Genomic DNA, 288,358 nt, shown 5'->3' on the forward strand with positions numbered 1-288,358 from the left:
TCTACTTCTAGGGGTTAGCTGTGTTAAGTCTGTTGTAGCAAGAACAGCAATGTCCCGGTTCAGACATCACAACAACTCAGTTTTTTTTAAAAAAAAATTGGGTTGTTGTGAACAAGCAGGAGCAAGCAAGCTGGCTCCTCCCACCCAATCAATCCAACTGGGGCTAAACAACCTACCGATGTGCCATCCCTGGGTTGCTCAGCAATACATCTGAACCAGGAATTCTAGGTTGCTGGATGAGAGACAACCCAGAGTTGAATCCCATGTGTTCCAACTCTGCATTGTCTCTCCTCCAGCAGCCCATTATTCCCAGTTCATATATCATACCCTATGAAAAGGAGGACAGGGCTCTGGTATCTTTAACAGTTGCATAGAAAAGGGGATTTCAGCAGGTGTCATTTGTATGCATGGAGCACCTGGTGAAATTCCCTCTTCATCACAACAGTTACAGCTTCAAGAACACTGCCCTCTTGACCAGATACAAAAGAGGGCAAGGCTCCTGCAGCTTTAACTGTTGTGATGCAGAGGGAATTTCACCATGGGCTGCATGCATACAAATGACTGAAATCCCCTTTTCTTTACAACTGTTAAAGATACTAGAGCCCTGTCCTCCTTTTCATATGGCCACCCTAGCATCAACTCATTCACCTCTCCTCTGCTTATGTGGATGTGACATGAAAAGATACATTTGCCTGTTTTACCATGTTTGTTCAGATCACCATTCAGCACAGCAAATCCAATACAATGAATTTCAAATTTCAGCTGCCTAGCTCATTGTGTCTCACAAGTACACAGGCAAGTTAAGCAACAACCACATACAGAGGACCTGAGTTGGAGGTTTCTATTCCCCCGAGTAGCCTTCCCCAACACATCCAGAGGGCAGCATTTGGGGAAGGCTGCCACATGGAGTTGAGGGGCTCACAAAGTTTTGCTTAGGTTCAGACTGTTTTAACACAAAGCCATATATCACAGGGTAATTTACTCTGCACTTTGCTCCTTGCCTGACTCCAATACCGCAAATGAACCAGGAACAAAGAAAAGTAGCTGGAACTATAGACAGAGAGCTTCTCTATGTGAGCGATTTATTGCACGCTCATGACTGGCCACTCATGGAAGTTTGTGGGACCTTTACATGATGCTGTCAACCTCCAAGATATCTCCCATGCCTTCCCCTGGTAATCTCACTTTTAAAAACCCCAGAGATAATGGAGTATTTAAAATAATCACGGGATTAATTCCACAACTAGATGGTGTTCTTTCATTGAACTTTCTGGAACATTGCTCAGAGGGGAAGTTTTCAATTACAAATCATGTGGTCACTGTTGGTTGCCTGAGCGAACATGGAGCCTGAGTGAACATGGAAAGACCTGAGGGGAAAAAAGGCTGGTAAGGCTGTGGTTTTATCCCTTAGTGTAGAGGCCCCCATAATGGAAAGGAAGATGCTGAACTGGGAAGATCCTGCCCTTTTCTTTTACAATTAAAGTAAAATCCTCAAGCCCCACTGTATATTTGGATGGGACAGACATGTGAGAAGATGCATTTTCCAGTCATGTCCTTAGGTTGGTCCTGAGGCCTAGTTCTCAATTAAGCGATTAACTTCTGTCTGGTCTACACCACATTAGGTAGCACCTAGAGGTTCACATTATTTAACACAGTTCCCTGCTCACATGTCAGGGAGAAGGTGAAGCCAGAGTTCTTCTCACTTCCAGGTAGTGTGCAGGGAAATTTAATTTTTATATGGAGCCCCATGTAGAGTTTGAAGTAGTGCTGTCCAGACTCAGATTTATCACATCATTGAGTTGAGACCAGAATTTTATACAGGCTTCTCCATGGAGGATCCCATGTGTGCACAGTTCCAAAACTGCCACAGTGCCTCTAGTCTCCCATGCATTATTGAAGCAAAACAGGCAGGTGGGGAAGGGGGGCAGTTAATGGTGGGTTATAAAACTAGGATGCCAAAAGTGGCTGAGCTCATGACAGATTCCGTGGTTGCTGACAGATCTAGGCTTCTGTCCCTTTGAGTGAAATACCAGGTTTCAGAAACTCAGGCCATAGCTAGACCTAAGGTTTGTCCCTGGATCGTCCAGGGGTCAAACCTGTTCATCTAGGTGACACACAGGGGGATCCAGTGCTCAGGCAGGGGCAAACCGTGGATGATCCCAGGATAAACCTTAGGTCTAGCTGTGGCCTCAGTCATTTGACACCCCTATCCATCACCGATTTGCAATCAATCAACACATCCCATTCCAAGGCACCTGCTAGGTTACTATCCCCCTTGCATTGAAAGGATCTGGGAAGATGAGGTGAAATTTGCAATGGTTCATGCCTCCTAGATTGTAACTCCCAGAGACACTAAATTGTTCAGCAGCAGATAAGATCAAATCTGAACTGGGGGCTCATCTACACCAAGCAGGTATTCCAATATGAAAGTGGTATGAAAGCGGTATATAAAAGGCAGGAGCCACACTACTGCTTTATAGCAATATTGAAGTGCATTGACAACTGTTGGGGCCCATTGACCCATACCATATACTGCTTTAATACCATTTTCATAGTATTATATCCTGCTTGGTGTAGATGTGTTAAGGCCCCCAACAGTTGTCAGTGCACTTCAGTACCACTGTAAAGTAGTAGTGTCGATCTTGCAGTGCACTTCAATACAGCTATAAAGCGGTAGTGTGGCTCCTGCCTTTTATATACCACTTTCATACTGGAATATCCTGCTTGGTATAGATCATCCCTGGGTATCCTGGGCAAGCTTGTAAACGAATGAGGACAACTCCCTTGGGTCCTTGCCTCCCCATTTCAAGTCCCATCTAGTAGTCCTTATCCTTCCCCTTACATATTTTCACCACTAATAAGAAAGTACGTGACAGAGGCCTTAGCTAGACCTACAGATTATCCCAGGCAAATGGAGGGGTCGTCCCTGCCTGCTCCCGGTATCCCCTGTGTGTCATTTGGATGTACAGGGATGATCCCGGGACATAGGCCTGGTCTAGCCATGGCCAGTGTGTCTTAGAAAATCTCACCTATCTGCTGAACCACTCTGCCAGTGCCTGAATGAGTGAAAGATCAAGCTGCCAAGTCAAAAACTTAAAATAAAGAAGCGTTCCTCTTAGACAGTGGTGGTCATTTGACTACCTATTACCCTATTTCTTCAATTCTAAGACATACCTCTTCCCCCATATAAACATCTCTAAAAAATGGGGTGCGTCTTAGAACCGCGGGTCTGTCTTAGGGTTTTTTTTCCCTGTTGGTGGTACTGAAATTAGTGTGCGTCTTACAATCGAAGAAATACGGTATGTCTTGGCAGGACTCCAGCACTCCAGAAAAAGGAAGACTCCCTTTAAAATAAAGGGAGAGCAGGTAACCTTAAAACAGGGGTGGGCAACTTGTGGCCCTGTTGTTGTTTTGACCTACAACCCCTATCAGCCCTAACCAGCATAGCCAATGGTGAGGGATGATGGGAGTTGTAGGCCAAAACATCTGGAGAGCAGCAAGTTGCCCACCCCTGCCTTAAAAGGACAAGGTCAATAAGTTAATAAGGGTTAAGGGTGGGGGGGGAGGGCGAAGTTGGGGAGGCTGGCCCTAGGCCTACATGGAAGTGCCCTGCTTCGCATAGGCCCAAGGCCTGTCCCACCTGTGATGAGTTGTCCTCTTCCCACTCCCACCGGTGGCTCCTCTGAAAAGGATCCAGCAGGGGAAGGAAGTAGAGTGGACACCTAGGCAGGTGACCCAGGCAGCCACAGCTGCCCCTGCTGGCGGGAGGTCGTACTGCACAGAGTTCCCTCAGGCCCAGGCCCTGCGTGATGTACTATATATGGTTGAGGCCTAGTTAGGATGTAGGCCTGTCATAGATGGAAATAGGGACACTCACTCTTATAAGTACATAACCCCACACTAAAGATAACTGCCTGAGTATGTGTGTACACACACTGCTATTTTACACGTTCAAGCCCCTTCTTGGCCAGGTGTCCTATTGGATAGAGGACACTCCTCTATTTTGGAAAGTTGGCAATGGACAGTCCTCTGTTTGAAGGTGTCCAGTCCACATCTGTTTTAAAACCAAAACCCCCACCCCCACAAAACCCTAAAAAGGGAGAGTAGCAGGGGCATTGGGACAGCAGACTGAGCAGGTACACCGGACACAGTGTTGACCACTACAGTAAGAGGTATTGTATTTCCATTTAAATTATAGCTATTATTTCTAAATTTGCTCCTATGTATCCCTATGTACAAGCGCTTTGCAGTGGATCCCTATGGGCAAGTATGGTTTCTCTATGGACAATTCTGTCCTACGGATCCCTATGGAAAAGCGGTTTGCATTGGATCCCTATGGGCAAGTATGGTTTCTCTATGGGCAAGTATGGTTTCCCTATGGGCAAGTACTGTCCTTTGTTTTAGTTGCCGTGATGTTTGACCCCTCAAATTTTGCTTCACTGATATGCAGGAGTTTGTTCTCCTTGCCAGTGCCTGTGCCGTTATACTTTTTCCTAAGTTAAAATTGTACTGGATTCTCAGATCACAGAACACCATACGTCCATGACATTTCCTGCTGTATAATTTGTATATGCAGTGATCATGGATCCAACCTTTTACCACTGTTAAGCTACATCAGGATAGGCACTCGGAGAACGAATGTGTTATCTGATATGATGGATTAAATGTCAGTTTGTTAAGAGGGAAAAACATTTAACGGGTCAATGGCCATTTAAAAGAACATGAAAACGGTTTGAGAAAATTCCAATTAATTACTATAAGAACGAGAGACGTAACTCTTACTTAAAACTGTGTCACATGACATGTAGAAACTACATTTTGTTTACGAAACCATTCCCCCCCTAATTCTAGCACAATGATGTATTGTGTAACTGCCTGCAATGATATTGTGCAGGTGTTGGGTACACCATAAATCTCAACCTAAGACCTTAATTTTCTCAAACTAGAGATTTTAGAATTGCCCCCGCACACAAAAGAACATGTTTGCAATAAAAATTGAACTTGAAATTTGATAGAGACATTTCCTGCTGTATAATTTGTATAGTCAATGAAGGTGTAAAAACACACACCACACGGTCAGTTTTGTTACAAAACCCTGAAATGCCACTGTGTGAGAATCCAGAGGGTAAAAGACAGGAGGCAGAAAATTTCTTCGAGTCACGATCTACTAGAGCGTCAGGCAGGACACCAATTAAAAGTTCAGCTACAAAAACGAATTCCCAAGTAACAATGCAAAGCCCATCCTGAGACACGTTGCACCTACCTCCGACAGACACCTGAAGGATTTCAACCTTGCTGTATTTTGCAAAGTGTGAAAACGTTTCCTACACCAGTTGCTGGGGTGAACTGGACTGTACAATAACCTTGCGGTGCACGCACGAGGGGAGAAGGGATGATATTGCTTCTCTCTGAGGGGTGCCCTATGGTTCATGCTTCACTCTTTCCTTTGCACACGGCACCAGTTGGTAACAGTTGAACACTAAAGAGGACTCCTGAGGTGCAGAACGGTTGAGAGTCAGCAGCTCCGCTAGCCCTCCCTTTGGCGGGTGGTGTAACCTAGGCAACTAACTCCACCTCTGATAGTCGCTGTGTGCATATGTGGGAACCAATAAGTGCCACTTCTGGTGTCTGGTTTCTCCAGCAGTGCTTTTGTTTGAGCATCTCTATAATTGCTGTGGAGGGAAATCCAATACTTGCTCCTGCTCATGGTTGCCATGTTACAGTCCTTGTAGCTGCTTCTCTGCTGCAAGTTAGCATGTTACACTACCCGTAAGACATTCTTGTTTGTGGAATCTTAGACCAGAATAATCTCCAGAACACACAACACAATTCCACAGAGTGTTTTTTCTTCCTGTGAAACAGTTAGCTCTCCTCAGTTCAATTTATGAGGCCAGAAGCTCTGAAGAAAGACCACTTACAGCCAAACCACACACTACACAAAAGTGTATGTTTTGTTATATACAGTAAGTGCAGCAGTGAGAAGTTTCAGAGATTCCAGCACTTACTCAGGCTTCTGTTTCTCTAGAAGGAAGTCAGCAGAGACGTAAGGTGTTTCTGTGATATTAGGGTTATTTGAGCATAAGATAAAGAGTTCACAGCATGAACATTCCAACAGATTCTTGTTCCCCATCATATTTCTAGGAAAACCCATAGAGCCATAGGATTTCCTGCAGAGAGCAAAGTCAGCTCTCTGCTTTCTTTTCAAATCCAATTCCAGCATAGACTGTTTGCAAGACACACAGATTTGGGGTTCTTCTAGATGGAGGGTTCCTAGCAGTACTAATTAGCAAGCATTGTAAAGCTAGTCCATTTTTCTATTTACAGACTCAATTAGCACATTCCTTAGGGAGGAGGGAGAGAAAGGTAAAAGATGAGTCATCCCTGCCCAACATCTATATCCGCATTCCCCAACATGGTGCCCTCCAGATGTTTTTGACAACACGTCTGATCATTGATAACCAATGGGGTTGTATATATTGTCTAAAGCACATCACATTGGGAAAAGCTGACCTGTGTCTTCTTGGACCATCCAGCTCCCAGAGTTAGTCACTATCACCTGTCTATTGTCAGGTCTTTGGGGCATTTTAGCTTACAAGAAAGGTGGGTAAGGGTGAAGAGGTGTGAAAAAACATGCATCGTTTGGAGACAATGCATAGCAGGACATTTCCCCCCCTCTCTCATAATACTAGAAGGCAGCAGCATCCCATGAAGCTGAATGGTGGGATATTCCAGACAGATAAAAGGAAATATTTCTTCACACAAACACTTGCCATTAAATGATGTAGTAATAGCTGCCAACTTGGACAGCTTAAAAAGCTGATTAGAGAGATTCATGGAGGGTAAAGCTATCAATGGCTACTAGTCATGTTGGCTATATATTATCGTCTCCAGTATCAGAGGCATGCAATACTGGTTGCTGAGAACAAGAGCAGGAGAGTGCTATTCCTTTTTGTTCCCCTTATTTCAGCAAACGTTCCATTTTTTCTAATAGCTACCTTGGCAGTGCTTGTTACCCATGCTGGCGACCCATTTCTTGGATTTGGTACTACCTTTCCTAACCTGCTATAGAATTTGTTGTGTTTCTATAATTGTAGTTTTGAGTAACTCCCAAGCATTCTGCAGAGATGTGACCCCTCTCAACTTCATTTTATCCATCTCCTCTTCGGAAGTCACATGGAACTATGTTGCTCCTCCTTGGCAATTTTCTACTTACATAAATTAAATTTGATAGTACTGTGCTCATTGTTTCCAATCAGTTCAACAACACTTATATCTCACCCTAGGTGCTCAGTGTCCCTTAGGATCAAGTCCAGGGTCACCTCTGGCTGGTTCTATAACCAATTGTTCTGAGGCACTGGTTTAGAGTATCGACACATTTTACCCTTGTTATTACCAGAACATTCATTTATCCAGTCTATGTGAAGGTAATTGAAATTGCCCACTACTATAACAATTTTTTCTTGATTGAGCTGGAAAAAGTGCAGAAAGGAGCAAGTAAAATTATCAAGGGACTGCAGCATCCCCCCTTCGAGGAAAGGTTACAACAGCTGGGATTGTTCAGCTTGGAAAAAAAGGGGAGACATGATAGAGTTATACAAAATTATGCATGGTGAGGAGAATGTAGAAAGGGAGACATTTTTCTTCCTCACACATAGTACTAGAACCCAATGGGGTCATCCAAGGAAGCTGAATGGTGGAAGATTCAGGACAGATAAAAGGAAGTAGTTCTTCACACCGCATAGTTAAATTCTGGAATTCACTACCGCAAGAGAGCTTCGGCTATTGGGCGGTATAAAAATGTAATAAATAAATAAATAAATAAATAAATAAATAAATAAATAAATAAGAAGTAGTAATGGCCACCAATTTGGATGGCTTTAAAAGGGGTTTGGATAAATTCCTGGAGGAGAAGGCTATCAAACCTGTATACACTAGTTGCTAGAGTACAGGAGGGTGTGGTTGCACCATGTCCTGCTTGTGGGTCCCTGGTCGACAGTTGGCCACTGTGTGAACAGAGTGCTGGACTAGATGGACCCTTTGTCTGATCCAGCATGGCTCTTCTTATGTTCTTATGATTTCATTCTCCGTTTACCCTGAGCATTTTAACCCAGGGGAAGATAGCATGCTTCCAGTACTATATAACTTTTGGGGCCTAGTATTGTAACCCATAGTGATTCTTTGGAAGAGTCTTCCCTTTTTGAGATTTTGACTTCGTTTAACACAATGCCCTCTCTGATAACCAGTGACACTGTCAACGTACACTCTTCACTGCCCTTCCTATAGTGTTCATATATATAATAATATATGTCAGTGTCATAGCTCCAAGGCTGAAACCTAATCATATGAAACTTGGTAGGTTTCAGGGAATACTAGGGTGTGCACCTCTAGTTTATTTGGTTTTTGTAATGCATTAATTAATTTTAATTAATGTAAATGTGTCCATGTGTTTGAAGCCTGCAGAACCACCTTCAGTCCTTTCCTTAACCAGCACACAGCTTTGCAGTTTTTACCTTTTGAAGTAAGGGAAGATTAGTAGGATGAGGGATGGAATTATAGGCCTGCTCCCTCTCCTCTGCTGTGGGGCAGCCCTCCCTCGGGAAAGAGAGCGGACAGATCCCTCCTTCAGGGTGTATAGGGGTGTGCACCATGGCAGAGGCCATGCCTAGTGGTGCCAGCAGGCATGGCTTCACTCAAAGCGTGCACAATATGTCGAACTCTTAGCTGCTGTATATATTTGCTTGAAGCCATACGATCCATTTGCTAGAATATTTCATTAAGTGTCCCTGCTTTAGCAATGTGAACTCTATTAATTTGACTAATCGTTTTAATTAAAGCCGTTTTGTTCAATTAAAATGGCCATGGCCACCACTATGCATTAATTGCATACTATATCACAAGAGAACCATTTCTTTTATTTATTATATTTATAGTCAGCCTTTCCCCTGCAAGCGTATGTCAACATTTCTTTTATAAGATCAACTTATGTTTCTGTAGATTTTCAGGAGCGGGTTGAGGTGCATGACTCTGAAACCTTCCCTTCTGCAATGGTTAGGCATACTCCTCCATAATCTCCCTCCTTGGTCCCTGTTTACTGAGGGCAAAGAAGAAAAACATCCACACACTTACCAGGCTTTCTTCTTCCAGAATCTTTCTGGGATTCTGAGCTTGCCTCTCCCTTTCCTCCCCCACTTTTTTTGTCCAATTCCGTTGTGCAGGGCGGGGGGGGGAGTTCCATATGTTCCATTTATACAGCAAACAGGTGGCACTGTAACATTACAACATACAACAATATTCTGTCATCCTGTTTATTACTGCATTTTCGGCAAGTTAAATCATGGGGGAATAGAGCTAAGAAAACAGAGGAAGAGACAGGGGAGGATGTCGATGTTATGAAAAGGCCACGCAAACTTCAATGAGTAACTGATCTTGATCGCGCTGCATAAACTCCGTGTGAAGGAGCTCTGAATAAGTTTTCCACTGAGTCTCCAGCAGCATCTAACCCACATCAAGCCTAGAGTTCTAATAGTAAGCTTTGCTCTTCCCAAGCCCATATCTCCAAGCCTAAGATACATAAGAATATGAAGAGCAAGTCACCCGCGTAAAAGGATCCATCAGCAGAGAGCCTTCCTTGCAGAACAGTGCTGAAAGGCAACTTGATCCTGAGGGAAGCAGGCCTGCCTTATTCTGGGGTTTCTCCCCTTAAGCTGTGGGTTTTAGATGGCACCTAACATCTTGAAGGAAGGGATCCAGCTATTTAAAGAGACCTGACCCTGTGGATTTCTGAGCTTGATAACAGATCCATTCCAGCATAACACTAACACCTCGAGAGAACATAGAATATTTGACCTTAGCTAGGGTGACCATATGAAAAGGAGGACAGGGCTCCTGTATATTTAACAGTTGCATAGAAAAGGGAATTTCAGCAGGTGTCATTTGTATATATGGAGAACCTGGTGAAATTCCCTCTTCATCACCACAGTTAAAGTTGCAGGAGCTATACTAGAATGACCAGATTTAAAAGAGGACAGGGCACCTGCAGCTTTAACTGGTGTGATGAAAAGGAAATTTCACCAGGTTCCCCATATATACAAACAACATTTTGTATAGCCATTTTGTGGTGGTGCCCACAGCAGTTTCTCAGATTCCCAAATGTGCTCAAGGGTACAAAAAGTTTGGGGACCCCTAAGATATTGAACCACCACAAAACTTGCTAAAGGGGCTTCCCCCACCCCCCACAAAAAAAGTGAAAATAAATAGAGGAACGTGTTTTACAGGTCCAAGTTAGAAAGTCAGTTCATGTCACAAGAGTAGTACACTTTAAATTCTTGCAAAAATGAAGCACAAATAGTTTGAAGAGAGCACCCTTCAGCTCTCAGTGCTGTCCCTTCCTTCCCCTAACTGCCACCAAAGAGCTTCTGATGAACATAAGAACATAAGAAGTGCCCTGATGCTGGATCAGACCATCTAGTCCAGCACTCTGTCCACACAGTGGCCAAACAGCCATCGGCCAGAGATGAACAAGCAGGACATGATGCAACAACACCCTCCCACCCATGTTCCCCAGCAACTGGTGCACACAGGCTTACTGCCTCAAATACTGGAGATAGCACACAACCATCAGGGCTAGTAGCCATTGATTGCTTTCTCCTCCAGGAATTTATACAACCCCCTTTTAAAGCCCTCCAAATTGGTGGCCATCACTACATCTTGTGGCAATGAGTTCCATAATTTAACTAGGCGCTGTGTGAAGAAGTACTTCCTTTTATGTGTCCTAGATCTCCCACCAACCAGCTTCATAGGATGATCCCGGGTTCTAGTATTTTGAGAGGGAGAAAAATGTCTTCTTATCCATATTCGCCACACCTAGCATAACACCTAGCATGTCTCCCCTTGCTCATCTTTCCCTGAGAAGAGGGGAGAAGCAGATTATGCCTGAACTCATGAACAGAAAGAAAAAAGAAGAAAGAAAAAAACATTAGAAGAGACAAGGAACATACCAGCAAAGAACATGTCAGCGCAAAAGGGGATAGATGCAGTACAAACTGGAGTATAATCCAGTTTGTACTGGATATATTTCTATCCATTTGAGCAACTAAACCATCAACCAACCTCCCAATCCCTTTCCTTGTATCTTTTAGAGTATAATCTTATGCATGTTTAAACAGAAAAAAGCCCTACAATCTGTTACATCCTTGAAATTCAGGAAACAGGGATTTGAATAAATTAATCATAAATTGTTTGCTACTACTTTAAACTGCAATTGTCAGTTTTGTACAAATAGAAATTAGTAACAATATTGTTATGAAACAGGTTGATACAAGGTAGAAGGAAGGCTTTGTTTTCATACATTTTGATACAAATATTAAAAACTTTTTGCAAGCTTGTAGCACATTGTGATAGAGCACATCCTTTGCATGCAGAAGGTTGCAGGTTCAATCCCCGGCTTCTCCAGGTAGGGCAAGAAAAGAATCCTGCCTAGAGAGCTGCTCCCAGTCAGTGTTGACAATACTGGGCTAGATGGACCAAGGGTCTGTCTCAGTGGCCTTGTTCAGGAGACACCTTACCATGGTGGTTAAGCCAGAAAGCTGGGCTGTGTTTAGAAGACACCTTAAACCACAGCTTTCACCATGGTGGATAGAGCAAAAAGCCTTATTCACCATGGTTGAAGCTGTGGTTTAAAGTCTCCTGAACACAGCATGGCTTTCTGGCTTAACTACCATGGTTAACACCATGGTTTAAGGTGACTTCTGAACAGGCCCATTATAAGGCAGCTCCTATGTTTCTAATAGGGAGACCCAATTTACTCTTCCCAGATCTACACAACCAGAGGCCTCAAGGCTGTGCTGCCAAGACCCACAGCACCAATTTATTTATTAATCAACTAATAACAGAGTTCCCAAAATGACCCTAACATTATTGATTTTAAAAGGAATGTAATATCGTCAATCCAAACATTACAAGAGGTGCTCCTTTATTTTATCTTAGCTAATGCATAGGGAGAATTCCGTAGAAAGCAACATTCATGACTGCATACATGATAAAAATTAAATCTTTTTATGACAACTGTTGCTTTTTATTTTTTTTACTGCTAGTCAGACTGAAGACTTCATTCATGAAACTTGGAAGCCAGAAAAGTGGAGAGCTAATATTTTCACACCCTAGTTTATTCAAGAGCTAAACAAGTAAAAGCTTCCCATTATGAGCTCAAAATGGCTACCCTCCCAGGTTCTTATATGCCTCTTTTGCTCTTCAAGCTTGATGAAATCCCACACAAAGACATAAAACAGATTGACTGGACATGGTCAGAGCTTTTACATCAGGCCTATAATTTTTATACCTCTCCCTTGTGATTTGCTTCCTCAGTTTGAGTCTTTAAAGGGACAGTACCAATAGAACTGAATGTGTATGCTTTTTCACAAAATAATAATGACCAAAAAGATTGATCATGCACCTAGGTTACTATCTTTAGTTTTCAAATATTGTAGCACTTAAGACACAGTGACTCTGCGCATGAAACTTCCTTGTGAGGAGAAATTATAGAAGACTGATAACCATGAAGCGAGGGCATTGCTAGTTACTGTAGTTCTATATTAAGTACTGGATGGAATCCCCATTTTAATTCCATTTCCAGCTGGTTGTGGAAGATCAATATTATACTAAATTGCTTGTTTCACTGATGGGATTCATCAATTCATGAGAACAACTTACTATGTGATTCTGAGTCTCCTGGACAGTACCCAAACATATTGTAACACAGGGCTCATTCCCCACAGTCCTTTTTGAAAAATTGACATGAAGGGCCTTTACTATTTTGAACAATTAGAGTACTGATCACTCACCTACTGTGTTACATGTGTGGCTAAAAACTCACATGAATGAAAAAAAGTTGCCAAACGTAATGGTAAAGCAGCTCTTATAGCTAGCTATTATTGACACCGAAATATGTATTAATTTACACTCTAACACAGCCCACGTAATGCTATTTATGCTTTGTGAACCACTCCTGAGGTAAAACTGTGTAGCTTTTGAAATCGTGGCATAGGCTATGGGCTTGTCTACAGTTGTTACTCACAGATAAATTCCACTGAAATAATGCACAACTGTGGATGTGCCTGTGATAATGGGTGAATGTCCAAATGTTTCCTTTAGCAGTTCTTGATCCAGATGCCCCAATTGTTTTTTGTTTTAAAAAAAACATTTGGGGGGTTGGGTTGGGTTGAATGAGGTGCTGAAAGGGAAATTCTCATAAATCCTCTGTTCATAATACATAATAATATTTTTGGTAAACAATATTGAATTGGATTTTACATTCTAAACTATTAAAAGTGTTTAATTGGAAGTGTTCTTTTTTTCTCCCCTGAAGGCAGAACTTCCATGACAGTACTGGCCTCTGGAGTTCTGATAAATATGGCAACCTCAGTTGTGCGGTATTGCTTAGCACTTGGCATGCTGTGACAAACAGGCAGTTTTCTCCCTCTCCTTCTGGCTCGCTCTCTCCCTCAGTTTCATTTAGCAGCAGCAGGCATGACAACACAGGCAGTGCAGTGGGAAAGTGCTGAAAAGAGCTAAGCTATCTCCTTAACATTTTTTCAAGGGATTAATTTCACCTGCCTTTCCTGTTTTCCTGGCTTGCTCTCTTACCCCTTTTATAAATTCAACTGGGAAACTATTTCAAGTTCCAAGCCCAAGATAATAAGTTTTTAAAGTCTGGATTTTACTCCCTTCCCCCTGTCCCTGCTACTTTTGACAAGTCACAAAATTGTGAAGTTAGCAGAAAAGCCAGTTGAGAGTCCAGGAAGATGCTTTCATTCTCTAGATGCAATGAACTGAATAAAAACGGCCATTGTAATGGTAAATTGCTGACAGAATGGAAGAAAGGGCTGATAATCAATCAAAAATGAAGTGTAGTGTGCATTTGGGGAGTTTGCTACCAAAAGTGTTTTTTTTAAATGTCTTATTTTAGCCCTTTTCTCTTTTTTGTCTTGTTTGTGTGAAAAAAGCCACAAGCTGGAAATGTTAAGGGAAAGAACCATGAAGTAAAGGAAAGTATCTTCCGCAAGAGAAGTTTTGCACAGGGAGAAAGGCATCGCTTTGAAACAGCATCAGCAAGTTGGAAGCTTAATATAGAAATGATATGCCGAAATGCTATTTCAAAGAGTTTTCAGCACAGCATTTTGGACTCCTGGTCAGAAGGGAAACGAACTCTCTTGGCAGTCATAGCAGCCTATGATGTTGCAGACTATGAGACAATTCATCATGGACGTGGGGAATTTTAATCTTCAGCTCTGTTGTTCTCAGCCCCTTTCAGTTATTGCTTTTGGCTTCAGAGGGTGTTTGGGAAGGCAAAGATGAGGATGTTGGACAATATAAACAGGGGCATTATTTCTTCATCAGAAGTTAACGTAACCCATAAAGGAAGATACGTTTATTTGGAAGCTTTGCTACAAGGAGGAGCGCCATGGGGATTTACATTGAAAGGCGGTCTGGAGCATGGGGAGCCATTAATCATCTCCAAGGTAACCTTGTTTATTTGAATTAAAGATGAGTTCAATTGCAGTTTTGGCCAAAATTGTTGTTAAAATAGTCAGGTGAGGGGGAACTTTGCTTCCAGGAAAGTGCTAGAAAAATCATGAATTACTGACTAGGTAATTCAGCACTTTGGTGGGCCATTATAAAGCAAAGGACATTTGTCACAATCCACCACAGACTTCTTTTGCACATACCTTATTAAAATGAATGGGACTTGCTCAAGAGTGCATTTCAAAGGGTTTTTGCACAGAAGAAGCGTCATCTCAATTGCTTAAACAAATTTACCATAAAATGATCAGACATGCTTGGATTTACACTGATTTTGTCTTAATTCATGTCAAAGAGATTAAATCTGCTTAAATCAATACTTTTCAGTTTAGAAGTTGAGACTGCATTGCAAAAGAGAACAAAACAACGAACTATACATGTTATTAATTCAGTTCATGTTTTCTCTTTTTTAAAAATGGAAATATTTCAATGTGGTTCGTAGAAATATTTCTATGATTCTATGAGTTTTATGAAACATTAGCTGTAAATATACAGGACGTCACTGTATTATTAGTTCTAGCACAGCAATAAGAGAGAGGCCTTTAATGGGCCCAATCGCTGTCAGCAAGACTGTGCAAGTCATGGGATTTCACTGAACTCTTTTTCAAACAGAGCAAGAATTCTTTGGAGCCCACAAGCTTGTGTAATACTGCAGACAAAAATTGTTTCAGGGCGGGGGTGTGGGGAGGACAACCTAAGGGTAAAGACAAACTAATATTCTGTGACTAAATTGGTTTGAACATATATTCACTGCATTCTGAATCATTTGTTTTCAGGACAGAAAATGTGTTCAAATTGCCTGCACCACACTTACAATGTTTGTTTCTATCTTTTAAATTACTTTGAGGAAGCATAGTCTGTTTTGCATTTTGAAATCTCTGCTTAACGCTGACCTGCTTCTTCTATTAGAAAACCTATCGTGGAAACAATGGTCTGTAGTTGCTCATATTAATCTTTGAAGTGAAGAACTGTACCTAATGACACCTTAGGAACATAAACTTTTTTAGGTTGCTGTTTAAGTCACTGGATTTATGAAGTGAAACTACAGTTATGAGGTTTTGCTGTCTTGATTACTGCATCATGATTACCGTGAATCACCTGGTGATTAAAGATGTCCAGGGATTTTACAAAGGAGTATTAATGTTCCTTGATGCCTGGAAATCTCTTTCTCCTGCCTTTGATGGGGGGGGGGCAGGGACAGAGAAAATAGTTGAGGGCAGTTTGAATTGACCAAAAGACTCTGCTTGTATATTTACAAATAAACAATTTTTGGTACTCAGTTCCCCTGTAGTGCTATCCTTAGATTTCAAGTTGTTTAGAGACACTGGAGAGTATTTAACATTATTAAAGGCAACACTTGAAGGCAGGTACCTAAATGTTTATGACTAATGTCCTTCAGATCAGATATATAGAGCACACATTCCGCTAGGACATCCTTCCCCAGCCTACTACCCTCTAGATGTTTTGACTAGTTTCTAGTTTGTTTGACTGATGTATGGTTTGATGCCCCGCCCCAGTACACACTTCCCTTAACTTCTGATGGAGTTTGCATACAGAGATGAACATATCCCATTCTACCAGGTTTCCATTATATTTATTTATTTATTTATTACATTTTTATACTGCCCAATAGCCGAAGCTCTCTGGGCGGTTCACAGAGTATTTATGTTCCTCTTTAAAGCCAAGTATCCCAACTGTCCAATCTTGGCTCAAAGGCTTCTAATATTCACGCATAGAAACACCTATATACGGTGTTTCTCTCCAGATGTCTCTGGTGTGTGCATTTCTCTTGTGACCCTTTGGTGTCTTTGACTGGCTGACATGTTTTACTGTAGGGTCATGACCTATTTCCGACCCATCTCCATTTGGGCAATCAGAAACAATTTCACCTTTATCTTCAACTGGAAGTGCCTGCTGACTTTTCACCTTTGTAGTTGTTGTTTTTAAAATTCTTATTATTTGGTTTGTTTATCTGAAAAATCAAGTTATTTATTAGCAAAAGATGGGAAATGGTTGACTGCTGTGGCCTCCTTGCCCTATTTCTAGTTACACCTGAATGCTTAAGTCATGTATGTGTTTCACTCCTTTTACCTGGATACTTTGTCATGGGGCAGAGACTCTTCATCACTGCAGCCTCCTTCTCGAGTTTGGTCTTAACATAGCCCATTCCAGCCTGTATAAGCTATGGGTGGACAATGATGAAGACAAGGTGTGTGCATATGAAACTCTGATGTATTTGTTGACATTATATGGCCATGTGCAAAATGTTGATAAAAGGTCATAATTATCAGATTAATGACAGAACTTGGTGCCCTAACGTGATTATCCATTGGTACTCTTGTTGTCATTAAATACATATTTTGAGTTGGTGGGTCCCTTGTCTATTGTCCCAATGAGGAAATCTTCTTTCTCCACAATGTATTTGAGCATCTTCAAGATTTGTTGGCATGCTTTTAACTGGGAGATATAAGTAATGACTAGCACTCACATGACTTAAGCACTCTGGGCATGACTAAACAGAGTGGGGAGGCCAGGGTGATCGACCATTATCCATCTTCATAGTTTTTGGCTTACGGATGTGATGTTTAGCTATATAATAAGCTTTACGAATATAAAGCTTTGCTGTGGTGGGAAAGATTGATGCTTTTTTTTAAAAAAAAATTGCAACATGCACAGTTCTTTTTAAAAAATAACAACAAGAGATGGGTCTTACTGTTGGAAATTAATGAGTCTATGGAACTTGGTTTCTACAACAACCAATTCCCTTAATGTCAAACATGCCTGGAGTGTGCATGGTACCACCAGGCATTCAGTCTCTTGTGTTCTCTTTCCTTAAAACATCACTGCAAATTTGGTAGTGTAAAAAAAAGTTACACACTCCTTATTTAAAGTGGCCGTTTTTGAAGTATGCTTTTTACTTGCTAGTAGGGTCAGGGCTTTCTGACTAAAAGTCTGAGTGGCTCAGTTCGGACAATACGTTCGTCAACGCAGTGTGAAAACTCCACTCAACGGTTGTGATTTTAGGGGTTACTTCCCACACAACATGTTCTGACTCCACCATTGTGTGACTGTGGGCTCCCGTGGAGTTGAGGAAAATCCATCGTGACGTTTGATTGACAGTTCCTCCACCCTCTCTTCCCCCCCCCAGTCTACCTGATGGTATCCCATCAGCCACTGCTGCAAAAAACAATCCCGGTGACTCTCCTAGAGCAGCACTCGCTCCTTTCGCCACTTGCATGGAGTTTTCCCACCAGACAACATGTTTCTCAACGGTGGTGTAACAACTGCACCGTGGAGTTCTCAAACCACCATTGACTAATATGTTGTCTGAACTGAGCCTGTATGTATGTAATGGGAAACCACAGTAAGTGCATAACGAGACTTATAAATCATATTTTTTTGGCAGGTTTGGGTTTCAATGTTAAATCATGATTTAGCTAAACTTTAACCATTATTATTATTATTATTTATTTATATAGCACCATCAATGTACAAGGTTTCATGTTACATCTGAACCAACCACTGTGGGATTTAGATGACAACAATAATAATTGAATCCTAATTTAGGGGCTTATATGCCTTACATAGAGGACTGGAGTCCAAATTGCTTTCCTTTCTATGTCCATACCTATTATCTTAAAGTAATGGTTTTCCACCAAGGTCCCCCCTGTTCGTTGCAAAAGATTCTAGAACATGGGAGAGGTGGTGAGCGGTCAACTCACGTGAATGCTCAGTCAATCATGTGAAGGAGCAGCCAAGTCTGTTGGGTGTTGCCATCATCATATAGGAATCAAAACTATGCCCAACTCTCACCTGAGACGATGGGTGGAAGGACAAGATCAGTAGTAGTGGTCATGTTCTCTTTCAGGGAAGCTTACCTGCTGTGATTGATCTTCTTGTGGAGCAACACCAGATAGTTTTCCAAGGAATCCTTCTGAAAACCACTGGCCTTGGCCTGAAATCCACTGTTTCCACTGACTTTTCTAAATTAATTGTGCTACTGATGCTCTTCAGCTCCTGGTGGTTGGCTGGCTTTTCCAGGGGAAATAAGCAATTCTGAGTTGAGTATTATTATTATTATTATTTATTTATTTATTTATATAGCACCATCAGTGTACATGGTGCTGTACAGAGTAAAACATTAAATAGCAAGACCCTGCCGCATAGGCTTACAATCTAATAAAATCATAGTAGAACAATAAGGAGGGGAAGAGAATGCAAACAGGTACAGGGAAGGGTAAGCAGGCACAGGGTAGGGTAAAACTAACAGTAGAAAGTAACAGTAGAAGTCTGCACAACATCAAGTTTTAAAAGCTTTAGGAAAAAGAAAAGTTTTTAGTTGAGCTTTAAAAGCTGCGGTTGAACTTGTAGTTCTCAAATGTTCTGGAAGAGCGTTCCAGGCGTAAGGGGCAGCAGAAGAGAATGGACGAAGCCGAGCAAGGGAAGTAGTACAGTCAAAGGGAGCATCCTTGTGGAATCAAGTCCTATCCTTTTCCTCAAGAGCTTTTGACATGGATTTATCAGCAAGTTATCTATGGAGCCACAATTACAGTCTTCAACTGGATTAACTTCTCACTACTGCAGCAGCACAGAGTTTTGGCCAGAACTCTGTGCATATTCTAGATTATTCCACTGGTGCCAATTAAGTGCAAAAGTTTTCTAATCTTAAATTCAACAGCCATGTAATTAACAAGAGAACAGATTCTTGTACTAGGAATAGAGGCCTCAATTGCATTCTTGCCTGTGTAGTAGCAACAAGGAACACTGTTACCTGCTGTGACACTGCTCATTAATCTTAAACTCTTATAAGAGAGCCCTGCCATCTTTTGTATCTGGTCATGCCAGGCAAAGTTCCTGGAGCTTTAACTGTTGTGATGAAGAGGGAATTTTACCAGGTGCTGCATGCATACGAAAGATACCTGCTGAAATTTCCTTTTCAATACAACCATTAAAGACACAGGAGCCCTGTCCTCTTTTCCATGTGGTCACCCTAAGTTGATCAGAGTCTGTTGCTCCAGAGGCACATCCTGTAATCTTTACATTCCATTTTTAAGAATCCTGCAAGTTGCATACATCAATTAAGCTGTTATATGAAATATCACGCATTAAGCTGCTCATACTTTTACACATAAAGCTCATAGAAGCCATTTTATTTATGTATAATATGTCATGTGACCTTTTAAAGTGTTCCATTTTGCTTTCTAAGATATACAGGAAGTACAGTCTGAATTGTCTAATGGAGTTGGAGTGAAGAGAGGGAAAATATCACCATTTGTTTCTTGCAAGCAAAGCCAGCTCTTCCAATTGTAGGTGCCAATAAAGGGCAAACAGGTTTTTGTTTTTACTGAGGGCAGGGAAGATAACAGTGGGAGAAAGTTTCCATATCAGACACCCAACTACTCACCCAGAGTCAGCTGCTCATGGGAGGTGTGGCGGTGTAGAAAAAACACAAGTCAACAGAGATATTTTCCTAAATTGAGTTTACAGAAGAGGACTTGGACTTTGTTATACATCACTGGTTATAACATGTGCCAGCGTACCGCCACACATGCTGCGCTATCCCTTCCCTTTGGACACCTCTGTGCGATTCTGTGCCCAAGCAAGCAAAGCATTTCATCCCAACTGCAATCAGTGTGCTGTACACATGTCTCCATCATCTCCTCCTCCTCTTCCTCCCCTCCATTAATAGGGCCTTGTGTTTATACAGCAATTTGTATTAAAACCTCAGCTAGAAAGGTGCCAACATGTCCAACACAAAGGCTCCAACCACCCCCAGCAGCTAGCAGTAGCTCATCCGGTCTCCACTACAGTGCCCATCAAATAGTTAAGGCCACCCCTACCAAAATTAGAATTGGGGGGGGGGGAATTCCAGAGGATGGTGGGAAAATTTCAAGAGACTTGCCTAGACGGAAAAACTGTCCCAAAGGTGTCTGAGCAGGAAATGGCACAAATGGGACTTAATAATGACACACTTGTCCCATCAATTTCAATGGGAATTAAGCCTGGATCAAACCCATAAAAACACTGGACAAGTGTTGTTACTATTATTATTTATTTATTTATATAGCACCATCAATGTACATGGTGCTGTACAGAGTAAAACAGTAAATAGCGAGACCCTGCCGCATAGGCTTACATTCTAATAAAACCATAATAAAACAATAAGGAGGGGAAGTGTTGGAGTATAAGCACTGCTGATAGGAACACACTGCTGTTCCAGGAAGGGTGAAAATTCAGAATAATCAAGTAGGCTGCAAGATTTATTTCAAAGTGCTGGCTGGGAAATAAGCTCCAAAATCCCATTAAGCAATAACAGGATTTATGTGCATTCCTCCCACGTCCTTAGCTTTCCCCCCTGGAGACATGTAGCATTGGGCTGGTGCCATTGCCAGACCAATGCAGTGTCATTTTGGTCCTATAGTCCTTCCTTGGTAATCAGTTGGCCTCAAATCCACTTCTGACTTCCAGTGGAGAAAGTGATTCCACCCCCTCCTCCCATGGCATCAAGAAGACAGACATTGCTCATGCATCCTGGGGGGGGGAAACGGTATTGTGAGTTTTCTATGGCTTCAAAACCTGGGGCAAAATTAATTGGTGTGCAACGTAGCATAGCTTCTGCTATTGCACCTTCAACTATCTTAAAAAAATTCTGTCTCCAGCCAAACATTGCAGAATCCATTCATCCAGCACACTGTTTTCACAGATATAATTCTTTTAAATATTTTCACAATAATATACATTCACTGGAACCATTCAAGGAACTGTCCAATGGGAGTAAGCCCCAGGATGCTTAGATAATCAAGGTTCAGATTTATAAGGTTGTGCATGTGTGTACAATATAAGTAAAAGTTGGGATCTGAGCAGGTGGTCATTTAGTTTTGAGATTATTTATTTTCTTTTGATAGCATTTGGTTATAATAATGACCAGAATTGGAAAAAGAAATGGTGATGGCAGAACAATTTTGAAAGTAGCTTAGAGACGTCCACATTTCTCAATCCTAGTCTCATAGAAACTGAGAAATGAACTATTGGAATTCAGGCCAAGGTCTGGCCCTGTTCCAGGAATGCATCTCTGGCAAGATGCTATTATGATCTCAAGCAAGAATGAGTGGATGTAAAAGATTTACCAAGATTGTGGGGGCGGGGGGAGAATTATCTTAATCTTTTACTAGATTCCCTCATGTTTGTGTAATGTACTTGCTGATGTCTGATGAATGGCATCCCCTTGGAAGAGATGCAGCTACTGACCTAAGTGTAAGGAGACAGCAAAAAAGGTTAGAAGAATTAGTCATGTAGAACAAACTGGTATTAATAGGTGTATTGTGGCACCCTTGGCAACAATCCATAATTACGTTGTTGGCACTGATGCCTTGGTTAAATTGCTAGCATGGCGTCCCTCCCCCCACCTCCCAACATGCAGTTCAATGACTGCAAGACTTTTCAGGGTAGGCAAAAGTAAGCGTTCATGTGTTACTGTGGAAATATTGGGTTCTAGGTCTACTAAGAAGCTTCTGTATCCAGCCTTTTGAGATACATGCTGGAGATAGTGAAATAAGATCTGTTGGAGGAGCCCTCCTCTGCATCCCACCAACGCAAGACATACGCCATGGTGGGACATGGGAGAGGGCTTTCTTTGTTGTGGCACCCCGACTGTGGAATGCCCTCCCCTTGGAGGCCCGACTGGCGCCAATGCTGACTTTATTCCAGCGCCAAGTAAAAACATGGCTTTTTAACAAAGCCTTTAATGGTTAAATCCACCAAGGTCACACATTGTTTTAACTGTTTTAATTGTTTTTACTGCTTTTAAACTATATACCGGTTTTAACTTGATTCATGGTTTAATTTGTTTTTAGCTGTGTATATTTCTTGTTTTATATAGTATAATTTTATTTGTACGCCGCCCTGAGATCCTAGCGATATAGGGCAGGATACAAATGTTTTAAACAAATAATAAATAAATAAATAAAAAAGAAGGCTACTTCTACACCACTGAAGTAGTTCCACCTTGGTCTAAATTTTGGTATATTGACAGCCCGTTTTGTGATGTGTGAATTCCATTGATGCTGGGAAAGATGGCAGTCAAGTGGCAAAGCTAACCTTGATGTAATTAATCCAAACATCAAGCCCACCTAAGAGCGGCTCAAAGTACTATTGTCGGATTCCAAAGTACTTGAATGACTCGGAAAAGAATCAGGGTGCGTGTCCCGGCATGTGCACTGCAAGTAAAGTAAGGACTAGAAAAATATAGACATTGTTAGCATGCAAATAGATTTTGCAAAATGAAAGTAGAGATATGCAAATCAGCAAAGGTCGAGCTCATGGTGGTTCTCTGATTTCCACCTCAAACCTCATTTGAAGTCAAGGTCATATCACGTTGTGAGCTCCCCCCCCCCCCGTATGGAAATCGGTGAGTTTTTCACAGTGCACACTTTTCAAAATGTTTGTATTTTTCAATTGTATGCCTTTTTACCCCATTGACTAAAGCATGCATACGCACATTTTAAAAACACATTTTTGTTGCTGAAATCATATTACAAGGAAACCCTTCTGACTTGCATATTTAACCTATTGTTTCATTATATCATCTTGTGATAGCCACTAGCATAAATGCTTAGTTGTTTGTTTGTTTGTTTGTTTGTTTTAAAAAGATTGAGATATTCTTGCAGGATAGTAAGTATGGTCAAATAGGCCTCTGGACTTCTTTGTGGGGAAATATTGCATTTAATATCAAATATTATTGAATAAATACTGAATTTAATATCTTGACTAACTCTCCCCAAGTTAATCTCTAAGACCCTGAACTATGTAAGTGAGAAGGGATAAGGCACATTCCAAAAAGAAATGGGAGGTACCCCTTGTTTGAGACTGGGATTAAGATTAGTCTGATAGTAGGGCCTTTTCTCACAGCCATTTATTTCATTACATTGGAAAGGCAAGCAGACAACCTTTCTGCTTTGTTTCCCAGTATGTGGCATTTCTACAGCCATGCTGACATGTCAAAGGAAAAATTGTTGGCAGTCTGTGCACTCAGCAGACTCACCATACTGGGATCTGCTGAGAGCAAACGTGAGCTCATACTTACCTGCAGTCTCCACATGTTAAAGAAGTCAAAACAATATGTCCCAAAGGGATGAGGGTCATAGTGTTGCTTTTCTTCACAAAAAAGGGCTTTACCTGTTGAATGCAAGTGCCATCTTTAGACATTTTCACAAGGAAAATGTCAAGCTGGCTCCCCCATGCTGTGAACCTGGTGCAAGCTTGGGCAAGACACCTGCAATGGATCCCTTCTCTCCACCCTTGTCACCAGCTTCTATTGCTCCTTGTCCTCTTTGTTGTCATTGCAGAATATTAGAACCCGGGGTCATTTCATGAAGCTGATTGGTGGGAGATTCTGGACAACTAAAAGGAAGGACTTCTTCACACAGCATATTTTTAAACTCTGGAATTCACTACCGCAAGATGTAGTGAGGGCCACCAATTTGGATGGTTTTAAAAGGGGTTTGGATAAATCCCTGGACGAGGAGGCTATCCATGGCTGCTAGTCCTAATGGCTACATGTTACCTGCAGTATCCGAAGCAGTAAGGCTGTGCACGAGTTGCTGGGGAACATGGGTAGAAGGGTGCTGTTGCACCATGTCTAGGGCCATAGCTAGACCTAAGGTTTATCCCAGGATTGTCCAGGGGTCAAACCTGTTCATCTAAGTGCCACACAGGGCATCCAGCGCTCAGGCAGGGACGAACCCAGGATGATCCTGGGATAAACCTTAGGTCTAGCTATGGCCCTTTTTTGTTCCCTGGTTGACAACTGGTTGGCCTCAGTCTGATCCAGCATGGCATTTCTTATGTTCTTATGCTATCATTTGCTTTTGCTTTTCTTTTTTAAAGTAACACACAGAGATGGAAAGTAGAGTTAGGAAAATGGCAGCCTCCCTGAAATATGTTGCTTGATAGAAAGGCCAGTCCTGGTAATCTGAAAAAAAAAGTTTCTGCATCTAAGTTAGGAATCAAAAGGTCCTATTCAGAATTGCAACTGAAATCTTGCTTAAAGCAAAATTCAGTGTCCATTTGAAGGTCCCCCTCAGACAAAACACTTATGGTATTTTGAAGGAAGCTGAAAGAGTGTTGAAAAGACTAGGGAAATTTCCCTAGAAACAGATTTTTTGTTTGTTTGAAGCAAAATTCAAAACAAATCTAAGGATTCTTGCTCAGCCAAAAAATTGGTGGATTCCCTCAAATTTCTTCAGAAGAGTACTTTATATTGCTAAGATGTTTAGGGTGACCTTATGAAAAAGAGAACAGGGCTCCTATATCTTCAACAGTTGTATAGAAAATGGAATTTCAGCAGGTGTCATTTGTATGCATGAAGCACTTGGTGGAATTCTCTCTTCATCACAACAGTTAAAGCCGCAGGAGCCCTGCCCTCTTTTGTATCTGGTCACTCTAGTATAGCTTCTGTAGCTTTAACTGTTGTGATGAAGAGGGAATTTCACCAGGTGCTGCATGCATACAAATGACAGCTGCTGAAATTCCCTTTTCTATACAACTGTTAAAGTTACAGGAGCCCTGTCCTCCTCTTCATATGTTCATCCTAAAGTTATTTTTCTGGCCTTGGATGAAGTCAGTAAAACAGAATTTCCAGAATGATATAGTTGAATATATAGTGATGGGCTGAACTATACAACTAAAAGGAAGTGCTATCCCATATTAATGGTTGTTCGGGTATATGTGGCATTTTCAGGAGTTTCTCCACGGAGAACACTTTGTAAGTAACAACTTTGTTGACTTCTGTTCTAGGAACACGTTTGCTTTAGCGTGAAAATTAGGGTGAAATAAGAAGAGCCATATTATCCTCAAGTTATCAAATGAGGGGGGAAATTGTTATCCCGTGAGAAAGGCGGAGGGTTTTCCTTTTCACTCTGTCCAATTATGCTGAGATAATACCCTTGCCAACCCTGTCTATCACTTGCAAGCTCAGTCAGGAAAAAAAACTCTGACCCGGCCAGTTGGGTGAAAGAAACCAAACAATGATGAATTCACTTTTCTGTTGATCTTGCATGAAAGGTCTCAGAGTGGCCAGTCAAGCAAGTCTAAGAATAAGAGAGTTTTTCCACATTTGTTGGTGGTGATGGGGCAAACATAGAGAAAAGGTTTTTTTTTTAAATGCAATCTTTCATTTTCAGATCTGACTCTTTTTCATTTCCTGCTACCTAGATGCTCCCTATAACATTCTGTATGTTATATTGTCATTTGTACATTGAGTACTACAAACACTTCAATACGCCACATGTAGAAATATTTCAGTATGCTTTCTGTGTCATTGAGAAATCTTTTTAAAAGGGATACCTGGAGAAAGTCTAACTGCATTTTGTTGCTGGTTGTTTTACTGTTAATAATGCTACTGGCTGGTAAATGTCCTGCTATGGGCCACTGCTAAAGCCAGAAAGTGAAATTTAAAAGTGGATGCAGGGCAGCAGGGTGTACAGAAGAAAAGGGTGGGGGAGAGAGGGAGGGAGAGAGACTGATAGTGGCAAAATGGAAAAAAAATATTCTCGGTCCTCTATTATGTTGTTTCTCTCGCCACTTATGCCTAGAAGCTTTTGCTTAAACCTTTTCTACCCCACCCCAGTGTTATCACTAGTCACAGCAATCGTGGACATCTGCAGTGAGGAGGAAAGAGGACAGACCCCCCTACCATGAGTTACAGGGCTTCTTCACACAAGTGAGATAAGGCACACTCGTGACTGGCCACTCATGGAAATTCGCGGGTCCTTTTGATGACGTCGGCAACCTCCTGCACATCTCCCTTGCTTTCCCCCAATAGTTCCATTTTTAAAAAGCAACAACTGTGATATCCTGATTTTGCTACATTATCTCGGGATTTCATTTAATGCACAGGGGAAGTTGCACTACAAATCATCCACTAGAGGGTGGTGCCCCATTCAGGGGTATGAGCAGTGAGAAGAGGGGAAGTTTTTGATTACAGATCACGCGGTCGCCACTCTCTGGCCACGTAATGCAGCCCATTATGATTGCGCAAGAGAAATAGGAAGCAAAGCCCTGGTAAGGAAATGCAATTTCCCCTTAACCTAAAGAAGCCCCTCATCTCCAGATTCCCGATTTTATTTTAAAAAGAGTCAAGTTTCTAGCCCAGCTTTCCCTAACCTGCCCCCCTCAATATGTTGGACTACAGCTCCCATAATCCCCAGTCAGCATGACCATGTATAATCAAAGCTAGAAGGCACTATCTGCAGGCACTACTCTGTCCATTCAGTTTGTGAGAAATGAGACTGCTCCCGCATTTCAGTGATTATTCCTGGTTTGTTCTTAAGCAGGTGGGGCTGGGGGTGGGGCGGCAGGGCAGTGTTTCATCTGAGTTGAAGAAGTGATTGCTGCCCTCAGAGAAAAGATATTGAGGATTTTAGTGTAGCTGTATCTACCCCAAAACAAAAGACAACAGCAAAGACCGGAGTTAATGGCATTTCTAATGAATTTGTATGTATTTCATACATCCTAAAATGTGGGTGGTGGGTTTTTTTGTTGTTGTTCATAAAGGTTACCCTGCTAGATTGCCAATAAGCTCATTATTATTATACCTGTATGATAGGGGTAGGGTTGTGGGTCAGAGCACGTGGGTTACACTCACCCTGCAAAGTAGCCCACTGTTGTACCCATTTTGAAAGGGGAACAGGGGTTTAAAGTAGTATATGATAATCCTGCAATGTAACTCAGTTTTGTTATCAAATTTCTTGGTGTGTTGGTTGTTGTTGTTGTTTTAAAGAGAAGTGGAGTGGGGGTGCTGCTGTGAAGTTGATTGTAGCAGAGTGGAATTTATTAAGGACTGGAGTGGGTGAAGAGAGCCAAGAAAAAAATGGTGGGTTTCAGCCATCGTTTGAAAGATGTCCCATTGATGGACAGCAGACCTAACTGTTAAGAAACAGCAAAGGAGTAAGATGAGCATTTTATTGCATGCTCGTTACTGGGCACTCATGGTTTTTCGTGGTTGCTTTTGACGATGCTGTCCACCTCGTGTGCATCTCCTGCTCCTTCTGGTCTTTTTTCCGTCATAAGATAAGACCCCAGTAAATCTGAATTTTTTGGGGGGGAAGCAAAACGTGTCGCCATTTCCTACTGTGTGCAGGAAAAGCAACATGATAAAAACGCCCACATGGTCATTGTCTACTTCCTCTTTCTTCATCATGTGAAGAAAAAGGAAGTATCTTGGGACAGAAGCCGGGGGGGGAGTAACGGTACGGAAATGCAATCCCCCCCCCCATCTGATGACGATCATGGTAAAGAAATATCTATTTTCAGAAGCCAGGTCTGTAAACCTGGTGCCCAGGCCTCACTGTCACCCAGATTTATTAGAAATGGTAGACCTGTTCTCTGACACTGTGTGTGTGTGTGTGTGTGTGTGTGTGTGTGTGTGTACATTGCCCCACCATAGGATCATAGGAAGCTGTCTTATTCTGTGTCAGACCATTTGTCCATTTAGTTCTCCACATTGACTGGCAGTAATGGTTCTTCAGGCTTTCGGGCAGGAATTTTTCCAACCCTGTCTGGAGATGCCAAGGATTGAACTTGGGGTCTTCTGCATGCAAAGCAGGAGCTCTGCCCCTGAGCTACCCCCCCCCCCAAACAAAATCAGTAAAAGTATTGGTTCACTTCATCCCTAGATGCCTTTGCTTCCCCGGTTCCTTCTCTCCTTCTGTTCTGTCTCTATGATAAAAACATTTTGGATTGTAAGTTTCTTGGCTAAAGAGTAATATTAAGAAAATATAAATAATAACACAGCTAGATTTTGACCTATGTCAATAGGGGGGGGAATAGTATTATAGTGGAGATTTAGCTGTATAGAAATCTCAGTCATTTGGACTAAGCTTTCTTCTCTTTTACAAGTGGCACAACAGGGTTCAGAATAAACCAAGCTTTCCCCCCCTTGAGTTTTTTTGGGGAAAGAGTTCAGTTTTCCATGTTTTTCTGGGGTAATAAGCCACACTGGTCAGTAGTTCTTGGCTGGAGCAAGCTTTTGAGATTTCTGCAATGTGAGTACGAAGAGCAAAATAATGACTTGCGTTAGTGCTTCTAACCTCGGAGGTGAAGGCAAACTGTGGGGACATGTCACATAACCAACACTGACAGCATCGAGGTTAACTCAGGACAAGTAGATCATGGATGTAACTTTTTCTTGTTCTGCTGTGGCTCATTGCTTCCCTTCTTCACCCCACCCGCTCCTCATGAGAAACACTATAACAATCAGAGCAGTATTTGACGGAAGAGGAAAAGAGCTTTTCTTTTCACACCGGGATTTATGTGGGAGTGCGTCTTAATGAGGCTCACGTGTGAGGCAAGCCAGCCACCTCAAGACCGTTAAATTTGCCCATGAGTGCATTAAAAGCATCCAAGCTATTGAACAAGAACACTGTTTTTAATGCCCACGTGTGTTTTGACCCCATTAAACACAGTATCAATTGAGCTATTTAAAATGCATGACATATAATGTTGGGGAAATGGAGGTTGGTGGGGTGAGAGAAACAAGCACGGTTAACGGGTGGGGGGGAATGGCCATACAACGATCAACTTAATTGCTCCTTTGGTTTATCCTTATAAGAAGGCTGTGTGGGATTTTTTAAAAATATTATTATGTCATTTGTTTGTCCTGGAAGCAGGATATTTTAAGGATTAATCTATTGGAAGTCTTGATGGTGTCACGGGAGAGAAAAAACTAATTAACCTGATACTTTCATAGGGGCACAAAAACTTGTTGCCCCAGTTTTAGGCATAGATTCATTCATTGCACATAACAGTTGCCAGGTTGGGTTAGTTGGATTGCATTCATGCCCAGCAGAGATTTTGGGGAGGTTCACAAGCCAGGCATGTTGGCAGGCATGCTGGTGGTTCCAATGTCAGTGATGCTGTGAATCTGTGCCGGGTTTCAGTTAGAACCCCTTTGGATGGTGCCTTCAGAGTTCTGACCCATTCTGACTGAACCCTGGAGCAGATTCACCACCCCACTGACATCAGAGCCACCAGCTTCCACTGCACATTGGTGAGATTCATCCCCTATTGCAAATCTCCAGCATCTAATAATTAGAGATACAGGCCATTGCTAGACGAGGAGTTAGCCCGGTGTGAGGCCCGGTCCCCCTGCTGTGCATCCAGATGACACACAGGGGATCCCGGGGTCAGGCCGGGCTAAGTCCTCCCTTGACCCGAGATAACCGGATGTGCTTATGGCCCGGCTTTTCCGCAGCCCCGGGCTGAGGTCGGGGCTGCAGAAGGTCTAGCAGGGTCCATGGCTTTTCCCGGCTGCTCGCTTACTCGGGAGAAGCCACGCACTGGGTACAGCATTCCATAGGGGTGCTCTGCCCATCTGGCCGGGGGGGGAATCACGGACGGGGGGCGCGTGGAGGGGGCATCGGACACGACGAGCGGGCATGGCGAGTGGGGGGAAGACATGCGAGTGAGCGGGCAGGAGGGGCATCAGACATTGTGTGGGGGAAATCAGGGGCAGGGGGAGCGGGGAACCCTTTATTTTTTTTAAAAAAAAAACCAGCCTTACCTTTTCCGTTGGTGCGCTCCTGCGCACGTGGCCCTTTAAGTTTAAAAAAATGGCAGACGCGACGGGTCTTTCCCTTACCCCGTCGCGTGTTACGTGTGGAAAAGGGCGACGGCCTGCGTTAGCTGTAGTGTGGCGTCGCCCCTACTCCCCACCGGATTATCAGGTAGGTCTAGCAAGGCCCACAGTCTCCGAAGACTGCAATCACATAGCTCAGTAGAAGAACGCATGCTTGGCAAGTATTGGGCCCCAGGGTTCAATCCATGTCATTTCCAGGTAGAGCTGAGAATGCCTCCTGTTGTCAGAAGCACAAGCCAACATGCTGTGCAATCACCAGACAGAGACCTGATCTTCAAGTCAATCGTCTTTTAATATGCTAACAGCTAGTCTTTCAGACAATACTGGTGGTTCCACATGCACCTATGGACTGATTGGAGTCCACCAGGAGAAGAGCCTTCAGTGTGGTGGCCCCCTTTCTATGGAACTCCCTGCTCCTGGACGTCAGGCAGGTGCCAACGCTGAGTTACTTCCAGCACCTCCTGAAAACAGCTCTATTCCTGGAAGCATTCCTTAATGGACAGCCATTGGCATTCTGTTTTTTAAAAAGTATAATTTTAATATGGCCTCTTCCGGATAGGGGTAGCTTGGCCTCGGTAGTACTAGTGTTAGTAACCTCAAGACTTGCGCTCTATGTGGGGCTGCACTTAAAGCTGCACCAGAAGCTGGAGCTAGTACAGAATGCTGCAGCTCGGCTGTTGTCTGGAGCTGCTGCCCCTTTTCAGCATGCAACTCCTTTTCTGAGGGAACTTCACTGGCTGCCTATTTATTAGCAGGCCAAGTTTAAGATTTTGGTACCAGTGTACAAAGCCCTAAACAACTTGGGACCAGGATACCTGAGAGAGTACCTTCCTCTTACCAACCTGCCCGGTCACTGAGGTCATTGGAGGTCATGCTCCTGGTGGTTCCATGTGGACCTATGGCCCGATTGGAGTCCAGCAGGAGAAGAGCCTTCAGTGTGGTGGCCCCATGTCTGTGGAACTCCTTGCCCCTGGAGGTCAGGCAGGTGGCAACACTGGGTTGCTTCTGGCACCTCCTGAAAACAGCTCTATTTCAGGAAGCATTCCTTAACTGACAGCCACGGTTTGAATGGCATTCTGTTTTTTAAGAAGTATAATTTTAGTACAGTGTTTTAATATTTTAATTTTTAAGTGTTTTACTTATGTTCACCATTCCGGAATCTGTTTTAGATATGGGGTGGTATACAAATTTTGTTAATAAATGAAAAAATAAAATACAGACTCAGTACTTGCCAAAAACTGCCCTGGGCCTAATTAGCTAATCATGAGTTTTCTAATAGAGAAATACTTCAGTAGAGTAAGAGAGTTGTTGCTAAACTAACATTAGGTGACTTACTCAGAACTTGAAGGGCTTCCTCAGTTGCTTCCTCAGGGAGGGTCCTCTCTCTGTTGACTCCACTGAGTGGCTAATCTAGCAAAGTGTCTCAGTTACCTCATATACTCCACCTTCTTTGAGCAATGGCGGGCCCATGTGTCTGCCTAGTCTTGCATCTCCTCCTCTGTGAGTTGCTACTTTCCCACAGAAGGGAGAGGCAGTATCTGTGCCTGGTCCAATTGGTTTTCCTGCCCTTGGGAAAATTCTACCCTGACTCTTGGAGCATCTCTACATTAAGGCGAAATTGCGTTGTTGCAGGGCTTTGTGCTTCATGGTTCTTTGGCACAATTGTTATGGGCTGCATTACACAGAAGAAGAGGGGCGACCACGTGGTTTGAATTGAATACTACCTCTCCTTTCAGGTCTATTGAGAAAGTGCCATCTAGTGGTAGCAGATCCTGCTTTTTCCAAGATATGATCACATTAAAAGTGGTTCTTTTCATACTGGGATTTCCAGGAGATGCCATGGGAGACATCCTGATCATTGACAACGTCATGTAATAGATCCGAGAACTTCTGTGAGTGGCCAATCACAAGCATGCAATAAATCGCTCATTTAGAGGACCCTTTGGAGTCTCTTGGAGAATTTCCTTCCCTGCTTTCTGACCCAACTCTTCTCCTCATAACTCTGCCTCTGAATCTGATTCAGAATCTTAGGTCTTCACAGGGAGCCTGGATTTCTGACACTTGTCTGAAATCCCAAAGAGTTACTTGCTGATCAGCATAGGCAATAGATTGACCAATGGTCTGACTTGATACACAGCAGCTTTTTTATCTTGCCCTTTCTTTGGGGGCATTGCCATAACTATAGACAGGGCATTGTTGAGTGACATGGAGTTGCACTCCTGTAAAATTCTCTTTGGAAGCCTTGATGGAAAGGCATTGACCTTTTCTTCTGCTGCCCCCAGACTGTGGAATAGCCTGCTGGAGGAGATTCGTCAGCTTAATGCTCTCTCTGAGTTTAAGACAGCCGTAAAGACTAGTCTCTTCTGGCAGGCTTACCCAGATGAATTTTAATCCTAAGAATTTTAAGATGCTGTGATTGTTATTTTAATATTGTATTGGTTTTATATGGTCTTTTAACTAATTTTATGTATTGTATTTAGTGTTGTTCCCTGCCTCAATCCAGAGGGAGAGGCTGGTAATAAATATTATTATTATTATTATTATTATTATTATTATTATTATTATTATTATTATATAGGACATGACCAATCCCCATATTTTAGAGCTGGGCAAGAGATTTCCCCCAAATTGCCATGTGGGGAGACTGAGTTTTGTTTTCAATCTCTTTTGGTATGTAGCTTGGCTCAATTTCCTGAGACACCTAGGAGAATTCCAGATGAGGCTTTTATTGTGAAATGCCTTACTCATTCACATGCTATTGGGCAGTAGAGAAATGTAATAAATAAACAATACATATTTTTTGTGCAAACTGTGTCCTCTTTTTTGGGATGCCTAAGTGGTCACTCTAGCCATTTATGAATCGATCCCACCATCATGGTGGCTGAGAAAAGTCTGTGGTCATGGGAATTGCTTCTGACTCTATCCATGATGGCTTAGTTCACGCAATACATTCATGATAAATTTGCCATTAGTCCAGCTTTGGAGACCTCTTGCAATGTGATGTATCTTGGCTATGTCCTTCTGTCTAGAACAAACTTCAGTCTCTGCTTTTTCCCATTTCATTTGAGTGTCCAAATGCTCTGTTGTTTTAAAATTGAAGTAGTGGCCCTATTTTTAGTGTATTTTAGTTTATTCTTAGTATATGGCTCTATTTTTATCATGCACATTTTAATTGCCCTCCTAGGACTAGTAGGCAGGAAACAAATAAAAAGCATTTCCCAAGGATGACGAAAATGTCTCAAATGGTCAAAATATGTACGTATTCATCTGAGATTCATCTCAATTTAGGCAAAAGGCTTCTTAATATATTGGATGTGCCTTGTTGTTTTTCCACTGCATTCCTGACATGAAATAGGTCTGTTCTTTTATTATTTGTGCTATGGGATTGTGCCTCATCCAAGATTTCAGAACAAACATAACAAGGCCAACATGGAAAGCTCATTACAGTTCAGTAAAACGGAATGTTCCAACCCTAGGAAGGCATGACTTTTGTTCTGCTTCTTAGCTATTCATTTCTCTGTTCCCACCCCTAACCACTAGGCCCTTAAGATAACCATGAAGCCGGTTATAAATGCTCAAAAAACAGCATTCACGAGCACCTAAGAAAGAAGAAAATATTGTTGTTCTTGTAGTCAAGGAATTTCAAAAAGAACTAAAAACAGCTCCTGAAGAAGGAGACATCCTCTCCGAAACGCGTAGCGCACAATACATTTTCTTTCTTTCTTGAGCACCGGAGTTTGCCTCCTGCTTCGCCGTTAGTTTACAGTGTCTTTCCCTCCACATTTGTACATGTTTATGAGAGCAAGAGAAATGCATATCCTAAGCATGGGAATTCCTCTGTCTTTGTTGGGCTACGGACTCTCATGCTAAGACTGAAAGAACTGGGCATGTTTAGCCTGGAGAAGAGAAGATTGAGGGGAGACATGATAGCACTCTTCAAATACTTAAAAGGTTGTCACTCAGAGGAGGGCCAGGATCTCTTCTCGATCCTCCCAGAGTGCAGGACACGGAATAACGGGTTCAAGTTAAAGGAAGCCAGATTCCAGCTGGACATCAGGAAAAACTTCCTGACTGTTAGAGCAGTACGACAATGGAATCCGTTGCCTGGTGAGGTTGTGGTCTCTCCCACACTAGAGGCCTTCAAGAGGCAGCTGGACAACCATCTGTCAGGGATGCTTTAGGGTGGATTCCTGCATTGAACAGGGGGTTGGACTCGATGGCTTTGTAGGCCCCTTCCAACTCTGCTATTCTATGATTCTATGATTCTAAGACGATGGGATTGCCTTGTCAGTTTGGCATTTAACTATTCACAGGCAGTAACGTGCAGGACCTGCTGTCACATTAAGAATATTGCATCAGGGGACCAAAGATGGGTGAGGCAAGAACTGTCTTAACAAAAGTGAACCACCACAATTCATAATAACAAAAACCTGAACGTCCTCTCAATTAAGGTGCACATTGCTTCCTTCTCTGGAAAGAATGGTGTTGAGTCCCGGCATGGCTCTTTTCACTGCTTCTTCAGGGCCAGCTCAGAAAAAAGTCCCCAGACCGTCTTAGGGACAGAACTATGGAGAGAAAAGCAAGGAGTTTTTCAGTTACCCATTGGACAGCTGCCCAGTAGCCTCTCTCCCCATTCTGGGTTAACTGGAAAAACACTATGGAGAACGTGGGGGAACTTCTAGTCCGATGATGAGGCATTTACTCAAATTCACCTTTTTGTTGGGAACGAAATAAAGTCTCTGTAAGCCTTGAGCTGCTGTAGCCAATGAAGCAGCCGTAAAGCCCTTGAGGGGGCTTGCTGGGGCTGCCATATCAGGCAGTGATTAATGGAGCCAATTTGGTCAAAGGAGTGTCAGTTGCCAAGCACTCGAGTAAGTCATTTCTGGATCAAGTTTATGGAAAGAAGTGGCTCTGGACACCAATTCATCCTGGGGAACAGCTGCCTTTGTTCCAAGATTACCGTCTCTGCTCTCAAGGCAGGGAGGGGACCTGAAACATTTTTGCCCATGTTCTACAAATGGCCTTATTCTGCATGGGCACACAGCCTACAAAGCTGTTTGGCAACTGAAGGACTCAATTAGGGATCCAGTGGTAGCCAAAGAAAAGATCGGCATCATGGTAATTAGCTAAAGAGTGGATGCTATTTTTCCTGTTCTCTTTATAACATTCTGTCAGGGAAAGAATACTTAATATTTGAGGCACATGAACTGGGGTGGCAGGAGGCTGGGTGCTTTTAAATGACATTTATTGTTATGTCCTTCATATTACTGTTTGAAATCCTTCTGAATATCTAAAGTATTGTCTTCTATATAAGATGCACCAATGCTTAAAGTGTTTCAGCAAGTGCAAGTAATGCTAAATAGTGAAGATGGTATAAAAAGCCAAGCCAAATGCATCATCAGGCCAGAATTCCTGTTTGTCGGCAGCAGGAACAGTTGTGACAAATCATTCACATTTGCCCCAATCCAAATTCCCCTTACCTAAGTTAAAGGCTCCAGTGCACATATAGATAGGGTGACCCTATGAAAAGGAGGACAGGGCTCCTGTATCTTTAACAGTTATAGAGAAAAGGGAATTTCAGCAGGTGTTATTTGTATGCATGCAGCACCTGGTGAAATTCCCTCTTCATCACAACACTTAAAGCTGCAGGAGCCCTGCCCTCTTGACCAGATCCTCCTGTCCCAGCAGTGGCGCTGTCTCATCCAATGACAATATCACAGCAGTCTGTTTTAACCTTCCACAATATCCCAGTGGGAGGGGAGAAGTTAATACAGTGCTCCCAGCATCACTCCAGCAAAGGGATGGTGGCCCTAAAGCACTGGAAGTTTGCAGTATCAGGTCACAACTTCATACATAGCCTCCCCTAGTCAGGAGGCACCCAATGCACCATCAAAACCCTGCCTGGTTACTCATAAAGGAGTGAAACTGCCTGATGCACCAAAAAGGGGGTGATGCAAATAAATCCTTAAAAGTTTGCAGGATCAGGACCAAATTCCATACACAGCCTCCCGTAGCAGGCATGCACACTTTATATTTACACTTGACTTCCAGGTGACAGCTAGTTGATATAACACAAACAAAAACTAGTTAGTTTCCTCTCTGCTCCAGAATTGTAGGACTCTTTTCTGTCTAAATATGCATAGGAGTGTGCACTTACAGTAGTAGCTCTCGCATTGTATAATGCCCTCTTGGCTGAGTTACACAAAGCCGCCACACAACACTTTATAGTTCTAGGCATTTTGTGAAAACCTGGCTAGGGCACTGTCTTCATGGCACTGAGCTGGCACCGCCTCCACACAAAATGCCACAGTTTTACTCACCAGAGGTGACATTGGTTAATCTTGACGCTATGGAGGGACCACGGGGTTTCCGATGGTCATCCAGGTACAGCAGCCATCTCCCGGCCCTCTTCCTGGTGGAAGGCGACCAATCACCAGTCGCCTTCCACTAGGACCGCCCTCGGATTGGCCCCGGAACGAGGTGTAGTGGCTAAAGTGTTGGACTGGGAATCAGGATATCTGGGTTCTAGTCCCCACTCAGCCATGGAAGCTCACTGGGTGACTTTGGGCCAGTCATAGACTCTCAGCCCAGCCTACCTCACAGGGTTGTTGTGAGGATAAAAATGGAGAGGAGGATTATGTATGCCGCCTTGGGTTCCTTGGAGGAAAAAAAGGTGGGATATAAATGCAATAAATAAATGAAAAAGTGGGGGTAAATCTCCAACATTTTCTAAGCACAGCTTTGCAGGAAAGCTCGTGGTGGTTGCAAAGCTGCATCTGCATAGTCTAACAGATGCAGTGCAGCTTTGCAGCTACCGCAGAACTTTCCCAGCGTATAGATAGCCCCTGGGAAACCCTGTGGCTGAAAAAGTTCTGTCTCCTTGTTATGAATATGTTGAGTCTGTTTTTTGTTTTGTTTTATGCATGTGTGTGTGTAGGGGGGTATTTTTACTTCATTTTAAAAAATAACTCATTATTATTATTATTATTATTATTATTATTATTATTTAATTTGGAAAATGTGTGGAACAACTGTGAATAGTGCATGTTCTAATTATGTTTTGTACTTCACTTTACCCCTAGATCCTTTTGACTCTAGCAGGCTATAAGAACAGTCAGCCCTAACCACCACAATTTGTGGAAGCGAAAAATGATAAAAGCCTTGTTTCTCATGGCTTATTTGGCAAGGCCCAGTAAAGTGTCTTAAAATTCCTGGTCTTGATCCCTGTCAGAATTCACCATATTTAGCAGCCTAACAAGACTTCCCTTAGCTCAGTAGATGAAAGAATTATGAGTTAGAGATCCACAGCGGCACCAGAGTACATACGAACTAGCTGACCCTCCAGATTCTTTGCAGAACAACACATGCGCTACCGAATTCTGATCAAAGTGCCAAAGCACATGCTTAATATGGACATAGGGTGGCAGTAAAGGACAGTGTCATCGCATACATTTTAACTTCTACTGTTTGGAGAACTAAAGCTTAGAAAACATTTAATCAGCTTGGCCTTGGCTACGCTGGCTGCGGGTGATGGGAGTTGTAGTCCAACACATCAGGAGCGCCACAAAAAAGAAGGAAACCCCAAACAGCAAGGGGAAAAAACCCAAGGGCAAGGGGTGGAAACAAAGATATAGCTTAGAAAATATTTGTTGTTTGGCAATGCATTTCAGACTTTTGAAGTCCTTCTTCAGGGCAATCTAAAAGAAATTTAGGAGCGCACCAGGTTGGGGAAGACTGGATCTTTCTATATTTTACTGTCCCTCAGTGTTTGTGCACCTGCCACTTTAAAGATGAATCTACCAAATATGTGGGGCAAGCGTTTGCTTTTTTTCCTGTTACCACCAGTTCCCAAGGGTTTTTCAAGTATTCAGTAGTTTTTACAAGTGTCTCCACTGAAATGGTTCATAGGAACATCTTATGGTTTGGCAGCACATTTTCTGCTGACGAATCTTTTCACATGTTACGTTGGCAGGGAGCCAGTCTCTAGTGACTGTGCCATTTATTTATTTATTAATTACATTTTTATACCGCCCAATAGCTGAAGCTCTCTGGGCGGTTCACAAAAATTAAAACCATTAAGAACATAATAAAACATCCAACAATCTAAAAACCCAAATACAAAATACAATATAAAAAGCATTTTTAATGGAACCCATAGGAAACATGTGCAATGTACGGATTTCTCCACACTTGTTGCTCACAGCTGGTATTTACAAGAGCACATTTCCTTTGAATATCTGTCAATATATAAATAATATCAGTCAATAAATAATACAAATAATATGCTTAACACACCAAAATATGTAATGCATTAATTGTTCCCTGGGAGTGTAGTCAACAAAGACCTGTGCTCAACCCAGTCTCTCTGATGTATGTTCCCTGTGTAATTATTATTATTTACTATTATTATTTATTTATATAGCACCAACAATGTACTTGGTGCTGTACAAAATATACAAATAAAACAGCGATACCCTGCCTAGAGGCTTACAATCTAAAATCACATTAAAACATATGAAGGGGGGGAAGGGGTTCACAAAGCAGAAATAAGAGAATAATCATAGTAATAAGAACAGTAGATCAAGCTAAAATACCAAAAACTATTGAAAACAAATGAGTTTTCAAACGCGTTTTAAAATCTACAATGGAACTCATGGTATGTAGTTGCTCTGGAAGAGCATTCCAAGCAAGCAGGGCAGCCAGAGAGAATGGGTGAAGCTGGGCAAGAGAGATAGAAACTCTTGGGTTGGAGAGTAACATAACATTTGAAGAACGGAGGGTACGAGGGGGATGGTAAAGTGAAATGAGAGAGGAAAGATAAGAAGGTGCAAGACCATGACACGCTTTGAATGTCAGCAAAAGAAGCTTATACTGAATTCTATATGGGATCGGAAGCCAATGAAGAGATTTCATCAAAGGAGAAACATGGTCAAAACGACAAGCCAAGAAAACAATCCATTATATTATTATTATTATTATTATTATTATTATTATTATTATTATTATTCATAATAATAGTAGTAGTAGTTTTGACCCACTCCTCAGCCCAAAATGGCTCCCAGTACGGCTTACAATCAATCAGTGAAAAGGAAATTGACCCTGTTTAGATGACATGCTAAACTATGGTGGTTAAGCATTTTGAGCTAAATATTGGGACTGTTAAGACAACACACTAAGCCATGGTTAGGCTGCTAACCCTTTTGCAGCAAATAGTTAGTAAGTGTGTTTAAACCGTGTTTATGTAGCCACCATGGTTAGGAATGGTTCACACGACATGCTATGTTTAGCTCAAATGCTTAACCACCGTGGCTTAGCATGTCATCTGAATAGGCCCATTATGGCTTAGCATGTTGTGTGAACCATGACTTAGTGTGTCATGTGAACCGTTCCTAACCATGGTGGCTACATAACTACAATTTAAATACGCTCACTAACCATTTGCTGGGAGGCTTAACTATGGCTTAGCGTGTTGTCTGAACAGGCCCATTATGTGATTGCCGCATTCATACATAAAAATCCGAAGTAAATTGGTCCATAGGCAACAGCCTCCCCTCGCGCTGTTCAGTTCTGCGTTATTTTAATTTGTCCCTCATCTTCATTCCAGTGCTGTTCTTTGTCTGTCTGCAGCAACACGCATCCTGCAAAAGTCAGAATGGGAATAAAACGGACAAGAAAGATAGCAAGAGACATATGGCAGAGCTTGGGGCCTCCTGGTGAGCGGATCTGCTGGCAGGGAAGAGCTGCCACCTGCTGCTTGACACAACAAGCTAATGTTATTTACCCAAAGAATTGTTGCTGTAGAGGGGGTGGGGAAGTCCAAATTGCTACTCTAATAAAAAGCATTTTCACTCAAATAGGGATCAAATAGGTGCCAATTTAGATATAGTTTGCAAATAAATTAGACAAATGGGCCAGGCAACGAAATGTTGCAGTGTGGAGTATTCTGGTTCAGGTTGCCAGCCAGCCATGCCCTCTTTGAGCGAACTCCATTCCATTCTCCTCCCCTCCTCCCCAATAAGTCAGTAAGCATTCCATGCACAGTCCTCATTGAGCAGTTTTTGCCCCCTTTTAGGTGCCCCCTAAGGAAGGGTTTTGTTTTTTGTTTTTTTGCAGTCCTGCAAACCTTGGGCCTTTCCCAAGCCTGCTGATGCCTCCTTTTTGTGCATGGGTTGTGCTGTATTGGCTACATAAGGATCCACGCTCAGAGAATGTGTTTCCTATTACTATATGCATATAGGATGTATCTGGCAATGACACCAATATAATATAAAATATGAGATTATATTACAGGTTATTTTTGTCCTCCCCCTCCCTTCTGTGAAATTTAATTTTATTTTGAAATAAATTTAACAAAATAAAGTCAACAAAATGAAGAACATACATAATAATAAATCAAGATCACTAAAGAAACAAAGGAATTCATTAAGTCTTATGTAGGATCTACACTACTGCTTTATAGAGGTATTGAAGTGCACTGACAACTGTTGGGGCCCATGACGCATCTACACCAAGCAGGATATAGCACTATGAAAGTGGTATATAGTTTGTGTCATGAGCCCCAACAGTTGTCAATGCACTTCAATACCTCTATAAAGCAGTAGTGTGGCTCCTGCCTTTTATATACTGCTTTCATAGTGGAATATCCTGCTTGGCGTAGATGAACCTTAATCAATAGTTGATATGCTTATGGAACATCTACAGTCAAATGTCCTACATAGGAGCTCACTATCTAATGAAAGAGTAAAAATACAATGTATAAAGTATGTAAATTGTGTGTGTGTGTGTTGTTTTGTGGGTATGTATGTACTAGTCATGGGTAGGGTGACCATATGAAAAGGAGGACAGGGCTCCTGTATCTTTAACAGTTGTATTGAAAAGGGAATATATGCCGGTGTCATTTGTATATATGGAGAACCTGGTGAAATTTCCTCTTCATCACAACAGTTAAAGCTGCAGGTGCCCTGCCCTCTTTTAAATCTGGTCACTCTAGTATAGCTCCTGCAGCTTTAACTGTTGTGATGAAGAGGGAATTTCACCAGGTTCTCCATATATACAAATGGTGCCTGCTGAAATTCCCTTGTCTATACAGCTGTTAAAGATACAGGAGCCCTGTCCTTTTCATATGGTCAGCCTAGTCATGGGCGGGGGGGGGGGAGGAAGGCAACTGTGGAATTTGATCAAAAGTTTGAAGGGCAACACAGGAAATAAATAGAAACTATGGTATTGATGGCCTTATAGGCCCCTTCCAACTCTACTATTCTATGATAAGAATCTTCTTAAAGAAGATTAAATCTTCTTAAAGAATCTTCTTAAAGATTCCTTGCTTGCTGCTCTTGCTGAGTAAGTTTATACATAGTCATATGTCTCCCAGATTTTACCAACTCACTGTCACTGCTCTTCAGTTGGTTACTTTGGGTACTTTCAGTTACGCACTATACATGACTTAGCAGCTGTATACAAAGGTCTTAAGTGTTATTGTTTATAGTAAAGATGTAGGAATGATAAATAGGAATGGTATCTGCAGTGTGTATCTAAGAAATGTATTCTATGGTCTGACCCACCCCCAAAGTTAATTCCTATAAGATCTCATAACCCCAGGATACTCATACACTTTCCCCATCAAGTCAAGCCTATTTTTGAAAGAGTAACAAAAGCTAGAAACTGAAAACAACTTTGTTTACAGGTACAGTGGTACCAATTATATAATTCTATAGTAATATTCTTAGGACTGAATCTCCTAATTTTACTCTCATGTAAGCCAAACGTGCAAATCAGTTTGTGTGTAGGTTTTATTGTTGATTGTTTATTCATATGTTCTTGTTTAAGTATTATAAAGATAAAATAAAAACATTTGGGGGAAATAATTTGGTGGTATGACTAAAAAAAATTGAATGACTAATACCTTCTTATCCTAGCTGCTGTATGAACATATTGTACATTGATGGTGCTATATAAATAATAATAATAATAATAATAATTGTACTGTTTAAATACAAATATTCACAATGTTGGGTTATTTAGACCCCTTAATACCTTGGATTTGTTTTATGTGTTATTCCCTCTTCCAATTCACTTTAATTGCACTCTAATTGACCTTAATGCCATTTTAATGAAATCCTCAAATTAAAAATATTAATAACATAATGGCAGGAGGGGATTGAAGTATCACTGAATGGTCAACTCTTTTATTACATGGCACAACTCTGGAGGGGAAAAGGTATATACTTTTATACCTCCTTTTTATACCCCTCAGTTATGATCCCCAACGCATAGGAAGGTTAAAGAGGAAATGCCTCTTTAGTCTTCATACCTGGCTTCTGTAATACAATTGACATCTCTGTGCTTGCAGTGAAGCAATTGCATATGACATTATCTTTCAGCCCAAACTCCGCTCACTTCACTCACCTTTTGGCAAGGGTTGCGTGTGTAGAGGCGTGATGAAAACAAGACTAGACAGCAAGGTGAATCCAATTTGCCCCCTGTTTCCCTTCTTTCCTTGAAAAGACTTTCTTTTTAAAGTGAGGGGATTTGTTCTATTATTATCTCGTCTGCTCGCATTGTGCTAGCTTTGGCAAGCTGAAAGTCACATTCCGGTGGCTTCACGCAATACATGCTTCTTATCAAGAACCACTTCAGCGTTATCACTTGCTTCACCCAGAGACGTTCACACTTTCCTTAACAGACAACAGCTCCTGAGGTTGTAGCCATGCACTGAGAAATCTAAACAAGGTATATAGGACTTTTTTCAGGCATGGCACCAGCGTTCAACATCCTTAAACAGCTGCTCAGGACATGTCTAGACGAGAGGGTGGAGGGGTATGATCTCGCGATTTTATGACCGCGAGATCGTCCCCCTCATCTACATGCTCGCACGACATCCCAGGAGGAAGAGGACATTGTGTCCGCCTTTTTTTTTTTAATCGAAAATGAACGCAGGAGCGCTCCTATGCAAAAAGTAAGGTGTTTTTTTTATAAAAAAAACACCCTCCCGCTGCCCCCACTCCATCCCCGATGGGCACAGAGCTCCTGAGGAGCTCCATGCCCGCGTCCCAGGTCCTCACAGATACTCGCAAGGAGTTGGGATGAAAATGGGATGGGTGCCCCCATGTCTCATGGTCTCGGGATGTTCCTGAGACTGCAGGAAAAAAAAGAATTAAACTGTAGGGCCATATCCCGGGGCATGGGAGGGATCATCCCTCCCTGCCCCCGGGATCCCCTGTGCATCATGTGGACGCACAGGGATGATCCCCAGGATATTGCCCTGTCTAGACATGCCTTCAGATGCACAGGGCCCAACTGGGCAGGGACTACACTGGGCATCAGGAAGCCATTGAATATTTTAATTTCTAACAAAATTAAGATGCTACTCTGGGTTATTGTGAGAAACTCAAACGATAAGCCCTCTAGGGCCCACTGACAGGCACTTTGCTGAGGGCTCTCTCAAACCCAGAGTTGGCCCTGGCTTCCTTGACCATCTCTATAGTGGCAACTGAAAGTTGTGATTCTTCAACTCCCCGAAACAACAACCTTGTTCTACATAATTGTTCTACATAATTCTACATTGATGGTGCTATATAAATAAATAATAATAATAATAATAATGCAGGCCAGCACTGCCAGGGATTCCTTGCCTCTCTCCAACTAATGCATACCCCTCTTGTCCAGCATCGACCCAGTTTTCTTTCTCTCTCCCCCCACCCCCTGCATTTACCTCATCCCAGGAAAATAGACTTTTGGAAAGGTTAGAGGAGCAGGAAGGAGGTTCACACTCCTTCCAACCTTCCCAGGAGCCCTATTGCAAAGTGTAAATAGCAGTGAACTGTGGCTCTTTGTCAGACTATGCGCCTAGCATTTGCCTGACTGGGCCCAGCCATGTTTCTGGCGCATACTTCATATCCATATACAAAGTCAAATCAATGATGTAGAAAAGGATAGGACGTATTACAGTGATACATGTAATACTCTCTTTGACAAACAGTATTTTTGTAACAATTACTCTGCAGAGAAAATGTTACACTTTGATATTGATGGCAAGTCTGTATGCTCAGAAGAAGGAGGTGACAAGGGGAAAGCATGAGACAGAATAGCTGCGACAGAGTCCTCTAAATCTCTTGGCTCCGCGTCACCATGATAACCCCCAGAACCCAAACAAGATCATATTTGCATTGCTTGATGATGTATCGGAATGGAATTTATGGAATGAACAGGCGAGGCTAAGAATTATAGAACCAAAGAGGGTCACGCAATCTCTGGTTCCTGCACAGAAATTATCTGCATATAGAATTAACGTCATCATGTGGGAAGACAGCAGAGGCCCTTACATACTGGGGTCTTCTTAGCTGCTACCTGCTACCTCTTGGGAGATCCACTTAATGCTGAGGCTAGTATGTCAAAAGAGCAACCAAAACGAAACTGTCTGGATTGATTCAACTATCACTTTATTAGCAATGGCATTTCTACATGAGGCTTTTATTGGGTGCTTGTGATTAGGCACCCACTTTTTTCTTTTTTTTTTGGCGGCCCTTTACATGACATCGCCAACCTCCAGGACCCCTTTCTCAATGGGGAAAATGTGATAAGAGATTTTATCTTTCTTTGAAGTGGGATAACTTTTCGGTGAATTTCCGGAATCCCACTATACCACTGCTATATAATGAAACATATAGAACGTGCCCAGAAGGAGACTTCCTCCTGGGAAAAAAAACATATGTAAAGGAGACAATCTTAATCCTGCAAGGAATCTGGGAGCAGAAGCCCTAATAACGGTGTGGGATTTTTGCTTTGTGTGAAGAAGCCCCATACCTCCAGAAGTTTGGATACTCATCTCTGTATTTGAAAAATGGCACTTTTAATTGAGATGTAACTATAAGGTGGGTGAGTAACTTTGCTCTCCATGTTTAGAATATGATGAAATTATTGATACATAGGGATGCCATGAATACATGTGATTTTCCCCTCCTCGTTAAAAATTAACAAATAAATACCACATAGTTATTGTTGCTGATAAGTGTTCTGAACAAGCATCCGTTTTAAATTTTTTGACATCAGATATATGGAGAAAAATCAGTCACAAGATGAGCAACAATGATTTAGTTCTGAATTAGGATTCTTAGAGAGATGTGCTTTTGAATAGGGGAACACCCAATTAAACTAATTGTAGATAATAACATATATGATGGATGGTGAAGATTCAAATATGCATAGCAAAACAAGCTTATCAGTTTGCACAGGTAAGTGACCAAAATATGATGCCAGCATGTGGGAAGGCAGGACTACCTGCAGAAATACTCCTAAGACTGGCTGAAGATTTCTTTTTTGGTTAAAACTCAAATGTATTTTACAAATTGACCTGTGCAGTCAGAAGTAAGCACCACTGAGTTCAATGGAATTTGCTTTCATTTGCATAGGATTGCTAATCCTAATGAATTGGGTGTTACTGCTACTCTTTGTGGGGGAGAGGTGTACACACACACACACACGTAGTATAAGTCACCCGGGTCATATGTGGAGATGGACAGCTCCTAATACTACCCATCAAAAGGCATTGTGCAGCTATTTCATCTTCCCCTCCTTAACAGATTTTATTTTTATTTTTTGGGGTGGTAGTAAAAAAGATGAGGAAAGTGGTGGGAAAACACAGGAGGGTTAAAAATGAAAGATGACAGTTACCTCCCCAACTTGTGACAGTTACCTATCAACTCAATTAATGGAAGTAGCCACTTTTCAAATACAAAGATTTACAGGGCCTCTTATAAAATTGTGTGGATGAGGCAGGGCATTTGCACAATAAAAGCCTCATCTGGAGGCATCCATGGTTAAGTCCCATGCAAGGACCACACCTCTAATGAGATTGCTGGCAGACTCTCAGCCCAGCCGACCTCACAGGGTTGTTGTTGTGAGGATAAAATGGAGAGGAGGAGGAGGAGGAGGAGGATTATGTACACTGCCTTGAGGGGGGAAAAGGGCAGATATAAATGCAATAAATAAATAAATAAATAATCAAACTTTTAAAAGGTTACTTGTGGTTTATAATAAAATATATATACACAGGACCGTACAAGCGATCCCATCAGAGGAGACAGTGTTGGGGGTAGATGGACAAAGGGTCTGACCAAGTGTAAATTAGCCTCTTACATTTGTAAATGCAATGAAAATAGAATCCACTAAAACAAATGGAGGTCAACATGTCTCCCAGCTATGGCTGTGTTTGGAAAGTTATGCATGTTGCTTCACCATGCAGAAGTTAAGGAAGTTAAGCACATGTACATCCCAAATAATCAGTTGTAGTTCATTGTGACATGAGCTTTGCCCCAGCTTTCTGTTGTGTGGATTTACAGCCTGGCTGAATGGGTTGTGTGCTCCGAATTACACGTGTTGTTGATGTTGCTCTAAGAATTCACAAAAGGAGACAATTTCCTGGCTTTATTTGATGCGTTTTATGAAGCAAACACTCATGCTTACACAGTCATATGCTTTGCCTGGTGCCATATTTCATGTCCTGTGAATTTCTACTGGGGCACAAGGCCATGCATGTGACTCATAAAAGGCAAGCATGGCTGGTACAGAGAACAACAGCGACCATCCCCATTAAAGCAACCTATTAGAACTGAAAGGGCTGTTGGGAACGACCTTTGACACCAGGCAGCTTTTATTAGGCTGCTGCAGTTCATAGCCCTGTTTTCAATAGGGTCACTCGTACTTTATTTCCTCTTTGTTTGTTTACCTTCGTTCTATTGCTCTTTGCTTTGCCAAAGCCCCGGTGAAGCCAACCCTGTACATGTTTGCTCAGAAGTAAGTTCCACTCAGGTCAGGCAGTCAAGAATGCTCAGTGGATCCTGCCCCCTCCCTTTTAAAAATAAATAAATAGAAGGCCGCTATGCCATATAATTCCCTGCTTTTGAAAATTAGTTTCAAAAGCCACTCACCATTTTGTTTGGGGCAAGGGTTACCACTCTTCCCCCCCCCCCCGTCCTTGTTCCTTGCAGTTCTAATAACACATGCCTTACCTGGTAGAGAAGTAAGACAGTGTTAAAGGGCTTCTCTTAATGAGTGACTTTTAGCACACTCATGACTGGCCACTCACAGAAATTTGTGGGGCGATTACATGACATCGTCAACAGCCAGGATGTCTCCCGATATTTTCCCTGGTAACCCCAGGTTTTAAAAATACAGAGCTAATCCAGTATCTAATTTATGACAGGATTTATTCTGCCACTAGAAGGTGCTGTTTTATTTAAAAGAATAGGCTGTCATAGAATTCCCTGTTGAATGCAAAATCATGTGGTCGCTGTTTGTCACTGTCTGAAGGAGCCTGTTGGGAGCATGAAAAGACCTGAGACCTCGTCTCTGCCAGGAATTTACTAGGTAGCCTTAGTCAAACCACGCAGTCTCTCAACTCATTATCCCCACCCAGTCTACACTATGGAAATAGTGACCTAATTTACTTGGGTGGTTGTAAGAAAAACAACTAGATAATGGACATGACGCTCTCTGTACATTTAAAAGTGCTACATACATCAATGTATTTTTAGTTTTATGAGCTTCATTACATGCGCGGTTCCCATCACTTCTTCTGTCACTGCTCTCATGTCGCTTCCTGAAAACAGGAAGTAATTAGCCCCATTCAGTCCGGTAGGAGAGAGCAACAACCGGACTTAATGAGGTTTTTTTTGCAGTGCAATAATGGCCAGAAGGGGCGGAAGATGGGCGAGAGGCAGACAGCATCATGTGAGTAATTCGCAAGTGCCCAGTAATGAGCATGCAGTAAAACACCCGTCGGATGGAGCTTTATATCTCTCTGTCTAATCAAACAATCCTCAAGGCAAGCTTTTAATAGATTGTAGTAATGCAAAAAGCAAAACATATATGCATATACACACGCAACCTAATGGCCCCAAGTCTTGTGTGGGCAATGCTTAATTGGGTCTGGCTGGCGAAAGGACGAGAACAAGTAGACACACAGGCATAGCTGGGATAATAAATTGGCCACAACTTTATTGGCTCGTTTGAATAGGCTTGGCGGCAGCAGAGGGTGTAGATCCTGCCATCTGCCATTGTGGGAGGACGTGTGCCCCATGATGGCACTTCTGAAGGTGTAAGTGGGTGGGACTGGACCTTGGTATGGGACATGGATTTTTTATATATATCTCCTCTGAGATGCGCACTAGCGCAGATACACAGAAACATGCGCAAGGGGGTAGGTACTGTGTCGAAGATGTGCTCCTGTGCATCGATATAGGGCTTTGCTAGATGAGGGGTTAGCCCAGGCTGATACCCGGGATCACCCCTGTACGTCCAGATGATGCACAGGGGATCCTGGGTTTAGGCAGGGGTCCCAGCAGAGCGATTCCTTCTTGCTCCTACTTCCGGGAACAACAGCACACTGTCAGTGGTGGCGGGGGTGGATCATTCAGAGGACCATTCTTGCTGCATCTTGACCCCCCCCCTCTGGATCCCTACTTAATGCCCCCCTCAATTCGGTGCTTATTGCTTGAGACATTAGGGTGTGCCTGGGCACACCTGGCACACCCCTTGCGCATGCCTATGGTTGGCTACTAACTACCAAAATTATCTTCCTTCAGTTAGTTTAAAAGTATGTTTGTTTTTCAAGTTTCACATTGATGTCATTCGCCCTAGGTAAAAAATAATAATCAGTGGAACACAGCTTTACTTTGAGGCCAGGTTACTGGGCACGTAGCACTTCAAATGCTGTAAACACTAGAAGCAATGTATAAATAGTAATAAAATAAAGCTGTTAGCTGTAAGAGATCAGCTGGATATCTTTTTGATTCATACCTTTTCTTTATTATTTTTAAAGATAAAAAATAATGGATATTCTGGTGACTTCAGTGGCACGGAGTGCCTTTTACAAACTCCGGTTGGTGGCCCAGCTACGCGCCTATCTGGACAGGGATAACCTGGCTTCAGTTGTCCATGCTCTGGTAACCTCCAAGTTAGATTACTGCAATACACTCTATGTAGGGCTGCCTTTGAAGACGGTTTGGAAGCTGCAGCTTGTGCAAAATGCAGTGGCCAGATTGATTTCGGAAACCAGAAGGTTCGACCATATAACACCTGCTCTGGTCCACTTGCACTGGCTGCCTTTATGTTTCTGAGCCCAATTCAAGGTGCTGGTTTTGACCTATAAAGCCTTACATGGCTTGGGACCACAATATCTGACGGAACGCCTCTTCCGACGGTCACTACATTCAACATCTAAGGTCCTCCTCCGGGTGCCTACTCAGGGACAGGGCCTTTTCGGTGGTGGCCCCCAGACTATGGAACGATCTCCCTGACGAGGCTCGCCTGGCGCCAACGCTGCTATCTTTCCAGCGCCAGGTTAAGACTTTCCTCTTTGCCCAGGCATATGGCAGCACATCTTAATCACCCACATGTTTATTTTTAACGGTTTTTAATGCTTTATGTATGTATGTTCTGCATTTTAGAATTTTAAATTTTGTATACTCATTTTTATCTCAATTTTAGAATTTCTGTAAACCGCCCAGAGAGCTCTAGCTATGGGGGTGGTATATAAGTGAAATAAATAAATAAAATAATAAATAAATAAAGTAGGCGTACTGACTGAAAGGAACTGCGACAAGACAAAACTAAGTATGATAAGTTATACCTGTGATAGTTCTGCTGTGTTGCATAGTGCACTGTCACTGCTCAGAATGTGGCTTTTTGAACTTCGGCCTGTGAAAACGGTAGCAGAGTGGCTGAGAGATCAAGGTTTTGAGCAATGTTGTTCTGGATGAATATCACACCTGCCCAGGCCCCATAAATCCTCTGGGTAGCCCTGCAAAATTGATCACTGGGGGTGGGGTGGGGACCAACCAAAGGCACTCTTTGCCCAGGCAGCACTATTTATCACAGGGCTGGATAAAGCGTTAGCCATATGGGGCACAGTTTATAATGCTTTTCTAAACAGGCCACTCTGTTTTCCCCACAATCAGCTTTAACAATAGTACTTTTATGTGGGTTAATATATTAATAAAAAGAAAAACCACACAGAAATTGGTAAGGAGTACAGAATTTATGGAAGTTGCAGAATTCAGTTTTACTAGCTGCACAATCTGGTTTATGCTGGTGTAGCATTCTGACAGTCTGTTTTAACAGAATTAATATATATAAAAACACCCTGTTAAGCAAGAAATAATGCTTCAACAATGGATGCTTCCTTAGTATTTATATTTATAATTCCAGCTTTGTTAAGTAAGAAGTTGAAGAGAAGGAGGTTCTCTTTGCTTCCTAAATAGAAATCCATGATGAAGCCAGAAATGACTCTGCTCATGCAGGTGGAAAATCAACTTAAGGACTAAGCCTTCTTTCTGCTATTGGATTAAGAATTCAGAGTTGCCACAAGGAGTCAGATAAGAAAGCCCAGTTCCTTTTACATCCTTGATGCCTGCAGTAAATTTGCTTTTGTTTCTGTACCACTCAGTAGACTGATGGTTTGCTAAAATCAACAGGGCTGCCTGAGCTGAAACTTAAGTTGAAAATCTAAGGAAGAGGGGAACTTTGGGGCGTTGCATTTTAAAATTCCTGCAACAAGGAATCCCATAGTTTGGTACCAAGGGGCTGTCTTCTTGGCACCGGGTTGGCGCTCCTTCCTTCTGAAACCCCGCAGTTTTCCTCTCCCAGGGTGGCGTCAGGTTTCCGGTGACCATCTGGGTACCAGAGCTGCCCCCTGCCCTCTTCCTGGTGGAAGGCAACCAATTGCCGGTCGCCTTTCACCAGGGGCCGCCCCTGGATTGGCTCCAGAATGCTGTCAGATGGTGGAAGAGCTGTACTGACGTCACCCAGATTTTTCACTCCCCAGCTTTGCAGGAAAGCACCGTGATGGTTGCAAAGCTGTGCCTGCATTGTATAACTGACGCAGTGCATATCCGCAGCCATTGTGGGTCTTTTGCCACATACAGGCAGCCCCCAGGAAGCCTAGATTCCATAAGTAGACTAAGGCTGCAATACTGTACCCACTTACCTGGGAGTAAGACTCATTGGATGTGCATAGGATGCAATATCAATTGTATGCAAAACACAATTGATATTGTAAGTTATGCAAAAGTAGCCGTATGAATAAAAATAGACTTTATTTGCATATTTTGATTGGGCTGCAACATTTGTTTTGGCTGTTTTTTCCCCACAAACCAAAATGTATTTGTTCCCATTTCTTTTTATCCAAGGCCGTAGCTAGACCTAAGGTTTATCCCAGGATCATCCCGGGTTCGTCCCTGCCTGAGCGCTGGATGCTCTGTGTGGCACTTAGATGAACAGGTTTGACCCCAGGACAATCCTGGGATAAACCTTAGGTCTAGCTATGGCCCCAGACAGGCAAAGACAGGAGAGACACAAGATAATATCTTCACATTAATTATTTTTTAAAGACAAATAGGATTTGCTTTCTTCATAAACACTGCTAATGTTTTGGCTTTGGCTTTATGTTGTGCACACTGTCCTGATTCTGGGGCAAAGCATAGATCCATTGGACTGGAATCTCATTGGGAAAACAGCAGTTTTAAAAAGTACATTTCTAATTCTTCTGATCACAGTTTAAAAACATGGAACGTTTTTGCAGCAGTTTCATGCAGCCACAAAACACTCTCTCGTTATGTCTATTTTTATAAAGCTGTTTTCTGTAGCCGCTGTATTTCTGGCACTAACAATTCATTTGTGCTGATTATTTTGCTACCGTTATGTCAGAGAAGAGAAGACTGTTCTTTGTCATAGTGACTGCTGCGGCCATCATTGCTTAATTAATATGGCTCACTTCTTCCTTCGTTAATTGGTCCAATTCATACATCATGATAAGCCAGCACAACAAACTGTGGCTTATGACTCTGGCTTGCTAGGGAAGAGATGCCACTAGTAAAGCTAGTAAATGATAAGCCTGGGTTCCTTTGCAACCCTGCTTCATGGTTACGTGTGAACAAGGCACATTGTCACAACCTAGAGTTTCTACTTCATTCAAAATGTGAAAATATGCAGAGATGACAGGTTGACTTTCGCTCACTTCTTTTTAAAAAAATAAATATCCACTTAAATAGTTTCTCGTTTGTATTTTTGTATGCCAGGGGCCACAGAACATATGCAGAAAACACAAAGCTGACAAATATAAAGATGGATGATTTTGGTCCAGAATGTTTTGGAGAGATTGTAATTCTCTGCGTGCTCTGTGGTCTCCCGTGCATCTTTAACACCACCTCCTGTGCACTTGCAGGCTACAAAACATGCACACTGAGCTATCTTCTACAACTGGGCAGGCCTTTCTGTACTTGCCTGGAGTGGGCCATAATATCAATTTCAGATTCAACAACCGACTCCAGAGTTTTGATAAAGAGCAATGGACTCTGCCAAGATTTTCCAGCGTGGAAATAAGAGATCCCACTTACGCATATACGGATGTTGTAATGTCTCTTTATTTGTTTGCTTTCAATTCTTGATTCAAAAGCCAAAATAGTTAATATGTGTTAATATTTGTATGGCTGCACTTCGTCTTGAGTATTTTGAATAGATTGGCAATTCATAAATTTTTGAAGAAATTGTGATTTGCCAAAGACAGTGCTTGATGGCCAACTTTTTTTGGCAAGCGTGATACAAGTCAAGCCTAAGGCATGAACTATGGCATTCTGAGCCACACATTCTGTTGGCAGCTCCTGAATGGGCTGGGTCTGATTTTTTTCTTTGAGTCAACTGAGCTGGGGACAGGCGGCAGCCACACACTGAAGAGGCAGAAAAGCGTTTAGACCTTATTCTGTGCTATGGCAACTCCCACAGGTTCTCCTGTTCCTGTTCATAAGTGCTACAGAGCCCTGCTGCCCGTATCCCTTGTGGCATCCATGTTGTATCACTTATGGCATCCATCTAGTAAATTTCATAGCTGAGCAGGAATTCAAATCTGCATCTCTCATGTCTGTTCATTAGTTCTAGCCCCTGCCTGCTTTTCCTATAATGCTCAGAGCCTGTGGGATTCATGAGACATAATGCTTGGCTACCCTTGGTTTGGATTCATGAGTCTAGAATAAAGTTCCTTCCACTGAGTAACAGGGCCATTATCGATGACGCTCTTGCATTTAATAATAATAATAATAATAATAATAATTTATTTGTTACCCACCTCTCCCTCTGGATTGAGGCGGGACACAACACAAATGCAAACATCATACAACTAATTAAAACATTTAAAACCAATACATCACTAAAAGCAGCACATCATTAAAAGGCAAATTTAAAATTCAAGTGGGTAGGCCTGCCGGAAGAGATCAGTCTTCTATGGCTTTCTTAAATTCCGGAAGATTGTTAAATTGACGAATCTCTCCCAGCAAACCATTCCACAAACTGGGAGCAGCAGAAGAAAAGGTCCTCTGGGTAATAGTTGTCAGCCTTGTTTTTGTTGGCTGGAGTAAATTCTCCCCAGAGGACCGGAGTGTGCGGGGCGGATTGTATGGGAAAAGGCGATCCCTCAGGTAGCCTGGACCCAAACCATGTAGGGCTTTAAAGGTGATAACCAACACTTTATACTTCGCCCGGAAACTAATTGGCAGCCAGTGAAGAGATTTTAAAACTGGTGTAATGTGGTCACCCCTAGGTGTACCGGTGACCAGCCTGGCTGCCATATTTTGAACTAGTTGAAGTTTCCGGACTAGGCACAAAGGTAGCTCTATGTAGAGTGCATTGCAGAAGTCGACCCTCGAAGTTACCACCACGTGCACTACCGTGTTTAGGTCTTCCAACTCTAGGCTGTCTTGAGATCAAAACACCAAACCTGGCTCTTTGCGATTCTTTCTTTTCTTTTTTGCAAGGTGTCATGCTGCCATGAGCTATTCAAGCTATGTTTGGTGTTTCCTGGTTTCACTTTCTTCCAACCTGTCTGTAGAAACAGGTGCTCAGTGTGTTCCATTTCGGTTTTTGTTTGCTTTTACAATCATTGTAGTGTTGGCTGAAGGTAGAGTTCTGTATCGTACCGTGTTGCTTACTGGTTCTGAACACTCCTGTCTTTCCCACACCCTAAATGCAAATATTTCATTTGGTGCATTTTCACAGTATGGTCTTAAGACAATGCAACACATTTGAAGCTCGTGGACCAAGGGGCTGTCATGGATACAGCAGCGATCTAATTGAGTCAACGTACTTCTCCAGTCCAGCTCAGATTAAATCCTGAGATGACTTTTAAACATTAAAAATTGGAGTAGATCAGCCACCTCTGACAGGATGCAAAGAAAGGGAAGGATCCACCAACACTCCTAAAGTTACGTGCACTATGATTAAGAAGCCCAGTGTGTTGCATAAATACCAAAAGCCTCAATATAATTCATATAATAAACATTTAACAAACATTTAATGAACAATGTGCATGAATGACAAGGTTACACATGTGAGCTTAGATACAAATATCTCACAGCTGTGGGATCATAATCTTCCAATCTCTAAGTCACAGAAGTGTACATCACCACATAATTGGCAACCATAACATACATGCATGAATAAGAGTTTAGCGAATTACTGGTGATTAAACAAGTACAAGAACATGTCATGAATTTGAGAGATTAAAAACAAAAGAAAACGTATAAATATTGTATTAAACGATGATTCCGGACTGTATACACCGTTTCCACCTTCGTCAGTAATGAACGTTTTCAATTTACAAAAGTTAGGAGTTCACCATATCATAAACATATAGGCTTGGTGTAATGGCTGTGAGTTCTAACCCCCCTGGTAGACTGTTTGCTTCCTGAAGAAAAATGTTGGACGCTATGTCCAAGAGTATATTGAGTAGAATTCTAATATGTAATTAACGGCTTCTGGAGATGGCATAAGTCTAAACTGACAGGGAGAAGGCAACCATAACTCACGAACCACTGGGTTTTGCCACTGATTTAATACATGAGGTTTTTTTTTACCTACTACAATATTATCTAAACAGCATAGAGCCAGGTTGGTTGAAGCTCATGAGTGCCTTAGGATAGAGCCTTTAAATAACTCAAGAGCAAAATTGGCAATCTTTTAGAGAGAATCTGCATTATCCAAGTCACATAAGCAGCAGAATTATGTGATGTGGTTCTTGCTGTACTGTACTACTTTAGTTTAGACTGTAGGTGGAGGAATTGCATGTCTTGTAAAAACAACTCCGTACACAAAGAAAAGCAATATATCGGGAAGAAAGTTAGGAGATAATTCTCTTCCACTTGGGATGCCATTTTTTCTATATGGAGTGTGTGTGTGTTTTAACATGGAGCAGCATCTAAACATACATTTCCACCATCTACTGTTGCACCACACAATTCCTATGATCATATTAGCTTGGTTCTAATATAATTAGCTAAGATATAGGCTCCTTCGTGGGACATCATATATGTGCTGCAGGAAGTTTTGTTCCGCTTCAGACCACAAGCACAAAGCTGATGAATCTTTGCAGATAACTGGGACTTTTTGGTTTCTGTCTGTGTCTTGTTGACTTTTAGTTTCAAGGTGTTCCCATATGAATACATGGTCCTTATTTTATTTTATTTTTTAAAAGCAAGAAGTGGGGGAGGGGTTTTGTTTTCCCAAAAGAACAACACAACTTGGCAGATATGTTATGTATCACTTAATATTTTAAAACTTGTCACAAATATCTCCAAGTTCTCTTGTGAGTTATCCAGATACCAGTTTACTCTTAGGTGGTAGCAACATTGCGCCAATGCAGAGTAAATTTGTTTCTCTGAAGTTAACCATCTTAAAGGGGGAGGATATTGCAGACTTTTGAGACCTTGGCCAAAGCTAGACCTAAGGTTTATCCCTGGATCATCTAGGGGTCAAAGCTGTTCAGCTAGGTGACACACAGGGGATCCAGTGCTCAGGCAGGGGCGAACCCTGGATGATCCCAGGATAAACCTTAGGTCTAGCTGTGGCCCTTGTCTACGCAGTTCATTCCTGCTGATCCAGTGTGAAAGCAAGGAAATGTGGGACAGAATGCACTTCTTTCTGTGAAAAAGATGCAGCATGGGGTAGAATTTCCAACGTGGGCTAGAGCTACTTCAAGTATTACAACATTCCTGGATCCAGAGGCAGATCAATGTAATGTGTAGACTGGCCACTTACAAATTGCAAAAAGAAAGAGGGAATGAATCACTGATCAAGAGGGCAAAAGAGGACACAGATTTGCATGAAAATGTACATCTGCTAATATATAGTTAGATGCAAATTTAGAAATAATTACCAGTTCAGTTCAGCTGATGTTATTGCATATAACCATAGGTTCTTACAATTTTGCTACAACAACAAGAGACAATCACAGAAAGAAAGAAACAAAGGTTGAACATGCCACTCAAATCAGTTTGTCATGTGCGCAATCTACAGCAACAGCTTTTACCACCTTTGCTCTAATCTTTTTAACAGCCACTGCAAATAAGGCTACTTGATTACTTACATAAGAATCCGTATCTACAGGTAGTAGTTTGCACATCTGCTCAGCCAAAGTTCAACCAGACATGCCTCTCAGCAAAGGTGCAAGAAATCTTTTCCTAGGACTGGCATACAAAATAATTACCATAACTTAAATAGAAATATAATTCATTCCAGACTCATGAGGGGGACTGACCAGATGACCTGTGTAGGTGCTCAGTCTTTCTACAACTGGGTGGTAACTGCAGGGCCGGTTCTTCTATAAAGGCCAGTTAGGCGGCTGCCTAGAGCGCCAAGTTCGGCGCCCCCGGAAGTCGCCCTCCCACTCCCAGAGCCGCTCTGGCCGAGTGAGGGCAGCTTCCGGGTGCGCCGTTCCGAAGCCTTCCGCCCTGCTCCCCAGCGTCCCTGGCTTGGCTTCAGCTGGGGGCTCCCAGCCAAACCCAAGCCGGGACGCTGGGAGGGGGGGGAAGGAACGGCTCCACGTTCTGACTTCCTGCGCGCGCTGGACATCAGAACATGGAGACGCCTGGCGGAGAGGGCACCTTCAACTAAGGCTCAGGAGCCTCCTCTGCCTGCCTTCCCCCCTCGCCTCCTCCTCGCCTGCCTGCCTGCCTCGCCTGCCTGCCGCCCGCCCTTCCCTCCCTTCCCGCCGCCCAGCCATGTGGCCAGCCTCCCGCTTGCCGCTCCAACCCGGAGGACGGAGGCGAAGGGCAGCAGCCCGCCTCGACGCCCCTCAATGAAACTCGGCCGCTGCCACCTCCGGGCGGCCAGAGGAGTCAGGTGCTGCACGTAGCGCTCCTGGTGCCCAGCTCGCTCGCCTCGGGCCGGATCGTGGCGCCGGCAGCTGCCCGCCTGCCAACGGTAAGCCCCGTCCCTGGCCCTGGGGGGAGCAGGCCGCGTGGAGCGTGTGTGTGTGTGTGTGGTCCCCTGCCTCCACCCGCCACGCTGCCTTTCTAGGCACCTGACTCCGGCCGTCTGACTGCCCTCCCCTAGTTTCCCAGCTTGGTTTCGGCTGGGGGCTCCCAGCCAAAGACAAGCCGGGACGCTGGGGGTGGCGGCGGCGAACGAACGGAATTAGAGCTGCCCGCCCACCCCACCGCAGCGTCCCACCAAGCCAGGAGGACTTCAGGCGAGGGACAGGTAACCTGTCTCCGCCTATCTGGGGTGGGGTGGGGATACGGTGTGTGTGTGTGTGAAAGCAGCTCACCTTGCCTAGGGCGCAAAAAAGCCTGGCACCGGCCCTGGGTAACTGTTTAGCATCCAGTTTAAGGGTGATAAACAAGTTTAAGGCTCCTGCACACTCTATTTAATGGTTCTTTATTTTGGTTTGGAGAGGCCTTCAACTATAGGATGCCTTTGAAAAGAGGACTGTCTGCTGGCAGCCTATTAAATAGAAGACATGTGACCATTTTCTTTGCTGTGTATAAACATGCTGGGGGCAATGAGGGGAGTGCAATTGCTGATGGCTTTTTCATTCTGTGTAACTACAGCACCCCCCTCCTACCTGTACAATGTCATAGCAGCCTATATAAATGTTTGATGCACATGTGTGTAAGAGATCATGGTCATGCCTGCTGCTCCCATCTCTTTAGTGATGTGGTGTCTATGAGCGTCATCAGATGAGCGTTTTATTGCACGCTTGTTACTGGCCACTAACGGTTTTTCACGGGTCCTTTTGACGATGACATCCACCTCCCACATGTCTCCCGCCCCTTCCTGTCTTTTTTTCTGCGACAAAATAGACATTGGTAAATCTGATTTTTTAAATGCGAAACATGCCGCCATTTCCTGCTGTGTGCAGGAAAAGCAGCGCAATAAAAACGCCCACTGAATGGGCCAAGTGGTCATTGTTGCTTCCTTTTTCTTTCCCCATGTAAAGAAAGAGGAAGCTGTCTGTCACTATTGTGGGACAGTAGGAGGAGACCAAAGTGTAGGGAAATGTGACACCCCCTATCTGATGACGCTCTTTGTATGAGAATGAAGTTTGCACAGGGGTCTAGGAATGATCCAAAGTAAAAGAACACCAAAGTATGCATGCAGCTTTAAGACTACAAAACTCATGCTGAGGTGTGTGCAAGAATGACTTATTTATTTATTTATTGCACTTATATACCGCTCCCATAGCTGGGGCTCTCTGGGCGGTTTACTTGTACATATGCAATTTTAAGGCTGCATAAATGGAGTGCAACTGCAAGAATTAATTCATGAAAATTTCCACAGCTATAAGTTAAGGTGAATTGATCCGTAGTAGAGACGAAGAAGTGCAACTGCAATTCACCAACATTTGGATCTGGGGTACATCTTGACCGGGTGGGTGGGTGTTGCTCTGGTGTGGATTCAGAGTGGCGGCAGGTCATCTATAGGATGCAGCTGCCATCACGAAGCCATCCAGGGGCAAACCCCCAAAGATCCGCTTTAAAAAAGTTGGGCACTAACCCCGACTTTTTTTCCTTGCAGCGAGGCGACGACGGTGGCATCTGCCATCTGTCGACTTGCTCCGGAGCTGCTGCGGAGTTGTGCCACAGCCGGTGGCGACCCCTGATTGGTCGCCATAGGCTGAGCAGGGAAGGGGATGGACCAGCGAGCCAAACGATTGCTGGATCACCTCTGCGCTTCTGCAGACCATCGTATAAATAAATAAACAAACAAACAAAAGGGTTGGTTGTGCAGAGCTGGAGCGCCCCATTCCTCTCCCCACCGTTGTTATTGTTTTGTTGATCTGTAAATGTGAAGATTTGCATTTACAGAGAGAAAAAAAGAACCAAAAAAGACTCCCCCCCCGAGCCCATGCAACGTCCCATTCGTCCCCCCGTTGTCCCCCCTTTTTTTCCTGTAAGTGCGAAGTTTGGGTGCAGGGGTGTGGGGTCGACAGCAGCTCCTTTACACAAAACCCGCACTTGCTCTCCTTCCTGTTCAGAGATCAGGAAGGAGCGCCAATGCGGGAGTTCGAGGCCTTGGGGCGCAAACACGACGCCGTCAAGACGCGGCCCAGGCGACAGGTTGAATTCCCAGCATGGTTCACACATGGCTGCTTTCGAACAGTAACGACAATTTAGCCCTGGGGAAAAAACTGCATAAAGAGGCTGTGAAATCCCATTCCTGGAAATTTTGCAAGAAAACCCATGTCCAGAACTGAATAAAATGTTACCCAGTCAGAGAAGGCCAGTATTTATAATCGCCCTCACTCATGTATGTTTCATGTGGAAAGATATTTGAACAACTATTTGAATGCACAAAAATAAGCAAATATCATATTTCAACAACCATTTGGATGCACACGCAAAATCATTAAGGAGGTGAAGAAGTGGGTGGAGAAAATCGTGTTGAAACCATTGCTCTGATTTTTCTCTTTTCTTTTCAACCTCCCTCCCTCCCTCCCAGATTAAAGAAGGAGGGAAAGCAGATTTACTGAACTCTGAGCTGCAGCCTGGAGATGAAGTGGTGAACATCAATGAGGTGGATCTAAGCAGTTCCAGGCAGAAAGCCATTGCTTTAGTGAAAAACTCATGCAAGACATTGAAACTGGTTGTCCGCAGGTAGGTAAGCGTAAACCATGCTGGAAATGTAAGGGGTTGTTGCGCCCCATAGCTTTTTAATTGTGGCACAGTTCTTTACCGAGGCTTGGAACTTAAAAGACTATTTATTGCAGATCAGCATAATTTCCCCAGACCACCTCAAATTAGCGAATACAACTATTGCTTCAACTATTTATTATTATTATTATTATTATTATTATTATTATTATTATTATTATATTTATTTATATAGCACCATCAATGTACATGGTGCTGTACAGAGTAAAACAGTAATCTTTTCAGTTTAATAGTGAGAAGTGCCATTTTTCCTTAACCCTGGGTTGTTGTGTTTGATTTATTGTAGTAGTTATTACTTTAAATTTTTAACTGGCATATACTGCATCCAGAGATTTAGGGATTTAAGCCTTTTAGGCCAAACCGGCATAATTTATAATCTGCCAGACCGAATGTAGGCCTAGAAGGTGCTTCGCAGCCTGAGATGGTTAGGGGGTGAAAGTCTACCATGGTATTGCTGTTACTGAATGTTAAATCTGTCCCCTGGCTTGATACTGGATGTTAATCTGTAATCTGACACAAAACCACTTCAGAATTTGCTGGATTCCCTTATAAATTATAATGGGAAGACTGGCTTTGGATCAGTATATCCTGAAGAGTCAACTAGAGTGCCTTACAGGCTAAGGAGCCAAACTACATGTTACACATCTGTGATTTCCTAACATTTTTGTTTCTACTTTAAAGCAGTGATGGAGACAGGGCTGGGGCTCCAAATTTGGAGCCGTGGCCCTGGGAGAGGGAGTATTTCACATGCAGGTATTTCTACTCCAGAGAGCCATTAGCAGTTTCAGATGTGTATGTGTGTGAGAAATATCAGGAAAATGATGCCGCAGGGAAGTATTAAACATCCCCCCGCCCCACATCCAGGAACACTGCTGCAATCAAATTTAAGTGCCCCAACAGTGGTAGCAAAGCAAGGCTAAAAACATCAAGAGATCTAAGAATGGATCTCCTTTGCAATGTGTAGGTTGGGCCTCAACCAAAAGGTTTGCATGTGAGTTTATGGAAGGTTAAAACAGGCTGCTGTGATATTGTCAAAGGGTGAAACAGGGCCACTGCAGGGGTTGGAATACTGCAGCAGGACAGTATGGGGATGACTCAGATTACACTTAGGCCTTAGCTAGACCTAAGGTTTATCCCGGGATCGTCCCTGCCTGCTCCCGGGATATCCTGTGTGTCATTTACATGAACAGGGATGACCCCGGGACAATCCCGGGATAAATCTTAGGTCTAGCTAAGGCCTCAGTAGCTTAATAAACTATGCACAGTAGTTTATTTGTCTCACTGTGTGTGGGATAACAGTAGCTTATTTTGAAAATAAGCTACTGTGAGTACCTTATTAACCCATCATGGTGTAAAGTGACATCCGAATGCAGCCTGTGTCTCTGAGATAAATGGCGCTTGGCTGAACACCACCACTTTAATAATAGTGGCTTAGACTTTTATGACCAGCCTTTCCCAATCTGATTTCCTCCAGGAGTTTTGGGCTACAAGTCCCATCAGCCCCAGCTAGCATGACTAATGATCAGGGAATATGGAACTTTTCTACATTTCATATTTGGCATTATAATAATGAAAGTTGTGTGCTAAACATTAATGATTAACAATCAGTAGTTTGGTCGTCAATTGATTTTCTTTGCCAACTTAACAAGTAGGTTGCATAGATTGATTTTCATGGGGACATTCACTTTATTGGACCATTTGAGTGGCAAAATGAATGCTTTTTTTCTTCCTCTTTTTTGATTTTGTATCTTTAGATAATGTCCCTATTTTGTTTGATTATGCAAGTTGGGTGGGTTGGAAAGCTGAAAAGAAGACAGCATGGATAGATTGGGCCATATTATTACTATTTTACTAGTACTGTTGCCGCATTATTACTATTTTACTAGTACTGTTGCAAGCGTAGTGGGAAATGTTCTTTTACAATTCTTATCTCATCTCAGAGCAGACTTGATTAAATCCTGAGTAACTGAGATTGGAAGTTTGTGACTTGGCTCAGGCCATAGCCGTCTTTGAACCCTTCCATACCCTGACTCTTCAGTTTACCCATCTATGAAGCCTCTGTGCTGTCTAGGGGCAGCCTAGACGGTCTGAAAGCCCCACAGTGGTTGTGTGGTGCTGCTGCATTGGCTATACGACACAGCATCTACCATACAGCCTTTGCAGGGCTGTCTGGCAAAACTGCGACTTTAAAAAGTCGGGGACTTACTTCAACCTTTTCCCCCGGAGAAAGGCGAGTACGGCACATCCGCTGTGTATTCTCGCTCTGAAGCCATGGTGGAGGCGTTCCCAGGTGGATGGCGACCCCTGATTGGTTGCCGTCCGCACGGGCAGAGGGTGTGCCTGGTGTGCCAATGGCCGCCGGAAACCCCACGCCCTCCCTCTACATCAGGATCAGCTGCCACCACCCCGCTGCAGAGAAAGCAGGGTTTTTTTTGTTTAAAGTGGCAGCAACCCAGCCCCTAGTTCTCAGAGATATGCTGCTTGTGATCCTGGAAGTTCCATTCTAGGCAATCAGGGCTAGCAAACAGCAGGCTCTTCTCCACCTGGGTCATATTCTGGCAATTAATTTCCTAAACTGATTGTGTGTCCTAAACCTGCTGTGCTAGTGGGTTTTAATTGCGGACTCCATGTTCTAGCGTTTGGAGAGAAAGTGGTCTTTCTTTATTCACTGTCTCTACATGCCATTCATTCTTTAGTCTCCTTCACCTCAGAGAGCAGATTTTATTTCCCTTGATTCTAGTGATCTCACCAGTGGAGGTTAACAGTCCGTGAGAAAGAAGAAAACATGTGGCTGGCTGAGCTTTCTCTCCACCCCTCCTGCAACTTCCCTTTTAATTTAGGCTATCTTTCCTTCCAAGCGCTCTCTCGCTTCCCATCCTCCCCCTTACACTTCGTAACAGGAGGTTCTGCTGGTGGAGGTAGAGCAGTTCACCTTGCTGAGTACACTGTGCTTCCTGGATTTCTTATCTGAGTCTGAATCGGGTCAAATAAATAAATAAATAATCCATGCAGTTGCAGCGTCAATGTTAGCCAAGCCAAAATGGTTTGCTGATTCCTTTCAGAGGGAACAATCAGCTAGCATTCCATCAGCATCACCTGAGCAGCGTGGCCAGCAACAGGAATGGGACGCCTTCCAGTTTCTCTCTTGACTTTTTCAAAGCTCTGTTAACTGAAATTGTCTTGTGGCCTTTTCTTAAAGAAGAGGCGTTTTGCCGTTCCAGACTCAGTTTTATTCTGGCCGTACTGATTAAAAAAAAGTTTTTCATAAAGTTCTTGCAAATTAGAATCCCAACTGTGTTTATGCGAGGATTTCATGAAAGGCCAGGAGAAGCAAGGTTCTTTGGTCATTACTCTTTATGGCCAATTCGTACAGAGCTCTAATAAGAAGGCTTTACATACAACAAGATGCAAGAATGTCATTCGTCGTGGCACATAGGAATCTCTTATATTAACCAGTTTCCACAGATGAACTCCCATGCAAGCTGTGGTGCAGTGGTAAATTTTGTTAATGTGCAGGTGCTCATCATGGTAGTCCCCCATAACCACATCCCCAAGAACAGGTCCAAAATTCAGGCAGCAGGTCCATTTTTTTAAAAAAAAAAGTTCTAGTAGTTTTCATCTCCACTAGGAGTAGGTCTTTTATAATGTTCATGAGTCTTAATACTTTAAAAAAAGTATTCTTCATTTCTATACCATCCAATAGTTGAAACTCTCTGGGCAGTTCACAAAAATTAAAACCGCAAGGTACAGCATAAAATATAAAACATGGAGCTTATAACCACAATATAAAAGTACAACCAGAATAAATTCTTCTCCTAATGTCCATCCTTCATTATTTTTGTGCAACTCTGATGTATGTGATTCTCTCAGTTTCACATCAAGACAGTTTACACTCCCATTTAAACCAACCAAACACAACATGAACTTTGGAATAGCTTTAAAATTAGCAAATATAAACAAACGGGGTTAAATATTTACAGATCCAAGGTAAAAAAAAGACTCGCACATCCAATTAACATATAGGAACATGCAAAATAAAAACACCTGTATACAGCTACATTCAAAACATTCTGGCCATGTTCCTGGAAACAATTGTTGTTTATAGAGTGCTTAACTTGCTTGGACATCTGTCCTTACAGAAGATCTTTTTGCCAGGATGCAAAGAGGTTCATTCTTCCCATTACTGAATTTGACTGTTTAAATTGAAGAAATAAAGCAGAACTACCTATTAAAACTCTATATGTAAGCAGAAAGGCCTGCAAACAATCACTGAAGAGGGTGATAAATAAGCTGCTTAGGCTGGGTAGATCAGTAGGGGCGCAGGTAGCTTTTGCAAGCCATTCTCTCTTGGGCCCAGTTCTGCCAATGGGCCCCCTGTTGTACTGCCTGTATAAACCCCATAGGATGGTTTATTCCCTTCAGCGGAATCCTCACTCAGGGCTCCATCACACCAGCGTTATACCCCGCTGTTAACGTGGGTTGTATGCAAAGGACAACACGCTACCCTCAATGTGTATTTTCATCCATCATTTTCAATCCGATGTTCTATGGGTGTGTTTTCAAGGGGAGGAGAGGCGCATGCCTTTTCTCCAGCGGGCATTTTCACCTTAAAAGAAATGTGGAAAATGCACCCTCCTTACCAGCAGCGCCTTCATTTTTAAAGATAAAGAGATTAAAATTGGCACAGTGATAGCTCTTAAGGAGGGCTTCAGCTACACCAAGTTTGAATCAGATTGGGTCATCCCTTGATTTTAAGGGATTTTTAAATGGAAATTAAACAAATGCTTACATCTGTGTAAGTTTTAAAACTAAAGAGATCCAAATTGGCACAGTGATAGCTCTTAAGAAGGGCTTTCAGCATGCCAAATTTGAATCAGATTGGGTCTTCCCTTGATTTTTTAAATTCCCCCCTTAAACCTTTTTCCTGGCAGTTCACAAATGTGAAGGATCGATCTTCCATTCCTTTGATCATGCAAAGCTGTGCATCTTCAAGTTTATAAACTTGATATGCTGGTTCCCTTACTCAAAAGTAAATCCCATTGATTTCAACTGCATTTACTTCCAACTTATGCTAATGCATGTTTAGCTTTGAGTAAACCCCATTGAATAGAGACTTGCTTCTGAGTAAACAGATATAGAACAGACTTTTAATAGTGTGGTCACCCTGAAGCCTTCTTTTTTAAGTCATAAAGCAGCAAACTGGAAAGAAGTGCTCTGCAACCCCATGCTTACTTCTTACTTCTGTTTACTCAGAAAATATCTCTCTCTGTTCAATGGTGTTTACCCAAAGGTAAGCCTCCATCTGATTTTACTGTGTTCACGCTCCAAAGCCTCCAGGTAGGGTGAGGAGAATGGGCATAGCCTAGGCAACAGGGAATAACCATGTAGGGAGGGAGGGCGTGGTGTCCAACTACCACCAACCAATGAACTGTAGTGGGAGGTTCAAAGGAGATCTGGTGGGGGTGCATCTCAACAGAAGAACAGCGATAGGCTGGTGCACAGGAGAGGAGAGGTGTAAAGATGAATGAAACGTAAAAGCACAAAGGTGTAAGTTGATCAGGGCCGAATCTACACTACTTCTTTAAAGCGCTTTATAACAGTTTTATCGCGCTTTAAAGCAGTTAAAGCGCTTTATAACTGTTATAAAGCGCTTTAAAGCAGTAGTGTAGATCCTGCCCAGGCTTTCACACGCTGTGGAAACGAGGGTGGATAATTCGAGGGTAAACCAGGGCAAACGTGCAGGTGTGGTGGAGCTCTCAGAGGGAGGGCTAAGAAAAGAAACAAACAAAGGAAAGCAAAGTCACTTTGTTCAGCTCAAAGCTGAATATTAGAGGACTGCTGTATGATTATGGGCTCTTATCACCCTGAAGTGGACTGGCATTTGTGTACAGTAGAATTTCAAAGAGATGGGAATCATTTTTGTATTTGTCATAATTATTTTATTATTTTAGGGCCAATAATTGAATTGAAAATTGGGGATTGCCCTATCAGTTAAAGTTAAGAAAATCTACAAAAGGGACTTCTGAAATATTTAGCATCTTGAGATACCAAAGACACTTGAGTCTCTTGACAAATTTCTTCACCTGCTCCTTTGCCCGACTCTTCTTCTGACTTTGATTCTGGCTCCCTGGGGCGGATCCGCACGTCGGCCCCAGAGAGCATTTATGCGACCCCAGGGCACCCCGAAAACGATAGTCTGTACTTGCCTGTAAAAAGAAACGAGGAAGAGACGCCGACGATGACGCCGCCGACGCCACCCAGCTTCCTGCTCCCCGGCCGGCTCGGAGAGCTCTTTTTGAAGAAGGCAGGGTAGAGAGCTTTTTCCACTCTCCACCCAGCTCTCCGTCCTGGCTGGGGAGCAGGGACAGAGAGCTGGGTGGAGAGCGGAAAAAGCTCTCTACCCTGCCTTCTTCAAAAAGAGCTCTCCGAGCCGGCCGGCCGGGGAGCAGGAAGCTGGGTGGTGTCAGCGTTGGCGGCGTCTCTTCCTCGTTTCTTTTTACAGGCAAGTACAGACTATCGTTTTCGGGGTGCCCTGGGGTCGCATAAATGCGCTCTGGGGCCGACGTGCGGATCCGCCCCTGGTCTCTGCAGCCATGCATTCAATTTCTGAGAAGGTTGCCCACACATTTAAGTATATATTCATAACTACAAGGGCTTGTGGATTCATTTTAAATGAAAGATGAGGCTCTCAAGGAAGTGAGCAATGGCCTACATTCTATCCTTTTGCAACACTCCTATAGAGTTAGGGCATACTGAGACTTTATTATAAGGGACTCTTTTTCTGTCTAGCATATCTGAAAGCAGTGTGGGGGAGCAACATTGGTTGCACTTCACATTTTTGTCTAGGTAGGTTTTTACTCCCACTTTCTCCCCATTTCTTTCTGTTTTCACTAGTCACTCCCTCATTCCATTCCCCCACACAAAGTTCCTTATTTCCATTTTATACTCTCTCAGTCACTTCCTGGTTTATTTTACCCAGTTTCATTTGCAAGACCCTCACAGATCTGCATGAATCTCTAAGTAAATAAACTCAGACTTGAATTCTACCAAAGAACTCTGGCTTGGTAGTGAATATCAGCTCCTGCACAGCTTATCCTGCATATACCTTAGCGGTAGCAAGTTATTTAGAACTGTCCAGAAGCAAAGCAAACTAGCAGGAGAAAACAATATAATAAATCCGTAGATTTGGGGATGTCATCATCCATAAAGCAACTTTGGTAGGTCTGCCTATCACCCCCGGGTCCTTAACCCTTGACCTGGGGCCTTGCTAGACCTACCTGATAATCCGGTGGGGAGTAGGGTCGACGCTGCGCTACAGCTAGCGCAGGCCATCGCCCCTAGCTAGACGTAACACGCGACGGGATAAGGGAAAGCCCCGTCGCGTCAGCCATTAAAAAATAATAATTAAAGGGCCATGTGCACAGGAGCGCACCAACGAGAAGGTAAGGCTTTTTTTTTTTTTAAATAAAGGGTTCCCCACTCCCCCTGCCCCTGATTTCCCCCCAATGTCTGATGCCCCCCGCTCGCCAGTCTGCTCCCCCTGCTTGCCCACTTGATTGCCCGTCCGCTCACCCCCCCCCCACTCGCCTGCTTGCTCGCCCGTCCACTCTCCTGTCCGCTCGCTCGCCCACTCACCCCCCCGCGCTCACCCCGCTCACTCGTCCACCCCCGCTCACCATGTCTGTCCCCCGATCACTTGCCCGCCTGTCCCCCCACACTCACCCCCCACGCTTGCCCCCTCGCTCACTCGTCTGCCCCCCGCTCGCCATGTCCAATGCCCCCTCTGCCCCCCCCTGGCCGTGATCTCCCCACCCTGGCTCCGCTCTTCCCCCCCTATCTCTCCCACCGGGTCCGCTCTTTCCACTCCAGCCCCCATCTCCCCCCCCCGTGATTTTACCACCACGCCCGGGCCCGATGGGCACAGCAGCTGCTCCTGGCTACTCGCGAGTAAGCGAGCAGCCTGGAAAAGCCGCGGAACCATCTACACCTTCCGCAGCCCTGGGCTCAGCCTGGGGCTGCGGAAAAACCGGGCCAAAAGTGAATCCGGTTATCCCAGGTCAAGGGAGGGTTTAGCCTGGCCTGACCCCGGGATCCCCTGTGTGTCATCTACACACACAGCAGGGAGCCCAGGCCTTGCACCGGGCTAAACCCTTGTCTAGCAACGGCCCTGGCTTTTCTTTTAATTTTGCCCTCCTTTCCTTCAATATGTTTCTGTGTTATTTTCATTACGCTGATTTAGTTTATTGCCTTACATCATCCATTTGCCTCCATCATCCATTTTATGATCTGATAAAGGAACAGGAACTTTCTGCCATATAAAGTTGCTAAATCCATCTCAGTCCTTGGTAACTTGTTTCCATAGCAGTTGGGAAAGCAAAAGCTGACGCAAGTATCTATTCAGGGTCATAAGTGCCTAGTAGTTATGCATGCAAAGGAAAAGAGAGAAAACTGATAAAAGCCAGCAGAGAAAAGGCTGGTGTCCATTTGACAAATGGGACAAATATGTCCAGACCAATAAAGCTCCCAAGCAGTGATGTGCATCCAGGTACCAGATCCCCTTGCTACCCCTGGCTATATTGCCATCATGCTGCAACTCCTGGCCAAGCAGTGAGGAGCATTTAAAATTTGTTTATCGCATATCATCATTCAAATTAAATACGAGCTGGTAAGAACCCAAGGACTCAGTGCCCTTTCACTGAAATCTGATGGACTACTTTCCAAATACTATATAAAAAACCCTTGGTAAACCAGTTGTCTATCAGCTTTTTCACATGAGTGAAATAAGGCACGCTCGTGACGGGCCACTCGCGGAAGTTTGTGGGTCTTTTTAATGACAATGTGAACATCCTGCATGTCTCCCGCTCCTTCCCCTGGTTATTCCATTAAAACAAACATACTTGGATATCCTGATTCTTCTGAAATATTTTGGGATTTCCTACTGTGTGCAGGGAAGGTTGCACTACAAAACACGCACTAGTGGGCGCTGTCCTATTCAATACTATGAGCACTGAAGTTTTCAATTACAGACCACGTGGATGCCCATTTCCTTCCGTGTAAATTCAGCTCATTACAGTTGCTGAAGAGAAGCAGGAAGCAAAGCACCGATAAGCAAACACAATTCCCCTTTAATCTAAAGGAGCCCTGTGACTTGCTGGGGCATTGAGGTAGTAAAACTGTGTCAGGTCTGCACCACTTCAGACTGCATCAAGGGAATGGGTGTAACCAAATGCTCCCCCACCCCCAATCCCAAATTTCCCATATAGAAAATGAGGTATCAGGGGAAAGGTACCTAACCTAACCTTTTCCTTGACACATTATTTTTCTATGCACAGGAATTTTATTTTGTAGGGTGGCTGAGGGAAGCTTCCATGCTGCTTTTTAACATTCTGCCATCAGGTATAGCTTTTCTCCTTCATTACCAGGAGTTAATGGATTACGCCTTGAGAGTCACAAAGCCTTTGGCATTTTTACAAAAAAGCAATAATTCACAAACCATGTTGGCCTAATCTTCTCCGCTCCCCCATTCTATTTCCTGCAGCATTAATGTCATTTCATGTGAGCCCTGGCACAGGGCACCAAGAAATTAAATCAAGTAAATCCCACTTTTGTGAATGAAATCAATTAGCAGATGGATTTGGTTCCAGCGATGATTAATCAAATCGTTGCTGCAAACAACTTGCTAAAGCAGCTGCTAATTTTCTGCTCAAGTTAGTTCTGTGCAATATTAACATCTTTGCTTTCTCCCCCCCCCCCCCTTTGGATAAGGCTTTGGGTGAAATGTATCGGACTGGAAGCATTAAAGATAGGCTCCTAAGAACAGGAGCCTGACCTTGCCAGGCCTGGTATGAATTCCTACTTTTGTCATGAAAGATTGTGATAAATAGATTTGATGTGAGCTTGAATCTCAGAACCATCACCAACAGCAAGCCCATAAAAATGAAGAAGAAAAAAGACTTCATTCAGAGGCAAACTGGTTCTTCAGTCCCATGTAGAGTGGATTAGGGGTGAATTTATTGTTGGCTTATACTGAGGCTGATCATTAGCCCATCTTGCAGAGTATTGCCTATTCTAACTGGCAAGCTGTCCTCTAAGGCCACAGCTAGACCTAAGGTTTATCCTGGGATCATCCAGGGTTCGCCCCTGCCTGAGCACTGAATCCCCTGTGTGTCACCTAGATGAACAGGTTTGACCCCTGGACGATCCAGGGATAAACCTTAGGTCTAGCTATGGCCTAACTCTTTCCCTCAATGGAGATACCCAGTATTGAACCTGGAACCTTGTGCATGCAAAGCATGTGCTCTATATATGAACCATGACTGACAAGTTTCAGATTCTTCTTGTCTCTTAGCCTTATAGAATGGATCCAATGTTGCAAACTGGCAACGGTCTTTGGTCCAGCTTGCCCGTATCTCTTGACCAGCAGTGGCTCTTCTGGGTTTTCTTTTAAAGCTGTTTTCATACCCTGCTATCTTTTTAGTTGGAATTTCTTAGAGTGGTATCCTACTCTAGTGGCAGTTACATGCAACAACTGATATTACCTTGTTCACAAGTATGCTCACTGGGGCACCTAGCTATGCTCACGTTACATCTGTGTTAAAAGAACTGCACTGGCTACTTATTAGCTACCAGGCCAAGTATAAGGTTATGTTATTATCATAAAAAGCCCTAAACAACTTGGGACCAGTATACCTTATATACACCCAGACGACATTTCAGATCTTCAGATGAGGTCTTACTGGTCGTTCCAAAACAAACAGAATGTCGTCATGAAAGACCTCAATGGCGGACCTTCTCTAGAGGCACCCACCGTCTGGAAAACCCTGCCTCATGCAGTTTGGGAGGCAGAAAATGTAACCATCTTTTAAACGCCTCCTGAAAATACACCTTTTCACACTGGCTTTCCCTGGGATGTAACTGATGCTGTTTTTACATGGTACTTCTTAAAGTTTTATATTGTGTCTTGTCATGTTGTATTTTATGTTTATAATTGTGAACTGCCCAGAGAGCCTTGGCTATTGGGCAGTTTAAATATATAATAAATTTTATCTATCTATCTATCTATCTATCTATCTATCTATCTATCTATCTCATAACCCCCCACCCCCCCACAGCCCTATATTCTGTCTTATATGTGGCAAGGCTTTTTCCATGGTTGCATGCTGTTTCTGCTATGAGGAAACCTTTAATGGCCCTGAACATTAGACACAAAATATCACATATTTAGACTTTTTGTATGAGCTGGGGTGCCTTCAATACACATGTACTGAACTGTAGCTTTCTAAGTGGACCACCCAGGGAGCTTCAGCTATTGGGCGGTATAGAAATACAATAAATAAATAAGTGGGTTTGGAGTATTTTTCTCTTCACCATTTCAAGGGAGAAACATACAAGTGTTCTATTTCAAGACTTTTCTAGGAATTGGGATGTCTTACAGCATGCGTGTACCAAGTCTTCTAGTCTTCTAACCTTTATAATTTCAATTCTTTGAGGGATTTAATCAAGTGTCTTTATGGAGATATTTTGTTGTGACAAATTGTTGTGCTGAGTTTTTTTGGGCGGAGGGGGGTAAGGGTTTACCTCCATTTTTCTTTCAGTGTGTGGTGCGATTGCCTTCCTCAAAACGTGTGGCAGAAACTGACTCAGACTTTTTCTTTTCCTCAGTGTGTTTCCCCTTACATCACCACCATTTCAGCCGTTGTCAGCCAGACCCGCTGGCAATTGGCAGGTAGTAGAACAGTAATCTGAGCTGTATTCATCTGTTGGCTCTGTGCTTGCGGGAGTGTCTTGACAGAATCCACCTGCCTCATTGGCTTGATACGGATTTGCTGGCCTCCAGTCTCTTTATTCTGAGAGGTAGCAACATGCGTGCTCGTTCTTCCTTTCTTTTGCATAAACATGCTTGAGATTATCACAAGAGCTATATGCCTCCGCCTTCTCCTGTTTCAACAAATCTCCAAACAAGCATGGATGTAACCAAGGCTTTGCTTGGGATTTTGTAAGGTAAGCAAACTTTGCTGAACTCGGCTGAAAGAGAGTGTGTGTGTGGGTTGGTGGGTGGGTGTGGGAGAGAGAGATAGATCTGGATTTACACCTGTTGAAGTGCTTGAAGTAAAGTTCTTGGCAGGATTTGTGAGAAGGGAGGAGAAGAAGGAGGCGAAAATCTCAGGAATCCAGATGGCCGTAGACTCCGCAGGGCTCATAAAGCAGACAAACAAGTATCCAGGTGATGAGACAAGAAATTGTTCAGGCTTTACGTACGATGTTTGCATCCTGCCACAATGAGGGATGAGACGACGCATTGTTCAGGCTTTGATAGTGTTTTGAAACCCTGGCTGAGGTAAGAAAGTTCTATACGTGCTGTCAGTTTAATGTTGAGGCCTTAAGATGAAAAATTAGAGAGATAGCCTGGAGCATAAAAAAGAGTTTTGTTGGTTTACAGCAGAACATAAGCTGTGACGAAAGTATAGTATGTTCTATCTACTATTAGTGACTTACCTGTGTTGTGTTTCAGAGTCTTTCTAGCGAAGCTGGAAAATTCACAAGCTGGGTGTTGTATCTGATCTTAGTCCTACTTAGAGTAGGTGCATTGAAATGAATGTGACTTAAGTTAGGCTAACACATGGGGTACAACTCTGGGTTGCTAAGTAGGATTGCCACCTTTTTTTTCCCCCCGACAAAGCTCCTGTGTCTTTCACAGATCTGTGCTAGGGAGAAATTGAACAGGTGGATATTTTCCTGACATGAGAAATCTTCATTTATTTTTGTGAACCGCCCAGAGAACTTCGGCTATTGGGCGGTATAGAAATGCAATAAATAAATAAATAAACAAACTGATGTTTACTTGGGGCCAAACACTAGGAGCCACGTTGGTTTCATCGTGTCTACATCACGTATAACGTTGGGTGTGTGGGCCTGATTTTAACATCGGAATGGTCCGCAGGTGAGAGAAGCTGAACCCTTTCACATCCTGCCTTCCTACCTATGACTGTTTTGCTCCAATAACGGAAGTGAGCTCTACTGGAAGAAAAGTGACTGGAATGGATGGGCCTTGGGGAGGTAAGGATGGGGTGGGTTCAACTCCCTTTTCTTTTCATGCCCCTCTTAATCAGACTCCCCATCACCCAACATTATACGTGAATAGGGCAGTCACATGAATAAACTAACATGCTTGCTGCCTTCACCACGTCTGGTTTGGCCCTTTGATTCTTCATTTGTATTTTGTATAAAATTAAGGGCGCAATCCTATGCGTGTTTAGCCAGACAAAAGTCCTTCACTCACAACATTCCCCAGCCATTTTGTCTGTCTACACGCAGAGGATTGCGCTCCATGTGTAACAATATTAGCTGAAATAAGATTGTAAAAATATGACTTTATGTATATGTATTTTCTTTTTCTTTCTTGTTTACTGTATGATGAAGGTGGCAACAGAAGTAGTAGTGTGATTTTTTTTTTAATCAGGGCTATGTGTGTGTTTTTGTGTGTGTATATATAGAGACAGAGAGGGAGAGAGAGAGAGAGACCCTGGGACTTAAATTTGCTTGGCTTTTTGTTTTTTAAAAAAACACAAGTATTTTAATTTAGAAATACAAGAAAATGATATAAAAACAAAGACATCAGTGGTATACAATGCAGCCTCTTTTACTTTAATCATCACAGGTTCTATACGTATTTTAATCATCACAGGTTCTATACGTATTCTATACAATTGCTAAGCATTTGTATTTGTTGTACCCTTCTATAAGCAGGACTGGTGGTTTGATGGACACTGGTTTGTAGATGCTGTAAACTTGCTTGAAAGTTTGGTTTCAAATCTGGAAGCGCCGTCCTTCATCTCTGTCTGTGTGTTTGAACTGATGGTTGTAGTTACTTGAAAATGTGTATCACTTAGCACATGCTCAGAGGCACTCTTGTCTTCATTGCTTCTAGGTTCCAGAGGTGCCTTGACCACTAAACCCTGCCTTAAATAAAATCCTGAGCATATGTAACATCACTGAAATAGGGCTATGGAATTAACTTGCATGTTTGTTGTGACAAAATTGAAGGTGGCTACAGTGAAGCAGTTGGGCAAGCATGTATTCCTGTATATTTAACACTATGCAATGAAACAGAATAATGTAAGTGCAGCTTTATAAATTTGACACGATATTTGAGATGTCTACAAAGGGTGCTTTAGAGTCTGGTGCTATTGATACATGAGGGTGTGCAGTGTCTTGGGTGTCTTAACAGGCAAGCCAAAGACGATATTAATCTATTATTTAAAATATTAATGTTGACGCTTTGAAGTTAACGTTAATTGAATATTGTGTATCAATTAGTACGTGGGTGCTTGTGACAGAAGAATACAAAATACGTTATTTTAACCTTAAAAAAAAACTACTATTTTTTTCTGTAGTAAAAAGAGATGAAAAATTGAAATATAGTTTTCATAAGAGGTTAAAATGGATATTTGGACTCCTCTTCTACAATATAAATAAAAAGTGTTTGTATGTCCTCAAAAACTGTACATCCAATTGTTATGAAACTTTTAGGGTTTGTTCTACTTCTGTCTGGGATGTTTTTAGGCATAGCGAAAATTTCAACTGCTGCCTTGAACTAAAAATCAAAAATTTGGAAGATATACTGCTTCAATACCATTTTAGACACTTAAAAAAACAGAACAAGCCCCAAGTACACGTTAAAGTATGAGGGGGACGACAAACAGAGTTTGAAGTCAGGGAAGATGAGTAGGCCAAATTATAGCCACCTCCTTCCAATCTGCTGTGGGGCAGCTCCATCTAAGGGGGATGGAGTGGACAGACCCCTTCCTCAGGGGTCTATAGGGATGCACTATGGCCTGGGCTGTGTGCAGGGGTGCCAGCGAGCACGCGGCCACAATGCGTCCAACTCCGACAGCTGTGTAAGTTTGCTTGAAGCCTTCTCTGTATCAACCTAAAGGCAATTCCAATCCGTGCCAAGCTGGATCCATTTGCTAGTTGTTTAAAAAAATCACATCAGTCCTTAAGACGTTTGGTCGGTCTTGACATTTCATTTGTAAGCTGGTGTTGGTAGCTATTCGTTTATTGCTTTAAGTGTTTATTTTGTAGTTACTGAACGTTAAGGGGGTAAAAGTTATATGTAAAGTAAGGTGAATAGTTGTGCCTATATTGTTTTGCAACCATTATTCCTTCGCAAGTGCTCTCTGGTGTTCATTCTCTCTAATGTAAAAGCTCCAGCCCCAAATAGAAGGGTACCTCAACCACATAATCTCCCTTAGCACTGATTTTAATTGAGTAATGAAATGCAGAAGCCAACAGATATTTGGTTGGTATATGAGCTTTTAGTTCAACTTTGTGGAGTCCAGCAAGGATGGTTGCCATCGCTATGGTGCCCTTTTAATGAAATTGTGGAGATTAGCGCCTCCCCAAAAGACGGGGCAAGAGGAAGAATAAAGCTATTCATATATAATTTCCTACAATGCTAAGGTTGTTGGGATATGTACTTCACCTACCTTTTTCCTCCCAAAAGCAGATTTGATGCTCCTTAGTACATTTTAACATTCACAATAAAGTGGTCATTGACTAGATTTCATACATGGATAGGGATTCTAACCCATGTTTAGGTACTTATCACTTTGATATCCCATCCCTCCTCCAAAGAGTTCAAGGTGGTGTTTATGCATTTACCTCCAAATTCCATTACATCAACTCTGTGAGTAGGTGAGGGTGAGCTGTAGAAGAGTATCCAGCAAGCAAGATTTTGAACGCAAGTCATCTTGAATCAATGCACTAGAACACAGTGGCATCTTTGTGGTTGGTGTTGTGAGTGGTAGTACATATTTCAGATAAATTAATCTGTGTTAGAGACTTTGATCTGATGTAGAGGATAGAGGTTAGGTGGGTAAGAAAGGATCATACCTTATGTTTGTCTAATTCCCTAGGGCCCAATGTATTTTCAAGGCACCTGAACGGATACATTTATTCCTGCTCCAGCTGTACAGTCCCATAAAATGGTGGTGCCACCCTAATTTACCCTGGATGAGATCATGTTTTGTAACTCACACCTTTATCATTGCTTATCAATCAATGCAGCTATGGACTTTGAATCATGATTTAACTTACCAACCAGGCTTTTACTACCATACTGAAAGGATTAACTTAGATTTGGGTGCAATGTGCTTCTATCAGTCTGTACTGCTATTGCTTTTTCCAGTAATTTTATTGCTTGTCTCTGATGGCTGAGATTCTTAGGGACACTCCTCCAACTTTTTCAAAGTAGCCAGCCGTAGCATGGATGATACATGATTTTGTGTAGGGTACAAGTGAAACTTGAACCCATTGATGTGTAGGCATTCGTGAACCTTTGGGAGGTAGCTCAGTGGTAGAGTACATGCTTTGCATGCGGAAGGTCTAGGGTTCAACCTCCATTACAAAAAAGAGTCAGGTTGCAGGTGTTGAAAAAAGACTTTCTCCTTGAGACCCAGTGCCAGTCAATGTAGAATTTAGACTAGATAATACTGACTAGATGGAGAAAGCCTGAGCTGGTATAAGGCTATCCTAGGATCATTCCATTTTCTTTAGTCTTTAAACACTACAACTTTTCAAAACTGTCAGGTGTAGGACAGGGAGAATCAATTGGAAGTCCATGGGGCTATACACACTCTGCTCTCGTTCTGTCTAGACCCTCCATTCTTGCCCAGACAGAATTGGAGTGGTTGGCTTCCTACCATGCAAATGCCCCTTTTAGTAGGAGGTGGAGGACTTGTTCTAATTTCCAGCTGACAACTGGTAAATTGTACATCATTGCTTCTGGGGTAGTCCTAGTCCCTTAGTGTGTTCCCTCTGGAAGCAGATCTGAGCTGTCCATCAACCATGCACAAAAGAGCTGTATGTTGCTTCTTACCCATACGGCTGATGATCCTCTCACTAGGAAATATGAGATCATCCCAGAGGCCTTTGCATCATCTCTGAGGCCTTTGTAGCAATCTCCCATTTCCAAAGGCAGAGGCCTCAAGGGTAATCTCCTGTTGCCAATGGCTGGAGCAACTGCTGGCTAGAGGGCTGCCTCTACTCTCTGAAAGCCCTGCGGTGGATGTGTGGTGGCAATGTGCTGGTTATACGATGCAGCAGCCACTTTGCAGCCATCGCGGGGCTTTCATGCGAAGCTACAAATTAAAAAGGTTGGTAGCTTACCCTGACTTTTTTGCCAGAGCGAGGTGAATAGGGCACATCTGCCATCTATCCTCACTCTAGCATCACAGAGGAGACATTCCCTGGACAAATGGCGATCCCTGGTTGGTTGCTGTCTGCCCCTGCACCCTCCCTCTGTGTCGAGATTAGCCGCCGCCACCCTGCAGCAGAGAAAGTGCGGCTTTTTGTTAAACGCGGTAGCAACCCGATGCTGTATAGCCATCCCCTAGATGAGAAGCAGCCTCCCACGTGTTTGGGCAAGATGCACCAGAGGGGAGTGGCAAGGGTCCCTTGAGCAGCTTGGCCAGGGAATATCTGGCCCTTCAGGGTGAAGAAGTTGACCGTTGCCAATAATGTGAGAGAATGCATGTGCATCACTGTATTCTTTCACACCCGTTCCCTAATAGACAAATTCAGGCTCCAACCTCTGTAGTTGTAGAATGCCTCATTTCTACCATGTGGTTCTGCTGCTTGAAAAAAGGGGTGGGTGGGTGGATTTGGGAATTGTGCTTGCATAGCTTATGTCCCAAATCAAAGATGCATCAGCAGATTGGTCATTGTCGAAGGAGGGAGATGCAGAAGATCCTAATAAATGAGCTTCCAAGTGATATCTAGCTTCTCCCTCAGCCTGGATAATTTCAAGAGTCTGGGAAGGCCCTATTTCAAATTTTGTCTTAGTATGTAAGCTCACTGGATGGCCTTAGGCAAGTCTCCATCCCTCAGTCTCCCATCTATAAAATGGGGATAATAATACTTGCCTATATTGTAGGGTTGTGAAATAATATATACAAAATGCTTTGAGAGAGCACTGTATAAATGTTACATACTATTAATTTTTGTGAACTGCCCAGAGAGCGTCGGCTATTTGGTGGTATAGAAATGCAATAAATAAATAAATTTAGTACTCTCAAAAAAGAGTATTCACATTTAAAATCTTGCTGGCGGAGAGTCACTGACTGGATTAACTTCAGCTGCAAAATCCTGTCATTTCATTTGTTTTCTTTTTTTTACAAACTTGCAGAACTCAGAAGCAATGAAACAATTACTTAAGGTAACTTGCCTTTATTAGGGCAGTCTATGTGCACTGACTGTTCAAGAAAAGCCATCTCCCCTTTACTCAGTAGATGTAGCAGCAGGGATTTGATTAAACACTACTTTAAAACACACACACACACACACACACACACACACACACACAGAACGAGAACGAGAACAAAAAAGATAGAGGAGATGAAAGAATTGAGACCGCCACCTGGAACTTTAATTCTTCCTTTATGTCCAAGTTAAGCTCATAAATACCAAATCACAACTATTGTGTATGGAAAATTCCTGCATGCCTGCACAGACCCATTTAGGAACCTGGCCTATGCAATTCCATACCAGCCATCGTCTAATATTACCATGTCGTAAATATTCTGGATTCAAAAGGGAAATATGCTTTATGTAGTAATGCAGATAAAGATAAAAGGAATCCCCTGCCGCTTTGCAAGGAAGCTAAAGTATTACCATTTCCTTCACCATGGCTGTTTTAGTGGCATGATCTGACTGGTTATCCATTGTGATGTATTATCCCACTTTGTTGGGGGCTTCCCCCCAGAATAACCTACCAACATGTTATCAGTGCTTTACGAAATGCCAGGACTGAGCCAATGCCATGCCTTGGTCTTGCAGCACATTACATAAGAAGAGATAAAATTGCCCCTGAGCAGGTGCAGAGCACATTTCTTTCACCACTAAACAACTAACAGTCTTTGCGTACCAGGGATTGAGGGGAGGGCTTTCAGAACTGAGGATGGTGTCTCCAGACAGATGTATATTTATAGAAGTTAAGTACTCGCGAGTTATGGATAATTATAGACATGTAGGATCATTTTCAAGAGCTTCTCTCTGCGCTGACTCATATACTGAGTTGCACTCAAATGTGCAGCTGATCTGCAAGTCTGCAGCACTGTGGGTCGAAGCAAACGTGCAAGTAGTTTGAAGGGACAGGCGGACTGACAACCAGGCTGGCTTGCAATTGTGCTTTGAGGTTTGGCATCAAAGCTCGGAAGAGCTATCAATGGATACTAGTCCTGGTGGCTCTGTGCTAGCTCCAGTATCAGAGGTTGTATGCCTATGTACACCAGTTGCTGGGGAACATGGGCGGGAGGGTGCTATTGCACTCGTGTCCAACCTGTGGGTTTGCTGTGGACAGCAAACAGAATGCTGGATTTTTGTAAACAGACCGTGTAAACAGAATGCTGGATTTTTGGCCTGATCCAGCACAGCTCTTCTTATATTCTTAATCCTTCCAAACGACACCACTGTTGCTCTGAGAGATACCCAGGGCCTTACTAGACAAGGCCTTAGCGCGCCTTCTCACCCGGTTTCCCTGGAATCCGGAGGCAGGCCGCGCTGAGGCCTCCTTCAACGCGCCATAAGCGAATGCGCTTATGGCGCGCTTTTTCCCCAGCTCCGGCCTGAGGCCGGAGCTGGGGAACGTCTAGCAACTTCCGCAGCTTTTCGCGGCTCCTCGCTTACTCGCGAGGAGCCGCGAAAAGCCGCGGACCGGCCTAGCACAGCGCTTGTATGAGCGCTGTGCCCATTGGCCCGGGGGCGGGGGGGGGGAAAGAGAGGGGAGGGCGAAGGATGGGAGGGGGGGTGGGAAGGGGGGGTGACAGAGGGAGCGCCGCTCGCCGCCGCCGCTCGCAAGCAGGCGAGCGCCGCTTGCCAGCGCCGCTCGCCTGCTTGCGAGCGGCGGCAGTGAGCGGCGCTCCCCCTTCCCACCCACCCTCCCATCCTTCCCCCTCCCCCGGTTTTTACAAAAACACCCCTTACCTTCATGAAGTCTTCGGGCCACCCGCGGCCCCTTTAAACAAAAACAAAAAAATGGTGGACGCCGCAGGGCTTGCGTCCTCCCTGCGGCTCCGGCGTCTGGAAGCGTGGGGGAGGCGCGGTAACGGTAGCGCGCCTCGGCCCCGCCTCCCTGCCGGCGTAAGCCGGCAGGTCTAGCAAGGCCCCCAGTTGTACTTCACCGCCTCTCCTCCTCAAAGCCTGACACCACTTCTCAGCACAAGTAACAACAAAAAGAGGCTTAGTCATCAGCTCTACAAATTTTAGAAAAATTGAATTGGTATAGCTTCTCCCAAAGAGTCTTGAGAACTGTCGTTAATTCTTTCTTAAAGGATCCTAGCAACAGAATTATAATTTCCAAAGCCCTGTACTAGAGATATGCTCACAGATTTATTTATTTAGGCGGACCTCTCTGGGGAGCTCGTTCCACAGCCGGGGTGCCACACGCCCTCCTCCTAGTAGCCACCTGCCTCACTTCCTTTGGCAGGGGCTCACAGAGAAGGACCCCTGTGGATGATCTTAAGGTCCGGGCAGGTACATATGGGAGGAGGCGTTCCTTCAAATAACCTGGCGCCAAACCGTTTAGGGCTTTGAATGTCAATACCAGCACTTCGAATACAACAGATGAAGAGTTGTATGCTGCTTGTCCTGGAGATACAATGCTGAAGGTCAGCTCAAATTTTGCTTGGCTTGTCAGCTTTCCCCCTCTTTTTTCTTCTTCTTTTGCCTTGCAGTTGTAGGAAATTCTTCACCTGTTGACTTGGTGCTTTTTCATATCACTATTAATGACGAGTAGCACCGCCAGAAAAAAAAAGTAGGCAATCCTAGATTAACATGTTTCCACTCAAAAATAACCTAATGCTACTCAGTAGAATATTTGGGAAGGGTCGTGGCTCAATGCTAGAATATGTGTTTGGCACCGGGAAGATCCAGGTTAAATCCTCAGGATCTCGAGCAGAAAGCATTTTAGATGGCAGAACTGGAACTTGGAGAGCCAGTCAAAGTACCGGGCTGCATGAGGAATGGCTAACAACAGGCCCACTAAAAGTAGGGTGACCATATGAAAAGGACAGGGCCCCTGCAGCTTTATCATGATTTACCCAGTTCATACCACCCAGGCCGAAGACAGAGTCAGAAGCAATCTGCCGTCAAAGTCCACACATTTCCGAACTTGCAATGTGATTTGTAGACCAAAAAGAACCTGTGTTTGACAGCCTGTGTACATTTGAAAAATGAGCATGAAAAATGGTGTACATTTGAAAAACATACACAATTAGTGTGTACATTTGGAAGAATAAACATCAATACGTGCACAGATTTTCATGCGAAAAGAAAAAAAATTAAGCTCACGATCTGATATGGGCTTGAAATAGAATGAGCTTTGAAACGGAATTTGGAGAACTTCAGTGAGCTGAAGCTTTGCTGATACGCAGATCCCGAATGCATCTGACTCATAGAATCATAGCGTTGGAAGGGGCCTATAAGGCCATTGAGTCCAACCCCCTGCTCAGTGCAGGAATCCACCTTAAAGCATCCCTGAGAGATGGCTGACAAGCTGCCTCTTGAAGGCCTCTGGTGTAGGAGAGCCCACAACCTCCCTAAAGCAGCTTCGTATGTTCATGAAGTGCAATATTATGAACATGCAAAGCTGAGGGTACTACATATAAAAACAATATTAAGGGCTTTGGAGAGCAATCCTATGGTTCTTCAGGGATCTTCAGGAATATGTGAAACCTCTAAGCTCGGGTTTCCAAGCAATGAGGGCACAGTCTGTGGGTGGGAGGGTGTTGTTACACTGTGTCCTGTTTGTGGGTCCCTGGTCGACAGCTGGTTGGCCTCTGTGGGAACAGATTACTGAAGTGAATGGACCCTTGGTCTGATCCAGCATGGCTCTTTTTATGTTCTTATGGATTGTTTCCTTAGTTGATTCATTTTAAACAGTGACCGAGAGTTATGGTCATGCTTGATTATTGTTTTTTAAGGCTGAGATGGTCAGATCTAGGAGCCTCGTGTGGCGCAGAGTGGTAAGCGGCAGTTACTGCAGCCGAAACTCTCCCCACAGCCTGAGTTCGATCCCAGGGGAAGCTGGTTCTCAGGCAGCCGGCTCAGGTTGACTCAGCCTTCCATCCTTCCGAGGTCGGTAAAATGAGTACTCAGCTAGCTGGGGGAAAGGTAACTGCGACTGGGGAAGGCAAGGGCAAACCACCCCGCTACAAAGTCTGCCGAGAAAACGTCAGCGAAAGCAGGCGTCCCTCTAGGAGTCAGCAATGACTCAAGTGCTTGCATGAGAGGTTCCTTTCCTTTTTCCTGGTTAGATCCAAGGAATGCAAAAGAAGATATTATAGGTGGCCTTTCTGTCTAAGAAGGTTGAGAGGCATTTTATTTATTTAAATTTATTTATTGAATATATTTAAACCCCGTCTGGTCTGGGCAGCACACATAGAGGACCTTCTCTTCTGCTGCTCCCAGACTGTGGAATGGCCTACTGGAGGAGATTCATCAACTCGACAGTCTTTTAGAATTTAAAAAAAGCAATAAAGACTGATCTATTCTGGCAGGCCTATCCAATGAAATTTTAGAATGTTTTTAGGATGTTTTAAGGATGTTTTAATCATGTATGCTATGTTTTTAATCAGTTTTTAATGTGTTTTATATTCACTGTTGTTCCCCGCCTTGATCCAAGTGGAGAGGCAGGTAAGAAAGAAATTATTGTTGTTGTTGTTGTTGTTGTTCTCATATGGACATAAGAAGAGCCCTGCTGGATCAGGCCAAGGGTGCATCGAGTACAGCGTTCTGGTCACTCAGCGGCCAACCAGCTGCCCACAGGAAACCCACAAGCAGGAGACGAGGGCAACAGCACCTTCCCGCCCACGTTTTCCAGCAACTAGTGCACTCAGGCATTCCTCCTATGATACTGCATATAGCCATCAGGACTAGTATCCTCTGTTTTGTCCTCACAATAACCCTGTGAGGTACTAGGCTGAGAGACACTGACTGGCCCAAGTTCACCTAAGAGAGGTTTACGGCTGAGTGGGGATTTAGCCAGGTTGACCCATGTCATCGTCTAACCACTGCACCACACTGCCTTCCTTTTGCTTGTCATTTCACACTTCTGCCAGTCTTTCTATTCAAATGTATTTACACTGAATTGGGTAGGAGTTTGCTTTTTCGATCAACTAAATATTCCTTAATCAGTGGACAGCCATCCTCATCGGCAATAAATACCTGAGGCCTCCAGTTCAGGCGATTCTTCCATTGTGTTCTTTGCGACTGAATATTTTACCCACCCCCTGTCTAAATCTTTTATTTTCCCCACCCCCACGTGATGGGTAAATCGAAAAGGGGACAATGGCCGGTCCTCCTGCAACATCTACAGACTAATGGGGGAGACAGCCAAGCAGCAGCGGCCTGTCTGGGGTTTGTCTAGAGGGCAGTGGCTGCCCTGAACTGAAGCTGCCGAGGTCGGAGGAATTTAAAGAATGCTGACGGTATGCTTGAGTGGACAGCTTTGGAGCCCAGCGGAGTTCCTTAGCAACAGGTTCTCAAGAATGGTGGGGTGTTTTTTGTTTTTTTTCTTATTAAGAACTCCCAACACCACCGCCCCAACACCCACCCACAGTCTCGGATAAATAGCGGGGAGGTTTAGGGCCAATCTCTGTCTACAATCAGGCAGAATGAGGAGTTTTCCAAGACTTTTCTACTTCAACTTGTGGGTGTGGGGTTGCGCGTTTGCATACTACACATCCCCTCTTACAAAAACACGACCTGCTGAATGCAGAAGACAAGCTTTTAAGAGAGATTAGAGATCAGCTTAGCCATAAGAACATTAGAAGTGCCACGCTGGATCAGACCAAGGGTCCATCTAGTCCAGCACTCTGTTCCTACAATGGCCAACCAGCTGTCGACCAGGGACCAACAAAGCAGGATATGGTGCAACAGTACCCTCCCACCCATGTTCCCCAGCAACTGGTGCACATTGCCTCAAATACTGGAGACAGCACACAACCATCAGGGCTGGTAGCCATTGGTAGCCTTCTCCTCCAGGAGAGAGCGTTTTCCTCCACGATAATCGCCTTCTCTCTTAAATGCAATTGTTCAAACCTGCGCCCTGGTTGCTTGGCTGGTTTTGCTGCTTCCAATAGGTTGCTCGTTTTGGTGACTTGAGAACGTTCTACACAACTGTGTGTGTATATGTATACGTGCAAAATGAGTGAGTGCGCGGTACAGCCCCCAGCTGCCCACCCAATGCCACAGGCACCCCTCAAAGAAAATACAAGTTGCCCACCCCTGGTCTATTGTATTTATTATCTAGCTGCTGGTTGAATTTTTTTTTTTTACAGATTTTAATTATATTTTTTAAAAGTGCGTTTTTGGGGTTGTGTTTTTTGTAAACTGCTTTGTGATGTATTATGAAGGCTAGTATATACATTCAATAGGGGTGTGTGTATCTATCGATCGATCTATGCCTAGGAGCACTAGATAAGCAGCTTTCTAAACATACTGAAATTAAAGAGGTCCACAAACTGTTTCAGCTCAATAGATTGCTTAGATTTTGGCTTGAGTCCTTTTGGCTTGAGTCATGATGCCCTTTCCTAGACGATGCCCACAAGAATATGCTGAGTAATTGCATAGATAAGACTAAGATTACACACGTACAGACACACACATACCTTTTGCCTAGTAAGAAATTCAAAGGAGTCTCTTGTTCTACTCCTTATAAATACATATTTGATGCAAGGGTGGTGGAAAACCCTCAAGACAATGTTTTGCTGCAGGAAATCCTTGTTAAGGACCACTTCAAATATGAGTGTTAAACTCAAATGCAAACGTGTTAGCTTATAATCGGTATGGCGCACTGCCTCTTAGAGCAGTCTTGTGCAAATATATTATAAGTCTTTTTTATTTTACATTTTACATTTTTATTCTCCATGGAGCGGTGGTTCTTTGCTTGCTCATTTTATCTTCACGTTACCCCTGTGAGGCAGGTTAGGCTGAGATAGCAACCAGTCCAAAGACACCCAGTGAGCTTCATTGCTGACTATGATTTGAACCTCTCACCCATCCTAAGCCAATACTCTCAGTACTGCATCGCCTGGGACTCTCTTACTGAACTCTCGTCCAAGGTGAGATTTCCTGGTTCACAGATTATACTCTTAACCGCAATACCACATTAATCCGGAATATACTTCAGGCAACGTCCATTTGGCAGCATGCAGATCCGAGATTAGTGTTTGCAAGTTCTGAGATAGCCAAGAATTCTCAGGAAGGAAAAAGAAGATTATGGATTCCAGAATTCAAGTATTTGTTCTTGTTTTTTATGATTATCTATATCCCATCTTTCACATCCTTCCAAGGCAGCTTACAGGCAACATCAATGTAATTAATACAGTCACAATAATATTGAAATGTAGCAGGCATTCCCAAAGAGCAGCTCTTGGTAGGTGGGCTCTGTGGTGGCTGGGGCGGGGTGCGTGTGTGACAGTCCAGCTGGAACAGCAGAGGTTTGGTGTTACCAGGGCCGGTGCTACCATAGAGGCCACTCAGGCGGCCACCTAGAGCGCCAAGCTAAGAAGGGCGCCAGGCGCAGCGCAGCACTCACACGCGTTGGCTGTGAACCAGCCCGGCCCGAGGATTCAGCTGGGCTTGGGTGGGCAAGATGGCGCCCCGCGCCCACCCAGCCGAAGCGAAGCCAGGGACGCTGGGGTGAGGGTGGGGCGGCTCCACGTTCGGACTTCTAGAACGCTCCCGGAAGACAGAGAGAGAGAATGTATGGGTGAATGGGGTGCATGGGGTCTTTGAGTGAATGCGTGTGGAGTGAGTGATGCTGAGTGTGTGTGTGCGTGCGCGTGTGAGTTGGGGGGGGATGATTTGGAGGTGATATTCCTATTAAATAATGCATTTTAGACCCATAGACGTTCCTTTCCAATTTGTTTGCTATAATTGGCATGACGTATTTCTTGCACTTTAAAATAAATTTAGCAGATTCAAGTTTTGTGCTTCTTATTTTTTCCAGGAAACATATGTTCTTAAAAATTAAAGTCGGCATTTTTTGGGGTGGTGAAAGTAGCTCACCTTGCCTAGGGCGCAAAATAGTCTGGCACCGGCCCTGGGTGTTACGTCTGTCTGTCTCCCTCTCTCTCTCCTGGGCAGAATCTACACTAGTACTTTATAACAGTTTATAACAGATTTGACAACTGATTGGGCCGAGGACACATTATATCTACCGTTTTCAAAGTGTTGTATCTGCTTGGTGTAGATTTGGCCCACGAATCCTTTCCCACACTGCAGTTGGTGTAAGTTGGCCTCGTGTATGTGTGGGGGCAAGAGGAGCAGTCCAGCTCTGACATCATGTTTACCTCCCCCCAGCCTGATTCCCTTTGCTTCCCACAGGGCAGTTGGTGGTAGGTGGCCCTATAGGGAAGGAGCAGTCAATCCAGCTGGAACAGGGACAGGTGTTAGGTTCTGGTGTTTGGGACTAGCCCTGCTTACATGCCTGGTTGCTTCTTCACCCCATTATTGCCTGGTCAACCTCATCTGCAAGTTACGGGAAGTGGGCTGTGTTGCAGTTAGCTAGTTAATGCATGGGAATCTTGGGCATAGCTAGCCTTAGGATCTCGATAGCCTACGGTGTGGTTTCCTGCTCCCCCACTTCCCCCCCTCCAGAGCAGTTGTGTTAACTCTTGCTGTCTCCTGCATGTGTTGTAGAACACAAAGCAATGGATTGAAAAACCTCTGTTTGAAAACACTGTACCTGCACCTTGTTGTAAGAATATTGTGAGTAAACCATTTACCTTTTTCATCAAGAAAGAAGGGTGTACGTGTGAGACTGGTGGTAAATGCTCATTCTGGTCTGCCTTTTGTTTTTCTCTGCTAAGCTGCCTTTTTAACAGTAGGCAGTAATACCAAATAATTCCCCACCAACCTGTATGTTGTAAATTATATTATTTACAAAGGCACCATCATGACTCCAGCGCTCCAGACTTCCAAAAGATACAATAAACTTCCCAATACTTGGGGAAGAGGTGACATGAAACAGGATCCATGTATTCAGAGCAATATTTTTAAAACTGCATTCTGAAGGCATCTGTCTCTTTTTAAATCACTAGGGCAAATATGCTGTCTCTTTTTAAATCATTAGGGCAAATGTCATAGGGCTGAACCCTGGAAGCGAAAACTATTACTGGTCTTTATCTCTGATTAATCCTACAATTAAAGTATGCCCTGTCCATATGCCTAAATGCTGTGACACTGTTGATTCAAATTTTTTGAAGAGAGACGGCAAGGAACAAAATAAGATAAGAAAACATCATTTGAAATGTTTCTCCGTTCATTTGCTGACCTCTGAAAGGTCTCTTGCATTTGGAGGCTGAAAAGCCTCTGGATCATGCTCCAGGCATCAAGGGAGTGTTTGAAATTAGGCATCTAGAACAAAAACATGCCTTGATCATTGGAAAGCACAGATAATTTTAGTGCAAGATGATAGTGTTATAAGGAAGATATTGGAGATACTCTCACTAATCAACAGGTAATCATTATCACCCAATGGCTGTCAGTTTCCAGAAGGCAAATTGCTCCCATCTCAGGTTTCTGAGAATTATTTGCCTTGCGGCCAGCTCAGAAGGTAAAGAAAATCCGTAGATGCTTTCAACCTGCAGGTATCATTTAACTGTCATGAGTAGAAAGCCAAAGAATGTCAGCATTACAGGGACACGGACATGGAGTCCTGCTCTTCTGCCCCAACAAAGAGCCACAATTTGGTAACTTCCTTTATTGAAAGAAAAGATCCTTTAAACAAAGGGTGGCCAATACAGAGACTTCCACCATAAAGAAAAGATATTTCTTCCAGGAGCAAAAATCACTTTGAAACACTGTTTTCCCCTCTTGTCTTATGGGAGAAGCTTGCATCTCTGATGGAAGCATTAGGTTTTAGTTCTGATTCATCCTTCACCTCTTCTGTTCCCACCCAAACTATTTGATGAAACTAACGGGGAATGTCACTTGCCTGATGACAGCACATTTGTTCATAAATATCACAGCTATAATACCTTTGAAGAGGTGCCAACTAGCTTCGTTGGACTTACTCTGTTGTTGCTAAAAGCCTTTCAAAGATCTGCAGAAAGGGCGCCTCTAGACTTTGGGGTCTGTATACCAGGTATGCATGCCAAAAGCTTCCTGTGCATATTTTGTTAAAAGGCGTATTACTTGTTTCTGCTTTGGTTCTTATGGGGTTTACAATTCAAATACACTTAAAACCTTGCTTTTCACAATTTGACTTTGTACCCAAGACTAGGCATTTGCTCTCTGCTAAGTATTGCCTTCCATCCAAAATCTGAAATCGTATCCCGTGTGTGTCTGTCTTAAACTTCACTGGAGAGAAGGCAAGAGGAAGCCTTTTGTATTTTGTATATTATTATTTTAATGACTGTAAGCTGCATCAGGGTCTCATGCTTTTAAAAGCTGTAAATAAACCGATCAAGTAAATAAATAAAACCAAGGCTCTGCACTTTGCCTCAGACACAATTTAGTGGTGGGTTCTCTGCTCCTGGACCCATGAAAAACCACTGGATTCCTCCTTTGGCTCTACTACACCTTGATTTGCTTTCAGTTTCATCCCAGAACTCAGAAGGCCCCACCCTCAGCCTCTGCCCAAGTACTAGAGGTGTGGGTTGTTGTTTTTTATTTCACAAGCTTTTTATTTTTTTGTTGTCACACAGAGGAGGGCCAGGATCTCTTCTCGATCCTCCCAGAGTGCAGGACACGGAATAACAGGCTCAAGTTAAAGGAAGCCAGATTCCAGCTGGACATCAGGAAAAACTTCCTGACTGTTAGAGCAGTATGACAATGGAATCAGTTACCTAGGGAGGTTGTGGGCTCTCTCACACTAGAGGCCTTCAAGAGGCAGCTGCACAACCATCTGTCAGGGATGCTTTAGGGTGGATTCCTGCATTGAGCAGGGGGTTGGACTCGATGGCCTTGTAGGCCCCTTCCAACTCTGCTATTCTATGATTCTATGATTCTATTTCAAAGGCTATGAGAGCCGTGAATTTGTGTCTGGTGCGGTCTCAGCTGTACATCTGCATGAACACAGTGGACACAGTACGCAGCACAGAAGCACTTTTAAGTCCAACTGAAATCGATAACACTTAAAGGGCGCAATTAAGCATTTGATTCCCATTGGTTTCCAAAGAGATGTAGGCATGCGTTACTTTCCCTGGATTCATTTGCATTCAGGGCGTTTGCATTGCAGTGGGTCGATAGTGTGGCTTTTGTTTGCCTCACCGGGTCTAAAAGTAAGGACAAAGGGCAAGGCCACTGTTTGGCCTGGATCTTACAAGACACTCATTTCAGATTTCACACAGCCTCTTGCAAAGGAATGCATGGCCGCTAGGATGTTCCCTAATGAGCCCCAAACGAGACTGTTATGGCTCCACTTAATTAGTTTGACAGATTTTCATTAAAATGGAACTCTCGCTTCATTGGGGGTGGAGGGGGTGGAATAGTATTTTCCCCTCCCCCACGGCAGTTGGAGGGAGAGGGAGATAGAGCAGGGAGTGCCATAGAATAAAAATAATCCCCACCTTTGCCTAGTTCTTCTGAACATTTAACCAGTGGAGGCTGGTGGCTCCTATGGTCAGTGGGGTGATAAATCCGCTCCAGGTTTCAGTCAGAACCAGTCAGAACTCTGAAGAGCTCGTTCAGAATTATTTATTTATTTATGTCTTTATTACATAATTTCTATGTAATAAATAGCCGGAGCTCTCTGGGCGGTTCACAAAAATTAAAACCATTCAAAGTATAAAACAACAGTATAAAACCATAATATAAAATACACTATAAAAGCTCAACCGGATAATTCTGACTGGTTCCGACTGAAACCAGGAACGGATTCATCGCCCCACTGACATTGAAGCCACCAGCCTCCACTGTATTTAACACCCATTAACAGCTCACTTTTAGCACAGACACATTCACACCAGTAGAAATTTCCAGAGAGGTCGCTATATTAGTCTCACTCTACAGTCTAGGTTCCTCCAGGGTCGTACCACTTCAAACCGCTGTAGGTGAAAGCTCTTATAATGGTCGGGATTCCTCCATGAGAAAAGGATTCCTTCACATGGGAGTTGCATGTCAGGGAGAAGAATCCTGGCCTTGTTTATAAGGAGGAACAATCATTCAGTCATGAGACACACCACCCACACATCCCCGTGGTCTGAAGTGTTTGTACAGCCTAAGCAACAAGCTTACCACCTCTGTAAAAAATTGGCCTAATTATCATGGTCCTACATCAAAATACAAACACAAGAATCTGCCTTATACCAGGTCAGGAGATACTATGAGTATCATCAGACAAGCATTTTATCATACGCTCGTTACTGGCCACTCACAGTTTTTCACGGGTCCTTTTGACAATGACGTCTGTTTCCTGCACGTCTCCTGCTCCTTCTGGTCTTCTTTCTGTGATAAAATACGACCCCAGCAAATCCATTTTGGGAAGGGGGAGCAAAACTTGCCACCATTTCCTGCTGTGTGCAGAAAAAGCAGCGCTATAAAAAATGCCCACTGAATGGGCCACATGGTCTTTGCTGCTTCACTGTGTGAAGAAAGAGGAAGCTGTGGGACAGCAGCAGAAAGCCAAAGCGACGGGCGGAAATGTGATCCCCCCCCCTCCCTGGTCTGATGATGCACTATATGTGATAAATGCCAATGATACAACCCAAATCTTGTGGTTTGTATGCTCTCAATCTTCCCCATGGCCTGTAGAAGCCAGATCTTTTGTTTAATATTTATTTATTAAAACATTTGTATCCCACCCTATATCACAAAGATCTCAGTGCAGCGTACATATAAAAACCTACAAACGATATAAAACAATAAATATACACAGCTAAAAACAAATTAAACTATTAATAAGCTAAAACCGGTATAGAATTTAAAATAGTAAAACCATCGAAAACGATTAAAACTAGGTACAGGCTTGGTGAATTTAGCCATCAAAGGCTTTGTTAAAAAGCCGTGTCTTAACTTGGCGCTGGAAGGAAACCAGTGCTGGTGCCAGTCGAGCCTCCAAGGGGAGGGCATTCCACAGTCGGGGTGCCACTACAGAGAAAGCCCTCTCCCATGTCCCACCATAGCAAAGAAATCCACACTTTCCTTTATTGTCGTAATGTCTACATGCCACAGAATGTTTGTGGGCTGTAGCGAATGGTTTTGGCTCAGCTCTGCTTAACCAATTGGAAGTACAGGAGGGGGCTCTCTGTGTGAATTCTGGCCCCACCTTGAAGGTTTTCAAACACCCCTGTGTGCCCTCCGAAATGCTTGTGCATGTATCTTCAAAAGGCAGCCTCAGAATTACTCCTCATCACCCCGTTTCTGCTCATTCAGCCTCTGCCGTTTTCCAGGTGGTCTGCGGTCTCTTGAAAATGGGCTTGCTTCATTCTCCTCCCTCCTCTGCTAGACGAATGCCGTGTCTTTGAAAGGACTTTACTGTGTTATGAATTAGCTGGGTTGGAATCCAAACCATTTTGTTTTCTTAAAGGCATTCTTATCTGATAGGCTGCATTCCTGGCTGCCTCTTTCTCCCTCACTAAACCTGAAGAAGCAGGGAAGCAAAAGTCAGCAATAACCCTATAAGAAATCATTTCTCAACTTTTATTTTTTAATACTTTGCAGCCGAGGGAGGCAACCTCCGTGCTGTAAAAAGACCCAGACTCACAGTGCAACCTTTCAGATATGTCTTATCAAGCACATTTTTGCATTTTTATATCCCTCTGGCTTGTCAGAGCTTCTTTAAAGGTCGCAGTCTTGGTGCCCCTATCAAGGGCAAAGGGGAGCGTAAGATTCCCAAGCGCTAGAAACAGATAGTCTGTGACCTTCAGACTCGGTCAGAAGACGCAAATACCAATGACTTCATTTTTTTGCTCTCTCTTTTTTTTAATCAGACATAAACACAAAATGGAATGAGGTCATGAATGCTATAAATCATGTTCACAAACTGCAAGGTTAAAACAGCCCCCAAGTGTACAAACATGCCAGGGAAAGGAACAAAGAAAAGATCAATGCTTTGCAGGTCAGACGGTCAGTTGGTTTGAAAATAGTCCTGTGCTTTTCTGTATGTATGGTGCATGGGTTAGGAACATAGGACGCTGCAGGGCACCAGGTCAGATATTTGTCCATCTTAACCCAGGATTGTCTACTATTTGAGTTGTCAGCCACTCACCGGAGTGTCGAGCAGAAAGAGGTCTTTCCCATAATAATCTGCTTCCAGATCCATTTCACAGTGGATACTGGGTACTGAGCATTGGGCTGTTTTCATGCATAGCTCTACGATTGAGCTATGGTCCCTCCCCCTAAGCTGAAGATTGGGGGGGGGGAATCATGCAACCCTGGAGAGACCCTTCTTTTGAGACTGTTTATTTTTTTAATCCATTTTAATGGAGACTGTAAGCAGCTTTGAAAACCATTTTTTGGTACAAAAGCAGGGTACATAACAAATAAATTACAAAGGGTGACATACCAGTTAGAAAAATCTGACGTTATGGCTTTGAAAACTTGATTCGTGTAGGCTGCTGGTGTTACAACATAATAATTTAAGAAGAGCTGCTTGGTGCTCCCATTCTTCCAGGGTTGTGTTTACAAATCCTGTTTGAAGTTGCAAATAAATCATAATCCGCTGGGTCAGAGTCGGGTTTTTCAGCCCAGATTTCTGACCCTGTTGTTATGAATCAACCCAAGGGCTGGGGTGTGGGAGAAATCTTGTTTATTCTTTATACTGACTGCTGAAGAGGTTTGTGTCTTCTACTGGGCACAGAATCAGAGAAGAGCAAAAAGGGGAGTTTATTTTTGAGGGAATGCTTTTATCTGTCCTAGATTGATGCCGTCAATTTTTGTAACGGGGCAGAATTTTTGTAAGTGAGTTGGAACAGTGTGTTAACTAGAAGTTATCTAAGGAGTGATCATGTAGTTACCTTTTTCTCTCTCTTTTTTTATTGCATGCTCATAATAATAATTATTATTTATTTATATAGCACCATCAATGTACATGGTGCTGTAGTTAAAGAGGCACGGCTGACCGATTAACCTAGGATGTTCCACAGTTTAAACTAGATTTATTTAATGATATTTTTCTCTCGATACATTTAATTGGTTGCTTGATGTGGCTAGTAGATACATTTGTTTGTATCTGAGAATATATTATTTTGTGTGTGTGGCCGAACAGGCAGCTATGGTCAAGGACATTATCTCTTTTGTAATGTAATAACCACAGCAGGCAAACACAGAATTTAGTACTAAATGTATTATAGAGCATCCTGAACTTACTTTTTTTTAAAGCAAGTTTTTAGTATTTCTGAATGCAAAAAGTCAGGCTTAAAAGTATAAGGTCCATGTTTGATGAAATAGAAGGCATATGAGCATTTATGGGGTGGTGATGGTGGATTTAAGCAGGATTGATAGGGCAGGTCTTCAGTGCTCTGCATAACCTGTTGCATTCCACCCCATGATTAGCACAGTCCGAATAAATTATCCAGGACAAGACACTATGTCCAGATTTGGCTGATTTACAGAATAGATTTGTGTTATAGGGGTTCAAGTTTTCTTGGAGGAGAATTTCGTTACCTTGGCACAGAGTTTCAGTTTTAAATGCAAAGTATTTTAAGGGGAATGACCATAGATCAATAACAGCACACATGTTTTGCATGCACAACGAACCGGGTTTGGTCCCTGGCATCTCCAGTGCCTTGTTGCTGAGGTAGTAGTGAAGAGCAACTACCAGGTAGGAGTAGCTACTACTGGACTTAGATGGTGCGACTCGTAAGACACAAGAACATAAGAAGAGCCCTGCTGGATCAGACCAAAGGTCCATCTAGTCCAGTACTCTGTTCACACAGTGGTCAACCAGGGGCAGATCCACACGTCGGCCCCAGAGCGCATTTATGCGACTCTAGGGCACCCCAGAAACGATAGTCTGTACTTGCCTGTAAAAAGAAACTAGGAAGAGACGTAGACGCCGACGCCCAGCTCTCCCCGGCCCGCTCCTCGACCGGGACAGAGAGCTCGGCGGAAGAAGGTTGGGTGGACAGCGGAAGGAGCTCTCTACCCCCGCCTTCTTCAAAAACAGCTCTCTGAGCCGGCCGGGGAGAGCTGGGTGGCGGCGGCGGCGGCTCTGTCTCTTCCTCGTTTCTTTTTACAGGCAAGTACAGACTATCGTTTCTGGGGTGCCCTAGAGTCGCATAAATGCGCTCTGGGGCCGACGTGCGGATCCGCCCCAGCTGTTGACCGGGAACCCACAAGCAAGACACAGGTGCAACAGCACCCTACTGTCCATGATCTCCAGCAACTGGTGTATACAGGCTTCATATGTTCATAAAGCATGTATGGATTGTCAGAAATAACCATAACATTATTGGGCTATTTATATTGGGAGAAGCAGAATCTTTTGAGATTGTGAGGATGAAAGGAGAGGTCTTTATGCAGATCCAAACTGGGATATACATACCTTTTCTTTCTAGGATTATAAAAACGATAGTCTCTAGGGTCAGTTTAGGGCCTTCAGATTAATTGCATACATTTTAACAATATCCCTCATATTGGTAGGATTGTATGCTTTGTGATCAGTACAATATGGGATAGGTAACATATGAATTGTAATGAATATACTTCAGAATTTGAATATCAGATACATCCCAAAGTAGTGAAAATTGTGTCTTTTTTACCAGCTGTATTGGGCAGGATCTACACTACTGGAAGTTGGCAACACTACTACCTTAATACAGTTTATAACAGTAGTGACAACTGTTGAGGCCCAGGATACACTCCATAGACAGTTTTCAAACCATTTTCAAAGTGCCATATCCTGCTTGATGTAGATCTGGCCTTGGTTTCAAATTGTGTTTTCCCAGCCCTATTCTTTAGGCTTGGGTGTGGTCTACTTTTTCCAATGAGTTTTGCCTGCATCTCTAACGTTAGGGGTGTGGGTGTTTTTCCTTGTTGTTTTCGTTTCGGTTTTGCTAAGCTACCCTATTGTTAAACATGGGGCATTTAACCTTTGTAACCATATACAAGCCCTGGGGTGAAAAGTGTTGTATTCTATCTCTCTCTCGTCCTAGGAGAAGCCTATAGTACAGCAAAAGAAGAGTGATTCTGGCTTGTGGCTGTTTGATAGATATTAATGAGGCAATTAAGAACAGAAAAACAAATCTACTTCCAATTAGGCTCTGAAGCCGGGCTAGGTGTGAGAGGCCGTGCCTAAAAAGAAGTCCTGTGGAACAGGTTGCTTTCAGGAATCTTTATTTTATTTTATTTGTACAACATTACATTAATATAAACAAGGTAAGTGTTTTACTCCAAATCGAATATAAAAAGGAGCTGTTTATTCCTCTCTATCTACTATTCTGATTGTGTCTCATTATAAAAAATCTCCTTGATGGATCATCAAAGCCAAATCCATCTTGTCCATCATTGAGTTTCCAACAGTAGCTAATGAGATGTCGCTGGATGCTCAGAGCAGGAGGTGGATGATGGCCATTCTCTGTGGTAGTCCAAAACACCCAGAGGGGGGCACACTGGAGAAGACAATGCTGAACTATTCATAAAACCTGCTCGGTCTGACAGAATTACCTAAAAATCCAACCAACGTTGCTTTCACCACAAGTGAAAACATGGTGAACTGTGACCGGTGAGAACTTGCACTCTCTTTTGCAACAGGTAATCAGTTGGTATAAATAAATGCTTGAGAGACGGCATGATACATTGAATGTGGATTGTGCAGCATGACCTTTAGCAAAGCCTTTCATTATCTGAGCCTCAGTGTGTTAACCTCTCCCATCTTTTGTCAATTCAGATTCATGTTTGTTCTTTGGGGCAGGGAATGGCCCTTTGTGTACGCACACAATCACATTTCTGTCATAATAGGCTTCTAGTTTCAGCCACTGTCACAACGTCTTGGTGCAACTGTGTTACACAGTGGACTGTAACTGGCACTCTGGACAAGACTGGAGGAGCTCCAAAAATAAGTCAGTCCCTAGAGAATCAAAACAGGTATATTGTAAGAGATGGAGAACCCACAACCTGTGTAGGTAGACTTTTCCACTTTTGTACACATCTTACTGTCAGGAAGTTTTTCCTTCTATTCAATCGAAAACCATTATTTCAGGTCCTAATTTCTGTGGCAATGGAAATAGTTCTTGACTGTCTTCCCTATGGCATCCTTTTATGTACCTGAACATTGCTATCGTGTTTCCCCTCAAGTCTTCTTTTCTCCAGACTGAACATACCAAGTTCTTTCAGCCTGACTTTATAGGGCTTGTCCTCAAGTCCCTGTATCATCTTTGTTGCCGTCAAGAGGTCCAGTAGCTGCAGCCTCCTTCAGTGTATTTCATGACAGAGGCACAATCTCCTGGAAAACACCTGACACTTGTATGCACTTTCCTTCAGGAGGTATCCAGACAGAACACTTTACGCAATGTTCTCAGGCTGAACCAGTCAGTCAAAGGGAATGTTTTCGTGCGAATTGCATTTCCATGCTGCTGTTGTGTTATGTTTGATTGTTATTACATTTTAGGCTGCTTGGAATGCATTTGATTAAAATCCACAACCAGAATTTAAATAATTTAAATAATTTAAATAAATAAATAAATAAATAGGGAATGGTGGGAAAAGAGCACACATCTTTTACACATGTGCTATAGGAATTGTATGACTCACGGATGCGGTCCCCTCAATTAAAGCTGTCCGGATGAAATCATCACGCTGTTGTTCCCTGAATGCATACCTTGTAATGAGTGTAAAAGTACCCAAAGATAATGCTGATAAGCATTCCTTTTACTGGACAGTCATCAGTTACCTTCTGGAAAACTATCAGATAGGTGATTTTAAAGAGAAAATGACAGCTCTCATTTCCCCTTCACCGGTCACTTACATTCCCCCACCCGCCACCCACTTGTAATGAAACTGAAAGGTATGCAAGTTTCCATCATGGTTGCCTTTTCTCTCTCTCTCCTGCGTGAGCGATTATTAAAGAAAACAATAAATGGTTTGAAGGACTGAGGGGTATTAGCTGCTATAAGCTACCTAAGTATCCTGGACGATCTTATCTTTTTAATGAAAATTATCCTGCTCCATCCCCTTCCCAGATCTTGCAAGCAGTCTGTCTACATTTTGATTTTCCGGCTCTGGTATTTGCTCTTGGTGATTAACTTTGGGGATAGGTTTCCATCCACCCTCCTCCCAAAGAAATCCTAATTGTATCAGACTCTATCGCCCCTGCCCGTGTATATTCCGCCCTGGGTGAGAGAGGTGATATTCCCTCTTATTTCATCTCTGTAGGTTTACCCCGTGGGGAAAATAATGGTGGGAGCGGATTTTGGGAAAATAGAATGTGGTGCAGCCCCTAGACTCTTATTAGAGTCTAAGGCCGTTGCTAGACGAGGCCTTAGCGCGGTGTGAGGCCCGGTCTCCCTCCTGTGCATCCAGATGACGCACAGGGGATTCCGGGGTCAGGCCGGGCTAAGACCTCGCTTGAACCGGCATAAGCGGATTCGCTTATGGCCCGGTTTTTCTGCAGCCGCGGCCTGAGGCCAGGGCTGCGGAAGGTCTAGCAGGGTCCATGGTTTTCCTGGCTGCTCGCTCGCGAGTAGCCGGGAGATGCCACGGACTGGGCACAGCGCTCATGCTGTTCCCATCAGGCCGGGGGGGGGGGAACATGGGGGGGGAGATAGGGGCCGGGGGAAAGGCTGGACCCGGCAGGAGAGAGGGGGGGAAGAAGGATGGGCACAGGTATCAGGGAGGGGGGGAAAGAAGGATGGGGGACAGGGCATCGGGCATCGGGGATGGGGGAAAGAAGGACGGGCGAGCAAGTGGGCATCGGGGAGGGGGAAAAGAAGGATGGGGGACAGGATATCGGGGAGGGGGGAGGACGGGTGAGCGAGCGGGCAGGGGGGCATCAGGCATTGTGGGAGGGGAATCAGGGGCAGGGGGAGCAGGGACCCTTATTTTTTTAAAAAAGTACTTAACTTTTTGGTGGTGCGCGCCTGCGCACATGGCCCTTTAAGGGGGAAAACACGGAGCACGCCACGGGGCTTTCCCTTGCCCCGTCGTGTGCTGACGTCTGGAAAAGGGTGACGGCGCGCGCTAGCTGTAGTGCGCCGTCGCCCCGCCTCCCAGACGGATTATCAGGTAGGTCTAGCAAGGCCCTAAGAGAGGTTGATGCAGTTTTGTGTGCGGCTGCTATTGCTTTGAACTGGAGAAAAACAGTAGGAGATGTAATCGCAGATCTCCCAGCATTGTGTGTATAATAAGCAACATTTATTTAAAACCTCTGCCAAAAAAAAAAAGATTCAGAAACAAAATGTAAAATATCACATTTCCTTAATAAAAAGTACTTTTATTAAGCTAAGTGCATATCTGCACTGCAAAGTTTGTTTTATGTGGGATGTTGATGGTCCCAGTATATATTCCCTATGTTTCTTTTTTATATGGTAACATTTATAGGCAGCGTAGTAAAGGTTACTAGTTTGAACTCCCTTCTATTTTTGTATTCCTTTTCACCTGGCCGGAGTTCCTAATCCCTTTGTTCAGGACACATACCTAATTACCCAGCCTGTCAGCTTTCAGCCAGTTGTGCCCTTTAAATGAAAGGTTGCTTCCGTCATGAGAAGCCAGAAGGCAAAGGGAGAGACAGTGTGCAACAGAGAGGAGGGATCCATCCTGCATATTTAACAGTTGTGGAGAAGAAGGTATGTCCTCCACACCAGCACCCAGATCCTCTCACTTATAGCACAACAAGCTTTACCAGCCAGAATGGTTTTCTTCAACACAATCATTAAGAGTAGGCCAAAGCCTCTGGAGGGCAACAACCTCCATCATCCCTCACCATTGGCTACGGCTGATGAGAGTTGTAGGTGAAAGCATCGGGGAGGGGAGAGAGAGCAGTTTGCCCACTGTTGCATTAGCGGTACCTGAACCTTGCCCCTCTCTTCTTTTGCATTGGGTTTAACCTGGGACGTGTCTACACAAAGGGTTTGCCCTGGGTTAGATTCGCAGTAGTGGCAGGTCATCTACATGACCGCCATTGTGAAGCCATCTGGGGGCAAACCCTGGAAACTCCGCTGAAAAAAAGTCGGGCACTTACCCTGACTTTTTTGGCAGCGGAGGCTTGTCACAGCCCATGGCGACCCCTGATTGGTCGCCATGGGCTGGTCAGGGAAGGGGGCAGACCTCCAGGAGCTCAGGAGAACCCTGTGTCCCTTGGATAATAATAATAATAATAATAATAATAATAATAATAATAATAATAATAATAATAATAAATGAGGGGGAGAAGAAGGCCCTGTGCCTCTTTAAAAATAAACAAAAAATGGGGGAGGAGAGGAATGGGGCCTTCCTCTGTGAACTTTCCCGTGGCACTGGAGCAGGAATAAGGCAGTCAGAGGAGGACGAGGAGAGGGACGCTGGGCACCCGAACCACCTCTCCTCCCTCTGACCTTCTAGCTGCCCGTTCCTTCCACCCCCACCCCCGTTTTTTAAAATATTTTTATTATCGGCATCTGCACAGCTGCGCAGATACAGATAATAAAATAAAAAAGGACTTGGGAGATCCAGGTTCTAGTCCCCACTCGGACATGAAGCTCACTGGGTGACTTTGGGCCCATTGCTGACTCTCAGCCTAACCTACCTTACAGGGTTGTTGTGAAGATAACATGGAGAGGAGGACGATGAAAAATAGCCACCTTTTTTCTCCTTGCAGGAGGAATTTATATCCCTTGCAAGAGTGATATACCGTGTTGCTTCGATCGTAAGACGCCATCGATTGTAAGACGCACACTAATTTCAGTGCCACCAACAGGAAAAAAAGCTTTGATTCTAAGAATAATAATCGCACCCGCGATTCTAAGATGCACCCTGCTTTTAGAGATGTTTATATGGGGAAAAAAGTGTGTCTTAGAATGAAAGAAATATGGTAAATGTAATAATAAATAAATACCTCATAAGAAGTAAAGAGAAAAGTAAGAGCCTAATGTAGCCCGATCCTGAGCATGTTTACTTGGGAAATAAGTCCCACTAAGTTCACTGGGGTTTACTTTCCAAGTAAACATACATAGGATTGCAATGTTAATTCCTTAGATTCTTTCTTTCTGTAGGCCACATGGAAAAGAAAGATATTCCATGTCTGCCTGTGTCTGGTTGCTTGTTCTCTGTGTGTGCCTCTTTCTTCAGAACACAGCCACCTGCTTGTAAGCAATGTTTAGAAAGCCTTTCTTTTCAGGAGCATGTGTGTGAGAGTGTGTGTTTGTGTGTGTGCGCAAGTGTGTGAGCGAGCGTGCCCTTGGTCTTGTGGCTTTGACACTGGGGCCTTGTTGTCTGTGAGGGAGACAGTAGGTTACCGCTTGCTGGCTATTCCCTGCTCCTTGCTTTGCTTCCATAACTTCATTCTTGGAAGGTTTCGGAGTTTCCCGGGAGATAAAACACGAGCAACATTTGCTCTGGCCTGAATAACTTTTGAAGTCATCCAGGCTGGTTTTGTTATGAAGGTTTCCAAGGGCTGAAAGAGGAGCATGAGAATTGTCTGTGACTGCTGCGATTCCTGCAAGCCAGCGTCAAAAGAAGAAGAAAAAAAAAGGGGGGAAGTCAGTGCTGCAGGGATATTATGTATACTGGATGGGAAATGAACCAATAGTAAAAGCTCTCTTCAAGACAATTGGAAAACAGTCTGCCCTTTGGTTCCGGCCTCACACCCTGAGATTTTACTCTTTCCTGGCAACCCTGAAAGGGCGCCAAAACTTCAGGTGGGCTCTTAAGATAATTGGATATATGGGGGTGGGGTGGGGGTCACCCCAAAAGGAAGGGGACACCACACATGGTTACACAATTATTTTCACCTACCACCCAATTTTTAATAATGATGAGATATCAGCAGTATAGATGTCAAGGTGTGCTGATGTTATGATTCAGGATTATGACTGTATAAAAGCAGGAATTTATTTATTTGGCCACGTTAGAAAAAGCCTCTGCACTATATTCTTCAGCCTTGCTGAACCTATGAATTTAGATGCAGAGAAATAAATACAAAGCAGTCAATTGGGAGATCAAGCAGCAGCCTGGTGTGGTGCTCCCTGATTGCCAGTCGTATTGATAAACTATAAATAAACTCTATTGATAAATTTGACACCATTCTAAAAATAAAGGCCTTCCTGACAATAATAATTAGGGGTGAAAAGCTGTTTATAAACATCTCTATACATAAATATATACTGGTGTTCTGTTTTGTTCTCAGTGTTATTGTATTTTTTTATTTTTAGTAAAACATGTTTATCCTGCCCTATATCGTTGGGATATTAATTTGTTAGTATGTGTGCATGCATACTTTTTGAGACTTGCTTTGTGGGCCATTTTTAAAAATATATAAACATAAGTAAATAACAAAGCAATCCTTAAACCTTGCAATAAACCTAGTAAGGTTTAAAACAGGAGGTTAAAAATAATGAGATCTTCCAGCTTTTCTTTTTCAGTCCCTAAATGCCTGCAAGAAAATATGGGCCCTGAACCTTTTATGAAAAAGTAACTGAGAGGACACTGATAAACCTCATGATGGGTCTATAATGGATAAAAAACCTCCTCCTCCTTCTCAGGGCTAACCTCTCTGCTAATGGCCGCTTGAGCAGGGTGCCTGTGTAGTGAGACAGAAGGAATAGAAATAAATTATTCTCTCTCTCAACAGAACTGGTGCACCTCAAATAGCTGTTTTAGAGTTCTTCCTGGTTCTGAGAGAAACCGGGAGCGGATTGTCCGCCCCACTGACATCAGAGCCACCAGCCTCCAGTGCCTTGGTTGTTCCTGAACCTACTGTTCAATCCATTTTCAATGGGTGATACCAGTTCTGCTGAGAGAGAGAATAATGTATTTGTGGTACTCTACCACCCCTCTCTCTACACGTGCATCATTTTCTAAACCTTTGACATGGTTTTGCTTAGTGGTCTTTTTCCTCTCTTTCTAAACAAGCCCTTTTCTCAAAACCCTGACATCTGTTGTTGTTGTTATTGTTGTTGTTAGGAAGGTGCTTCATCTCTTGGTCAATTTAGTTGCCCTTTTCTGTACTATCTCCAGCTCTGCGATACCTTTGGAGGTGATGTGATCAAACCACATATTCTAATTGTGGCCGCACTCATGGCATAATGGTACACTTCGTCCTCACATTTTGATTGTGGAGGGTCTTCGTCAGACAATTGTTTTCCCTTTTACTCAGTGGAGGAGTGAGAGCGTGCCTTCCCTCTCTAACCAGGCAGTATACTTATAGAATCATAGAATACTTATAGAATCATAGAATCATAGAATAGCAGAGTTGGAAGGGGCCTACAAGGCCATTGAGTCCAACCCCCTGCTCAATGCAGGAATCCACCCTAAAGCATCCCTGACAGATGGTTGTCCAGCTGCCTCTTGAAGACCTCTAGTGTGGGAGAGCCCACAACCTCCCTAGGTAGCTGATTCTAGCGTGGCTTGTTCCACCTCCAAGCCACCAGCTGTTAATATGTGGGTGTAACATTTCAATAGGGCATAAGCACATTCATTAATTGTTTAATTCATTAATTAAACATATTTTATACCTCCTTTAAAGGTTAAAACCTTCTCAAGACAGTTTGCAAAATCAAAACATGGAACTGCATGTAAGATATATATCTTGATATATAACTTTATATCTATCTGTCTATCTATCTCAAAAGCGACATCATTAAAATACCACTCCACTACGAATAATGACATGAACATAAAACATCAGCAACAGATAAAACCATATAATATAAACATGGAACATAGGCCAGCATCAGCTGAAAGTGGACTGAAACTTCCAAGTTTTTAAGGCCCATTTAAAAGTAGGGAGGGAGACAGGTGTGTCTGGGAATTACCAAAGAAGAGGATATGTATCTCCAAAATAGAGGAGACCAATTCACATACAATTTACATGTGCTAAATGTAAATTGTCATATGTAAATCTCTCATATGTATAGATCCAAATTTAGGAATAAGTATTACAATTTAAATAGAATCATAGAATCATAGAATATCAGAGTTAGAAAGTGCCTACAAGGCCATCGAGTCCAACCCCCTGCTCAATGCAGGAATCCACCCTATAGCATCCCTGACAGAGGGTTGTCCAGCTGCCTCTTGAAGGCCTCTAGTGTGGGAGAGCCCACAACCTCCCTAGGTAACTGATTCCACCGTCGTACTGCTCTAACAGTCAGGAAGTTTTTCCTGATGTCCAGCCGGAATCTGGCTTCCTTTAACTTGAGCCCATTATTCCGTGTCCTGCACTCTGGGAGGATCGAGAAGAGATCCTGGCCCTCCTCTGTGTGACAACCTTTGAAGTATTTGAAGAGTGCTATCATGTCTCCCCTCAATCTTCTCTTCTCCAGGCTAAACATGCCCAGTTCTTTCAGTCTCTCTTCATAGGGCTTCGTTTCTAGACCCCTGATCATCCTGGTACCATGTGGGCTGGGTGACCAGTGTGCCTTGCCCAGTCTGCTGTCCCAGTGTTGTAGATGGACAACTTCAAGGCCCAGCTCTTCCTTTTGCAGTTCTTTATCTTTTAAACCTGACCCGGACTGGACAGCCCTTCATAGAGAGGACATCTTCAAAACAGAGGACCGTTCTCTGTAAAAGAGGACACATGGCTATACTGTCTCCTTTGGAAGGGCATTCCTTAAGGATTGGGTCGCTACAGAAATGTCTCTGTTTCTTTTGCCTGCCTACCTGATTGATCTTACTAGCTGGCATGTGAGGAGTTCTCCCATGGCTGGTCTTAGGATCTAGCCAGGTTCATACAGGTGCATGAAGTCATTCAAATATCCTGGTCCCAGAAATGCGCTCACAATGTTGCCTAGCCCCCACAAACAACCAGGCATTCTGCATCAGTTGCAGCTTCCAATTTTAAAAGTCTGCCTTGCATGATAGGATATGGTATTATAATCTAGATGTAACCAGGGCATAAATGAATCCCATGTGCATAGGCCCTAGATCATAGAGTCAGCTCCCAGATTTTATCTAGGACATTGATTGAGCTATTAAAGCCTACACTGGTTCTATTGTACATAGTATTCTTTATTGAAATGTTATGCTCTGGTGTGGATGTCCTTTGGCCTCAGAGGAAGGAAACATATGCCAGCTGAGCAGGAAGGGAACAGACAGTGTATTCTCATGCGCCCACCATATGCAGGAGCCAGGGGTGAAGTGTCATCTGTGACTTAACCCATGACTGCCATCTAATTAAAGAAATGGTGGTGGTGGATGAATTGTATGGCTCACACTATTGTGTGAGGGAAAAGAGGAAATGCCTCTTTCCAGATGGTACTTTCTACCTTCAGTTTAAGAAATACTTAGGAAATAGGAACACAGCAAGCTTCCTTATACAGAGTCAGACCATTGGTCTATCTAGCCCAGTATTGTCAACACTGACCGGCAGCAACGGCTCTCCAGGGTTTCAGGCAGGATTCTTTCCTAGCTCTACTGACTGAGTTACTATTATTATTATTTATTTATATAGCGCCATCAATGTACATGGTGCTGTACAGAGTAAAACAATAAAATAGCAAGACCCTGCTGCATAGGCTTACATTCTAATAAAATCATAATAAAACAATAAGGAGGGGAAGAGAATGCACCAAACAGGCACAGGGTGGAGTAAAACTAACAGTATAAAAGTCAGAACAAAATCAAGTTTTAAAAGCTTTAGGAAAAAGAAAAGTTTTTAGCTGAGCTTTAAAAGCTGCAATTGAACTTGTAGTTCTCAAATGTTCTGGAAGAGCATTCCAGGCGTAAGGGGCAGCAGAAGAAAATGGACGAAGCCGAGCAAGGGAAGTACGGCCCCTTCCCTCAGGGTCATAGTATTAATACTCCCCTTGGGGCCGTAATATTAATACTTTTAATACTAAAATATAGTAAAAATAATAATATTAAGAGTATTAATACTTTTGATTCTTGTATTAAAATATTTTCCTTTGATTATTGGGAGGGACTCTTTAGCCAATAAAGTTTTTTAAAGCAATTAATGAAATGTATTAACCAATTAAATGTTGCAGGCTTAATTTATTCTCATTTGCAGAAGTTCCAGATAAAGCACAATAAAAATGGTTGTGCAAGTATCAATATGTGTGTGTGTGTGTGTGTGTGTGTGTGTGTGTGTGTGAGAGAGAGAGAGAGAGAGAGAGAGAGAGAGAGATCTGTCTTATACATGCATGCACAAACGCACGCACACACACACGCATGAATTGTGTTCTGCAAGTATGATTATACATTCCTGAAGATGCTAGAACTCCCCCCCTCCCCACAGTTGATTCAAGTATGTGAGAGGCCAGCCGTGTTTTTAAGGATATGGTGATGCTCAAGACGATGCAAAATTAAATTAAGGGATCTCAACTTTACTAAAAATAATATTACTGAATAGTAGAAGAACTAGAAGCTCAATGCATTCAGGGAATACTGCCCTACATATAAAGTAAACATCACATCCTGAGTTTTTATTATGAGAGGTTTTCTAAAAACTACCATTTTTCAGACAGTTCTAGCCATCAAGGTGATTTGGGCAACATCTGCATCTAAGTTCAGCTTCCTTTTTTTTTTTTTTTTAATAATAATTTTTATTCATTTTCAACACTATATAAACATAGATAAACATTTCCAAAATATAACTGAAACTAACACAATAAGAAAAAAAAATACATCAAATATCTGCTGCATACATATTGAATAATTGTTGAGTACAAATATCAAAAACTATTACATATGCCTTATCACACTACAACATCTTCATTCTTAACATAAATGTGCACCCCCCACCTCGGGATCATTCTTGAGTCCAAAATCTAATCATTTCTTCTGCTGGTGGTTTCCCACTTCCCTTAGTAAACACAAACACTAGGAACTGTTTCCAGATTCCTTCGAACTCATTTATTTTAGTTACGCCTTTTCTCCACTTAATATTGCATGTCAGTTTATCATTAATGGCTATGTCCCATACTACTTTATACCATTCCTCAATAGAATATTCCCCTTGGATCTTCCAGTTCCTAGCTATCATCAATCGTGCTGCAACCAACAAACTCGATATCAGCTCTATAGTTCCTTTTCCACACTTTATATCTTCAAATAGTGACAGCAATGCTATTTTTGGTGTTTGTTCTATTTTCATTCCCACTATTTCTTCAATTTCTGAAAACACCATCTTCCATAATCTTTGTACATATTTGCATTGCCACCACATATGTAAATACGTTCCTTTTTCCCCACATCCTCTCCAACAATTTGCTGAATGTTGATCACTTATCTTATTCAATCTAACCGGGGTTAGGTACCACCTCCATAAAATTTTAAAATAATTCTCCTTTATTCTTACTGATAAACTTCTCAACACTCTTTGTTTCCATAGTCCCTCCCAGCTCTGTCGCCCTATTTGTATCTTCAAATCTGATTCCCAAATCATTTTCTCTGTATTCTCTCTAAACTCCTTCTCTAACAATATTTTATATATTTCACTCATTAATCCTTTTGAAACTATACTACTTCCTTTTCCTTTCTCCTTACTTACTACTAATTCTTCAAACCTCGTCATCTTTCTGCACATTCTATTATCTTTAATCCACTTTTTATTCCATTGTTCTAATTGACCATATTCTAGCCAAGATAGCTTCTTCTCCTTTAACAAATTTTCCATATCTTCTCTTGTTTTAATATCTCTTACCCAATCCTTTAATTTTATTTTATTTTTCTCTTTTAATATTTTACATAATCTACCCTTTAGATCCTCTGGGAAATTCTTTAACATTATTATCGGTGCTAAGGGAGAGTTGCTCGGAAGCAGCTTCCCTTTAAATTTACTCCAAATTTCCCATTGAGTCCTCAGGAGTGGATTATCTATACTTCCAACCCACTTTCTTCCTCCATCTTTAAAAAAAACATTCTCCAGATTCATCTCTACCTTACTTATGATTTTTTCTTCCATCCAATATAAATCTCCTACTCCCATAATTGCTTCTACAACATGTCTTAATCTATTTGCTACGTAGTATAATTTTATGTTTGGGAGACCCATTCCCCCCTTTTTTTGGCTTAGGTACCAATTATTTTTATTCACTCTTGCTCTCTTTTCTCCATTACAATATTTATTAATAATATTTTGCCAACTTTTTATCTCGGTTTCTGATATTTTTATAGGTAGCATCCTAAATACAAAATTAATTTTAGCTAATATCTTCATTTTTATCAAAGCTATTCTCCCAAACCAAGATAAATTTAATCTTTTATATTTTTCCAATTTCTCTAGTACCTCCTTCTTTAACCTCGTTAAATTTTCCCTTTCTAAATTCTCTAGATTTTTTGTAATTTTAATTCCCAAATATTTAATCTCGTTCTTAACTTTCAATTCCATTCCCTTAAATTCCCAATCCTTTTCTTCCTTCTTAGTATAGTTAAACAACATCATCTCTGATTTAGACCAATTTATTTTTAACCCTGTAATTTCCTCAAATTCCCTCAACTGATATTTAATTCTTTCTAATTTTCTTAATGGATTCTTAATGGTCAATAAAGTATCATCCGCAAACATGTTTAGCTTTATTTCCCTTACCTCTCCAATTCCTTCTAATTCTTTATCCTCCCTTAGTGCCTTCGCCAAAACTTCCATAACCATTACAAAAAGGACCGGCGAGAGCGGACATCCTTGTCTTGTTCCTCTGGCTAGTCGTATCTTTTCAGTAAGTCCGTCATTTACCACCACTACCGCCGTATTTTGGGAATATAGCTGTTCTATTACATTTTTAAATTTATTTCCAAATCCCAATTTATCTATAATACTCTTTAGTGCCTGCCAGCTCACACAATCAAAAGCTTTAAAAATATCTAATGCCATAATACCTGCCTTAATATTTGCTTTTTTTATTACATTTATTACATTTAAAACTCTACCCACTAAATTATGCATATGTCTTCCTACCACAAACCCACATTGATCTGCTCCTATATATTCTGCCAAAAATTTATTTAGTCGCTTGGCCATAATAGATGTAAAAATTTTAGCATCCTGATTTATTAAAGAAATAGGTCTATAAGAATCGGGATTAGTCAAATCTTTATCTGGTTTTGGGATCAGAATTATCACTGAATGTTCCCATGATTCGGGTATCTTCTCTCCTGATAATATCCTATTATAAAGTTCCATTAATTTTGGAACTAAACAATCTTTGAAGACCTTATAATATTCTGGACCCAAACCATCTGCTCCTGGTGATTTACCCACTTTTAACTTATCAATAACCTCTTCAACTTCTCTTTGAGTTATTACTGACTCCATTAACTCCTTATATTCTGATTTTATTTCCTTCTTTATAAACCTTCCAATATACTCCTCCACCTTTTCTTGTTGAATTTCTTTACCCTTGTACAATTCCTGATAAAATTCCTGAAAATTTTTTATTTTAGCTTTCATTGCATGACAATAATTCCCTCGGCTATCTTTCAACGTTTCTATCCCATTCCTCCCTTTTTCTTTTTGTGTGAGCTTGGCAAGCAACCTCGAGTTCTTATCACTGTTTTCAAAATATTCCCTTTTCATATACATTAAATTCTTTTGAATCTCTTCTATATTTAAATTTTCTAATTGTTTCTTCTTAGCTTGTATTTCCACTAATTTATATTTATCTTTACTTCGCCAATATCTTTCCTCCAAGTTTTTAATTTCTATCTCTAACTTTTCCTGTTCTGCACGTTGTTGTCTTTTTAAACTACATGTTTCTCTAATACAGATTCCTCTTGCTACAGCCTTCATGGTGTCCCAAATGACTGACCCAGCTGTTCCTCCTTTTTCATTAATTTCCCATGACTCCGACAGTTCCTTCCGAATTTTATCTACTATTTTATTGTATTTCAATATCTTTGTGTTCAACTTCCATCTATATGCCTCTTTATAATCTTTCTTAACTGTAAATTCTAAACTTAACAAGGCATGATCAGTTACTTTTATTACCCCCATTTCCATTTTACAAATCCTCGTTGCAAAGTCTTTTGAAACAAATATATGATCTATCCTGGAGTATGTATGATGAACTGGGGAAAAGTATGAGAATCCAGGCCTATTCCCGTTAAGTAAGCGCCACGAATCTAAATAATCATTTTCTTTTACTAATTTATTCAATATAGTCATATTGTTCCTCTTTTCAGCATTAGTGGGATTTGACCTGTCTCTTTTATTATCCATAACCATATTAAAATCCCCAGCTAATATAGCATACCCCTCCTTAAATTCTTCTATTTCTTTAAACAACTTTATAAAAAACTCTCTATGCCTCTCATTTGGGGCATAAACATTAATCAAAGTATAGACCTTTCCCTCAATTTTACCTTTTAACATAAGATATCTACCCTTATCATCCTTTTTTACCTCTTCTAATGTAAACCCACTTTTTTTTGAAATCAAAGTGGCCACTCCATTTTTTTTTGATGTCCCTAATGACTTTTCATAATAGGCTAGCCACTTTAATTTTATCATATTCGAATTCTCGGAGCCTTGGTGTGTCTCTTGGATCATTATAATATCTGATCCCTCTTTATTAAGCATTTGTTCTATTCTCTTCCTTTTCACGACTGCCCCTAAACCTTTAACATTGAGTGTTGATACCTTTATCTTTTTATCCATAATCACCCTTTTGAAATCTCTTCCGATCCCTTGTGCTCAGCAGTTCAAACTTGCTTACATAAAAACACAAACTCCATACATAAAACCCCCACCCTCCTACCCCAATCCCTCCTCCCCTACCTTCCCCCCCTCCCCACCCCCCCACTCTAATCCCCCCCCCATATCCCCGTGAGTCTAGTACTCCAGCCATCTACTTTAAAGGGGGAGGGGGGAGGCAGTGCTGTGCCTGGCCGGCAGGTTTCTATATTAGCATTTTTATTTGCAATTATCTCCAAACATAATTAACAATTCTCTTACTCTCCAGATGTCCCAGCCTCATTCCCTCCCCCACCCACTCCAGCCCCATCTGCTTCCCCATCCAGACCCAGCCTCTTCAGCAAATCTTTACCTTGATCCAATGAGGTTACTCTATGTTCCCTCCTCCCATATGTAAATCTTAAAAAAACCGGGTAACCCCATGCATAAGGAATTTTATTCTTCATTAATGTTTCCGTTATTGGTTTAAGATTACGTCTCCAATTTAATGTACGTTGAGAAAGATCATTGTAAATTTGCACTGGTTTGCCTTTATATTATATCTGATTCTTAAATCTCAATTCTTTCATAATTTGCTCTTTTTTATAATAATTACCAAATTTCACCAAAATGTCTCTTGCCCCTTTGTGGTTTTGCCCCCCCACACGATGGACTCGATCCGGATCCAATCCGTCTATTGATATATCAGGCATCAGCTCCTTGAACCAGTTCACGATGATTTCTCTAAGATCTTCTCCCTGCGACTCCTTTAGCTGCTTTATTCAAAAAATAGATCTACTAGATTAATCTTCCAAGGCAATCGATCACAGTACCCATTCTTTAAATTGTATATTAGTTGATTTCTCAAAAGCCTCTTATTTCTTCTGGTCCAAATCCGCTTTAGCCTCTATCTTTTTGATCTTATCCGAATTTTCCGCCTTTTTATCCGCTAAATACACAATTGATGTCTAAATTCACTCATATGCTGATCCATTTTTTTAAAATATAACAATGTTATTTTCAGCTATAATGGGCCTGATCTCCATCAACGAGGGAGGGTTACTACCACTTTCTCCTCCTTCAGTCATATTTTTTTCTTTATTTGGTATTGTATCCAAAGGGACTGGGTCTTTATCTTCCTCCTCTTGCTCAACTCCAGGGGCTGTCCTTTCCAGGAGGGAGAGGTATGCCAAATTATGATTTGAAAGTTCCTTTTTTTATGATTTGAAGGTTTCTTTTCTTTTTTTTCTTTTTTTTTTTCTTTTTCTTTTTTTGTATATTGAGCTTTGCCCAACTTTTGATCTTTCTTTTAACGTTAGGCATGGGACTCTTCTGGGTAGGGCATAAATCTTAGAGTGTAACTCACTTCCTTAGCAACTTATGCTGGCTTCTCTGTTATATATCAAACACTTTTTCCTTCTTCATGAGGGGGGGGGGAATATCCAGTTCACAACAGCATTCACTAGAGGGGATCAGTTTAATCATTCGCAGCCTCTCAGCTTCCCACATCTCCCTCACCGAATGCCGAATGCAGCTTCTTCCACCTTCTCTCCCCCCCTTCTCACCACGCCAATAAATCCAATCAACAACTTCCACTTTACAAAGCCAGCATTTCAATCTTTCCCATGTGAGATAAGAATGAAAGGTTATAACACAAATCAATGTCCAGCAAGCATAAATTCCTTCTTTTTAAACTGCGTCAGTGTTACTTTCGGTTTCGACAGTGTTGCCGTTTACACAGACATTGTATTAAATATCAATCATCTCACCTCCCTTCTTCAAATCTCTCTGCTTTTCCAGCTCCTGTGACTTTTATAATCATTTTCTGTCGTTTGCTCAAAGATTTATGCCCATTAGAAGAGAGATAATTGCTTTTTCCGGCAAACGCCGCTTAGAGCCTCAGAAGAAACCCGCCATTGCTCAGGCGGCCAGCTCCGCCCCCCCTAAGTTCAGCTTCCTAACTAGGCCAGCAATGCCTTAAACATTTTGGGGTCCATCTCATTCCCCCGTTTGGAAGAAGAAGTGCCCCAAAGTGTCAGATTTTCTAGCAAATTACAACAGACAGAGCCGTGATCTGTTCTGGCAGCATCCTACAGCCTTCTTGAGGTGGCTCATACAATTGTACTGCAGGACCAACAGGTATTGGGAAAGCTGCCAGGTGAGACATGCCGTGATGAAGAGCAATTTGTATTTCTTCTTATGAATCAGCAGGGATCCTTGATGCGTCTTCCGAGTCTCTGCTGTTTTTGTTTGTTTATCGGTATCATTAATAATATACTGGCAACTCGTTTGTAGCTACTGTGTGAACAGAATACTGGACTAGATGGGCATTTGGTCTGATTCAGCAAGGCTATTTTTACATTCTTAAATGTCACTTTACATTCTGAGCCAATTGTTTACTATTCCTTTTCACGATCCCCTGGCTTTTTGTGGGAGTATCTGAAAGGCAGGAGAACTTTTGCCAGGCGCACAGCTTGAGACAACGAAGCAGGAGGAGGAGGAGAGTGAATTCAGAGAGGGACAAATGCATTTGCATGAAAAGAAAATCAGGGAACAGCAACGTTGATTCACCCAAATCTTTTTATTTAAATGGCTATGAATTGTGTCTCAGACTGCTGTACATTTGGCTCCATACCTCAAAATTTTAATTCTCTGAATTTGTTATTTTTTCATTTTATTCAGCACAGTCTTCTCCTGTTAACCTACAAAGCTTTTCACTGTCTAGCTCCTTCCTATCTTTCCTCTCTCATCTCACACTATTGCCCCGCTCGTGCTCTTCGCTCCTCTAATGCCATGTTTCTCACCTGCCCAAGGGTCTCTTGCTCGGCTTCGTCCATTTTCTTCCGCTGCCCCTTACACCTGGAACGCTCTTCCAGAACATTTGCAAACTACAAGTTCAATCGCAGCTTTTAAAGCTCAGCTAAAACTTTTCTTTTTTCTAAAGCTTTTAAAACTTGATTTTGATCTGACTTTTATACTGTTAGTTTTACTCTACCCCTGTGCCTGTTTGGTGCATTCTCTTCCCCTTCTTATTGTTTTATTATGATTTTATTAGAATGTAAGCCTATGTGGCAGGGTTTTGCTATTTTATTGTTTTAGTCTGTACAGCACCATGTACATTGATGGTGCTATATACATAAATAATAATAAAAAAATAATTGTTACTTTGGGGAGGCATTCCAGATAGATGCTTCTGTGCGGACTTTGTAGGAAAGTTAGGGCAGAACTAGGCAGGGGGACTCACATCTGGGAACCCAAGTCACAAACAGAGGAGAGATGGGATGTTTTATATTGGAAAATCAGTGTGCAGGACGATGGTGTTAAGCCTTTCCCATGCGTTCCCTTATTAACCCCCCCAAAAAATAATGCAACATGTTTCCAAACCTCAGCTGGGGCCAAAATTGTTTGCGGGTCGGAATTGCAAAGGGGGGGGCAGGAAAGAAAAGTGAGGTGCTTACATCTACGGCTTCTCCACTGCAAATTGCACCCTCCTCCTACAGCATTATAATTGTTTGCCAGAAACCCAACTTCTCAGACCCAGGCCTGGTGCCAAACATCCATTTCAGCCCTCAGTACTTTACTGAGGTATTGATTTTCCTGGATTCTTGAAACAGGATCTTTCATCAGTGGGGAAGTCTGGGTGGTGGGCATATTGGGCCAGTCATGGGTTCAGGGCTGTCTTTGTTCTATAGTTCTGTGTTTTCCACATTGAACAAATTAAGAAACTTGGAATTGAGTGCAGTGTGACATAGGTAACTTGCACACCAGCAAGATACAGTTCTGTTTGGCATCCAGCATGCTCAGTTCCAACTATTCTAAAAGAAACACCTTTGCCTTTTTACCACTAGTTGACAACAATGTAAGCATATATTACATACACCATTCAAGATTTTCAGAATTTCAGCTTTAACTGTTTAAAAAGTACGTCTTTAGCCCTTAAAGCTGTAATCATGCTTTTGAAAGTATCAGAGCAATAAAGTATAAAATCTCAGAAGCTTGGTGGTTCGAAGCACTGCTTAATTTTTCTGCATAACTGTTTGCCACTCCATGTCCTTATCTATGTATCTAGCAATCATTTTTGCATGATTTATATGAGCCACAAAAATTATCCATTTTAATGCAGGATTTGGCCTTTCTTGACATATGATAAGGTGGAATAGGTAGGGTTTAATCAGTGTAATTTGGTCTGTGTCTTTCTGATAAAATTACATATTACTACCTATCCTAAGCCCTAAGGATGGGATAGGCTCTACATTGAATCTCATAAAAATACATACATGCATACATACATAATGCATTTTTAATGTATCTTATACACCTCCCTGTTTTCTTCCTATCTCTTAGGAAGAAAAACTTGCTGGTGCAGACATAACCTATGTCTTTTGCTGATTTTTTAAAAAGTTACTTCCTGTGCTTGCAACACTATAAAGCCTCTGGAAGCAGACAGATGAGGTGCTGATGGATATATTCTTCTTTAGAGCTTGGGGCTTGTCACAAAACAGATGTAGGGAGACAGGAACTGTTAGGCTTGGCAGACTTTGGGAGGGTCTCTTTTCAGAGATGTGGGTGAGACCTTTGAAATTACATTTAGCTGACTCCTTTATCCTGTTGGGAATGATGGAGTAGCCAGAGTGTGTGGGCAGGATGCAAGCGTACCTGCTAAACAGCATGCCACAAAAATAAAACCAGACAGGTTTCTGCATCCACTGGGAACAGTTTGCCAGCTCTGTTCATGGAAGCTGAACGGGCAGTCCCGTGGTTTAAAGGAGTTTCGAAAGTGTTGCAGTGTGGGGGAGTTGCTGTTCAAAGTGAGATTCCGATCTTCCCCCAAGTGTATAAAAACCTCTAGACACACCTAAAGTAGCTCTCTGGATTGTGGTCATTGAGCTGAACGAGACAGGAGTCTGCAAGCTTGACTTTTCAAGCAGTCAAGGAGTTTGCTTTGTATTTGTTGAATGATGTAAAGCACCTGCCTTGGAGTGTCTCTTTTGAAACAGAACAGCAAGATATTAATCACCCCAATAAATAATAAAATACTAATGTGCTCAAACCCCCTCCCCCCACACCCTCTAGATCAAAAAGTTGAAGTTTGTGATTGGTATACATTTTGCATATTGAGTATTGATTGATTTAAAATATTTCTTAGCTGCCTTTCAGGGCAGAAGCCCTTCCAAGGCGGCGTACAGTAATAAAATACATAAAACTTGCATGATGTTAAGAGCGATAAAAACACAATAACAGTAAGAACACAGTAAAAAATCCTCCTCCCTCCCAGTCCCCTTTCCTTGTGTGTCATGTCTTTTAGATTGTAAGCCTGTGGGCAGGGACTGTCAAGAAATACTTTTGTAAGCCGCCGTGAGAGCCTTTTTTGGCTGAATGGCGGCATAAAAATCCTTATAAATAAATAAATAATAAATAAATAAAAAACAGCAATATAAACAAAAGCAGCAATAAAACCAACAACGAAGCCAGCGATAAAAACAGCAATCATATTAGGAGAAGGCAAGAGTAAAATAATATGTTTTTAAGGCCTTCTTAAAAGCCTGCCATGTTGGAGCACGGTGGACCCTCAAGGGCAACGTATTCTAGAGGTGTGAGGGCCACTGTGTATCACAGATTTCATTTCTTGCATAATTTAGTTATGGGGAAGGGCAGTGAGCTTTGTGGGACACTAAGCCCCACCTCTAACCCTGGGAATGTTAAAGCCCATCTTCACTGTCATAGAAGACAGAAAGAAACTTATTTTATAATGGCATCTTTTATTTCCAGAAGTCTGAATCCTAGGGCTGATAGCTTGGCTTGAATGCATTTGTGTGATGTCATAAAATACACCCTAAGGCCTAAAACCTCTGCAGAAGGTGCTTTTTAAAAGCCTTATGGTTTTTAAACCTGTCCATTATGTGCTACCTCCAGTATCCGAGGCAGTAAGCCTATGTGCACCAGTTGCTGGGGAACATGGGTGGGAGGGTGCTGTTGCACCATGTCCTGCTTTGTTGGTCCCTGGTCAACAGCTGGTTGGCCACTGTGTGAACAGAGTGCTGGACTAGATGGACCCTCGGTCTGATCCAGCATAGCGGTTCTTATGTTCTTATGAGATCTCTAAAGGGTCGTTTCTTGATTGTAGTTTGAGTGTCCAGCTACTACTTGGGAGACTCAGGTTCAAATCAGTGTTGCTCACTGGCTGTCTTAGCCCAACCCACCTCACAAGGAGTTGTGCAGATCAAATGGGAAGTGATCTAAACCACCTTGAGATCCTTGGAGGAAGGGCAGCAGAATATATAATGTTGTAATTCAAAATTGCTATCTATGTCACAGAGGAATTCTGATTTCCTTTAGGTTGCAAATATGTTTCTTTGGATATTGATTGGTTGTGGAGCTCCTCTACAATGTTTAATGAAATCTCTGAATAGGTTAATTACAGTACTTTATTTCAAGGCTCTGTCCATATTGGCTCTTGGGTGTTAATATGCTTTGCTAGTGTTCTGCCCCCACCCACCCCTTTATGCTTTCTGAGCCAGTAGGCCCAGGACCAAATCCGACATCTGCAAAAAATAAACCTCGCAAGACACGCTGTGTGCAAATCATCCCTTAGAAGCACAGCGTTGGTTCGTGGTCTCTTGAAAACCCCTTCCCTAGAAGGCCAAAGTGTTCCTCTATTCTTTCATGTTTCCAGAACTTTCATGTTTCCAAAAGCAATTTGGCTGTGCAAATTTGTCTTTGTACCTTTTGAAACCAGGTGGTATTTGGGGTGCGACATTCACAAATCCTCAAGATCAAGGTAGAAAGTGTTTGCTGGTGGATTAACGATCTCCTGAGTGAGAGGAGATGATAGCAAGAGATACATTAAACCCAACTGCTCGCTAATCCTTTGGGAGTGCTTCTGCCGTGTGGTGCAACATTATTGCTTTAATAAGTAGAAGCGGGATGGAAAAGAATTCTGTGTCAAGACATTTCTAGACAATTAATGTCCCATACTTCAGCAGCTGGGGATAGCTTTGATCACGTCTACACATTCCAATCAGTATTGAAGGTATAATGCACATCTAAGCAATTACCTTGTGCATATGTCAAGACCGAAGAGGAATTTAAAATATGTACGAAAGAGGGAAACCTCTTAGGTTACAGTCAGCCCCCAAGGTCCAAATTCTAGTACAAACGTGTAGCTTGCAGACTCCGATTGGAGGGAGTCCTGGGCCAAGAGCCCTCTGGTAGGACCCCTTCTCTGTCAGTGGGCTAATCCCACAGTGTGGCGGCCAACAGCAGCGGGGCTGTGAGCAGCTGTGTCTAGCTGCCATTTTAATTTCCCACAATGCTCTGGAGGAGTAACACTGTGTTGGGGGCATTGTGGGAAATTGGAATGATGGCTGGAGGTGGAATGATGGCTGCCAAGGTGCTGGGACACTGGCAGCTGTCCAAGGGTGCCAGGCGCTGTTGCCAACCCTGCTAGCTTGTCCAGCACTGAATTGGACCTGATATTATTACATATCAGAATGAGACAGAGGAATGATGGCTGCCTCTGTCCATCGAGAACAGGACAAGAAACCAGGTTTTATAGTTGTAGGCAGATGGTAGATACATAGGTTAAATACCCAGAAGAGTTTTCTAACTGCATGAACAGTGAACGCTGGAACAGGCTGCTTAGGGAAGCTGTGTAGTTGACTTCCTTGGAAGTTTTAAAAAGAACATCAACGTTCAGGCATAAAGCAGCCAACTAGGGACTCAAGGGCTGCATACAGATCCCAGCATGGGCACTGCTTAGCTTGGGTTCAGGGGTTCTTAGCCCAGGATCTATTTCCCACCCACCCCAAACCTATTCCTGATAGTGCTTAGTGTCTGGTGCTAATGGAAAGTTTTAAAATCTGCTTAAGAGACCATCCTGTTTAGACAGGAAAAAAAGTCCTACAATTCCCAGCATTCCCCAGCCAACCATGCACAGGATCGCGCTTTTAATTGTCACGCAGGGGGCAATTTTCAAGGGGTGTGTGTGTTGCAGCTAGGAACAAAAGGCTCAGCCCGCTCCCCACTTGCTGCAATTTACACCTCAACCCTCCCCTCTGCAAGGCAATTAAGCTTAGTTGGGAAAACTTCTATTGGTAGCAATAGAAAGATTGAGCTCCGAATCGTTCAAGTGCCTAGCAATGCATCTGGTCCCCAGACTAATTTTATCTGGCTCCTGGAAGCCCTGCCAGATTTGAATCAATCTAGAACTTTTTGAATGTTTAAAAAGGAAAGATTGCTCGTAAGGAATGAAGACTCCAAAAAAAAAAAAAAACCCTCCCTGAGTTCTAAAGAATAGAGGTTGTCTACACTTTAACATCCCATCCCTCTTTTGGATTTTTTAAATACTTAATATGTGTATATATCTGCACGTATATGTCTAAGCACATGTGCTCCATGAAATATAAAGGTCTTAAGACTGGATATTGCCAGATTTATTACAGAGCATGTAATAAATCTATGAGATAGTCAGTTATACTGAGATGGTTAAGAGGCAGTATAGGGTAGTGGTTAGAGTGTCAGACTAGGACTGTGGAGACCGGGGTTCAAATTCTCTCGGTAACCTTCACCTTCTTGTCAGTCACAATCTCCCAGCCTGATATACCTCACAGGGTTGTTGTGAGGATAAAATTTGTCTTGTGGGAGATGATGACATGTATGCCACTTGAGCTCCTGGGAGGAAAGGCTGGATATAAATTAGGTTTAATTTGGTTTAAACTAGGGCCATAGCTAGACCTAAGGTTTATCCCTGGATTGTCCAGGGGTCAAACCTGTTCATCTAGGTGACACACAGGGGATCCAGTGCTCAGGCAGGGGGCGAACCCTGGATGATCCCAGGATAAACCTTAGGTCTAGCTGTGGCCTAGGTCTAATTTATAATGGTTTAATTTGTTTTTAGCTGTGTATATTTATTGTTTTATATTGTATGATTTTATCTGTACACCGCCCTGGGAGCCTAGTGATATAGGGCGGGATACAAATGTTTTAAATAATTAAATAAATAGTTAAATAAGTAATAATAAATACTAATAATAATTGGTGAGGCATAATAAACTTCCAGCTTTTGGGCCACTATATATAAAGAATAGACTAGTTCCTAAGTTACAGAACCTTGGACATCCTGAACTAAGTTGCCCTGCAAGAAATAGTCTGGATTGGACAACGATAACACTATATAACACTTCAGCGTGTTCAGAGTGCTGGGCTTTACATACTGTACCATAGCATTCGGAGACATGTGAAATTTGCTGGACAGCTAAGTTCCTATCCACACATCCAAGAAGGCAAATCGTATTGAAATTTGCAAAAATCGGAATTCCTTATCTTCATAAACAGACGCTGACAAAATTTGTAAATACCCATTCATATGGGGGAATGGGAGTCACATTATATAAAGAACTGTAGCTGGCCTGATTTGATTTTAAATTCTTATCAAAGATTAAGTGCCGAGGAAACGTAATTCAACAGTTTGTAATGCAGCGTTTGGCCTCCACGGTGTCAGCAAGGGTGTAACTGTGGTTTGAAGAGCAGCAGCAACTGAGATGTAGAACAAGTTTGGCAGAGCGGAATCAGTCACTCAGTGTAATTAAAAACCTTCTCTTCTTCTCTTACTTTTGACCTAGGATTCTTCCTAAAGCTGTAATTATAGCTACTGGATAGGCAGATGTTTTATTTTTGGACTTGATTTCTACGCAGGATGAACAGGGCCTTGCTAGCTGTGGCCACCACATGACCAATGGCAGCAGTGCTGTCTGACAATAATATCTAAGGAATGTTATCTATCACAATCAGACTGTGAGAAAGCCGGTTGGTAGAAAATAGATTGATCAACCAAGTGAGGGAAAATGTTCAGATCAGCTATATTTGTGGGTTGAAGAGAAAGTGCTTGGATTTCAGAAGATTTAAGCATAATTTTTAGCTTAGGCTGCTATGCTAACTTCGTCCATTCCTGAGGAGGTCAGACAGGGGCATGGTGACTCATGACTTGGTCACACTTAAATTGCATTACTGCAATATGCTCTACATGGATCTTTGAAGAGTCTACAAAAAGTTTTATTTGTCCAGAATGGGGCAGAGAAGTTGTGAGAAGCATTTGCTCACAAGATCATATCACACCTGCCCTGGAACAGCTGCACTGGTTACCAATTTGACTTTTGGGGTCAGAATTGAAAGTGTTGGTGGTTATCCTTAAAGGCTAAGAGAACAATCCTACAGTCCCTGGGTGAGCATCCCAAGGACCATAGGATGGCTTGGATTTCTTCCCCCAAGGTTGGAGGCAGTTCTCTGACCACAGAAGAAGGAGTTGGAAATCCAACCCCCAAACCCATCTCAGCTGGTGGACAGGGAACTGTGTCAGTTGCCTCCCTGTGGTCAGAAAATCAACCTTGGAGAGGGGGAGAAGGGGACGTTCCAGTGGGTAGGAAGGGAAGGAAACCGGAAAGGCCAATGTATGATTTATCCTGAACCTCCTTCATCCACCTTCCCTCCGCCTCTGAAGCACCTTTGCTAGACAGGCTAAAAAAGTCCATCTAGCAAAAACACAAAAGAGAGGGAGGCAAAAATCACCTCTCCCGCTCCTTGCACCCAGTCGACTTCAGCCTGGCAGAGTATAGGAATCTTGGAAGCCTCCGAATTCAGGGGCTTCCAAGCAGCGAGGGTGCAGTTCATAGGATTGTGCCCTTAAACACCTTGGTCTAGAATACCTTAAGGCAGCCTCCCCCAACCTGGTGTCCTCCCGATGTTGGACTAAAGCTCAACTAAAAACTTTTCTTTTTCCTAAAGCTTTTAAAACTTGATGTTGTGCAGACTTTATACTGTTAGTTTTACCCTACCCTGTGCCTGCTTACCCTACCCTGTGCCTGTTTGCATTCTCTTCCCCTCCTTATTGTTTTACTATGATTTTATTAGATTGTAAGCCTATGCGGCAGAGTCTTGCTATTTACTGTTTTACTCTGTACAGCACCATGTACATTGATGGTGCTATATAAATAAATAAATAATAATAATAATAATAATAATAATAATAATACTTGGGAGTTGTAGTCTAATACATCTGGAAGGCAACAGATTGGGGAAAACTGTATTAGGGATTGCCTCTTATTCCAGCCTTTCTGAACCCTAAAATCTGGTGCAGACACCCTTCTCAGTGCCCTTACTATGATGGAGGCTAGTTGTTGGGGTCAAGAGAAAGGGCTCTCTTAGTCACTGCACCCAGTTTTTCCAATAGGCTTTTGATTTACTGGGCAGATCATTTACTATCTCACATCTTTGCTTTATCTGTCTTTTTATCATGTTATCATTTTATGGAATGTTGTTTCGTAATTGATTTTAATTGTTATAAGCCATCCTGAGTGGTGTATAAGCACAAAAAGAGTGGGATATAAATCCTTAAATAACCAAGCAAGCAAACAAATAAAGATAGGCCTGAGAGAGAGAACGAGGAAGACAATCTCCTGCTGATAAAGTATGCTTTCCCCCTGCATGATCATCAGCCTATGACCTTAACAGTACAAGCCTTTGCTCTGAAGTAACATGTGTACTCCCTGGTGCAGTGGGTTTAGGATTGCAACCTAATTATATTTGTGACGTTTGTAGTGTTGGCAGAGAGTATAAGCTGGTGATGGTCACTTGGAAAGGGAGAACTTCCTCACTGAGGCCATATTCTAATCTAATCCTTGACATTTTTGGCCAAATCAGGCAGGGGTAGCAGCAGAATTAGAACCTGTCATCCATGTTTCCATTTCGTTGTACAAATTGGACCACCCACCTACTCAGTATATGACTGTGGAACCATCCCATGTTGTTTTGTGGCCCTTAATTCTAGAGGCCTGTTTCTGTTGACAGCTCCTACGCTCCTAAATGAGTATTCGCGATAAGAATAGCCAAGATGTGAAAATATCCAGGCCTGTCACAGGCCTAGGTAAGTGTACTGATTTGGAATATCCAGAAGCCAAACAGAGCACCAGTCCTGCCAAAACTCCTCAAGGAGATTTTCTCCTCCCCTCTCTGAGTCACTGTGTCTTTTACACCTATGGCTTCAGAGTTCGTCACTGCTGAGTACCTGAGGCAATGCTGATGATTGCAGAGTCTATATTATGCATCAGTTCACTGTCAGTGAGAACAGCATCTACATTTGTAGGACAAAGCAACTAAAAGCACGCAAATTGGATTCTTTCTCCTCTTTGTGCTGGACTAGCTTCCTGACCAGAGTTTCAGCTCCCTGAGAGCAAGCTACAGCACTGATGCTAGTAGTACTACACACAATTGCGGATTGGGTTCCTGGGGAAACTTGCCATGCCTTCCAATCTGAACGCTGTTCTGAAGGTCCTGGCCTGCTGGACGCCAAAGCGAAGGTTTGTAAATTAACTTGGAGGTGTTAATATCTAATGCTTGTGGTTGGTTTAAATGGCTTAGAACTAGCATTAACATAGGGCACAGTCCACGATGTACTTACTCTAGAGTAGTCTTCTCCAATTTAGTGCCCTGTCGATGTCTTAGATTTCAATGCTCGTGCTCTCCGCTCCTCTGATGCCATGCTTCTCGCCTGCCCTAGGACCTCCACTTCCCTTACTCGGCTTCGTCCTTTTTCTTCTGCTGCCCCTTACGCCTGGAACGCTCTTCCAGAACACTTGAGAACTACAAACTCAATCACTGCTTTTAAAACTCAGCTAAAAACTTTTCTTTTCCCTATAGCCTTCAAATATTGAGTTTGTTCTGACTATACTGTTAGCTTCTCCCTACCCGGTGCCTGTTTACACTTCCCTGTGCCTGTTTGCATTCTCCTTCCCTCTTTATTGTTTACTACAACTTATTAGATTGTAAGCCTATGCGGCAGGGTCTTGCTATTTACTGTGTTATCTGTACAGCACCATGTACATTGATGGTGCTATATAAATAAATAAATAAATAATAATAATAATAATAATAATAATAATAATAATAATAATAATAATAATAATAATGCCCATCAGCCCCAGTCAGCATGGCCAATGGTCAGGAATGCTGGGAGTCGTAATTCAAAACATCTGGAGGGCACCAGATTGGGGAAGGCTGTTCTAGAGTAATCCTATTTCAGTTGCCTTGGGTTCATTGAGGCCCCAACAAGTGACTGAAGGACGAGGCTAGTGTAGTGTAGCAGATGGCACATGGGGCTTTATCTGTGCAAGGCACGAATTCAAATCCCTGCTTTAGCTCTGGACGTCCTTCACTGGCCTTGGGCAATTCACTCATTCTCTGTGAGTGGGTCATTATAAAGATAGGTATATGCTGGGAAATGTTACAACCAATCAGGTTATGCATGAATATTTGATATTTTAGCCTGATTTTCCACTAAAAGTGACTTACAGCGAAACTTAAACTAAGATGATGATGATGATGATGAAGCTTATCTAAGAATACAGCTGTGTAAGGCTTATTACTCGAGATCTACCAGACCAATTTTGCTCATTTTTGTTTTAAACTAAACCTTGAACAGTTTAGATGTACTAAACCTTGAACAGTTTAGATGTACGTAAAAATTTGATGTCAGGTAATATGAGTGGACCAAAGTTATCAGGCCTTCTGATGGTGCTGGGCAGGAGTCTCGGGCGGCCTTCCTCCTCCTTGAGCCCTCCTGCTGCTTGAGATGGAGCTTCCTGCCCATGGGCCATGCTGGCTAAAGATTTTTAGCCGGTCCTCCCTTGCTGGGGGGGCCAAAATGTTTTTCACCGGGACCCGAACCCGCTCTCAGCAGCCCTATGTCTGCATTGCTTCGTGGCCTTCTGACAGTATAGTGTTGCTGTTTCTTCATTGTTCCGCTCACCCTGGCCTTGTGTATGATGAATCAGTGAATCCTGGTATGTCACGCTAGGATAACCAGGAAGTAATGATCGGGAACGTTTCTGCTTGACCGTCTTATCAAAACATGCATGCACTGGGCGAAAAAGGCTGAGGAAGGAGGAAGCTCCAGAGCTCAAGGAGGGAAAAGTAAACTTCCTTTAATTAATGACACAAATTAGTATGATTGGGTTCAGCTAGTAGCTCAGTTTAGGGCTTTGTTTTGCTGTGAAAGATGGCAAGCACTTATGGAAATGGTCTCCCCACTGTTTTGCCTTGATGGGCTGGTTGAACAGGGTGAAGATTTCCTTTGGAACGGCTTGTTGTTGACTGTTAGTATAGGAGCTGACGTTTCTTACCCACCCATCCTTATTCAGCAAATAAGTGCTTAGGATGCTGTTGTGCTTACTGCTGTACCCGTCCAACCTCCCAAGCCAAGGCATTATGTCCGTAATGCCCTTCATCCGCATGAGTTACAGTGGAAGAGTTTCCGCAGTCTAGCAGCAGTTATTATTTATACATCAGCACCAATGTCCGTTGCCCTGTATATGGCAATAGAACTGAGGTGCCTTCCTGCATCGCTACGGTAACCGGCCTGAAGTGGGAGCTAAGGTAGGACAAATTTCTCATTTTTTCAAATCTTGAAAAGTTGCTCCCTTGAGTGCTATTTTTCTTGGCAGAAAGGTGGGAATACAAATCAAATAAATAAGTTTTAAGTTCAGTTCGTCCTGAACTTGGATTTTTTAAAAACAACAACACACGTTCATGTGAACATTTGTATCTATGTTGTGCACATTTCTTTTAATGCATGCATATTTTTGCACACAGTTCTCAATAATACACACATTTTGTATGCAATTTCCCCAATATAAAGCATTTTTACGTTATTTTCGTACATATATTCATTTTTGTGTGCACCTTTCCCTAAAATGTGCATTTTATATGCATTTTGGATTGGTAAACTCCACTGCAAAACTTGGAGAAGTGTGAATTTCAAACCCTTACTTTGCATATTCATTTGAAAGTGTGAAATTCGGCGAGTTTGCATTAAAACGCAAACCAAATGGATACAAATGGATACAAATGGATCTCACATACCTAGTGGGAGCTACTGTCCAGTTCTATATTGCACTTCAGCGCCACCACTCCAACTGGCCAAAGGAAGTTATTGCTACTTATCAGGTGTTAGATGACACAAGAGGTCCGTAGGCTTCCACCTGGTCCCATAACGCTTCTGATTCTGGCCTGGATTCTGAGATTGAACAATTTATCATCATTCAGGTACAATCTGAGCTGCTTTCAGACAGACTGTCCTCATCGACCAGCTGATCTGTATGGCAATCTGCCTATTTGGCATTTTGCTTTTTCCAGCTCAACTACTTGCCTGGTATCTATTTGGCTCCAGCCTGCCAGCTCTGACAACAGAGTAGTATAAATGAACATAACATGCGCCCCAAGAAACATTCTATTCAAAATTTGTCAGTGGACGCACAATAGAGCTGGGTAGGAAGACCCTGGAGAAGTAAACAATAAAGGGGAAGAGGCAGGGGAAACAAGAGATGAATGTCAACTTAATTTCATTCAGAGATGAGAACCAAGGATGCTGGGAAATCCCCCGTTGCACTGTAGCCTTCCCCAACCTGGTGTCCTCCAGATGTGCTGGACTACGACACCCTTAATCCCCAAGCCAGCTGAACTCTACACATCTGGAGGACACCAGGTTGGGGAACGCTGCCCTGCTGAAAAGGATGGCAGCTACACAAAAGTGCTCTGGCGCTCTTGCATCCCTCATTCATTTCATTGTCAGACAACCTCCTAATGCATAGAACCGCTGGGAACCTGAACTATAGTTGTGCCTTTAAATCAACCAGTGCTGCCATTCACAAGGGGGAGGTAATGGTACTTGGTCATCAATGCTGAGCAGCAATCAAGAAGGAGGAGAGCCCCCCCCCCAGCAGTACAATCTGGAAATGACAAGCGGCATCAGAGACGGTTCAGCACTGTGCATGGTGAGTTTCGCACACAACACCCCCTTCCTTTGTAGCCTGTGTTTAACCATGAACTTTAAAGGCTTTCTCTTCTAGTAAAGCGGTCAGCTGAGGCAGTCTGAATAATGGGCATATCCAAAAGATGAGTGATGTTTTTATTGGCTCGTTGAAAGACGCTTGGCAATGCCCGTCGTGAAACTTTATAAGCTTTTAAAAAGTTTAATCCTTCGTGATTGCAATTCCTTCGGTGGCAATTACGTTCAACAGGTTTCCCACAGTCCCACTGGTGGTTCCAATCTCCAAGGATCATCAGACGAATGCAAGAAGGGGGAAGGGAGAAATAGAAAACAGAAGAGGATTTCCACAACGGTAATATTCATCTCTGGCGCAGCTTTCATCTCATTAACAGCTTTCACTTACTGAAAAGGATATTTCAGGAACAAAATAGTTTTCAGACACAGTAAGGACTTTCAGACGTAAAAGCTCCAAAGATCTTCTTTTTGGAAATCAGTGGGCAGAATTCTTTCTGTCTTGAGTGGCAGTAAGGTTACACTGTAAATATGGGTGGTCCAATTCACATGTTTGGTATAAAATTTATGCTTTTAAAGTTAGTTCACACAATAAGATTACCATCAATGATAATACTGTCACTAATAATCAAAAGGCATTGATTATGGATGCGCTGCAGGACTTCACTCCAGACATGTTATAGCTTTACTGATAACTTGTTGGGTAAATAATGCAATTCCCTTATTGCTAATAGTCACGCAGGTACCAAAGTCCATGCAGTACAGCAATTTTATTTATTACTAACAAATACTGTATTTTTTGGCAATACATGTGCTCCCAACCAAAGTTAGCACTACTAGTAATGTATCATCAAAGTTTAGAATGGGACTGCAAAATTGTGGTGTTTGATCTTTGGATCAGAATTCAGCATCCAAGGAATCTAAGCGTTTGTTTTGTTTTTCCATTTTAAAAGAAGGAAGCATCTATCCTCTTTGGTTGCCAAAATAAGCTTAAAGAAGTGTATGAACACAAAGATTTTTTTTTTTTTTGGTAATCATTGGGCTTTTCTACATGAGGCCTTTTACCCGAAGCTTTACCAAGGCTTCTGCTACTGGATTCTTTGCGGGATTGAGATCAGTTCCTTTACATGTGCTTTTTTCCCAGTGGGTTGCTTTCTCTGCCTTTCTGTATGTTCCATTGCACAACCACTAGGTGGCGCTGTGGTATAGTGGAATTGTACAAATACATGAGAGCTCTAAAACACGATTCAGAGAAAATACCAGACTTTTCTCATTAAGGAAAAAAACACGTATGATAATGGGTGCAAAACATAGGAGAGGCCCTGGAGTAGGACAGTGTTATGTAAAGGACCCACAAACTGCTGTGAGTGAGGAATCACAATGAAAGCCTCATGTAGAAAGACTCATTATGTCAAACCTTTAAGATAATCAATATTATTATACCCATATCACAGATGGAAGGGCGGCAGCTGAGGCTGAGAAAGTGCTGGCTTGCACACAGGCCGCTGTGTAAATTCTGACTTGAGTTTTGAACTGTACCCCTTTATGCCACATAGCATTACAAAACTATCACATACTCACACTCATTCTGCGTTTATTGGAGGGAAGCCTATTGGAGTGTGCACCATTCACAATTGACAAAAATGAGCCTCTATTTTGCCATGCATAGGGATGTTTTATGCCTCCATTCAAAATGTGTAGAGTGGACTAGCTCTATTTTTCTTAATATGGGGCATCGAAAAGTATTTGTTACATAGACAAATACATTTCCAAAATATTTATTTGCTGGTCAATGCCAGGAGGTGGAGCAGGGGGCATTTGTGGGGGAGAAATACTGGCCCGGGGTGCCTGACCCCATTCTCCACCTATCAGTCCCACCACACATCTGCCTTTTTTTCTCTCTAGGTGGGCTTTGTTTGGGTCTCAGAACCAGCGGGGGGGGGGGGGACTGGTGTTTGTGGAAGGTGTGTGGCAAAATGTTGCTAATGGGGGAAGAGTTCAGCAGCCATCCCATCACTTATCCTGCCTTGCAAGTCTCTCCCCAGTGTTAATGTTCGAGAGAAAAATGGCTTTGTGAAGCCCATATTTTCTTCATAATGCATCATCCTGCACTTGGTTATCAGACAGCCAGTTGAAAAAAGGTGGGTGGCAGTTTCTGAGGGCTTCTTTAAATGAGTGATTTATAGCACGCTTGTGTCTGGCCACTCATGGAAGTTTGTGAGTTATTCTGAGGATGTAGTGAGCCTCCTGCATGTCTCCTGCTCCTTCCCTTGGTTGTTCCGTTTTTTAAAAAAACCTTGGAGATCCCGATTCTTCTGTCGGGATTTCCTACTGTGTGCAGCCGAAGTTGTGCTACTAAACACTCATTAGAGGGCGCTGTCCAATTCAATACTATGAGAATGGAAAGGAGGGGAAGTTTTCAATTACAGACCCCGTGGTCGCTCCTCTCCTCCCGTGTAATTCAGCTCATTACAATTGCGGATGAGATGCAGGAAGCAAAGTACCAGTAAGCGAATGCAATTTCCCTTTAATCTAAAGAAGCCCTGAGTCAGCATGATATGTTGTAAACAAGCTAAATTACTGAAGCATGGCGCTGCCAGCGCTACTCACGAGAGAGGCAGTCAGGGAGCATGCGCTTTCTTTAGCAGCAGCCACAACCTGCCTTGAATGCAAATGGCAGTGTGATAAGAATCTACTTTCCCTTGACTTGTTTAGGTGAGGCAGAGGCTGTAAAGCTGTGGCGGGCGGCGGGGGGAGAGAACCCTGAAAGGGCATACTCAATAAACATAACAGACAGCCGCAGGGACAAACCCAATCCACGTGGAGTATATTAACATGCATTTGGGTCATTATTATTTTTTTTAAATCTGCTTAAGACCTCAGGATCTGACGTAGAGTTAGCCTCTCACTGGCACCTGCCAATCAAATAAACTGGAGATGCAAATCATTTGGCAAACTCAAACTCACTGCAAGCTTTAATTTCCACCCTTCCCCAAATTCTGGCATCTTTTCAAAGCAGATTGTCATTCTGCAATCAGCTCAGCTCATGTACTGCTTCAGTTTTATATCATTTCTATCAGGCTGCAATGTTTATTTATTTATTTATTACATTTTTATACCGCCCAATAACCGAAGCTCTCTGGGCGGTTCAGCTGAGCTGGACATGATAGGACTTACTTTTGAGTGAATACACATTGGACACTGCTGTTTGAATACAAAATTTACTATTCTTTATTGTAGATTCATTCCACTTCAAAATTGACACAAACTGCAAAGGTAAAAGAGATGTGATAACTTGCTTTCACTCAGGATTAACTGTTGTAAACCGCCCAGGGAGCTTCGGCTGTGGGGCGGTATATAAATGTATTCAATCAATCAATCAATCAATCAATATTTCCTTTTTATTTATTTATTTTATTTATTACATTTCTATACCACCCAATAGCCGGAGGGCTCTGGGCAGTTCACAAAAATTAAAAACATTCAAAGTATAAAACAACAGTATAAAACCATAATATAAAATACAATAAAAAAGCTCAACCAGATAAAAACAGCAGCAATGCAAAATTACAAATTTAAATATTTACTAATATTCCCCCACAGATGTCTAGACTGAGAAAGACTTATGTGTAAGATAAAAAACTCCGTCACACCGGAGGTTAACATGGTCCCTACCTTTGTGTTTTCGTTGCTCAGTTACTTCCTATTTTCAAAACGAGCATGAAGCCCATTGAGTCTGCTGTTATAATTCAATTCCTTTTATTACAGTCAACAGACCAATAAAACATATGAAAACACACAATAAATATTTAAAATACATGAAATTAAAACAGAGTATGATTGCATGAGCCTCCTTAAATTTCTGTGCTAGAAGCAAAGGAAAGTCCTGCCACCATAACTGATCTGGTAAGGATTGTGTGATTAAGAAATTTAGCAACTTGTTCGGTGGTATGCTTATCTTGAGCCTGTAAAAGGACCGACATAAGGGTCACGGACGATCGTCCAGGTAATCGTTGCGTGAAAGGATGGATAAGCCCATTGAGTCTGCTGTTGTAATGGCGCTGCTTCTCCTGCACACAGCAGGAGAGACCAGCAATTCCGTGTTTAAAAATACAAAGAAGGTCAGAAGGAGCTGAAGGCACGTGGGAGGCAGACGATGTCATGTGAGGGACCTGAGCAAACTCTGTGAGGGTACAGTAACAAGCATGCAATAAAACGCTCGTGGAATGGAGCCTAAAACCTTGCAAATTGTGTTATGGACTCTGATTTTATCGATCTTGATTCTTTTATTGAGAACGTTCTCACAACAATAAGAATGAGAGCCAGTGCGGTGTAGTGGCTAGAGTGTTGGACTGGGAGTCAGGAGTCAGGAGTTCTAGTCCCCACTTAGCCACGGAAACCCACTGGGTGACTTTGGGCTAGTCACAGACTCTCAGCCCAACCTACCTCACAGGGTTGTTGTTGTGAGGATAAAATGGAGAGGAGGAGGATTATGTACGCCGCCTTGGGTACCTTTGAAGAAAGGTGGCATATAAATGCAAAAATAAATAAAATAAATAAATAAACAATAATGTGCTGAATAAGAATACCAACTTAGCATTTCAAAGCACTTCAAGTGCATTTTCTCAGTAACACTTACAAAAACCCTGTAAAGTAATTCACTGTCATTTTATGTCCATGTTACCTCAGTCATAGCTAAGAGAGAGTAATTAAAATCTGGAATATTTGGTAGGGAATTTATAGGGCCGTAATATCCAGAGTGGGAACCACGGATGACCTTCCCCTCCTGAAACACTGATTTCCCCTAAGATTTTTTTTCCTATTAAAAAAGGTGTTTTTGCTTTTAATTGTGAGTTGGCAGTTTTCATGTAAAAAATGAGGGCTTATTTTTAAAATATCTGATCAAAAACCCAGTAGCAGTTGGTGCCTTTCAAAAGTGATAGCTCTCCAAACTTCATCCATTAGGCCCACCCAAGTCTGAACTCTCAAGATTTCCCCTGGCTCAAAGGTAGATTTTTCAAGATTACTATAATCATTACTATGCTGAAGTCATACTGGGGAAAATATCTCCCTTTAGCTACTATATCTGTGCACTTGGCAGGACACCTGAAAGGGGTTCAGAGTAAATCTTAGGGATGTTACTATTTGTTTAAGAAAGTGTTCGTTGCAAGCAGATAAAAGCTTTTGAACTTAAAAACTGTATCTTATGATTTAAAATCTTTGCTTTGGATGCTAGAATTCCTAAATATTAAAAAAGAAATTACACATAGGCACTTGAACTTGGTGGTGCAGTTGATTCAGGAAAGCTAGTGCAGAGTATTCAGCTAGATGGACCAATGGTCTGACTCAGTTTAAGGCAGCCATTGGTGCATTGATGTGCTGCTGATGCACAACTGAGCTACCCATTAGCAAGGATGCAGACACAGCCTTAGATTTTAAGTTCTGTAAGGAGCCAGAAAGGACTCTGAGTTACTGGATGTGTGTATCACCTTGGGGTATCAAAGGGGCAGGATCCTAGCTGGAATGGGATTGCGCCTCAGTATAAGTGGCCACTTTGGACATTTCTAGAAGTGATGGGAAAGGAAGTGTGAGCGATTAATGCTTCCTTTACCTATGCTTCTGGGACCTGTGAAGGGAGGATGGGTGAGCAAAGTGCAATTTCCCACAGAGGAGATGTGCATCTACCAATGTGGGATCAGCATGCCCATCTACCTGTGAGAAATACATCCATCAACCTGGGAAGCGTGGGGAGAAGAAGCATGATTCACTCCCACTCTTCCTCCTCTGTCTCTGTCTCTCAGATTCTAGACCACATCTGAAATGGCTCTTAGTGGATGGGATTTGCTCTTGACCAGTGCGGACTGCTATATATGGAGTCAGGAAGAAATTTGTTCTGCCAATTCATTTTGACTAGTGTGATGAGAGATGGCACGGTGTGTAGAGCTGAGCAATAAGCCTGTTCTGATGCTCCATCCCTCCTAATTCTATTAAGGTTTGAGAAACCCCTTGCCTTTCCCCCTTCCAATCTATTGGAGGGATTTCTCCCTACTGTTCTTGCTCCCTTACATGCTATCACTTTTCCTTCCCCGGCCTGTGCAGGTGTTACAGTTAGGACTTCCACGATGTTCTTGGATTGTTGGTACAATCCACTGATGTCAATTGGCATACTGTGCAGGGGTCTGCAGCCACTAGGGTGACCCTATGAAAAGGAGGACAGGGCTCCTGTATCTTTAACTGTTGCATAGAAAAGGGAATTTCAGCAGGTGTCATTTGTATATATGGAGAAGCTGATGAAATTCCCTCTTTATCACAACAGTTAAAGTGCAGGAGCTATACTAGAGTGACCAGGTTTAAAAGAGAGCAGTGCATTTGCAGCTTTATCTGTTGTGATGAAGAGGAAATTTCACCAAGTTCTCCATATATACAAATGACACCTGCTGAAATTCCCTTTTCAGTACAACTGTTAAAGATACAGGAGCCCTGTCCTCCTTTTCATATGGTCACCCTAGCAGCCACACCATTTCTATCAAAATCTTAACACTATATCTATCAATTATATCTATCACTATATCTATCCACGGTGAGCACTCAGCGTTAAGAGGCCCTTTCAAGCACCTGGGGGAATTGTGCACTTTCCGGAGGCCTTGGACATGCACTTTTCCTCCCTTCCTCTGCACCCATCTAAGTCTGAAAGGGCCTCTTGACGATTGCGTTAAGAGGCCCTTTTGGCCCCAGTGGGCGAGGGAGGGGGAAGAGGCACCCAAAAGCGCACTTTCTGGGCCTACGCAAAGTGTGCAAATCTCCCCAGCCACACTAATGGCATGGCCGGGGACATCTGCGCACTTTCCAGAGGCTTGGAAAGTCTGCTTTCTTGCCCCCCATTGGTGCCTGAAAGGGCCTCAACACAAGCGTTAAGAGGCCCTTTCAGGCACCAAGGAGTGTGGGGACGCTTTAGGGCCTTTAAGACCCCCATTGGCGGGGCAGGAAGGCTTAACACAATTTCCCCCTGTGCCCGCATTTTAAACAAAGGAATCAAGGGGCAGAAATACACTGTGCACGTTCACCGGGGGCTGAGTGTGGACGTCCAGTGAGCTCGCCGTCCCTAGCGGATTTTCGACCCATCCCTACCTCTTCCCGAGTTGAGTGGTTTCTCCAGCAACTCAGTTCCTTTAGCTTTTCATTATGATCCCATATGGTTCATTACATCCTTCCTCAGCCTAAGTAGCGCCTTGGTGTTGTTTCTGCTAGATGCATAATAGTCTTTTATTCCAAGAAAGGGAGTCACTTTTCTTTTTTTTAAAAAAAATCCCTCCCCCCCCCACCCTCTCTCCTGTATCATATTGCTTTGCAGATCAGCTATTCAGAGTTTTATTGATGTGTGGGAGTCTAACACTATAATCAACCCTCATTAACTGTTGGAATTTCCACAAGCTGTTTACTCAACCAGTGTCGGTTGGGTTCTCTCTCTCTCTCTCTCTCTCTCTCTCTCTCTCTCTCTCTCTCTCTCTCTCTCTCTCTCTCTCTCGTAATATTTGATTTCATTGGGAGTGTCTGCTTGTTGGTTGCAACTTCCTTGTCTATGCTTTTTGTAGTTATTAATGCCTTAGTTGTCTTAGAGAACAAGAATTCCTAAGATACAACTGTGATCATCTTTACTGGGCCAACTTTTATCATTTCCCCCAACTCCCATTTATTCATTACCTGTCAGCCTTCAGGTTGCACAGAACTCCTTTTGGGAGCATAAGGAAATGCAGCAAAGGAAAAGGGAGAAATGATGATCAAAACAATGGCTCCAAGTCAGAGAAAGTCAGTTCTGCTTAAATCCTATTTAAACCAACGGAATGATTTAATCTGACTTAGGCCACACTCCTACAGCTGTTATTTATTACAGTTCTATACTGCCCAATAGCTGAAGCTCTCTGGGAGTTTCATAACAATGAATACTTACCTGAGGTTAACTTAAGCCACATTTAATTCAGTGGAAATTATTTCTGAATAGATAGGTATAGGATTGCACCACTAATTGATTTCAATGGAATTTAAGCACAGCTGACTTCCTCTAGATTGGGTCCAATACTGTGAACAATCCAGAGAACATCTTTAAAAGTTATCCAAATATGTATGTATGTATGAATGTATGTCAGTGAAGATGGCAATGTTAGATATATTATGCTACATCATAAGTGGAAGTAATGGCATTTATAAACAGCTGTCATTCTTTTCTTTTTTATATAAATTTTTATTTTCCAATACTTAAACATACAGCCATTACAATTAAAAAACAACAACATACTACATAAATGTTGAGTACATTAATATAATATATTCTCACTTTAACTATTTAACATAATCATACCTAACATAAAAGTGCACCCCCCACCTCGGGATCTTACTCCTGTTTCCAAAATCTCATAGTTTCTTCTGCTGGTGGTTTCCCACTTCCCTTAGAAAACACAAATATTAGGAACTGTTTCCAGATTCCTTCAAAATCATTCGTTTTTGCTATACTTCTTCTCACATTAATATTACTTGTCAATTTATCATTAATAGCTATATCCCATACTTCTTTATACCATTCTTCAATACAATAATCACCTTGAATCTTCCAGTTCCTAGCTACAATCAACCTTTCTGCAGTCAGCAAATTCTTTATCAGTTCCTTAATTTCTTTTTTACATTTTAAATCTTCAAATAGTGACAGTAATGCAACTCTTGGTGTTTGTTCTATCTTCATTCCCACAATTTCTTCAATCTCCGAAAATACCATCTTCCACAATTTTTGTACATATTTGCATTCCCACCACATATGTAAATACGTTCCTTTTCACAGCTGTCATTCATGATCAAATATAATAATAAGAAATGCAAAACTGACCCCAAAAAAATCTTAAATAGGTAAAATAACCTGTAGAATAAAAAATATTGTATCGAGTGGATTACAGTAATAATGGCAGCTAAAACAGCCCATATCTTGTTTTATGTGGTACCATGAGAGACACAAACACCTGATTCTGCCAAAAATGACCCATGGATCTGATACACTACTGCCAGTGACTGTGCCAACGAACAAAAAGATCCACTTGAATTTCTTCTTGTTTCAGTTGTTCTTTGCAGTTTTAAACATATAACACAAAATGTGAAATGTGTACTAGCTACAAGAATAAAAACAACTGAGCTGCATATAAAAACACACAGTGCAATTTGAAAATCAACAATAATACAAAATACCTGTATTGGTTTGTATTACTTTTATTGCTGTTTCTAGCAGTTAATAAATGGTTGCCAATATCTCAATGCTTTGCTCCCCCTCAATTGTGTTACGTCTGTTAGTTTTGTCATCTCTGCCATTTTCCAGGCCATTTTCTGCCATTAACCAACCACTAACTGAGACAATTATCCCCCTCTACACACCTATTTAAAAGATTTGATACACTTTATTCATTTACCCCAACAATTTTTGCAAGATGAAATCAACTAGTGTAATTGGTTAATAGTTTGATATTGTATAATCCACCCCCTGCTTCAAATAAATATATTTTTAACCATCTCCTGCGTATATGGATGAAGTAAGCCGTTCGGTTATCGTAACACCAGCATTTAGCCTGGTCATGTGCATAAATTTTATTCACGTCAGATACCTTATAATAGTTTCCATTTAGTCTCAATGTTTTTTATTCCTGATGCTGATAAATCACAGTATATGTTTGACTAAATAAATAAATAAATAAATAAATAAATCTGTGATTATAGGGAATCATAGAATAGTAGAGTTGGAAGGGGCCTATAAGGCCATCGAGTCCAACCCCATGCTCAATGCAGGAATCCACCTTAAAGCATAAATCCACCTTAAAGCCATTGCAAGAATTTTAAAATTTCAGCTTTCAGTTCTGTCTCTGTGTCACTAAGAAGTTAAATCTCAGGGTGACGGGGGGAATGTAAATAAAGTGCATGTACACTAATGCTGCAGTCCTACCTGGGAGTAAGTCCCATTGAGTTCAGTGTGGGGCTTATGTCTGAGTAGATATTTATTTATTTATTTATTTATTTATTGCATTTCTATACCGCCCAATAGCCGAAGCTCTCTGGGCGGTTTATAAGACTGCACTGTAAGACACTATAACTGGAACCTGCCACAAAATGTTGCAGTGTGGAGTGCTCCTGTTCCTTGTGCCAGCTAGCCAGAGATGCCTGCTTTCAGGATGCTCCATTCCATTCCATCCCGCTCCCCCACTCTCCTGCTCCCAACATTTTGTGGATACTGTGCACGCCCAGTCTGCATTGGGCTGGGACTTTTCTTCCCCATCAAGATTTTTTCTACTTCTGAAAATCTCACGGTTTATTTATTTATTCCATTTTTATACCGCCCAATAGCCGAAGCTCTCTGGGCGGTTCACAAAAATTAAAACCATGAAGAGCATAAAAACAACCAACAAATTTAAAACACAAATACAAAATACAATATAAAAAGCACAACCAGAATAAAACCACACAGCAAAAATTAATATAGATTTAAACTTTGCTGTTTTAATATGAAATTAAAACAGCAAAGTTTAAATTTAAATTAAATTAGGTGTTAAAATACTGAGAAAATAAAAAGGTCTTCAGCTGGCGATGGAAAGAAAACAATGTAGGTGCCAAGCAGTTCCCTCAAGCACACTTTTATCTTCCTCTTGTGATATATAATATATATGATATACACTGGGATGGCTAAGAATTTCATTACAGTTCGATTTTGGTAGGAATTTACCAAAACGCACAACGCTCTCCATATTTGGGACAAAATGAACTTGAGATTTAAGAAGTTCAAATATGGGAGAAATTGAAACTGACAGATTCATTCATCCATCCAGGCAGAGGGATTGGAGTGTTTAGCTCTTAAAAATGGTTTTGAATCCTATGTATTTCAAACATATTTATTTATTTATTACATTTTTATACTGCCCAATAGCTGAAGCTCTCTGGGCAATTCACAAAAATTAAGGACATTAGTTGAATTTAATAATTAAAATGTGCTTAATCAGGTTTGCCACCTTTTCTTCCTAATAGGCTCTTCACCTTTAAGAGCTACATGGCAGGCAGGTACAACCTGGTCTTCTCTATGCTGGGAAGAGCTATACTGCTTGAAATTCAGCTGGTGCAGATATGTGAGAATTTCATGTCCGTTCATTTTTGATCAGAATTGATCCACATTTGCAAAGTACTTCATACTCAGGAGAGAAAGAATGTGATGTGCTAACATTCAAAAGAGGGAGAAAGTGAATGGACAAATTTGCCCATCTCTAGTTGTGCATGAAGTGCATGTGCACGAACATTGCAACCTTCTATTTCACATGCTAGATGTCATCCTTCCTCAACCTGGCGGCTTCCAGATGTGTTGGACTAAAACTCCCATCATCTCCAGCTAGCATGCCTATTAGCTGGGGATGATAGAAACTGTAGCTCAACACAGGTTGGGGAAGGCTGCAGTCTTTGGTGAGGTTCATTTCATTAAGTACAATAACTTGCCATAGACTATTATGGTTCCTTTCCCCCCACATTTCCAGCATAACCATAAAGGAAAAAACAAACCTACCCTTTCCTTTTAATAATATGACCAGATCCAAGCTGTAGCTGAACTGGTATTTTCTTGGTTGTGTAGACTACCACTGCTGCCCATCCCCAGGCAGAATCTGCTGCCTGAGGCCATTGCCTCAATCTGCCTAATGGTAGGGCTGGACCTTGTTTTTATTTATTTATTGCACTTATATACCGCCCCCATAGAAATTCTAAAATTAAGATAAAAACGAGTATTCAAAATTTAAAATTCTAAAACATTTATAGACATTGCTGAACGTTTTTGAGTTGTATTAGCTACAACTCAAACACAGTCAACAAAGTTTATTCAGGAAACAGATTCTGCCTGGGGATGGGCAGAATCCATTGTGAGATGGCAGTATTATTCTGTTGTCGTTTTTAAAGGGTCTGTTACGGCCAGTTCACTAACACACACTACTTCAGAACAGAAGTCAGTGAGGGACAACCTATTGTGTGAACAGGTGGAAAATTGCCTTCAACCATTTGTAGTAGAGTTGAGGAAGTTCTTAGGCAGCAATTCTTGAGCTGAGGATGTGAACAAGAATTTGAAAAATTGTACAAATGAATGTTCTTCTCCGCAATGTCAGGGAATATGATGAGACCAAATTCTCCGTTACGGCACACTTTTAAAATCTTGTAAGGCGCAGATCAGAGACGTTTGAAACTGCCTTACATGGAGCAAAACATTTATTTAGTGCACTTATAACCTGCCTTTCTTCTATCATGGAAGCCAAGAGCTCCATCAGACAGGGGGAAATCATGCTTGCCTACCATGACTTCTCTGCTTTTGTTGCTCGATACTGCCTTTCTCTCAGGGAGAGGAAAGAGGAGGTAAAAAAGTGCACCTGGCCCATTCAGGGGTCATCTTTATCGCACCGCTTCTCCTGCACATAGCGGCACCTTCTGTCTTTAAAAATAATACCGACTTACTGGGGGCTTTTTTGTCGTGCGAAGAAGGCTAGAAGGGACGGGAGGTGCGTGGGAGGCAGATGACGTCATGAGAAGGACCCACGAAAACCTGTGAGTGCCCAGGAACGAGCAAGCAATAAAACACTCGTCTGATAACAACCCAAGGTAGCGTTCAGGAGTTCCCATGTGGTCTGCCATCCAGACACTGATCAGACCAGACCTGCTCAGCTTCAGCAAGGTGGCTGCATCACATGCCCTCAGGCCCTCAGAGAGGACAGGAGTTGCCAAGTCCTCTATACCTCCACACAGCAGCCCAGTGCCAGCTCCAGGGGTTGGGGTCCACCTGCTTCTTGCTTCTGTCCCTACTTTCCAGTCACTTGCTACTCTAGGTCCCTACTCTGGTCACTGCTTGGAAAGGGCAGATGAACAAACATTGACAGCAAGGAGGATGAGCAGCAGGGCACAGTTCAATCCTTTTTATTGCCGGGGATTGAACCTGAGATTTTTAGTTAGCATGCAAAACATGTGTTCCGCCACTGAGCTATGCCCCTCCTCTGGCACAAGGTATAAATTTAACTAAATAAATCCGAGGCACGCAGGAAGACGTGCAATTCTCCTGTCCCCACACATGCCGCATTGAAATAAATCAGGGAGCTGTGCGAAAGCAGCCTTGTTTGGTGGGTTGCAGCCAAAGGTGTGCAAATCATCTCCTGGAATGGACCGAACTGGCGATGAGAACAAGGGATCTGGGAGGATAGTTTCCCTTTGAGCTGCGTCGTTTCTCACACAAGCCCCCAAAGAGAGGGAAACGGGTTATTCTCAGTTCACAGTGATGAAGTAACAAAAACAACAACAAAAAGATTTGATCTGTCTTACAAAGGACACTGTCACATCCTTGTGAAAGGAAAACTGCCTTGCGGTGGTTATTTATATCACTGTTGGCTTTCTTGCCGGTGAAGCTGCCTGGCTACCGTAAATTTGGACCAGGCGGTGCAGTGACTCTTGGCAGCAGAAGTAAAATACAAGGCCTGGCGCTAAAGCAGGAACGGCCAGGCTTGAGAAGGAAAAGAGGAAATTACTTTTGGAATAAGATAGAAGTTACTTTAATACGGATGATTTCCTTACAGGAGGATTGTTTCTAACAGTAACCTCTTCCATTGGCCCGAGCTCAAGAAGCAAGGAGGGGTGGGGGTAGAATGCCAAGGAAATCTATTAAAGGCTGGAAGAATTAAAGGCCGGCTTCAGCTTTTTTTGCAAAACAAAACAAAAACGGGTCTTAAAAGTTCAAGCCTATTTAAGATAAATGACTCCAATTGTAGGTTAGAATCACATCTAAGCCCAACTCGCCATCCACTGCTTCATTTTGAGGATTCTTTGCAAGAATTCTCAAACCATGGGGTGGGCAAACCCCAAGAGTATGTGGGGGGTCCTGGGGGGTTCAAAGTGCTGGGGGGGGCAGGAACCAGAGGCAAGTGGGCCTTCCTCCCCCGCTAGTGCAGCCTTCTCCAATGTGTTGCCCTCCAGGTGTTTTGGACTGCAAATCCTTGAGTCCCAGTATTGGGGAAAAGGCAGAATAATAATAATAATAATAATAATAATAATAATGTGCTCATGGGTGATGGGAGTTCTTTTCAAAATCATCTGGGGGACAGCATGCTGGGAAAAGCTGCCTTAGTGGGTTGAGAATCTTTATTGGTCCATGCTCAGTTTGTGGGGGTAGCTGCACACCAACTGCCCTGTCATTCCTGTGCATATCAAAGGAAGGGGGGGTCACAAATATCCTCTTTTAATGCCAGTGTAACATAGGTTACACCACACTTCAAGAAGGGCACAGACAAGCTGGAGCATGTTCAGAGGAGGGCAACCAGGATGATCAGGGGTCTGGAAACAAAGCCCTATGAGGAGAGACTGAAAGAACTGGGCATGTTTAGCCTGGAGAAGAGAAGATTGAGAGGAGACATGATAGCACTCTTCAAAGACTTAAAATGTTGTCACACAGAAGAGGGCCAGGATCTCTTCTCGATCATCTCAGAGTGCAGGACACGGAACAACAAGCTCAAGTTACAGGAATTCAGATTCCAGCTGGACATCAAGAAAAACTTCCTGACTGTTAGAGCAGTATGACAATGGAACCAGTTACCTAGGGAGGTTGTGGGCTCTCCCACATTAGCGGCATTCAAGAGGCAGCTGGACAACCATCTGTCAGGTATGCTTTAAGGTGGATTCCTGTATTGAGCAGGGGGTTGGACTGGATGGCCTTTTAGGCCCCTTCCAACTCTACTGTTCTATGATTCTAGGTATACAAATGCACAGATCCTGGCCCGCAGCATTCTGCACACAACTATATGCAATTCGCATGTGGAACAAGATTTGTGATGGGCTTCAGAAACCAGAAAATAACATCGAAATACATATTTTAAAATTAGACTATTTCCCCCCCCCCGACAGAGAGAGAGAGAGAGAGAGAGAGAGAGAGATGTTGCTGTTATTCTTAAAAAATCATTATTTCTTACTCAAAAAAGTATGGACAGTATCCAGTCCTTATGCGCTTAACTCTCTAGCTAAAATCAAGGGGATTTCAGAGTGGTGATTCGTGCTATTAATTGGTGAAACAAAAATGGAGACTAGAAACTTTTGAAGCTCTAATTAGCAGACTATATAACTAACATTAGAGATGTTAAACGTTATAACAGTAGATTCTTGGAATTTCAGAAATGGAAGAAAAGAGCAAACAAGGCCAACAAATACAAGACTTCTCTCCAAAAAACACACACACCCCAAAAAAAAACACCCTGAGAAAAATATTTGTGGATGGAAAGCTGAGACTTCTGCATTCCCCAATAAATTTATTTTATACTTTGTGTGTGTGTGTGGGGGGGGGGGGGGCTTTTTAAAAAAGTGTTAATTCAACCTGCCAACAATAAAGTTTCCTCTTCATTGATGTTTCTTTTTAAGGTTTCAAGGTTAGGGGAACAGGGCGGGGTGCAGTGCTTTTATAGGAGTTAATGAGGCAGAATAGCTTCTCTTGATGGGAAAATATATTTTCTTGCCAGTTTAAAGCTTGTGCCAAAAAAACAAAACAACTACAGCAAAGCAACAACAAAATACATGAGATGAATGTGGCTCCCCCCCCCTCTTGAATGACATGAAGAAAAAATTACACACACTTGGAACGGGTCTTTTTGCTGTGATTTGATAACTGCAGGCCCACCAGACAGTATGTTTTGATTGGTTTTAGTTGTCTTGATCACCTGGTTCAGCAATAAAGCTATTCTTTGTTGGTGGGTTGGGGGAAGAGCCCAGAATTAAAACGGAAGCTCATCTGACTGTCTGATCACAGGCATGGCAAGAGTTCTAACTAGATAGCAATCCAAAGTCTCCATTCACCAAGAATATTGCCTGGGAAAGCTATGAGCTCTGCAAGAGGTCACACGTGCAGTGTGTTTAAACTGGGTGTGGCGTAATTGGGCAAGGGTGCCCTACTGAATTTTGACATTAGCTTTAAGCATAAGGGGTCACAAAGAACCACACAATTGTGTGAATGGTGTCACATTTACTTTATTTTATTTATTTATTTATGTATTTATTACATTTCTATACCGCCCAATAGCCGGAGCTCTCTGGGCGGTTCACAAAACTTTGACCTTTAGTGTTCATGGGGAAGCATTTACATGCAGACTTCCCCAACCTGGTACCCTGCAGATGCACTGGACTATAATTCCCACCATCCCCAGGCCAGGATGATGGAAGCTGTAGTCCAACACATCTGGGGAAGGGCACCAGGTTGGGGGAGGCTGCACTAGAGTAAAGATATATATGCACCACCCACCCTCACAGCAAGGGCATGAGGCTAAAACCTGAAAAAAGGCAACTCCAGCAATTCACCCTAGCAAAACTTTAAGATGCATCTCCCAAAAGGCAAAGTAGCAGTGGAGGCTGGTAGCTCCGATGTCAGTGGGGTGGTGATTCTGTTCCAGGTTTCAGGCAGAACTCTAAAGGAGCTCTCCAAGGTGCTTTTGCCATGGAAACTGGTAGTGCCTTTACAGTTCTCTCGGTTTCTGACTGAAACCCAGAGTGGATTCACCACCACACTGACATCAGAGCCATCACATTGCACTGCAAAACAGGCATAAAATAAGGACAATGATTGACCAGGAACAGGTTCCTGTAAATAAGGAGTGTCCCTGGTGAATAGAACTGATTGGAATATATGGGAAGATTGCCGTGCCTCTTAAAATGCTGCCTTTGGCCAGGGCTCCATCTTGGCTTGGCTAGTAATGTTGTCTACCCTGACTTGGAGCAGGTATCCAGTCTCAGGCAGAGGGGGCTCCTTCCTAGGGAGAGGGGGATGCTAGACCTAGAACCTTCTGCATGCAAAGCATCTTCTCTCCTGAGCAATGGCCCTTCCTTTCGGAGGTGATTTCAAAGCCTCAGGGCGTCTGCTGAAAAGACCTAAGAGTTCAAAGCACAGGAATCCTGCCAAAAACAAGCTGACAACTCTATCAGGATGAGAAGGTCGTTTCAAGTAAGCATGAATTTCAGTTATGAATCAGATTGGAGTTCAGCAGTCAGATCAGTCAGATTGCAGTTCAGTTATATTTGGAGACACCTCCAGCAAATTATTTCTGTAATAACCAGTTTACCTTTGTCCCCCACCCCACAACCCTAAGCAGTAAAAAATACTTCTCTGTAATATTTCACTCGGACAGCTTGTAATTTGACTTGAAGCAAACATACCAGATTGCTACAGGGAGAGAGGAAAGTTCAGCTCCAGTTTCTTCATCTTCTGTTTCAATGTTACATCAAGGCCCATTTTCAAAGGCATGGCTGAGGAAAATTTGTAGCAATGTACTAATTACTGAAAAGAAGAGGTCAGTTGGTTTTTCCTGGCATGATAAATGGGGTTCATTGCTTTAGACCTGAGCGATAGGTTAAAATATTTTTATGCCCTGGTCATTCTCAACTACGCTTCTTCCGGTTTTGCAACATGGTTTATTAAGTTTAGAGCAGGTGTGGTGTAATGGCTAGAATATTTGGCCTTAGTCCAGGGAGACTCAGGTTCAAATCCTTGCTAACCCATGAAGCTTCCTGGGTGACTGTTCTCTATTTATCCTTTCTCAGCCTTCCCTTTCTCACACGTTTGTTGAGAGAATAAAATAGCGTGTGTCTGTGTTACACCATGTGTGTCACACTGAGACCCTTGGAAGAAGGGTGGCATAAAAATAGAAGAAAGTTTGCCATGCCTGCCAGCTAAGTTCTAAAGTCATGCAAGGTCTGCTTGCAAGACATTAGATTTGAGCTACTTAGCCCAGATTTGGCATATATATTGCAAAGATTGTCGGGGAATTTGTTCTTGGACACTTTACTTTAATTGCCAATAATTAGGAAATCCCAATGAAGTTGAAACCGATCAGAAGGAAGGCCACTGGCTAGAACAAATGCTTTGGCACACACTGTTTATTTTTTCTTATGATGCAGCGGTAGACGGTAGGCAGCAGACAGTAGAAGCCCTGCCAGAAAGGAAAGTTGGCAGCCTTATACGTTTTGCAGTTTCCACATCTATAATCTGAATGTAAAACCTACTTGGCTAAACTCGACAATTCATTTTATAATGCCTACTTTCTCGTTTCATCCCATGCTAGCTGAGGCTCAAAGAACCTGTAGTGTTATGTTAAAGGGTACATGGGTGCAGTTTATAAGGCTGTACATACACAGCCCTGGATAGACAGTTGGAAATGCACAAAATAATTGCGGCAGGGAGAAACTACATCTATCCCTTTGCTTCCGCTTCCAAACAACTGCTCAGGGCTACATGCATGCAGCCCTAGTAACTCGATTGGGCTCGGAGGGAAAGCACAGGAGCCATTTAGAAAAGCATCTCAAAGTGTACGCAAAATACTTTTTCTTTCACCAAAGTAACCCATATTGGCCTCCGCATACCTGTGATTATGGGCAGAACTTTCATGTTTGAGCCCCAGCATTTTAGGAATAAAGCGCTGTTTAATATTCGTAACGTCAGAGTCCATGTTTTCCTGATGTGAAACAGTGCAGATACTGACGTCAGCGTCATTTATTTATTTATTTAAAACATTTATATCCCACCCTATATCATTAAGATCTCAGAGTGGCGTACAGATAAAAGCATACAGTATAAAACAATAAATATGCACAGTTAAAAACAAATTAAACCATGAACCAAGTTAAAACAATATATAATTTAAAAGCAGTAAAAACAGTTAAAACAGCTTCATTGAAAAGAACTGCTTGTCACAATCATTGCCAGATAATTCTGGATGGGAAGGACCAAGGTGATGCTTACCGTAAGATTTTGCAGCTGTTTTGTCACTCCTAGAAAATGCTTAAGTAAACACCTGTTGGTTCTTCTTCGTGGTCTCTATGCATCACACATATGGGCTTTGCGCCTGCGCAGAGACCAGACCGGAACCTACTATAGCTGAGTGGAACGTTTTTGGCGGGAACCCCTCCCCCACGCTACCGCGCATGTCCATGGGGTTCCCGCCCTTACCTCAGTTCTTCGTCGTCCGCCATCGTGCATAGACCAGCTTAACCGAACCTCTAGCGTTTTCTAGTTAACTTACTCATTTCTTTCTTCAATCTCTTCATTCTTCACTCTCTTCCTAATTCTTCTTTCTTTTCTATATATATAAAAAAAAAAAAAAAAAATTTAAATTGTAGATAGTTTTCTCTCAGCGACTTCGGTCGCCTGAGGCCCGTATGGCAACGAAAGCCCCGTTTAGGAAGTGTGTACGGTGTGGAGCGAAACTTCCTCCACGGACGGGCACTCCCTTTGTCTCGTTTGTTTGGGAGAAGGACACGTGGTGGAAGCCTGCCACCACTGTATGTCGTTCACAAAACAAACTAGGAAGCATAGAGCCGACAGACTTCGCTCTATATTGTGGGAGAAAGCTCTCAAGGCTACTGAGGCTCCCAGTATGGAAAAAACGGCAGTTGGTAAGTCCGTTACTGAAAAAACGGCAATCCGTAAGTCCGTTACCGACAAACCAGCAGACCGCAGCACTGAGGTGCAAGCCAGAGTTCATAGGGCACAGATACCCCTCACACCTGGCCGGTCTTTGACGAGTTCTATGGCAAAGAAGATTTCAAAGAAAGCCAGAACTCCTAAGCCTTCTTCTGAGCTGGAGAAGAAGAAGAAGAAGAAAAAGAGGGACGCTGAGAGATCCACCCTAGCGTCTCCTCGAGCGCCTGAGGCGGTTAGGAGTCATTCTACTCCTCCCATTGCTCCGATCGCTTCGATGTCGAGGCCTCCCTCGGCATCGAGATCTCAGTCGGTGCTGATGGCCACGGTACCGACGCGCTCGCTCAGTCTTTCGGAGGGCGAAATAAGAGATTCTGCGTCAGCGGCTTCTTTCCAACAGCCTACAAGGCCTCAGACGTTGCAGGGATTGATCCCAATTCAACCGTCGCCAAGACTTACACCTCGCCGTGAATGGGATGGAGCTTCCAGATACTCCGATCCTCACGTGGGATACGAAGACTATGAATGGCAGCGATACCGTCCACAGCACTACCTTCCGGATCGAGAGAGTCCCCGGGAAGGTTACTACACGCAACCACCACCTATGACAAGGATGTGCCGATTGCCATTACCTGCATCGCCTGACCATCAGACATCGAGGGTGTCTACTCCTCGACACCGTATGCAACCTTCGGCATCGACCGAGGCAGTTCCCACGGTACCAACAGACCAACTTCAGTTACAAGTGGTTACGGTGTCTTCTCCTGAGCAAGACTACCCGTCAGACTCGGAATCGAGGGTGTCTGCAACTCCAACGATGCCCTCGCCGGAGGATGAGGTTCACGAGAACGACCCTTCCTCTCCGTCGGACGATATGGTCAGGTTCTCTGACCATATGCTTAGGATGTCACAGGCATTAGGACTAGATATCCATCAAACGGATGAATCGGTTGTGGATCCCATTTATGATGTGTTCCAAACTACTACTAATCAAAGACTGGCTATCCCCATTCCACATGCATTAAAGCAAACTGCCCAAGAGTCTTGGAAGACACCTGCTGTGACTCAGGCTACATCTAAGAGATTAGAGACTCTTTATCGAGTCCAGGAGGAAGGCGCAAAATTTTTGGTTCAACATCCAAAGCCTAACTCCATAGTGGTTGAGTCAGCCCAAGGACAATCTCAAAAGGCACATTCGGCACCGGTGGATAGGGAAGGGAGGAAATTAGACCAGACTGGCAGAAGGATTTATTCCTCTTCTTCCCTAGGCATTAGAGCGTCATCATATGAAGCGACGATGGCGAGGTACCAGCTTTTCTTATGGGAAAAGATGGGTTCATTATGCGAACACCTTCCGGAGGACAAGAAGGAACTGGCGAGGGTATTTCAAAATGAGGCTTCAGCCATCGCCAGGCAGCAGTTATCCACGGCTCGACACCAAGTGGACTGCCATTCGAAGTCCATGATGGGCGCAATATCTCTAAGGAGACACGCGTGGCTCAGATCGGCTAATCTGAGCCATGAGACCAAGTGGAGGATAGAAAGTATGCCATTCGATGGCGAGGGACTTTTTCATTCTAACACCGATGAAACACTGGATTCCATCTACAAAGCCAGAACAACGGCTAAAAAGATGGGATTCACTGCTCCTCCACCTCAGTACAAGCCAAAGAGATGGATGAGACCGTCATTGCAACAGCACCAGCAATACCGGCCTCAGTACCAGCCTCAACTTCGGCAGCAGCAACAGCAGTTGCAAAGGAAAAGGCCATACCAGGGCCGATATCAACAAGACAAGAGGCAACCTGACTTTTCTAAAAAGCAGCGTGTTTGACTCTTCGGCCCCAGATCCACCCCCTTTTGCGAACCGCCTAGCACCCCGTTACCATCTATGGGAGTCAATTACAACAGACTCCTGGGTGCTCACTATCATCAACTCGGGCTATGCCATCGAGCTCGATGCCCTTCCTCCTTTTTCCGGCGTGAAAGTAACGACTCCATCCTCTCCTCTGCTGCTCGAGGTACAGACCTTGCTATCGAAGGGAGCCATCTCTCCTGTACCCGCAAAGGAACTCAATCAAGGATTTTTCTCTCGTTACTTCACGGTCCCGAAAAAAGATGGAGGTCTTCGACCGATCATGGACTTAAGACAACTGAACAAGTTCATCACCCCGAGGAAGTTCCGTATGACAACGGTCGCTTCAATTCTACAGCTTCTACAAAAAGGCGTTTGGTTCGCAGTGGTGGATCTGAAGGATGCGTACTTCCATATCTCCATCAGGAAGTCGCATCAAGCTTACCTTCGGTTTTCGATCGGTACATCCCAGTACCAATTCACCGTTCTTCCGTTCGGGTTGGCCACGGCGCCGAGGGTCTTCACCAAAGTCATGGCGGTGGTATGCGCCCACCTAAGGCAGAAAGGCATTTACGTTTATCCATACCTGGACGATTGGCTCCTCGTAGCAGACAACAGCGAGGCGCTCCAGTCGGATATACTAACCACCCTCAACCTATTGGACTCGTTGGGGCTTTGGGTGAACCACGAAAAGTCCATTTTGACCCCACAGCAGAGGTTGGACTTCATAGGAGTAACCCTATCCTCTCGAGACGGAAGAGCATACTTACCTTCAACCAGGGCGAACACTTTGCAGCAGTTAGCCATTGACATCGAGAGCCGGCGGAAGGTATCGGCTTGGACAGTTCAGAGACTATTAGGCCTGATGGCAGCCACTACGGCAGTCATCAGGTTTGCAAGACTCAGAATGAGGGTATTGCAGGCCTGGTTTTTAAGAACTTTCGATCTCAGGCTCAATGCTCGACGAACTTACCTTTCGTTACCGAAGCAAGTCAGGGCATCGCTGAAATGGTGGTTTTCGATGTCGACTCTTCTCGAAGGCGTTCCATTCCAACAACAGGCGCCTTCGGTAACGATCACGACGGATGCATCCTTAGAAGGATGGGGAGCTCATTGCAACTCCCTTACTGCTCAAGGTCGTTGGCCTCGATCCCAGAGAGAACAGCACATCAATCACCTCGAACTCATGGCTGTAGAAAATGCAATAAGAGCATTTGCACAGTTGATCGAGGGCAAGAATGTCTTGATCGCGACGGACAATACTACCGTGGTGGCATACATCAACAGGCAGGGTGGAACAAGATCACACCCTCTGAACCGGTCTGCACTCAGGATATGGAACTGGTGCATAAAGAGAAGGACTTACCTGACGGCGATCCATGTAGCCGGCAAGGACAACGTTATTGCGGACTCCCTCAGCAGGTCCTTCCCTGTCGACCACGAGTGGGAACTCGACGCCGAGGTGCGGGAAAGCCTTTTTCTATACTGGGGCCACCCTTCTGTCGATGTCTTCGCTACCGAAGACAACGCAATTTGCGCCAAGTATTGCAGCAGGGCAGGAAGAGGAAAGCACTCTCTAGGAGACGCCTTCACAAGGACTTGGAGAAGAAATCTCCTGTACATGTTTCCTCCCTTCCCACTATTGACAAGGGTGCTAGCCAAGATCCAGAGGGACAACTCCAACTGCATCCTGATCACGCCGTGGTGGCCTCGACAGACGTGGTTCTCTCACGCTCTTCGGTTATCGAAGGGGAATTACATCAGGCTCCCGTCGACACCGAAGCTCCTGTCTCGACACCAGGGCAAGGTTCGACACGCAGATCTGTCGACCCTCAAGTTGACTGCATGGAGGATAACAGCCACTCCTCCTCTGGGATCAGAGTTTTGACTGTGGACCACATTATATTAGCAGCACTAAAGCCTTCCACAAGAAAGGCTTATGCGGCAAAGTGGCAAAGATTTCAGAACTTTGCTTCAAAAGATGGTCAAATACCGGAATCTTGCCATTGGTCTTTCATCCTCAATTATTTATTGACACTCTTCCAGCAAGGACTTAAGCTCGCATCCATCAGGGTTCACCTTGCTGCGATTACATCTTTTCACCAAGGTATAGATGGGTTTACACCTTTTACCCATCCAACAACCAAGAAATTTCTGAAAGGTCTGAAGAACACGATACCGACTGTGAAGAGTATCGTGCCACCATGGAGCCTGTCAGTTGTGCTGCAAGCACTGACACGCAAACCCTTCGAGCCTATGGCTTCGACAGACCTTAGGCTACTTACTTTGAAGACTGTCTTTCTAGTAGCCATTACATCGGCAAGACGGGCAAGTGAGCTTAGAGCTCTTAGGATAGATGTCCCATACACTATCTTTCATAAGGATAAGGTTGTGCTACGCACAGATCCAGCCTTCCTACCTAAGGTAGTGTCTACTTTTCATCTGTCCCAGCATATTACTTTGCCTGCTTTCTTCCCTAATCCAACTACACCTCTTGAGTCTTCCTTGCACACTCTCGATGTAAGAAGGGCTCTTGCTTTTTACAAAGACAGAACAGAGACTTTAAGGAAAACAAAGCAATTGTTTATTTGTTATGGTGAGCCTTCTAAGGGACTCCCTGTCTCTTGCCAGCGGTTGTCACGCTGGATAGTGGAGACAATAGAATTGGCCTACTCTATTTCTAAATTAGAGTTAGTGAAACCTGTGACGGCTCATTCCACCAGAGCTGTTTCAACATCGGTGGCCTTCACCAGAGGTGTTCCCTTGGCATACGTATGTAGAGCCGCAACGTGGTCCACTCCATCCACGTTTGTCAAGCACTACAGTTTGGACACCCGTGCGAGGCAGGACTGCTCATTTGGGAGGACAGTGCTTTCAGAGATCTTCAGATGATGCACCAACCCACCTCCAAAGGTATGTCAGCTTGCTACTCGCCCATATGTGTGATGCATAGAGACCACGAAGAAGAAATGCAGGTTGCTTACCTGTAACTGTAGTTCTTCGAGTGGTCATCTATGCATTCACACAACCCACCCACCATCCCCACTTGGTGGTGTGAGACTTAAAAATAACACTGTTATATTATGGAATGTACTTTATTTTATTACACTCATGTTTATGGGGGCACGATGTCGGACTCCTGTAAACTGAGGTAAGGGCGGGAACCCCATGGACATGCGCGGTAGCGTGGGGGAGGGGTTCCCGCCAAAAACGTTCCACTCAGCTATAGTAGGTTCCGGTCTGGTCTCTGCGCAGGCGCAAAGCCCATATGTGTGAATGCATAGATGACCACTCGAAGAACTACAGTTACAGGTAAGCAACCTGCATTTTCAGCCAGTTTTACACAGTATGTGGCATTTGTTAGATTTATCACACAAGGACAACTATATTTGTTGCTTGTGTTTCTGCACCAGGTAGGGACTTTGTTCAGGCCAACATTGGTTAATTAACTTGGGACCCCTTGTTTTTGAGGGACACCTGTAAAGCATAATGCATCATTCAACACTTGCATGTTTTAGACAATTAAACTGCACTGGCACCCAGTGGATTATTCTGGGAATGGTAATCATGCTGTACAGTTTGCAGTGGAACAGACCCTATAAAATGCAGACTGTGACTTACCCACTTTCCAAAATTGGGAGATGCCTTGCCTATTTGGAGTTGGGAATGCAATATATGCAGAGAAATGTGTCAAACTGCTGCTGCCTTGGTGGGTGGATTGTGGCTTCACTGACACACCTACACTACAAATTTGAAGCTGTTTGAAGCCAGTTTAATGGTCTAGCTCCCTGCAAATCCTAAAGAACTCTGGAAATGTGGTTTGTGAGGTCGCTAATTATTCTCTGTTGGGGATTCCCACTGTCTTCAGTGAACTATGGTCCCCAGAGTCTTCCCATTGCAAAACCCATAAAACTCAGCCCAACTCTAACTGAGGCCTTAGCTAGACCTACCTGTTATTGCGCGATGGAGGGGTGAAGATCTCGCAATGTTTTTATTGCGAGATCCCCCCTCTGTTGACACGCGGCGCGTGATGACCTCAGAGGGAGAGGCGTCGTGCACGCCATTTAAAAAAATATTTTTAAGAGGCAGCAGCTCACGGGTGCTCGGGCGCAAAATGGTGTTTTTTTAAAAATAATTATTTTCCCCGCTCCCCCCCCCACGCCTGATGGGTGCAGTGCTCCTGAGGAGTTTTGCGCCCTGTGCATGGCTCCTTGCTCCTTGCGGGGAACCGCGAGGAGCTGAGACAAACCACGGTGTCCGGCTACACGTTCCGCGGTCTCTGGCTCATCCTGAGACTGTGGAAAAACCGGGCCTAAAGGGTAGGGCGAGATCCTGGGGCAAGGGAGGGTTCTCTCCCTGATCCTGGGATCCGTTTGCATCATGTGGACGCACAGGGATGATCCCAGGGATTGCCCAGGGATTTTGCCCCGTCTAGCTATGGCCTGAATCTCTGTATCCACAAACAAGTAGCAGCACCTGTAAGATTAGTTCTCCTGCTGCTTTATCAAGAGGGCCGAGGGCCAAAATCTCGAATTATCTGTTCATCAACATGTTTTCTGTTTGCAAGACCTTTCTTTCCAGAAACATCTTGAGGGAAGGGGGGGTTGGGAATTAAGATGCAGGTTCTCTATTTGGCAGCTTGGGAGCCAAGCTCTTATGGCGAAACTAGATAACGAAAGCAAATCGATAGAGAAAACAGCACCGGCAATCACAACAGCAATAAATTAAACCCTGACATAGCAAATGGAAGCAGTCAAATGAGAGTTCGAATGCGGATTGAACTTCATGACCCCAGTGGGCTGTTCTGCCCCCATGATTAATCATGACTCCATGATTAAAATATGGACACAGTGCTTGAAACTCACTTGTACCGCCTGCTAGCGAATACAATGGGAAACCCGTAAATTGAGTTCAGAGTAGTAGGAAGAGCTGCCCCTTGCTGGGAGACGTCGTGCCTTTGCTCAAGACACTGCTTAGCCTCCAACTTGACCTATTAAAATACGCACCAGCTGCTTTATCTAGCTCGAGGGGCTAAGTATTTGGCTGTGTCCACTCCGATACATCTATCACATTTCATTTCACTTTTCATAGAATTATAGAATAGTAGAGTTGGAAGGGGGCTGTAAGGCTATCAAGTCCAACCCCCTGCTCGATGCAGGAATCCACCCTAAAGCATCCCTGACAGATGGTTGTCCAGCTGCCTCTTGAATGCCTCTAGTGTGGGAGAGCCCACAACCTCCCTAGGTAACTGGTTCCATTGTTGTACTGCTCTAACAGTCCGGAAGTGTTTCCTGATGTCCAGCTGGAATCTGGCTTCCTTTAACTTGAGCCCGTTATTCCGTGTCCTGCACTCTGGGAGGATCGAGAAGAGATCCTGGCCCTCCTCTGTGTGACAACCTTTCAAGTATTTGAAGAGTGCTATCATGTCTCCCTTCAGTCTTCCCTTCTCCAGGCTGAACATGTCCAGTTCTTTCAGTCTCTCCTCATAGGGCTTTGTTTCCAGACCCCTGATCATCCTCGTTGCCTTCCTCCGAACACGCTCCAGCTTGTCCACATCCTTCTTGAAGTGTGGACTTCTTCTCACTGCCACTGTCACCGGCTGCTATGGATCTTCTTCCTCTTTCTTATCCTTCCTACCATTGCTTGCTCGACAGGTAGAGAGCCAGTAGGCAGTAGTATCTACTGCTCCCCTTCTCACCACCACCGTTGTCTGAGCCAGAGCGAGAAGCAGCTGAACAAGCAGGTTGCAGTGGGGGGGGGGGGGAAAGAAGGCAAGTGCAAGAGACACTTGTCAATAGGCCCTTGCTGACGTTTGGGCTTTGGGGCGGTGACCAACCATGCCTCCCATGGATGGTAGCCCTGCATGCCTCTTCCAGAAATAATCTATACATGTTTCCTACGCATTCTTGTTTTCTTCAACCTCGAATTCTATACAGAAGCCCCACCCTGCAAAATAAGTGCTCCGTATGTCCCATTGCACCCACATATTGATGCACTCAGACCCATCCTAATAAATGTGATGCAACATGTTGAAAAGGGAGAAGGGAGACTCATAATAATAGTATTTGCACAATGCCCAGCACCTTCAACCAATAGATCCAGGGCAGCAGACCCTACCCAAGACCTGAGAGAGCCAGCTCCAGCCTCTCGAGGAGATCATGCCTGGGCAGATAGGCCAAAGGCCCTACCTAATATGAGGCAGCTCTTTGAGTTCATGTGGTATGTCCAGAAGACAGAGCTTAGGAGGGGTGTCCCTTTCCCCCCTCTTCATCTTGACTGTCTTTCTTTCTTTGGTGAAATGATGTATCTGAAAACTCTTATTCCAATCTACTGTTTGGCTGCTGTGCATGAGGAATGGCTTCAGGATACGGTGGTCCGGTTTTACAGTTCTCCTGTTATTATTGCAACCCTGGAGTGTGGCGAAGTGGGGAGATGATTATTCCCCTTTTGCTGTAACATGAGCTTTTTACGAGCAGTGAACTTTTTACCTCCAATAATCAATGCTTCATTTGACCTGCTGGCTTGCATCTCTGTGTGGCTTCGGCTGGCTTGGAAAGTGGACACAAAGATCTCTATTTCTTTAAAAAAAAAAAAAAAAAGGAAAAAAAGATTTCAAAGGCTACTTTTCAAGTGTCATAATATTAACCCAGGTTAGTTTTGCCTTCCTCTTGCTAAATAGGAACATAGAAGGGGGAGGAAAATGCAACATAGGAAGCTGCTCTGTACTGAGTCAGATTATTGGTCCATCTAGCACGGTATTGTTTTTTTTTGTTTGTTTAATTGAAAATATACAAGAGATATATTTAACGGTATTGTACTGATTGGCAGCTGCCATTGAGCTTCAGCCCTCCCCCATAAATAGTGCCAAACTGCATAACTTTTTTGAAAAGTTGGGGACCACCCACTGCAGCCTCTACATGTTGTTCTTTTGGGATTGTGGTTTATCCGGATTGTGACTCACTACAGCCTTGGAAACTTTGGGCACATGAGAACCCGATGAGTGCAACCCGGGTCAGGGCTTTCGGAAGACTAGTTGCTGTACAAAAACTAAACAGCAACTCCCAAATACAGGAGAGCATTCTCGTTAGCTAGATTTAACATTCTTCCCTCTAAACTTTTAGATGGCAGATATAATAAAATTCCACTGCTCAACAGATGCTGTGTCCTTGTAATACCATATTTCTTCAATTGTAAGACGCCATCGATTGTAAGACGCACACTAATTTCAGTACCACCAACAGGGAAAAAAGCTTTGATTCTAAGAAATAATAAACGCACCCGCAATTCTAAGATGCACCCCATTTTTAGAGATGTTTATATGGGAAAAAAGTGTGTCTTAGAATCGAAGAAATAGGGTAATACAGAGGTGGAAATCATATCACATGTGCAACTGTTCTGTAGATTTTATCAAGGGGCTAGGAACGAATTTCGGAATCTCATTTTACAATCTTTCTTGGTCACCCTACTGAATTCCTAATGACCTGATCACTTCAGAACTCAGACAAGTGAATCACTAAGCAAGTGGCCAAATTTTTGAACTTGGCCATTTCTATCAGATCCTCCATGACTACTTGTCTTTTTATAGCCAAATATATGCTCAGTCCTTTGGTATGTAACTTTTGGTGTGCTGGAATGGTCTATGGACTGCAATAAAAATTGTTGTTGTTGTTGTTAAACAGCAACTCATCGTAATATTGTAATAGTCATGCAAATACACTTTTTTAAAAATTAAAATAAAAACCTCCCACTATATTCTGATTCTGTGAACTCTTGCAGCACTTGTTAAATGATGAATGCCAAGTAAAAAAAAATATGGGTGGACGGACTGCTTTTTGTTACTAAAATTTAGCACTTTGAGCCCTTTCAGACTTGTGTAAACATTTTTAAATTAGTTTTACTCTGTCTTAATTGTTCTGTCCCTAATTGAGACTGTAGTGATCCCAGCAAGATTCTTACTAAGGTGAGTTGGTGTAGTGTAGCGGCTAAAACAACAAAGGGTGCAATCCAGCCACTTTGATCCCATGGGATAGTTAAACCCATATGTAGTATGCAAATAATATTACTTTCCCACCTCTACTGCCTGATATGCATGTACCTGATGATATAACGTGGTACCTTCCCCTGTGTACAAAACATGTGCTGTACCACTGAGTCCCTTCCTACAGGTGACATTAAACCTGGTCCACAATTCTGCACTGTTCGCTCTGAGTGGCAGGAGGCCTTCAGTGTCTCAGCCAGGAGGACTTTCCCAGCCCTGCTGCTACCTATGAGCCTTTCAGTGCAGGATTGAACCAAAATACAGCACCAGAATGCCATATAGATGATGATGATGATGATGATGATGATGGTGATGGTTAAGCCTATGAGCTGGAAGAGCCAGCCATGGTGGCTAGGGAATGCTGGGAACCGCACACCTGGAGGGCACCTGGCTGGGAAAGGCTGAGCTAGAAGCTCCTGCTTTGGATCTCTGTTGAGTCATAAACTCAGCACAATATGAGCCTGTGGGCCAGAAGCAGCTTGATTATTATCCTTTGTGGAGGAAGTACCATCTCACCCGGTGCATCCCCATTTAACTTTCTGAACGCTAGTGTGGTGTAGTGGCTAAAGTGCTGGACTGGGAGTCGGGAAATCCGGGTTCTAGTCCCCACTCGGCCATGGAAACCCACTGGGTGACTTTGGGCCAGTCACAGCCTCTCAGCTCAACCTACCTCACAGGGTTGTTGTTCTGAGGATAAAATGGAGAGGATTATGTACGATGCCTTAGGTTCCTTGGAGGGGAAAAAGGCGGGATATAAATGCAATAACAACAACAAAAATGAAGAATACCGGGTTAAAGCATGTTATGAAGTGGACGGTGTCAGTGGAAGCTCTGTTGTCCGGTGTGATGTTTCACACCTTGAAGAGTTCCTTTAGAGTTCTGACTGAAAGCTGGAACAGATTCACCGCCCCACCAACATGGGAGCCACCAGCCTCCACTGGACATTGACCATAAAATCTTATGGCAAAATAATTTTGTTAAATCTATGCATGTTTAGACAAAAAAAGCTCCTACAATTCCCAACATGCCTCAGCCATCCATGCTGGCTAGGGAATGCTGGGAGTTGTATGACCTTTTTTTCTGTCTAAACATGCATAGGATTGCAGCTTAAGGATCCTACAAGACTCTTTGTTTTTTAAGCTCTAACCTTATGTTTGTTTACCTGACTTCATATCAGAAGATGGCCTGGTGATACACTTTTAGGTGGCATACATCTAAAAGCACTGTGTGTGTGTGTGTGTGTGTGTGTGTGTGTCTGAATGCCACAAATAGGTTAAAACATACACACACATGAATCATCCAGGTACATTTGTCCGAGAGCGAGGATTGCCTACTGTTCCTTGCCAGATTACATCTGGTAGCAAACCAGGATGAAGCGTTATGTAAGGTGTGAAACAGCCCAGAACAGCTCCTTTGCGTGGACAAAAATGGCATGTGGAATATGTGCTATTCTTCTCACGTCCCCTCCGTCCCTCTCATCCTCTTGTGGATACACATCTTCACACGGGGATCCTTCAAAGTTCCCAGATGTGAATTCCCGCTCCCTCTTCCCACAGTGCAACCTAATAAATAAATAAAAAACACCCCAAAAACAACAACACGTGGATTCGTTGGGTTTGCACATTGGATAGAATCATAGAATAGCAGAGTTGGAAGGTGCCTACAAGGCCATTGAGTCCAACCCCCTGCTCAATGCAAGAATCCATCCTAAAGCATCCCTGACAGATGGTTGTCCAGCTGCCTCTTGAAGGCCTCTAGTGTGGGAGAGCCCACCACCTCCCTAGGTAACTGATTCCATTGTCGTACTGCTCTAACAGTCAGGAAGTTTTGACTGATGTCCAGCCAGAATCTGGCTTCCTGTAACTTGAGCCCGTTATTCCGTGTCCTGCACTCTGGGGTAATCGAGAAGAGATCCTGGCCCTCCTCTGTGTGGCAACCTTTCAAGTATTTGAAGAGTGCTATAAAAAAAACCCATCGCAAGCCCTATTTAGGGAAGACCTATCTACTGTATGAATGGGACTAACTCGACATAGGGTTTAACCCCCGTGAGCCGCGTAGAATGCACGTCTGATTGCACGCACACGCGCCCCTCCACACACGCGCTGCTACTACGGCGTTCCCCTTTGCAAGCTCGGATGGAAGAGCGCGCGGGAGAGCCATTGAGATGCAAATGCCGCCGCCGGGAGCCAATCGGGACGGACCGGCCGCCTGAGAAGGGATTACCTGGCGGGAGGGAGAGGCCGGGGGGGGGGGGGGATGCGTGCGTGCGTGTGCGCGCTCTGCACGGATCGTGGCCGGAGAGCGGAGCCGTCGTTTGGCCCGGCCGAGCGCTCCTCGCCTCTTGCTGTGGCTCCCCGGACGCGCGCGAACCAGCGAGAGCGCAGGAGCCTCCTCCCGCTCCTCCCCCTCCCCGGGGGCTGGCCTGGCGCTGCGACGACGCCCCCGGCCCGTCAGCCGGCTCGCGCGAAACCCCCCTTCGGCGGCAGCAGCCCGAGGCGATGCGGGCGCTGCTCCGGCTGCTGGCGGGCGCGGCGGCGGCGGCGGCGACCACGACTGAGGCGCAGCTTCTGCCGCGGGGCGATTGTTGCAGCAGGGGCGCCGCGCTCGGCCTCGCCGCTCCAGGGATGCCGGGGGCGCCGTTGAACTTGGGCGGCTGCCGCTGCTGCTGCTGACAGGCGCTCGCCCGCCCGCTCGCCCATGTGCCCGGGCCCGCGGCGCTCGCCGGCAGGAATGGTAAGTGCCGTCGGGGGCAGGGAAGGTCCGGGCTCCCTCGCCCTCTTCTCTCCAGGAAGGAAGGAAGGAAGGAGGAGGAGAGCGAGAGAAAGAAAGAAGAAAAAGGAACGCCTGAAGTCCTCTCCCCCTCTCCCTCTCCCTCTCTCTCTCGCCTCTTTCGCTTCTCCCTCCATCCTCTCCCTCCATCCAGCTCCACGCTCCCTCCATCTTCACAGTCCTTCCCACCTTTTCAGTTCAGTTTCTTCCTCCTCAACCTTTGATTTTCTCTCTTTCCTTCCACCCATTGTTTCTTCTTCACAGATCCACCCCTCCACCCCCCCCAACCCCCATAGAAAGGCCCCCCTCTCACTCAGACGAGTGGGTGCAAAGAGGAATAGGGAAAGAATTTCGGTGCAAATGGTCGCCCAACACCCCCCCTTTTTTTTTTTGCACTTTGATTAAGGGGACAGCTGTGGTTTCCATCCCAGGCATAAATATTTGCTGAGGCACTTTCTTTCTTTTTTTGCTATAGTGTGTGTGAGGCAGAAATGTGCATGGCTATGCTGAGTGATTCATCATACCAAAAACGTCTGGGGTGAGGTGGGGGGAAACGGACACATGACTTCTTTCCTTTCATGTACAGTGATAATAAATCAGGAATAAACCCGTAAAAGTCATCATAGCTACGGTGCTGGTGAGTTGGTAGAAGATCCGAGCAAAGCCCTCTTATTTCTGTAAGGTTTTTCTTAGCAATGTCATCAAGTACCTTTGTGAAAGCAAAGCAAACTATCCCCCTTACTGATGTAAATATGGGTCAAATCAACAAATGACCTTTTTTTAAAACTCTCAAAAATGTGTATAGTTTAATTAGAGGACACAGATTAAATGTATCCCAGAGCCTTTTTTTTAGCAGAGCAAATACAACTTTAAAATCCCAGCCAAGTGTAACAATGACAGCATAACAAAAAGGAGCCAGGGAAGGAATGCATTTAATTATCTACAGTAGTCACGGCCACTAGAAGGGCAGTGTGGCTGTACTCCTGCCAGTGAGGCCATGAAAAAAATGAGAGCGAGAAATGTCGGTTGGTAAGGAGGGAGGCTTGTTAGTGGTAGGTATCTATTAAATGTGTGGCACAGTAGCTAGCAAGCATGCCACAAGTGGTACAAGCAGCACATGATTGTGGCAAACCTGGATAGGAGCAGGTGGGCCTCCGGGACTTACTTTGGTGCAAAGTGAGGCTTGTGCTGCTATCTGTTTCCCAGCTCAGCATGCTAGAAGCAAAGCTACATCCCTGCCTAGGAGGGCTGTAAAAATACACCGTCATGCGCTGGGTTTGATTTATGGCACACAATTTCTCCAAAGGTTGGCCACATCTGGGCTAGAGCACTCGACTTGGATGTGAGATTAGTTCAAATCTCTGTTCGGCTGTGGGGCTCATTGGGTGACCGTGCGCAAGTCACTGTTGTACAGTTGTTGTGAGGGACAAAACCCCGCAGAAGAAAGGCAGGATACAAATGTAGGGGGCAAACCAGACAAAATGAGGCATTTCTAAATCACATTGATTTAAATAGAAGAGATCGAAGCACCGCGTCATTTTCCTCTCCTACAAAAACACACACAACCTTGTTGAATTCTCTTAAAATAGAAATTGATAAAATGTGCTTTTTGTGAAGTATTTTTATGGTGCTCTTATTCATTCATTTGTTATATTTCTATATCAGCCATAGGCAATTTACAAGGATGTGCTCTTATGAACAAATCACATTATTGTCCTGATTTTGTCCATTCCTACCACACCCTTTCAAGGCAGACAGTTGTTAACATTTTACAGATGGGGGACTGAGGCTAGATAATCCTAGCGAATTTGTGGCTCTGTCCCTAATTTGAACTTGGATCTCCTGGTTCCAGGTATAATAGGCTGGCTTTTAATAATAAGATTGAATCAGAGTGGGGTGGGCTTGATTTCTTGCAGATATGAGCAAGTGCTGCATTATGTCCATTGGCCATGTTCAATCATAAGCTTGAGCCTTTTGCCTATGCCTTCAGCACTCCCTTCAGTGTGCAGCAATTAAATCCAATAGTCTCCAGTTAACCGTAGTCTCCCCCCTCCCCAAACAGGGAAATTATAGTAACCAGGTTACAAAGAAGGTTCTTAATCCACATGCATAGGATTGCGCCTTTTGTTCTCTTTTCTCTCCTCCTCTTTTAGCCGCTGGATGTAGCACAGGTGACTACCATGTCTGTGCATGTACCTGTGGACAAAAGGGATAGCAAAATTTGTGCACTTTTTAGCAAAGTTGCTTGTGCTTTTGTGCCAGTTCCAGGTGATGAGGCTGAACCCTGTGTCAGCTCCATTATTTATTTAATTAAAATATTTCTTGGCCGCCTTTCAGGACAGAAGCCCTCCCAAGGCGGCTTATAGCAATAAAATAGAGGGCAACCAGGATGATCAGAGGTCTAGAAACAAAGCCCTATGAAGAGAGACTGAAAGAACTGGGCATGTTTAGCCTGGAGAAGAGGAGATTGAGGGAGACATGATAGCAGTCTTCAAAGACTTAAAAGGTTGCCACTCAGAGGAGGGCCAGGATCTCTTCTCGATCATCCCAGAGAGCAGGACATGGAATAATGGGTTCAAGTTACAGGAAGTCAGATTCCAGCTGGACATCAGGAAAAACTTCCTGACTGTTAGAGCGGTACGACAGTGGAACCAGTTACCTAGGGAGGTTGTGGGCTCCCACACTAGAGGTCTTCAAGAGGCAGCTGGACAAGCATCTGTCGGGGATGGTTTAGGGTGGATTCCTGCATTGAGCAGGGGGTTGGACTCGATGGCCTTGTAGGCCCCTTCCAACTCTGCTATTCTATAATTCTATGATTCTATGAAAATATATAAAAACACTTAACATGTTAAAAGCGATACAAACAGTAAAATGGCAGTAAAAACAACAATAAAAGCCAGCAATAAAACCATCAGCAGCAAAGGCAATAACAGCAACAACAGCGAACATATCAAGAGAAGATTAAGGGGAAAAAAATTGTTTTCAAGCCCTTCTAAAAAGCCTGCAAGGGCGTAGCATGGCTGACCTCTGATGGCAACTTGTTCCAAAGATGTGGGGCCACCACAGAGAAGACACTCTTACGTGTGGTCTCCCACCTCACTGCTTTCACGGTTGGGCAAATGAGAAGGGCCTCTCTGATTTTCAGTTATTATCAGTGCATTGGACTGGACTTAGAAGCAGCATCATCAGCAAAGCTCTGTTCCCCCCCCCCCCCGTCATTTTAGGCACAAGGCACATGTTGTTCATCTGTATATACCCTTCCTTACAAGGTGGCTTACAAAATTCAAAAGCAATAAAAACATTCTGTAATCAGTAAAATCAGTAAGCTATAACAAAATAATATAAAACAGCACTGCTAAAAACTCTTCTTAAAAAGTCTGCCAGGACATCCAGATTAAAAATAACCCTAAGACATCTTCCTGAATAAAAGAATTTCCAAAGCATGTTTAAATGAGGGTGGGGTGGGGCTTGCCAGATTTCCCCAGGGAGAGAGGTCTATATTCTGGATTCTATTGTAAAAAGGACAAAGTCTCTGATACTTGCCAAAAAGTCTTAATTTATCAGGAGATCAGAATCTGGGATGAAGATCTTAAAACCAGGGTGAGTTCATATGGGGAGAGGCGCTTCTTCAAATAAACAGATCCCAAATGTTTCAATCTACTTGGGTTTGGCAACAAACGAGCAGAGCTGGAAACTTTAAAAGCTGCGAATTGTGCTTGCATGGTGCTATCCCACTGTGAGGATTGCACAGTCTTACAGTGGTGGCTTCCTAGCTTGCCTGGGGTGGTGGTATTGGTGCATGTGAGAGTCATTGCACATGAAAGTGCAGCTTCATGGATGGGACTCATCTTTCTTGGAAACAATGACGCTTTTGGGATTCTCCTCTGCTTGTCTGCTGTAGTGTGTGGATGATGATGATGATGATGATGATGATGATGATGATGATGATGATGATGACATTTATATCCCACTTTTTTTCCTCCAAGAAACCCAAGGCGGTGTACATAATTCTCCTCCTTTCCATTTTATCCTCACAACAACAACCCTGTGAGGTGGGTTGGGCTGAGAGTTTATGACTGGCCCAAAGTCAACAAGTGGGTTTCCATGGCCAAGTGGGGACTAGAACCTAGATCTCCCGACTCCCAGTCCAACACTTTAGCCACTACCTCACACTGGTTGTTGGAGAATCTGGGTAAATCTTGCTGGCCCAAGCTGCCATTTGGTCGTGCTGTAGTATGGATTTATTGTCATTGGGGAAATAACTTCTTTTGCATTGATTGTAAAATGCTAGAAAAGGGAGTAAAATCTCAGAATGCTTTGTAGGAAAATGAGCAGTATAGTTCTGGGTTGGCCTTCCAGTTGTTGGACTACAAGTCTCCATCAGCCTTAAACAGTTGATGTACTGCCCGGTGTTGATGGGAGTTGGAGTCCAACAGCATCTGTAATGTCTGAGGTTCCCCTCCCTTGCATAGTTTATCAATTCATTTTTTAAAGTCCACTTTGGATACTTGTTTTTAAATTAATCTCTTTTACAGTGCAATCCTAGGTATGTTAAGACAGAAAAAAGTCCTACAGCTCTCAGAATGCTAGGAGTTGTAGAACGTTTTTTTATTTAAACTTGCCTAGGATTGCATGCGTGGACACAGTTCTTTAAGGCCATAGTGGAAATCTCTTTTTCTCCCTTATATTCTAAGATTGTTTGGATATTATATATGTTTGTGTGTGTGTGCGTGTGCGTGTCTGCTACTGATTTGTCTGTTTGTCTGTAAATTGTTCTTATATTTTGCACAATATTGTGCTTTAAGGGCGCAATCCTATCAGAAGCTGCTTGTCAGCTTCTGAACTTGATCTTTGCCTCAGTGCTTGTCCTGCTCTGCATTTTTGCTAGATGGGTCTTTTTCGCCCATCTAGCTGGGCCTCTGCAGAGTAGGAGAGGCTGAAGGATTTGTCGTAAGCTGATCTCCTCAGCTCTCCCCCCTCACCATCCACAAAACCACCCCTTTCCCTCCTCTTCAAGGCAGCCAGCACAGTTCTCTCTTGTCTGCTGGAAGGGGGAGGAGGTGGGGAGTACTATCCACGAACTCAGATTCAGGAATCTGAACTATCCTATGCCCCCCTCCCCCGATGCTGTGTAGGGACCATAGAATTGCCCACCCCTTTAGGTTTTTAGTCTCTATAAACCACCCAGAGAGCTTTGGCTATTAGGAATGTAATCAATGAAAATGAAATATTTCATAAATCATTGTGTGTGTGTGTATATATATATATATATATATATATATATATATATATTCCTCATATTCAAGAAATATGAATGTAGGTGACTCCATTATATTTAGCCCCAGAGCATTGCTCCATCTAGCCAATCTTGTAGTCTGACTGGACATAAGTCTTTCCAAGGTCTCAGTCTTTCTATCACGTACTACTAGAGATCTTTTTTAGCTGGAGATGCTGGAGGTTCAGCCCTGGACCTTCTACATACAAAGTATTTGCTCTGCCCCTGAGTTCTGGCCCCTCTCCTTTCTTGCTTTTACTATGCCAGCCCTTGCCAGAAATTCCAGATTTTTCACAAACTCGGATCTGGCTAGCAGAACAAATTAATGCAATTTAGGCAAATTAGTTTAATTTGAATAAATGTAAACATAGGTTTTGCATTTCCTTGGCACACACTGCAGGCATACATACAGTAGTGTACACATAACTGCCTACAATTGTTTAACAAGAGCTGGGAGAGGGAAGACCATCAAGATTAAGCTTTTAATTAAAATACTTTCCAGTGGATTTGCATATGAAAGGGCGGCTAATGAGATACAGTTTTCTCAAATGTGATTGAATACCTTTCCTTTTGTTTTCCTGACATTTCCATCTTTTTATTCATTTAGATGACTTGGTTAGTTGTAAATGTCTGTGTCATGATAACAGCAGCAGCGAGTGCTGTCATAATTTATGCATGTTCTGATATTTCACTCGGCTGCAGAGTGTGAATGAGTGAGTGCCGATGGGGTGTGTCCCTTCCGTTTGATCGATGGGACGTTTGTCCTAGGCACCACGCCTGTAGAGGGTGCCAAGTGGCTAGCTCCTGGGAAAGTAGCTTTTGGGGAGGAGCTGCTGGGATGTAACATGGTTCTTGCAGCACAAAGAGGCGGAGGAAAACAAGGGAGGCAGTTGTGGGTCCCAGAAATGGGGCAAGGGCAGAACAGGAAGAAGCTAGGAAGCTTCTGAAGAAAAAGAAGGTGCCCTGACAGGTTGAAGAGAAGGAGACAGTTCCCAAATAGTAAATTTGTACAAGTTGGTTTCGTTTCTTTTGTGCATTTGTAAATGAATTTGCTTTCTGTGATTGCAGCTGTATGCAACTGGAACATAAATCTGCTATCTAAAGTCGGTGCTTTTAAGAATTCTTATAAGGACTCCCAAATATTATAGTGTTGTACGCATGAACTCTACAGCAATAGGCTTGGGATTTTTCAATTTAAAAAGTAACTCACGTTTTGGTAGTTGTGCATTTGATTGTTTCCTATAGCCTTAATAATAATAATAAAAGCACCACATTGTTTATCTTCCTTTTTCTGTTCTGTTCTAACTATGTCTGTCAACCAATTTTTATTTGACTGATTACTTATGGGTTTTATCCCACCATTATTGCCCCAAAGCCTCAAAACGGCTTATCGTTAAGATAGGAAACAACAAGCAATTGGTTAAAAGCGACTTGCCTTCAAACTGATTGATCGGGTACCGTAATTATTGGTTTAAATCCATATACCTTTATATATTGCCAAAAGCTTGATATTGGACTTTTTTGAGAGAGAGATTGGAAGGGGTATGGGATAATTAACCATTTAATAAACAAAAGTTATGACTCATTATTAGAAGGAAAGTCTGTCTTTATTTTTTGTGAACCGCCCAGAGAGCTCCGGCTATTGGGCGGTATAGAAATGTAATAAATAAATAAATAAATAAATAAATTTTTATTTTATTTTCTCCAGCGCTCTGCTTTTTTGACCCCTGTGCTGGGAAACTTGTGCCCGCAACGGGACTCAGCGTTGCTTGGTCCCTGTGTTTCAGCAACTCCCACAATAAGGAAGTCAGCAGAGGCTGCTGGTGGACTCTTCAACAGTGGTGGTTGTTTTTTTAGCCCACTGTTCCTGCTTGTTCCTCTGCTTTCCTTCCCGTCTCACCATGGTTTTGTTTGCCTGACTCTTGACTTATACCTGGCTCTGCTTCCTTAGTTTCTTGTTTATTTGCTCCTTCTAGTTAGACATGTTGAACTACCTTGATCGCTTGGACTTTGGCCTGGCTAGACTCATCCTGCACCCTGTTTTGGTTATCTGGATTCAGTGGAGAGTTACACCCACTTCTTGGGGCTCCCATCTTGCAAAACTAATCAGGAAAATCCTAGAGGCAACCTGGTGCCTAATGCAGAGCGGCCCAGCCGGTGAGGAAGCCCTGAGGTAGCTCACAAAGAGCTTTAGCATCTAAGTGCTTAATGGGTTTAGGGCCTTGTTCCTGTCATGGTTTCACAGGATAGGTGCTAATTAATGAGTTGCGTCCCCTGCCGCTGGTCCATCCTGCTGCTCCCATTTGCAAGCTTTAGCTCTCACTGTTTATTAAGAGACTAGCCCAGCTCTTTTGCTGGAAATAAACATTGACAGTGATGGGTGCTTAATAGGATTTGGCTGGCAGGTTGCAGAGCGAGGAGGGGGGGATGGCTTTCAGTGCTTTTGGCTATGACTGATGAGAAAGTTTGAAACTAAGCCAGCCCAGGGAGACGTGTTTCTCTCCTCTGTTCCCAACTACCACACCCTTACTAATTAGCGGCCCCCAGAAACTGCTAATCTCCTTTGCAGACATACTCCCCCCCCCAAAAGGGAGTTTTTTGTGGGGTGCATGCAGTCCAAGAACTGCGCCCCAACAGCTGTGCCATTGCAGAGGATCCAAAGTACGGGCAGCTTACTGGCATTTCTAAAATTATTGCCAACCCAGGTTATGGCTTGAGTTTTACTGAAGAGGGACTGACCCTGTTTGCGAGATGCATGACTTCATGATGGTCGCCATTCTTTTGGGTGTCAGGAGTTCAGATTCTGGCACTTCCAGTGCTCCATGATCAGCTGTGCACACATGTGTGTACATGTGTGGAAGTATGTTTTATTGAATGCTTTTTAAAGATAATGGAAGAATAGTGGTTATATTATTATCTCTTTTCTTGCTTGTGGCGGTTTTTCTAGATGGACCTGATGGGCTTTGCCAAGTCATGCTGTCTTTTACTGATTCAGGACTTTCCTGACTATTGAGCATGTTTCAAGTATGACTGCTTTCTGGATGTTGGTGTGGATGTATTTTAGTAGGCCCAGTTTATGAAGGTTTTCTGTATAGCTCTTTTTGGTATCCTGATGCCCTTGTTTCGAGTTTAGTTCTTTTACTGTAACAACACATAACAATATGATTCATCTCTTCTGACCAAGCTAAGCGTTGACTTGGGTGTCCCACCTTGGTGGTTGCCTGTGGAACAGGCAGAACATGTCTGGGGGAGTTTGGGTGGTTATTCTTTTTCTTATTCATTGCCTGCACGTTTCCATTTTGGCTGACTGTTAGGCTCATGCAACATTCTGAGCCTTGGTGCTGCCCGTTTGAGGCTTTTCTTCTACTTTCTGGAAGCATTTTTTCACAGTAACAGGGTGGCTAGCCCTGACTAGTGGTGGTTGGCTAGGGTCCGCAGGTATGTCGTGCCCGTGTAACTGCATAAACAGTTACCCTTTGCAGCATTATTATTATTATTGCAAAGCCACCCTTATTTATGGCTCCTTACAAGGTTTTATAGACTAGTCCTTGCTCTCAAAGAGCTTACAATCTAAAATAGTTAATGGGGAAAACAGGGAGAGAGGAAAGGAGAGATGTATGAAAACTCAGTGACATATACCTGAGGATAGCTTTCTGGCAGTGGGGAATCCAAATCAAATGGGGGACTTTGTCACCTTTAGAACCTCTGGTAGCTGTGATGAGTTCTGCCTTTTTATCCCCCTGGCCAAAATTCTAGCCCATATTTTGTTCCCAGATTTACCAATTTGCTGGAACTCACGAACAGCTCCTGCCCTATTCTTCACTCTCTCCTGTTTCCCCTGTTAAAATTAGCTCCTTTATGTCAGTTCCTGTAATTACAACCACCTTACAAGTAGTAGAAGGAATGGGAAATGCTGCCCAACAAAGCCATGTCTGCATAGGCAATTCATGTCCTGCTAGATTCACACCAGAAAGTTAATTTGTAATTTATTCCTTTTTGAAGGGAAGTAAAGGGAATGTTAAATGTTTAGTTTTCTGGTGGGGAGGGGGATTTACCCAGCAGAGTAAAGTGTGGGAGTCTGGGGTCTTTCTTCTGATGTCCAGAATAATGAGCCCCACCATAGTAGCAATACGTGGGGAAAACCAAACGTTCCTCTCCTGCAATCTGAAGTTGATTTTCTTAGTATTTCCCCCTGTCCTTCAGTGTTGCTTAAGCTTTTAATGTGATATGCAGAATCAACTGATGCTAAAAATAAGTATAGTGAGAACTCACAATCAGACGTGGGTGCAGCAGTAGTCCTTTGACAATGTTTTGAGGCTGGAAGAATTCGTTCCAGGTCTTGCAACATGCACCAGAATACAGAAGCTGAAGCAGAGAGCTATAGCGTTAGGGATGTAGTCATGGGGAAGAACTTCAGTTAAGTGAGGAAGTTGGAGCTGGTGTTAAACACTGATGTAAGTGAACGCAAAGTACATGTTAAAAAAGAAATCAGAGGAGGAGTGGCAAAAGAAGAAGAGAGATGTTGGAACAGTTGCTATGTAGTCACCTTCCGCAGGATAAGGAATGAAGCTTTGAGACTGGAATTTAAGGCTGGAATTTGGATTAAGTGTAGTTTCTGCACTTCCAAGTCCTGATCTGACATTCGGAAATCCACTGTGGTTTTGAGAAATCCCCTATGGAGTTCTGGACCACAATTACTAAGATGTGTGTGTGTACACCCAAGGTTTTCCTTTCCATTCTCGCCTACAAGCCTCTCTTTACTCTGCAGCACTTTCCTCCTGCAAACTTAAAAAAGTGATATGCTGTTTGGTTGGGGCTGGTAAGGTAGCTGAATTGAATGGGAGTTCCTTCTTGCACCCAGGTGTTCACATCTGCGGGATGATGTCCATCAGTTCTACGTTAGAAGGAGGTCTTCCCTCAAGCATATTATGCTATTGTGGAAAGCAATACATATACATTCCCCGCCCCCTGCAAAAGTGAAAGTATAGTATGCAAGTCAGAAGATCATGCAAGGAAGTATGGATGAATTAAAAGTGCTTTACCCAATAACCTCCCATTTTGATCTTCTTTTGTTTGCTTTAATTTAAATTCTGCCAGCCTCTAGTAACAAGATGATTCTGTGACCATGCCAGGCAATAATAGCTTTACAAGGACATCGGTAGGATTTAGGCAAGCTTGCCAGAGGTCTATGAAAGTTATGAGGCAATTAGCTAAAACCTCCGAAAACACAGAAGGCTCTTTCCTACCTTATTTTATTAACTTCTTGGGTTCCTTTAAAATTTATGCTCGTCTTGTAAATACACAATGATAGTGCAGTTTTGACTTACAGTGCAACTCTATGCATGTCTACTCAGAAGTAAACCCAATTGAGTTTAATAGGGTTACTCCCAGGTAAGTGTGTATAGTATTGCAACTTTAGTATTTCCGGCAAGCATTGAGGCTAAAAATGGCGAGCATCCATGAATTTTTGTTGAGTGAAGATTTAAATATTTGGCTCAAATATGTGGGTGGTGGGATTAAAATTAGCATGACTGAGGTTCGACTTGCATCCTAGGGATTGGTTGTCTGGGAGGAGATGGGTTAGGCCATTAACTTCAGCCGCTTTATAGATCTCCTTCCTTCCCACTCCCTTAACCCCACACCAATAAAACAGTCATCAGCTCCAGTTTTACTGCAGTTATAGTTTATGCATATGTAAAAAGTCCTGAGGAAGAATTGCAAAGGAAAGAACCAGATGACATGTATGTTAAAACAAGCAAACTCTGACACCCATTTATTTTAAGTGCATATAATATTTAGACCTCTCACTCTGAGTATTAGAGCAGTGGATCAAGTCTTCTTATTTTGGGGCTGCTGGAGAAGCCCCCAGTGTGCATGACCTCCCATCCATTCTCATTCCATCCCTTTGCTTTGTGCACCACTCTTGCACATTAGTGAAATCAGGGAAGGATGGTACAAAGAGCAAAGAGACAAGCTGGCTGATTAGTGCCTACCCCTGTGCACTTCATGAGGCTTCTACAAAAAGGTATATCTCAAACGTTTTGAATTCTGGTTTCCCAATTCTGAATTTTAACTCAGTCTTCTGTCCTCCTACCAACCAAATACCATGTGGAAATCTTAGCGCTGAGCTGCTTGGAAGGAAGGGATATTAAGGGGGTTATGTGTGTTTTAACGCAGGAGTGTCCTCCAACCGTATCTTTTGTCTGTTAAGAAACCCTTCTCTTACCCACCTGCAAGATTTCCAGCTTCAGAGGGGAAAAGACTGGTTGAGGCTGTTATTGGGCAAGTGCCTCTAAACTCTTCTAAAGGTGTGTAGAAGTTGCATTTCTACCGTTTGTTCGTAACTTGTTCCACTTTCTCCAGGGTCTCTCCAGAGACTCAAGTGTGCTATGCTGTTCCTTCCACTTCAACCTGAAGTAAGGCCACAAGCAGAAGAAAGTACCAGGGAATAGGCATTTGAAATATTGAGTGTTGGGAAGTAGCACTGGTTGGTGGTCTAGTGTGTGGAGGTGTTGGGGTATATTCAGCTCTAAGGCTGTTGGTTGCTGATCCGTGATTTATGGACAACAGGATAATTTCAGCATGTTCTGATCAAGAGTCCAGGGTAAAAGGTTGCAAGCAGGACCGTGGAATGTTCACACAGAGTAAACGAAGAAAAAAAGAAGTAACGCTGCAAGCAAATGTAGAGCCTACATTGTAAAAACAAAAAAACAAAAAACCCAAACCCAGCAATTCAGGGGACTTTAAATAGGGTGAAAAGCTTGGGGTAGAAGGTCTGTGGCTGCATTTAAATGCCTTGGAATGCCTATTCTTTTCAACTAAAGAGCAGAATGAAGCCTGGCTCCTGCGGACACAAAACACGCTTGGCACAAGCTAAAAATGTGCATGTGAGTGTCTCTCAAGTACCCTATAATCCCCCAGTGCACAGGGAGGATTATTAGGTCTCCCGCAAAAACAGAGTTCATTTTCTCAAAGATCTCTCTGCGAGTGCCAAATTAGTGAAGGACCAATCTCCTCCTACTCACATTCTCTCTTTCTCCCCCAATTAACAGAAATTCCCTGTACAGTTTTCGTTGAGGCAAAACAGCTTTTTACATTCTCTCTCTCTCTGTGTGTGTTGTGTGTGTGTGTGTGTGTGTGTGTGTGTGTGAGAGAGAGAGAGAGAGAGAGAGAGAGAGAGAGAGAGAGAGAGAGAGAGAGAGAGAGAAGATGAGGGAGATTGGGGTCAGATCTAATCAAACAGAAAGTCTGTGTAAAACACACCCACACACAAAGCTAGGAGCTTTCAGGATTAGTTTGCTATATATATTGACAAGGCAGAATCTTGACTGCTCTCTCCCACCCCCTGAAATATTTTCTTTCTTTAGCTTTTCAAGCAGAAATATGTCCTGTGCCAATGATCTGAAGGTGACCGCAGTGGTTCTTGCTTATGGGGTGGCATGTGAGAGAGGGAATCTACTTTATAATGATTAAAAAGGCAAAATGCTGCATTGCTTGAAATATTGAAAATGCTACACCCAACACTCAAGCCATCTTGAGTATTTTAAAGATTATGATGAAGAGCTTTATGAACTGCACGTGTCCAACAGATTTCTGTGCAAAAACAGAATTTTAGATTTGGCATGGCTTTCAGAATCCTGTGTTTATTATTGTTGGGTGTGTTTTTTTTTAATTTAAGCCCCCCCCCCCAAGTTTTGTGTCATAGATTGCTGCATTTGGGAGGGATTATAATGCAGTGGTAGAGCACATGTTTTGCATGCATAAGTTCTTTGCTTTCCCCGCTGGCATCTCCAAGTTAAAAGGAAGGTGTTAGGCCTTTGTAGAACCAAAAAACCCCATGCCATATTGTTCAAGGACATACACACCCTTTCTCATAGGGCTTACGTAGAGTGGTTAACTTTGGGGATTGTGCTCTCATCTTCTTACTAAACGTTGTGTTACTTCCTCTTTCTTGTACACTTCTGGATTTTTTCTTACTATTTTACTAGGGTGGCCCCATGGAAAGGAGGACTGGGCTCCTGTATCTTTAACAGTTGTCTAGAAAAGGGAATTTCAGCAGGTATCATTTGTATGCATGCAGCACCTGGTGAAATTCCCTCTTCATCACAACAGTTAAAGCTGCAGGAGCTATACTAGAGTGACCAGATTTTAAAGAGGGCAGGGCACCTGCATCTTTAGCTGTTGTGATGAAGAGGACATTTCACCAGCTTCCCTATACAAATGACACCTGCTGAAATTCCCTCTTCATCACAACTGTTACAGATACAGGAGCCCTGTCCTCCTTTTCATATGGTCACCCTAGCTTTACATTTTTTTCTCCTTGTCTTGGACCACCCTTCGCTCTGGTGATTCGTGTTACTGCCTCTTTTTATACCTTTTCCTCTCTTGCTTTTCTAGATTTGTTTTTCTTTGCTGGGCTTCAGTTTTAATATCCCTTTCCCACCTCTTCGCCTTTTCTTTTGTATCACGCGTAGTAGATTGCAAAACTGCAAGCAAGGATCTTGTTTCTTTTATTTTTGTAAATAGCTTGTAGGATTTTTTTCTGTCTAAACATGCATCGGATTGAATCCTTAAAACTAAAAATAATCCTAAACAGACATTGAATCAGATGTACCCTAGGAGATGGTGTGGAGAGAAAAAGAAAATGTGGTCATGGTATAAAAACATTCCTGATATCATTATGGGGTGTTCTTACGGGTGTTTTTTAGATCAGCTTTCCCCAACCTGGTGCTCTCCAGATGTTTTTGACTGTAAGTCCCAACAACCCCAGCCAGCCTGGCCAGTGGGAGTTGTAGCTGTTTTAGATAAAAAGGGCCTTTCCACAGGGACCGCAGCACTTCAGTTTTGCTTGAAGAGGCATTGCAATATTAAAACTGCAAGCAGTATCATCCCAGAGAAGGACTTGAATTTACCCATCATGAATCTCTATCAAAAGAAGCAATGGTTAAAACTAAGGTGATTCTAGGATTCCTAGCTTTGCTTTGTATTTACCCTTTAGACATTATCTGGACTTCTAGACATTTAGCAGATGCAAAGCTAAAAATGCAAAGCAGAAAAGCGTCACATCTGCTAAATGTCTCTCCTTTAAAGGTACAGGAGTAGAGCGTGTAAAAAAAAAAGGACTACAGCAGTATTGGCAACCCTGTGAGATTGAAAGACCAGATATGTTTCCTAAAGTCTGATCTGCCATTGACATAACCGAAGTCATATGCAAGAATTTCCCCTGATAGTAAAAGGGGAATTATCACTCACCACCCTGTTGGGTCACAGAATGCTCCCTCTCTCTCTCGAAAAGTAGAGCAAAGAAAGCCACCTGGCTCCGTGTCCCTGTAAGAGCTTGCCTTAACCTTGATGCCTGAGGATATTGAGAGTTAAAGCCAAACCGGTGTCCTTATCTCCCTTGCTTGAGCCCAGACCTGATTGGGCAGGGATTTCAGCACAGTGTGTGACATTGTGTAACACAAACCCCAGCAAGACAGGGCAAGATAAAGATAGGATGGAAGACTTAACCTTTTCCCCAATATTCCAGCTGTGAAATATTTGTCATCTCTGGGGGCATTATCATCCCTTTGTATTCATGTGATGTTGCCATTTTAAAGCATATCAATGAGGGGCTTGTCCATGGCAAATCTTGGATGGAACTAGAACAGGGAGAGATATTGCATAAGGTGTTCCCCCCCCCTTTTCTTTCTGGATCAGATTCTGCTGATACCAGAAGTAAATAAGCCTTTGAACTACACAGAGCTCTTTGTTGACTGTAATGAACAGAGATGCATTCTCAGCTCTTAATAACCCACGTGTTCCCCTGTGCATGTTAATTGTTAAAGAAGCTTCTTCTTCCAGCTTGGGGGCAGAGCGTGGGTCATAGCTGCTTAGTGCAGCAGATCCTGTGGGCCTATTCAGAAGTCACACTAGGCCACAATGGTGTAACTACCCACGCCCAGTACTCACCTGCTGCATTGGGGTTAGCAGGCTTCCACAGTAGTTCCCTGTCATGTGGCAGGAACTCTGTGATTATTTTCATGGTTCTGTGGAGGGGGAAAAATGGCATCTGCCGGTAAGAGTAACTGCCACTTCCAGTGATGTCCTTGCCGCCGCGGACTTTCTCTATGGTCGCATGGCCATTTTTTCCTCTTTTCTCAATGGAGCTGCTTCCAGGAATTTGTTGAGGATGCTGGGATGCACAGGTAAACTGCGCAGAGGTATGAGTGGTAACTATGAAAGGATGGGTAGGTAGCAGAGCCATGGGACATTGTGTGGCTCCCTTCGGCGGGCCCTGTGGTTCCATCACTCCTATCCTCTCCGTAGGTACTGTAACCACCACCGCTCCTCGTGTGTGTAAACTGGCCCTATGTCTGGAGATTGGCTAGCACCAACTTGCAGAAGTACAAGCCAGTGACTACACTGGCCCAGTGCTGAGTGTTGATGGCCATTCCCTGGATAGAGGGTCTACTTTCACAGGCAGTTAGGAAAGCTTATGCCAGAATAAATGGTGCCACAAGGGTCTTTGTTGTTTTTCATGCTGTTATGCTTAGAGGACCTCCTTTGCATGGAGGTTCAATCTCTGGGGCATCTATATGACGCCTCTTTGCTCACAGCATTGCTGCTGTGAGGCAATATCGATAGACTTACACGGCAGGAGGGAGGACAGGCGATCCGGCCAGGAAGAAACACAGTGTTGTTGTCAGACAGCGGGACTGGGGAGGAAACGGAGGGACTGGAAAGCCGTGAAAACTTTTCTTTTGGGAGTGGGGCAACTCCGCACAACTTTGAAAACCTGTAGTAGCACAGATGCGCTGCTACAGTTCATTTAATTTATTCAGGGAATGCATACATATGAAAAGCCCTTACTTTCCTTTCCCTTTAACATCGCCATGGCGGCCATTCAACCTGTCAAGCCCGCCTCTTGCTCTGAGTTCACCCTACACTGGGATCCACCCAGAGCTACACCCACTTTATTAACCCGAATCCAAGCCACCACTGACAAACAAGGAACAACAGTGGCAACATCGAAGCAATAGGAAAAATCGTGGTAAATCGACAATTAGAAAAAGCATGGTTTTACAGGGAAAAGCCTGATGTGGCTGTGAATTGGCGACTGCGTCATATAAACAACAGGGTGCAACTGTGCAGCCATGACGGGGTACAAAGAGTGTATAGAAAGCCCCCTGTCATCTCCAGTTAAAAGAATCGGACAGCAGGTAACATTAGGGTGACCATATGAAAAGGAGGACAGGGCTCCTGTATCTTTAACAGTTGCATAGAAAAGGGAATTTCAGCAGGTGTCATTTGTATATATGAAGAACCTGGTGAAATTCCCTCTTCATCACAACAGTTAAAGCTGCAGGTGCCCTGCCCTCTTTTGTATCTGGTCACTCTAGTATAGCTCCTGCAGCTTTAACCGTTGTGATGAAGAGGGAATGTCACCAGGTTCTCCATATAGATAAATGACACCTGCAGAAATTCCCTTTTCTATGCAACTATTAAAGATACAGGAGCCCTGTCCTCCTTTTCATATGGTCACCCTAGGTGACATGAGAGACTGTCTTGAAGACCCCGGGGAACAGTTGCTTGTCACAGTACACCAGCTGTTCCTAACCTCTAGGTGTTTGGCCTACAACTCCCATCAGCCCCAGCCAACAACGCCAATAGTCAGGTATGATAAGGTTGGGGAAAAGCTGAGGTAGCTATCACCAGGTATATGGCAGCTTTCTATATTCCTAGGATGCTTCTGCTCTGTTCCTCAAATACAAACTCCAAACTGTTTCACAGCTCCTCCCTGTGGCTTTGAGGATGTATTTTGTTAAGAGTTTCTGTGCATTCATTCATAATGTTCATGATGGTTAAACTAATGACACCACTTTCTTGGAATCAAGTGACAGAGCAAAGCAAAGAAATGGAGAGGAGAGGAGTTAGCAACAGGGGTGGTGGGCTGTGTGTGTGAAAGAGACTTTCCTCTCAATCTCATCCCAAATCCAGCTTATATATAATCATCCAGAGGGTGCTGGTGAAGGGGTTATTGCAATACCAGGTTGTGGCAAGACTTCCCAAGTATGTGCTCCAAGAATTGGACCATTAAATTAGTTTAGAAAACAAATACTCTCCAGGACATCCAGCTGGGCCTGGAGGGCCACCTGCCTGCCATTTTTAATGGGTAAAAATCTGCTTTAATCTCATTAATAGAAAAATTAATTGCCTCCCTTCAAGAGGCTATGTAAGAGAGGCTGCAGCCAGGTGGAATTTTGCTCCCTGGCAAACCTAGCTTAGTCACATTCACAGGCAGCAGATGAGGAGAGATGGATATAACCTTAATGCTGCCTATTAGCTTATAAAATTGATGAATGAAAAGCAATAGGCACAAAGTGGGAAAGAAATGTCAGTCACCTTTGCATTTACCCATAATCCCATTCGTATTTTTCTGGCAATGGGCTTTAAAGTGCATATAAATCAGGATGCATAATATACACGTTCATTTGATTTAAAAAGCCCTTTTATCTTCACAGACTGTGGGGTATATAGTTTGGTATCAAAGCACACTCAAGGATTTCAGTGGGAAGGCATGTGTATGTATATTTGGACCAGGTATTGAAGTGCAGACTAATTTTTCCTTGATGCCTTCCTCCTGACAGAAGTTGGCATCAGCAAGACCAGTTTGAAAGAACCGCTACTCACTTTCATCCTAGGTATTCATGAGGGTAAAAGTGGCCAAGAGGTTCAGGGCCAGATGTGATGCCTGTGAAAATAATGATATTGGTGAAATATTTTTTGGAGACAGATATGAATGAATATGGGATAATAAAGATAAATATGATTTCATGAGTTATTTTTCCCATAAAGGTGCAGCTATGCACATTGGCTCATGAGTAGTCCCACTGACCACAGTAAGTCTTTACTGTTACATCAGGACCATGTGAGAGAGGGTGATTTGCAAACTTCCACTTCCACCTGCTAGAATCTGTAGCTAGTAATTGGAAATGCACAATTCCACAATAACACACTACACTAATAAAGATTTTTTAGGACAGAGAATGGCAGCAGTAGATGTGGGAAGTGATAGTAGGCAAAGGTCTAATGGATAAAAGTACTAGAAGGAAATTCCATTTCATGTTTATGGATAGAGAGATGGCTGTGAGCCTGCTAAAGATTAAATATTGCAGAGCTCATGTCCTACCTATCTATTTTGTTAGCTCTATTTATTTATACATATATACCCTTCATCATCTATACCATGTAAGATGGGTAGCTTTTAAGTAATAAAACACACACACACACCCATACCCATAATAAAATAGCAACAAATGCAAATGTACAACTCAAAAAATTAAGGACAGCAATAAAGGAAAGTAGACATCAAGGGTTGTATCCAGACTTAGTCTAACCCAAGTCCCATTCATTCAAATGGGCTTATTCTAAGGAGAATGAACATTGGATATAATGCCCAAATAAATGTGTTGGGAGTGGGCGCAAAAAAGCTAGCTAGCTGTGTCTTGGAGTGTGGGATGCCCACAAATTCAGACCCACACAAAAAGTAGGCAGCCATGTAGTCCATTTGAAACAAAATATTAAAAGCTGTAGTAGAGACAATACTTCTATTAGGACCAACTAAAATGTCTCAAAGTAGTGATCATGTAGCTTTCTCTACTATAGGCCATGTTGCAGCCCATGTTAAGCTGTTTTAGATTCTATTAATTTATTAAACTCCCACTGAAACTAATGGGACTTAAAGGTGCTTAACTGCTGAGAGGCAGGGATTGTTAATGATGATAAAGCTGGGAAATACGAAAGGAAAAGGGACCCAAATGCCCCAGTGAATTGATAATAAAGGGTTCAGGCATGTAAGTAAGCAAGCATTGAATTCCTGATGTAAAAATAAATAAATAACCACCGGAGGAAGGGTAGAAGTAATATGTGGTAGTAATAATAATAAACTGATCATCCTTAACACAGGGAAACACTGCTGTGTTTCCCTGTAATAATTTATTTTTTACCCGCCTCTCCATTTTGATCGAGGTGGGGAATAACAGTAAGTTAACAGTAAGCATAAAACAGTAAGTATAAAATATGTCTGGAAACCCCTTCTCCCCACCCACCCCTGGTAATATTCCATGAATGAGGCATGTTGATGGTGTGATAAAAGCCTCATCTGGAAGCACCTTAGGCCTTTTCGGTGGTGGCCCCCAGACTATGGAACGATCTCCCTGACGAGGCTCGCCTGGCGCCAACGCTGCTATCTTTCCAGCGCCACGTTAAGACTTTCCTCTTTGCCCAGGCATATGGCAGCACATCTTAATCACCCACATGTTTAGTTTTTAATGGTTTTTAATGCTTTGTGTGTATGTTCTGTTTTAAAATTTTAAATTTTGTATACTTGTTTTTATCTCAATTTTAGAATATTTGTAAACCGCCCAGAGAGCTCTGGCTATGGGGGCGGTATATAAGTGAAATAAATAAATAAATAAATGACCTCAGATATCTGAAGTGCGCAGAGTCTTGGGAAAGTTGTGAGGACACTATTAGAATCGTTTACCTGTCTTTAGCATTTTTCTCCCTTTAAGTCTGTAATCCTACGCTCATTTTCCTGGGAATGAGATCACAGCGAACACAGCAGATCTCAATATTAAGCATGCTTAGGTTTGAGCTGCGAGTCTGCAATCCAACACATATTTATTAGGACGTTGTTGCTGTTGAACTCTGATGGCTAAGTAAACCTGCTTAGGATGTAATTTATGGCCAGGTCACACATAACAACAACCCATTGGTTTTTAAAATTGTGTGTTGTCTTTAACAAGGGGCGTGCACTGTCTGTGGTTTGTTTAGCATTATGTGCAGACCAGAAACTTAGGCTTGTCTCTTCCCTGACAACCAGAGAAATAACCCAAGAACACACCATGGCTTGTCGGGGGAGAAACAAGGCAAATAACCCAAGGACTGAGAATCCCTGGGTTGCTTAGCCTTTCCTGCTTGCCTGCTAATTCGTTCATGTCAACCAATAATTTTATTTATTTATTTATTTAATTGTGGGCTGTTCTGAGCAAACCAGGCCTTAAACTCAGAGAAGCTGAAAGAGACATTGGCTTAGTAGTTGAGTAGAAGTAAACAGCTTGAGCTTGAGTCTTCTACTGCAAAACTCAGTGGTATTTGTGATCTGTCCCGCAACCCAGCCATGTCTTTGCATAGGGGATACAAAGATAAAAAGAAGAGTGAAGCAGCTTTTGTACGTAGGATATAGGGAAATAATGCAGCAGAATGCACAATGGGAAGTCAGTTTAATTGAGATTGGTTGGTTGCAGCCTGCCCAGTTACTTATTTCTATTGAAACCGGTGTCACTACTCAGAAATGTAACATGACAATTGTAGCATCCTCTTCAAAGTGTGATGACGATAAAGTACAATGCTACACAGCACTAGAAGCTGCCACACATTGTTGATCCATGGACATAGAATCATAGAATAGAAGAGTTGGAAGGGGCCTACAAGGCCATCGAGTCCAACCCCCTGCTCAATGCAGGAATCCACCCTAAAGCATCCCTGACAGGTGGTTGTCCAGCTGCCTCTTGAAGGCCTCTAAGTGTGGGAGAGCCCACCACCTCCCTAGGTAGCTGGTTCCATTGTCGTACTGCTCTAACAGCCAGGAAGTTTTTCCTGATGTTCAGCTGGAATCTGGCTTCCAGATGAAGTTGCCTTATACCAGGCCATTGTTTCCTCTAGGGCAGCTTTGTTTTCTCTGACTGGCAGATGCCAAAGATTGGAACTTGGGCCATGCAAAACAAGTGTACTACCACTGAGCCATGGGCTCTCCTCTCACTTGTATGTAATTTATGTTGGAAGTGTGGGTGCAACTAAGCTAGTTTCAAAAAGAAAAGGGCTGATGTGTCTGCATGGAAAGGTAATGGAAAGGGAGGGAGGGAGGGAGGGAGGAAGGGAGGGAGAGAGAGAGAGAGAGAGAGAGAGAGAGAGAGAGGGAGGGAGGAACTCCTACATAAGAACATAAGAAGAGCCATGCTGGATCAGACCAAGGGTCCATCAGGTCCAGCACTTTGTTCACACAGTGGCCAACCAACTGTCGACCGGGAACCCACAATGATTGAACGAGTGCAACAGCACCCTACTGCCCATGTTCCCCAGCAACTGGTGTATGTAGGCTTACTGCCTATGATAATGGAGGTAGCACATAGCTATCAGGACTAGTAGCCATTGATAGCCTTCTCCTCCAGAAACTCCTAGACTGTTCTCTAAGCTATCCTGATCTTCTTTCTGTTGCTAGACTGGTATTGTTAGGGTTGCTGGCCTCACTTCCTACTTCCCCTTCTTCATATTCTTCCCTCTCAGAGAGGAGACATCTCTTTAGGTCTCCCTCCACTTTCAGTTGAGAACCCTCCTGTGCAACATGTATTTCCTGCAATAAAATGCAAGCTTTCTTATTCCTTTGACCCAGCCTCTCCAGTGTGGTTTATCCAGGTTAAAGCGTGCTCCTTCAGCTAGGATTCCACACATCTCAGCCCTTGTCAGGTTCATGCAGTTCTACTAACAGTCTAAACCACACCTGCCACACACACCATTTACTTGTTTTGTTTGTTCTCTGGCTCACGCCCACACTCACACACAGCAGAATGAAAGAATACAGTTCAGGCCTTTTTTTTTTTTTTTTTGGCATCATTGTATATTTTCGCTTTGATACAGAAATCTCTTCGTAAACGCAGGGGGCTGAATGCAGACATGGTAGCTCTACAGCCTTCTAGGGTTTTCCATAGATTACCATGGAAAGGATTGCTGTCCTTTCTATTGGAATGAATGTCAAGTGCAGGATCTCAGTTTGCATATCGCTGGGCATCCTGGCTTGGGTTCAGGACATTCATGCCTAAACTAGGTGTTGTGATTACCTGTATCTACCAAATACAGCAGAATACAATGCTTAAGAATGCAAGAATTGTCTTGCTGAATCAAAGATCTGTATAGTCCAGCATTTCCCTTTTCCCCTGCCCTTCCTTCAAGGAGCTCAGGGTTCCTTACAAGTTTCTTCCCTTTCCAAGTCCACCCACTCACCTATTATATCATCGCAACAACCCTGTGAGGTAGATTAGACTGAGAGTGAGAGAGAGAGAGAGAGGGAGGAAGTCAACAAGCAGGACGCAAAGATGAGGGGTCATCCATTGTTTGTCCCTATTCCCAGTATGTAACTGGTTGAGTAAACATTCTCATTGAGGATGCTTCTGGTACAAGTACAACAAATATGATACAGTACAGAAAAGCAATAGCGTTTTCATATTAGGAAGGATAGAAAATAATCCCTGATCTCTCCCAAATGTTCTGTGAATTCTGGATTTCAAGAAATAAAAATAACAGGTTGATGCCCATTTGCTTCTGGAAATCCTTGTATTTAAGTGGCAAAGTGTGAACTCATATCAGCACTGTCTTTGTATTCCTACATTTTAAATCCTGTCTTTTAATGTATACTATTGCAAAGTTGGATCATTTGCTGGGAAAGAATGTGCAGCTTTTGAGTTGTACAGAACTCACTGTCAAGAGTTCAGTGTAACTTGAATGCTTGCAGACTGTTTGATTAATGTAACTGGTGCACTAGTTTGTATATTCTCCTGTACCAGCATAGCGATAATTTCCTAAAATAATTTTTGCTTTATATGGCGTTTGGACATTTTTCAGTATGTATTTGTATTTTGAGACTTTAGTGGTATACCTTGTGTTTTAGAAGATGTCATTCCTAATGCAACAAAGATCTTCTAAAAATGTTCATTTGTTTGGTGACTGAACTAGGGCTAGGTAAAAAGCAGAAAAACATGGTTGCTATCTAGAGGAAGTAAGAAATATCTATAACTGTAATCCTACACAATTATTTGGGAGCATGCACCATTGAACTTGGAGGCACTTACTTTTGAGTAAACACGTATAGCATTGGGCTGAAAACTCCACTGAAATCCATGGGACATAAGCGCTTAACGGATTTCAATAGGATTTAGTTTAACTTTCCCTGGCTGACATCCCACCATACAATTAAATCCAAGAAAGCAACTACAGAATGTGTTTGTACAGTGTGGGGTAAATGTGTGTGGCATGAAATTCCAAAGGCACAATGGGAGCAGCTGGTATAAATAACAGTGAACAGCGAGAAGTGATCTTTGTAGAGAGAGAAAACATTTCAAATGCTGTTGCCAGCATTGAGGGGGTGAGATGGGTCAGTAGGATATAACTCAGACTGAAATAACTCCTGAAAGTCCTTATTTTATGTGTTAAAAGGAAGGACAAATGCTAGTCTGTTCTTTTCAGGGATGAACATTTGCAATCACCACTATGAATAGGACTCTACATGTCTGGCCATGTGCCATGCACGCATGGAATCTGATGCAGAGTTTGGAATCCCGAGACCCCGTCTTTAGTTTATTTATAATAAAAGTACATTTTACCGAGATTTGTAGACTCAGTAAAAAATATTTCAGGCATTGGGCACCAATGCATCATTCATGATAATCCACAATTTAAATAAAATTGTGGATTGCTGTTATATGTGAACCAGGCCATTATGTTCATTGAGCGTTCGAAGTGCTTTGCATATATTAACTCAGTAATCCTGTAAGGTAGGTTAGTATTCTCATTCTCATACTGCAGGTGGTTGGGGAGCAGGCTAAGGTACAGAGAATGGGGTGAGCTGAGATTTGAGACAGGATCTACACTACTGCTTTATAATAATATTAAAGTGCACTGACAGCTGTTGGGGCCCTTGACACTTACATATACCGTTTTCAACTGCTTTCATAGGGTTATATCCTGCTTGGTTTAGATCTGGCTAGTTTTTCCAGCTCACTGTTCACACATGAGTCGCTATGCTAAACCAACCCTTGTGTTTCTGATGGGTCCCAGTGCATGTCCAAGTATGCTGTCTCTTCTTTGGCAGAATTCAGACATATCTCCCTCCACACTTTCCACAAGGAGCAATACTGTTATTTTAAATATTTATATACCCCTTTGGAGTCCATACAACACTTCAAAAGCGGAATTTCTATGTCCTGCTAAAGTGTGCTGCTATGTGCTGCTAGTGTTTAAAATGCAATACTGCAGTGAAGCACATTAGCACCCATAGGTTTCTTCTGGAAAACCACATAGAAGCAAACACCTAGGGCACCATCATGTTTATTGACTTCACAGAGTACTCATTTTTCTATGCATGTTTTGATATGCCCAGAATCATTCAGAAAAACAGTGGACTCCTGGAACAATAAATGAACAGGTCTGGTAATAGTTGCAAATCAGGATAGAATTGGTTTACCTGTCAGGAGGAGTCGAGTACATTGCTAGAGGGTGTCATTTGACATTTCCATCATACTTTAAAAAAGAGTTGCTGCATTGCTTTGAAATGGTCTTTCCTCCGTCGTTTAGTTAGTTCATGCTAAGAATGCAAGTTCTAATTACCTGTCCTCTAATCACACTTAATATTGGACTAATTACTTGTACTCTTGGCATGCAGGATACCTATTATTTAACATTCCCTCTAATGTCAGGCTGTGAACAAAACTAGCATTTAATTAAATGGTGTTGGACAATTTAAAAGGAGGACTCTCTTTTCCCAGTCCTGCTTATCAGGAACATCAGTAGCCCTAAATCTTGCTCAAGAACTAGGTGATGATTTATTGGCTTTGTGAAGTAAACAAAACAATCATGTATTCTGGAAAGAGCATGCTCTTTATTTCATTGTGATGGTTTGTTTATTTCCCACCTTGCATTATAGATATGGCTTGCCTGTAGTGCTATTACATGCAGAAGGAGAGCCAATGTGATCATGTAGAAGTGTTTAGCACTGGGACATGGAGACATGTGTTCAAGCTATAAAGCTTTCTGGGTGGCCTTGAACCAGTCACTATTTATTTATTTATTTATTGCATTTTTATACCGCCCAATAGCTGAAGCGCTCTGAGTGGTTCACAAAAATTAAACCATTCAAAGTATAAAACAAACAGTTTAAAAACATAATGTAAAATACAATATAAAAGCAACCTAACTTTACAATATAAAATTTCAACCTAACTTATGGCAATTGTTGTGAGGGTACATGAGAGCATGCTTTCCCCCTCTTAGCTGCCAAAGGTCTTGTGTAAACAGGCAGCCCTTGCACTTGTCCTATAAGATAAACAAGGGTTTAGAGTTAATAGACCTTTTCCAGAAAGCTGTTCCCAAAAGCTAGGGCCACAACAGAAAAGGCCCTGCTCTTTCTAGCAGAAGTGTTTACCTCAAGAAGATTGTGTTTGAAACAGAACTGCAATAGGTGTGTATGTGGGTGTGGGTGTGTCATATAGGGAGAAGCCGTGTCTATGATATGCAGATCCTAAGACATGTAAGTCTGTTTCATGTAACTCTATTGCACTAATCCCTACAATACCCCCATAAACTAGACCAGCAATATTATCCCCATATTAGAGACTAGAGCTGGGAGGTATTATTTTTAATCCAAGAAATTTACAGCACCATATAAGGGATTGTCCCATTTGATCCTCACAACAGCGCTGTGAAGTAAATTGAGCTTACAGGTTAAAGACTTACCCAAGGCCACTTAGGCTGCAATCCTATACATATTTACCTGAGAGTAAGCCCCATGAACTGAATGGGACTTAAATCTGAGTAGACTTGCATAGGATTGGATTTTTAGGGTGCATAGCTGCTGAAAGTTGTAGGACTTTTTTCTGTCTAAACTTGCATAGGATTGCGTTCTTAGTGAGTTATATGGCAGAGCAGGCATTTGAACAGTTCTGCCTGTGTCCAGTCCAACACTTTCTTCTATATATCCATTGGCTCTCCTGGTTTTCCGAAGACTTCTCAGTAAATTCATGCCTGAGGTAAAATTCAAAGTGGAGGATTTCCTGGCTCATCGCAAGGTCCTTCTCTTAACTCCCTTATCTTGGTCTACTGACGGTTTTCTTGGTAGCCGGAAAGGGAGCACTCTTGTTCACACCAGATGATCATGAAGCGATTTTCAGCCAAGAGTGCAGTGCAGGCCCGAGAACTGGTATGTGTAAAAGGGTCGTTCCCAGCTTATGCAGATAAGTGACAAGTGTAGAGCGAAAAGCCAAGTGGGGTGGGATTTAGAGGAAAGGGCAAACAGCTGAGGGAGGATTTGGAGTGCAGCCGTGACATACGGCTTGTGCAAGAATGCCATTCAGATGCTGAAATTCTCCCTTATGGTGGGTGAAAGTGCTGGTGCTACGGCCTCAGCTGCAGTGCAATGGCTTAAAATTCTTGCCTGGCGCATGGAGGCTTGACGAGGAAGAGGGAGCACGAGGGGAAGTTTTTTTGGTGCCCAGCAAAGAACGCTGCCCTTTCTTTCCCTCACTGCAATGGAATCTCAGCTATTTGAAGCATCTGAAAGCCTCATAGGATGGCATGCGACTTGAGCCCTAAGCCCGCTAAACATAGAACAATCATGCCAGAACTCCGTCAGCAGTAGCCTTTTGTTCTCTGGTCTCGATAGGGATGAAGGGACAGAATGTTTCCCCTTCACACAGGTTTCTATTCTTCTTCTTCTTCTTTCTCTTCTTTCCTCTTTGTTCCATGCTGATGAGCAAGAACGCGGACTCTTCAATATAATTTCCCTTTGCTGTGAAAAACCCAAAAGCATTGTTTAAAAATAATAATTTATTTATTTATTATTTATCATTTATTTATTACATTTCTATACCGCCCAATAGCTGGAGCTCTCTGGGCGGTTCACAAAACATCTAAAAATAGCCTACTGTTATTGTGGGGATTTTTGAACTATGGTCCGAGCAGGGTTCTTGGAAGCTAATCAGTAACTCAACAAGAAGACAAGAAATACCCCTGAGGTCTTCTGAGGAGGCCTTATCGGTCCTTCCACAACCAACTAGATGTTGCCCAGATAGCAGCATGTAATCTCAGTTAGGGCACGCACTATTTGGAATACTTTCCCATGTTAAATTTGAGAGGCAGAAATAAATGCCTCTTGAAAACACACTTGTTCACACAGGCTTTCCCTAATCTGTGAGGGACTCTGTTACTACCCTGCTTTAATGTTTATAGTGCTGTAATATTTTTAATGTTTTCAGTTATGGATTATTTTTACCTTCTTATATAGACAATCTTCCACTAAAGATAGTTCTACCAAATGTCCCCTGCACCACAGGGGGAGAGGGTTTGGGGTGTGTGTGTGTTTTGGGGTGCAATCTTGGTTTATGCAGACTACAGATCAGGGAATAGGGATTCAGCTTGTGTTGGATGGGGTTACACTCCCCCTGAAGACGCAGGTCTGCAGCTTGGGTGTACTTCTAGATTCAGCCCTGAGCCTGGATGCCCAGGTTTTGGCGGTGGCCAGGAGTGCATTTGCACAGTTAAAGCTAGTGCTCCAGCTGCGCCCGTTCCTAGAGATGTCGGACCTGGCCACGGTGACACATGCCTTAGTTACATCGCGATTGGATTACTGTAACGCGCTCTACATTGGGCTGCCTTTGAAGAGTGTTCAAAGAGCTGCAGCCAGATTGTTGACCGGGGCTGGTTACAGGGAGCACACAACTGCCCTGTTAAAACAGCTCCACTGGCTTCCAGTCTGTTTCCGGGCTCAATTCAAAGTGCTGGTTATGACCTATAAAGCCCTATATGGCTCGGGTCCAGGTTATTTGAAAGAACGTATTCTCCCTTATGAGCCTGCCCGTGCTTTGAGATCTTCTGGAGAAGCCCTTCTTTCAGTCCCACCTTCTTCACAGGCGCGCTTGGTGGGGACATGGGAGAGGGCCTTCTCAGTGGCTGCTCCGGTGCTCTGGAACTCTCTTCCCGGGGAAGCTAGGCTGGCTCCCTCCTTGATGGGCTTTCAGAAGCAGGCTAAAACTTTTTTGTTCCAGCAGGCCTTTGGAGAAGAATCTGGCCCTCCATCTATGTAAACCTCCCAGAGAGCCCTGGCTATGGGAGCTGTATATAAGTGTAATAAATAAATAAATAAATAAATAAATTATAATTTTGTTGTGTATTTTAAATGTTTATGGTTTTGTTTCCCCCTCCCCCGTGTATATTTTAAACTTTGTAAGGCCGCCTTGAGGCCCAGCATTGGGCAAAAGGTGGGATACAAATAATAATAATAATAATAATAATAATAATAATAATAATAATAATAATAATAATAAAATAATGCGAGTCCCACTAGGCCTGTCTAACCCTTTTTGTGGACTGACTGATTGCATCCCAGAACTTGTGCCAGAATGAGTTACAGGACTTCCCCTGAGAAATACTTGCCTCACAACAGGGATTCCTTGGCAAACCTGAAAGTATTTCCTAAACTGAGGTCAAACAATTTGAAAATCACTGTTGTAGGAGAGGATGGCCTTGTATGGATGCAGTCACAGAAATGTATTTACCTCAAAACTATTACGGTCAGTTTATGCGAATAGGTCATCCAGATAATGTAACAAAATTATCTTTGCCCCTGCTGCCATGGTTTGTAAGTGAAAGATGCCAGCTTCTATCTCAGACATCTCTAATTAAAAGGATCAGGTTGTAGGTGATGGGGAAAAACTTCTGCTTGAAATCTTGGAGCAATGCTGCTAGTGAAGAGTATAAGAACTCGATTAAGAACACAATGATAAAAGAAATAAAATGTTTTTACCTGCTGGAGGAAGGACAACAGAGAGGGGGACAACCTCATCTCCCTCGACTAATTATTCAATATCATTTTGAATCTCTTGGATCAAGGCTGCTTCTTGGTAATTTTATATTCTGTGGCTTTAATCATTCTGTGGCAGCATTGATGTGTCTCCTTTAAACAATTGCTTTATGATTGTATTGTTAACCTCCTTGAGGTCTTCAGGCTGGAAGGTGGGATATAAATATTTTAATAAATCTTTATCAAAGTATATAACTGTGCTATGTAATGTATTTTGTTAAAAGGAGGATGAGTTATTTTATCCTGGTTGTTCCTTACAGAAGTGTGACTATACTCTCAAACATCTTTGTTTTGCTTTGTTTCCTTTCCCAGGGATACATTTGCAGCAAAGGGACATACTGACATTACAGCTTCCCGTTCCCTCAGTTCAGAGTGTCTCAGGTCTGACTTGCAGTTCAGCAAACCAGCATGGCCAGGTGGAGTTAAACTACGTCTACAGAACAGGTGAGAAGGGGTATATTTCTGCAGACACAGACCCTGCTGTACTTGAATTGTTTCTTGCATACTCCAGTTCTCACTCTCAATATATTATTGTTGATCATTCTTTTTCTCTTGGTTGTTAGATGCCGGGATAGAGCAGTGTTCAAGTAATTTGGGAGGGATAAATGAACCCAGAATGAGGAAGGAGCCAGATAAGAAAGCTTCCAATTATAGAACATTCAGGCATATCTTATGTGTGTTTGTTCTTCTGACATACTTTTGAGTAAACACACAGTCTTAACTATTGTTTCCATCTACCCCCAGCCCTCCCCCTATGTCAAATTTTGGATTATAAACTCCTAAATTGATATGCCAGCTGCGCCCCTTCTTAGAGTCAGAAGACCTAAAGACAGTAGTGCACGCGCTGGTAACCTCAAGGCTTGGCTTCTGCAATGCGCTCTATATAGGGCTACCATTGTACCTAGTTCGGAAACTTCAACTAGTTCAAAATATGGCAGCCAGGTTGGTCACCAGTACATCTAGGGGTGAGCATATTACCCCAACATTAAAATTGCTCCACTGGCTGCCAATTAGTTTCCGGGCGAAGTACAAAGTGTTGGTCATTACCTTTAAAGCCCTAAATGGTTTGGGTCCAGGTTACCTGCGGGATCGCCTTCTCCCACACAGTCCGCCCCGCACACTCAGGTCCTCTGGGGTGAACTTACTTTAGTCAGCTAGAACTAGGCTGACATCAGTTTCCCAGAGGACCTTTTCTTCTGTCGCCCCCAGATTGTGGAACGGCCTGCCGGAGGAGATCCGTAAAATTAACTCTCTGTGTGATTTTAAGGCAGCTTTAAAGACTAGCCTTTTCTGGCAGGCCTATCCAGATCAATGTTAAATCCAGAATTTTTAAGATGTATTGATTCCTGTTCTAATGTTGTTCCCCGCCTCGATCCAGGGGGAGAGGCGGGTAAGAAATAAATTTATGATGATGATGATGATGATGATGATGATGATGATGGGAATGACCATACTCTGTAAAGTACCATGCACATGGGTAGCACTATATAAATAGTAATGTCCCACTGATTTACTGGAACCCTCAGAGGCCCGCTGTGATGAGTTTCCAAGACACTTCGATAAAAACGCTCACCTTCGTTCTGATTTGAACCCCGCTATTGATGCAGTGTCTGTTGAGGTATCCATGCCTTATTTACCCCGCTGTGGCTGCACAGTTGCCTGTGTTGTTTATATGGTGCAGCCACCAACTCACAGCCTTGATGGACTTTTCACCCCGAAACTGCGCTTTTTGTAAGTGCTGACTTACCGCAACTTTTCCTTTTCCTCTAAGGCCACCATATTGTTTCTTTATGTGTCACTGGTGGCCTTATGCAGGTGGGTGGATCGAGGAAGCATGGGAGTGTAGGACAGGGGGAACGCTTGACAGGCACTGCTGCTTTTATGGCTGGCTAGCCTGTGCTCCCTCCTGCCATCTAACCTTATCGCTTCCACCTCACAGCAGCGATGCTGCGGTGTTTTGAAGGAATGAGACACCAACACGGTGTCATATAGACACCCCCCAGGGGATCATCTTATTCTGTTTTGTGGGATCAGTTTCAGTTTTGGTATCCTGAGGATGTGGACAAGTCATAAGGAAGTAGCCAGGGTGACAAGTAAACTAACCTATAGACCAACCAGAAGCTGGTTGCTCTTTTGCAGAGGAGGTACTGATAATTAGTGTCCCATCCAATAGACTTTTGTAACTGCAACAGTGTCTGCAGACTTCATAAATTCTGTTGCAGAATGCTCTGCTATCTGGATCCTTCCTTATTCTTGGAGATTGAAGGAACATTGAAATACCCTTGCAGATGAGAACATTATGGCTCTTCCCTTACTGTATGTCAGAGCAGTAAGCATGATGCCCCTACCCAGGTGGCAAGAGAAATATAAACTACACTATGAAAAATTAAATGGAACTGGCCCGACCTGGTTAAGGAGGAAGCCACAATGCTATGTTATATGTGGGCCAAATCATCTTGGTGTAAATCACCAGGGCTCTATCTTGTCTCATCTATAATCAGCAAGACACTAGTTATATCAGGGCAATTACACCACTTCCTCTAAGGTCCTTCCCAGCCACTCATACTTTTACAGCATAGTGCCAGAGAGAGAGAGGAGAAGGAGGCAAAGTCAAATGTGCTGTGGGGAAAGCAGAACTTTCAGATATTGGCGATGATTCTTTGGAGCTGTATTGGTAAAAGAGCAACTCGGAACCAACTCGATAAGACTGAGGTTACTGATGTACCTAAAAAACGCCTGGCTGATAAAAGAAGAATCAGGTGTGATTTGGTTGCTTTCCACTTTCCTCTCCTCTTTTTAAAACTCTTTTGTATACTCTTTTGCCTCCTCTGTCTCCCCCACCCCTTTTCCCATGTAGAGAAAGAATTTTGATTGTATAATCTGGATGACACAGTTTAAAAGGAGAGTTGGAGTTGGGAATACTAAATTCTACATTATTGCCAATGATTCAGATAGATGACTCTCTAAACTCTTGCTACCACTTGATTCTAAGGCCGTGATCCAAATAAGCATTTTATGTCTGAGTAAGGGCACTGCACCTACTTCCCATGTTTTCTTTGACATTTTGTCTGCTATAGCTCCTACTTCTAAGGAGGCCAGCCACACTGAACAGCAGCTTGCCTCTTTGGCAGTGGGAGCTACAACGAAAGCCTCAAAAAGCTTTGCTGCCTGCCTTGCATTAATTACTACTCTGAATTGCAGTCTATGTTCCGTTTATTGTATTTTCTGGTTGTTGTTGCTGCTGCTGCTGTTGTGCATTTAGTGTGTGTCGTGTATGGTTGTTAGAGTATGAATGACACAAAGGAAGAAAGGTGAGGCCTTAAATTGTAGCAGTGTATGTGGACAAGAAAGAGATTTACAGTCAAAAGGTAAATAAAAAGAAGTGCCTTACCTACTTCGTCCCCTGTGCCTCCTCTCCACTTCAGGATATCCTGGTTCTGTCTTTGTGTGCATATTTTCTTTCCCGTACTCCACATTTTCTTTTCCCATGTCTAAATGTGTTGGCAGATGCTGGCAGATGCTGGCAACACCTGCCTCTCAGGATGTATGGTGGAGTTCCATTGTTTGTCACGCCCTGTAGTTATGTTTTTACATATATATATTTTTCAAAACTGTTGTACACCCAGAGAAAACTGGAATAGCAGGAACGTGGGTTTTTTTAAAAAAAGCCAAACAAAAAGCATTCCCTCACGTGGAATACCCACAACTTCATATCCAATAGAAAAGGGACATATTTGGTTTTGTAAACAAGTATCCTGAACAAGCAACAAGTTTGGTCCAGAGGCTGGGATCCCAAGAACCACACAATGAACCAGTCAGTTTGGACATCATCCACAACCCATGGTTAACGAACTGTGGGTTGTTGAAAATGCAGCAGGAGCATGTGCTCCCATTTGCTCCAATTTGTAAATCGCCCAGAGAGCTTCGGCTATGGGGCGGTATATAAATGTAATAAATCAAATCAAATCAAATCACCCACTCCTACTGCAATAAACAATCCTGTCCCTGGGTTGTGTATCATGACAACCAAACCTGGAATTCTGGACTGCTGGAGGAAGAACAGCCCATGGGTTCACACAACCCATAGGTTGTTTATTGCAGTAGGAGTGGGCGCGTGCAGGGAAACCAAACCACAGGCATGCTTCCACTTCATTTTCAGCAACCCGCAGTTTAATTGTGGGGTTGTTGATGAGGTACGAAACAGGTCACTTAGTTGCACATACTCAAAAGTTGTTTGGTCTTATGTTTCTCAAACAGCCACCACCTACATGCCATACGGCAGCCAAGGAGGCTTTCAAAAGCAGCTTGTGATATGGAATGAGGGGGGTCTGTTGTATAAAGGGGGGGGGCAGGAAAAGTCAAGCCTATCTGCATATCTGGAGCAGCATATGTGCTTTCGCAGACAAAAGTACTAGACATGTGATGCTTGCATTAGAGAAGGCAAAAATATCTCCAGAAATAAAAGGACAGGTTTTGCATATGGCCATTCCCAGATGATTTTAATGCAAGATGACACAGGTCAGAAGACGCTTTAGATGTGCACTGGAGCACGATGAACAGCTAATGTAGCCCCCCCACCCACCTCAACGTTGCTGCATAAGACTTTGCAGCAAAAAGAAATTCACTCTTTTCTGTGCGCATAGTAGTTTCAGCCTTGAGGATATAAAAGTTTCATTCAGATGATGACTGAAAGAGGTGGCCTTTGGGTTCTGTTTTTCCTTTGGCCTTAACTTTACTTATATGTTCTATGTAGATGACAACTCCAACACTTGTTTATTTACAGCACTTAAAATCAGCTTTTTAAAATTTATTTATTTTTAAAATATTCAGTCGTATACAAAATAATTTTTTTTAAAGAATGCAACAAATTGACCGGCAATAATAATAATTTTTTTTAAAAAAAAGCATTCAAAAATATTGAACAATATTTTTAAAAAGCAGGTAGAAATTATAAAAAAAAAACTGATTTATTTTTTTTTAAAAAAATGTGCCTGAAAGAACACGAGCCAAGGGCCAAATCCGATATGATGGTAAACTTTTGGCTAGCAGTGAAGATGAGGGTCTACCTCTGTTGCATCCAAAAGAACTTCCCTCAGGATAGCAAAGAAGTTGAAAGACTTTCCATGTTGCAAGGTGGTGTTGGTGTTTTGGGACGTGTTACTGTAGACCTATTAGATACGGCTTCGTATGTTTGGGGCAGATGTTATACTCAAACCATAGAGAAGAGGGTTTTTTTTATTATTACATTTATATCCCGCCCTTTTTCCTTCAAGGTACCCAAGGCGGTGTACATAATCCTCCTTCCCTTCATTTTATCCTCACAACAACAACCCTGTGAGGTAGGTTGGGCTAAGAGTCTATGACTGGCCCAAAGTCACCCAGTGGATTTCCATGGCCGGGTGGGGACTAGAACCCGGATCTCCCGACTCCCAGTCCAACACCTTAGCCACTACACCACAGGGGACTTGTATGCGTGTATACAATATGTAACTTTAATAAATAGTGAAATGTCCAATGTGTTTTGACAGCTAAATGTTGCCTTATTAGAAATAATCAATAAATTCAAGACTTGTGCCTCTGAGGATTTCATTATTTTATTAAAATTCCATATATAGCACTGTGTTTCATAGATAGATAGATGAACGCGCACACGCGCACACACACATGCATGTGTGCATACATGCACACACATACCATTTTAAGGCTTGCCACTTTTGGGGGCTGTCTTGTACACCATTTGATGTGACTGAAGTAGCTCTGTGGATTGTGGCCCTAGTAAACACCTGTCTGAAATCCACACTCTGTGTGTGTGTGTGTGCAATGGGGATGAATATACTATTTTTCTGGGAACTTAACTTGCAAACAGGAAGTAGCTTTGCTACAGAAGAATGTTTGAGTAGGAGGGAATTCCAGGCTCTGCCGCTGTAGTTTTGGCCGTGGCCATTGACTGCAGACATGCCTCTCATTTACTTGTGTAAACAGAGGAAAGATTAATGGCGTGGCATAGTATTGTGTGAAACTGAATAAGGGATAAATTAGCTGTTTTTAGTCTTCTGGGAACATGAGGAGTTTATGGCCAGACTATAACCTGGCGAAATCCAGCATGTTCTGTTTCACTTCACTTTGGCTGAGGTTTTTGCCTTGTCCCTTCACTAGTAGACTGTTGTGTGGGTTTGAGATTAAGAGAAGGAGATATGAGCACAATAACGTGTATATGTCCTCACCCCATTTCATTGTGTCATCCATGGCCATTACCAGAATAAAGAATGCCTCAACCTTATGTGTGTAGTTTATTCCAATGACAGAGCATGATGTGTTATTGAACTACAACAGTAAGGGTGTATATATTATATGTGTGCATACAAGAACATGAAGTATGTTCCTTGTCTGCAACCCTGGGGCAACACTTGTGAGCTTTTTTCAGAGCAACCACCTGTTCCGATGGGGGGAGGGGGGAAACATTCACATTAATGCACATCGGGGTAAAAGAATCCCAACTTCAAGTATAACCTGATCGATCTGAGCTGGCAGTTACCAACCAAGGAAGAGATCTTGGGGTTGTGGTGGACAGCTCAATGAAAATGTCCACCCAGTGTGCGGGTGGACAGTACCATACTACCTTTATACAAATCTATAATAATTTGTATAGTTCTGGTCACCACACTTACAAAAAGTTATTGTAGAGTTGTGGGGTGGGGGGAAGCGCAGAAAAGGGCAACTAAAATGATTAAGGGACTGGAGCATCTCCCCTACGAGTGAAGGTTACAACAACTGGGATTGTTTAGCTTGGAAAAAAGGAGGCTAAGAGGACACATGATAGAGGTGTACAAAATTATGCATGGTATGGAGAATGTGGATGGGGAGACATTTTTCTCCTCCGTGCGGCCTCCCCATTTTCACTCCTCAGCTCCCCGGATACATGCTCAAAATCGAGCATCTAACAACTGTGGGGGCAGACATGGAGGAGAGGATCCCCTCCTTGCATTGAATACTTGTAAGTCCCAGAGTTTGGGGGACTTAAAATTACTCAATGTGCAACCCATTGGATTGCACCCTTAATCAATTCAAACAAATGCAATTAGTCGATTAATGGATGGCAGCCTTAATAACCATATCCAAGGTTATTTATAGAGTTAGACTGTATCCGTGGTATTTTTATAGCACTGGACTACTACAAACATTTATGTGGACAGAAAATTGGGTTCAGCCTTATTCTGTTTCCCAACAGGAAACCAATAATTTCTTTCACACCTGACCATCCAAAAGACCTTTGTAGTTGCTGAGCTATCAGATTCACAGGATTACTTTGGGTAGTCCAGATTGTATTGGATGAGTTCCACTTTGACTCATCAGATGTTATGTTTGGCTTTCACCGCTAATACATGTTAAACTGCAAAATACATTGGATCCCCTTTGCAAAAGAAACAAGTCAATTAATTTTGAGCACACCCAACAGAAGTTAAGCATTTTAAGTTGCGATGATTTCCATGGGCAGATTAAGCATGTCCTTAACATTCTTCCATTGAAATCGGTGAGGTTTTGGCTTGTTCCTTCCTCTTTCTTTCCCCTTTCCCATGCATTTTACAGTATTTTGTTGCTAAGGTCACCCCAGCTGAAAAAGTATTCCATGGAGCTGTACTGAACTTTTGGAGGGATTTGTCATTTTTGTGTGCAGAGGAGGCTGCAATTGTAGCCTGCTAGATCATCTCAAAGAAGACTCGTGCTTTAATCGTGGGTTCTGCAACACAGTTTTCCGCCCCTTGTGTATGCTCTCCCCCATCCAAAGCTGACACTGAAAGCAATCATCAGTTTCCCTCCCTCTTCCCCCCAATCCCATTTTCTTTTCTTGCGCTGTAAGTCAGTGGATAATTCCTTGCAGGTGTGCGTCTCCCCACTCATTAATATGCCAGCTATCAAGATCTCAGATGTGGTGGGTTAAGAAAACTTGGGTTTGATGTCTCCAAGTGAAGCAAGAAAAAAGACCTTCTAGGAATGTTCAGTATGGAGTACGTTAATTCAAAAAGAGGCAAGGGGAGGAATAAGGCAGGGGAGGAAAACAGCCTAAGGCCAAATACCAAGCGTGTTTAATATTGCTTTGGCCAGACGTTTGCTGTCAAAAATGCTGATGAATGGCACAAGGCAACTTCACATCTGCTAATATTTTATATCCAGAACAAGGAGACTCAGGCTGCAATCGTGAAAGGTGAAAATACAGCTTGGTCCCTAAAAGGGTTTACTCAGATGTAAGCCTGCTAAGCTCAGAATGGGCATGTTTGTAGATCAGGTCGAAAGGCCATTTTTACACCCAACGTTTAAGAACATTAGAAATGCCATGCTGGATCAGACCAAAGGTCCATCTAGTCCAGCACTCTGTTCACACAGTGGCCAACCAGCCATTGGCCAGGGATGAACAAGCAGGACATGGTGCAATAGCACCCTCCCACCCATGTTCCCCAGCAACTGGTGCACACAGGCTTACTGCCTCAGATACTGGAGGTAGCACACAGCCATCAGGGCTAGTAGCCATTGATTGCCTTCTCCTCCAGGAATTTATCCAACCCCCTTTTAAAGCCATCCAAATTGGTGGCCATCACTACATCTTGTGGTAGTGAGCTCCATAATTTAACTAGGCACTGTGTGAAGAAGTACTTCCTTTTATCTGTCCTGAATCTCCCACCCATCAGCTTCATGGGATGACTCCATTGAGTTCTAGTATTTTTAGAGAGGGGAAAGAAGGGCCCCTATCCACATTCTCCATACCATGCATAATTTTGTACACTTCTTTCACATCTCCCCTTAGCCTCCTTTTTTCCAAGTTAAACAATCCCAGTTGATGTAACCTTCCCTCATAGGGGAGATGCTCCAGCCCCTTAATCATTTTAGTTACCCTTTTCTGCACTTTTTCTAGCTCCATAATATCCTTTTTTAGGTGTGGTGACCAGAACTGTACACAGTATTCTAAGTGTGGTCGCATCATAGATTTGTATAAGGGCAGTATGATACTCGCCGTTTTATTCTCAATTCCTTTTCTTATAATGCCTAACATGGAGTTTGCTTTCTTTACAGCGGCCAGTATCGTAGGGATGTGTGTGTGTGTTTTCTCTTCCATTTTGCTGGCTCTTTAATTTTAATGTAATTCTTGCATTGGCTAGAATATAAAATGGATTTTAGAATGGCTCGCTTCTACTTCTGCTCTGCTTTAAGGATATCCACACAAGTACCAAAAAATAATAATAGTAATAAATCCAGTTTGAGAAACAAAGAATTTTTTAGCTTTGTGTGTAAAAATGTTCTTGGGTACATTTTTGAGTCCTCTACCTTTGACTTCGCCCCAGTTCCCAACATGTACCCAGGCCTTTTAACTTCTAATTTTAAAAGTCTTTTAGGGCACAATCCTATGCATGTTTAAGAAGGAAAAAGTCCTACCACTCTGAGCATGTCCCAGGTTGGTAGGACTTTTTTCTGTCTCATCATGCATAGGATTGTGGAGAGATCCCTTTGGAGCTCTTCACAATCCCTTTGTGTTTTAACAACTTTAAATAATTTGGTTTCACTCCTAATTCCAGATCATTTATGAACAAATTGAAAAGAATTGGTCCCAATACCGATCCCTGTGGGACCCCACTATTTACTTCCCTCCACTGGCAGAATTTACCATTGATTCCTACTCTCTGCTTTCTTTTCTTTAACCAGTTACTGATCCATAAGAGGACCCTCTTATTCCATAACTGCTAAGTTTGATCAGGAGTCTTTGGTTTATCAAAAGCCTTCTCTTGCCTTGGTTCAATTGCAATTATTTAAAACCATGCCTTAAACTTTAGATCAGGTAGACAATCTGGTGCCCTCCGGATGTTCTGGATTACAACTCCCATAATCTCTGACCATTGGCCATGATTATGGGAGTTGTAGTCAAAAACACTGGAAGAGTACCAGGTCACCTAATCCTGCTTTAGATGATAATCTGAACTAGATGTTATTTAAAAAAAGAATGACAAATTCAGTGCAAGCGTTAATGCAGATATAACCTGAGGAACTCGCATAAAGTGTGCAGCTGAATCACAAAGGGAAGTGGTAGGACCAGAACTCCGTCCAAGACGTCTGTGTTGCATACAGAATAAGTGGTCCTAACTAATTCACCACAACTCTTTTTTATTATTACGAAAAGGAACAATATAAAACCTCACCGACATGCAGTGTGGTTTCATCCTTTTTTCAGTACGAAGAAGTTAATACAGATTAATCAAAATGGAAGAAATGTTAATCCAAAAACAAAAGTTTAACTATGTGTAATCAGCAAACCATTCTGTAACAGAATGTACCTTCCTTTAGGGTAAAAAGAACCACAAAAAGAACAGCAAACATAGACACTGGGCCAAATTCCTCAATATGTGTGTGTGTGTGTGAGAGAGAGAGAGAGAGAGAGAGAAAGAGAGACAGAAACAGAGAGACTTACTGTGCTAAGAAATAAGAAATCACAATTCTGCGCCCAAAGGATCAAATTCTATGGGGATAAACATATTTTAAAATCAATAGATTTTAATGACTTATATACATTATGCAAATTAAGCACACCATCACAAATGCCCTTATTTTGCATGATGTTCTGCTTCTGGCATTCACACAGGGCACTTGAGGACAAATGCAAGACACTAATCACAGGAAACCCTTCTGTCAAGGGAGGGCGTTTCTTCCATGGCTGTCCAACCCATTTACCTGCAGCATTCAAAGTACTTGCACTGCCCTTCCGTAAGTGTTGGGTGCTGCACAGCTCAAGATGGGAGCCTTATGGATCAAACATCAATTCCCTACTGCCTATGCCTGGAGGCCCTTTGCAGGTCAGGAGAGCAAACTCTCAGCAACTGAAATCAACATGTAGGCAAAGAGGACCAGAATCCTCTGAGCTGAGGGATCAGGTGATGCAGAAGAACCAATCCCACGTCACTGTCTGCTATATAGCTCCAAGGCTTGCTATGCCCTATCAGAAGACTAGCAACTCGCTTCCAAAGTGTTCCCTAGCCTATTGCCTTCTCACAACTGTTCTGTATGGTTCCTCTAGAAATAATTACTAGGATTTATTTAAATTTCACAGGAGGCAAAGCCAGCCAGGTAATTTCTCATTCGAATCATCTCAAATAAAATAAATTATTCAATTAATTTGCATCCTAATCAGTCCAAAACAATGCAAAAAGCTTTTCTTCTAAACTTAATTGCCATGCAAGGGAATATATTTTGGGGGGGGGGAGAGCATGCCACAGCATGTGAAAGGGGGAGAATTACCCCCTTCCCTGCCTAGCTTCAATCTCCCTTGAAAATTTCCCCCTGCATGGCATTGGACACCAGTGGACACTCAGGGCTCTGTGGAATAGATCCAGGTCCCCAACTTTTTAACTATGCAGCTTCGGAGAAAAGCGCCGTGGTAGCTGCGAATCGATGGCTGTGTCATATAACCCTTTCTCAGTGGCATGGACGTTTAAACAGCCCCAGGTTAATCTACATTTTGTAGGCATAGGCAGACTATGGACACAATGCAAGGTTTTGCCCTGCGGCTATTTTTTCTTCTCCACAGTTTCAGAGCCACAGCTTCATTATTTGCTCATTACTTTGTTCTGGGGCTGTTTTAAAATATTATGGGCTTTAAAAAAACAAACAAACTCTGGCACGGCAACTCTCTTAACAGTCAGTTGCTGATGGCTGTTAGGGAGAGTGTGCTTTATTTCTGTCAAACAATGGGCTTGCTCAAGCCCAGGAATCAGGGTGTCCTAAATTTTGATTCGACCAGAACTGCAAAGAAATCTTGTAAATCCCTCAGGCCACTGTGTGCTGTGAGGAGACATCTTGAGGGTCTCTCTGAAGTTGAGGCTATGAGCGGCTGAGTTAAATGCCATTTTGTCCACCTCCTAGCATACAGTGTTCAATTTCCTTATATGCTTGGCAAAGGAGTTAACAAAAGAACCCTGCTTTAAAGGCACCTACCTATGACATGTGATTTGTGCAACTCATCCTCTTAAAAACCTTCAGCGCTTATTAATATGATTCTGTCAACTAAATGGGGTGACAAGGCATAGGAGAATCTCATTCTTCTGGAGATGTTCAAATAGACACGTGAAACCGAAAGAATTGGGTGGTGTTTGTCAAATGTCTGATAGCTGAGACTCATCTTTTGCTGAATTAAATGCTTACTATGCAAAATATTTATATCCTGCTTTTCCATCACAGTGTTTCTCGGTGTGGCTAACTATTGGGTGTGTGTTTTTAACAAAAAACCTGATATAAAATAAACAGATAGAAGTTGTCAACAAATCCGCTTCAGTCTTATAACTGAGAAGGTTGATATTTGGGATATCAGAGGCCGTAGCTAGACGGGGCGAAATCCACATGACGCACACGGGGTCCTGGGAGCAGGGAGGGATGATCCCTCCCTTGCCCCGGGATCTCGCCCTCCCCTTCGAGCTCGCTTTTTCCACGGTCTCGGGCTGATTCTGAGACTGCGGAACGTGTGTGCGGAGATCGTGGTTTGTCCCAGTTCGTTGTGGTTCTTCGCAAAGAGCCGGGACCTGTGCATGGGGCGCAGAGCTCCTCGGGAGCTCTGGGCCCATCAGGGGTGGGGTGGGGTAAGCTGAGAAATTTATTTAAAATAAAAAACCCTACCTTTTGCGCACGAGTGTTTGTGCACTCTTCTTCTTTAACAAAAAAAATGGCGGCTGCGACGTCCTCTCCCTCCGAGGTCGTCACACGCCGCGTGTAAACAGAGGGGGAGATCTCGCGATAAAAATATTGCGAGATCCTCACCCCTCCATCGTGCTAGACCGGTAGGTCTAGCTGAGGCCTAAGAATAAGAACTGCCTGCCCTGAGAAGGGTCCAGTTACTGTGTTTCAGCATGAATCATTTTTCTGAATGTGCCTGCTCTGAGAGTAATTTTGTGAGATTTCTCCTTCAGCAGTGGCTAAATGATCCAATCATGCTTGGTGCAGAGATGTAGTAGAATTACCTACACCCAGAAGAGGCTGAGTGGAAAGAAAGTAAGGCCAGATCAGTAAATCATTCAGAGGTGCAACAGGCAGTGACAGCAGGGGCTTTAATTAATCAGTTGCTACTTTCCCATCCTACCCTTCCTCCAAAGAGCTACAGGCAACATACATAGACAACCCCCACCCCCCGTATCCTCATGGCAGACTTGTAATTCTCTCATAGCACTCTACTGTGTTCAGGCACATAGTTCGGGAATTACTACCGCAGTGAATCCTTCAGAAATCTAGAAAAAACCAAAAATAACCGTGAAAATGCTCTTCCTTTCTAATCTTCTCCTTCTTTCTAGCTTTTTTTTTTTACAATATAGGTTCATCTTTCTCCTCTTCCCTCTACATTTAATCACTGTAGAGAAGAGATAATGTGGGCAGGTTCAACCCGTCACAGAAGCTGTTTTAGCCAGCATTCTAGTATATTAAGAGAGGCGTTACTAATGAGTCAATTTCATTGTGTTTATACAGTCTACATCTGGAATTTTGAGAGAGTGTTGTGGGTGCTTTCACAAAATGGCTGCCATGGGGGCTTGCCCATTCATAAATTGGCTGCCATGGTGGGCATGGCCAGTTACAAAACATAAATTCCACAGAAGGCACACTGATGAGACTAAAAGAAAAGTAACTTGCCCATGAACCTACATACCAGGCAGAGTTGGGGGCTGAGCTCCAAAACCATTCTTTTCCATTCAAATTAAGATGGCACTGGAGGGCAACACTTCAGCCTCCCAGTTAAAAGATGGTTTTTAATGTTGTTTTAAATAGAAATAAAATAAACATTAAGTGAGGCAGGGAGTTTGGTGGGCACCCAAAGAGATGTCTGCAGGTACGTTGTTGTCCATGGGTTCCATGTTGGAGATGCCAGGATTAGACAAAGTATAGAGAGCGTGAGAGATTACCAGAAATTATATACCTCTGACTGAGACCTTAGCTAGACCTAAGGTTTTTCCTGGGGTCGTCCCTGCCTGCTCCCGGGATATCCTGTGTGTCATTTACACGAACAGGGATGACCTCGGGACGATCCCGGGATAAACCTTAGGTCTAGCTAAGGCCTATGTTTTTTGTAAATTAACAGGCTGTCTTTCCATTGAGCTTCTGAAGTTACACATTATGATAATAGTAACCAATTGTGAGTGTTAATACATTATTTGAATCTTAGTTTATATGCCTCTTTCATGTTTTATTGTGCTTTCATATATCCCCATGTGATTTCCTTTGTATCTGGGTTGCCCTTTCTCAGTGGACATGTCTACTCCAGCATTTTTTCCTGGGGTTGTCCCTAGATCATCCCTGTGCATCCAAATGACGCACAGGGGATCCTGGGGGAAAGCAGGGATGACCACTCCATTTTCCCGGGATATCCAAGACCTCAGTTATCCCGATTTTATCCATGGTCCCAGGACCATACTGAGGACTGTGGGTGGTGTGGGTGTCCATCCTGGCTTCTTCCTTCCTCCTTGCAAGTAGCGGGGCCAGACACGGAGTTGTTTGGGGGGCTGCATGCCCTTTGGGGGGGCAGCAATTTCACCATCCCAGGGATGGCAGGGGGTGTTGGGCATTTTTGGGGTGGTTTTTTTTTTTACTTTTTTTTTCGCCATGTGTGAGCGGGGCTCCTCTTCTTAAAAAAAATTAAAAATGGCTGCAACGTCCCACTTCCCTTCTAGGACGTCATGCAGCCGTCTAGACACTGAGGGAGGATCTTGGAAGCAGGTAAGTCCATGATCCTCCCCCGTCCCTCCCTCTACACCCTTAGGTATAGACGTGCCCATAGTCTGTCTGTCTGTCTGTCTCTCTCTCTCTTTCATTCTTTAAAAGAAAGCTGAGCAAAACAAAATGGTAGTGCCACTGGTACGGCCCACCTCTGGTTATAGCCAGAACTTCTGAAATCACTTGAAGACCAGGTTTCCCTTATGACTGTCAAATCTGACCACATTTTGGACATTTAAGGCTCGCTTTGTTATTATGTTCTTTTGCATCAGGCTCAATCCAATGATTAATTCCTTTTTTAACAGGGTGATCTTGGTGGCTTATATCTATTAATGTTAGTGGTGTAGAATGTAATATATGTCAGGGAGCAGAGATTATGACATGTTTACTTTCTGGACAGTGCCAAACTGTTGGCACAGTATAAATGCTAAATAATAATCACAGTTATCTAAATGATCTTGTTCCACCTGTCAGAGTATCTGAGTGAGTAGCTGTCTCCAATAACTTTATCCTTTCTGTTTCTTCCCAGACGAAGTGACCCTGTGGGCCGGCCGCACTCCTGGCATCCAGCCAAGTTCATAGAGAACCAACCCGATCTCAGTATGATGCAAATATCTCAGGGTATGATTGGCAGTCCTTGGCATCAGGCCTACCATTCCAGGTAAGTTTTACAGTACGTTGGCCACAAACCTGCCTCCGAGAAATGGTGCACCCTGTGCTTCCCATTCCAGGAAGAGTACATTTTCTTCTCTGCTGTAAAAGAATTCCTCTCTCTCTCTCTCTCTCTCTGCAATAATCTTCTGCATTAACACACAACCGTTTAAAAAGCCAGGTGCTGAATTACCTTTACATAATTAGAACTGTGGTTTAAAAATAGAACTGTTGTGTGCGGACAGGTGCCCTCAGCCACTTTGCAAAATTTGGAAGATATATCAAACACTGAGCTTTGCCCAAGTTTCTCTACTGGTTGCAGGATCTTGCAGGTCTTGGTTGGCTCCCAACCCCAGTCTTCTAATTGACTGGAAGCTCTATAAGTAGGGCAATGCATACTCTGCACTAAAAAAAACACCACCGCCACCACAAATCAAAATTCTGCACTAAGAAAATCTGGATTTTACAACTTTTATATATCATCCAAATTTCATACATTTACTTCTTTTTTGAATTGTTTATTGAATCATTTATTCTGCTTCTGCTAGTCCTTGCAAGTTTGTTCATTTTGTGAAAATCACACAGGTTTCAGAGTTCAACTTTTCTTGACACAGGCACATATTTTTTAGAACTGGTTATTTAGAACTGCTGCCTGTTCTTTAGTTTGTGCTTTCAAATTGTTGTATATATAGATGTTCAAGAGATGGAATATAACACATCTGGAAAGCATTAATTATATTTCTGGCTACTTTTCCCCCTGTATCGATAAATCCTCAGTCTTTCCACCTATTTGCACATCTTCCCTTTCTGACAAATGCTGATCCTCAACACTAGAATAGTGACTCTCCCTCCTCTCCATGTTAGGCACTGGAATGTCAAGCCCTCTGTGAAACCTAAATATTGGCAACATTAGTAATTTACTGAGATCAAAGCATGGGATGGGAAAGCAGGAAGAAACTCTAGGATTACAAGAGGGGGGAATGTGTGAGAGAGAAACCATTTCAGTAGAGACGTGTGTTCTCTCTCTCTCTCACACTCACTCACTGACACATAATACAAATCATCTGGCAGAGGCATTCATTCCATCCCAGGGAGTTTTTACCATGGTCTGGCACGCAGAGTTGCAGAGGGTGCCACATCCCTTTTGGCAAAGATGCTGTTCTGTGCCAGGTGTTTCCATGCTGTTGAACATCAGTGGCATCTAGTGGCGAGTTTGCCAGCCCTCCTATATTGGTAGCTGTCAGCAAGTAACAAACGAGGTCTGGAGTTCTCTGTTGGAGAGGTCAAATTGTCATGGACTCTAATTATTCGTCTATTTGTTTAAAAAGACAACAAATGACAAACGCAGCTGAGAAAATGAACTTTAAACAGGATAGTTTAGCTGAAACTGTTCCTCCTCTTCCCCTTCCTCATCCTCCTTTTTGCCCTGTTCTTTTACCTTAGCTGACAAACTGGGTAATTCGTTTTCAGCATCCTTCCTCCTCCTCTATGTCTGAGCCTTCATGTGGTGGGGAAATCGACCTTAGGCCAGGAGCCATTCATAAAAAGAGGCCACAGAGGAATCTGGGTAACAGCTGTGAAAAGTAGGGAAGAGGTGGTTACCTTGATCGCCTCAGTGCTCCGAAGCCTTATAATACTAAAACCAAGCGATGTGGATCAAGTGCAGGTGGACTCATAAGTACAGTCAAGGTGGGCTTGACCAAGGTCGCTTGTCATGAGGAAACTAAGATTATGTTGGACTGTCTGGCCAGGATCAGGCAGCCATATTTGAATCTAGGCCTAGCATGTCCTGGAGGTCAGTTGTTTGGGTGGGGGCCAAAGGCAGTCCTTGAGCTATAGCCGTAACTGAACCAGGCACAAGATATTGTTCCAGAAAGAGCAGACGGTCAAGCATCTAATATTTACTGTATCCCAGGCCTGCCCAATCTAGAGACTCATATTGCCTGTGAATCACAGGGGCTGATATTGTACATTCTTATTCCATTCTGTGTCTGAAGAGGATTCTGAGGTTTTATTGTGCACAGTCCCAAGCAGCTCAGCTGGGCAGACCCCAGGCTGGCCCATCAGCTTGCTAATTAGCCATATGCATGATGCACAGAGGATGGACCTGTTCAGAAGACACCTTAAACCCTGCTGGTTAAGGCTTTTGGTTAAGCAGCAGGGTTTAAGGTGTCTTGTGCAATGCCTTTTGCTAAACCCTGCTTACTCACTAACCACAGTTAGACTGTCTGCAGCAGGGTTAGCAGCTCTAACTGTGGCTTAAAGTGTTGTGTGCGACAGCACAGCTTGTGGTTAGTGCTAACCCCAGAGCCTGAAGTGTCGTCTGAACTGGCCGGTCATTATTTATTTTATTTATTTATTTATTTATTACATTTTTATACCGCCCAATAGCCGAAGCTCTCTGGGCGGTTCACAAAAATTAAAACCATCATAAAACAACCAACAAGTTAAAAACACAAATACAAAATACAATATAAAAAGCACAACCAGGATAAAAACCACGCAGCAAAATTGCTATAAGGTTAAAATACAGAGTTAAAACAGTATAATTTAAATTTAAGTTAAAATTACGTGTTAAAATACTGAGTGAATAAAAAGGTCTTCAGCTGGCGACGAAAGGAGTACAGTGTAGGAGCCAGGCGGACCTCTCTGGGGAGCTCATTCCACAACCGGGGTGCCACAGCGGAGAAAGCCCTCCTCCTAGTAGCCACCTGCCTCACTTCCTTTGGCAGGGGCTCACGGAGAAGGGCCCCTGTAGATGATCTTAAGGTACATATGGGAGGAGGCGTTCCTTCAAATGAAGGTACCTTCATCATGAAGGTAGCGGACAGTTGCTTATCTGTATCTTTGATTCTTCAAGTAGTCCTCTGGCCATCTTCGCTGCCTAGATAGCATATACCCTGCTTTTTCTCCATATAGTGCTGCCGTGACCTCAGGCAACTGAGCAGGACGGTCTGTCTCCGCTTTTGGAACGGAGCTCTGCTCAGGTGTAGGACCCATATATGTGAATGTACCTATGACCACTCGAAGAAGCACAGTTACAGGCTAGTTACCTGACCTTACAGGGGCAAGTTCTCAGATCCCTGATATTCCACACAATAGGTGTGAAGATTTTGAGGGTGCCTCTGTCCATCCCAACAACAACAAAAAAAGCCTGCATCTGCCAGCAAGCCATAAATAACAGAGTGCTGTGGGAGGGGGGTCAAAGGTACACCCTTTAAAATGTTTGTCTTTATTCGACTTAGAATGAATGTTCTTTTTTTTTTTTTTTGCTTATTCCTTTTTATATCCAGCTTTTCTTCCATGGAACTCGAGGCAGGGCAGATGGGGACTCCCAGGCAATCTCCAGTCCAGAAATTGACTATTATGTGCCTTCAGACCATGTCCACTTCTCTTAGCTAAGGCACACTTTCTGAATCCGGGTTGGAGATACATTTCATCCTTATTCCCCCAAAGGATGCTCTGCCTCCAGAGGAGTCTACCCCTTGTGTTTCTGCATGAGCCACTGCTTTTGACTGGAAGTAAGCAAGCCTTAGAACAGTGACTCACACCGAGACTCACAGCATCCTCTGAGGCCAGAGAAGTGTGCTGCATTTCTGCAGTAGGAGTGATTGAATAATCAAATCAGACATGTTGTACAGATGCTGTAGAATGGCTTGCCTCCAGCAGAGGCAGGTCAGAAGTAGGCAAGGCGTGGATAAGGAATCAGTCAGAAACTCGTCGGTGTCTTCGTCCTCCTCCTCCTCCTCCTCCTCCTCCTCCTTGCTTTCATTTCCTTTGACACACTAGCAGTCCTCTCATGACACACTAATATGTCCTCTCCTGCCCCTAGAATTTACTGTGATGAAAACAGAAATAAGTTAGCATTAACGCGAGATACACGTTACGGTGGGGCATGGAACAGGGCTTTCTATGTTGTGGCACCTCGATTGTGGAATGCCCTCCTCTTGGATGCCCGACTGGCACCAACGCTGGCTCATTTCGGCGCCAAGTTAAAATGTGGATTTTTATCAAAGCCTTTGAGGGCTAAAGTTGTACATAATTGTAATTGTTTTTATGGCTTTTAAATTTTCAGCTGGTTCTAGCTTGCTAATGGTTTAATGCATTTTAGCTGTGTATATTATTTATTGTTTTATACTGTTTGATTTTATCTGTACGTTGCCCTGAGATCCCAAATGTTTTAGTAAAAGTAAATAAATAAACATTAACGGTGGCGCTGTAATTCAATTTGAAGAGGCACTGAATTTCACAGGTCTAACTCTCCACCCCCTCCAAAGCTCATTCCAAATCGGGCCAAGGCCCCTCCAGAATTTGGGCTAGCCCAGTCTGCCACCCCATTTCCAAACTGAAAAGATGGGGCAGTAAGGAGAGTTTGCATAATCCTAGGCCTCAGGCTTGAGGCCTAGATGCTGCTGGCACACCCTTGCGGCAGTATTCAGACGTATGAAGAAACGTATTTCCTAAGCCTCTTGGTTCCAATGTGAGGTGAATGATTCGCCTTCCTGTGGGGTAAATAATTTATTCCCATTTTTCTTATGATGAATTAAAACTGCATAATAATGAGTCAGCCACCTAGTGGGTTAAGTAACGCTTGGACTTGAACACTTGTTTTCTCAGAGTCCATGTCTTAGGACTGAATCAGGCTGGTTTATGGCTGGTCCATGTTCCACTTCATCTGTTTGTATGATGGAAAATAGTGTCATAGAATCAAAGGCGCCAGCTTCCTCCCTTGCAAATAGTAATGACGACTGGAGGATTCTCACTTCTGTGCCTGTATCAGAGCCTCCTTGACAAGTGGTATTATCATATCCCTTCTGTAACAGTCTTTGAGCCCCTTGACAGTGGAACTCTGTCCATGATGAGACACTCAGTCGGTCTCTTATTCAAACTGCTATGGTTTCCCTGCTTTTTATCCCTTCACCCTTTCCCATCCCTCATTGCCTCCTTCCCTGCCATGTCTGTTTAGTTTTCTCACAGCAAACAAAATGTCTCCAGTCCAGTTGGAGTTTCCAGGAAAACTGCCAGGGTATAGCCTTCACCTCCATAAAAAGAAAAGAAATGGAAGGGAAAAAGAAAAAGAGGCACACACACAGAGCGAGCGAGCGAGCAAATTCCTTCCTCTCCTCAAACTCTTCTTCTTCTTCTTCTTCTTCTTCTTCTTCTTCTTCTTCTTCTTCTTCTTCTTCTCTCTCTCTGTCTGGATATTTCAGTGATGTTTAGGATGCTTTTGATGGATTGTAAGGGTGGAGTAGGCGCGCTTGGACTTCCCTGCAAAGTCTCTGTTGCATGCAATCTGCCTCCATCTATTTTTTCCTTCCTTTCATAGTGATAAATAAGAGGCATGTGTTGCAATGTCAAGCGGTCCTTCCCAGCAAACCAGGATGACTGCAGACTAAGAACAGAACAAGGCCCAAATATGGGTTTTCGTCTGTTCCTCTAAAAACTAAACATATCCCTCAGTGCCCCTTTATAAGCCAGTATAATTCACTCTCGCTCGCATGTTAACTCTAACAAGTCTTCCCTCTCCCTTGTTTCTCTCTCCAGTTCCTCCACGAGTGATCTCTCTAGCTACGACCATGGCTATTTAAGAAGAAGCCCTGACCAATACAGCTCCAGGGGGAGCATGGAGAGTTTGGAACATACCCCGGCAGGGTACTCCCATCATCCCTGCCACCTTTCGCCAGCTAAATCCACCAATAGCATTGACCAGCTTGCCCACCTCCACAGCAAGAGGGACTCTGCATACAGCTCTTTCTCAACCAACTCCAGCATCCCTGAATATCCAGCCCCTATGTTCTGCAAGGAGAGGTCCTACTCCATGGAGAACGTGCATTCCAGGAGCAGACCGCAAGAAGGGGGAATGCGGCAGGCGGACATCAGGTACATCAAAACGGTCTACAATGCCCAGCGAGGGGTTTCAGAGGAATACGAAGTGAAGTCCTCTGCTCTTTCGCCGAGCTGTGAGGCCCAGGCTAAAGGTTACGGCTCCAGCATGTTGCATGGCTACAGCAAAGGACTACAAACTCGGAGTTCATCGGACAGCGAGACCCAGTATATGAAGGGGCCTCCCATGCCGCCCACCCGTAGCGATAGTTATGCAGCAATAAGGCACCACGAAAGGCCCAGCTCCTGGTCGAGTCTTGAGCATAGGAAGTCCGGTAGGACTCATCCCAAAAGTGGTTGGCCTCACCTGGGCCAAGGCACTCCTCCTCCGGGGCAGCTCCAGAAACCGGCATTCTTAGAAGGACAGCTCCACACGGTGATGGAGAAGAGCCCAGAGAGCAGCCCCAAAATGAAACCCAAACAGGTCTACTCACAGGCAGCTCAGCCAGGGCAGACTTTGCTGCCTACTGGCGTTTACCCTGTACCGTCTCCTGAGCCACACTTTGCCCAGGTTCCTCACCCTTCTGCAAGCAGTAGTGGGATGCTTTATCCAGCGCTTGCCAAAGAGAGTGGCTATGCACCGCCCCCTGCTTCTTCTCCAGCTTCCTATGAAAATGCTGCTGCCTGCAGACAACATTCTGGCTTGGATGAGAACGGAAACCAAAGCATTCCTAACAAGGCTGCCATCTTCTATCAGCCTGACTATGTGTCATCGACGGCAGGGAAAAAGAAGGAAGTGGGGGAGACAGCTACAAAATTTGCCTTGTACAGAAGCCATCCTCAAGCCTATCCCACATCTCCAAGACAGGATGAATCGGAGCCCCTTTATATGGCAACATCCATAATCCAGGAAAGCGCAAGAATTGCACAGCACTTGAACCACGGCTCTCAGCCATGGCAGTCTCACCTGAGGGATGTGAGTGACAGCAAGGCCCACTACCACTCGAAGGAGTATGGTTCAGGAGAGCAGCAAGAGAGCAAGAACGCTAGCCTGCAGAAAAGCGAGAGAGATTCCACAGCACAAAACCAGTGGAGCTCCAGTAAAGCCAAGCAGTACAGCTTTTCCTCCTTGCAAAACATTCCAGAGAGCACCAAGTTGCAAAACAGCATAGATCTGAAGGAGGCACAACAGTGTAAGAGGTACTCTGGTGCCAAGTGGAACTTCGGAAGTTACAGCAGCCAAGAAGAGAAGGATTGTCAGGGACAGATCCCTGAGCACTGGCAGGACACAGAATGGCAAGTCATAGGAGGACGCCAGGATGCTGTTGCTAGCACAGAGCATACCTATGGTGTGGAGCCAAAGTATGAGGAACCCTCTTCTCCCTTGCCCCAAAAGACATCCGAGTTCAGCGTTCGTCGGCTCAGTTCTAGCAGCACCCAAAGCTTTCAGAACTCTCAGTATGGCAAAATGGAACCTAGGAAGCCACGATGCTCAGTTCTAGAGAAGGTCAGCAAGATAGAGCAGCGTGAACAAGGCAGCCAGTGGCCGCAAAGTTTGACTGTGAACAGTTTTGGCCAGAATTACGGGTCAAACAAGCCCAGCCTTAACAGCATTGAAGATATCCGCAATCGGCTTAACTCTCAGGAGCATGGTCAGCTGCTGGGTGAACATGGCAGGCTGGCCAGCACAAACAGCTCAGACCTGACCCCATATATGCCACACGCAAGTGAAAGAGGGACGGGCAAACAAGAGAGGGCTAATTGGCTCTCTGCAGAGCAGCCAGTGGTAGCCACAACAGCACAGCAGAGCATGTATCGCAGTGAGCCTTCTGAAAACGAATCACAGAAACAGACTGGGAAGCTACAACGGAGCAGAAGCGCATTCCAGTTGCCGGAGGAACCTGAGAAGGAAATCTTATGGAAGGGTAATGTTCAGGATTCGAACGGCTCACAGCTGGACATCCCCTTTAACAGGGCTTATAGGAACAGCATTAAAGATGCCCAATCGAGGGTTTTGAGAGCCACCTCCTTTAGACGCAAGGACCTCACCATTAGCCCTCCATTTGGAAAGGAGCCCAAAAGGAGCATACAGAGGCCAGCTTCGGCACATGTTGGGATGAGGAGCTCTGCAGCATCTCCACATACCCCAAAGGAGAGACATAGCATTACACCAACAGAGACGAAGCTTGGTTATACCAATAAAGAGAGTCTTGCTGGACCTTTGCACAAACCCCGTATTGGGGGTAGGAAGCGTCTGACGGCTGAGCAGAAGAAAAGGTCTTACTCTGAGCCAGAGAAAATGAATGAAGTGGGCGTGTCTGACCATGAGCTCTCGCCTTTCTCCCTTCAGAAGAAAATCCTGCAGTTTGTTTTCCCAGAAAAAACTGTGGCAGACAGACGCAAGATCTTTGAGAGGGAGAACAAGGCGTCCTCCACCGTCAATCTCTCCAAGCCGGAGCTGAAGCAGCTGCAGCAAAACGCTCTGGCGGATTACATTGAACGCAAAACTGGGAAACGCCCATCTTCTGCATCCCACGATGCCAGCCTCCTGCGTGAGGGCCCTCAGACCCCATACCTGCAAACAGGTGGCCAAGAGGGCCAGTCTCTTTCAGCAGCTTCCAGCATGAATTCTCTTCAGGATCAGAGTCTTTACCATCGTAGAGAGTCCCTAGAACACGTCTCTAGAACGGGACATGGCTTTGCTAGCCTCCCTCCCGGGCTTACTGGTTGCTTTGATCTCAATGGGTTTGAGAGCAAGAAGGCAGCCCATCCAAACAATAGCAGCAACAACAGCTCCTTTCTCAATTGGCTGAAGATAGCTCGACGACATGATCACAGAGCCAATCCGGAGCTCACTAAAAGCACTCAGACTGATCTTGACATAGGCAGCCATGATAACCACGCCCCCGAGAAGAAGCCAGTGCTGACCAAAACGCCTGGGAAGTCAGCCTCTGCAGAAGACTTGCTGGAGAGGTCAGAAAACCAGGCAGTTGCTGTGCACATCCGATCCAGGTCATCTCCCACAGCTGATAAGAAGTGTCAGGTATGTATAGGATACGGGGTGTCTTCGATAATGTCCTTATGATCTATTGATGGGTTGTTGTCTCCTCCATTATTTGGGTTATGCTGGAGTGCAGATGTATGCATGAGGGTTCGAGTGAAGAGAGGAATCCAATGGATAAAGAGCCCACTCTCTTTTCCTCTTTCTGCTAGGGAATTTCCACATTTGAGTGGAGCATTTTTTTTTTATCCACAGAAGAAGATTGGAAGGCTCTGAACGTATAGAGCTCTAGATAGGAGTATAATAAGCCCAATCCACAGTGAGCATCTTTAGAACAAACCCTATATAAATGAGCAGCAGTTGTTCAAGAGTATATTTATGTTCTTGCTCAGCTCCCACTGATTTCCATGGGGCTGGAACATCCTGCCCATGAAGTATCATATGCTTCCTGTATTTATTTTTTATTACGTGTATCCTGCTCTTCTTTCTGGGGGTGCAGGGAGACACAGGGCAGTATCCATCCTTGTCCCTTCCATTTGAAGAAGTGCATTTTTTGGTGCAACCCGTACGTTTTATTCTCATAACAAAACTGTGAGGAAGGTTAAGACAGACACAGAGAGAGCGAGAGAGAGCGAGAGAGAGATTGGGCCAAAGTTACCCAACAAACTTCCAAGGATGCCTGTGTTTCCCCCATTTCAAATCCAAGATTACATCCCCTATACCTTGCTTTCTCTCAAATTGACTTATTGGCGGCAATAGGACAAAAATCCGTTTCTGCAATTTTTTAAAAAAATTTTTAACTATGCATCCAGCTGCTGGGTTTGTTTGTTTTCGTTCGTTTGTTTTTGTTTGTAAAGCAGACTTTGGAAGCAGGACCTCCCCGCCTTCTCTCTGCTGAGCATTTTTAAAACAAGCCCGATAAACAGGGTTCAGGAGGCCAAACACACACACACACACACAATTTCCCCCACCACCGTCTGGAAAGCCATTTGCTCCAGATTTCTTTCTGTCAACCCCGGGGAGCCCTGCCAGGGACCCACATTGTGAAATGCTTCGTTTGAGACCTTTTGTTGTTTTCTTTTTCCTCTGAGCTTCTTCTTGCATTGGGTGCGTTAGCTGGGTTGCTGGGCCACAAAACTTGTGTTTTGAAAACAGGACAGAATAAACAGCAGAGCAGATCATTAAGGAGGCAAAATACTTGAGCAGCTGCTCCGATCCCTTCAGCCGGCCACCAAGCCTCTTCCATGTCCGTGGTTTGGAGGTACTCCTTTGAAGCTGCTCCTCCATCTCACATGATCTGAATAGAATCCCCGACGTTCATCTTGCATTTCGGAAATTTTCTGGATTTGCCTGAGGAAGTATGTTGATGACAAGGGGTACAGTCCCACTATAGCACATCCAATATTAAACTGAATTGCCTCTTTTACTTAACAATGTAAAGAATATCAGTCTTTTAACGATAGAGATACTGGAGTGTCACCACCCTATTCATCCATAGAGAATCGAGGCCAATGGCAGCATTTCTTTCCGTCAACCTGGAGAGTCCTGCCAGGAAATTAAGTCTGGGTGTTGCCCAAGTCTTTTCTTATTTCTGTGGTGGATGACTGGCAGTGGCCGTTACGATGCTCACTAAACCCACAGCTCGACATACAGAAATTTAGGAGGTGTGAAGCTCTTTTGACATGGCTTAATTGTTGTATATGAGACTCTTGTTAGTGGCACAGGAGCAGGACCTGATAACAATGTTGGCAAGTCTATTAGGTATTCTAAAAATTCAGAATACTTCAGCACACATACTCAAGCAAAGGGTAGATATGAGCCTCCTTATATTCTCAGACCATTGGTCCATATAGTCCAGTATTATCTGCTCTGACAGAAAACCCCTCTCCCAGATGTCAGACTTTCCTTCGTTTGCTTCCTTCTTCAGCGGAGATGCTCAGGTTACACACATGGGGTGGGAGATTGGTTGGAGGGCATGATGGTCCTCTAACCCACACAGTTTTTCCAAGCCTTAGTCAGTTAATCGCACTGAGTCAATCAATCAGTGCTTTTAATGGGAATGTTTTTCTTCAAACCCAAACCTATTTTTAAAAGACAAAGAGACATGGAGGAGGAGGAGGTGAGGAGAGAGAAAGGATAGCAGATAAAGCAAAACAGCATCGTATTTTTCTTTCTTTTTTAAATCAGGTCTGCAAAACCTTTATTTCTGTTTCAACAGCAGACTTCCCCCAGCTCTTGGCTCGCTCTAAATTTTTTAAAGGCTTTGCTTGGGGTCTATGCTGTTCCTTGCAGACTGACTATAAATTACATTGCAGTGTCACTGAAAGAATTTGTTTAAAGATCTGAGGAAATTGATAGCTATGCGGAATTGCTAGCCCATCTGTCTTCAGCACACATTCTCCATCTTCTTTTGCGTCTCCTCTTTTAGCTTGTCCCAGCCTGCATGCCTTATAGCTCTCTGCCTTATAAATTTGGGTAAGCACTTAAACTGGCCCCCTCCCATACACATACACTGCCGCCAGCCGCTGTCGCCTTTGCATCTAATAAGAAAGCAAACCACAACAGAGAGAAATCTTGGGAGCTGAGGACCGCGGCTCAAGTTGTGAGATTCATGACCCCAAAATATGTGACTCCTTGGCAGCTGATGTTAGCCTGTATTTAGATGCATTTCCCCAGGCTCTTTCTTTTGCTTTGGATTTTTTTTTCACATTTTGAAAGCCCAATATCATACATGGGAAAGAGAAAGAGTTCTTATTGGGGAGGGACCATATCTAATTGGTAGAACAAACGAAAAAGGCCCAAGGTTCAATACATATCACCAGCTCAAAAATAAACAGGTAGCAGGTGAAGAGAAATACTCTCCTTTGCCAGAGACATTTTAGTGCCATTGCCAGTCAAAGCAGACAATATGGGACTAAATGGTCAAACAGTCTGACCTTGTATAAAGCAGCTTCCTGTGCAAATGCCTTGCTAGATCAGACTCAGTTCCAACTAATCCAGTTTTGTGTTTCTAAAAATCAAGAGTTGCAAGCCTAGGCTGCAACTACAGCTAGTTATTTAATCTTACCTGCACTCTACTTAAAACGAGTTTTCATGCCTTGTCAGTAGAGATGTCAGAGAAATCCGCAATGGGATCTAATGAGTTCACATTTCTATGAATCTGACCCATGGATTCTGCAGCAGCCCGGCTTCCCCCCAAGTCACGCAGATTCCATGGATTTGCAGACCAGTTTTTATATTTTTCTGAATTTTATGCAGTTAGTTATAAAAAAATAAGTAAAGGGAAAAAACCACTGGTCAAAAATGCACATTTCCCTCATAGGCTAAGGCATAAAAATGTGCACTTTGGGGGTCTTTGCTCAATTTGCGCATTTTCACAAGTAGAAATTTGCGCAAATGTGAAATTTGCGCAAATTCGGGAAATTGGAAAAACCCCAATTCTGCCAACAGAATGAAAGACATCTGACAATCCGTGAAATGCAGACAGAGTGTATTTTACAAAATCTGTACATCCCTACTCATCTTCATGAGCGAGAGAAAATCTTTTACCATTTATGATTTTGGGCTTTCAAAATGTGAAAACCGCCCTGGCAGGGTCGGGGGGGGGGGGGAAGGTTGGCAAATCTATGTATGAATGAGAGAGAATTAGAGGCAGGGGTAGAGGTTTTGTGCACCTGTAAGCACAGAGAGTCATTCCAGCCAATAGAGTTAAATCGCTAAAGAGGTTTTTCCTCCTGGCCTACTAACCATCTTAACTATACTTGTATTAGATTCAGTCATTTAAATGGGGCTTGCGTTCATCTCATTGCATTAATCAAGAGATTCCTATACACATCTGTACATACACATGCAAAGGAGTGCACCTGTGTATGTATTTTATCATTGGACTGAACAGAGCCATAATTGTGTGTGTACATTCTGTGAGCATTGGAGCTCTTGCCACTGTGAAATAAAACAAATTACAGAATGAGCAGCTGCATTTGGGATTGGAACGTGAGTGTCACGATCAGCAGATGAACAGCTCAAGGGCCAAAACTGGTTGATGTAGGATATCAACTCCCCTGGATTGAACTCAGGCAAGAGTGGGCTGGTTGCAGGAGGAGGAGCAGCTATGGTTGGAGAATGCACTGGCAGTTTACTTCGACAGTGGGGGAAGGACCTTCGCCTACCACATTCTTCCTGTTTCTTCAAACTGACCTTCCCTTAAAACTTGTTGCTGGTGCATTGACTTGGGGTGGTGGAATTCCATTTAGCTTAAGGTACATATGAAGATTGCAAAGAGCCCTCGTTTCAGAGTGTTGTATGAATTAGATCACAACCCCCTTTATAAAAATGCTTGCGAGCCAACCGCTTCCCCTTCCTCCAATATTTATGGAGCTCATGCATCTAAACACACACAAAATACAACTTCCTCCAAAAAGGTACCTTCCATAGAATGTTCAGTTTTCTGTTTCCTTTTTAACTTCCTTCTCTTTCTCCTTAAGGACTTGCTGATGGGAGACAATATTGAGTTCAGTCGTTTTGTGAAAGATCCTTTCTACGTAGTGGGCGCTGGCACCAGGTAGATGTTTGTTTGTTTGTGCTAAACGTTTGGGATCTATTGACAAAATTTGCATTAGAAAATGATGGGGAAGCTTGCTCTGTATATAGCTAAGGATTAGTTACTTTTCAGCTTTTCCAGATGAAATGTTCTTGTATACTTTTTCATCAACAGAACTGGCTCAAGAATAAATAACACGCTTACTTTTTTGTAACTGTTCCTTTCCATTTCTTGGCAATTTGTTTTCCCTGCATTGTCTGTGTATGCTTCTGAGCAAGAGAAGAGCCAAATCAATCTGTAGGGTTGTAAAGCTGCAAAGATTTACAGAAACTAACTAGAAACTTTAAAACAAATTTAAATTGATAGCTTTCCTATAAGTAGCCTTGGAGAGACAGCCTCTGGAGCAAAATAAGAGGGATACAATTATTGCAACATGAGAAGATTCCTTTTTTACAGGAGTTAAGCAGTTTGGGAGCCTTTTTTTTTTAGGGAGTCACCTTAGAAACATAGAATAGTAGAGTTGGAAGGGGCTTATAAGGCCATCGAGTTCAACTCCCTGCTCAATGCAGGAATCTACCCTAAAGCATCCCTGACAGATGTCTGTCCAGCTGCCTCTTGAAGGGAAGAGCCCACAACCTCCCTAGGTAACTGGTTCCATTGTCATACTGCTCTAACAGTCAGGAAGTTTTTCCTGATGTCCAGACAGAATCTGCCTTCCTGTAACTTGAGCCCATTATTCCATGTCCTGCACTCTGGGAGGATCAAAAAGAGTTCCTGGCCCTCCTCTGTGTGATAACCTGAACAGTGCTATCATATCTCCCCTCCGTCTTCTCTTCTCCAGGCTAAACATGCCCAGTTCTTTCAGTCTCTCCTCATAGAACTTCATTTCCAGACCCCTGATCTGTTTTAAAACTGTTTAAAACTGTTTTAACATTTACACATACGTTCACACCATAACTCTGAAGCCTGGCTTAAAAGAAGCCAAACTGTAGCTTCATCTGTTTGTAGCAGAAAGATTTCATTTTCATAAAGCTTATCTAATTCAGAAATGGGCCTTTAGCTAGTGTTGAATATGCAAAACTGGTTTATGCTTCTGTAAACCTACTAATAACGCAACAACCTGGAACGGAGATCTTGCTTGCAATTGGATCTGTTTCTGGGAATGAACTCTGGAGCATTTGTGTAGGTGAGAGCTGTATGTTCGAGGTCCTGGTGTTACATTATTAGTCAGAACACCAAAGCATAAATTATTCCTGCATCTGCTGTTCCCACTCATAGTGCAAACGTCCAAGTTATGCTTTACCTTGAAACATGGTTGCTGCTGCTGTCTCCATGTTTACTCCCACGCTGTTCCGAATAATGTGTATTCCTCCACCCCTGTGGCTAGGGCAGACTGTACAATGATGTACTATGTTGATGATACATCTCCTATGGGAGTGAGCATTAGCGAGATAGCACATAACAATGTAGGCCACCTTAACTATGTTGACAGAAAATGTTCACATTATCAGGAGCAGCGTGGGGGTTCACCCTGGAGGAGATGCAACCGTGCAAGCCTACCATTAATTCTGAGTCACCTGGGAGGCAGCATGATTCTGTCTATGTTATCTTCTGAGGAACTGCAAATAGCTTGTTATCACTTATGGTTTCAACAATAAAGAGTCAGAGAGGACCAGTTATTTAGGAATATCAGATGCTAAGCCAGCCTTCCGGGGTAGTTCCTAGTTCCTAAAAAGAGTGTGTTCTGAAGAGAGAGGAGCTGAAGCTTATGCTCGCCCTGCAAATCTTAGGAAATCCTGCAAACGACTCCCGAGGAGTTCTTAGTGGTATTGCATGCAAACACCCTGGTTTGTGTTCTCCACCTCCCCAATTAATCAGCGTTTCAAGATTCTTTGTGCATAGCTTTTTCCACGCAGCTTCTTAAGTAACTAGATAAAGACTTTTAACAGAAATGAGCCAACAGGAGCAGGAAGTGGATTATTAAGTAATATATGTTACTGCCAAGGCTAACATTCCTAAGTGCTTACCAGCTTAAAGCCTTCAGAATGCCACTGCTGTATAAGCAATGTACGTGTTACATTAAGCACGTTCCTCTGAGGGAAAGTTTTTACGTTCAGGAGTTATTTTGCAGATTTTAATTTTTCAAAATGGAACCATTTGAGGTTTTTTTTTAAAAAAAATCTATTGTTAACTGTGGTAGATAAGATAAAATGAAGAGGCATATTGGTTTGTACCCATTGTAAATTCTATTTTAGAGTAGACTGATTAAAATGAATGGGACTTAAGTTAGACTAACATTGGATACAACTCATTAAAGAAAAATCAATGTGGATCTAGTGAGGAGAAATCCTAACTCATGGCCAGAATTCTGAAGGAATCAATAAGCCAGAGAAAGTTCTTCATTATCCATAAGTAAAGCTAAGGTGGGTGATAGAATTTTGTATCTGGAATCCTTTGATAAAATCCCCATCCGCTGGATCATCATAAAATGAAATAGTTATGGTATAAGTGGAAATGTATGTTCAGTTGGAAGACAGGAAATGGCATAAGTAGCCATAAGTAACTATTTCTTTCAAGAGAGAGATGAAGAGCAGTTATTATCTGACAAAAGGTAAACGACAAGGCGATAAAAATATGCAGCTGATATCCAATAGAAATGGATATTGGATAGTTGCATGCCAAACTGCCATACGGAGTCTCCCAAATGTGCATGCATTATATATATAAATACGTTACTAGTCCTCATCATTGACGGCAAAATTGCTTGTAAACATAAATTAAGTAACAGACTCATAGAAGATAGTGCGGAGTTGTACTTGGCAGAGAAGACTTTTGCATGCCTTTCCTTCACACACACTCAAATCTTCTCACCGAACCCGGCGTGATTTCAGTCCATCTCCTCCACACCCTTAGTCCTTGATAAAACATAAAATAAAAATAAATGTTCCAAATTCAGCAAGAACACAGCTACAGCATTTGGAATATAATGAGAAAACTAAGTATGTGCAAATGTTCTTCATTTGCACAGATTTTATTTTCTTTGCTGAATTTTTAGCATTTGTGCTAAAACCTTCGTTTTGTTTTAATGCAGAAGTTCATATTTTTATGAAACTATCAGCTCAATTTATTGACACTTTTTAAAAATAATCCTGTTTTTATACCCTGTCCCAGATTATTTGGCAGTAAAGAAAGAGGTCAAATGGAGACATCAGCATTCACACAATATCATCCTCACCTTTGCCGTAGCAATGACAGTGTCAGTAATTCATCTGTGCTGAACGAGAGCCAGAAAGCTCCAGATCTCCTCAGGCATCTCGGCAGAACTTCTGCCTTTGCCTCACCTTCAGCAGATACGAAGGGTCATCACCCTGATTTTAAGCTAGGTGCCAGACATATTACTCCTTCCAGATTTGGCTGGTCTAACGCTGCTAACTCCACACCAGCTTCCTTGGATTTCCCAGTGGCTGGAGAAGACCTCATAACAAGATGGCAACCCAAACTCAAACCCGACAAGGGCAACAATAGTAACATTCAGCCCCAGATTTTGGAGAGTGCCGACTGTCCGCCCAAGGAGCCAGTAGAAGCAGCAGCTTGGAGTTGGAAGGCTACCCTGCCTCAGAGACATCTCCCGCCTAAAATTAAATGTGTGAAAGATGATGGCCTTCCCAAGAGCTCCATGCCTCCTCAGACATCTGGGCAGAAGTCCTTCCAAAGGTGGCAAAGCCTTCCTTCGCAAAGCAGCTCCTGTTCTGAGCCAGAGAGTGCTTCTGGTCAAGGGAGACTCTCACTCCACATCTCGGAATCTGGTCTGCAGATGTCCCCTCCGCTGCTCCATCGAGACGAGGATGATGATGACGTTTTCTTCAAAGAGCCTCCTGCTACGTCTGAGCATTTACCCCCTCCATTGCCTCTGCTTCCTGCACTGAGTCCCAGTACCGTTGCATGCACCATGGAAGGATTTCCACCTCCTCCTGCCCCTACCCTGGAAGCAGATGAGACGGCAGCAAAGAAATCTACAAATCTCGGAGAGGAGAGTTCTGTAATAAGGTACAGAGGTGCTAGAGTCCCTTCCCCCTCCCTTTTCTTATCCGTACATTTGTGTTCTACTTTCTTAGAATCTCGACAACAAGGATTCTAAAGGATGCTAGTGTGACCATATGAAAAGGAGGACAGGGCTCCTATATAGCATTCTAAAGGATGCTAGTGTGACCATATGAAAAGGAGGACAGGGCTCCTATATAGCATTCTAAAGGATGCTAGTGTGACCATATGAAAAGGAGGACAGGGCTCCTATATAGCATTCTAAAGGATGCTAGTGTGACCATATGAAAAGGAGGACAGGGCTCCTATATAGCATTCTAAAGGATGCTAGTGTGACCATATGAAAAGGAGGACAGGGCTCCTATATCTACATATAACAGTTCTACTGAAAAGGGGATTTCAGCAGGTGTCATTTGTATGCATGCAGCACCTGCTGAAATTCCCTCTTCATCACAGCAGTTAAAGCTGCAGGAGCCCTGCCTTCTTTTGTATCTGGTTACTCTCTTTTGTATTCTGGTTTTGAATATTTACAAACGATCATTCCAGCTTCACCCCCCGCCCCCAAACTAAACACAAGGATTGACATTGCCATTAAAATATCTGTATTGTGTTTCATCTTCATTCATATATTTTATACTTACTGTTGTTCCCTGCCTCGATCAAAATGGAGAGGCGGATAAGAAATAATTTAAAATTATTATTATTATTATTATTATTATTATTATTATTATTATCTGAGACTGTAATCTTATGCACTATGTCTTAGAAATCAGGGAAACTTAGGGTGCAATCGTATGCATGTTTAGATAGAAAAAGTCCTACAAATCCCACATTCCCCAGCCAGCATACTTGGGGGAGAGGTAGGACATCTTTCTGTGCAGCCTTAACTTTGAAATACAGGTGGTTAGGATTGAGATGCAAGTTAAATTAGGGAAAACTCAAATATTTACCTTCTTGCCTTAAGGGGTTTCTCAGTGATGGAGTTTCAGAATCCATGGTTTAAACTGACTTCCCCCCCCCCTGCTTATTAACAGAAATCTTAAAAAGTTTCCCAGGAATTCCAGTGAGAGGGAGAAGGCAGAAGCAAACATCTTCATCACCATAAGTAGCGGTGCTGCTCCACCTACTGAGACCTCAGGATCCAATGCGAATGGCGTTACACCTTCCTTGGAAGTGCAGCAGCACCCTCTGACCATGCAAGGGCCAACTGATGAAACACCTGCTGGTCAACCTATAGAGCCCATCCTTGCAAGTAGGGCGCCTGAAAATGTTGGGCCTGGCCCCGAGAGTTACACAGGGAAGATGAAGACTCCAGAGGATATGAAGGAGGAAGCCTTAGCTAAGGAGATTATCCACAAGGACAAGTCACTAGCCAGCATCCTGGATCCTGATTCCAAGATGAAGACCACCATGGACTTGATGGAAGGAATATTTCCCAGCGGGACGAGGATACTTAAAGAGAACTCGAAGAGGAAAATAACGCAGAAAGCGACCAATGGTTCTGCCAGTAACTCTGTTCCAGATGATAACAAGTAAGCGCCAATTTCCTTAAGGCTTTCACCCTGTGCTTTGGCAAGGCAGATGGTTTTTGCTCTCCACATGCAATGCAGCTCATTGCCCAACATTACATGCTTCACAAAGAAACGAAGTAATGTTGGTATCATCAGGGCTTGTGAAAAAATGACACCTTTTCATTAGCTTTTGCTAGGCATATGCTCTAGGGCGCACACATTACAGGGTTTTTTCCTTTTGTAAATGGGAAACCGCATCAGATCTATCCGAACCCTCTACCTGCTCCCCTGAAAAAGGGCACAATCTATTTTTCTTTGCCTCTGTTATGTGTGGGAATGGGATATCTTGTCTTTGTAGCGCAATATCTAAAAAAAACTATTTGTGCTGCAATTTGAGTGGATTGAGTAACCGTACCCGAAGATGGCACCTCTTATGGTGATTATTTTTCAAACGGTGTCCCAGAAAACAGTGTGATTCGTCCGAGGAACAGTGAGAGGAACAGTAATAGCAGAGACGTTTTTCCCTGTCCTCCATTTTCCTCTCCCAACATGAAGCCACAGAAAGAGTGTTGGTTAGGTGTATTCCGCGGTCAGTTCAAGCAGGGTAGTGGTGAAGATGCTTGGCTTGTCCAGTGCCCCACATGAACTGAGTGTGTATAATAACCCCCCAAGTCTGAAACAGTGTGGATTTCTTTGGCAGATTGGTCAACAGGGAAAGGATTCCTTGAAGGTAGAAAATCCTATGCTACACATGGCCGCTGACAATTTCTTAAACAGTTGATCTGCGCCATCTGGTGGCGATCCTTAATGAATGTCACTGACCAAGTACTTTAAGAAAAGTACTGTGTTGGCTGAGATTTGCCTCTCAAAGTGAGGCATGAGATGAAAGCACCTTTCTCATCCTCTCACGCCAATTTCCTTTTTTATTATTATTATTATTACATTTTTATACCGCCCAATAGCCGAAGCTCTCTGGGCGGTTCACAAAAATTGGCAACAGGAGGGCAACCATCTTATCCCAAACTCCTATATAAATATATGTGTGTGTGTGTGTGTGTTTTCCATGTCATTGATTAGGAAAGACAAGAAGGAAACTGTCACGACGTTGGTCTCATGCCCAGCGTACTACAATGTGTCTGTACCCAAAGCTGAACTCCTGAACAAAATCAAGGATTTGCCCAAAGACGCAGATGGAGATGAAGAACAGGTGGGCATCAATGAAAAAAAGGTGAGTTTTGAGTATTCCTAGCCGTGATCATAAACAGAGCTAGGTGAACCCCATGTTTCTGCGGTTGCACTGTGCAAAATGCAGAATGTAATGGAAAAAAAGCAAACTTCTAGCTCTGAAGGAAGACTGGGCAGTGAGTGTGCAGTGTATGGTGAAATGTAGAAGGGTTGATACAAAACCAAAAATTCAAGTGGGTTCCAGGGGGTTATTTGAAAGAACGTATTCTCCCTTATGAGCCTGCCCGTGCTTTGAGATCTTCTGGAGAGGCCCTTCTTTCAGTCCCACCTTCTTCACAGGCACGCTTGGTGGGAACATGGCAGAGGGCCTTCTCATTGGCTGCTCCGGTGCTCTGGAACTCTCTTCCTGGGGAAGCTAGGCTGGCTCCCTCCTTGATGGGCTTTCGGAAGCAGGCTAAAACTTTTTTGTTCAAGCAGGCCTTTGGAGAATAATCCAGCCCTCCATCTATGTTAATGTCTTATAATTTTGTTGTGTATTTTTTTAATTGTTTATGGTTTTGTTTCCCCCCCCCATGTATATTTTAAACTTTGTAAGGCCGCCTTGAGGCCCAGCATTGGGCAAAAGGCAGGATACAAATAAATATAATAATAATAATAATAATAATAATTAGCTAAGGGTAACTATCCATATAAAACAGCCTCTGAAGCTTTTGTTGCTACTCAGCTTCCCATGAACAAGGCAGTGTTATTTTCTGCATTTAAAAATAAGAAACCAAAAATACTGTGGATGGCCCAAATTCTTTGCCAAAAAAGCAGTGACGTCTAAGGATGGGTCCAGATGTGGGCTGGGGTTGGTGCTGGATGGGCAAAAAGCCTTCAGTGACCCCTTCTCCTTTGCCAATATACAAAAGAGCTACCGCAACAACTATTTAGAATCATTAATTATTTCAAGGCAAATCCTTGGGCTTCATTTCAGGACTCAAAGCTAATCCCAGGCACTTTGCTGTCACCTCTACAATTGTGCCCACCGTAAAATAAGCTTGACGAAAGAGATTTACAGGAAACAGGAAAGCAATAGCGATGTTTCCCATTTCCTGAAAAAGCATGCAGGTTTCAAATGTGTTGATGCTGTAGGTTGATGATATAAAACTGGCAGGAACTGCAGACACTATAGGAGATTGAGTTAGGGTTGACTTTGATAAATCGGAGCAATACTGTAAGAATCAGAAATAAATCCTGCGACAAGAGGTGTTGCATATTGCAACACAGAGATCTAAGGAAACCAAATATAAGAGGGGACGCTAGAGAGGCACCTGTGGTTATTTATTTATTTATTTATTTATTACATTTTTATACCGCCCAATAGCTGAAGCTCTCTGGGCGGTTCACAAGGTTACATACAAGGTCTAGGTTGTTTCTAGTAAATACTTCTGTTGTCATACTAGTCAACATAATGCTCCAATTATTTATCTCGTATATAGGACCTCCCATTTGTTCATGCTGTGCAGACAAAAAAAAGTCCAGATGACTTTTTATTTTTTAAAGAGTTCTCTCACTGAGGTGACCATTTGGTGCCAGCTGCAGGGCCTTTTCTCTTGACTTATGGAACAGCAAGTGAAAATTGCATCGATGTCAAATTCTTTTCATGTCCATAGGAGCTTCCTCTATTAGTTCTATGCACTACAAATGAGGATCATAATCTCTCTCTCTCAGCAATTCCACTTGACACTTCGTACCTAATAAAGTGGTATTTTCACTTTGCATGGGGTCATTCCTTAGGAGAGAGGTGGGCAATTTTCTGGCCCTCCAGATGTTTTGGCAGCCCATCTTCCTTCACCATTGACTAGGCTGGCTAGGATTGATGGGAATTGTAGGCCAAGATGCCCACCCCTGCTTTAGAAGACTGGTGAACTGAGAATAGCAGTAATAGCAATAGCTTCAGCATCTGAACAAATCATCCACAATTTTTGTGAACCGCCCAGAGAGCTTCGGCTATTGGGCGGTATAAAAATGTAATAAATAAATAAATAAAATCCCTCCTTCTAATTAGTTTATTTGCATACTTATTATTTATTGACTGGAGAGCTTCGTAAAGAATCCCTCTCCCATAATACTAGCCCAGAGAGCTTCAGCTATTGGGCGGTATAAAAATGTAATAAATGAATAAATAAAATAGAACCTGGGGTCATCCCATGAAGCTGATTGGTGGGAGATTCAGAACAGATAAAAGGAAGGACTTCTTCACACAGCACATAGTTAAACAGTGGAATTCACTATCACAAGATGTACTGATGGCCACCAATTTGGATGTTGGATATATTCCTGGAGGAGAAGGCTATCAATGGCTACTAGTCCTGATGGCTAAGTGTAACCTCCAGTATCAGAGGGAGTAAGCCTGTATACACTTATTGTTGGGGAACATTGGTGGGAGGGTGCTGTTGCACCATGTCTTGCTTGTGGTCTCCTGGGGGGGATCTACACTACTGCTTTTAAAGCACTTTGAAAACGTTTTGAAACCTTTATATGCAGTGTGTCCTGGGCCCCAACAGTTGTCAAAACTGTTATAAAGCGCTTTAAAGCAGTAGTGTAGATCTCCCCCTGGTCGACAGCTAGTTGGCCACTGTGTGAACAGAATGCTGAGCTAGATGGAGCCTTGGTCTGATACAGCCTGGCTCTTCTTATGGTCTTATGTTCATACAAATGCTACAGTATGCTAGGAGAGACTGATTTCTGCTTGATTCTGTCCTGCCAGGCTGAACTTATTGAGAGCTTATCCCACAAGCTGGAGACTCTAAAAGAAGCCAAGGAAACCCTGCTGGCGGACATCAAGCTCAACAATGCCTTGGGAGAAGAAGTAGAAGCCTTGATCAGTGGCCTGTGCAAGCCCAATGAGTTTGAAAAATATAGGATGTTCATTGGAGACCTGGATAAGGTAGTGAGCCTCTTGCTTTCGCTCTCAGGACGCCTGGCCCGGGTGGAGAATGTTCTCGGCAGCCTCGACAAAGATGCTGATAATCAAGAACGGGTATGTTGACTCAGAAAACTCGCACTTCAATGTAGGGTTTGTCCACACTTTCCTTCTGAAAGAGCAGAATTTAAGTCCAGTAGTAACTTTGGCAATAAAATCCCTAATTTCTTACTGCCAACATACAGTGTGTTTGTTTGCTTACTTAGGGTGACCGTATGAAAAGGAGGACAGGGTTCCTGTATCTTTAACAGTTGTACAGAAAAGGGAATGTCAACAGGTGTCATTTGTATGCATGAAGCCCCTGGTGAAGTTCCCTTGCAACAGTTAAAGCTACAGGAGCTATACTGGAGTGGCCAGATACAAAAGTGGGCAGGGCTCCTGCAGCTTTAATTGTGATGAAGAGGGAATTTCACCAGGTGCTGCATGCATACAAAGGACACCTGTTGAAATTCCTTTTTCTATGCAACTGTTAAAGATACAGGAGCCCTGTCCTCCTTTCCATATGGTCACCCTAGCTTACAACAGCAGTAATGCCAACAGTATATGAAGTTCTTCACTTTTAGTACAGCCAACATTGCCAAGGCAGTGGGAAGTGACCTACCCTTGTTGGCAATGGTATGCCTGCACCTGCTTCAAAGGAGCAGGCAGCACATGGAGCTCCACTCTCCATTGTAGTGAATGGGGGAAGCTCCACACACCAAAGCTTATCCGCTACAGCAGAGCACATACAAGGATCAGGATGACAAACTCTTGGTGTTTCAAAGAGAAGGATTGGTTTACTTCCATCAAAAAAGCCCGCGAAAACTTTGCTGTTCCAGCCATGTATATTTGGCTTGAACCTGAAATCAATAAACAAATTTGTTCCAAACCATTTATTTTTGCTCCTGATACTTCATTTAGAGATTTTTAAACCCATAAATATCTTCACAAGCATGATGTTATTACTTGTGAATAATATGTAGATGGAGATTATCATTCTCATTTCACATATGGAATCCCAAATTGAGACACAAAATTGCCTTGAAGGTCTTTAAATAGTAAGTTGAAAGAGTTCCCCAATCCAGAGTACGTTCTCTTTCACACAAGGAGCCTCCTACGCACTTCAGGTGAGGAGATCCGGACTTGTCCCATCCATTGAAGTGAATGGGGAAGAACTCCCGTGCTATATATGGGGTGATTGTGTTATGATCCATACATGTGCGACAATCTATTCTTTAGGCTACTTCAACTCAGGATAACTTTCTTTAAAGTGTTCAAATATTGCCAGGAGAATCCAGCTCGAAAGTCTGAAAATGAGGAAGGAGCAGATCAGGAAATGCTAACTCCTGGGCTGTGATGCTAAATCTCTCGTTTCCCTTCCTTCCTCCCCACCCCGCGATACGGGACAGAGCTCTCTGAATGAAAAGCGAAAAATGCTGGCAGGCCAGCATGAGGACGCCCGCGAGCTGAAGGAGAACCTGGACCGCCGAGAGCGCGTGGTCTTGGACATTTTGTGCAATTATCTCCCAGAAGACCAGCTTCAGGACTACCAGCATTTTGTGAAGATGAAATCTGCGCTGCTCATACAACAGCGTGAGCTGGATGACAAGATCAAACTCGGTCAGGAGCAGCTCAAGTGCCTTTCGGAGAGTCTCCCCACGGACTTCACCCTTAGGAGCAACATGGCATCCGAGCCTCCGACGACCCCCAATGGAACCAGCAGTAACAGCAGGCCTCCACCTCCATCGTCTTCACTCTGACCCCTCTCAGATGGGGCTGTGTCAAAACCTTCTCCTCGAGTTTATTTAATCAGACAGAGATTTTAACTTTTTTAATTGATGGTGGGTTAAAAAATTTTTTTTTTTTAAAAAAAAGAATTAACATAGGGAAAATAAACAGCATGGAAGCTTTCTTTTTCTTCTCCTGAGATTACAACGTAAACCTGTTTGAATCGACGCGAGAAGAGACTCTATTCTTGTGGCTAAGAGATGTGGAAGAGGTCAGCAAGGAGGAAGGTCAGCTTATCATAGATAATTTCAAGCTGTTCCCACTAAAGGAGGCTCAGGTGGCTATTAAATGATGAAGGATATACAATAATGAAGCCTTAATTAAAATATTAATGAGATACCTGCTGTCTTGAACAATATCGGTATTTATATTTTTTAAACCTACAAGATAGAATTATGTAAAGGTTTTGTACATACGCTAACCTGTTATTTGATTCTACTTCAACATGTATGTAGAAAAGAAATGTTTAATTTTTTTGTACTTAACAGAGGAAAACAAAAGAGGAACACTTTTCCCACCCATCCAAATGTAGCCACACACCATAGCTTGGAGCGGCTGTTTTGACACATGATAAAGGTCTAGAAGAAAAAGCTTCCAGGGAGGCTTGTGCACATAAAAAAATGTTGTCTGCAACCACTACTTTGTGTGCGTTATCCCAGACATTGGATGTGGACACAGATTCACATCTGCAGCAAGAGACAGATGGGCAGCGCGCTCTCCATGTTACTGGGTGGGGATTCCTAATTACAGTGCTGTGGATCATGTCCACAGCTATGCATGCGCAAGCCATTGGATCTGCCTCCCCACCTCTGCACTTCACCCGGTGTTCTCATGCGCAGCAACCTCTAGTGCCCTCTTATGCGCACTGAGGATAATTCTCTGCCCTTTTTTTTCTGCATGGCGGGATCCAGTACAGGTTTGTGAGCAAGGTTCCACGCACAGGATGCTCCCCACCCCCCGGTGTAACAGGCAGTCACTGGATCCGGGGTATTTATCTCTTTCAGTACCCACTGAATGTACCAGTAAGTGACCTTTCAGAGAAAACTTTGCACAGCAAAATGCCGTCTTCCAGATCTGCGATGTGAAGCAACCACCGTTTCAACGAGCACTTGTGTGAACCAAACCACTCAGGAGTTGGTGTGAAACTGAAGCCAGGAGACTTCCCCCTTGACTTTCTCTTGGGCTCAGTGAACATTTAAAAACAATAAACCAGAAAGCATGGAACAGCATGCAGCCTGCAAGATATTTGAATGACTTATTGAGGTGGTTCTTTGAATGTCCTTATTTATAGATTGCTTTAAAGAAAAAATCCTTAGCCTTTGTTGTTTCTTTTTCAATGTAGTGGTGCTTTGTTCTGCTAATCCCATTGGATCTGACCATCCCGAAAGTGATCCTTAGCTTTCACCGAAACACAAAGCTCAGAAATTGTGCAAATGCTGTTGACTATCTCCCAGTCTCTTGTTGTGTGTTGATCAAACAGGATTCTGTCTCCACGTGCTCCGCTCAATATCTGTAGGACTTCCCTGTAACTTATTAAAGGCAGGATGACCATATCCTGTTTCTAACCCGCTTGGGATGCCCAGAAGCAGGGTTCAGCAAGGGCCTGGCTGGATTTAGACGCATTTGAGGGGCAGGACTTTTATGTTAACACCTTTAAACGCACGTCTCTTGGTTAACACAAATGCAAGGTTATTTACTGTAGAGAAATTGCACTGTGGGAGGGTTTCTTAACCTTTGCTGCATTTTCTGATTCTCCCCTGCCAATTCCTACCCACCCACCACCTGTTTTCTTTGGGTCTCAAAACCCAACTGGAGAATAAAGTTGTAAAAATGGAGGGAGGCGGTCATGGCAGGAAAGAACCAGCAAGCTGGGGTGGGTGGGTTATGTACCCTCCTCCCATCTGCCAATCCTCCCCTGCAAATTGCCCCACTCCGGATAAGCTCTGTGTTTCTTTTCAATGCAGTGATACTTTATTTTGCTAATCCCATTGGATCCAACCATGGATCCTTAGCCACAACTGAAGCACGAACCCTGCATTTCTTTCATAATGTGCTGTTCTGCCCAAAGTTAAATTGCAAAAAAAAAAAAGGGGGTTGTGTTTTAAGATAATTTGTTCCATTTCCCGCTTTTCTATCACATAACTCTCGCGTTGTTACCAATAAGACAGTCAGTCTTTCTCTTTCAAACAAGGGATTCTATGTCTTCTTTTTATGCATACCGAAAACACAGTCCTGTTTAATCATTTTTAAGATGTCCGCTCTGACTGCTAAGCGTGTAGAACCAAGAAGTAGGCCCAAGATAGAGGTGCTATTTGGGGCACGTTCAATTATGGCTCAGCAAACGCAAGGCATGTATGTGTGGCTCCTTCCTCTCATCCCTCCCTAAATGTTGTACCTGGTTTAACATGATGGCCAAATTTTGCCCCGTTGTTCATTAGTAGTTCACGAAGGGCTGTAGCGAGGCAGCTCCCCTGCCCAAGTTGCTTCTGGCAACTGGTAACATCTTTGACTCACTGGCCAAATGTTGGCCACTTCTGATTTGATGTTGCTCCTCCTGGGAGGATCCTGGGCATTTATTAACCTCTTCCTTAGCCCTTCTCTAATTTGCAAGGCTTGCCCATGTACAGGATGACCACTCTAAGGGAGAGAAGTCTCCCTTAACCCTGTTTTTAAAAATATAGAATCATAGAATCATAGAATAGCAGAGTTGGAAGGGGCCTACAAGGCCATCGAGTCCAACCCCCTGCTCAATGCAGGAATCCACCCTAAAGCATCCCTGACAGATGCAAGCAAGGCCGACAGATGTTGACTTAGCTAGACTACACAATGAAGTCATCACATAGGCAGGGCTTTAGGACTGGTTGTTTTCTCAAGACCAAAACAGACATTACTTTAAATCTAGCAGCCACCGTATTTCTTTGATTGTAAGACACCATCGATTGTAAGACGCACACTAATTTCAGTACCGCCAACAGGGAAAAAAACACCCTAAGACACACCCGTGATTCTAAGACGCACCCCATTTTTAGAGATGTTTATATGGGGGAAAAAGTGTGTCTTAGAATCGAAGAAATAAGGTACATCTTTTTCCCCACCCCCTGCTTCTCTCTCTCTTTTTACTCTAAAGTCGGCACAGGGCTCTAGAGCAGGATCCCAGCATAGGGCGTTTACATTCTAGACTGGGCCTCCTGTGAGTACTCTAAAGCAGAGGAGGAACAGAAGGTAGATCTCCAGATGTTTGACTTACGAGTCCCTGCCAATGGTCAGGAATGCTGGGAGTTGTAGTCCAAAAAAATCTAAAGATTTACCTTCTGCTGTAGAGGACTCAGGACCAAATCTCAGGTGATGAATGTCAAAACTGGCTCTACAATATAGTAACCTTTATGCCAGTGATGTGCCTCACTTCCACATGTTAAAGAAGAGCCTCTGCTGAGCTTACATGTTGCCCTGCAGAAGGACAGGTGTCCAGAATACTCATATGTATGCGTATATTGGCTTGGAGCATATGCTGTGCTGTTAATAGGACAGCTTCCTACTCTCATTTCTAGGCCCAGTGAAGGATTGGGACCTCTTGCAGTGGTAGGATTGCTTTGTCAGGCAAAACGAAGAAGAAAGCAAGAATTGTTTCTAGCAATCTAGAGACTTTATTCATCTCCTATCAATATTGGCTTTTCTTCAACCACCTTGATATCTGAAAGTTGATTGAGTCCAAACCGCTTTTCTGACTGTGATCCTTTATCTCACTAGGGAAAGACTTCTTTAAGGAAACCATATGAATCCAGTTCTTTGCCTTCCCTTTGTCCTTCGCTCTTTTCAAAGTAATAAGGAACAGAAGACATAAAGTGTAAAATGCATAGTTTAGCAACCTCAGCCTTAGTACCCTGCTGAGCGCTGTGCATGATCTCGGTCCTTAACAACTTCCTACTTCCTCCCTGCAGTATTACGATTTGGTGGCAGCCAGATTTATTTCTCAGCATATGTGCATTTTTTGGACCTTGGACATTAATACTCTGTAAAATCACCCTGTCATATTCTACTGATAATGAGTTTTGTTTCTTGGGAGCTGAATGTGTTGGGTTCGATATAATTATGCTTAATTACAACAGCGAAGTTCTGGGAGGACTTTGGACCAGAGTTCCCTTATTTAAATCATCTGCTGAGGTCATCTTTGCCTTTGGTTTACGGGCTCTCATGAAAGTAAAGCCTCAACCCTTGTAGCATCTGAAAGGCTAACTTTATTTTAACAACATGGGCATTTGTAGATTACAGCCCACTTCACCAGGGGAATCCATTTCAGTATCTGGTGAACTACATCTAGTCTGAAAGATCACACTCTTATTTCATTCATCTTCCTAGTGCTATAAAATATCTCTTTTTAAATAAACAGCTACAGACCAACCAGACTCAACTTAAATTCTATGCTTTTTAGAAATTACTTTTCCAGCAATACCCACTGGGGGAAAATCTGTTTCCTTGACATTTGTGGTCTTGGAGACAAACTGTAAGTTACCCATGGTGGAATAATGGAGTACATATTGCTGGTAGGTTGAGAGCCTTCACATTTAGGGCTAAATTGATCCTCATAGGGCATTTGTGGGTGGAGATTTCAATAAACAAACAGTTAGTTAGTGCTAGTCCAAATAGCACCTGGGGGACTCACAAAATTGGTGTGAGTGGGTGTAGCCTAAAACAGGATAACTCAAAATCCTTGTACTGGGTAGCCCCTCTTCCTTGAGGTACACCACCACCACCCCACTCACAGAGATTCCTGTTGTGAAATGCTGATGTACTCTTCGAATAAATTTGAGCATAACCTGGGTGAAGACCCAAATCCACAGCAAACTAGGCCCGCTGTGTCAATAAACCCACAATAGTTACCAGCCCATTAAATTGTACTAATAGCCCACTTGCCTGCATAACTCTCTTGGAAATGTTTATACACACAGATAGCCTAAAATGGGGTGGGTTAGGGAGGACAAATACCAGCTCATTAAGTTCTGAAAAGCTTCCCGAACTGGTCATCTCGAGATTATTCTTGCATGTCCCAGGAATCTTGACTAGCAATCATATAATGTGGTTTTCCTGGCCTTAAAAAAATCTGTGCCCGTTTTCTAGCAGGCAGGGGGGTACCTGACTTAAGCATGCGTGGTTGAAAGATTGCTTTATTCCTGTTCTGTGTGGATTGTTTGCTTGGTTAAAGAAAGAAGGGGTTTTGTTTTGGTTTTGCACTGCTTTGTCTAAAGATTGTCATGATTCTTTGGGAGCTTTTATTTTATGAATGATCAACATTGGGGAAAAGGATGGTGATGTGTACTTGGAAACAATTAAAGGTTAATAGTTCTCTGTGCAATGGTTTCTTTATGCTTTAGGCGTGAGCTCCATTCATTTGCTGGCCTGAATTCCTGGTTGCATCCAGCATAGGGGGTGGGGTGAGGTGGGACAGTGTCCCCTGCTATTTTACTTTTGGTCCCTTTACTAGCCAAGCACCAGAGACGGTGATGGTTGGAATTACAGGTGCTTCACAAGCAAGCTAATGTGCTACGTTTCCCCTGTAAATCCCTTCCACATACTCAAGAGATCATGCCACTTTTATTTGTATCTTCAACGCCTTATCTTTTTAGTCCATACCCCACCCCAAAGATGGGATAAAACAGCCCACTGGTAGCTTCTTATCCAACACCTTCAAAACCCTGAATTGAAAACGGTATACTGGATATCTACAAACTTCCTATCTTAAAATAAAAGCATGCATCCGTTTATCTCCTTTGACCGTTGCAGCCAAAGGCCCCAGTCAGAGCTAAACACCTCCAAGTCTCACTAATCCAGTGGCATATCCTTACGACTGAAATGGATGAGACTGAAATGGATGAGACTTACACACCCAAATCTGAAATAGAGTTGTGTGCAAAGAATCCAGAACTGTATTACCACCCTTGCAAACTCGGCTCCAATACCATGTGGGATGTACCAGTGGAGGCTGGTGGCTCTGGTATCGGTGGGGTGGTGAATCCACTCTGGGTTTCAGTCAGAACCCTAAAGGATCTCTCCAAGTTGCTTCACACCCCATCACCATGCTTTGCACCTTGGACAGCTCCTTTGCAGTTCTGACTGGTTCAGACTGAAACCCGGAGTGAATTTGTGGCTCCACTGACATCAGAGCCACCAGCCTCCACTGCTACCTGCCATTGTGGCAAGTGGTGGGATTATTATCATAAAACCATGTAAAAGTAAGTGTGTGAGAAGTGACTGGGGAGAACGGTCACTTTATCTGTGGGTCCGCCTCAAAGGAAGTTATGTGAATGGTACTTAACCCTTGTTTTGATCTCCCCTCCTGCTGTAACTCAACCACAGGATTTTACCTCCCTGCATTTTCTGACTGGGCTGTATCACACCTGACTGTGGAGAGTAGCTCAAACAGTGGGACGCTTCTACATATAAAACAAATATTCCTTGCACATAACAAGTTAGAATATCAGGGGAAGGTTAGAACCCCTCTCTGATGTGCTAATTTTCTATGTGCACAAGACTTTAAACAAATTTGGGAGGGGTGTTCTATCTTGTAACACACACACCCCTACATCTGCACTGGTACCACCCCATCCAAATTTCACCCAGAATATTCACAAGTGTGTCCCAAGTTGTTGGTTGCGAAGTAAGCTGTCCTAATGATCCACTGTGCCTTTTGTCCAAGGAAGGCACCACTATTTGCTCAGCAGACAAATGCTGCGGATCTATCAGCATTTCCTCAAAGCAAACATGTAGAGCGGGGTTGGGGAATGTGTGGCTCTCTGGATGTTGGTGGATTACAACTCCCATCAGCCCTCGTCAGCAAAGTCAATAGTGAGGAATGTTGAGAGCCCAACAATAACTGGAGGGTCACACTTTCCCTATCCCAGATGTAGCGCACTGGCAACATGAGCCAGTGTGGTGTATGAGAGCTAGTGTGGTGTAGTGGCTAAGGTGTTGGACTGGGAGTCAGGAGATCCAGGTTCTAGTCCCCACTCGGTCATGGAAACCCACTGGGTGACTTTGGGCCAGTCACAGACTCTCAACCTACCTCACAGGGTTGTTGTGAGGATAAAATGGAGAGGAGGATGAGGATGTACACCACCTTGGGTTCATTGGAGGGAAAAAAGGCGGGATATAAATGCAATAATAATAACAACAACATGCATGCACATGCAACTGTATCCCAGAGCCCCCGGTCAATGAGGTGTGTCTACACAAGCATTTGAAAGCAATATTATTCCAGCCACAGCAATTGTTTCATCAACAGCAATGTAAAGCAACGCAGAGTCATCTTCTTTTACATTCTTAACGGAAGAAGAACTGCAAACCTTTCCTTGCTGGAAAAGGTGGCAGTGGATCCACCTGCCCATGGGCAAATCTGCAGCTAGCCTTGAGTAGGTGCACACTTTTCAAGCCACACCTGCGCAAGTAACAAATGCAAGCTTGTAAACGTCAGGGAAGATCGTTGCAGCTGATGTTGCTTCCAAGAGAAGGAGCAGCAGTAACATTGGGCCGGGATGGCTTGAAGCGCCTTCCAACAAGCTCTCACATGATACATGAGGTGACACAATTTCACACCTAGCTCTCTTTTAATGGGGCTTTAATTCTTCGCGCTTGCAAATTAAGACAGGGGAATGAAGATGCCAGAAATGGGTGGGGTCATTTCTTTCCCCCCACCTGTAAGAGCAAAATCCTCAGGAGAACCAAGGAGGCAACACTCTCTTTCTACTTAACCAACTTAAATGTTTCTTTAGCAATGGCAGTGCGCAAAAGCGGAACATGAGTTCCCTTCTGAAGCACATCAAGAGGGCAAGACAGAGAAGACGAAGGCTAAATATATGTACGCGTCGCAGAGGCCGTGGCCAGCGAGGCATGCATGCGCACACACGCATTTAGAAGCAACACTATTGCATCCACCGCAACCATGTAGAGGGAGACGCCTCTATGCTATTTTACATCAGAGAGGAGGAATGTGCGGCCCTCCAGATGCTGTCAGATGGCAACTCGCATCAGCCCTCACAATTGGCTAGGCCAATTTTCATATAGGTAGGGTACCCATATGAAAAGGAGGACAGGGCTCCTGTATCTTTAACAGTTGTATTGAAAAGGGAATTTCAGCAGGTGTCATTTGTATATATGGAGAACCTGGTGAAATTCCCTCTTCATCACAACAGTTAAAGCTGCAGGAGCCCTGATCTCTTTTAAATCTGGTCACTCTAGTATAGCTCCTGCAGCTTTAACTGTTGTGATGAAGAGGGAATTTCACCAGGTGCTTCATGCATACAAATGACACCCGCAGGTGTCATTTGTATATATGGAGAACCTGGTGAAATTCCCTCTTCATCACAACAGTTAAAGCTGCAGGTGCCCTGCCCTCTTTTGTATCTGGTCACTCTAGTATAGCTCCTGCAGCTTTAACCGTTGTGATGAAGAGGGAATGTCACCAGGTGCTGCATGCATACAAATGATACCTGCTGAAATTCCCTTTTCTAGACAACTGTTAAAGATACAGGATATGGTCACCCTAGGCTAGGCCTTATGGGAGTGGCAGGCTAACAACATCTGGAAGGCACATATTCCCATCCCTGCAGTAAATCATCCTGTCCAAGGATGAATATGCAGATAGCATCGAGGAGAACTGACAAGCTAATAGTACAGAGAGGACAATGGAAATACGGCTTACGGCAGGGATAGGCAACCGGTAGCCCTCCAGATGTTTTGACTAGAACTCCCATAAGCCTCAGCTAGCACAGGAAAAGGTTAGGGTAGTCCAAAACTATCCCTGAATTATGGCAGAGCCAGCCTGGTTTCGAAAAGTTAGTATGCTATCACCAACCGTACCTACTGCAGAGAAGATGTATCCTGATTATGATGAATCACTAGTGACAGTTTTGAGACAGCCAGCAGGGCTGGTGATGGGAGTGCCAGGTTGGGGAAGGCGGTTCTGGAGGAGGAGATGAACAGGACTCTTCCTGCAAGTATCAAACAACTATAACCCACCTAGCACAGGTCGCGATGGACTGGTGGAAGAGGCTCTATTGTCCTTTGGAATGGCTGGTTCCCATTCACTGGAATGTGAAAGGGCTTAACAAAAGAGTTCAACCTTGTTGCATCCTATCATTCCCGTCAAGAACCAGCAATAATATTTAGTCGTCATGCTGCTTTTTTGTCACTGCACAGTGCATGGAGTTCCCAGATCAGTACACTTGCATAGTCAACGCACAACGATTGCAACACTGCCGATAACAGGGACACGGTCCGCTTTCCCATCCCCACTCCTAAAGGCTCTGGTGTTCGGATTGCTTGGGCAGGGAAAGAACATTCCCAGCTGCTTCCACTGATCAGCCCCTCCGTCAACACCCAGCAAAGGCCTTTCTCACCACCAGCAGTTGAATGACTCTCGTGCCAACTGGCAGCCTGCAATTTGTGAAGTTCAAGGGTGGGGAGGAATTGCACTTGCCGTCCGCCTGTTCTTCACTCAGGCAAGCCTTTGGCGTATGCACGGGTCCCAGGACCGTCGAGGGAGTCAAAGGCAGGCTTGTTTTACTGCCTCGCAGGATGACAAGGAACAGGTTGGGCAGGCTGCAGAAACTCCCAACTCACACAGTTAATTTCCATTTCAGTGGTTCTGAGGTCCCTTTAAAAGCTTTACTGATCTTTCAGGATTTTCAAACATGGAACCGTTCAACGTACACCAGTTATCTTCCACCACGCAGCTAAAAGCAACTGGCAAACAGGCAATTGACATCAATGGCTCCCCATGTTCCCCAAGGGGATGGGTTACCCATCTGCATATGAAAAAAGCAAGACTGGGCCAATCAAGAGTCAGACTGAGGACTGGTGAATTCAGGATACAATTTCAATTGCAGCACATTTGAAAAATCCCTGACTTGGGCAATGGGACCAGAGTCTCTCATCAGGATGACACCTAGGGCGACCATATGAAAAGGAGGACAGGGCTCCTATATCTTTAACAGTTGCATAGAAAAGGAAATTTCAGCAGGTGTTATTTGTATATATGGAGAACTTGGTGAAATTCCCTCTTCATCACAACAATTAAAGGTGCAGGAGCTATACTAGAGTGACCAGGTTTAAAAGAGGCCAGGGCACCTGCAGCTTTAACTGTTGTGATGAAGAGGAAATTTCACCAGGTTCCCCATATATACAAATGACACCTGCTGAAATTCCCTTTTCAATACAACTGTTAAAGATACAGGAGCCCTGTCCTCCTTTTCATCTTGTCACCCTAATGACACCCCCAAGAGCGCTGCTCTAAGGTTGCACAAGCCCCATCCTATTATAAGTATGTGCACAGACATGAGGGTAGACTGGTCAGCCTTTTGGGCATCCACAGTCAACAAGCTTAAGGCCAACTTTGCCCACAGTTGGAAAGAGAGACCTCTGTTGTCCCTCGTTTTGCACCAGCCAGAGAATCATCATCCAGACAGATACTAGCTCATTGGTCGCAGCAGGTGACTCTGAAAACAGGAACTATGCAGCACAATAGGTAGTTTTCATTCTTAGAAGGGGCTCAGTAGATCAGGCATTTGCAGGGCGTTGGACTAATCTCCCCAGGGTCAGTCATGTGCCAGGAATACTTAATGCTAAGCATAGGACACTCCATTTGTTTCATGCAGCAGGTGGTCTGTCCTCAGTAACTCATAGTGACAAGTCCCAAAAAGTAGATGTTTGAGCATGTTTGAAGCCTCAAGAACAGAAGAAGAGCCTTGGTGGATCAGACCAAGGGTCCATCTAGTTCAGCATTCTGTTCACCCAGTGGCCAACCAGCTGTTGATGGGAAAGCCACAAGCAAGACACGAATGCAGCAGCACCCTCCTGCCCATGTTCCCCAGTAACTGGTGTACATTGGCCTACTGCCGCTGATACTGGAGGTAGCATATAGGCATCAGGACTAGTAGCCAAGCCTTCTCCTCCAGGAATGTGTCTAACCTCCCATTCCTACTGGGGTGAGAAAGGCATAAGCTTTTGTGGATGCAGTCCACTTATCAGATACGTGCGTTATTATCCTCCATTGGTGGGGCTAAAAGTAGGGAGGCCAGAGGGAACTGAAATGCCAAAAGTATAGACAGTGATAATTACTTTAACCATGGCCATTCATAAAACAATTGTAGATTGATATCCTTGATATCCTGTAGATTGACAGACATCCTTGCATTATCCATCCTTGCACTGGTGAAATGATTAATACATGCAGTGTGCCTTTTCCCTGTCTAAGCTATAGGAGATGGAGTTGACTCCTTTATGACGTATATGTCAGCAGTCTGTGGGATATGCACACCCCTTAAGAGGGGATTCCACAATGCCCTATGCGATGCCTGCATAAATAACGCCACCAGCGATGGGAGATAACCTATGCACCAGAGACCTTGGGGAAGTTATGTGTAAATGTATGGGCAGAAGAGCAGGATAGGTGAAATGTTTGAACATCCCATGTGTGAGGCATCTTTTTATCATGAAAGATGTGGCTATGCAGACTTGCTCATGACTAATTCTATTGGTGTCATTGAATTTTAACTGCTCCATCTGGGCTGTGTATGAGACAGTCTCCTGAGTAATTTATGAACTACCACAGGCATACAATTTCCAACAGCAATATGTGGCCAGTGGCACAAAAGCCGCGGTTTCCACAGAAACATGCTGCATTCATGGCCTCCACCTCAGAAGAGGTTTCATTTTATAGCAGAAAAGGCCCGCTGTCAAGATAGCCTATCGGAGCAGATACAAACAAGAAAGTGGTTCCTGGGTCAATTTGCTTCAGAAAACCTTAGCAGAGCGTTCCCCATTGAAGGGGTGGCAGCTCAACAGAAAGAGAAAAACAATGCAACAGGTCTTATATATATGGCTTATTTAAAGAATGCTTTATTCAGCCACGTAGCAAGACTGCAGGAGCACAGGACTAGATCAGAGAAATTTAAGAACTTTGACTTTGAAGTCTCCTTCTATGGCAATATAATCAATGACATTGAGGCCCAACCGGTTGGGAAAGGAGATCGTGTAGTCTTCAGCCAGTTTCACCGTTATCTCATCAGAAGCAAAAGTAAAGGAAGCCTGCGAGCAGCAAAAGGAGAAAAAGAATCATGCCCAGCTTGGGATACTGAACACTCTTTCACATGCCCTGATAGCGTTTGAAGACTTTTAGTGGGATGACAGCCCTTCTAAAAGCAATGCAAGCAGGCCCTGGGGAGTTTCCATGTTCTGACCTTACTAGAAGAGAATCTCAGGGTATTTTTAGCCCACAGCTTCACATGAGATGTGAGCAGACATCAGTTTTTAGGGATCTGTTTTGATTGTTTACTAGAACCCCAAGATCCACCAACCGCAGCCCGGTGCAAAAGGTGTACACTTAGAATTAAAGAAGTGTGAGCCCAGAATTTGTTTGGAGTACCAGAACTGAATGCAGCAACACGGTCCTTCCACACAAAAATCCACTCCTGGTTACTTCAAGCTTTCTTCATTTCAGCAGTATATTTTAGGGCAGGGGGATGCCTTTGGTTGCTGTTATAGTTAAACAATCGGGAGTCAGGTGAAGGGCATTTGCTTTGCATGCAGAAGGTCCCAGGTTCAATCCCTGGCATCTCCAGGTGAGGATGGAAAAATCCTTACCTGAAACCTGGGGAGCCACTGCTGCCAGTCAGTGTCAAAAATACTGGACTAGCTGGACCCATGGTCTGACTCAATTCAATTCAATTATTTATTACGGTTGCAGACCAGCAAAACCAATATAAAACATATAAGGGATAAATAAGTGACATAAAAACAAAATACAGCTTTGTCAATATAAGGCAGCTTCCTATATTCCTCTGTACTGCAAATCTTTCAGAGATCTACCAGAAGATCCCAATTATCTTCTGTCTGCCTCTGGTTTCCATTCTGGCTGGGATGCTACAACCAAACATCTGAGGCCCTCCTCTACGTATCTCTTCCAAGGCCTCATCTATACCAAGCAGGATATTGCACTATGAAAGTGGTATATAAAAGGCAGGAGCCACACCAAGCAGGATATAGCAGTATGTGGTATGTGTCCATAAGCCCCAACAGTTGTTAGTGTACTTCCATACTGCTATAAAGCAATAGTGTGGCTCCTGCACTTTCATAGTGCAATATCCTGCTTGGTGTAGATTAGGCCCAGGAGTGCCTTGGAGGATGGAAACAAGGGGGAGGAGGGCCTTCTCGGTGGCTGCCCCCTATACTGGAATGCTCTCCCTTATGAGGTCTGCCTTTTTTTTCTTTTACTGTGGTCCACCATCTTTTCAGTGCCAGATTAAGACTTTCTTCTCCTCCCAAGCATTTCATGGCATGCAGTTGTGAGCTCTCCCACGCTAGAGGCATTCAAGAGGCAGCTGGACAACCATCTGTCAGGGATGCTTTAAGGTAGATTCCAGCATAAAGCAGGAGGTTGGCCTCGATGGCCTTAGAGGTCCTTCCAACTCTCCTATTCTATGATTCTATGTGGGCATTTAATGACACTTGTTTTATCAGGCCCTGGTAATAATGGTTTGCTGTTCTAAACTTTAAAATTTTGAGTGTTAAATTTTTTGTTTTGTTTTCATTATGTTGCATTTTTTGGATCGTAATTTTTGGTCAACCATCTGTAGAGCTGGGCTGTTGGGCTGCGCAGAAATGAAAGATTCCCAGAGGAACCACCCACTTCCCAATGCAATACACTCACTGCTAAACCCTCACCTGAAACTTGCCCCCTTGTTCAAAGGGGAAGCTGGACTCTCTCTGCTCTTCTCCCCACACCCCGTCTTGCCTGGAGTTGCACACGATGGTGTTTACATCGCCCTTGCAGTCAAAGCGCGGATTGAAGTGAAGCACTAAGTTGTCACAATCCTTGCCCAGATTCACCTCAAAACTAGTATGGGAGAAAAACAAAAACACAACATGAATGGGTTCTTTTTTCTTTTCTTTTGGGAGTGTGGAGATTAGACAGGAGGCTGTTAAAAAGGATCACCAGACAGGGGTGGGGGTGGGGATCACATTTCCTTTTTGGTTCAGAAGAGACCAGCGACCACATGGTCTGTAGATTTCTATGGGGACTGTGCCCTCTAGTGGGCATTTTTTAGCACAACCTCAGAAGAGATGAATTCAAATAGGTTTATTTCGTGACTCTAAAATTGGGCTCCATCATACCAGCAATTTATCGCACACTCGCCATGGCTGGTCTGCGGTTTTGCAGCCTGATACACGCACGACGTCATCCACGTCCTGCACTCATTTCGACTCTTTCCCTCCATGTTTCGTTTCTTTTTGGAGCGGGGAAAGTCTGGATTATTCTGGCCTCTTCCCCTCCATGCAAAATAAATGCGCTCCTCCCTCCCATGTATTGGTGTCGTTGCATTCTATCAGACCGTCCCGTTCTTTGTTGGGGGCATGTGTGTCTAAGGGCGGTCTCGCTAACAAAAGATGAGGGTGGCGTGGTTCTCTATGAAGGGGGAAGGAGAGAGGTCCCATTTAACTCTTATGTTCTTACTCCTGAGTAGGCATGACATTTTCACCTTAAAAGAAATGTGGGAAATGCACCCTCCTTGCCCGCAGCGCCCTCATTTTTAAAGGTAGAGATCAATATTGGCACAGTGATAACTCATAAGTAGAGCTTTTAGCATGCCAAGTTTGAATCAGATCAGTTCATCCCTGGATTTTTTTTAAATCCCCCCCTTAAACGCTTTCCCTGAAAGTCCACCAGTACGAAGGATCAGTTTTCCTTTCCTTTGATCATATGAAACTGTGCATCTCCTAGTTTATAAAATTGAAATCTGCTGGTTCCCTTATTCAAGAGTAAATCCCATTGATTGCATGCTTACCTTTGTGTAAACCCCATTGAACAGAGAGAGAGAGACTTACTAAAACGTTGGTTGAAGAAGGTAGTGGAACTGGAGGAGGGAAGAGGAGGAAGCAGAAAGGGAATGAAGGAGGAGAAAAGACAGAGAAACCAGCAGTGTGGTGGAGAAGGAGACAGTCTGCACTCCTCACACACATAGGGCTCATCTACACCAAGCAGATATCCCACTATGAAAGTGGTATATAAAATGCAGGAGCCACACTACTGCTTTATAGTGGTATTGAAAGGCACTGACCACTGTTGGGGCCCATTGACACCTACCATATATTGCTTTCATACCACTTTCATAGTGTTATATCCTGCTTGGTGTAGATGTGTCATGGGCCCCACCAGTGGTCAGTGCACTTTATTACCACTATAAAGCAGTAGTGTAGATCTTGCAGTGCACTTTAATATCACTATAAAGCAGTAGTGTGGCTCCTGCTTTTTATATACTGCTTTCATACCACTTTCATAGTGTTATATCCTGCTTGGTGTAGATGAGCCCAGAGAGAGACGAGCAAGTAGGGGATTAAGGAACGGAGATAAACAACTGTTGTTCATCCTGCAAAACTAACACTGCTCTTCACAGAGGACTGTGGGTTGAAAAGGGAGTTGAATACATTTGATTCATATTTGGGCTAATTGTTTTCTTCATGTTATTATTCCCTAAACCTTTTTAAGTAAAGTAAAGTAAATTTTATATATATAGTTTGTCTCTGGAGGGATTGTCATCATCCTCATCTTGAAACTTCTCGCCCCTCGAGGATGTGGTGATGGTTAGACGGTGGCCTGAATGGCAGCAACCCACCCACTGCCTTGCTTGACCTGAAATGAGGAAAGAGTCAGCAAGTATCTTGCTCCTCAGATACTTGAACCCTTCTCCACCGCTTACCCTCTGCAGCCTGAAAAGATCTTCCCCTTCACTTCAACAGTTTCTCCAAGTTGAAGGTTCACACGAGTAACAGCCAGTGCCTATAGGAGGGAAAACCGGAAATTTTACCCAGCTGTGTTGGTAGGATGGCCATGATGGGGCTTTTTGAAGTAGACTCCTTCCTTTGAATGGCCATACAACTTTTGAGCATTGCAAAGGTCATCGCTCGGTGGCAGAGTCTGGGCTGCGGCCAAGAATAGGTATTGTTGGGCAGTTGCCCAGGACCCACGCCCCTGCAGGGGGCTCCTAACAACAGCCCCCTGGAGTTGCTCCGCTTCTTCGCCATTACAACCTGTTTGTTCACCTGCCTCTTGCTCTGGCCCAGATAACGGTCGTGGTGAGAAGGAGGAGCAGGAGATGCCAGTACCTGCTTGCTCCCTGGCTCTCTGCCCATCATAGAATCATAGAATAGTAGAGTCGGAAGGGGCCTATAAGGCCATCGAGCCCAACCCCCTGTTCAGTGCAGGAATCCACCTTAAAGCACCCCTGACAACTACCTCTTGAATGCCTCTGGAGTGGGAGAGTCCACAACCTCCCTAGGTTATGGGCTCCATTGCTGTACTGCTCTAACAGTCAGGACATTTTTCCTGATGTCCAGCCAGAATCTGGCTTCCTGTAACTTGAGCCCATTCTTCTGTGTCCTGCACTCTGGGATGATTGAGAAGAGATCCTGACCCTCCTCTGTGTGACAACCTTTTAAGTATTTGAAGAGTGCTGTCATGTCAAGCAAGCAAGTGGCAGCCATGAGGAGGGAGAGGAGGAGGAGTCAGAGCACGGCCCACCTGGAGCAGGCACTGGACAGAGTACGTACTTTGCATGCAAAAGGTCTCAAGATCAATCTTCAGCAGCTCCAGGTAGGAGAAATCTTTGTCTCAAATCCTGGAGAGCCATTGTTGTCAGTCAGTGTTGAAAAAAAATTGGGCTAGATGGATCAAGTGTCTGACTCAAGGCCGCTTCCTATACTCCTATAGTCAGAGTCCAGCGATCTGGAAAGAAACAGGGCCAATGGATCTTGGACGTAGAAGCTCCTTCTGGGCAGACTTCCATTAAAATACATTATTGTATACACTAAAATACAATTAAAATGCATAATAATGGCTAAAATGTTTATAGAAGGTATTAATAAAAGCATTAAATCCAACACAACACCATCACTCCTAACATGCATATTGGATAGGTTTGGGTCCAGGCTATCTGAAGGAACGCCTCCTCCCATATGTACCTGCCCAGACCCTAAGGTCATTCTCAGAGGTCCTTCTCAGTGAGCCCTGCCAAAGGAAATGAGGTAGGTGGCTACCAGGAGGAGGGCCTTCTCTGCTGTGGCTCCCTAGCTGTGGAATGAGCTCCCTAAGGAAGTTCATCTGGCACCTACACTATATTCTTTCAGACACATCCCAGTCCCACTTTCAATCAGCTGCATGGGAGGCTACAGGGAATCCCAGAAAACCCAAGGGGAAAAAAGAGATCAGGACCAAGGACGAAGCAACAGCTGAGCCAGGTAAGAAATGTTTTAACTGGCTGGACACATTTGAATGATTGGAAAGCTTAGAATACGATGGGTGCATTCAAGGTGACATCCAAGCGGTCTGCTTTCTCTAGATGGCTTTTCTGTTGACACATTATCAGTTCTTTCGTCATAATGTAGTTAAAACATGTATGGGTCGGGCATTTTGACCCAGGGGCTGCCAGGCTTTTACAGTCACGGTTCTGCACCGCCATGCGAGAGAGTTTCCGCTTTCCCTGCCACAACGTGATTCCCAGTAATATCCTCAGGTTTTTCAAGAGAGCCACACAGAAAGGCAGCTGCTGCAGCACTCTCAGAATAGAGAGAGCACCTGCTTCCAAGAGGCATGGTACAGAGCAGCTGACAGATACTGCAAATAATAAAATAAACTTTGCATGTCAACTCAAATATGCATGTGGCAAAATACTCCCCAAATCATACTGTTTCTGCAAAGCCCTTAATTAAACCCCAAACTTCTATGCCTGGTTAGAGTTCGAGCGTGCAGAACCGCATTTGAACACATTCACCCTATCCTTGCATCTCTCGTACACATTCGGCTGTTCTCAACCTGTGGGTTGCGACATATTTCCGATGGTCTTAGGAACCGAGCTACATAATTTTGCTGCATAACAGTAGCAAAATTACAGTTATGAAGTAGCAACGAAAATAATTCTATGGTTGGGGGTCACCACAACATGAGGAACTGTATTAAAGGGTTGCGGCATTAGGAAGGTTGAGAACCACTGTCTGTATTTATTTATTTATTAGGGAAAAAATGTATGCTGGAAAGCACCATGTGTATAGATGGCGATTTATAGTCGTAAGAGAGGTCAGCCCCGCTGACAAGCACCAGGCATGGTGAGAAAATACAAAATAAAACCAACACTAGATAATACAGATGGTTAGAAAATACAAGCAGCAAGAAAGGAGAGAAAGGTGCAAATCATCTAGGTAATCAGTGAAAAGCTAGGCTGCAAATTAACATTACCCCAAGGAGGACAAGACAGACAGACAGACAGACAGACAGACAGACAGACAGACAGACAGACAGACACACACACACACACACACACACACACACACACACACACACACACACTCTGTTATTACATTTCTTTACCGCCCAATAGCCAAAGCTCTCTGGGCAGGTCATAAATATTAAAACCCTAAAATACAACATGATAAAAACATCATATAAAACCTTTAAGACAGAGTAAACTCAGACAAAAAGCCAGCAACAGGATAAAGACCTAAAAACGATATAATACATTGAAAATCAAACCTGAAGAACTGAAACTTCCTGGGATTTTTTTTTTTAAAAAAATATTTTAGCATGTTTTTATTTTTATATGAGCATGGTTCTGGGCTGTCCAGCTCTGCTCCGTCCCACCCACTTGATTCACCAACTCATTCTAAGAGCCGCAACAACTACAGAGAATCCAAGACTCACACACTCCATGACGCAGCCTTGCTCGGGTCCAACGATCCAGGCCCGCTCCCCTGCAGCCTCCGCTATGTGACTCGAGGAAAGCCCCCAACTGCCTTTAAATAGCCAGGGAAGCGGCCTCGCATGACGAAAAGGCTGTGCTGCCAGGATTGGGGTGGGTGGGTTGGCCTGCTTCAGATGAATGGGGATGCCGTTGATAAGCTAAAGCAGCCGGTGTTCTTTTCCCCCTCTTTGGGCAATTGATAGGAGCTGCCTCCTGGCTGGCATTCATTGAAACACTTGTCCATTGTTTCTTTCAACCGGCTTTGGGTGCCAGGAAGGCAGGCAACAGGATCCCGTCAGCCAATGAAAGACGGAGATGTGAATCACTTTTGGGGGCTTTCGGTGGGGACGGGCAGTTGCTAAGAGGACAAACACAGGCCTTCTATACATGCAGATTCAGGCCTTCGAACCGCCAATTAAAGTCGGGTTCTGCAACCTGGGGGTGGGGGTAGTGGTCACATTTAGAATATTATTATTATTATTATTTATTTATTTATATAGCACCATCAATGTACATGGTGCTGTACAGAGTAAAACAGTAAATAGCAAGACCCTGCCGCATAGATGTGGGTGATCTCACAAAATGGCTGCCATGGGGGTGTGGCCAATCACAAAACTAGGGTGACCACATGATAAGGAGGACCGGGCTGCTGTATCTTTAATAGTTGTATAAAAAAGGGAATTTCAGCAGGTGTCATTTGTATGTATGCGGCACCTGGTGAAATTCCCTCTTCATCTCAACAGTTAAAGCTGCAGGAGCCCTTCCCTCTTCACCAGATACAAAAGAGGGCAGGGCTCCTGCAGCAACAATTTTATTTTGACAACATCAGCCCGGGAGCTCAAACTGGATCTCTGAACAGTTATTGTGGTGTTCAGCCTCTCACCTCCTCATGCTATTTTCCTGATCTAAATCTATTCCACCTCCAAAGAGAAAGGATTACTGGTAGAGTATTGGTAACCTCAAGATTGGATTACTGCAATGCGCTCTATGTGGGGCCGCCCTTGAAGCTGCTCCGGAAGCTGGAGCTAGTGCAGGATGCTGCAGCTCGGCTGTTGTCTGGAGCTGCCCCTTTCCAGCATGGAACTCCTCTGCTGAGGGAACTGCACTGGCTGCCTATTCGCTACTGGGCCGGTTTAAGGTTCTTGTACTTGTGTACAAACCCTAAACAACTTGGGACCGGGATACCTGAGAGAGCGCCTTCTCCCCTACCAACCTGCCCAGTCACTGAGGTCATCTGAGGACCTGCTCCTGGTGGTTCCACATAGACCCATCCTCTAACTGGAATCCACCAGGGGAAGAGCCTTCAGCGTGGTGGCCCCCCTCCTGTGGAATTCCCTGCCTCTGGAGGTCAGGCAGGCGCCAACTTTGCATTCCTTTAGGCGCCTCCTGAAAATGACATTGTTCAAGGAAGCCTTTCCTTAATGACCATCCACGGTTCACAGTACACCTTTCATTTTGCTTTTAAAAAAATCTATTTTAAGGTGTTTTATTCTGTTTTTTATTGAATTTTATCTTGTACTCCACTCCGAAATTTTGAGTTTAAATGTTTTATTGTTTCAAAAACACAAACATTCCAGCAAACCAACATCACAACAACAACAACGAAACAAAACATACAAACTTAAAATGGGCTTCCGATTTTCTCCACAGCAAAAATATGTAACAATATTTTCTCTTACTCAATAATTACCAAAAAAAAACAAAAACCCGAAGTTCCCCTCTTTCTATTATCTTAAACTTTTCTTCTTATTTGTTGAATTTCGCTCCGAATATATTTCGCTCCGGTATATATTGTAAATAAAGAAATAAATAGAGTCAAGACAGAATTTTATCAGATGTAAAAGTTTCTTTCTTTCTTAAAATAACTTCTGCTACTTACTTTGGCCAGCAGGTGGCAGACGCGGAACACGCCTATGAAGCACACAGCCCCAGGAAGACAAGCGGAAGAAACGAAGGGATTTGCCTGCGGCCTGGCTGGGTCTCATCCTATTCTTTTCACCTTTGGTTGAGGATACATACAGCGTTTCCTCAGCTGGCTTCCAGGCACTTTATATTTAGTGGCGAGCAGCACTAAAAGCACTTTCTAGCTTTTCTTACTTGCTTGGAGTGCATGTGAATTATTATATCTATCCAGTTTTGAAATAGATGGATGGCCATTTAGGGAAGGTGGACGTACACTTGCGTTTCGACTTCCATGTACTTTTGGTGCCACCTGTGGACCAACACACTCTGTTTGAAGTACATTATTGATGTTTCTTTTCTTTTTAAAAAATTTCTTTTTTTATTGATTTTCAATATTAAAACAATTTTACAAACAAATTTAACACAAGTTCATGGGTAAATATAGCAAACCATTCATGATATGATACATTTTGTTATGATGTTCTTCAACTTCAGCAAGAAAGACACAGAAATTTACAAAATAATAATAATAACTTTGAGCTCATGCAGGTAAGTTCAATTTGCTATCAATATACTTTTTTTTTCATTGAAACCACAAATTTTGAAAGGCAGCTGGGAGTTGTATTAGAATCATAGAATAGCAGAGTTGGAAGGGGCCTACAAGGCCATCGAGTCCAACCCGCTGCTCAATGCAGGAATCCACCCTAAAGCATCCCTGACAGATGGTTGTCCAGCTGCCTCTTGAAGGCCTCTAGTGTGGGAGAGCCTATGTAATGAAGTCCCACCAATCAACAGTGAAAGTTTCCCTTTTTTTCTGTCCCTGCAACACTCTCATTTCTTGTGTTAGTTTGCTGATAATGCAAGTTCCCATACTATATTGTACCATTTTTTTTGCATCGTCAATCCTGTTGCATTTTTCCAGCATCTGGCTAACATTATTGATGTTTCACCACACCAGCGTTCCTTCTGTTTCCAATGCTTATGTGTGAGTGACGTTGTTTATGTAGCCAAAATAGCACCACCCACAAGAAGGAAGTATAATCAGAAGACTCATGAGGGGGAGGCTGACCCAGAGGTTTCCAAAACTAGAAAAAATATTGGGGTGGGGGGTGGGGTTTGAAGAAGGAGGAAACTCTAAAAAGAGCCGAATGAAGACTATTGGGGTGAAGGAATAGAAAACGGTGGCACGTTAGAGTTCTACCTGGAAGGATTTATTTATTTTGGTACGGAGGAGCATTCCATCATGTGACACCCAACTGCCACCTGCAGTTTGGAGTGGTACAAGCCAGGCACGGTTTACTGGTTCAGGGAAAACTAGGCACATGTCTAAATATCCCGGGGATCGTCCTGGGATCGTCCCTGTGTGTCCACATGACGCAAAGGGGATCCCAGGATCAGGGAAGGATGATCTCTCCCTTGCCCCGGGATATCACCCTACTCTTTAGTTCCGATTTTTCCTGCGGTCTCAGGATGACTGGGGGACATGTAGCCTGCCATCACACTTTTGTCCCGGCTCCTCGTGAATAACCACGAGGACCTGGGACCCAGGCACAGAGTTCTTCAGGAGCTCCGTGCCCATTGGAGTGGGGTGGGGGGAGTGGGAGCTGTTTTTTAAAAAATTAGTTTTGTAAAGGAGCGCTTGAGCACTCACCTTGAGTTAAAGAAAAAATCCAAAATGGCGGGTGCAACGTCCTCTTCCTCCTGGGACGTCGTGCGTCGCATGTAGATGAGGGGGACGATCTCACAATCATAAAATCACGATATCATCCTCGTCCACCCCCTTGTCTAGCCATGCCCGAGGCCTCAGGCATATATAAAATTATCAGGGCTGGCCGTTCATGTTTTATTTCCTGGGCCAAAACCCCCAAGGCCAACCTGCTCCTAATAGACGTAGGTACACACTCTCTGACTGAGTTCACACATAACAACAACCCATGGGTTGTTAGAAGCAAGTGAGCATGCTCCTCCTCCTCATACAACATGTTAATAAGAAACTGTGGTGTGGATTAGGATCAGCGTTGAGTTGACCATTAGTCCATGCTGAGTTGACTCACTCATCCCCTGCCATCTCTCCCTCTTAAGTCCTCCTGCTAGTATCCTATCAGCCATTGCTGCCAAAAATCTATCCTGCCAGCTGTGGCAGCCACCGCTTTGACTGCTCTTGCCTTACAACTCTGTGGCTGACGAAATAACCAATGGTGGACAAGGAAATAACCAACAGTGTCCTCCACACAACATGATAACCGATGGTGGTTCAAATAGCCAATTCTACACAGCATTGATTATTTGTGTTGGCTATTTCGCTCAAATAACCAACCGTTGGTTTAAAACCTCCCTCCACACAACACAAGAAACCATGGTTGGTTAAATAACCAATTGCCTACTATTTAAACCATCATTGGTTATCGTGTTGTCTGAACCCAGTCTCTCTCTCACACGCACAAACACTCCTGGTTGGCTTTCTCCATTGGTAACAATGGTAGCGCAGTGCTTCCAAGATGGAACCAAGCATGAAAGTTGTGTGGAGATTTCCCAGAGCAGTTGCTGCAAAGGCAGTGCCATCTTCGACACTTGTGTGCCTTCAACCTCTCACCAGTGTCATTGATGGCTTCTGGGTGCTTGCCTCAAAGATAACACCAGGAACAGGTAGGGTAAATGGGTTTCCTACAGCTGATACTGGGGGGCGCAGCTGTCTCAAATGCTTTAATGCTATCACTAGAAACCTAACAACATTGACAGCCACCAGCAGGGAATGCACCTAGTACCAAGAATGTGCCTGGTACACATTCTTCCTTTGGTGATATCACACAGCAGGCCCCAGGGCATCCCCTCTTGGAGGCCTGCATGCCTAACATCCTCACAGATGGTTCAGAAACTTCAGTTAGATCAAAATAGAGCTGCTAGGTTGCTACCTGGGCCTAGCTGATTTGACCATGCAATGCCAGTGCTTCATTAGCTGTAATGGGATTTCCAGTCCATTGGTGTTGGCTTTTAAAGCCCTAAAAGGCTTGGGTCCAGAGTATTTAACAGTAGGGTGACCATATGAAAAAGAGGACAGGGCTCCTGTATCTTTAACAGCTGCATAGAAAAAGGAATTTCAGCAAGTGTCATTTGTGTATATGGAGAACCTGATGAAATTCTTCATCACAACAGTTAAAGTGCAGGAGCTATACTAGAGTGACCAGATTCAAAAGAGGGCAGGGCACCTGCAGCTTTAACTGTTGTGATGAAGAGGGAATTTCACCAGGTTCTCCATATATACAAATGACACCTGCTGAAATTCCCGTTTCAATACAACTGTTAAAGATACAGGAACCCTGTCCTCCTTTTCATCTGGTCACCCTACTAAAGGAACGTCACGTCATGCATGTGCCTGCTCAGATCCTTAGGTCATCTTCAGAGGCCCTCCTCTGGGTGCCCTAGCCAAAGGTAGTTAGGTGAATGACTACAAGAGAAAGGGCCTTCTAAGTGGTGGCACCCCATTTTTGAATTCCCGAAGAAGGCTTGCCTGCTGCCTACACTGTTATCTTTTCAGCACCAGGCAAAGATCTTTCTTTTCTCCCAGGCATTTTAGAGACCTAGGCTAGATCTACACTACTGCTTTATAGCAGTATTGAAGTCCACTGATAACTGTTGGGGCACATTACACATTCCGCTTTCAGAGTGTTATTTCTTGCTTTTTATTCCACATTGACCCTGTTCAGATGACATGCTAAGCCACAGTGGTTAAACACTTTGAGCTAAACATTATGGCTTAGTGTGTCATGTGAACCATTCCTAACCATGGTAGCTACATAACCATGATTTAAACACACTCACTAACCATGTACTGTAAAAGGGTTAGCAGCCTAACCATGGCTAAGCACGTTGTCTGAACAGGCCCATTATTCAGAATACTGCAACAAATGGCATTGTGTGTCCTGCAAGGTATAAATGTGCAAGAGAGATATAGTGTTACCATGATGGGGTCGTAATGATTTGGCCCAAGATGTAGACCTGGCCGTAGTTCTAGGTTATGATGGATGTTTTATTGAATTCATTGTTTTGCATGATATTGGGCAGCATCCAATTGGGGTCTTCGGCCGGTGGTCAACCTTCAGGTTCTGGTCTACATGCAACCAGCCCTGCTAGACCCTGTCCTCAAGGGCAGGTGCTCCATTTATTTTCCTGGCCTAATTGCCTAGTTGTAGAGGAACCATATTCAGAATCCCTTCTATTTATTCATGTAGGTATTTGTCTCAGTTGTTAATTGTGCAAGCAGTTGTACTAAATTAAGAAATGCTCTTGGCAGAATGAAAGTCCCTGTTTTCTTGTGAGACTGGTGGCATCGTATTAGCTGGCTGGTTGTCACTTTGAATCATTTCATTGATGCTGTGCCTTGATTTCACAAGCTGAACTGCCAGGAAGCTGACACATTAATACGGCTGGTTATGAGCCTTTCTAGATGAGGCATTTATTGTGCGCTCGTGCTCCTCACTCATGGTAGTTTGTGGATGCTTTATATGACATCATCATTCTCCAGGTCCTCTCCTATTCTTTGCAACTATTTTAGTATTCCCCCCCCCCTCCCAAAAAAGGGGGCTTTTCTACATAAGGCTTTTAACCTAGCAGTTTACCAAGGCTACTGCTTCCAGAAACTTTGTGGAATTAAGACTGGCTTTACACTTCTTTTTTCTGGAACTTTTCTTTCTCTGCCTTTCTAGATGTTCCATTATACAACCACTAGGTGGCACTGTGGTATAGAAAAAATGCGTAAATATGCAAGGGTTTCATGCCACCATTCACAAATATACTATCCTCATTAGAAAAAAACTGCTAAAAGTGTTGCAGAGAATGGAGGAAAACAGTGAGCTCATCTACACCAAGCAGAATATTCCACTATGAAAGTGTTATGAAAGCGGTATATAAAAGGCAGGAGCCACACTACTGCTTTATAGCAGTGCAGTATTGAAGTGCACTGCAGGATCTACACTACTACCTTATAGTGGTAATGAAGTGCACTGACAACTGTTTGGGCTCATGACACCACGCAGGATATAACACTATGAAAGTGGAATGGAAGCAGTACATGGCATGTGTCAATGGGCCCCAACAGTTGTCAGTGCATTTCAATACCACTATAAAGCAGTAGTGTGGCTCCTGCATTTTATATACTGCTTTCATACCACTTTCATAGTGGAATATCTGCTTGGTGTAGATGAGCCCCGTGTTGTATAAAATACCTGCAAAGTACTGTGAGTGAGGAATCATGAACATACAACAAATGCCTCATGTAGAGGAAAGTCTATTGAAAAGCAGAGAAAGATGGGTTAGAAAAATATTTTAAGTAAATAATAAATGGAAACTCCACGTTCAGAGGCAGTATAGCTTTCTACAACAGATGTTAGGGGCATTTCACCTGCTTATGAGCTTGCGGGGCACCTGGTTGGCCACTGCTGGAAACAGAACACTGGGGGTTGGTCAGATTCAGCCAGGCAGATTTTTATCGCCTTGTGCAACAATCCAACCCATTCATCACGCCAATGTCCCCACAGGTGCTGAAAATATTTTATTTTTATAGGTTGCTATGCAAACCTACCCACCCTCTACATCCCCCATTCATTTCTTTCCCAGGTATCTCCCCCACATCATTTCCCCTTGCAAAAATTAATTCCTTCTTCATCCCCTCCTCATGCTCCCATTTGGTCCAAATTTTCCCACAGCAAATGTAAAAACAACAACAACCCAACCCTGATCAATAATTATTCTCAGATGTTTTTCGATGTCCTTGCATTTTCTTAAGAAATTTGAGACCCAGAATTCTACTATTATCATGATTCACGGCTGCCTGTAAATTCTCCCTTCAAAAGCAAGCCAGATGGGTCAGAGAAATGCTGGAGAACTGAGACTCACAATTTTTAATCAGCTGTGTCAGTTGCAATTATCGTGATCACAAGTCCTTTATTTTCTCAGGGCTCTGCTAGGTTTTTGAGGAGGGGTGAAAAACAAGACTTGGGGAAAAGCCTGAAGAGATAGAAAAAGCAACCAGGAAGGAGGGTGTGTGTCTTGTCTGGATACAAATTTACGCAATGTCTAAAGAGCAGTCAGAATGGACAAGGCAGATAAGCTAAGTCCATACAGAGCTGATAACTACAGGTCAAAGGATTCATTCCCTTATGAGCTAGGGGGGAATTGATAAGTGGTGGCAGAAATAATCAAGAGAGAGCTTCTGGCTTGGCCTACCCTGCAGGGAAGGTGGTCACGTTCTCCACAAAGTGTAGTCTTAAACAGTGGTGGCTAGTGGTTCCACTATCAGTGGGGCAGTGAATCCACTCCAGGTTTATTTATTTGTTCCTCAGCCAAAAGATTTTCTCCAGTCACCCATAATTCCAACTTGTCTAAAAGGTGCCTTGCATATAGTTTGCTAGAAATATCGAGAAGGCTTATAGGGCAATAGTTTTTGGGGTCAGCCCGACTCCCTTTTTAAAAAATAGGCACCACAATTGCCATTGCCCAGTCTTTAGGGAATTTCCCAGATCTATCAATAGTTGTAAATAAGGCTGCAAGCGTGGGGATCCACCAATGGGGATAGTCAATAAAAAGGTCTGGTGTCATACCGTTCCTGCCTGGGGCCTTTCCCCTCTTCAACTTATTTATCAGGGAGACTACTTCTTCACAAGTGACTGGGGCCCAACTGGGCAGGTCCACATCTTCCTCCTGCAATGGGGGAAGGCGAGCATTCTCGTCATAGAAAAGGGAACGAAAGTGTAGTTCCCATTCATGGGTTGTGATTGCAGTATCCATAATTGGGGTCTCAGTGTGTCTTAGGGTTGAGAGAAGATGCCAGAATCTGGATCTGTCGTTACTTTGGAGTGCTAATGATAATTCAGTCCATTTCATTCTAGTACAGCCTTCCTCAACCTGGGGCGCTCCAGATGTGTTGGACTACAACTCCCAGAATGCCCCAGCCAGCTCTGGCTGGGGCATTCTGGGAGGTGCAGTCCAACACATCTGGAGCGCCCCAGGTTGAGGAAGGCTGTTCTAGTATATTCAAGCTTCTTTTCTCTGAAGGCTCTTTTTATAGTTCTTACACAGAACCAGGTAGGAATGCGGGAGTGGGGCAATATCCATGTGCCTTAGCTGTTTGTGTTGTTTTATGATCTCCCGTTTCAGCTGTCTACAGGCATCCTCATACCATAGGTTACCCTCCTTCGGCCTCAAAATTTCCAAATGTCCTTTCCTTAGTAACAATGGTTCAATAGCCGCCGTGATCTGGGCATAGCAATCTATTACTATGTCCGGTTCTTTAGAGGTCTACGGTTTATTTATATTTTTATTGCATTTATATCCTGCCTTTTGTCCTCCAAGCAAACCCAGGCGGTATACATAATCCTCCTCCTTTCCATTTTATCCTCACAACAACAACCCTGTGAGGTAGGTTGGGCTGAGAGAGTCTGTGACTGGCCCAAAGTCACCCAGTGCGTTTCCATGGCCAAGTGGGGATTAGAACCCGGATCTCCCGACTCCCAGTCCAATACACTGACTCAGAACCAGTCAGAACTTTAAAGGAGCTCTCCAAGGTGCTTGGGCCAAACTGTCTGTCTTAAAATGAAAATATCCGTAAGTTGATATTTTGCAACTTTGACAGTTGCAGCCAAAGGTCCCAGTCAGAGCAAACCGCCTCCAAGCCCCATTGATCCAGCGCCACATCCTTGTCATTGAAATGGCTGAGCCTTCGGAGTTATCACACCCAAATTGCGTTGGTTTTAAACATAGGATCATAGAATAGTGGAGTTGGAAGGGGCCTACAAGGCCACCGCATCCAACCCCCTGCTCAATGCAGGAATACACCTTAAAGGTTCGTGAGAGTTGTGTGCAAAGCATCCAGAACTGTATCAAAAAGAACTCTTGCAAGCCTGGCTCCAGTGGCCTGCTGCAATTAGACCATGTGGGATGTACCAGTGGAGGCTGGTGGCTCCGATGTCATTGGGGTGGTGAATCCGCTCCAGGGGGGATTCCGCACATCGTACTGAGGGCACTTCCATGCACCCCCAGTGCGCTCCCAAAGGGATCGTGTAGCTTGCCTGGGAAGAGACGAGGATTTACGCGCCCCGCCTTCTTCCACCGAGCTCTCCGACCCGGCTGGCAAGGAGGTAGGTGGATGGCGGCGGCGGCAAGGACGCCTCTTCCTCGTCTCTTCGAACAGGCAAGCTACACGATCGCTTTGGGGGCGCACTGGGGGCGCATGGAAGCGCCCTCAGTACGACGTGTGGAATCCCCCCTGGTTTCAGTCAGAACCCATCAGATCTATATTTATTTATTTATTTATTTCACTTATATACCGCTCCCATAGCCGGGGCTCTCTGGGCGGTTTACAGAAATTCTAAAATGAAGAAAAAAACAAGTATATAAAATTTAAAATTCTAAAACACAGAACATACACACATAAAGCATTAAAAACTGTTTAAAAACTAAACATGTGGGTGATTAAGATGTGCCGCCATATGCCTGGGCAAATCCAAATTGGGAGGGGGCATGCTGGCAATTTGTGAAAAAAGAGGGGTGGGGGGAAACAGCACTCAAGGGTAGAATATGCAGTGACGCACACATACGGCTTGGGTCTTAAAACCAGCAAAACCTATTTGATTTAGAATCTGTTGTGGGGTGAGTATACATACTGCAGGCAACGATATATCTCATAATATTTTCAACTCTCTAAAAACACTATAACACTATAAAAGTGCTATCCGAAGTATGAAGCAGGAGGACATTACAGCTGGGTTTATGCGGTGGCTGCTGTTTTCGAATTCATCTAGGATTTTCATCTAGTACACTATTCCGAATTAATCTTAGGCTTTGCTATTATAAAATGTGTCCTGTTTCCCTTTTACTTCTGCTCTCTGCATAACTAGGAACCTGTGCGATTCACTCAAGAGCTGGAGAAAGAGCTGGGTTACAGCCACACTTTATGTTTTCAAACCTGGGGGCTCAATCATTGCTTCATTGCCATAGATTCATAGGTATAACCTGATACCTACAGCACCTGGTGATGACTAGTTCATTCAGTCTGCCATCTCTATTTCTATATCTCAGAAGCTGAGAGCTTCTCTACATGAAGCTGACTTTCCATTTCATTGCAGAATTGAGACCTGAGCTCTACACAAAGTGTTTTTCCTTTCCTGCTCTTCCACTACATAACCTTTAGGTGGCACTATGCTATAGCAGAATATCACAACTACAGAATTAAGGAATTTTGAGGGGGATTTCAAAAATAATACTCTATTTCCCCCATTCTAAGAAAAACTTGGCAAGTGCTCACCTATTTAAAAATATTTCCTCCTGGTGGTGGAAAGAAGACAAGGAAGTGTTTTGATAGGTCTTTAGGCAGGGAATTCCATTCTGGAGAATGGGTGCCACCACCAAAAAGGCACCCTTGAACTGATCTTGGAAGCTGACTGGCATCCAGCGTAACTATCCTTTTAAAAAATTGGTGATGTGCTCACTGCAACTGTTACCACATGGTGACGAACCATTCATTTGGATTCAGTGACTCAGCTTTGTGGATTGGGCAACGTTCTTCATGTCACCAAAAAGTGGTTTGTAGCTTGACACAAATTGCCTAATCTTCCTGGTGAGCCATTGCACTACGTGAGCAGTTTACCATATGATCAGGGACACCACAGGAGGCCTTTTAAATTAAGAACATACGAAGTGCCCTGCTGGATCAGACCAAGGGTCCATCTAGTCCAGCACTCTGTTCACCCAGTAGCCATTGGCCAGGGACCCACAAGCAGGACATGGTGCAACAGCACCCTCCCACCCATGTTCCCCAGTAACTGGTGCACACAGGCTTACTTCCTCGAATACTAGTGATAGCACATAACCATCAGGGCTAGTAGCCATTGATAGCCTTCTCCTCCAGGAATTTATCCAACCCCCTTTTAAAGCCATCCAAATTTGTGGCCATCACTACATCTTGTGGTAGTGAGTTCCATAATTTAACTATGCGCTGTGTAAAGAAGTCCTTCCTTTTATTTGTTCTGGATCTCCCACCAATCAGTTTCATGGGTTCCAGTATTTTGAGAGAGGGAGAAAAATGTCTCGCCTTAGCCTCTTTTTTCCCCAAGCTAAACAATCCCAGTTGATGTAACCTTCCCTCATGTGACAGCCCTGAGTTGCAAACCAGCTCTTACGTGCTTGTTTCGCTTCAGTAGCACGGCACTCACTGCACTCCACTCACCACATGTTATAAAGTACTGAGCAGGGTGTGGCACGAGGAAATGGCAGCAGCCTAATAAGGCCTAGGAGGATTGGGTTGATGACAGGCCTGAGTAGCAACAGCAGCACATTTCTACAGCTGAGGAAAGAGGGCTTGTAACAGGGAGAACTTTGGGGGCACACTAAACCGAAAGCAAAAAGAGGTACAAGGACCACTTTTGCATCACCAGGACAGATGACACCAATTTGCATAACATTTGCATATATATATATATATATATATATATATATATATATATATGCAAATTAATTCAGAAATGATAACTATAATTTAAATAGAAATACAATACATTTCACCATAGTGGGGAAGACTGACCAGGGCAGGATCTACACTACTGCTTTATAATGGTAGTGAAGTGCACTGACAACTGTTCGGGCCCAGGACACGTTCCATATAGGGTTTTCAAACCACTTTCAAAGTGTTACATCCTGCTTTGTGTAGATCTGGTGACCTGTGGTGTACATCTGGTGACTAGCTAACTGCTAGTGGGTAACTTTAAGGTCCATATGGCTCTTTATCTTTAACCTGGACTTGGACTGGACAACCTTTCGCACAGAGGACGCCTTCAAAATACAGAACTGTGCTCTGACAGCCCTTCAAACAGAGGACTGTACCCTGTAAAGCAGGACACCTGACCACCCTACATTGCTTACAAAAAAACAACAGTAGCTATGACATGAAAACATTCCAAATATGTATGGGGAAATTCCCTCAGACTCCAGAAACAATAGATTATGGATCTGGAAGTAATCTGATAGTCCTGATGGCTATGTGCTACCTCCAGTATCAGAGGCGGTATGCCTATGTATGCCAGTTGCTGGGGAACATAGACAGGACTGTTGCAATCATCTCCTGCTTATGGGGAGCTGGTTGTTCATCATGTGAACAGAATGCTGGACTAGATTGACCCTTGAAGTGTCTCTACATTAAGGGGAAATCGTATTGCTTACCCTGGGCTTTTGCTTCCTTCCTCTTTGGCATGACTGTTATGGGCTGCATTACATGAGCAGAGAGGGTTGACCATGTGGTTTGAATTGAATACTTCCTCTCTGTACACTTCAATTGAGACAGTGGTGGTGGAAGATCCCACTTTAATAGTGGAATTTCCAGGGAATAGAGTGGGAGACGTCCTCGTCATTGACGATGTAATGGATCTGCAAACTTCTGTGAGTGGTTAATCACGAGCATGCAATAAATCACTCATTTAGAGAAGCCCTTGGTCTGATGCTGCACAGCTTTTCTTATGTTCTTATGGTAGGTCTGAGTTATTTCCAGACTGGGGACATACAACCTTCGACAAACTTTGCCTGGGGTCCAGAACCAACATGGGTTGATGGTATCATTGACTCACATGAAGCCTAACCATGGGCTTTGCAAGGCCTAGGATGAAGCTGAGGCTTTTTCTACGCATTACTAGAGTGCTCTTTGGACTTAGTCTTCGTTCAAAGACTTGGAGAGCAGTTTTGGCTTTTGGAAGGAGATAAAAAACTAACTAAATAAAAGATATTCTAGTTAGGGTGACCATATGGAAAGGAGGACAGGGCTCCTGTATCTTTAACAGTTGTATTGAAAGAGGGCATTTCAGCAGGTGTCATTGTTATGCATGCTGCACCTGGTGAAATCCCCTCTTTGTTAAAGCTGCAGGAGAGAAAAGAAGAGGGCAGGGCTCTTGCAGATACAAAAGAGGGCAGGGCTCCTGCAGCTTTAACTATTGTGATGAAGAGGGACTTCACCAGGTGCTGCATGTATACACATGACCCCTGCTGAAATTCCCTTTTCTGTGCAACTGTTAAAGATACAGGAGCCCTGACCTCCTTTTCATACAGTGATTGTTTGTGTTAACTCCCTCAGCATGAAGGTTCTATTATTGTTGTATAGGCAGGACATGAAGTGGCCCATGGCACTCTTGTGCTTGTTGCCACATCAGTGCCACGGCAGCAGGCCAAGGGGGCATGCTGTCTCCGATGTGGTCCGTGCCCGCCTTACTGTTTTCTGCCCTGATTTATTTATTGTTTTGTGCATACACATTTAGTGTTGCCGACTGGCAATAGAAGTTGACAGCTCTGGAGAGCGAAGAGCTGCCTCCTCACAGCTTCTCCGCATCGGGCTGCCAGGTTGCTCAAAACATCTTTGCTTTCGACCAGAGCTTGAGCTGACGGAGGAGCTCCGATGCCCTGTGGCCTGGGGATTCCTGAAGCTGCATCCCAATGGGATCTTTGTGACAACCTCCCGCCTCTGCGGAGGGCTTTCGCGGGAAATGATATTATCCTTTTAGGCCCACAAAGTTAAGACTATAAAAAGCTTCCTTATATTGATCCATTTGGACCATTGGTCCATCTAGCCCAGCGATGGGGAGATACTGGCTTGTAGTGGCTCTCCAGGTTCCAAGTAAGCTTTTTTCCCTGCCCTTTTTGCAGCAGCTGGGGCTTGAACCCGGGACCTTCTGCATACAAAGCATGTGCTCTACCACTAAGCCACAGCCCATGCCCTTAAGTCACAGCATTTCAAGGTGTAAGACTAGGGTCTCCGACACACCCTGCTCTTCCTGGATTTTATTTTATTTTATTTCTTCAGGCTTGTTGTTGTTGTTGTTGTTTAACTGGGGGGCTGGCATGCCGCAAATTAGGTCCCGAAACCCAATTCTGTGTTGAAATAGGCCGATTTGGCCTGCTTCGACCCGAATCTGGTTCGGGACTGGATTGGGCTACTTCAGCCAGAGGCAGAAGAAGTGCTTTTGGCTGATTTGGCTTGATGGCCAGCCACTGCCCCATGCCTGCCCACCTGCGGGATTTACCTTTTCCAGTATGGCTGCCGGAAAAGGTCATTTCCAGCTGCCGTAGTTTGCAGCAATACGGCAGGTCAGAGTGGCTCTCCTGGAGGACTGGCAGCTCGCAGGTCTGAGCAGAGGCTTCACGTAAGTCCCGTGGGAAGGGGAAAGCAGCTTGCCAGGTTCAGGGGTGAGCGGAAGGGAAGGCAGCGAGCGGGAGGGGAGGGGAGGCCTATGGACGCCCAGTCGGTCTCGCACCCAACTTTCCCGTGATAGAAATGTAATAATAACTAAAAATAAAATAAAATAAATTCCGTATGTTTAAAGACAGGGCTACCCAAAGGATAGTGGAGTGATAGAGCACATGGCATCCCACCCCACAGACCATGCACTGGGACCTGAGAATAACCAGATGACCCCTGAAGACAAAATTAATTTGATGGGTGAATGTTCTCCTTAATAAAATGTTAGGGAACCACTGCTACAAAGACAGGGTCTCTCTACTCCCTGATAGCTAGCTTCCCTGATGTTTTAACTCAGCTGTAACAGCGAATGGAATGTTTCCTCTACGTCTTTTCCAGCTTTTTTTGCCTGGCTGCGGCAGAGATGGGTCAGAGGTAAAAATATTACTTTGCACATGTTCGTTTGCAATACATGTGCAATATCCCTGATAGAAGAACAGACATATAAAAGCCAGGGTGGTGTAGTGGCTAGAGTGTTGGCCTGGGAGTCAGGAGATCCGGGTTCTAGTCCCTACTTGGCCATGGAAGGTCAATGGGTGACTTTGGGCCCAGTCACAGACTCTCAGCCCAACCTACCTCACAGGGTTGTTGTGTGGATAAAATGGAGAGGAGGATTATTATGTATGCCACCTTGGAAAAAGGGCAGGATATAAATGCAACAACAACAACAACAACAACAACAACAACAACAACAACAACAACAATAATAATAATAACTGTTCCTTATTCTCCAAATGACTTTGAGGAGCACTGCAGAATATAAAAGTGTGCGCTCTTTTTCACCAACAGCAGTGGATTGAGCAGAGGTGATCAATTCCCTGGCTTTCCGTTTTTGGGATCCTATTTATTTAAAACCTTCATAAGTCACCTTTGCACTTTAAAAACAAGAACAACAACTTGGTGCTTAAGGTGATGTACAACAAGATTAAAATGATTTTTAAAAATCAAAATCAGTATAACACCACAGTTAAATGATGCAGCAGTAACAATAGTAAACAGGCAGAATTCACCAGTGCCCACACATTTTTCTTTTCAAAGAAAAATACATTTTCTGGTGGTGGCACCTGTGCAGAACGATGCATTTTCAGGAGGTTTTTGGCTGAAAAAATCATAGAAATTAAATAGGTCAGAATTAAACTGGTTTAACAGAACAGAAACTGGTTAGTCTTTCTTCGGGCTGGAAGCCAGATTCCAGCTGGACATCAGGAAAAACTTCCTGATTGTTAGAGCAGTACGACAATGGAATCAGTTACCTAGGGAGGTTGTGGGCTCTCCCACACTAGAGGCCTTCAAGAGGCAGCTGGACAAGCATCTGTCAGGGATGCTTTAGGGTGGATTCCTGCATTGAGCAGGGGGTTGGACTCAATGGCCTTGTAGGCCCCTTCCAACTCTGCTATTCTATGATTCTATGATTCTACTCATTTCTATGCACTAACTTAAGGCATGGGTGGAAGGCAGAAGATGCAGGAAACTTGATGAAGCTAAGCTGGTGAGAAAGCAAGGTCACAAGCCTTGATATACCTGCTCTCCATGTAGACCTTTTTATGTAGTTTGGTTTTTGCAAGTGAACTGCATGATCGGATCAGAATGATGTATGTGCCTGAATGTGCTGTAATGCTGAAACTGCTTAATTGGAAGGAAATGCTTAATTGGAATTTCCGTCAAGACCTTTTGATATAGTATAAGACAAATAAGCTAGCTTGATACGGAGGACTCACCATTCGGGTCAATCTGACATTGCTAGCAGAGTTATGGGCCATCTGTTGATAAGGTATAATGAAGGTTTCTTTGATCTGTTTTTGCTTTGCTTTAGAATTTTGCCAACTGCTAATTGGTTAAGATGCTACTGTGTATAAATATACGTGAGTTGCCTTACGAGCAAAGTGGAGTTTTATCCTTGATGCGGTCTGGCAGAGGCTGTCCAAGGGCTGTTTGGGAAACCCAAATAGTCTACCTTGAGTTCCATCATGGAAGAAAGGCAGGCAGGGAGCAGCCCTCGAATAGCCACCAGCAGTTGGCACCCTAGGCAAACCATGCAATCAGTGTCTCCATGCCCAAACCCCAAGGGCAGATGTAGGCTGAGATTTTGGGGTAAACTGGGAAACATTTTCCCTTTAATGAAGAGGCACCCCACCCATCTTTGGAAGCAGAAACATTATCATTGATAATAAAAAGTGACCAAAATGTATGTTTGTTTTTAAACTAAGTTCTGTATCAGCACAGAGGGTCTGATCAAAGCAATGAAGGAGACCAGCATAGCCCTGGAAGATGGATCCCTTGAAGAAGGGTCCACCGGTCCGGTTGCATCCTCGGGGAGACATCACCCACACGGTGCTGCCAGCCCATTGTGTGGACTCAATGATTACCTGCTGGTCTTTGAATAAACTGTGATAAGCATCTCTCTATTTTGCAAAAGACTTCTGAATACTTGATACTGGACAGGTTGCAGCTTGTTTTTCACTCTGCTATAATGTACTCTGTGATTAGATCCTTCAGCTTAGAAATAGAACCTGTGTTCCTTGCAATCACTCTCTTTGATAAAATCAAAAGTTCACAATGTACATAGTGCATAATATATATTTTTTTAAAAAAAGAAGTAATGTCCCAGTGAGCATATGCTTTGATGTAGAAGGTTCCAGAATCTCAGATTTCAGGATTGGGAAAAGATATTTGTCTGAAAGGTCTTAGAGAACCAGATGTTTATCTTGTTAGTCTATGGCAGGGTGGTAAATTTGCTGCCACAGGACCACATGACTTCGGAGTTGTTTCAAATGGCAGAGAGAAAAGGGCATGCCAGAAAGAGAAATGTTAGCTTCTCCCGCTTTTGGCTTTTGGACATCCCACTGCTGGCATGCAGCCCCTGTCAGATGAGCAAGGCGGTCCTTTCCCAGAGGGCATTTTCTGAATGCCCCCTTTATTATCAACTTTATTCAGCTTGTTTTTTTACTGCTGTTTTTAGGATGCTTTTAAGCCCCTTTGGAAGTTTTTATATCAAAGGGCAGGCTGTGAGCTTCTCTACATGAGTGTTTTATTGCAGGTCCTCTACATGACGCCATCAACCTCCAGGACATCTCCTGGTAAGCTTACTTTTTGGGGAAAAAACAGAGATAATGGATCATTTAAAACTAGCAAAAAAGCCCATCATACGACAGGTGTAAAGGAGCCGTCTGGTGAGGAGGTTAGTGGGTTTTGCTAGGCCGGAAGCTCCTGGCAGTTATCTTTCTTCGGAACTTGGAACTTTCCTAGAAGGCCGCAGTTCTAAGAAAGATCGCTAGATGGTGCCAGAGGGCAAAAACTATTTCTCGGAACTTGGAACTTCCCTAGAAGGCCACAGTTTTGAGGAATGTCCCTAGATGGCGCCAGAGGGCAAAACCTATAACTGGCTTGGAGGAGCAGTCTGGGCTTTTATATATATAGATAATCGTGAGATTAATTCTGCCACTAGATGGCAATCTTTCATTGAAGTTTATGGAACATTGCCCAGAAGGGAAGTTTTTAGTTATAAATTATGTGGTTGCTGTTGATTGCCATAGTGAATGTGGAAAGACCTGAGGGGGTGAAAGCCTGGTAAGAATGCATATTTTTTCTTTAGGGTAGAGACGCCTTGTGTGTGCTTAAATAGACACATCAAAGTACAACCTGTTAAATACTGTCATTCTAATGAGTCTGCATCGGAAACTAGTGTTTACCACCTCGAATTTTGGCTGCAGTACATTTAGAGGATAATAATGTCAAATTTAAATAATGTAGCGTAGCGTCAGGATGTCATCTGTTAGATCCTGGCAGAGAACCATACATCAGAAATAACTCAAGTACAGAATTCCGGTCACATCAGAGGACCTCCACAATATGGAGAGTGTTCCCGGAAATATAGAGGGTCTCCCAATTTTAAAAAGTATGTCTTTCTTACTGAAAAATGAGTTTCCTTTCCCCCCTCCAATTTCCTGTTTTACTTCACATTTCCTATATATACACATACATATTTCAGTTCTGCTACTGGTTTCCTGTAGCTAGACTGACATTGCAATGTCACCTGGAAAAAAGAGAAATAGAAATGACTTTTGAATCCCCTTCCTCATCCTGGTACTTTATTAGATTACAACTCCCAACATACCTAGCCAGAAAGGCTGATGGTCAGGGATAATGGGAGTTGTAGTTCAACCCATCAGCAGGGCATGAGATTGAAGAAGGATGCATCAGTGGTACTTCTTCCTCTGGCAAGAAGGTTCAGCAAAGACAAACAGGCTTACAGAAAGGTGAGTCATTATTATAATTATATGACTAGCAAGATATCCATAAAATGGTAAGACTATTTGAGCTTTCCAGCATGGCCCAACTTGTGATGTAGCTGGCAATCCTATATCTGCCTTCCTGGGAATAAGCCCCATTAAACTCAATAGGACTTACTTCTGGGTAGACATGCACAGGATTGTACTATTAGAGTTGAGAACGTTCAAACCATGTCAAAAGTAGATGAGGCTGATTGGTTTACTGGCTGATGATGTCACAACTGACCTTAATGCTGATTTAAGAGAACCTTTTTCTCATTGCTGTTCCTCGGGGATTGGCCATAGTGGCGCAGTTCAGGAGAAGATGGACAGACAAACTTGGATCTGGTTCTCATGAATAAACAACCCATGGGAGTGAGCATGCATGATGGCTCCAAACTGCCCACCTATTTCTGTTGAGCTAACCAACCCAGGAATGCCCTGGATTAAAACTCTGCGTTATTTCTAGGGCTGTGCACAGATACCCCTACTGCTTCAGAGGCAGAATCGGAGCTTCTGAATCTACCCAAATCTGTCTTGGCCCGCCATTAGGGCCTGTAGCCATCCAGGCCTCTTCAAGGGAGGCACCATTTTTAAAATGGTGACTCCCTTGAAGAGGCGAGGACCGCTGCAGGCACTCATGATGGATCCAGGTAAGGAGCAGGGGTCTTGTGCAATAGGGGGTCTGAATTGATCCGATGCACTCCGAAGAGCTTCAGACCCAATTCGGCCCCACCTGATTCAGTTCCGGACCAATTTGGTCTGAATCAGCTTCCTGTAACTTGAGCCCATTATTCAATGTCCTGCACTCTGGGATGATCAAGAAGAGATCCTGGCCCTCCTCTGTGTGACAACCTTTCAAGTATTTGAAGAGTGCTATCATGTCTCCCCTCAATCTTCTCTTCTCCAGGCTAAACATGCCCAGTTCTTTCAGTCTCTCTTCATAGGGCTTTCAAGGGAATCAAGTCCCTTGATTCTAGGTTTTGCTTAATACAGAAGACCACTATTTGAGGACACATTCTTGCTAGCAGGCTGAAAATGTGACTTTTTTAGGATTAAAAAAAAGAACAAGGGAACGGACAATTAATTTGCATTGGAATGCACCTCCAGCCACAGATTACATGCATATTTTAATTTCATTCAGTTGGCATGCTTGTTTCTAGGATCCTGGTCAGCCAGTGGAGGGGAAGGAGTTTAACCCTTTCTGCCCATGACATTTCCCTGATCCAAATTCTCCCCCACTCCCCAGCTGCTATTAGCCAGGCAGTGAAAAAAAATACTGACATATATTTTCCACTGTGGGTGTTACCAGCAGCTGGAGAGGAAGATTTTGAACTCTTATTAGTTCTTATTTCGATATTTTATGTTCACATCATTAACTCTGAAATCTAAAAACTCAACTTGATTGAGAACAAACCAAGACACTCAACCCCTTCACCCTTTCCAATTAACAGGTGAAGGTAGCAGGTAATACAGTTTTAAAACCTCCCATATTTTGAGATAGCAGGCATGGGGACGCCCAGCCTTCAGGCCTGTTTTCACCCATGAGAGATTGCCAGATAGCCTGTCCATCTGTCTCTATGCCTATCAGTGGAGGCTGGTGGCTCTGATGTCAGTGAGGCAGTGAATTAGCACCTTGGATAGCTCCTTTACGGTTCTGACTTAAAACTGGAGCGGATTCACCTGCCCACTGACATCGGCACCACCAGCCTCCGCTGTCCCCTCTCCACTGCCCCCATCGACACCCCACCCTCAAAGTCATAGCCACTTATTTCCGACCTCTGCAGAGGTTGGAGATAAAAGATCTTCACAGCTGCAAATGCTTTTTCTCTGATCTCTGCAAAACTTCAGAGAGAAATCACAGTGGATTCTTCTGCTGCACTGTGTCTAACTTTCTCCCACATGGCCATTTGCATCACAAACACACTTACCAGTGAATCAAGCATCAGTTTTGTCCCTCTCCTCAGGCATCAAGCAGACTGCCTGCATTTAAAATAAATTTACTGCTGCATATGCATCCATTCACTTATATCCTACCCTGTATTTAAATCAAATCAAATCAGAATTTACAGAACTGTCCAAGGTTCAGGACGTGACAGTCAATTCATCCTACCCACATTTGCACAAATGTGTTTTTCACCCTCCCCTCAATGCTTGACCCTGGAGGTGGTAGTGGTGGTGGTGGTGTAAGTATGCTTGGATTCTACAAATATTCTACAAATTGCTTTACAAATATTATAGCTGTCAACACCTTTGGATAATGAGCAGAAGGGAACCAACCCAGGCCCCATCCATCAGCTAGGGGACTAACTCCGGGCTGCTGGAGTTATGTGGGGGTTTGTATCATCATCATCAGTTGTTAGCTGCCTTGGGGATCTTTTGATCAAACAGTTTTGATCAAATACATCCTAAAAAGAAAGAAAGAAACCAGTAGCACGTCCTTCCTTCCAAAATCCTAGCATTGTATTTTTTGCTACTGATGATAACAACAACAACAACAACAACAGGAAAAGGTCACAATTATTCCATTAGTCACATCAGTCACTGGCATGTCATCAAAAAACAGAAAACCTTCAGAAACTGGGCCCACTAAAATACATCCACACCAGCATCCAGAAAACAGTCATACTTAAAACATGCTCAATAGTCAGGAAATTCCTGAATCAGTAAAAGACAGCATGATTTGGCAAAGCCTATCATGTCTCTCTAGAAAAACTGCCACGAGCAAGAAAAGAGATGATGATGATGATGATGATGATGATGATGATGATAATAATAATAATAATAATTCAGCTTTGGAATTATCTCTAATGCAACCCAGCATTTTGCCTATTGCAGCAAAAACATTGTAAGAGTCTTCTGGCACCTTAAACACTAACAAATTTATTTTGGCATAAGCTTTCACAGACACTGCCCGCTTCACCTGCATCTGATGAAGTGAACAGCGCCTACAAAACTTATGCCAAAATAAATGTGTTTGCTTTTAAGTTACCACAAGACTCTCTGTCGGCTTTTAATGCAACCCAGCTAATCTAGAACATTTGGACTATGCTTCTTGACATCTGAAAGATGCTGTTCTCAAAAATCAATGGAAGGATTGCTTTTCACATCAGCAAGATATGGATTGCCTTCAGCACGGATATCCCAATTTACACTTATGAGATCTTTCTTTAATCAAAGTACTTAGAGAAATGTAACACATAGGATTGTTCTGGATCCTGCCTGATCTTACCAGAGGTAAATTGGCAATACGTCTTGCTGTGTTCATCCATTTTCTCTTAGTCTTAAGCTCCCCGTCCCATGGCACGAAAGGAAGATGAACACCAGTCAATCACTGTCCCCATTTAACGGGGAATGTTTTACATTTATGCAAAGTGAAGACTAACATGCCTTTTGACCATTTGGATTTACCTTTCAGGCCATACTGCCCTTATACAAATCTCTGGTGCGACCACGCTTAGTTAGAATACTGTGGCCATAGCTAGTCCTAAGGTTTATCCCTGGATCGTCCAGGGGTCAAACCTGTTCATCTAGGTGACACACAGGGGATCCAGTGCTCAGGCAGGGGCGAACCCTGGATGATCCCAGGATAAACCTTAGGTCGAGCTGTGGCCTGTGTCCAATTCTGGTCACCACACCTAAAAAAGAATATTATAGAGCTGGGAAAAATGCAGAAAAGGGCAACTAAATTGATTAAGGCGCTGGAGCATCTCCCCTATGAGGGAAGGTTACATCAACTGGGATTGTTTAGCTTGGAAAAAAGGAGGCTTAGGGGAGACATGATAGAGGTGTACAAAATTATGCATGGTATGGAGAATGTGGATAGGGAGACATTTTTCTCCCTCTCTCAAAATACTAGAATGCGGGGTCATCCCATGAAGCTGACTGGTGGGAGTTGCAGGACAAATAAAAGGAAGTACTTGTTCACACAGCACCTAGTTAAATTGCCACAAGATGTAGTGATGGCCACCAAATTGGATGGCTTTAAAAGGGGGTTGGATAAATTCCTGGAGGAGAAGGCTATTGATGGCTACTAGCCCTGATGGTTGTGTGCTATCTCCAGTATGCAAGGCAGTAAGCCTGTGTGCACCAGTTGCTGAGGAACATGGGTGGGAGGGTGCTGTTGCACCATGTCCTGCCTTGTTGGTCCCTGGCCGATGGCTGCCTGGCCAGAGTGCTGGACTAGATGGACCCTTGGTCTGATCCAGCATGGCCCTTCTTATGGTCTTATTCTGTTTTGAGTTTCCAGCTCCTTAGCAGCCTTGGAGCATCAAAGGTGCAGGCTACGGGAACAAATATTTGGGTAAATAATTCAAGGTCAAACTATATGTTAGGTTGAGGTACCATGTTTTGAACTCTCAGCAAGTTGTCTTCTTATAAAAATCAGTGCCTTCGGAGTGGGGTGGAAACTCATTCCTCCTTCAAGATGGTCCTAATCCAAATTGCCACTTCTCTGCTGTTATTAGCCAAGAGAGGAAAAAACAAGCAAGTTTTGTGTGGCTGTATGTTTCCTGCTTTGCTGCTAATAGCTGTTCGAGAAGAGCAACGGATCAGGACCATGATGTGGGGAGGGAGGAAAGGTTTGGTCCTCCATCTTCTTAATCTGCTGCCCTGATCCACGTCACCCCTTCCCATGGCTTCTTTTCTTGAAAAGAAAGCCATGGCAGGCATTCTAACGTATCTAGTGTAGCAATTATGTCCCTTTCTTGGGTTTCTACCTAGCAAAATGGGCAGTGGGATATCTTTTAAGGGAACAAGGGATCTAGACCCAGGCCTGCCTCGTCCAAAGGACCTCCTTAGCAAGAGAGAGAAATGCTGAAAGAATTAATCCAGCCCCAGCATGATCAGCAAACAGATGGGCAGGATGAAGATGAGATCAGATGGCCGCCAGAAATGAGCCATGTGTTGCTGTGTGACTAGATGAAGCATCTATTTGTGTACCCCTCCAGCACATGCAAAGTCATTCTGCCTGCTTCTGCCCTTGGCACTCTGCACAGCTCTGGAGGGATGCTGACGATTGCTTGCTTTTTCAAAACCTGTGCTTGCCCTGGCTCTGAATGTTAAAATCCTTCGAGATCCAAGGAGGTCATTATGTAAAATTGCACACACACACACACACACACACACACACGCGCGCGCGCGCGCACACACACACACACACACACACACACACACACACACACACACACACAGAGAGAGAGAGAGAGAGAGAGAGAGAGAGAGAGAGAGAGAGAGAGAGAGAGAGAAGCTTTGTAGCAGTGGCTCCTAAAATCCAAACTTTTTGAAGTTCTCTCCCAGTGCCTGACAAGTGAACCAAGCAAATATATCTACATTTAAATGAAATGCAGATTCTGTCCCCTCAGCCATGTCTGGCAGAAAAGAAAGGGTGAATCACATCCTGGGCTGCTTTTTGTGTATTCTGGCATCACCTGTCAGGGTAGGATGCCAAATTCAGTCATCCTGATCATCTAAACTTTCCTTTCAAAGAAAAAATGTCTAAGGTTTACTGCAATTTTCCCCCAACCTGGTGCAGGAAGGCAGTTAACAAAACAATCCTGTGACGGTCGGGAGGGGAGAACCTCCATATCCAAGCCTTGCCAAGTTGAGGCAGGCCAGGACAGAAGGTGGGGGTGGATTCTTTTTTTTCATCCTTTACACCCTGCCGCCTTCAAGGCTGGTGGAGTTTCCCCGTGATTGTGGGGCGGTGCTAGGGAAATGAAGGTGCTTTGGATCCTCTGGATGTAAGGCAGGAGTGTTGAGCCTCTTTCAACCTGAACTTTGGAGAATCATAGAATAGCAGAGTTGGAAGGGGCCTTCAAGGCCATCGAGTCCAACCCCCTGCTCAATGCAGGAATCCACCCTAAAGCATCCCTGACAGATGCTTGTCCAGCTGCCTCTTGAATGCCTCTAGTGTGGGAGAGCCCACAACCTCCCTAGGTAACTGGTTCCATTGTTGTGCTGCTCTAACAGTCAGGACGTTTTTCCTGATGTCCAGCTGGAATCTGGCTCCCTGTAACTTCAGCCCGTTATTCCATGTCCTTCACTCTGGGAGGATCGAGAAGAGATCCTGGCCCTCCTCTGTGTGACAACCTTTTAAGTATTTGAAGAGTGCTATCATGTCTCCCCTCAATCTTCTCTTCTCCAGGCTAAACATGCCCAGTTCTTTCAGTCTCTCTTCATAGGGCTTTGTTTCCAGACCCCTGATCATCCTGGTTGCCCTCCTCTGAACCCCCTCCATCTTGTCTGCGTCCTTCTTGACGTGTGGTGCCCATAACTGGACACAATACTCTAGATGAGGCCTAACCTGTGCTGAATAGAGGGGAAGTAGTACCTCATGCGATTTGGAAGCTATACTTCTATACTCAGTGTGTGTTTGCGCATTCCAACGATGGGTGGGATCCAAAATACCAACCTATTTTAGTTTCAATTCTTATTGCCGGTAACTAAGCCTTAGGAGAGGCATTGAGACCTTTTAGAATGGGGGGGGGGGGAACTGAACCAAAGCTGTCTAACCACCAATCAGTGGTTGAGGAAAAGGGTGTGGGGCCAGGGAAAAGCCAGACTAGAACCTCAGGTGGGCTGGATTTGGACCCCAGGCCTGAGGTTCTGAGTCTCCTGCCACAGGTGTGCTGTTAGGCCCAGTGGAGGCTGGTGGCTCCAATGTCAGTGGGGCGGTGAATCCGGTCCAAGTTTTAGTCAGAACTCTAAAGGAGCTGCTCCTTTAGAGTTCTGACTAAAATCCAGATTGGATTCCCCGCCCCACTGACATCGGAGCCGCTAGCCTCCGTTGGTTATGCCCCCTTTTCTCTCCCTACCGACAGAGCAGCCAGGGCTGAGGTTTCCACCACAATGCGTAGCCTTCTGGCAGCAGGACTCCTCAGATTACAGGCCGTCCATTGTAATATCCTATGGACCCAGAGATTCCCTTCCAGGGGCCACAGGCCTGTGCCCGTAGAAATCCAAATATTGAATTTGGGATTGAGAAGTGTGTGAGCAACGCTGAGGGAGATTTCAAAAGCTGGAGGGAGAAGTCAAAAGTGAGACTTTCCAGTGGTTATGGGGCAGACTTTTGGGACCTGCCTGGCTCTTGACTCTTTGCATAAGGAATAAAAGCAGAATAGGCTGCGTAATTTGACTTTTTAGAAACCATACGACAACTTCACTTCAGCCCCCATCCTCTGCTTCAGCAATTCTACCTGAATCCATCTAAAAAATAAATTATTAACAAAAGTATCCTACGCTGCCTTTATTGAGGTCCGAGGTAACATACTGTACGTGGATGTGGATTACCACCCTTTATCCTCACAACAAGCCTGTGAGGTAGGACAGTCTGAGCAAGACTGACTGGCAAAACTTCATCTAGTGAGCTGTTTGGATGAACAAGGATTTGAACATAGGAAGCTGTTTTATAATAGGTCAGTACTGTCCTTCCTGGCTGGGAGCTGTGCCTCTATGAGTTTTCAGGAAGGAGGTTTTCCAGCCCTATGAGATGCTGGGATTCAAACCCAGGACATCCTGCATGCAAGGCAGGTGCACTATTGTTGAGCTATAGCCCTTCCCCCGGACTCTTGAACTCCCAATTTCCCCAGCCAGAGTCCAGCAGCCTAACCCAGCCTGGTGCCCTCCAGATGTTTTGGATTACAACTCCCATAATCCCCATCCCTTGGTTATGCAGACGGGGTTTATAGAAGTTGCATTCCAAAACATCTGAAGAGCACCACCTCACCCAACAGTGATCCTGGAGCAGACACAATTACTTGTTAGGCAAGTAAATCCACCTTTGATTCAACCTTACGAGGGCCCTCAAAGTGATTTGCAACAGCCATCAAATTAAAGCAATAAAATCGAAATCGGAAAACAGATAAGCCGGTTGCTGCAGCAAGAAATGCAAACACAAAGAAAAAAATATGTCAGAGTGCCGAGGAGCAAGTAAACACAGGACTTGTGCATGCCCTGGGTTGTTTATATGCTACGACGGCGTTGCTGTGTCCCCACAATTACGATAAATAAATAAATAGAGCCAGATCCTGACTATATTTACTTTGAAATAAGTTCCATTGAATTCAAAAGAGGTTAGGCCAGAAGTACAGTAATTATTTCCCTGCCTCGTGGAATTCCCCTCCTGTAACTTTTAGAAGGTGTTTCGTTCTCCTCACGTGTGCTCTGAAAACAGAAGTAAGCCAGGCGGGTAGAAATGGCAGACAGAAGCGTGGGGGTGCACCCACCACCCACCCACCAGCCCATTCTTGCTATCAAGGCCCCCACCATTAGACATTTGAATTCTCTCAACAGATGTAGGTTGGGGAATCTTCAGTTCCTCTTTTGCTCCTTGTTCTACGTGCGGCTTTAACCTTCAGGCAATTATAAAGTCACTGCCTTCGCACTGAGCATGGGTTGTTGTTGAACCATGGTTTGTTTGTTGAACTGTGGCTTAGCGTGTTGTCTGAAGCCAGGACATTTTCCCCAGGGTGGCTTGTTAACCCATGGTTTGTTGCTGGGTTGTTCAGGGTGGTTAACACTGCATGATTAAAAAGCCACCCTGTGGAAAATGTCCTGGGTTCAGACAAAACATTAACCCACAGTTCAACAACAGACCACACTCAGCCACTGAGTGGGGATTACCATGTTGTGTGAACAGCCCCAAGGGCTTAAAAGACCCACAGTGCCTTGGGGGAACCATTGCCACCCTTCCCCAACATGACACCCTCCAGGTGTGCTCGACTACAAGATTCATCATCCCCAGCCAGCCTGGCCAATGGTCGGGGATGATAGGAGAGTTGAGTCCAACACACCTAGAAGGCTGGCCTGAAGAAACCATGGAAAGAAGCAGATGGCAATCGCGCAAAGCCGTAGGAGATTCCATGGAGCAAAAAGCTGCCTGCTGTTGCATATAATGTTAGTCACAGGGTGTTCGCTCTTCTACAGTCTCATCATCTGGGCATGAAAAGAAGAAGGCTCTCTGCCACCAACATTTGCTGGGGAAATATTTCCTTCACCCCAAAAGGAACAACAACAAAATGAAAAACAACAACAGAACAGCACTGAGTGACAAAAGGGCAGGCAAGGCTGCAGTCCTGAAGTTTCAGACGCCAGGGGTCTGCGGATGTCAGCAACACTGGCCCAGAGTAGGTTAAGGAAGAGAGATCAAGCCCCTGGAAGTACAATGACCCTATAGCACAGCCTTCCTCAACCTGGGGCGCTCCAGATGTGTTGGACTACTACTCCCAGAATGCTGGCTGGGGCATTCTGGGAGTTGTAGTCCAACACATCTGGAGCGCCCCAGGTTAAGGAAGGCTGCTATAGCAGAACTAGAACCAGTCCATGGTGGCTGGGTCTGGGCAGAATTTCTTATAGGCTAGCATCCTCAGAGTTTTAGGCTTTTGAAAAGCTGATACACACCAAAGTTTCTAGTCCTTAAGGCTATGAAGATTGGCAGGATTGCCAGGCATCTGCGGGGGGGGGGGGGGCATAATTGGCCTGCATACCTCCTTCACTCTCCTCAGCACTTGCATAAGTTTCATGAATGATAAAAAAAATATGCAAATTGATTACTTTATGTCATTTGCATCTGTTGCAGAATCCAGCTCTTCTAGCTTTGTGGAACAAGCAGGATTCACTGGGTAGAAAACAGGGCTGTACCAGCTTTACACCAGCTAAAATTTGAGCCAAGAAATCTATGCTTTAGATCTCATAGCTACAAACAGCTTAGGCTGGAACTAGACGCAGCACATGTATTAAGAGTAGGATGAGGGCATGCTTAAAGCACAGCCTTGGCATGGAGGAGGGGAGAGTTTAATCCTTCCCCACACCCCACAAAAAAACACCCCTCCATTTTTTAAAAATCATTTGTCACCTAGTAAGGGTTACTTGTCATTATAGAGCCCTGCTGGGAGAAAAACATCTTTTAAAAGTGTTGAGTGTGCGTGTATGTGAGAACAGGCAGGGGAGGGTTCTGGCTCTTTGTCCCCCATTTGAAGCCATCTCCACATCCTGCTTTGCAGAGATTCAGAAGCAACCCCAAGCCTGACTCCCATGTCTGCTGTCACCACATCTAAGGCAACCCATTATTCCCTCAGCCTCAACCCCTGAAGTACAGACACATAACATTGGCCTATATCGCAGGGCTGAAGTAAGGACCAATCAAACAACGTGAGGCATCAAGAACGCTCAGGGCTAAACAGTATGATATGCAACCATTCCCAGATTCAATCTCTATCCTTCTAGCCAAAACATCAAAGCATCTTGTGGCACCTTAAAGCCTTTGGCCGTAACAAATGTGTTAGACTTTAAGGTGCCACTAGACTCTTGACTGCTTTGGCTACAACAGCCTAACGCCGTTTCTACACCTGCCTTTTCCCCCAGGATCGTCCCTGGATCATTCCTGTGCATCCAAATGATGCACAGGGGATCCCGGGAGCAGGCAGGGACGACCCCTCCATTTCCCTGGGATAACCTTTAGATGTGGAAAGGGCCTAACATGGCACCTTCTCCGGAAATTACCCCTTCTAGCTGTGTCCATAGCAATCGGAATGTGCGATTTATTTTATTACTTTTACTCTGAGACAAAATAGCAGGTTGGTTGAGATAAGAAGCTACCTTCTCTCAAGCCAGGCCCTGGGTCCATCCAGTTTTGTCTGCGCTCCAGGGTTTCAGACCACAGTCTTTCCCAGCCCTTCCGAGCAAAGTCTAGGATTGAACCAGGACCTTCTACCTACAACGCACGTGGCTGACCACTGAACTATGGCCACGTCAAGCATTCTCAAGTGGTGGACCAGCTTGTCTGGATGACGTTTGGCCCACCACTACCAACTTTCCTTCCAATGTACCACTGCAAGTGATTTCCAGGGCCAGCATCAACGGCAGGTGTGGCTGGGCATCTGCCGAGGGTCCACACATGAGCAGGGGCCCCCGGACTAGTTCCTTCTCTTCATCATGGCATCCTGTTTGTTCAGCTGCCTCTGGCACTAGCCCAGTGGTGCTGAGAAGGAGGAACAAAGTAGAATGCCGCTGCCTACTTACTCGCTGGTTGGCTGCCATGAGGAGAAAGAGGATGAGGAGCAGGAGCAGATGGTGACCATGGCAGTGAGAAGGTGGACTTACGGAGGCAGGGGGCACATTGAAGATGTCTTGCCCAAGGGGCCCCCAAGCACCTAGAGGCAGCAAGTGGATGCCCCCTCCTCTCAGGAAGGACATGGTGAAGCCCACTTAGCTTGGTCAACTCCCATGAACCAAGCATGTTTACAAGCCAGTGTGGTGTAGTGGCTAGAGGGTCGGACTGGGAGTCGGGAGATCCAGGTTCTATTCCCCACTCAGCCCTGGAAACCCACTGGGTGACTTTGGGCCAGTCACAGACTCTCAGCCCAACCCACCTCACAGGGTTGTTGTTGTGAGGATAAAGTGAAGTGGAGGAGGATTATGTACGCTGCCTTTTGTTCCTTGCAGGAAAAAAGGCGGGATATAAATGCAATAATAAAATACTGTCCAGAATCCTCTGCAATCTGCAGAAGTCCTCAGCAGAAAATACGGATACAGAAAGGATTCCAGGTTTCCAAACGTTAGAACATAAAAACATGTCCTCAGAGGAGTCCGTTCAACAATTCCCTTAGAAAGGGTCCCCAAACCCTCTTCCAGCGGCCAATATTTAGACAACTTCAGCCTCAAGCAGGGATGGGGGATGCTTGGCTCTCCAGACGTTGATAGACTGCAACTCCCATCAGCCCTCAGCATTGGCTATGCTGGCTGGGGATAATGTGAGTTGTAGTCATCCGAAGGAGCATGCGTTCCCCACCCTTGGCCTTAAGAAAATATACCTACAGAATAATACTGAGATATATATTAAGCAGCAATAAAATTTATTCATAGGCTTTTAAAAAGGAGTAAAATAAGAGCAAGCTTCCGCTGATTATCTTTCGAGCTTGTGTTATGGAAGGGAGAGAACATTTCATTCACTCCTGCAGTCTCCAAGGTAGCATCTTCAACCCCCTGCCCCCAAAACAGGCCTGGTTTTTTTTTTTTTGGTTTTTTTTTTTAAAAAAATAGGTTTAAAACTCCTCTGCAAGGTGATACCAGCCTAATTAAAATTCCCCAGTCTCTTTGTCTCTCCGACACATGTCCCTAAAGGCAAATAATTAATCGCACCTGGCACCTTAGAGTAAATGACATCCCAGATCAAAAGCTTGCCCATCTTCAACTCCTAAATGGCATGTTTGAATACTGTTATTATGATGGTTTCGGGATCACCCAACCATCCCTCTTTCCCCAAGCACCTAAATGCAAAAACTCTTGCATCCAGAACCCCCGATGGGTGGGGGAAGTGGGGAATGTTAACAGGGAATGGAGATTCTCCATCCTTTGACACCCCAACTCTCCAAAGGGGCCAATTTTGCCCTCAGCAACACCAGGCAGGGCAAAAGGATGGATTTTTCCAAGCCTTATCCTGGAGATCACTACAGGAGAGGATTAGCAGGTACCTTCTCCGCAATGGGACCCAAAAACAGCTAAAGTGCAAGCACCAGGAGGCCTGAGATGAGCCGATAGCTCTGAACGACCACGATAAAAGCATCTGTCTAGGGTTAAAGTGCATGGGTCCGTCATCGTCCCCTCAGTTAAAATAAATAAATGAGGAGAAATACCCCAGCTCAATGTGAATAAAGTCTTCTTTCTCCTCTAGTCCCTCACCAAATACGACCATTTAATCTGGAGACAGGCTGAGTCAACAAAGCCCTCTGGAATCCCAATCCATCACCCTTCTTAGTCACTGTATTCCTCCCTCTCCTGTAATGGTGGGCACCTGTTTGCCATTTTCCATTTAATGTGTTGAGGTTTCAAGTAGGCTGCCAAAGACGTTTTCCGGCTAATTTTCCTAGCCAGTTCGGGACTCTTGCCTTTTCTGGTGGGAGACGAGGAGTTTCTGGTGACAATTGGGTGGGCTGGGAAGATGGTTTTGCCCCTGGGTGCCCCCAAGAGCTGCCACACCTCCCCCGAGGTGGCACTGCTCAGGTACTGCCATGGCCTCTTGCCACTGCTGTCCCTGATTTGGATGCGGCCCTGCAGTTTCTGCACCAGTAGTTTGATGACCGGCTGGTGCCCGTGCATGGCGGCCAGGTGCAGTGGGGTGTAACCACAGCCGGACTTGGCATTGACGTCCAGGGTGACCCCGGCTTTCTGGGCACCGGCAACGAAGTCCTGCATCACCTGAGCGTTCCCATGCCTGGCCAGCCAGTGGAGGACGGTGTAGCCAGAGATGAAGTCCTTGCGGATGGCAAGTTGAGGGTCTTCGAGCAACAGTGCCCGGGCCTGCATCCATGAGCCCGTGGCCACTTTCACCAGCCAGGCGTGCTCTCGCGGCTCCAGGGGCACCAAGGAGGAACGTTGTTCAGTCGACCCCTCTGCGTCCGACCCTGCCACATCAGGGGTACTTGCCCAGTGTCTTTGCCGTGGGACCAGCCGGGGACTTAAGGGGGCATCCAGATTTGGGGGAGGCAAGCTGGACACCTGCCTGGGCTTAGGTAGATCCTTGCTTGGCCTCTTGGAGGCTCTTCCAATTACCCGGCTGAGCAAGTTGAGGTGAGTCGGGATGGCGCCATTCAGCTGGGCTCCACTCTCAGCACCACGTGACGCATCCAGCCCACTGGTGGAGGGTTTGGGGCAGAGTCTCTCTGGCCTGGTCCAGGTATCCCTGGTTGAGGTCCTGCTCTGGCCATTCTGCCTCCCAGGCAGGCGGTGAAGGGTGCCGACCTCCCCTTCCAGGCGATAGGACTCGCTCCCCCCGCTGGTGCTGCTGCCGTCTTCGCTGGCCGAGCTCTCCTGCTCAATGAAATCCTCCAGGTCCTGCAGGGAGAGCTGGCATCGGATGCTGCGGAAGACCGGCACGGGCTCCTGCCAGGCGGCACTTGGCCCCAGCAGTTGCCCAGGCTCGGAATCCTCCAAAGCCACCGCGGGGCAGGGGCTGATGCTCCGTGGCCCGCTAGAGGGCGAGTCCTGGGCCGGCCAGGGCCCTTCCTCGCTGCGCGCGGGGAGCGGGGCGGAATGGTGGGTAACTACCCAATCGCGGATTCTTTGCTGGGGGCTGCTGCCGCTTGGAGGCGCGCCCATTGCCCCGACAGGTAAGCAGGGGCCGTTGGACATCAGCGCCCCTCCCGCGTTGGACAGCGGATCCCCGGGGGGAGCCTGCCAAAGACCCCTCCGGCGACGCTCTTCCGCTCCAAGCAGGGCGCATCGCTCCGAGGGGCGCCCCCGGCCGCGTAGAGTGGGGCTGGGAGGCGGCGGCGCCCCCGATCGCCCTCCGAGACCCCCGGGGAGGCGCCCGCGGGGCCCCGGGCAAGCTCGCCGCTCGCGGGCCGAGCCTCTGCAGGTGCGCGCCTCTTCCACCTGGGGCCGGGCCGACTCCCCGCGGGACCCGCAGCCGTGCGCCCTGGGCGCGCGCTCCGAGCCGGGCTGGCCCTGCGGCGCCCGGCCGACTTGAACTTCGGGCGGCGGCTTGGCGGCTGGGCTCGCGCTGGCTTCGGCCGGTGGCTTGAGCTCCTCTCCGACCAGTTCCCGGTAGCGCTTCCTGAGCACCACGTACTTGGCGGCGTCCGGCCCCTCCTGCCTCACGGTGGCCACGGAGTTGACGAAGCCCTTGAAACGCTCCCGGCGGAGCTGCAGCTGAGCCGGGCCGGCCTCGGGGTCCCGCAAGAAGCCCCTGAAGTGGCCCAGCAAGTCGGCGTTGGCCACTCGCCCCCCGGCCTGGCAGAGGAAGTCCAAGAGCTCCGCTTGGCTCAGCTCCTTGGCCATGGCACGCGCTGGCTGGCTGGCGAGTCCCAATTCACGCGGCGGCGGCGCAATGCCGGGCGCGCCGCTCACCTCCGCTGGCCCAGCACGCAGCCGCCTCCTCCGTCCTCCTCCATCAAGCCGTCGTCCGCCTGGCCAAGCGCTTTCCCTCCCCGCCACGGCCGCAACCCCTCATTCCCCCGTGAGGTATTTATTCGGGCACAGAAAGCGCGCGCACGCACGCTCCCCAGGCGGAGACGCCGAGAATAAAAGTTCCTCCAGGAGTCGGTTTCACCTGCTCGCCCCAGCTCCGCCCACTCTCCCCGCCTCATAGCTCCGCCCCTCCCAGGGCCGGGCTCCGCCTTCCTCGCGCTCAGTCGTAGAAAGCGAAACTCTCCCCGCGCGCCCTCCCTAGAGTTCTTTTTCATCATCCCGACCTGTTTCGCTGAACGTTCCCAAGCTGAGGTCAATGAAAGTGCCTCTGTGTGGGCGAGGCCGGAGACGAGTTCAAAGAAGGAAACTGTTGGTATCTTAGCCTCAGGCAGTTCAGTTTACCTTTACCGGGGGGGGGGGACAACTTCTAGGTTGTTGTCCCCCGCCCGCAATTTCCTTCCTTTTGTGAACCGGCTAGAGAGCTTCGCCTATGCGGCGGTATACAGATGCAATAAATAAATACATTTTGTGGGGTTAAAAACTCTCTCTGTGTGAACTACATTACCTGGCCTTGGTGGAATTCATTTAGGAAGGGTGATGCGGCTAGGTAATTTTGAACCCTGAACTGAGGGCACAAGCCTATGCATGTTTAGGCAGGGGTAGGGTGACCATATGAAAAGGAGGACAGGGCTCCTGTATCTTTAACAGTTGCATTGAAAAGGGAATTTCAGCAGGTGTCAATTGTATATATGGAGAACCTGGTGGAATTCCCTCTTCATCACCACAGTTAAAGCTGCAGGAGCTATATTATTATTTTATTTATTTATTTTTTATTTATTATTATTTATTTATATAGCACCATCAATATACTAGAGTGACTAGATTTAAAAGAGGGCAGGGCAGGTGCAGCTTTAACTGGTGTGATGAAGAGGAAATTTCACCAGGTTCTCCATATATACAAATGACACCTGCTGAAATTCCCTTTTCAATACAACTGTTAAAGATACAGGAGCCCTGTCCTCCTTTTCATATGGTCACCCTAGGCAGGGGGGTAAAACCCACAAACCCCAGTATTCCCCAGCCAGCATGGAGAACACTGGCAGTTGTACGAACATAAGAAGAGCCCTGCTGGATCAGACCGAGGGTCCATCTACTTAATGGATATATTGAGGGTGGGGGTGGGGTGTTAGATGACCATATTAGTTGTGAGGGAAGCGCACCACTAACTTTTCTCTTCCCTGCCTCCCACACACACACTCCAACTGCCATTCCATGCTTCAAAATTCCTTCTACATTCCTGATATGTTAAAATGACAAAACTGCTTGCCATCCCTAATTAAAAACAATAGCAACAATTCTGAGGATGTGCAGTTTTGAATATAAACCATAACACCATCATGGTTACCGAAATAACATGGAGTTTTCTGCTGCTGCATTACCTGCTAATTTTCTGGGTGTTCATTTTGGGGGCCAGGACTGCAGGACCCCAACGACCAGGTCCTAGCTTTACCACTGTTTAGGAAAAGCGTTATATAAATTCTTATCCCACCCACCCTTTAAGGTTGAAGGGAATAGGGGTGGGTGAACCTGCCTAGATCCCAAGATCATCTTCAGGGGGTCCTTCTCTGTGAGTCCCTGCCAAAAGAAGTGAGGCAGGTGGCTACCAGGAGCAGGGCCTTCTCTGCTGTGGCACCCTGGCTGTGGAATGAGCTCTCTAGAGAAGTTTGCCTGGCATCTTCATTATATTAGTTTCGAATGCCAGGTGAAGACCTTTTTATTTTGCCAGTATTTTAACACCATTTTAGTCTTTTAACTTTGCTGTTTTAAAATTGTATTTAAATCTTTATTTTAAATCTCTGTATTGCTGCTCAGTTTTATTCTGGTTGTACTTTTATATTGTGTTTTTATATTGTGATTTAAGTTTTATAGTTAAACTTGTAGTTTGTAGTTTTATTTTTTGTGAACTGCTCAGAGCTTCGGCTATTGGATGGTATAGAAATGCAATAAATAAATAAATAAAATTTCTAGAACTTCACACACTTTTATTTTTCTTCTTCTTTAGTCATTCAAAAATAGCAGAAGGCAGGGAGAATGTAACGAAGCTATTGCGGAAGGGGAGGCGAGAGAAAAGTCCATATTTAAAGTTTACAGAAGAGTTATATATTAACAGGCTGTTCCTTGGCATGTTTACTCGGAAGTCCCAGTCATTTCAATGGGGCTTACTCCCAGGTAAGTGTGAGTATATAGGATCGCAGCTCGATTAAGGTGTGTTTACTCAGAAGTCAATCCCAATGTGTTCATTTCTAAGTCAGAGTTTACATGTGCAGGACTTACTTCTGAGTAAATACACCAGAGAGTGCAGTCAGTGATTAAGAGTGCAATCCTATGCCTGTTTAGACAAGGGGAAAAGCCCTACAACTCCAAGTATTAGTCAGCTGTAGGACTTTTTTTTCCTGACTAAAAGGCATAGGATTGTGCCTTAAGAGTGCTGATTTTAGTTGCAGAAAAAAGCTTTAAAAGGATGGTACCCCAAGATACCCACAAGGTCAGCCCCACTATTAGGCAAAGTGTGGTGGCTGCCTTATTATTATTATTTGCATTTTTATACTGCCCAATAGCCGAAGCTCCCTGGGCGGTTCACAAAAACTAAAACAATTCAAGGTGTAAAACAAACAGTATAAAAACATGATATAAAATACACATTAAAACGAATTATAACATACCATACATGATTAAAACATCCTGAAAACATTCTAAAATTTCACTGGATAGGCCTGCCGGAATAGATCAGTCTTTATTGCTTTTTTAAATTCTAAAAGACTGTCAAGTTGACGAATCTCCTCCGGCAGGCCACTCCACAGTCTGGGAGCAGCAGAAGAGAAGGTCCTCTGGGTAACAGTTGTTAATCTAGCCTTAGCTTGCAGATGGTGAAGGACAGTAGTTGTTATAGTGGTTTTAAATGTATGTGTATTTTGCTTATGGTTTTTAATTTTTGTATATTGTTTTTAAGTATTTTTATCTTATGTGAACCGCCCAGAGAGCTTCGGCTATGGGGCGGTATACAAATGCAATAAATAAATAATAATGTTACTTATTTCTGTACCACTCAATAGCCGAAGCTCTCTGAGGAGTCCAAACAATTAAAACTATAAAATGCAATGTGATAAAACATAATACAAAAGTTTTAAATGGTAGTATAAAACCAAAAATTAAAATAAAAAAGCAGCAACAATATAAAGATTTAGAATACATTGGCAGATTTAGAAACAACAGAAATGCTATCCCATTGGCTATTCCCATCTTCCTGAGCGGGTGCCTTAGTGGCCATACATGCTTGTCACTGGCCTGGCCTGGCTGGCTGGCTGGCTCTCTTGCCAAATTGCCTTTACCCAACACATCAGACAGGGCTGAGGCAGCCCTGCCCTGAAGCAAATACTGCACATGGGCATGCATTGCTCTGCTAATGGAAGGCATGCTAGGGCATTACATCAGATGCTGTTGCGGAATTTGAGCGGACAGCTACCAGGTAGCACAGCAAGCAAGCAGTGGCGGAGGGTCGGTGGACAGAAATGCATGTTCCTCAAAGCCTGCTATGCATCTGCTAAGCTAACCTACTATCCTCAGAGGTGAGGATAGTAGATTGTAAGCCTATGCGGCAGGGCCTTGCTATTTACTGTTTTACTCTGTACAGCACCATGTACATTGATGGTGCTATATAAATAAATAAATAATAATAATAATAATAATAATAATAATAATAATAATGGTGCAGGACACGGTCCTGTGCTGATGTAAGATGGCCGGTTCAGACAGCTTTTGAATGTGGAATGATGTTGGAAGCGGGTAGGTCAGCCTTCCTCATCCTGGGGCGCTCAGATGTGTTGGACTACAACTCCCAGAATGCCCCAGCCAGCTCACAGGGGTAGGTCATCTTGTCCTTTGCTTCAGACAGCCAAATGTCTTGGGTCAGACCTGAGATTGGGAGAAATGAATTTGTATTCCGGTGCATAGTTAAACTATGGAATTCGCTACCACAAGAAGTAGTGATGGCCACCGGTTTGGATGGTCTTAAAAGGGGGTTAGAAAAAATCATGAGGAGGAGGCTATGAATGGCTCCTATGATACTTCCAGTATCAGAGGCAGTAAGGCTATGTACACCAGTTACTGGGGAGCATGCAGGTTGCACCTATGTCCTGTTTGTGAGTTCCTAGCCCTGGCCACTGTGTTGACAGAATGCTGGACTAGATAGACCCTTGGTCTCATCCAGCAGGGCTCTTCTTATGTTCTTATGACCCAGTGAATGGTGTCTGAACAGCCTTGCTAAACTCAGCAGGTGTGGACCCAGCCATTGCTTGCATGATTGGAGATTGCTGGAGCTTCTCCATTTCCTTACCAAGTTTGGTCACCCACCCTTTCTCCAAGACATCTATGGGAATAGTAATAAATAATAATAATAATAATAATAATAATAATAATAATAATAATAATAATAATAATTCTTACCTGACTCTCCCTTTGGAAGAGGCAAGCAACAACATCATATACAAAAATACCATAAAATGCATAAAACTGATTAAAAGTATTACAATAACAATCAGACATCTTAAAATTCATCTGGGTAGGCCTGCTGGAAGAGAGAAGTCTTTATGGCCGATCCTATTTGCTCCTAGTCTATCTCTCTGTCCATTGGACTTTGCTTTCCCTGCCAGCTCTGTTGCCAAATACCTCTCCTGTGCTGACTTCCAGATACATCAGGCGACGGTGAGACTGTCATGTTCAACCAGTGCTATGTGCTAGAATAAGCTTTTGGGATACTCAGGACCCAAAGGTTCCTTGACTGTGCAGCAAAGGTTGCTCAACTATTTACATGGGAGAACGCCTCAGGACTAACCTCTGAGTAAGCTTGTTTAGGACTTTGGATATGGGATAGCCCATGTAGTTCCAAAAATCACTGCCGCGCACGGCAGCATGACTGCCTTACAACATGCAAGAAAGTTGCTATATTGGACTCCAGAGGAATATCTTCTCCATTTAACCCAGAGTTGAGTAGAAGCAGAAGGTAGCTAACAGGATTCTGTTGGACCGTCTACAACTGGGATTCTTATAAAGTGGGCTAAACAAGGTAGACATTAAGGCCTTAGCTAGACCTAAGGATTATCCCAGGCAAATGGAGGAGTCGTCCCTGCCTGCTCTCGGGATCCCCTGTGTGTCATTTGGATGCACAGGGATGATCCCGGGATATAGGCCTGGTCTAGCCATGGCCCAAGTTTCTTCTTTAAAAAGCACATCTTATGTTCTTAGGTAAAAGTTCATACCCAGGACCACTTAACGCAGGTTGAGAGATCCTACATATAATCTCTTGCTTTGTAAATTTCATACATGTTGGTGGGCCAAGGAGTTCTCACAAAATAATGGCTTCTCTAAGTCCATTTCTCTCCCAAGCTAGATCTATGTATTGGAGTGGATTGAGAATGGTTGGGGACCAATCCATGTTCCTGCTCAGAGCTTCGGCTAAATACTAATAATTATAAATATTTATCAATACATGCTAAGACCAAATGCTATGAATTTGACAGCCCATGAGCCCCTTAGGCCAAGAGTCCTTGTGGCCTCAATGTCAGATGCAGCAGCTCCAGTGCCACATGGACAAGGGTGTCCAACAACAGACAAGAGCAGCAGAGAGCCCAACGAAATGAAGTGTAAACGGCAGGCGTCATTTGAAATGCTGTCTCTTTAAAGAAAGCTGACATTGTCTAGTTCTCAACTCCTGCCATCGCCTAATGTGTGGCAGACTGTCTGCTCAGCTGTTGCAAAGACACAGGAAGCGCATCTGAGACATAGTAGTTCAACTAGGTGGGATGAAATGCTGGGGGTGGGGGCAGAGGAATACAGGAAAGCATTCAGTTGTGCTTAACCAGCCTTCAAAAGGACGCCTGGCTCTTCTGCATTGCTTTCGGAATTGCTACTGTAGCTTCCCTCCCCACCTCCAAAGTGCTGATTAAGGCTGCAGTGCTAAATACACTGACAATGGAGTTAGAGTGACCAGATGAAAAGGAGGACCGGGCTCCTGTATCTTTAACAGCTGCATAGAAAAGGGTGTTTCAGGAGGTGTCGTATGTATGGATGCAGCACCTAGAGAAATCCCCTCTGTAACACAACAGTTAAAGCTGCAGGAGCCCTGCCCTCTTGACCAGATACAAAAGAGGGCAGGGCTCCTGCAGATTTAACTGTTGTGATGAAGAGGGAATTTCACCAGGTGCTCCATGCATACAACGAACACCTGCTGAAATCCCCTTTTCTATGCAACTGTTAAAGATACAGGAGCCCTGTCCTCCTTTTCATATGGCCACCCTAAACAGAGTAAGCCCCATTGAGCTAATTGGGACTTACATCTGAGTAAACATGGATAGGATTGCCTTGCACATTGTTTGGAAATAAGTCTTGATGGTTTCAGTGGAACGTATTTCCAAGGAAGGCTGCTTATGATTTTTTTATTTGATCCATAAATAAAGCTAGCCACCCTAGCTGAATAATATGTGAGCAACCTCTCCCATATGTTTTAAGATCATCAGCGCTCCACCGATGTTGCAAATGATCCAGCAGAGCCAAAACCAACACCCACTGCGCTAGTTTCATTAATTCTAATGCCAGGCTGGTATTAAGCAACAGTAACAACTCACCTGTAAATGTATCAAGCACACACCTGTAAAATACAGAGGTGACTCTATATTTAGAGTGAATAAGGCAGCTACTCCACTGTCTGTCCCTCACCCACTTGTGGCAGAAGCTCCAACAACAAACAGGTACATGTGCTCCAATTAGGGTGACCATATGAAAAGGAGGACAGGGCTCCTGTATCTTTAACAGTTGCATAGAAAAGGGAATTTTAGCAGGTATCATTTGTATATATGGAGAACCTGGTGAAATTCCTCCTTCATCACAACAGTTAAAGCTGCAGGAGCTGTACTAGAGTGACCAGATTTAGAAGAGGGCAGGGCACCTGCAGCTTTAACTGCTGTGAGGAAGAGGAAATTTCAGCAGGTTTCCCATATATACAAATGACACCTCCTGAAATTCTCTTTTCAATACAGCTGTTAAAGATACAGGAGCCCTGTCCTCCTTTTCATATGGTCACCCTAGCTCCAATGCACAGCTAGCAAGTGCGACACATGATCTACTGTTCTCTACCAGCCCCACCACCACCACTGGAAAAACATGCATAATAGCTGCAGAACCATTCTGGGATTGGGAGGTGGGGCTGGATGACCCCAACCACCCCTCCACAGGCCAAGTGATCTGTAACTGGAGATACCAGTGGGTAGGGTGACCCCATGAAAAGGAGGACAGGGCTTCTGTATCTTTTAACAGTTGTATAGAGAAGGGAATTTCAGCAGGTGTCATTTCTATGCATGCAGCACCTGGTGAAATTTCCTCTTCATCTCAACAGTTAAAGCTGCAGGGGCCTTTTCCCTCTTTTGTATCTGGTCAGTATAGCTGTACTAGGTGTTGCATGCATACAAATGACACCTGATGAAATTCCCTTTTGATACAATTCTTAAAGATACAAGACCCCCGCCCTCCTTTTAAAATCTTTTCCTTTTAAAATCTCCTTTTAAAATCTCTTTAAAACCACTATAAAGCAGTAGTGTAGATCCTGCCTGTCTGTCTAGATTGGCTCAAACCCAGTTCGTCTTATTTTAGAGGTTACCCACTGAGCATAATCAATACACAGGGACAGATAATTTAGTACACTAAACTCAAGTATTAACTGAGATTTTAAACTCAAGTTTTAAAATCTCTTCACTGGCTGCCAATTAGTTTCCAGGCGAAGTATAAAGTGTTGGTTATCACCTTTAAAGCCCTACATGGTTTGGGTCCAGGCTAACTGTGGGATCGGCTTCTCCCATACAATCTGCCCCGCACACTCAGGTCCTCTGGGAAAAATCTACTTCAGCTAGCAAAAACTAGATTAACAACTGTTACCCAGAGGACCTTCCCTTCTGCTGCTCCCAGACTGTGGAATGGCCTGCCGGAGGAGATTCGTCAACTTAACAGTCTTTTAGCATTCAAGAAAGCTATAAAGACTGATCTCTTCCGGCAGGCCTATCCAGTGGAATTTTAAGTTGTTTTTAGAATGTTTTAGATTTTTTAAGGATGTTTTTAACAATGTATATTATGTTTTAATTCAGTTTTACGTATTTTATCGCTTATTGTTGTTCCTGCCTCGATCAAAATGGAGA

The 288,358-nt window shown here is 43.7% G+C and overlaps 3 protein-coding genes across 3 annotated transcripts; 1 reads left to right on the plus strand and 2 right to left on the minus strand.

Annotated features, from left to right (window-relative positions):
• Window positions 1-14,348: 14,348 nt before the first annotated feature.
• SHROOM3 (shroom family member 3) lies at window positions 14,349-227,193 on the plus strand. The gene is made up of 11 exons (XM_063135259.1): window positions 14,349-14,516; window positions 59,975-60,129; window positions 187,097-187,228; window positions 202,041-202,172; window positions 207,707-211,028; window positions 215,471-215,547; window positions 218,698-219,573; window positions 220,602-221,099; window positions 222,156-222,306; window positions 225,016-225,288; window positions 226,620-227,193. Exons 1-11 carry the CDS (start codon window positions 14,349-14,351, stop codon window positions 226,968-226,970), a joined length of 6,135 nt encoding a protein of 2,044 aa, XP_062991329.1. The 3' UTR covers window positions 226,971-227,193.
• Window positions 227,194-238,673: 11,480 nt separating this feature from the next.
• On the minus strand, window positions 238,674-245,815 carry LOC134404582 (16 kDa beta-galactoside-binding lectin-like). The gene is made up of 4 exons (XM_063135331.1): window positions 245,738-245,815; window positions 242,745-242,824; window positions 240,712-240,883; window positions 238,674-239,076 (listed from the first exon to the last, which is right to left on the minus strand). The coding sequence occupies exons 1-4, from the start codon at window positions 245,744-245,746 to the stop codon at window positions 238,930-238,932; spliced, it is 408 nt and encodes a 135-aa protein (XP_062991401.1). The 5' UTR covers window positions 245,747-245,815; the 3' UTR covers window positions 238,674-238,929.
• A 31,764-nt stretch (window positions 245,816-277,579) lies between these two features.
• Window positions 277,580-279,989, minus strand: SOWAHB (sosondowah ankyrin repeat domain family member B). Its single transcript, XM_063136076.1, has one exon. The coding sequence runs from the start codon at window positions 279,987-279,989 to the stop codon at window positions 277,965-277,967; it is 2,025 nt and encodes a 674-aa protein (XP_062992146.1). The 3' UTR covers window positions 277,580-277,964.
• Window positions 279,990-288,358: the final 8,369 nt, after the last annotated feature.

The sequence above is a fragment of the Elgaria multicarinata genome, chromosome 10 (genome assembly GCF_023053635.1).
Source record: "Elgaria multicarinata webbii isolate HBS135686 ecotype San Diego chromosome 10, rElgMul1.1.pri, whole genome shotgun sequence".
NCBI classification, from domain to species: Eukaryota; Metazoa; Chordata; class Lepidosauria; order Squamata; family Anguidae; genus Elgaria; species Elgaria multicarinata.

Coding starts and splice junctions, on each gene's coding strand:
- SHROOM3 (XM_063135259.1), top strand. CDS start 14,349: ATGAGGATGTTGGACAATATAAACAGGGGCATTATTTCTTCATCAGAA. Junction 60,130..187,096: donor TTGAAACTGGTTGTCCGCAG/GTAGGTAAGCGT, acceptor TTCCTTTCCCAG/GGATACATTTGCAGCAAAGG. Junction 219,574..220,601: donor GAGGAGAGTTCTGTAATAAG/GTACAGAGGTGC, acceptor GCTTATTAACAG/AAATCTTAAAAAGTTTCCCA.
- SOWAHB (XM_063136076.1), bottom strand. CDS start 279,989: ATGGCCAAGGAGCTGAGCCAAGCGGAGCTCTTGGACTTCCTCTGCCAG.
- LOC134404582 (XM_063135331.1), bottom strand. Junction 240,884..242,744: donor ATCTTTTCAGGCTGCAGAGG/GTAAGCGGTGGA, acceptor CTCCCATACTAG/TTTTGAGGTGAATCTGGGCA. Junction 239,077..240,711: donor AACAAGGGGGCAAGTTTCAG/GTGAGGGTTTAG, acceptor TGCTGCTCGCAG/GCTTCCTTTACTTTTGCTTC.